The following is a 288358-nucleotide window of genomic DNA, read 5'->3' as shown; positions in this document are numbered from 1 at the left end:
AGAAAAACTATTAAAATAGAAAGAGCTAAAACCTGTATGCAACAACTCCATTTCAACGGAGCAGGCAGATTAGCAGACAGCAAGAACAAAAGGAGAACCAGAGTGCATTTTAATACTGCAATTTGAACATTGCATTCCTTTCTTATGAAGTCATATGCATTTCAAAACAAAAGCACAATTTATGTTACCAAAAAAAAGAAAAGAAAGAATATATAGTGTGCATATGAAGTTTCTAACACATTACAGAGGGAGGGGTTCAAAAAAGAGAAAACAACAAATCAGCAAAACAGTACATATAATTGATATTGATCAGTAAATCAGAAGGAAGATTGAGCTGATACTGACATTTTGCACGGAGTTACCCTTGACCTGTACCCTTTTACCTGGACCTCGACCGAGAACTGGAGCTGGATGAGCGCGAGGATGAGCGGGAACGAGAAGAACCCGAGCGGCTGCCCTTTTTCTTAGCTGGCACGTCTTCATCCTCACTGGCATTCAGGTCGTACTTTGACAGGTCGCCATCGTCATCTTCATCATCATCCTGGAGAGAAAATAGTTGGCATTTATTTAATTACATTGCTTTTGGCTAGTATTATAATATTTGGTCTTTGAATTTTTCCAGCTCCAGCCGGCAATCTTACATCCAATTTGTATTTGGAAAGGTCACCATCTTCATCATCCTCTTCTTCCTCCTCCTCCTCAGCTTCAGCCTTTGCTACTTCTTTCTTCTCACTTTCTTTTGAGGAAGATGTGCTGCTCGTCTTCCCACGAAACTTTTTCTTTTTTCTACCAAACTGACATTAAAGAGAGAACATATTATTCATCAGTAAGAATGCAAATTTTGTTCACGAGTTTCAGGGCACAACAAGATTCTACCAGCACAATAACACATGACTTACAGTATAGCAGATGAAATGTAATGATAATATCAGGGAAGACTCACTTCATCATATTCTCCATCAGATTCCTCCCGTTCAATGTATTCTACATTTTCCCTTTCATTAAAACCCCCACCATAACCTGAAAAGCAAGAGAAAAAAATTAATGACCAGTATGTAATCAAACACCAAAACCTGGAAAATGTTATTTATTTGCTGGAATACCTGTTCTCTCTTCAAGCTTGGCATATTTCGGTGTGTTACACATGTTGCACTCTGACCTCCTTGCCCAATTCACATTACCACATCTGTAAGACAAGATGGAAAGGAAAATTAATTTCAACATATTAAATACGTTTTTACATTTCAGCTTACATATGCATTTCATTCATGAGAAAAATCCATTGAAATATACGATAACACTCACGTTTTGCATTGCCAATCATTTGCACTGAAGAGGCCTCTACTCTTCTCAGCCAGAGTTTTCCCAATCTCTGTTCCTCCTGCTTTCATCATCTTTGCCTCTGTGGTTTTCTCTGTGGAAATCAAACAAGGGTTTTAAGTACAGCAGCTTTTTTTAAATAAAACTTCTGCAAGATATAATAATTTGCATAGAGGAGGACTCACCCCGGCCACATCTGTTACAACTTGTTCTTCTAGCAAAGTTCACGTTCCCACACCTGCAAAAGCATAAAAAAATATATATTATAGACACATGTAAGACTTGAGCATGTCACGTTCTTATACAGGTATAAGCCGAGTGTACTACAAGCAGGACAAGCAGTATACTTTCATTTATTTTTCACGTGCCACACAGTTGACTTTTCGTTGGACTCCCTGTGTAAAAGGCCTGAAGACTGACAACTGCAGCTGGCTCGTATGTCACTTCAGACGTTTTTAATGCAGTTCATTTGCAACATGATATTGCTGAACGCCAAAGTTAGACTCTACGCTCATGAGAACTTGGCGTCTACAACATTGTAAACACCACCCACAATAATGTGTGGGGGACTTTCACCCCAGCCCACACAAGCTAACTATAGCTAGCTTGATTTGCTATCTTATACGTTTGCGTTCAATGACGACTGACAAAGACCCCCTCACACCTAATGCCAAAATGTGTCCACCCTTAAATGAAAAATGCATAGGACCTTTTATGCCGTTTGCAGTGTTAGTTGAGAGATAGAAAGAATGTATAAGTTAGCTAGTTTAGCTACTTAGCTAGCCACCGTTAGCGTGAACCACACCAGGCCTAAGCTAACTAACGCCTGTTAGCACGACTTGCAAATTAAGCACACGTCTGTTGCAAAATTTAACCAACTAACACCTAAGAATTTATTCTAAGTATAAGGAGCACTTACTTTTTATCTGGACATATCCAGTCCCCGTCGCTCACTCGAAAACTCTTCCCCGACATTTTTGTGCTCGTTAACACTGACTAGCCCACTGGCAGGGTGTGCTCAGTGTGTTCATGCAGCAGCAGTTAGCTCGGTGCCGAGCTTCCTCCTCCCTCTCATGCTGCCTTCAGGTGCTTTTGGTATCTTTTAAAACTCTCCTTTCTCTGCTCGTAATTTGGAAATGCACATATCACATAACATATAATAAGCTTATATTACCCTTTGCGATTCGTATTACAACACAATTCGGCTTATGAATATTTGAACAGATAACTCAGATAATAGATAACTTACCAAACTAATCGCACAATTATGTTTTTCACAGAAGTATGGCGTTTCAGAAAACACATAAATGCCACATTGACAATAGACCTGACTTTCTTGAGAAACGTTGTTGCAGAGGTTAAAAGTTAACTCAAATGTAACAGACAGAATTATATTTTTTCTCTTTTTAATCAGCTAATAAAATATAAAATAAGTTATATGTAATTCAAATAACACAGTTAACACAGGCTACAAGATAATATACAGAACAATATGGCTAATAACCTGTCATTGAATGATTACCATTACAGTTCAATAATTGTATTTTTTTTAAACTAAACCCTCTTAATCCCGTACACGAAAATAGTTTTATTCAAAAAGAGGAAATGAGGCTTTATCGACAGAGGGATAAATGTTTAACATTGGGTTTCAAAAACTGTAAATCAGCAGTTACATGGCTGATAATGTTGACCTAGATGATGATGTTAAACATATCCTATATTTAAGTACAAAAACATGGAAGATATTAAGACTGGCACTTTGGATGTTCAGGTCACATAAACTTAAATCATGATGAAATTATAAATATTATTGACTTAGCCACAATGTCTATTCTTTATAAGTCCAGAATCTAAACAAAGGAGTTTGAAATTGTCATTCTGCTAGTACGGTTTTCTTGCAAAGCCTGTACTAACCACTAGATGGCAGATAATGCCAACATTTACCACTGCACATGTTCACAGATCCTCCTGTGTTGTTTTGGTCTAAGTATCTCTGCTCACAGGTTACAAAATGATTTTGCTTGTTCATTTAGATCAGGGTGAGGTTCTGGTGTGAAAAAAACAACTCAAGACTAACCTCAAGAGGACTAGACTGTGTGTGCTTACGTGTACTTCTCTGAATATCACATATACATTAGTATATACGTTAGTGGTCTATTGAACAAAGACAGAGTAAATGTAAATATATATTTGGATGGAAATGTATTATATGAATTTTGCAAAATATGGTAATCTTATACTGTCATTGCAAAATAAGAGATTACAATTACATTACTGCATACTTGCCATTTGTAGTCATTTCTCTGGAGCCATTTTAATGTACTGGACACACAACATCAAGCTTCTAGGACAATTATCTCAGTATAATAGGTGAGTTATGTTGTTGCCTTTTAAGTGAGTCATTGCAGCTGGTTGTTGCATTAGTCAAACCTGCCCACAAAAATGTTTTAAAATAAAAATCTTTATTCTTTAACCTAACAGGTTCTTCAACCGATCTGTGATGTGGCTGGTGATGGCAACATTATTGACATTAGTGTTTACAAAAACAAAAGTCCTGTAACGCACAAAAATACTAACACATTGAAGTGTTGGTGAAGTATCCACTTTTGTAAGTGTCTGCCAGAGGTATAGATTTTCGTAGAAGCTCAGTAAAACAGTGATATCTCACAGAATTGCTTGAAACAGAGACATAGCTAGAAGTCATCTCATGGTTTTTCAGTAATTCGCACTGAAATAAAATGAGTAGATAGATAAGGTGTTCCACTTTACGCACATTTAGAAATGAAACTGTCATCTGTTCTGGGTGAAAATCTGTCTGAGGACTTTATTTCATACTTGTCTTGCAACTATTTTGGCGGTGGGGGGGCTTGGTTAAGAAGTGTCAAATTTATTTAGTGACATACAAATAGCTTGTGCATTAAAGAGTGTTAAAGCTAATCAGCTGATTAAGGATCGCTTCACCTTTGTTTTGCTAATAAAGGAGGGAAAGTAGATGAAGTCAGTATAGCTACAATTCAACATCTGCTAATTTCAGCAACGAGCATGCTAACGCGATGGAGACATTGTGTTTCCAAACACATTTGACAATGAGGACGATGAGGAGGGTGAAGAAGAGAACTGTCTTAAGGAGCTGCACTAATATTGTAAGTTAGCATCTTTAGCTGAAAGTAGGCTACTCTGTCATATGCTGTGTGCCTCAGGCTAACGTTAGCTACAGCTAGCAGGCAGCTGCTAGCTAACAGAAGCTACTGATCGCCACTTCGCGTGAGAGGAATCTGCTTTAAGATAAAGTAGTGAACTCAAGCTGTGCTAGATGCTTTTGTAAGTTTGTGCTTGTGATGTATGTTGAGTGAAATGCTTTTGAATTATATATCAGGGATAACTAAACCCTGTTTTCACTAATTGTATTTTTTGTCAGTTGTGCCTGCTATAAACAATCCAGCCCCCCCATAGCTCCCCCAGTCACAATTCCCTGGTGCCTTCTGGAACAGGGTCGGTCCAATGACACAAAACGTCTTATAATAACTCACGAATTACTTGTGCTGCTTTTAACATGAGGTTGTTATGATGTATGACGAGATGTAAATGCTCTTAATGATGAGAAAGGGAATGTTGTAAATTGCTGTTATCTCTCATGTGAAGGTCCTTAACAACTTTAAGTACACAAGAGAAGCGTCCTTGTCCTCACAATCTGCTGTCGGTCAAAGTCAGAGAACCTTGGAGGTCGCCGTCACAGCTGGTCCATGACCCCGAGGCCGCACCAGGAGCCATGTCAACGAACTTCAGTCTATTACTTTCTTTTCTTTGCCCTCTGTTCCTGCGGCCTATATCTGACAGGGGGGGGAATGACATTGTGGAGGCATGTCCCTTATGTCTTGGACAAGATGAGTTGATATAATTGAGTATACTGGAGATTAAATGAACAAGATTTTTTAATCATACATGGTTTTAATCATCATGTACCTGTTAAGGAGACATGCACTTGATTTATGAGTGCTACACAAGGTTTATTAGGAATAGGGGTTGGCAAATATGAGGTATCAGAGGCGAGGGAGGCACATTTTTTCATTCAGCATCTTTCTGTTGAAGGAAATGACTCTTGGACCTTTATCTGCCGAATTCGTAATATCACACAAAGAGGCCACAAGTTTGATATTACATGAAAACACTCTTTTACTTCCCTCCGACTGCACAGGAAGCAGCTGTACTCACAAATCTTGGCTGGGACGTTGCACAGAAAAGAACGAGGCGAGATATGAAGCAAATGAAGCCATGAATAACTAATAAGGAGACACTGCCAACGCTGTGGTATGTTTGTTTGTAGCACGGAGTTGCATGAAAGATTCAGCAAGAAGTCAGGCAATTAAATAGCACTTAGGTAAACATTGTCCAATTAGACTTAAGTGGCTTCATTGGTGGTAGTGCTTTCTTTACTTTACTGTGTCCTTTTCTGGCCGACGCGCAGGCCACCATCTGATTATGTCCTGGGTCAATAAGACTACTTAGGGAGATTTTTCATGGGTGTCAATGAGGCTTTGGCTAGGCTGACACCGTTTTCTAGCCCAGTGGCTGGTTACGGCTGAAGGTTCATGCACAGCAGAGCCTCTGACGGAGGAAAGGCAGCCATGTATGTAGCTTTGTAAAAACCTAGTGCAAGCCACCAGGGCTTTCCAATTTCGACAGATGGCAGGGAGCTGTTCCCGAGGAAAGGGGGAAGAGATGCAGGCTGGTGAGCGTTGGCGCACTCCACCCACTGCTTTTATCTCAATATCATGATTCAGCATTAATCAGGCGGGGTGACATGTATTTCCCATGCGACGAACTAAAGTCAACTGCAGGGCTGTTTGTTAACCGGGTGTAATATGATGCTCTGCTCTCATGAGGCATGTCTCTATGTCTATCTGTTTGTGCACATTTGTCAGAGGACGCCCTGACTCGGCCAAAGAGGCGGCCCTGTGGTCACACTTTAGCAGCAGTAGGTGAACTGTAAGGTGCCAGCTAACCCCATCAGAATTATATAACACAGACTACTGCACAGCGAAACAGCTTCCTGCTGGGAGATGTGCCGCCGCATTGTGCCGTATCTCCTGTCCTCTCATCCGGCCCTTATCACTAAAGCACATTCGTTTTAGGAGCCAGAGAGCATGCATTTTACAATCCGGTCCCAGCACTTCTTGTAAAAGCAATCCGCAAAGCATGATATGATGGGTAAAATTTCAAGGTAATAAATCTACTGTTTAGCAGTAATAAAATGAGCGATGGACGGGTTCCATTGGATCATCAGTTTTATTGTGTGAGTGCGTTTAAGCACTATGTGTCAAGCATTCATCTACCAGTACAGATATGAAGCCACTTAAATTGTTGTACTTTTTTAAGTCCCGCGACCTCATTTTAATCCATTTTCTTGTCACTATCTTGTTCCTTTCACAGATGCACTATTTTAAACAGAGACAACCACAACACTGTGAGCTTGCAGGTGATCTTGAGCTCTCCTGGCTGACAATGTCAATGTGTCAAAGACCAGCAGATCTTGACAGACGAGAGAACCGGAGGAGTGATGTTGGCACAAACTCTTCAGAACGAAATCACAGAATCCCACAGATAAAGTGTTTACAGGGCGAGAGGTGAGCCCGCTGATGATTCCCGTGTGTCCGTACAAAATGCAATATATAAAAACCTCTGCCTCCATTAAGGCGAGGCCAGCGGGACGGTCTCCGGTGCCATTTCTCAAACGCTTTTGTCAGCTCTGTGCTGCAGACTCTTGTTTAATTGCTGCACATCACTTTTGGGGGAACTCTCGAAAAGGAAAGAAATCAATGCCTTTCCTGCTTCAACCCCGTGCAGAATAAAGTGAGTATCTCTCAGCCTGCAGCTCTTTGAGTCTCTGCGTGTGACTAAAACATGAAGTAGGAAATCTAAAAATTGCAGAATTCAAGAGAACACTCGTTCATTCGTACTATATCTTTGAATCCTTTAATCACAGCTTAATTCAGTCCAATTAGAGATATTGTAACGTGCATAAGCTGTTTACATCCACTTCAAAATAAGAGAACAGCGGCGACGTTCAGTCTGAATCTGCTTTAAATTAATTACGAGACATAATTCATATAACCATCTTCGTATTTTGTTTTCTACCGTCCACAGGCAGTGTTGTTGTTTTGTCTTGGGTGCGGTATTTTCCTTTGTGGCAGAGGAGAGAGAAAATATGAGATAGGCAGAGTGAGGGGAAATTGACAGATGGACAGAGTAAAAGGAAGAGGAGATGGGTGCACAGTAAACAATACTCAGACTGTAATTAAGTGACCCGACTTCAATTAGAAGCATTATGTGGGGAAAATTGTTTTTGTGCTTTGATGCACTCAAGCGTGCATTTGATCCCGCAATTCTTCTCCCGTTATCTTCAACCCCCCCAACGGCTCCTTGCTCTTTATTCACTCCAAGTTTCCCGTCAACAGCACACTGCCGGGCTGACAGTTACTGAGGAGGTAATCTGATTGCCGTATAACAATGGCTAATGCAGGAAAATAGGCAGCAGCTTCAGCGCAGCCTCAGCCGATGCGTCATCCGGCTGTGCTCTTGGCAGTGACATAGTCCTGGCAGTGGGGTGATTAATGTGATAGGTGGAATTTGTCTCGTTATGTTGACACCGGCTAATAAATGCCTTGTAAACAGCCAGTCACAGCTGTTAATGCATCATCATAATCCAGGATTAGGAGGTGCCAGGCATGGCCAATAAAGGCAATTAGGCAGTGACAAAATTAATTCGCCCGTTCTCTGACTTTCCTGCGCCCTGTCCATTCTGGGGGAAACTCAAGTGTGTCTGCTGTGATTCTTCACAGGGTCGCGAGGGGATACGCGTGCCGAAAATCTACCCATTAAAAACAGAATATCTAACTCTATTCGCGGTCACTGCAATGCATGATGTGTGGAATATCAACTCCAAGTGAGATTGAAATGAAAACAAATATCCCTGCTTTGCTCCTTTTAATCTATTTGGAATTATAGAATTAGCAGCGAGGGAGTGAGCTCAGAGGAAAATCGAAGGAGAAAACCGCATCCCGAGCGAGCGTAAGCGTGAAAATGTTATCAAGCTCAAGCTCATCATGCAAATGCTGCGTTTTCCTATAACGTCCCCAAATCTCTCCGAGGAGAAGACAAGACAGGTGACTTTTAGATCTGACTGGTCGTTAGAGAGGTCACCACAGCAGCCATTAACTTCCTGTCACTCATCCCCGTCACGCCTCATTGGCTGAAGTTGTTCTGCATTTCCTCGTGTTTTTACTCACCTTGCTTATTTTTAGCACCTGGGACTAAGGTCTGATGTGTTTTTTTTTTTAAATGTTTAAAAGACCCCGCACGAGCTCCCTCCACACACACCGAGTCAGCCCGTCCTATTACCAGAATGATGGTCAATTGAGATGATCAATTTGCATAATGGAGCATTAAATTGGGCCCATCACACCCACCTCTCGGCAGCTCGCTGCCATGGAGGGCTCACTGAGAGTGGCAATTGCTCTTGAAGGGGTGACATGTATCCTGCCTGCTGGAGTATCTTTTTCGCCGTGCGAGCTGAGGCTGAGGCTGGTGAGTGTAGCACCAGTCAATGAATAATGTAAGTCGTATTCATGAGTAATCTGTTGGCGGATTGAAAAGTTCATGCCAAAGGAATACCTGAGTCTAAGAATGAGAAAGAATGTTTAAGATAAAATGTTAAAGTAGAACCAAAGCTCAGGCCGGGACTTTCATACCCGCTTTGCTAGAAAATATCTCAGTGAATATTCTTTTTTTTAACAACGAAGCACTTTTCTTTTCTGAAAGTGTCACATCATCGTCTGCGCTCATACATTACCATTAAGCTCAACACTGTGCTTAATTGCGACGTCCATCCTCATCGCGACCGTTGGTCATTTCTCGGACACAGAGCAGATCCTTTTGATTAACACCCACCAAGGAAATCTAAGACGGTTATCTTAGGGAGATTAGTTGAGCTTTTAAGAAGCATGTCAATGCCTAAGGACCTGTGACAAATGGGATCCAAGGAGCCGCTTGGATCTGAGGCGGCGGGCTGTGATTGATGTGCGCGCCGCGTGAGTGGCAGGGAGGGATGAGATAGAGCTGTCATGGCCTTCTCCTCCACCATGTTGCCTTTGTTTGAGGGCTCTTCTCAGGGGACGCTGCCGTCCGGTGAACAATATGGCAGAAGCTCCTTGGTGTACAGGTTTTTGTTAACTGGCCATTTGTTAGTGCCCATTTGGCTCGTGGAGACCTGGTGGCTGGCTAAGGCAGATCTCATTGAACTGGAAAAATGGACTCTGATGTTTTTACAGCATCTTACACATTTTCAGATATCTGTGACATCAATTTAATGTAAAAAAAGACACTTTTCACATTTCTACTTCAATTACTCTCTTTGGAGAGGACACCGGGCGCACAACTGATTTGCTCATGTCATTTATAATAACTGGAAACTTTAACTCCCATGAGTGAATGCTACCTATACCTGCCACAGGCTCCCCGCGAGGCTGCTGGCAGCCAATCAGCCGCAGCCTGACAGGTGATTGACATTAGAGAACTAAAGGATCCTGAGGTAGTTCTGAGGCAGCGGTCTAATAGATTTTTATGAAGCTTTTGTCAGATATTATTTTACCATTGCAAGCTGGAAAGTCAGTTCGGTCTGCTCTCTGTGTGCACTGCGCTTGCAGCCTCACACAGCCTGGTTGGTGGGGGGATTAATTGGCGGCGCTCTGCATGCATGAGTGCGATCTAATTTACCTCCATCAGCTGATACACAATAGTAAAGGTCCCTAAACAGGCGGTGGTGAAATACATCTGAAGGTCTCACTCCTGTTCACCGTCTGGTCCGGTTAGTACGAGTGCAACCTGGCGCTGCTACTCAAAGCTGTCACCAAGGCCGGAGGAAAAACACACCCCGCTATCTGACTGGAATCTAACACTTTCTTCATTCCATTTTAAATGTCACGGCCGAAAGACAACATGGCTGAGTATTTGCTCCTCCGTGCTCCAGATCCATACCATTAGCATAAATGGAGAATCAATTATTTCAGCCCTGATGGAGCTGATTATGCAGAGACAATAAAGGCAGAAGGAAGGAGTCATAATTACAAGATGACCTATGTCGCCTTTCCACCATCGCCAGTGTACCAGCAGCATGTTGGTATTTCAAGGGTGAGCCGGTAATTACCTGATAAGAACGGCGGGAAAGGGGCGGGGAGCGGATTGGCCCCCTTTTTAAATGCAGCGCTCTTGCATTGCAACATGGAAAAACTCTGTAACTCACACTCATCATATGCACCCGCAGCACTTAAATCTCCATTAGACGTCAAGTTTAGCTGTCAGTCTCATCTTGCTGCTGCCCATTTGATGATAGCATCCAGCGCGCCTCTCTGAACGCCGAGGAGCACGACTCAAACGGCTCTATCTCCCGAGGCAGAGGTGCTGTGATGTGCCAGCCACTCAGCAGCAAAAGCCCGCGACCAGCTTGTGCACAGAAGTGGGGCTTACCACTTCCATGTCCTGCCTGTCAGAATAAGAGAGGGGGAGTAACACAGAGGCAGATCGAGCGAGCAAGCAGGGGCGATATGTGTGATAGAGAAGGAGGAAGCGGTGGGGGAGAGAGGGTCGGTGGGGATCAGCTTCAACGTTTTATCTCCGGTGTGGCTGCCGAATAAAAAAAAAACCCAGCTCATAAAATCATCTCTGCTGGAAGCCAGAGGAAATGTCACACAGGTAATGTCAAAGAGCCACAAATGAGCCATTAACCCTTTTACTGAAATAAGCCATCAGTCCCATCCCCCATCTCTGAATCAGAGCAGACCACCACGATTCAAAGCATACTTTTTGATTTAACTTCAAGAGACTTGCAGGAGTCGTGTTGGGGAAAAAACACGGGGTAGCCCACTGAATTACCACCGAGTGATATTAGCAGATGAGTTGCAAGATGTTATGAATAATTTACATCCCTGGAAACACAGCATCGTCTTCTGAGGACGACTTTAAAGGCGCTCCTCTTCCTACCCTTGTAATAATGTTGGCTGCACCAGCGCGAGAAAAAGCAGCATGCACGCACATGCACGTATCAATCAGAGCAGAAGGCAGCGTGAGATCAGACACCGCTTCGTCATCTCCACTCTGCCATCCCACAGCTTGCTTTGAAGGGCCTGGCTGCAGAGAATAATGAGGATGCAAGGTCATTTGGGATGACCACACACCGACACGTACACACGCACACATGAAAGAAGCGCCGCTGACATCACCGCAGAAGGTCTAGAGTTGGAGGAGGAAGGAGGAGGAGAACGTCTGAGGGAGGCACACGGAGATGCTCGTGTTTGTGTGTGTGTGTGTGTTGAGGAGGTAGAGAAAAGAAAGTTAGACGAAGATAAGGAGGCAGAGTTAAATTATATGTGCTGTAATACGATATAATGGTATTGTACAAAGACGTAAATGCAGGCCGGAAAGGTAAATGAATGAAAGGTTAGATCCAAAAGCATGAATAGGGATGCTGAAATCTGGCTTTTATTTGCAGAATAAAAAGAACACCGTCCAACAGTACTCTCCTCTTTGAAGGCCACTCGTAGAGGAAGTGCAAAAAGGAGACGGCATGCTTCTCTTCTTGACGGACATGAGGCTAAATATGACTCAATGGTGCTCCATCCAGTAGTTGGAGACTGAATTTCATTCTTGCAAAACTCCAACCCCCCCCCAAAAAAATTCCTTTCAAATCATGCCACATTGCTGCCACCTTTGAGACAGCTGGGCACAATTGTGTCTGGCAGATGTCAAGGCATCCTTGGCAAAGCAACACAAATGTGGGACAGTTGGTCTCAGGCAACAAAACAGACGGCCCGTCTCCTAAAATCCGTGCGACCACAAGAGGACACTGTTGATGTATGTTGTTTTGATAATTAATATTGATGTCGCCGCCGTTCTTTATCACTTCAAACTATTTGAGTTTCACATGTGCAGGAACATGTTGTCATCATCATCACTAAATTGAGTTATTAGATAGTAGAGAGGCCTCTTGTTGCATCCTCTATCAGAGAGAGTGTGTGTGAAATACAGTGAGGGCCTATATGGCTAGCTATTTCCCTCTCTAATAACCTCTGTTGAAATGAGAGTTTTGGGGATTGAGATAACAGCCGATTATTGCTCTGTGTTATTGTGATAAGCACGCACAGAAAACTACACAGAGACACAGGGCATAGCCAATTATGAATATGAAAACCTATTCATTGAGTCAAGCCTTATTCTTTTCAGACTGACACAATAGATATCCTCTGCTGATTCCCAAATGACTTCCTGTCATGTTGATACAGATACAGGTTTAAAAAGGAGTCTGTGGACATGGCGAATCATAAATATGGATGCCTAATCACTGAGCAAACACCATTAGGCTACAGTGCATTATTCTCTCATTCCCATACACATGCGCTCATATTCATATTCATTCATGCCGCATGAACGTCCATGAGGGTGTAGAATTATCAGTGAGGACACCCAGTCAATGGAAACACACAGCCCAGACAGAGATGTCCCCTTTAAAGCTTTCTTATATGAGCTGACACCTTGTCTCGTTGTGTTCCAGTCAAACAGATACAGATGTCAGTATGTTTATAAGGTGTCATAATTGCCATGTGATGACTGATTATAATGAGCAGCAGCAGCTAGCACCCGCCAAGCTAACATTGACTCAGTAGGAGCAAGGCTCATCCTGGCTGTACGTGTCTTCTCTGCTCAGCTATAGACTCTCGTTCAGCTAGCTAACCAATTAGCACAAAACATCCACTGAGACAAAACCAACAGGTGAGAGCCGCTGCTTTGTGACAGATCTGAGTGATACCTGTCAAAGAGAGGGGCGAAAGGTGAAACATGGTGTATGTTGTTTTTGTCTACCGCAGCTTTTAATGCTTTACCAGCAGAAAAACAAAACAAAACATGCAGAGACATACTATAATCAAAAGGCAGAATGCCATACACTAATTGGAGTCTTTGATGGTTGCCTGGCAACATCGCAAGGGTGCCAAGACTACAGTTGGGCACACAAAATGACTACATGTCTTCTTTACACTCCTGTCTTTGTATTAATTTAACCAACATGATACTACTGAGCTTCAGATGTGCTGGAAGATGTTTTTTTTTCCACTTTGGATCGAGCGAGGGCAACTTTTTTCACCTGTTCTGCTAAGCTAAGCTAACTGTTTGCTTGCTGTAGTCAAGTGGCAACCTTCAGGGCTAAATAATTAATGTGACAGTGCCAAAAACTTGAACTTGGGCTGGCCCCAATAGAGAGTCAATACAGACAGACTCACGTTTAAATACGTCCCAATCATTTAGCTGAGACGCTTTCACTCAGCTCAGTTATATTAAGCCTTAAAGTTATTGAGAATTAAGGGTGGGGTCACGGGGTGACAGCTGGGTGCAGCTTGCTTTCTGCTTTGGTACCCAACCATTCACCCAAAGGTGGTCACATGTGGCTTCCAAAAAACAACATGGTGACAGCCAAAATGCCCAACTGAAGGCTTAATAATGAAGGTCCACAAATCCATGCGTGGATGTCTATGTCCTCTACATGTACAGTCCATGGCTTCTGGCTTATATTCATCTAACAGGTATGTGTCAATGTGTACCCCAAAAGTGTCGTAAAAAGTGACCCGTCTAATGTAATGACCATATATGGGAAAAAACGACTATGAATGAATTGAACACAATTTCTTCTGTTTTGCTTACATGAATGTGCAAACGTTGCTCATGGCAACAGACTAAAACTTGGTTGGTACTGATTCTACATCCTCTGTAAGGACATTTAGATTGTAGGTTACTGGCCTATAGTCATTGGCTTTGACAACCAACCAGTCCACCCAATCGAATAGATACGCTGTCTCCCTGCAGTCGCATCAACTTCCACTCACATTAATGCCCATCCTGAAATGAGATGTCAAAATTCAGCGGATATCTATAGCTGTCTCCTCCAAGGTAAAATAGTAGAATATGTTACACTGTTGATCTTTAACCTCCGTATAATTCTCCATATGCCTCCACTACACTTTCCACTTGTGCTCTCAGCTTCTGTTCTCTTCATCACAGACATGTTCTCATGAATTCATGCTGAACTCTTATACCTCCTCAGTATGCAGGAAATGTGTGTGTGTGTGTGTGTGTGTGTGTGTGTAGGCAGCAGTCAGGGTGGCACAGCGCAGTACGACATTGTTTCATTCGAAGCTGCTCATAAATCTGTCTTTACTTTGACACATCTTACTTTGACATTTAATTGTTATGTTTCTTTTATTAGTCCATTTGAAAAAAAGTAATTAAACAGAAAGAAGCGCTCAGGTTCTTTGTTGAGTGAGTATAAATTAGCTTCCTAGTTAGGCTCTCCCTAGAGAACAATTAAAGATTAAAATTTGTCCGTGCCTCCACCAGACTTTTATTCTCCAAAGCAGCATTGACACTAAACCCTGATAGGACATAAAGGCTACGTTCCAAATGGGTCCCTTGGTAATTCATCCAAGGCCTTACATCAGTGGTTCCCAACCTTGGGGTCCAGACTCCCCAGGGAGTCCTTAGGCAAATCTGAGAGGTCACAAGACCAATAAATTGATCTAAAGAGAACAAAAGGCACTATATTTTTTACTAGTGCTTACGAGTACTTCTTTAAAGCTCACTGACACAGTGTGAGAATTGGTATTTCCTGTTTGGCTGAACTACTCACTTACAGAAACAAGTGAACAAAATGTTGGGAACCACTGCCAGAATGAACAGATAACAGTTTATTCAACTTTGAGCCCTAAATAGAGATTTTGACTCTTAAGTAGCTCGTCTCTCCGAGCAATGGAAATCACAGTCAACAGACTATTTAGTATCAAAGTTTGAACTATTTTTTATTTTTCATTTCAAAGCAGAGATTCCTGTAGCTGTGTCCCAATTCAAGGGTTGCATCCTTTCAAGGACGCATTTAAAGAGCACTCGTGTCACAGCTGCACGTCGAAGGCTGTCCCATTTCTAAGTCTCCTTCATATGCAGTCGACAAATGCGTCCTCCTTTTCCCGGGCCATGAAGGATCCATGGGTGCATCCTTCTTGGCCCAAAGTATCCTGAGATTCATTGCACGGCAATTCAAACAATATGGCGCGCTATGACAGCTGATGAATATACTTTTAAATGTAATGTTTTGGGTCTCTCTCTAAATATTATAACAGTACGGTCTTGACCTGCTCTTTTTGTAAAGTGTCTCGAGATAAATTTGGTTATGATTTGGCGCTATACAAATAAAATTTGTTTGATTGATTGATAGTTAGCCCGCTAGCTACCTGTTGCTAGGGGACAGGAGCCACATTTGGTGATGCATAGTTAAAGCAGGAACAGCTGGTGACGCAAACAGGACTTCCTTCGTAAACCAGACCGTGTCATTTCAGTTCGGCCTTAGCGGTCTACGCAGGCTACGAATGACTCTGTAGACCGCGTCCTTCGAAGGCTGCAGCTCCCGAATTGAGACACAGCTTTTATCTTTGTTTCTGTCTATGCTCCTTTTACTGGCTTGTAATGGGCAGCCTCACTTGGGAAAATGTGATGTCACACACTGACATGCACCAATCAGGATTGAGCAGTGTAAACTGTGGGGTTGTTTGCTAACGTATGCATGTTGCTACTGCCTATCAAACCAAACCCACACAGCCCAGATGAAGCAAATTACTTGGGTTTTTGACTGTTAAATTCTTAACTAACTTGATTTAGTCTTTAAAGTTTTAGTTTATGTAACTGTATATGAATTTTCTGCAGTTTTCATCATCTTTCACCTGCTGTTTAAGTTCTCTTAGTATATGCATCTTGTTGACCTATGTATGTGTGTTTTTGCACAAGATAGAGACGAGATGTTGGTACAGTGTGTTTGAGATTCTTCCTTATCCTTTTGTGCAGGATTCAGAGTACTCGCATGTTTGTGTGTGGTTGTGTTTGCGTGCGTGCGTGCAGCACAAGTGACATGGCTGTCAACTTGGCCCGGGCCCAGGAAGCCACATCCAAGCATTCACAGCTGTTGCGACTGTCCTCTGTGGCGATGCTGACACACTTTCCTCCTGAAACACGCACTCACAATTAATTCAGATTTCATTATGAGCTAACTCCATATCATGTTGATTATATGTGGGGAGAGCAGGAAACGCTGAACGTTAGAGATCGTTGCTTCCTCACATCTCCGTCTCATTACAATGCCTTTGATGAGTTCATCACGTCAGGCTTGGCTAATGAGTTTGAAAGGCGAATGTCTGCTCTGCTCAGGGCTTGCTGACAGCAATAAAAGCCTGCGAGCCCTCTGCGGTGAGGCCTCAGATGTGGAGTGGCCTCGTCAGGGGGTTGACAGCTCCGCACGATAGAAGAGCCACGGCGAATACACTCTTTGTTATGAACTAATCAATCTGAAACTGATCAATAATTTAGTTTCAGTGATTTTATCTGGTCTGATGGCTCTTTTTTAACCCCTCTTCTCTGTCCTGTGTGTGTCTGGATGATCTTTCTTCATATGTGTATGTGTATATCTTTGATCTCTGTTCTTCGCTTTCTCTCTGCTTGTTGTCTTGGATGGTGGTATGCTGCTACACGCAAAATCCTCTACATCCTGTTTTATTGTTTATGAGATATTTAGAGATGTCTGATGCCATTTTCTCCCTCCAGATACCGATTCCAATACCTAGACATGAGTGTTGGCCAAAACTGAGTCCAAATACCAGCGCAGTAAAGACAATACACACCTTCTTCTTTTAAAAAGACAGATTGCTGATGGTTTGCGAGCCTTCGCCAACATTCACACCCTTCACTAGCACTGTGGGATTGGTGATTGTAATGGTCACATGATACCTTAAACCAGTTGGCTTTTTTAGGTTGCTTGTACATGAATGGTATTGGATCCATGTATTGACTGGGATATTTCCCAATATCCCCCATACCGCATTTCAGGGAGCATCGGAGGCCAATTCTGATACTGAACAACTCTACATTTATTATCCGTTAACCTAGCCATGACCATATTTAACATTGTGACTAAATTCCCATTTGACTAAAGATAGGTAATCCCCATTGTTAATCTAAAATGAGTAAAGGTCATCAGTCTTGAAAGGGAGGTTGGTCTTAGTCCAGAGAGGTGATGGGGTCACTTTAACACATTTCAATCTTGGGCACTTGATTGCAGTAAACCAAGCAATCCCCATGGAAATAATCTAGGATTATCCTGTTGCAATGCTTATCCCCCACATCTCTGAAATGGATTTCCCCAAGACATCAACAAGCACATGGCCGTTGACTGCACCGACCGCAGAGCCTGTCATCTGTGATGCCATTTTTGTCCATATGTGAGCTTGAGATCTCAGAGGATTGGTTCATGCCAGAACGACCCCGGATGATTTCGCCTGTCTTTCATGACCAGAGGCGACGGGCAGTGGCTCTGCGCCCGCCGCTGTGGCATATCATTATGTCCATGTGTGAGACCTCGGAAGGGTTGTCTGCCAAAGGACACACACTGTGGACAGTGGGTATCTTAATCACAAAGCTAAAAACAAATCCAACTCTAGCCAGTTTTTGCTCAGACACCGGACCATGCCAGACACTGGCAGTCCGTGCGTCTGTTGCCGGGCAGGAGTCTGGGAGTGCATCACTTTTCTCTTGTGCTTTGTTGACCAAGACTCTACGTCTTCATTGGTTTAGAGTTCCATACATCCTATTATTAAATCAACCGATATATTTCAATGAAATGTCTTTCTTTTAATCGAATCGATAACCCGTCCGTTTGCCACAAACTGATCTTGCACATTTGATAGTTTCAAAATGTGATGGCTTCGAAGGCAACAAGCACATGACTGCTGTTTGCCAAATAGACCTTCACAAACAAAGAAATATTCAGCATGTTACCCTTCATACTGATCATTTTTGGGGTCACTTAGATCCCAGAGAGGTCTGTCTTTTAAACCTCAGACAGGAAGTGGCCAAAACCATGTTTCACAGCACAGAAGTAATACTAACTTTCCTGTAGACTTCTGAAACATTGGTTGTTCAAAATCATGTTGAAATAACAGCTCAAGTCCCCAAGTATCAAGATGTTAAGACTTTGTTAGGTATAGTTTTTGATTCATCAAATGAAGAGGACTCAGGAACTCCAAACAGATCACCAAAGCTAAAGGACTATTGTACCTGTACTTTTATAAGGATAGAATAACAATGGCGCAGTAAGTGGGAATTAAGGTTAAGAAGTCATAAGACGTACAAATTTGATGAAGCAGAGTGCAGTGTGGTGTTAAGTGTGAGGCTGCCGCTGCTGGAGGTATCCTGTACCTCACACAGTCTGCGATTTACATGGAATAAATGTGATCATTCTGAGCTGTGTGATTCAATATATACAAGTTACACTCCAAAGAGACTCCAAGGCTTTCAATAAGCCCTGAATATGTATGCAATTTTATATTGGCCGACTCTTTAGAGAGGGGAACAAAAGCATTGCTGCCTCCACAATGACGAGAGAATCAGGTATGAGATAGACTCACAAATCTCCATGAAGTCTGAAAATATGAAAGCAAAGGGAAGGTAAATACAAACAGACAGTACGACTGTTTGTGCCGCCACTTGATCAACAAAGTCAAAAGACCAGTGGGAACAGATGGACGGCGTTTAGAGGGGGCCCCGATGAACTCTGGCAGCGTGTCTGTCCCTCACGGTGTTATGATGTCCTGGGAGTCGTGCGGGGTTGTTCGGTGTGCGTCACTGCTTCCATGTGGATGTAAGTCTCTACAGTAGTGTATGTCTGACCTGTACTGGGTCTGTCAGAGTGATCAGTGGTTACCTCTTATGAACCCGTTTGTGATCAGCCTTTTACAATCACGCCGAGAGAATCAGGCCTCTCTGCCCGACACAGATGAGCTCTGGAGCACAGCCCAGGTTGTGGATGATGTCTGTTAGCCACAGGCTAACGATGAACAGCTCTTGCTCCCTCCTTCCATGTTTTCCATTTTTCCCTCCCTCCCTCCTCTCCTGCACTCTCCTCCCTCCAAGTCTCCCAGGCATGCTGCACCTGTCCCTGCACCAAAAATACCTAGGGATGCCAGCAACCCTGCAATCTGTCACCTCCAGGGCCTCTCTGACATTTTTAATCAGAAAGTGATAGGATCGCTAGTATAGATGATATTTACCCCCTTAGCAAACACACTCCCCATACTCAAGGCTTAGCTAGCAGTGTTTTTGTTGGGGATCATTGTTGAGAGAGCAGTACACACTGGTTTTGGAGTGAGGTAACAAAAACAGGAGCTGTGTTTTCGTCTGAAGGCTTTTAGTCTTTGCACAGTCGGCGGGTTAGACACACAGCTCTGTGGCTACCACGGCAGAAATACATCAAAGGATACATGTGATGTGAGTCCAATTATTGGTGTGTCGGGATTAAAAGCCAATATGTAAAACACACTTTGCACTTTCTCACCCTTTCATGGTTTCTTAGTCTCACACCGAGGGGGATAATGATTTCTCCACAGCAAAGAGAGGCTGTTTATGGGTAATGCTTTGAAAGCAAAAACAACAACACAGCATATTAGAGCATTTAATAAATATAGTAGTTGTTTTTTTTGCTTATTCAGCCTCCAACATTGTTTATGTGAGAACCAAAGAGTGCTTTATGGCGTCTGATGATCATACTTTATCTATCTGTGCCAAAAAGTTTCTTACGTCCCATTGGCATCTTTTAAAGACATGTGCTGGAGGCAAACTTCCCCGGCCCTCACTTTAAAACATGCCTCTGTATCACGGGATGCTGCAGCCTCGGGAAAAATAACAAAGAATCTCTTGAGCAAGGTATTCCAAGCAACTCCCAAATGGAAAATGCGTTTTGTTTTTTACCTCGGCGATGCTAATGGATAATTAATGCGAGACTGTGCAGGAGAGACTTCCTATATAGTCATTGTGAGGACCCTGCTGAGGAGAAGACTTGCGCGCAGGCAGATGTTTCCCTTAGGCGACTGATCTACAAAAGGATTTCTCTCTCCTCCCCCGTCTCACTGCGGACAATAGGAGGCCAAATTATAAAATCATCTCTGGATCTGCAAGAGGAACAGTGTGCACATTCATTAGAGCAGCTGTGGGCTGTTGAGGAAGACAGGTGAACAGGGCAAGTAATCAAATAAGGAGTTCAAAAATCCACCAACCCCACCAGAGAGATAAGCTGTGCTCCTCAGTCGAACTTAGCTGCTGTATAATTAAGGGTTATGGAGTGTCTCTCATCTCCCTATTTTCTATTGCTCTTTGTCAGAGGCAGCCTACATAGTCGGCTGCGGCTGTGTCCCATTTCCCAGATAAAAAATGCCTGGGTAAGGGAATGGCTGCCATCCCCTCTGTGGTTGAATAATGGTGTGATGCCCTTGCTGCGCAGACCCTTGGGGATTATGTTTCAACAGTAACCTGCCAGAGTAAAGGTTGTGGCAGTAATTAAAACCAAATATTTAAGAGTTGGCCAGCAGTCGGATGCTGAATTTTCAGCTCAATGTGGGCCAAGCCCAAGGACCTTGTTGCCTGCCCAGGGCTCCATGTGCCCCACAGAGAAAGTCAAACAGATTGAGTCGGCTCAACTGCTGGCTAACTCACTGAGCTGTAAGGCTGTGCGTGCCTGCTGGGACCTCTTGTTACAGAGCTGGATTCTTTTTCTCAATGTTTACTAAGGAGAAGAAGTGGATGCATTGCTGACAGCTCGGAGCACTGGGCATGTTCACCGCACTGAGTTAAAGACATTTTAACTTCGGCGTAAGAGCATTCTGCTTCCAACGGGCTCTCGCTGCAACAGCAGGGGAGTTTCCTCATGCATCTCTTGATATGCTGTCTAAAAACACGTGTCGAACATAACCCGAGGTTAAGTGCATGCTACGACTTTAACACAGACACTATAACCACACACTGGCAAACTGACACATACCTATTTGTGATATGACTGTATGTTTAATGCAGCAATGCGTGTGTGCTGCCCACACTCGTGACTCATCCCCACTAGACAAAACAGTGGGATCCAGGTCTGCGTGTGTAGCTACATACATCACTATGTTTACACATGTTTACACCTACAGTAACAGCATGGCAGACAGTACAGAGGAGGTAGTGTTACATCACTGGATACATTAATTTGGTCACACTACGGGAACTTAATGCAACAACCTACACTGTGTAATCCTAATTAAATAAGTTTGCAACATGATTATAGGAATTGTTTATTAATTCTATTGTACCTTCATGGTGACCCCGGAGTCATTATAGATGCCAGTGTTGTTCTTCTCATCTAGAGCAGAGCCATTGTTTGCTATCTGTGTTCATGCTACTGTAAATATCTGCTTGTGCAACTGAGGCCACTTCACTAAGTGTTCTCCCCTAATTCATGTTCTTCAAACCTTTATTTAAGCCTGGAAAGAGATCGATGTTTCCCTCATTTGCAGTGATGTCGAGATACAGAACATGAGACCATTTGTCAGAGAGAAATTAGAGTGTTGATCATGAGAGTGTGTTGTAAGTAATTCCACATGTTTGGAGCACAAAAATTAAGGCGGATTTTTCTAAATTCAGAGTAAACAGGAGGGACTTATTGGGTGAGAGGCGGGGTACACCCTGGACTGATCGGCAGTCAATCACAGAGCTGACACATAGAGACAGACAATCTTTCACACTCACACTCACTGGGCTATTTAGAGCCAATGAACCTAACGAGCATGTCTTTGTCTTTGGGATAGCTTGAGTACCCGGAGGGGAGAACATGCAAACTCCACACAGAAAGGCCCCCTACTTCCGAACCTGGGATCGGAACCGATCGAATCCTTGACATCAAAAGGTCAGGAGTAAGGTTAAGAATCGGTGTTTATTGCCACATAGGTTTACAAATACAAGGAATTTGTTACAAGACAAGTTAACGTTCAAAAATTGATATGTTTTTAAGGCATGTTGTTGACCAAGTCTGAATAAAAAGTTGTTTTTAGCCGTTCTGAATGGCAGCACTTAAAATGGGACCCATCAGTCCTTCCTGGAAGGTACTTGATGACTAAGGAGAGCTTGCGAGAGTGAAAAAACCTACGTCCTTTCTAACTGACATGCAGCTGGTAAGTCACTGCTAAAAATTGCATTTCTGACATCAGAAAAATGTGGGGGAAGCTTTTTCAGATGCAGTTTGACCATCTGACAAGCATATACAGGGGTCGTCCTCTAATGCAGGTTCATCCTCACTCGTCTGTCTGAAAAGACACTTACGCACTCCTTTTCAGTCTTGTGTTAATGTCAACTCAAATATATCCAGTTATGTAAGGTCTGACAGATAATAGTGCCCATCAAAGGCAACATGAAAAGGCACTTAATTGTCTTGTGTAATAATGACTTTTGTGGAAAAACATCCCATTAGGGGTTCCCCAGTGCGGGCTACATAAATGGCTCAATTTTGTCCGGGGATCAGTGTGTCAGATGTCTCCCCCCCTCTCTCCCCCTCACACTTCCTGTCTGCCCCTCAGTGTTGACTGTCTGAAAAACGGGAAAATGCCAAAATAATTCTTAAAAGAAAACAGCATCCCATGGAACTTCAATAGCTTTAGGGACACACTAATCCAAGTCCTGTGGTCCCCTTTGAATTGAATGGGTCTTTTGATTCACTCACCTCACAGTCAAAAATAATGCAGAAACTGAAATCACAGGAAGCCTGCCAACTCCACACCCTGGCAGCTTCCTCCTGGAGGCAGTTAGTGGGCAGGCAGATAACATCCTTTGAGGATCATCACTTTCTCTCGACTTTCTCTTCTAGTAGTTTCCCTTAGGGCAAAAAACTTAAGACTGCAACAATTGAAAAAAGTATTTTTTTTTTCAATCATTTATACCCTCTGCATTCAAACATCACAAGTAAGGCAGAGTTACAGCAGACCTGCGTTAGCACACTTTGATGCACATTATTTTTTACATTTCCAGTCTGTTTGTTGCACTAATTTGGCGGCGTTTGTCGACTGGCTCGCAGCTGATGTTTTTGATGACAGTGAAACGAATGTTGCTAACGTGCTAACAAGATTCATGAGGAAAAAACAGGGATGTCCACGTAGCATACGCTGTTTGAAGAACAAATGATATAGCGTTGAATGCAAGAAGCTGATGTAGGGAAGCGTGGTGTAGGAGAGGATTTGTACAAATTGTAAACAATTATAACTCCTTTGTTGTGGAACGGGCTTTTGAACGGTGCGTTCAGTGTCTTCCCACCAAAGGAAATCCATACACACACACACACACAGGCTTGGTGTTGAAACACAATGGCTTATGCAAACATTCAGTTTATAATTAATGTAAACAGCTACGGTTGCCATTACGGCCTTATGATTTTCCAGACTAGTCTTTCTTCATGCTAATAGGCTACAGTTACAATAACTGTTTGATCATCTTGGGAGCACAGTTACAGCTGCTGTTTAGTTGGCCATCGACCCATATTACTGTAATTGTTGAGACATCTTGTTAGCACTGTGAAAGATATAATTATTGACTTCATTGTACATGTTTAAAGCTAAGGTCCGGATGCATTTCCTTTGGCAAAGACTGGCCGCTTTTGCTTCAACTAGTGGAAGGCTTACCCTGATTTCGGCTGTATCTAACTCACATGTTAAATTGCAACTTTCTTGCTTATTATAATTCCTTCATTCTTCATTAATCTACATCTGCCTAGCAGGATTAGTTGTTCAAAATGTGTTTGTATATCCTTTAAGTTGTTTGCTGCTTTGCTGAATACAGTCCATTGCAAAACACTGCTCTCCCCTGAGGCATCGCAGCGTTTGCCAGGGCAACCAAAGGGCTCTCTCTTTGGTCTCCTCCCACACCAAAGCTTTTGTTTCTACAATCATAGAAGCAGCCGTTCATTGGACTGCCTGAAACTTGTCCCAATTATAAACTTAAAAAGCTGCACTTTCAAATGCATAACTTACAATGTATGGCTTTGCCAACGGCCTGTGGAAGACAGTGGAAGGGAGACAAGGGATGTATTAGAATATTGAAAGAAACGTTAACACAAAACTGCGGTAAAAACAGTAAAAAGTCACCAACTTACTGGATGGTTATAACACCAGAGAACATCTCTCTCTCTCTGTGTTTCTCTGCAGAGCATGTGTTTGTTTGCAGGCCCTTCAGGCGACAGCAGAACAAACAGGTATGCGAGGGGCACAGCGAGGGGAGACTGACCACTAATCGATCTCAGATAGCGTCTTCTCTCAGATGGATAAAAAAAATAAAAGCAATGTAATAAAATTCCCTCCAGGCTGCGATTTTTACATCAACCAGACTTGGTTGGGACAGACTTGAGGTCACAGTGACCTTGACCTTTGGCCACCAAAACCTAATGAATTCAACCTTGAGTCCAAGTGGAAATAAATGCCAAATTTGAAGATATATCCTCTGGGTGGATCCTGAAATATCAGGTTCACAAGAACTCATATCATCATATCATCATATACACATTTTTGAGTTATGGCAGGAACATTTTTTGATAGATCACAGGGACCTTTGACTTTTGACCTTTGACCACCAAAATCTAATCAGTTCCTCCTTGAATCCAACGGGAGGTTTGTGAAGACATTCCCTCCAGGAATTCCTGGGTTACCACGTTTATAACAATGGGACCAAAGGCTGACGTACCGATAGATTTACAACCTGAAAAGATAATGTCTCTGGCCACAGCTGTCGTCCGTGCAGAGGCATAGAAAAGACATAATGCCACAGCCGGAAAGCCATCATGAAATCTACAGCCAGCGAAGGCCATTCAGCTACTGTTGAATAGGACACACTGGGAAGAAGTAGTTATCACCCACTAGCACAATCCTAAGTTACTCATAGCATTGAGGGCTATAAAGGACCAGTTGCCCCTTTAATAAGATGAGATTGTAATAACAGCAGTTTTTAAAAGGCATTTTAGAAATGCATTTTTAACTCGCTTTAAAGTGTGAGCTGTGAGAAGCGGCTGCAGGCAGAAGCACCTGGCTTGGGAATGATTGTGTGTCCAGTGCAGTCTAGATGTCAGTTAGAAAAGATCAGTGGTTAGCATGCGTCTCTGGGAGGAGCCACACTGACCTGATTTTATCGGAAGAGTGGTGCACATACATTTTCAGAGGGACAGCAGCGTAAGCGAAAACCTTGCATCTTTTCCACAGGTCTTTGGTCAACGCTCATTTTTTTCCCTACGGTCATATGACGGCGGCAATAACGCTAACTCAAGATCTCTTTGGGGCAACTGGACGACCAGAGGGACACTTAAGAGGGCTGTACACAGAAGCATTTAAATTGACCAATGCATGGAGGTGTTCCATTAAGGCACACACAAGGGGATTTCAACAAATATACCAAATGAGTGTTAGAACAACAGCAGCTTTAATGTCAATTCTCATGCACGTTTTCAGAGCATTGTGTATTATTTGAGGCTAATTTTGTTGCATGACATTATTAACATAAAATCTGGGTCACTGTCATAAATATGGGGCAATTAATTGGTTTGGTCTCTGAAGCAGACCCAGATCTTTAAAAAAAAAAAGCAGGATGTATGGTTATTCCGCCGGGGCAACAGCAAACAGAAATAAATTAGGCACTGTGGTTTGAGATGCACGAGGCGGGACTTGATTCTTGAAGAGTATGCGAGAGGACAAAATAAGTGCACGATCAAACAGCAATCACCTTGATAAATTAGCGACAGAAGGCCTGTTATTTTCACACACATCTCCACGACTCAGAACTCTTTCCTCGTTGTTGCAACCGCTCTTGTTTCACGGTGCAGACAATATCCACCAATAGTTCTGGGAAACATCCAATTATAACCTAGTTCTTCTACATTTCCTGCCTATTGCACACAATTTAAAGCCTGTAATTAGCACTAACGCCTGCATTCACAATATCGATCGTGCACGGCCATTAGCAAGTCAATATTTCTGCGGGTTAAAAGTAGTGTGGTGGTGTCGTTGGATCACCCGCTTTGATATTTTGTTGGCAAAGGGTTTAGTGAATAATAACTTATACTTGTTGTATAATCTGACTTAGAGGGATGAATCTAGTGTACTTTGTATACAGTGCAGTAAAAGAAAAATCATTGGTTAAAGCAACAGTTATTATGTGAGATACTTTTGCAACCTAATATATTTGTATTTACTTTTCGCTGTGTGTAATCGTGTAACCGCAGTGCATCCAGTTTCCCAGCAGACTATGCACTGCAGCATCACTGCATGCAAATGAAGCCAAAGTTTTATTGCTAATTGCTAACTCTGTTTATGTTGATTATTTCCTCTCTCATTGACCAGATAACGGCTATCTCCTATTAGAAAAATAATAAGGGTTGTGAGTTGTGGGTCGGTTCGGGGAGGGGAGGCAAAGGAAGGAAAGAGAATGCCCACTGTCTGGTGAATGCAAAGCCAACTACGAGCGACACGTGGATATAAGTCTGGGGAGAGTTTATCTGCAGCTTATGTCATGCATGGACGGTAATATGAAAACAGCATAATTTGAAAAATGCCGGTGACAGGAGCACAGAGTGAACACAACAAGCTAACAGCTTCTGCTTAAAGGAAAAGGCCTTAAATTGCACCAATTCAGACTTAAAAGCTTAATATAACACAACATAAAGATTACAGCATTAAAAAGAATACGACAACACATACGTTACTTTCAGTTAACCTTTGCTTCGATGTTTGTTGTTTACGGTAATATCACACACTCGCCCTCTGCAGACTTCAAAAGTGGCTGTTAAATGTTACAACTTTCCTCTTTTACAGATAACAGCAGAGTTCCATCATTCTGAATGATAATAAACTCTAATGTTGGTGTTTATGGCAAAAATAAAATAACTGGAGAGGACGGAAGTGATTAAGATGCATAACTCATAAGTGTTCTGAATGCAGTTCCTGCGGGGGACAATAAATGCATATCATAATTGTTTCGCTCTCTCACGGTTTCCTGTCTAATCACCGGAGAAACTCCTCACATTACCCCTGCGGAAAAGTCCACTTCTTTCCTCACTTTGTTCAAATTCACAACATGCTTTTATACATTAAGTGCGAGTGTGATAGAATTTAAAGAAATCATGTAAATGCATTTGTCAGATAGGATGTTTCTATTTTTTTTGTATGTGTTTTAGTGTCCATGGCAACAATTTACATTACTGCAGACAGTGTTGAGTAGCGTTACTTTTAAAAGTAACTCGTTGCGTTCCTGCGTTACCTACTGAGCAATCTCCGATGCCACCGGTTACAGTCTGAGACGATATAGCCTCTGGGGACACCGGTGAACGTGCCGGGTGGTAAGCGATAAACAACTTCCCGTCAAGACTTCCTTTTCCGCGTGCTGCATTGTCACAGAAAGAGAAACCGTTTTCTTGTGGTTTGCTTGTTATTAACGAGTCTGACCTTTGCCGAAATTTCAACATCATGATGCAGATTTTCTAAGAAGTAAAAATTCAAGCTTTGTCAGGTCTGTCCTCAAAAGGAGAAGAAAATGTGTAAAATGCTAGTTTGTTGAACGGAGGTCGGATTGATCTGATGCATTCGAGGAAGTCCGTAAATCTGGACGCTGAACGGCTTTCGTTACGCCGCGTCAAGGGAAATAATCTCACGTTAAATGTTAGATCTAGAATGGATTGTTAGCTGAACTTACATGCAGGTGTCTGTTTATGGAGATTAATAAGAAGCTAAATTGTCGTCACATCACGTTGATGGGCACTACAGCGGATTACGTTCTGCCTGCTTTTGCTCTCCACACGAACTGTTCTTCTTGCACACGCCGCAGCCTGCTGATACATGATACTGAATGTTATGAGGTTGTGTCTTGATGTTCTCATGTAGGCAAGACGTTTATGTTAACAAACCGATAAACACGTCTAAAAGCAGAGACGAGTTCCATGTACTGCCACCCTCATGTAATCAGGGAATAAACAGAATGCTTTCCTGTACAGTACATATGATTGACCTGCAATTACAATCATCCCGGGGGAGCACTATACTCGCTGTCTCACTGTTTGCTGCACTCTGGTCACCTCGTGCCCAGTCTGGAGTGGTCAGGAAACAAGGGCGAATCAGCGCCCCAGCTGATGGCTCAACAGGAGGGGGCATCATTGCCTGATGAGACCCTCTCTCTGGAAGAACTATTCATTTGCCGAGCTACCACAGAGACCTTCAGTCTAACATTTCCTCCACATTATCCCACACATGCAGGAAAAACATTCTGAGTGCTTCTCCCTTGATTTCCCCTTTTTGTTCAGCACTTTTTTGTTTGTCTGTCCTGCACCAAATTCGATGTTTGGTAGATTGCACACTTGAAAAGAAGGGGCAGAGCTTTGAGGCCACACAGATTTTGAATAGAGAGCAGGCCCGGGAGTGTGTTGTGATTCCTACCAGGAAATCACATCGCCTTTGTGCTGGAGCTCGGAAGATTGCTGTCCCGTCGTTGTTTTTTTGTCTGATAATATGCATGGACACTGGGACTGGAGGTGGAGCACAGAAATGGCCTGCTTCTTATGTGTAGTGGTCATTAGGAGCAGCGTGATGGTATGGATCAAACAGTGGGTTACATTGTTTTTCAGCCAATGAGAAGCTCTCCATATCTCTCCAGTTGCATGCACCATTTCCTGGGTGGAACAAAGCACAAATACAAGGCTGAGAATCATGACTTTCCCTGGGGCTACCAAAATTGTGCCTTTTTAAGCCACTGGGAGTTTTTTTGATACCAAAACGGACATCTGATGATGATATTGGGTGTTTTTTCCCCCTCTTCGAATACAACAGACGTTTGTGTTTCTGCTGGAGGAACAAGAAATACTCTGCAGTTTATGGTCTCTTGGGTGGAACGGATACTAAGTAACACGCTGAAACAAATCTGCAGTGACAGAATAAGTATACAGAAAGTTTACTTAAACATGCATTAACTGTGTTTTGGCTCTGTGGGGGCATCACAGCAAGCAATGCAAAAATGTGCATTTTTGGAACAACAGTATCATCCATTAGGAGAGGGGAATTCACCCACCTGATAAAACACTACTCTACTGTGGACTGTGGGGTTGCAAACAATGCTGACGAGAGCTGTGACCATGATAATTTGCGAGCTGTAAAACTAAAACAAGGAGTAAAATGATGCTCAAATGCTCCACAGAGCTGAGCAGATCTACAGAGAGTGATGACATTTCTTTTGGTTTCATCACTTAAAGTAATCACTTTGTCTTTTGATTAACCGCTTTGTCTACTTTTAAATCGTTTAATGTGCAACACTGCATCATGAGGTGCGCAAGCAATATCACACGAGAGGGAGTGCTGTTGTACTGAATATCAACACGGCTATGTTTCGGTTATAGGCAGCAAAGTGATGGATTATAGACTGTGTAAATAATGGACGTAGCCACCGTGACGTCACCCACTGACCAACCAATGGCGGTGGCCATGTTGGTTTTCTGGACCCAGAAGTGACCATAAGTGTGAGAGACGGTGGTGTTGTGGAGGAGCGAGAGGTTGGCAAACGCCAAGTTATCAAAGCTAAACAGTCTGTGTCTGAGGCTGATCCATTAGCTGCTGAATAAGCTACTTTGTGATTCCCACAGAGGAGATTCTTTTTGTGGTGCTGACTGTAGGTGTTTTTTTTTTTTTATCTGACTAAAGAAGAAGCGGACTCGCTGCTCACTCCAACATCCCCTGACTCCTGTGCACGGGCCGACGAATAAGTAAATGTATGATAAACACTGAACAGGCTAACAGGCCAGGTATGGCGAGCACAGTATACCTGCTACTCAGTGCAAAAATATATCAATACAATAATACTAGAATTTAACTCACCGAAAAGGGACACAGACTTCTTGCGCGAACAGATAGTTCCATAAATCACAAAGAAAGCCAGATTATGTCTGATTTTTGAATGAAAAAATCCCCAAAAGGCTCCACAACACAAACAGGTGAAGTTAAGTTCAGTGTCTGTGTGTCTGTGGTGACATCTAGCAGACTGCCAGCAGGATCCACCTGATTTAAGGCTTAATATAATTAAAACCCGTACAGTTATCTTGACTAGTAAAATAAGCTATTTATAACAAAACCGTTTTTTGTACCAGGCTGTAAACATGTTTATTTCTGCTGTTAAAATGGGCATTTTCACATCTGCCGTAATGTTATTTCTTGGTTTCTGGAGCCTCAAGTGGCCACTTGAGGAACTGCACTTTTTTGCGCTTCAGCATTGGCTTCATTTTTCAATGAAGGTTGCCGCTTGTAATAGACATCATCAAACGTCCTGGTGATGTTGCACTCTTTATCAGCACTCTTGTCCAATCAGATTACTTGGTTGGAACCATGCTGTTGGATACATTGTTTTCATTTGCTTTGTAGTTTCACTCTGGATCTGCAAAGTATTCATAAACTATATTTACAGTTTAATAAAAAAGTGTAAAAACTACATTTCCCCTAAAATATAGAAGCATAAAATAGTACTCGACTAGTAAGACCACAATATTTTACCGTGCTTGAGTAAAAATAACAGCCTATAGTTAATGATGCAGTACAGGGCAGTAAATGTAGGATCCCTGACATTACATAAAGTCATCCACATGAATTGAACCGAGGCTGAATCCGACCAGAGAGTGTGACAGTGACAGGAGACAGTAGGGGTCCTCTGCTGTCGCCCTCGCTCCCTGCAACCGACTCTACACATGGAAGGGGAGGAGGGGGGGGGCGAGTGAGTCCTGTTGCTAGGATACAGAGCAAGGAGAAAACAGTGAAGCGACTGAATCGCCACACACACACAGACCTGGCTTTTCAGGCAGTGCAAATATGTCACTGATCAATGAGACCATCGACTTTAAAAAAGTGTCATCCGAGCTGCTTGTGGCGCCGACATTACCAGGTTCATCTTAAGCATGAGGAGCAAATGATCCATAGAAATTAAATAATTCATTTATAATTCAGAAGGCGTTGGAGATATTGACACATAGGGCCTATCAGAGGCGCCATCATTAATTCTCCATTTTGTATTCTTTCATTGGACGCATTAAAAAAACATTAAAGCTTTGTCTCGCCGCATCAAGCAACACCCTTTGTGCTGCAGCCAGGTGGTTGAAGTTCACGGCACTTTGTTAAAGTGACTTTTTCTTCCCATCAATCAACAGCACTACTGACCCTAAAACCCCACGCCGTAATTGCCTTCAGGATTAAAATGGATTGGAGGCTGTGCTGAAATCCCGCATGCATTTTCCATTAGTTTTCACGAGCAGGAAGTTTGCAGATGCCGGCTGAAAGTAGGGACGCAAGGAAAATCTTGGATTAGTTTTTCCCTCTCCTTTATCTTTATGAATATTCAAAGTACTTGTCAGGGGAGTGTAAATAAAGCAGTGAGCGCTCTTACAACCTCTTTACCATGCAGAGTGCTGCACAGTCCTTTTGCTTTTGTACAACAGAGGATGTCAAAACAGTTATTTTTCAGCTTGTATTTAATACTGTTATTCGCCCTTTATGGTCATTTTAGGCTTTGTTGTTGTCTAGAGCCAGCAATTGATGCAATTATATCAAACATTAGATTACATAACATTAGATTACAGCTTGGTGCCTATAATGAATACAGAGAAGGTCAAATGACTCACTAGGCCGCCTGTAATATGATTACAGTCGAGTCAATGGAGGATAAGAATCCATGAAAGAGAAATTATGCCATCAAACGCATGTCACAGAAGTAGTGAGTCGTCGTTATGAAGCCAATTTAAGAGAAGCACCGTAAAAACAAGCAGGACAGATCATTTGCATATTTATGTTAGCGAGAACACCAGGAGGATTGTTCACACAGTAATCGGGGCTGAGCTTACTTAGCCATAAATAGAACAGCCGAATTACATGCAGCAACTAAACATGTTCCACCCTTACATTAACGAATGTTTGCTCTCCGCCCATCACACTGTGCATTGTTTATATATTTCTTCTCCCTCTCTCCCCACACACACACACGCACACACAGGAGGCGGTGCAAGCTGCTCCCATTAGGAGACAATGATGTGCTGAGCTGTTCTCCTCCACTGAACGCTGCAGTTAACCTTGTGTGTGTGTGTGTGCTTTTAAAAGACAGGCTTTAACATATGCCCTCTGTAGTTTACTGTGTCTCTTTCTATCCCTCACCGCTCCGTCCTCTATTAGCATCACTTTGACTCGTCCTCTACGTCTCCCCCCCCTTCGCTCGCTTCTTGACGTCTCCATCAGCCCCGCAGGATCGATAGATGTATGGGACCGCGAGGCACCGCGCTACGACTGAGACAACAGCAAAGTGCGTTCAAAAAACTGCTTGTTAGTCAAATGTTCCACTCGGCTGCCCCCTCCGAGCTGATGCAGTCTTGTTTTTGTGTCCCTCTCTCTTGTCTTGCATTAATTTCAGCATGCACAATCAATGTTGCTTTATTTCAGGGAGAAAGAGAGAAGGGGGGAAAATGTATCAGATAACGCTTTGGCTCGATATCAAAGCTCCACAAAGGGATATCTTGATTTGGAAACTCTCAGCGGAGATGTGACTGATACCAGCAGTTATTTGTTATTGAAATCAAATGATCACTTACTGTGGCGTGAAGCTTTCAAACGTGCAGCCCCCTCATACCATAGGGAAGCTTTTTAATCCCTCTCACAGAGAAGAGACGATGTTTGATGTGGGTGTTGTGTCCAGCCAATCCTCGCTGGGCCACTGAAGTCATATCTGTAAAAGCCGCTTGATGAAAAACGTTTATGTAAAGTCTGTCTGGCGGGCTTAAACCGGCCTGGTTTAGTGACCCGAGCATGCACCAGACTCTCTGCTGCACTCCTCGTATCATTCACCGGTCTGACAGGAAACATAAAAAAAAATACATTTTCTGGCTCCGCTTTAATCACACATCTCGGCCTGATTGCGCCGTAGCGTTATGGCGTGTTTGTCGCTGTTTGTGAGCGGTGTATGGGTGTGGTAAGGTGAAAGAAACACGCTGAAAGAAGCAATTTGATCCCACTGTCAGTTAGCTTCATGCATATTGCTCCCGTGGGGAAAAAAAACTGAGGCAATTTGTTTTTGTGTTATTGAGCGGCGGCTGTAATGCCTCCATTTCTCTGCTGGCTTGACACTGAAATTTGTGTGTGGCAGCTCAGCAGCCGATCGCTGATCCAAGTTGTTTTCATCCCTAAAGCGACACGCTGCTTTCATAATCAGCATTGTTTTGCACCTCTGCTGACCCTCACCTGGAGTTTCTCAACCTTCAAGTCAAATAAATGGGCTTACCTTTCACACTCTGTACAGCTACAAAAACAATGGCTGCTCTCACACCACTCGATATATCACACAATGACACGTAGGCCTACTGTATAGGACAGGGCTCCTATTAGCGTGCACCTAATGTGTCTAATCTATCATGCTGGACGTTCAATCGTTTCCTCTGCCGCTGCACACAAAGCATCACCTTTGTTAGCCATCTTTCCCCCCCCCCTCCGTTTTATCTTCTAACTTCCACAGAAGTGTGCGTCTCTTTTCGTCATATCTGATGACAGTGGAGTTAATGTGGCAGGTGCCAATTCCCACTTTCCTCGAAAACAGAGAGGCAGGCAGCCAGGCAGGCCGCACTGATTTAATTGGAATAATGTATGAAATGAGTCAGAGTCGCAGGCAGGGAGTGTTAACTCTCAGCTGTGCCAGCTTCGACAGAGATCAATGCACCTAACCTCAATTCAAGAAAACATTCTTTAATGGATCCCCCCGGGATCTGCACACAGCCTCTTCTCTACTCCTCACTTTTTTTATTTATTTTAATCTTTTTTCCTTTTCGACTGTGGCACACACTTTTTAATTATCCGCCTGAGGATTACCAGGCCAGTGGGAGAGGATGATTTTTTATCCTGTCACACCAAACAATACGGTTTGAGCACGTTCCTCTCATTCAGGAAGCATACTCTCTTCTTATTCTGTGAGGGTTACATTGTGCGTGTCAGCTGACGGCATGTTAAGGTTACAGCTTCACTGTTGCGTCATGTTTCAGCTGAAATACAATCAAATAAATCTAGAGCTTTGCTTGTGTTTGTCCTCAACTTAACATGTGGGGCATGTGGGATTCCTCATCTTGTGTTTCATCAGCTTCTATAGTCCCTTTTCCCCCCTACAACAATCACACACGTCTTCAAAGCAAACAAAAAGGACCCTTACACAACGGCTTAATGAGCTTTCACAGCCGACATTTGCCTCGTACTCCTGCAGCAGCTCTTGAGCGCAGAGAAAAGTGGCGTTACAAAGCCTGTAGATGCTGTAGATTCAGAGCCTTTCTCTGTCTTGCTCACTGCGCCGGCTTTTCTCCAACTTGTTTGAATGCAGGCGATGGCACACAGGAGAGAAAAAAAAAAAGGACATCAGACAACCACAAGAGTTGAGTGACAAAATATTTGCAGATGTGACAAAATCTGATGTGCTGCTGGCTCACAGCGAAACAAATATGAGATGGGAGCTGTCTCAGAGTTTACATCTGTACTTTTTCCCCCTCCTCTCAGGACTTATTAATTATTAATCGCAGTGACTTACTTTCCAGTCACGGAAAAAGATCCCAAACAATGCATCGGTATGACAAAGCTGCTCTGTGCAGTCGTATTCTTGTTTTTCATCTCTTGTGCCTTTGACCAGCAGCACATTGAAATGAAAAGCCACGAGCGGCCGTCCATTTAGGAGCCGATGCGTCTCCTTTGAGCCCTATCATTATGAAAGACTTCAAAAAGCTGTTAGGAGACGAAAACAATCACAACTCTTTGCACATTTACATCAAATAGATCCCTGTGGCTGTCGGAGATTGAGTGTATATAACAGTCTGTCGTCGTTGAGTTTGATCTATTTAATGTCATGTATCAGATTGAATAGTTTTAATTACTCTAATTAATCCAACTGCTGTTATATGCAGCCGTTTGCTTGGCCTCTGCCACACTTCTAAAGATGCTTATAGACTACGGAGAAACAACTGGACAACTATCCTGCCAATTCCCCCGCATGTCACTCTGCGTTAGGTCTTAATAAAGACTTTGTCACAATCTGTGTCAGGCAGTGTTGAGGCTTGTCTCATGCTGCCATGCATGCTATGATGTAATAGAAAGGAAAACAGATGCAAGAAGAGACATGACATCTATTTTCGCCATCTATCTGTGCTGCTCTCATATTTGGCAGAGTGTGACACAGTCTGCAGGCAGGGAGAGAAAAGGCTTTGTTCTGCATCATCTCATGTAGGCCTGCACAATTATTCATAATAATCCTGATCACGATTTTGTCTTATTAAATAATTGATGGCAGTATTGGAGTTTAAAAACTGTGCTGCACATCAAATTCCCCCAGGAGGCGATGGAGAGGTTTTGGCTTCACTTTTGGGGGAGCTGGCGTGTTGTGACGTGAGCGCGAACCTTGCAGCGGAGAGTGGAAGAGTAAACAACAGAGATCTGTGTTTCGGTTCAACGAGTGACCATCTTAACTGGTGACTTTCAGCTGGATGTGTCTGTGGTTGTCGCAGTTACAGCAGCTGTTGAAAGCAGGAAGAGAATACGTAGCTGTCCTCGTGAACGCCTCTTCGCTGATTTTCATTACAAGCTCAAACTATACGTCTTTGAAGTGTTGTTCGTGCAGACGTGTCATGAAGGCTACTGACGCTGAGTCGCATTTTGAACACTGCTTGTTGTTACACCAAAACAGGAAGAGAGCAGGACACTCGTTAAACCGAAACTCTGATCCCCCCCAAAAGGCTTGTCATCAGTTGTTTGGAGGTATTTCAGGTTTAGGGCGAGTATTATGCAACAAAAAATAATATGTAAAGTGGGCATGAAACTAACTAACTTGTTCAACCAGCTGAAAAAAACCAGCACAAAGTGCATCATGATGAGTGAATGAAGGCCAAGAGGAGTAACGTCACTACTCCCCCCGTCCTTGTCCAGCGTCAAGTCACACATCCATAGTAGTGATGCTGCACAGCGCGACACCCTATCCACCCAACTCTCAAAGACAAACAGAAACTACCAATGCAATCTGCAGTGCATTTTGCCTCTGGAAGATTCACCAAATTCAGGTAAAGAAGCTAATTTTAAGTCTCAGTTTGATGCAAAATTTGAACAGTGTGCAGAAGTGATGCTTTGTGTAAATAAATATGAAAGTACATTTAAAGACTGTTGTACCTAAAATGAATAAATAATCGTGATCTCAATGTTGATCAAAATAATCAGGGTTATCATTTTGGATGTAATCGTGCAGCCCTAATCTCATGCTGAATTTTGATTGGTTGGTTTGTAAATATGGGTGGTAGCAGTGAAAATGTCTGTCCTTGGTTGCAGAAGTTCTGAATTGAACACTAAAGTTTTTACTGCATTTCTCCCATTTTTGTCAAACTTAAAGTGATAAAATCACACAGTTTAAAGGGACCTACGCATCCTCTTTTGTCTGAAGCCCTTGGTCCCCGCAACGGGCAAACAAATTTCGGCGTCGGCCCTCACAGGCTCTTTGCGTCCCCAATTTGCAGACATCTTTGCTATTGTCATCTTGTAAATGATCCTACTTCTTCAACCTTAATCATCCTGTGATGTGACATTGTTCTGGTTTTGATATAAACGTCATCATCCAGCCCACTCGCTCGCGGTGAATGTTCCTGACTCTTACCTGGTGCGTTCACACACCGGACATTTTACTAGAAGGCTGGCAGGAAAAAGTCGGTGTGAAAAATAAGGCCATTTGCATTTAAAACTTCCTCACACTAATAAAAGTGCAACATCATGGCCACAGCACACCATCTTTGGTAGCTGGTTGTCTTGATTAACTATCATGTTAGAAGGAGTAGGCTTGTAGTCGTGTCACCCGCCTCAGTGGATGCTCTCTCCTGAACAACATGTGCTTGGGTAAAGGTGGGGAGACAGGACACAAAGTCAGGACTGTCTCTTAAACAGCTCGACAACTGAACACTTGGCATGAATATGTAAAACAAGACGCTGAACGAAGTTCCATCACGCCTCACATCCCTGAATTTGTCTGCTTGGTTACTCTGACATCAGCATCCTTTTTCTTTGCCACATGGTAAATAAATAAACAAACAGTTGGCGATGTGATGGTTTCAATGAATTCATGCAGCAGTGTGCAGCCAGTGCTCATCCTGACAGGGGGGCCGTGAGTAACAGATGTGACAAAGCCTTTCCTCGCTCTTACTGTGTGCATGGATCTCTTCCTGTCACTCCAGTCCCACATCATCCACTGGCCACAACATGCCACACTGAGATGCGCTGATCAAAAGCCCGAGCTGTCACGATAAACTGACACGCTCATTCTTTTTTTTCCCCCTCTCATTGAGCCTTGTGAAAAAGAAACCGACACACCACTCATTCCCTCCTACTTATTCTGATACCATGTTTTCCCTCAAATGCTGATTGCAATACTCAAATTTGTGCATTAGCCAACACTCAGTATCGATCCTATAACAATGCCATAGGCAAACATACATATTACTGGTATTTTAAACAGCTGTGTACTGCTAACTATGTATGGATGTGATATGATAGCTATCCGTGTCGTACGGCCTGGCTCAAGTTAAAGCCTTGATGAACAAATACATACACAGACTGAAGCCCACACACTTATTATTTTATAATCCAGTTTGACAGACAATCTTAACTTCAAAGAACAGGAATAATTGCTAATCTAATAACAATTCTGTATTGAAAAGATTCTTTGACACGTATCTCCCGCTGTCAGTTCTCTTCTTGGTAAGTAATAAGTAAAGCTTTATTTATTAGAACTTCAGTTATGAAGACAGTTACAAAGCTCCTCAAAAACAAAAGAATTAAACTATTTAAAAAATCAAGAAAATAAATGACAACCTAAAAAACTGCATAATAAGTACAAGACCGAACCAAAAATGACCAAAACACAAGGCAGGGATGGTGATCTAAAAGATGCCTTCTCTCTACAGATGGTTTTTAAAGCCTCTTAAACAGTCCAATCTGATTGGAGAAGATGATTTCAGAAGGGTTGGGGCCAAAACTGCAAAGGTGTGAACACATTTTGTTAAGCAGGTTGAGCGGGGGATGGATGGAAGGCCGAGATCTAAGGTTTAGTGTGGGCGAAATGTAGAATAAGGACTGAGTGGATCTGAAATGTAAGGCTACGCAAGGTTTACGCATTGCCTTGTATGTAATCAAGAGGGTCTAAAGCAGGGGTCTCCAACAGGTAGCTCACCTGGATTTTAGTGGCTCGCCAAGACGTTTACAAAATCTGTACAAAAAAAAGGATAATAATAATAATACATTTTATTTGAAGGCGCCTTTCTCGGCACTCAAGGACACCTGTACGCTGGTTGAGCTAAAGTGAGGAGTTGAAGGTGGCCACGCCAAGAAAAAGCAGAAAACAGACTATTTCCACAGAGAGTGGGAAAGCAAGTTTTTATTCACAAATGCAAAGGACAAGTGTGTGTGCCTCATCTGTGGTACCGACATTTCAGTCGACAAAAGACAAAAGAATGTGGGGCGCCACCAATATTTACAGAAATGTGATGCCAGTAGCTCTTGGCCACTTGAAAGTAGCTCTCAGATGAGAAAAGGTTGGAGAGCCCTGGTCTAGAGGATCTTTATTCTGAATTTATAATCAATTCAGGGATGCAAGACTAGAGGAGATATGCGACCCAACAGCTAATTGTGTTTGAGTGGTAAATCTATCAGGTCCAATTAAACTACAGAGGTGATTCCGAGTATTAAACTTTGCAGAGAAATAGATCAGTGTATCATCAGCATATTGGTGATGCAACTGAACAAATCACCCAGACAAATCAAGTACAGAGAGAAGAGGAACGGTCCAAGGACGGAACCCTGAGGGACTCCGCATAGCAGACAAGCTCTTAGGAGGACACATGAGTGCTGATAAAGACCTTCAAACATCTATTACTCAAATAAGCATAATAATAAATAAAATTACACAATCAATGTTCTCAAAGGCAGCCGTGTAGCAGAGAAGAATAGGATTTGAATATTCACCTTTGTCTGCATGCATAAGAAAGCCATTGGTCATCTAAGTAAAAACAGTCTCAGTGCTGTGTTTGTTATGAAAACAGATTAAAATTTGTCAAAGCTATTGCAACCGTCAAAAAATCTTTTGGAGTTTGTGACAAGTTTTTAAAGGATTTTGGACAAAAAGGGACGCTTGAGGTTGAGATTGGTCTGTAATTTTATAATCTAGCTTGGACAAGGGACGTTTAAAAACAAAAAAAAGTGTCTGAACACTGGTAATCTGTGCAGGTGGACAAAGATTTGAGGGAAAAGTTGATAGTAGAAAGCAGGCTGGGGCCTAATACAGGATTGTGGGATCCATGTCGGATTGTTTTACATATTACTTTTGGAAGGCTGCGCTTGTGTCCGCCTACACTGACTTTTCATGTGAAACTGCCTTACTAATTTAGTTTTTACTAGTTTTAATTACCTCGAATGTTTGTTTTGGAGAGAAGGAGACCTCTGTGGATAATTTGGCTCCCAATAAAAACCTCATAAAAGAAGAAAACTAAAGGAACCCTAACTGTAGAACAAGAGTACCTGGGACAAGCTGAGCGAATGTTTGCAGCAGTATGGTCCGCAGCCCCTACTGACCCCCAGTGCCTGCTGAAAGGTGTTGACAAACATTGATTTTTAAAATCATAGGTACTCTATTTTTGAGCTGCAAAGACGAAATTGACTTTCAGTGAAATGTGTTTATCTCAGGTTTAATGAATTACGATAGACTGACAATACCAGAACCTTCCTTATGCTTTCTTCTAATTATAACAGTAATAAAACCAGTAATGGAAAAGTAGCATTTCTCCTCAAATCTTCTGCTGTTCTTATTTTACCTTTAAAATGACTTGAACCAGAAACAAATGCTCACATACAGTCCCTAACTAAGAGGAGTAAAAATGACAGCACTGCAGTGTCCTTTCTTTAGCTCAGCTCAGCACAACTTAAACTGAACTTCAATACCCAGAATCCTATTCAGCTGCAGTCTCATATGCTTAAGTCATATTCACCCTCTGTGGAACAAAGCATGAATGACTGCTTTGTCCTCGGAAAATTGAGGAGCCGAACTTCTCTCACATCTGCTGCTACACGTGGCTGACTCTATTGTTGCTCAATTGTGATTTTCTGAATACCTTGATTACACCAATCTCGCCAGCAGAGGTATCTGCCCTCTGCGTGTCCATATGGGATTTTTATTATAGTGCGACTTTCAGCACGGCTTCTCTTTCTTCTTCTAACGTTTCAAATCACACGGCGAGGATGGTTAGAGGAGAATGGAAGTGACATCTTCCTCTGCAGAACGGGAACAATTATCTCCACAATTTGAATTATTTAAAGAGAAACAATATTTAAATCTCCTCCAAATACTCTTTACAGCCCAGTATCCCCATGAATTATGTTCAACATTTATGTGCAATGCCAATCTCGAGTGCCACTGCTAGACTTACTTTGTTCTTTATGTTGCACATGGAGGTAGAGATCAAGGGGAGATCAAGTATGTAGCACAATCCTCTTTTCACAGAAGTCAAATTAATGTTAATATTTTACTTCCCTGTAACCTTAACCCTGTGTTTTTCCTGTAACCTAACCATAATGAAGCCCCTCCTCCCAGGTTTTGGTGGATAAGGCTTTTAAAACCACTGGCCTTGAACATTCACAAACACTATCATTAAATGTAATCAAGGCTTTTGCTAAATTATGAAATATTACCAGACTTGTGAGAGCTGTCTGTTCTGTGTTTGTGCTTTAAAAAAAAATCTGCTGTTTGTTCGCAGCCCTGGCTCTGTAAATGGGAAGCAAACAAAGTGGCCCAGAGCGAGCCCCACAACACGCTTCCAGGCTGAAAGCAACAGGTAGCATTTGTGGACTGCAACCCCGACCTGTGTTATTGCCGGCTACCTTCCCTCCTCCACGGCCTCGCTCATAAGGAACGAGGCTACACCATGATAGTGATAAAAATGGCCTCCTCAGTGAGGCTAACTTACCCTCTGGCAGGAGATGCAACAGCTTCCACCAAATTGTTGTTTCCCTGGCGATGCACGTCCATGAATTTGGGTTGCAGAGCCTCTGAAGAGAAGGGGGGATTAGTAGGCCTGATGGTGAAACCAGTCTGGTGAAAAACGTGTTTAGTTTCTTTCTCCAGCAGATTAGGAGCCACTTTAGTTCATTAAACATGTGCTTCATTTAGTATGTTAACTTTAATGTGTTTGTTTTCTTATCTGCTTTCATTTCTAATCTATGTTCTCCCTGAGATCCACTTCCTGGTTGAGGATGGTGCTCTCATGAACTCCACCAGGTTTTGGCAATGTGGACTGTACCAAGTGGGACTTTGGGACGGGGGAGGATGCAATGGTTTCTCTTTTCGTATTTAGTTTCAAACCAGCCATATTGACAGAAGTAACTCAAAAATAATGCTTTAGAGTTATTATATATTTAAATGCCTTAATGGAAAGATTGATGTGATTCATATTATTATTAGCTTTAATAGTCATGTTAGTGTTGAACTTTACCCTTGCTGGTAGCAATGTGGTTTGACTAGGAAGTATTTAAAGTTACTGTTTGAGCCAGACGACCTCTAAATCTGTCGGCTGCGGACCGATGATTTAAAGTTATCCATCTGCAGTCTATTAACAGGCAGCAGTTTTAAACAGTTTCACTGTTTGTCCAGTGCTGCATTAACTCTCTGGAAAGCCATAATGTTTTAAAGTATACCTAGCATGGCTTCTAATCAGTTCCCCCTCACAGACAGAGGCCTGGGAACATTGTTATTAGCGCAGCAGATGCACGGCCTCTGTCTTAAAATGAGACATTGTAAATATACTCTCTGCACGCTGTATTATTTCAGTCATTTCCATGCCCGACACATACACAAAATGTGTTATTCATGCACAGAGCAGAAAGATGGACAGCAGTGTGTGCATGGATACATTTCTATGTCTGCCAAACATCTATTGTACTGTACGCTTCATTCATTAGGCTGCATTGTTTTGCCTTCCCACTTATATCAGCATCCACAGAGCGAACCATTATGTATCACTCATCCTGATTATTTACTGTCTGAGGCCTCAGGATGAACAAAGAGGCAGGAGCTTAGGAGGCACCGCAGGCCAGCAGATCATCCGCAGCTGTACCTTCTCCTCTCATTGAAAAGCAATGAGCGAAATACACCCAGGACACCAAGGTGCATCCTGGAATAAATTTACTTTTCATATTAACAAATTGTAACTTTTTTTTTTTGTCTGTAACTGAAGATGGAGAGGGATTGTGAATATTTCGATAGCGGCACAAGAGGCGAGTGATAAAGACAAGGCGACAGCAAGAGTCAAACAAAATGAAGATTGAGCACGGTGCTTACTCTGTTTATTGTTGTGTTCAAGGTGAATTCATGTGGGAGGAGACATTTTATAACATGCCAAACAGAGGGCTGAGGCAGAAGCATAAAATAACAAGTACAAATGTCAATGAATTTCAATACATTTTTATTCATACAGTGCCAAATCCCAACAAAAGTTCTCAGGGCGCTTTACAAAAAGAGCAGGTCTGCACTGTTCTCTTGGTTATATTATTTTGGATGCCAGCATTAATCCACCTTGCTTCCTTTTCACAGGCAGAAACCTGGAGCATTGGTGAACAGCTTTCTGCCGGGACCGGATGAGCCGAGAAAGTGAGATAGAGGGAGAGAAAGAAACGGACAGACAGGGGGACATACACACAGGGAAATAAAAACAGACTTATATTTACAATGCCAATGACTGTATATAAAGATGGATGACATGTCTCCTCCTCTCGTTGTAAAAAACAGTTAAGCCAAAATGCCCCTCGCAGCAGGCGCCACTATCTTGCTGGTTGAGCCACGGTAATGACGTCTACCCAAAACACACATTTAAGTTACCAGAAAAAAGAGCCCTCGGTTGGCTCAGTCAACAGCAGAGCAGCTTCTTTGTGTTGGTCTGAAGCAGATGTTCACAGATATGTAAACTTCAATGACTGTAGTGTTGGTTTTAGTTACGTCTCCTCTCACCGGCTTCTCTACTCTGCTAATCTGGAAGAGATCGGCTGCAGGAGCCGTATTGGTCAACAGAGCTGTCAATCATCCTTTTTACAGCATCAAATAACTAAAACTAAACTTGTCAGAAAAATGAACACTTGGACGTAAATCAGCACGATAAGAACTAACTATGACGACAGAAATTATGTTTGAAAAAAATGTATTTGATGTGTATTTTGATTTTATAGTTTGACTCATGTCCCATCTGTTAACATGGATGAGGAGGCGGGCTTTATGAGCTATACTGCAGCCAGTCAGCAGGGGGCGATAGAGATGTTTTGGCTTCACTTTCATGTTGTCATGTTGTCCATCTTTTATACACGCCATGTACAATGCCAATAATAACAGTAAAACTATGTCTTATATGAGGGATAACAACTAATATGAGACTAATAATAATAATAATTTTAGCAGTTGGAGTCCACAGCAACAGGTGGTCCACCAAAACGACCCGTAGAAACCTGCAAGACAAGCGAGCATAACATTTCCAAAATTAGTTTCATCCATAGCTAAGGGCTGGACCAGGCCTGAGCCGGCCCTAACTTTAAGCTTTGAGCCTCCTCTAAGAAAGGTCTGTGTCGCCCTCTGAAACACTGCGGGCGTGACTCATTCGACACCATGCCCTGACTCCTGTCATAAAAACTTCACTGATTCCTGTCTGGACTTTAGTGCAGGATAATGGAACAAAACTTCCGACCGTCTAATCCATTTGTTTGTGCACTGTTTTTGTTTTGAATCGGGCATTTTCCCTCTGTGCTTAACACCGGCCTCAGCTAAACCAATTATTATGGGCAGTTATGAATTATGCTGTCAGTCAGCAGCTTTCTGCCGGGTTCCACAGGTCAACCCATCCTGCGGTTAAAAATACAGCACAGGAGATCGAATAAAGGAGAGTGTTGAAGTGCGATTAAGTGCTTATTATGTCAAGATGCTGAGGAGGAGCCGAGGTGAGGGCAGAGGTCATCCATTACTTTACGCATTCGCCCTGAAATCATTAACGCGCCCCTGAGTCCACACACTGCAAAATAAAACACAAAGCAGACAACAGAAAGCTCAGTGGTAACTGTCTGTTTAATTATTCAGCTATCAAAGGATTCATTACGGCTCTATAAAACTACGGGCCTGTTTCTGCTCCGGTACAGGTTCCACGTGTTAATTCTTCATTTATAGGGACCTTATTATCCTGCAGAAAGTTTCCTATAAATGTTCCTATCAGAGGGAAATGACCTGGAAACAGATACTGTAACTGGTGGCTGTTATAAAAACCCAACATGAACTTAACACAGCAGCTTCCTGTATAACCTGACTATACATATTGCCATCCCACAATCCCCTTCTTCATCCGTCCAGCTGTTTTCTATCCATTCGGTGAATATGGGAACACCTTAAAATGACCAACAGTTTTGTGCACAATACATTATTTTACAGAGTTTAGGGAGCACAATACCTGTTGATGTGGACCTGTAGATAATAGAGGACCTTCTGGCTTCCTGGTTGGTGTAGCCGGCCCTGTCGAACAAACTCAAATGTGCAGTACAACGTTTGGCAAGAACAGAGGCTGTGATCTGATGGAGAAAAAAAAAGCTTTGTCGGGTGTTTTGGGCAAATATTTTTCACTCCCTCTGGAACTCAAACCATCACTTTATTCATTCTGAGCTCCATCACAGACAGCACCACATCTCTGTCACCGCTTTATGCACGATACAAATACAGAGGTTGAATTGTAATACGATGCAGCCGGTGCGACGTGCTGGGAAGCAACACATATTTTGTGTTCTGTAGAGGGAGTTTAGTGCGTGACTTAACGGGCACGGCCTTCACATACTGATTACTTTATTATGACTCAATCCGGCCTCTGAAGGAGAGGAAGTAACTGCTGCTTGCTTTAAGTCCTAAGATGGCTGCTGCCTCTTAATTTAACTGTAACCCCACAGAATGGCAGACATGTATTTATTTAATTGTACTGTTTGAATTGTTTAATGTCTAATAAGGAAAAATCCTCCAATTAGGACAAATTAGGAACATCTTTGTGGGTCATGAAGACAAAAACCCTCTGAGTTATAACTATATTTTGTTGTATCACAGCTTATAGGAGATACAGGGGATGGATGGAAGATGTTCGCTAATTAAGATTTATTCACAAAAAAACTGCTTGCTTGTGAGTTTATGTAACAGAAAAACATTCACATGTTTGTAAATGATAAATAGTACTTATTACCACATTAATCACAAAGCACCTTCTCTCTTTCTGTGCTTTGGGAACACCCATTGGGGACGCTTCATCGCAAATTAACTATATCAGATGGAAACAAGCTGTAACGACCTTTTGCACGGTGGTGCAGTGGTTAGTCACCCCGCAGCGAGAAGGTTCCTAGTTGGAATCTCTGTTTAGACGTAGAGGGCCTTTCTGTGTTGAGTTTGCATGTTCTCCTTGAGCACGTGTGGGCTCCCCAGGGGGTGCTCAGGCTTCCTCCCAGGCCTCTAGGTGTGAATGTGGTGTGAATGTGAAAGGTTGTCTGTCTCTATTGTCCCTTTCCCACCGAAGTTAGCGAGTTGACGTGGGTCTCTCAGACCCGGGAAAACCCACGTATAGATGCCGATCTGCTGCTGCTTTCTGCCTTTTTTCTGCTGCGTCACTGTCTGACGTCATAAACGTGCCTGAAACAGGGTTAGTAAACAGTGAAGATGTTACGGTGTTTAGGTCTTTATTGTATCTATTACTCATTCAGTCTGTGTATCAAACTCCGTGCAGCCGAGGCGATAATCACCCGGGTCTGAATGCCGATTGTAGCCTTTCCCATTAAGCAAAAAAGCCGGGTGTTAGTGGGTTTTTTTGACCAGTGGGAAAGCGGCTTATGTGTCAGCTCTGTGACTGACTGGCGATCAGTCCAGCGTGTAACCCCGCCTCTCACCCAATGACAGCTGAGATCCAGCCCCAACGTGACCCTGAACAGGACACTTGGTATAGATAATGGATGGATGGCTGTCTCTATGCATGCATGTGCTTATAAATGTGACTGAATTCTCTGTCTGAAAAAACAAACTGCTCAGGAAATTGCTTCTTTAAATAAATTCAGCTAAAAGCTACCATCGTGCAGGATGTTTGACCTTCCTTCTTAAAATGAGACGCTCACTCGGATCTACTTGAGTTTCCACCCAGTTGAGCTCCTGAAGATATTTCTTATTTCAAACACTGTAAATGAGTCCAGGTTGGTTCCTGCTGCTGTGTTTTTAATGTCATCAGCCGGCAGGGAGCTGTTTTCTTTTCTTCTGGCCACCAACATCGTCCAAATAATCCAAATATCCTTTTCTTTAATGTGCATTACAACCTTTAAAATGCCAAATGAGTAGCATCATGTTACTTACTCTTCACCTGACAAAGAAGTTTCTTCACGGTCGTCTGGATTTGTACTGTAACCTCAATTTCACCCCGTCCTCGCCCCGTGTGTATACCCAGGCGTGACTGACAAAGTAGTTTTAATTTGATCACGTCGGCAGAACCACTTAGAGACTTTTTGCACTTTGCCATTTTCCACGTGTGCCTCCTCGGGGAGCATTTGTCAAGACAGCCAATTTATCAGATAATAAAATAATGATAATGGTAATTAGATTAATTCTCCTGATCATGACCCGTGCACTTTGAATGCCGATTACCATGTAAACACAATCTCTGTGTGATTTTCCAGGCTGATAGCTGTGTGCCCGAATCAGAGCTCCACGCGTGTATCCAGAGGTCTAATGAAATAATAACTTCGGCTGCTCAGGCATAGTGGAGCTTTACCTCTGCTTTTCATGCTACTGCACCACTAACAACAACTCTCCTGCCTGCCACGAAACATTAGCCATCAATTATGTTGTAATTAAGAAATATCTAAGCCCTGGCACCTACAACCACATTACACATTCTCCACAGCCGGCTGATTTCAGAGTATTGAAAAGCAAATGCAAATCGCGTTTCAATTTGGAAACGGTAAGTAGGCTAATTGAGTTGACCTTTAAATTGTCTTTTATTCAGAATTAACAGCAGAATGTGAAGCGGGGACTGTTTGTGTGAGGAGTTACATTCGCTAAATACGCATCCATACTTCAGCGCAGCCGTGACTCCTGCACCCAGCGACGTTTTTTTTGTTTCATTTCACGGCAAATAAACCTCTCGAGCCGACTACAACTGACATAATATTTGTTGCTGTGTCAGATTCTGTTTGTGTCTCCGCCTAATACTGGAAAATATCAACCTGAACAATTTCTGTATGCAAATGCGCATTTGTAGAACACAGATTTCAGCTTGTGTGTGTGTTATAAGAGGTGACAGCAGGTTCACGAGTGCACAGCCAGCTTGAGGGGTCCGTTTATCGCCGCTTGCTGCAGAGTCGTCCCGCCTTTAATGCCACGGAGAGCTCTTCATCTTCATCCCCTCTCCCTGTGTTGTTCCCCTGCATCTAGCCGCATTAGCTCACCTGTTTATGCATTTAATACCAGCTTCCTCTACACATGCAACGCGCCGTGAATCACCGAGAGGACTTTTTGGGAGGTATAAATCATTTATATTGTTAAGAGAGAGGACGCAGTCATTTATCGTCAGTTCAAGGAGACTCGGGCAGCCTGAGACACTCGTCAGTGACGTGTTTGGAGAGGGCTCATAACAGGCTGTCAGGCCGAGATGAGATGTACGCTATGTACCAAGACAGTGCTAAAATCAACATCCGCCTGTTATCTGTGCCATAAAGAGATGCTTACACACACACACACATACGCACACATAAGAGGTGGAGATTGTGCCAGCATGCTGTCCTCCGCCCTGCGGCTGCCACTGTAAATTATCACCTGTCATATCTGGGACATTTCAGCAAAGACATCTGATGTGGAGATGCTGCAGATACAAACTTTAGGGGGGTGTTCTGGGGGAGTTTTGCCCCCTTAGACCCCGTGCGAGCATCTTCTGTTATCAGCAGATCTTAAGAGGAAAGATCAAAACACGCAAACAGAGGCAGAACGCTGCCTGAACTGAGATCAGACCGAGGATAGGCTGATCTGTAATTCACCATGCCTAATCTGCAGCCGGTAAGATGTGTTTGTTGAAAACAGCTCTCGGTGCCGTGAGACACAAGTGCTGTTAACGCTCGACACAGGAAGCAGAGCTGCCCATACGTCCAGGTGGAGAGTTAAAACAAGCACATCCTCGCATGAAAGCCACGAGGTAATTAAATGATGCTTTATCTTGAAACATATGCCACAGTCAAGAGAAAATAGCCTCAATTCAGACGGCCAGTAATGAGAAACACCTGTAATTACTTGGAAATGTCAAGTTCTGTGACAAAGCGTGAGAGAGGAGGATGTGGAGGAGAATTAGAAGCCCGTATGAAGGCTCATGTCTGGAGGTAAACCGCACGGTGAGTCATTTTGTGTTGCAGGTTGCTTCTCTAATCGCCTTGTTTTTCTGTTGAAGTTCCTCCTGAGGGAGAGCCGGCCGATTTCAGAGATGGAGACGACAGAGGGGGAGGACACACTATTCCCACGTGGGATTGTTCTGTCTCCGCAATACACACTCGCACAAAAAAGAAGGCAGGGAACCTTTCAGCCCACTGTCTCCAACACGCGTTTCAAGCGGGTCAAACGCTGCCCACAAGACGCCGCTACGTATTCTGAGAAACGCAGTCTGTGTCAAAGAGAAACACGACAGAGGCGGTGCTGGGTCTGTGTGTTTGAAACTTGAAACACACGGCGCTTCATAATGAAGGAGGATTTCTTGTAGGGAACATTAAATCCTGCAAACTTCGGGTTCTGCTAGGCCGGTCTCAAAATAGGGACGGAAATACGACAATGATCCAAATGACCTTTAAAGAAATTACTTCAAATCCTGCACCTGTGTAGTTAAAGTCTAATGAAAACCAGGGAATTAAAGTTGATTTATGTTAGAAAATGGTTCAATGTTTGAACAAGACAGAGAGGGAACAATAAAAAACACACCCAGCAGAGTCTCTGAGACAAAAGGTCACGTTTCTTTCACTTCTACCTCTTTAAAGACAAACTAACTACACTCCTGTCCACAAGAGGGCGCCCATCAGGACAGTGGTATTATTACTGTTTAAGGATAAGAGGCAAACTAATGTAGATAAGAAGATTGACCTCTCTCACATTTTTATAGTAATATAATACAACAGCAGCAGCCAGTTAGCCTAGCTTAGCATAAAGACTGTAAACAAAAGGAAACGGTTACGTCTAATGGTGACAATTTTCACCAAACAGCACCTCACAAGCTCACTAATTAACACATTACATATTGTGTTTGTTTAATTAGTGCAAAAACTGATGATTAAAAATAACAAGGAGGCAGGTGCCAGAGTACGCCTTGACAGGAAACAATAACTTCCTGTCGTCTCAGCCGGTTGCGTTGCAGTTTTTCTATAAACAAATGAGATGAACGTGTTAATTAATGTGATCATTAGTGAGATTTTAAAGTGTTGCCAGGCGCTAATTTTGGGCAGAGCCAGAGCCCCCTGTTTTCCAGTGTTTTTGCTAAGCTATGCTAACAGGAAGTGGTTGTAGCTTTATATTGACTGTAAATGAGAGTGGTGTCCAACAAAGTAATGGTACTTTGTTACATTACTGAAGCTTGGGGAGTATCTGTTCTTTAAGTAAACTATATTTATATCAACTTCCACTTACAGTCCACTACATTTCCTAAATAAAACGTATACTTTAACTCCGCTACATTTCCCCTAAGAGTCTCTGTTACTCAAAATTAAATCAGGAAACATTTAGTGGTCTAATGATTTTGGATTTTAACTTAAAAACACGTCTTTAAATGAATGGAAATTAGAGAGGTTAAAAATTGAGGGTCAACTGCCGTAAAAACCTCGAGGAAGAAGAAGAAAGGTAAATCAAGAGTCAGCGTGCAACAAGGGATTTCAAAACCGCAGTTTTACTTACAAGACAAGACCAGGCGTATCAGATTCAAGTGAGTAGTGACGTCGTGAGTAGAATACCACTTAACGGTGATACTGGAGGCATGACGGAGGTGGAGACGGAGGTTGTGAAGACCTTGTTTTTCTTCAAGTGACCATTTTCTAAGGTGGTTTACAGTTATAGTCAATAATTCTTGAAATTCTGACCACTTTCTTTTTTGTATTAACATCATTTACTTGTACTTTCACTTTCAATAAGTACAATTAATATCTGACACTTTAAGACTTTTACTTGAGTAATATTAGAACAGCCAAAGTCATTTGCTGGTAAGATGTATCTGTACTTTTACTCAAGTATGGCTTTAAGCTACTTCATCCACCAAAGCTTCCACCTTTTCATTACTTTCATGAGTCCATTCTTTTTTTTTTTTAAAGATAATTTTTTTGGCCTTTGGCTTTATTTATAGGACAGCTTGAAGAAAGACAGGAAATGGGGGGAGTAGAGAGTGGGGGATTACATGCATCAAATGATTAGCAGACCGGGAGTCGAATCTGCGATGAGTGCGACGAGGACTGTAGCCTCTGTACATGGGGCGCCTGCTCTACCGACTGAGCTAAACAGCACCCCTTTCATGAGTCCATTCTTTTCAAAAGTGTAAACACAGGTCCTTTTAAGTGTTATGAAAAGTGTCACCAGTTGTTTGATAATGCGCATGAAGCTATGATACCCTTAAAAAACTCCACTATTAGACATGCACAGAGTTGTGTCACATTAAACTAGATCCTGCTTCTGTATCATCAGATGAGACACTTCATATGGACGCCTCGTGAATGCTTTAGTATCTCTCGCCGAGTGGTTTGGGATGTTTGGGGACGTCCCGAGGATACCTCTGATGCTCCCAGAGCCGTTTGCGCTCTTTATCTGATAAAAGCAGGTAATGGATTCGCTCAGACAGCGTGTGTCCTTCCACACTCTTAAGTCTTGAAGGCCGGTCCACCCACATATCGATTCTATATGTTCTCCTCGAACACAAATTATACATATAAACAAAATCAACATCTACTAATACCTATTAAAAGCCTCGCCCTTGGAAGGTTGGCGGTGAGCAGGCCCTGTGTCTTTTAACCATTCGTAGAAGGGCCGTTTGTCTGTGTAACCCGACACATCTTGACACAAGTCATCACAGCCTGATGATCCAGTCGCACCTCTGAGCATCAAAGCAGGTCGACTAGAAGAGCATCAATTTCACCTCACGCACTGCTCGGATCATTACATCCTGTGTGCCGCACCTTGACCACTTCTTCTGTCTGTACGATGCGTTCGAGTGCTGTGGATGTCATTTAATGTGTATCAAATGGGCCGAGGCTCCATGACATGGCGCACTTCATAACCGAAAGTAACATGAGAATCAAAGCCCTGCCTCGGCCGTTAATCATAAAAGGGCCAAAGTGGAGCAGCTTTAACTAACAAACACTAATTTTTCCTCTCTTTGTTTTTCTACTTTGTGCTATCATTCCCCTTTAATAGAGTGCCATTCATTTGGGTGTTGTTTTCTTGTATAGAGAGCTGCCTGGTTAACAAAGGGAGAAAAAAAAGCCATTAAAATGGATGGCTTTCTAATAAACAGGAAGCTACCAAGGCACAGAGGCACAAGTTGTTCCCTGAACCAGTCTTAATCATCCAACAAACACAATTATCACCATCATTTCCCTCTGAGCCCAGTTCGGTCCGTGTTGACATCTGAAGCCGCAGTTTTACCAAGTCGCAGGAATGAATATAAAGTCAAGAAAACAACAGAGAAGCTCTCGAGATGTGGAACAGCTTGATTGATGACAGCATTGTCTCATATGTTTGCTCGCATTTGTCCTTCTGAAATTCAGTCCTGTGGTTGTTTTGTTTTCGCCACTTTGCTGTTATGAACGGAGGAGAAAAGAAGTGACAGATAAACTTGTGTTATCTCAGCGGGACGTCGAGCGGCGAGCTCCCTCTGTGGCGTGTTTGTTCCCACACCAATATGCTCAGTAGATTCCACTTAGTTCATCTTCATTTACAAATCTGGATGCTTGCTGATGATGGAGGATGTCTCTGAGCCGGAGAGAGGGAGGTGTTTTATTATTTTTAATTCTTAGGCGTTTATGAGACGTCGTACATCAATGTCAAAGCAGAGATCTGCAGCAGCACATAGCTAGAAGCTGCTGCTGAACGAAACCGCTCTGTTTTCTCAACACACTCTGGGTAGGAGGCGCTTAAAGGTGCACAAGAGACTTAACATTATTATACATTAGACACTTTTGGGATTATGCGAAGCTCTTGCAGTGCTTTTACAATTTTGGATCATAATATATTAGGCATAGAGACAGTTTGCATGCTGCGCCAGGATACGTCTAATTACTCCCTCTCATGGGCTGCCAGTTCATGGAGATGTGTGACAGTGTCGACAGTTCTGAAGCTATTCAGCTAAGTCCAACTGCTGGCTGCCGAGGACCAAAACAAGACTTGATTAGCGCTGCCTCTGCAGGGATGCTGCTCTCTACAGCTGTACAGTCGTGCTAACAGAAAGGTATCAGCCGTCATGGAGAAAAAAAGGAAGCAAAAAAAGAGGGACAGGCATACCAATAAACCAGCTCTCCTGCAAGCCGGTGTGAGCAACATTCCTGCCGCTCCCCTGACAGCTATATTAGAGCTAATGACAGGCTGTGCTGCTCCGTGGCACAGACGCACCTGTGCTGCAGGAGACAATAACTGCTGGACCAGTGAAAGCATGTCAAATCACGGGGCACAATGAAGCCCTTTCATAGCTAAAATGTACGGTAAAATATGTCAAGTTATGAAGAACAAGACTCGTCTCAGGTGAAAGGGTCACTGTTTGATCTCCAGCCACTTCACAGGCCTCTGAAGAGGTTCACATGAAGGCCTTACCTGACCTGTGCCTACCTTATGCCATGATCACTACTACGAGGAAACGTTTATGAAGACGCAAGTCGTACATCACATGAAAAACTCCAAGGCACTCTCTGTTGAGAAACTTTTTCGACTCGTGTGGGAACACGAGAAAGACACGAGTCCGGGAAGCTTCTCCTTTCCTTGTATAAAAAGAAGCTCTTCATATCATGATCCTTGAAATAAGTTCCATGCCATGACATTATTCATGGTCTGCAGTTTGTCTGCAATAACTATTCAGTGTGTTTACAATGTGTAATCACTCTCTATATACTACTTTCTTTGTCAGTAGTGGAGTCCGCCATTCATATTGTCTATCGAGGGACTCAGGAAATGATGCAGCAAGTAATCCAGCATTAAATCGGCTTTGCACATGTTTCATGAGGAAAGAAATACATTCAACGTGTCTTTCTAAAGCTGAAGGATGTTTTTGAATGTGATTATTTTCTCATGTTCTCCACAGGGAAACTTCAAGCTACTGCTGATGTAAACCCAACATTTCCCACTGTTGGCAGCTAGAAAAACACAGGTGGCTTTTATTGGAGACGGCACAGAAATTAAATATATTTGTCACTGAAATGAGATTGTTGATTGTTGAAAGAAGGGGTATTACGCTGTTTCACATTTTAAGACATATATATAATGTTACTATGTTGGATGTCGAGACTAAACGTGGGTGAAGTTTCAAATCTGTAGGTAAAAGTATGTTGGAGTAATCCCCAGGCTTCTCAGCTCAGTCTGCAGGCTGCTGTGAACGCCAGGTTTCACACAGTTTTTTCTACACGCTGCACTTTGTGACACAGCAGGCTTCGGAGAGCTGGCCAATCAGAAGAAAGCGGGCTTGTAGGGGCGGGGTTTCTTAAAGCAGGGGTTCTCAAACTTTTTGGGGCCAGGGACCCAATAGTCTTAACACCAATTAAGCATATGCTTACTACCATTTGCACTCTTAGATGCCCTTGGAACTATTTGTATTGTAAAACTTATCAACCTAAGTTTTTTCCCCTCCCTTTAAAAAATAGCATTTTTGCCTTTAATGACAGGACAGCTGAAGAGAGACAGGAAATAAGGGGAGAGCAGAGTGGGGAGTGACATGCAGCAAAGGCCGAAATTGAAAATGAAAATTCTGCAAGTTTGTGTTGTTGCACTGAAAAAAAAGACATACTTTATTAATCCCCAAGGGGAAACCCAGTTTTTCACTCAAAGCGTTCAGCTTGTTAACCGGATAAAAATACACACATTCACAAAGATGACCCTATGGACACGCATCAACGTAGAGACGTCAGAGTCAGGGGGCTGCACATGATCATGTGCCCCCAAGCTGTGGCACCTCTCCAGCAACCAGCACCAAATGTTCATGCTGGGTTCGTACTTGAACGACTGAGCTGCTGTGTACCCATAAAAAGACACCCAGTTTCTCCTCACTGCTGCTCACGCTGTTACAGCAGTAACTATGGGTGTTGCAAAATCATCCGAGAGATTACAAAAAAATGTGAATTAATACCAAGCAGCAATCTCCAGGGCTTAAGAATGAAGAGAATTTGTAAGTGCTGAAAACTGCAGTTGCTTGAGTGGCGACTTGAGGCTGGCTCTAAAAGCGAGTCGATCCCCACAGAGGTTCATATTAAAACTTTACAGCACAATGAAACAGTGGTACAAAAAGAGGTTTTGTCTCTTAGCTCATTTCCCCTTTCATGATCACTGCAGAGTGGAGGATTTCTATTTAACTTAGACTTTAGATTGTATTAAGGCTTAAAGTTTCGCTGTCAGGTTCGGAGTTTTAAACAAAAAGGGGAAGGGCGCAGGTGCAGACTGGAGGATGGCTTACTACCACACAAAAATCACAAAACTAATCTAGGGAGACAAAAGTCCAACAAGAGGTGAAAAACACGGGGAGCCACGAGGAAACAGGGTTGACAAAGGTTTCACTGAGAATGCTGAAGGTTGACAAAGTTTCACTGGGATAGATGTAAGACGAACTGGCACTGAGACAGGGGAAGACAAACACTAAATACCCTGGGGAGGTGAGGTTAATCAGGCACAGGTGAGACAATCAAGAGGCAGGTGAAAACAATCAGGGCGGGGCACATGATCGGACAAGCGGGAAAACACACGAAGGCAGGAAGTGGAACGTCATAGGAAACAAGGTGACAAAGTAAAACAGGAAATGATCAAAGCAACAAAATACAAATGAACTATAAACAAGACTAAATCATGACATGCATAGTTCGGGCTATGGCTGCTTGTGTGGGTGAATGGTTGGCAAGTTCACGACAGCTATCTTAGTCTATTAAAATATACGTCTCTGATCAGCTAACACCACAAATAGTAACTCGTTCTTTAACTGTATCTAACCTTGAGCATAGAAAAGTGTTCAGCTAGCTTAGCGTTAGCCAAACCCCTCGCTCCTGTCCTGCTCCAGTCTCTTAACATACCATACCATACCAACGGCTGTGTCCCACTCCAGGGGCTGCATGGAGGGGCGTATCTGAAGGCCGAATGCGTCACAGCGGCGTGTTGAAGGCTGTTCCATTTTGAAGGCTCCTTCAGATGCGGCCAACAAATGCGTCCTCCTATTCCCGGGCCACAAAGGATCCATCGAGTGCATCCTTGGCGGTCCAGCATATCCCAAGATTCATTGTGTGGGGATTGTAAATCAACAAAAGGGGCCTTGAAACGAATGATCTTTATAATAATAGGTTAAGTTACGTGACGTTAGTTATGCTAGCTAGTTAGCTCGCTGGCAACCTGTTGCTAGGCAACAGGAGCGGCGTTTGGTGAGGCTAGGGTATGAGCGGGAACAGCTGGTGACGCAAACAGGAAGTCCTCCGTAGACCAGTACTTCTCATAACAGTTCGGCCTCAGCCTCTACACAGGCTACGAATGCCGCGTCCTTCGAAGGATGCAGCCCCCGAATTGAGACACGGCTAGCGAGTGGCATCATGATGGCTACTTCCACTTCTTTCATACGGTCTATGAGTAGAACAGTTTGAACATCTGCTGTTTTCAGGGACAGGGATGTTTAAGGTCGACTCATAATGAAGCCGCTACATCTACTTCCTCTATCAAACACATTTTTCTAACAACTGTGGCACCTCAAATTAACACTTGTCTTTCATAGATCACCTGTAAATGAACGTGATTAAATATTATATTAATTAATATCACCAACCGAGGGCACGGTCTTGAACACACTTTGAATGGGTATCTGGGCCTAAAAACAGGCTCTTGTCCCCTGATGGATTTCTGAATCACTGTTTTTACTGCGGTGGAAATCCAGAGTGGGAACAGGATGAAATGATCCACAGATCTGCGCCTTGTGTAGGCTGCATATGCATGAATCATTGCAAGACATGTCAGTCTCTTGACATCTTTTTTTTTTAAGATGAGAAAGTGTACAGTTGTTTTGTTGGAGGCGCAGGCTGAAGAGCATCGCGGTGTCATCTTCTGGCTCTAACTTGAAACTTTGTTCAAACTCGAGGAGAGCACAATGAATTCTTTAAATATTCAGACACGCAAGGAACGTTTGGAGTCTCACATGTTTACAGCTCTTATCTACTGTTGGTTTGTCGCAATTTACTGTGCTTTTTATTCATTTAGGCCCATACTGCCGTCGTGCCCAGGAAGCACTGACAAGAGACGCTTGAAAAAAATGAAAACACTTCTATGAATAACACAATTTCCTCCATAAATGATAGGCTGTGAAATATGGCGCACACCACTCCGCAGCCATCAAAAGGGAGCTTGAGGGAGAAACGGCATGAGGAGGCATTATCAGGCTTGTCAGCACGGCCTGTCTAAAATAAATACCATTTGCATCTTTCTTCTATTTATCATCTGTTGCATTATGCCCGCTGTCCTCTCTCGCTGCTGATTAAATTTCCATTAGCCATGCTTACCAGTTGTGCAGGGGAGAGAGAGAGCTCCTGAAAAATGCTCTTTGAATGTGATTGCTCTGAGAGACTCGAGGTTGGGTAATGACATGGTGGCGTGATTGTTTTTTTGGGGGGTACGCACCGTGTGACAGCGTGTCGTTCTCCGGCGGCTGCTGTGTTGGAGGCTGGCAGGAGGAGAATGGAAATGCAAAGAAGGAGACTTCGAGAGATTGAAGGGGTGGAATAGAGGGAAGATGGACGCTTCAATCGGAATGAAAAGCATCTTTTTCTGTACATCATTCTTGTGTTAAGATGAGCAGCACTGCTCCAGGGTGTTTGGGAAAATATAATCTCTAAGGAAGTGCGGAGGGACGAACGCCAAGCCCTGCGTCTGCATTTAAATATTAACTGAACCTAAAAAGAGTCGGTTTGAGTCGTGTTATAATTTAAATCCACAGCATTTCCATGTAGAAACTGTGGAATTATCATGGATTTGTCTTACTTTGGACTTTGATAATTCATTTTTGATACACACAAATATTCTGCCAGACTCCTTCTTCCTCTGATCAAAGGAGTTCTGGCATTTCTGGCACCACCAACGGCGTGTTTGGGCGCAAAAGAAGAAGAAAAAAGTTTAGTTGAGCTGAAATAGGTGTAAAAAAAAAAAGCTCAAGATGTGGTCAGTGTAAAAACTTGAAACGTGAAACTACAGGTGACCACTTTCAAAGAGCAGACAAAAGGTCCACGCAGCCATGAATCTGCAACTTCCTCTAACTAGCTGCGGTCCTCCTCGGTCCCCTTAATGGCGAGCCGGATTGATTAGAGCGGGGAGGATGGGCGGCCGCGCGGCCCGCTGCCTCATTACTCTCAGTTTGCAGGTGTTCTCGATGCTTCAGTGCTCCTGCTGCCTTGGCACGGAGAAGACAGAGGACAGAGACCAGACCCACCTCGTTCATCTTCCGCGCTGTGATGGAGGTCATGCAGGAAAGCGCTCCTGCTCAGAATAAGTCGCTGGGAGTGACAGATGGAGTTGCAGCACGGGAGGGGAATCAGCTCAGCCTCAAAGTGTTTCATTTGTTTTTCATCTCAGGAAGGCGGCTGCAGGCGCACTTTTGATGACAGCATCCGCCAGGCTTACTTTATGGTTATGTAAGGCGCCCGGGCTCTGCGTGTCTGGATTTTACTACATCTTGATGAAAGTGAATGTGTGCGCTGATTGTGTGTTTACTGTAGGGGCGGAACTGCGCAATATGTCTATGCCTTGGTATGTTTACTCCGTGAGAGTGTGGCGACAGCATAGCTGCATAATAAACATAAAAATAATTCACTCGTGTCATTTATGAAGATGTATAGCAATGTAAAAAACACTAAATATACTCCTATAGACCTGCTGGAATGAAGACATGGGAGCCTATAGAGTGGTGAAGATATGACTGTTTAAGAAAAGCCTGTCCACCAGTTATTATGCTCATTTAATTCATTTTTATTTTCCAGCCATTTTGCCTTTATTAGACAGGACAGCTGAAGAGAGACAGGACATATGGGGAGAGGAGAGTGGGAGATGACATGCAGCAAAGGATAGAGAGCGATAGTTTAACCTGCAGCCGCTGCGTCAGGGACTGTAGCCTCTGTATATGGGACACCTGCTCTACGCACTGAGCTAAACCAGCGCCCCTGTTCATTTACTTTTAATCAGTTCTGCAAGTTGTGTTTAATTATGTAACATTATTTTTTTTTCCAATGACAACATTTTTTTTAGAAAGCTCTCCATGAATGTACCTCAGACAAACTGCAAGACATCGACATTGGGCATATGGCATTGGTCCTGAATCTAGTGACTGGTCGGACTGAGCAAGAAAAGCACTCAGAATACGTTTAGTTAAAGGTGGTTGTGTTTGTCACAAGATGTTAACTTGTCCAGGAAATAATGTAAACTCTCATAAGACATTTTTAGACTCGCATTTTGCACTTATATGGGACAGATTTATTGATTCAGAAAATTATACCGTTTCTCTGATCGGATGGTTTTCAGATTTCAGGACTAGATGTGAAACCTTACCAAGAGAACCACTGTTACAATTAGTTCTTCCTTCATTTTATGTTTGTTTTGGGCTGCACGGTGGTGCAGTGATTAACACTGTCGCCTCACAGCGAGAAGGTTTCTAGTTTGAATCCCAGTTTGGACAAAGTGGGCCTTTCTGTGTGTGCGTGTTCTCCCTGTGCATGCGTGGGTTCTCTCAGGGTACTCCTGCTCCCTCCAACAGTCCAAAGACATGCTCGTTAGGTTCATTGGTGACTCTAAATTGTCCTGTTGGTGTGAATGTGAGTGTGAAAGGTTGCCTGTCTCTGTGTGTCAGCCCTGTGATTGACTGGCGATCAGTCCATGGCGAAACCCGCCTCTCTCCCAGTGACAGCTGGGATAGGCTCCTGCGACCCTGAACAGGATACTTGGTACGGATAATGGATGGATGTTTTCATTTGAAAAATGTTAAAAAATTCAATTCTGGTGGACCCTTCAGGAGCCCTTACATCACCTATAGGCAGGGCATAAAGCACAAACACACAAACATATAAAGTATTTCAGTCAGACAACTCACATTTGTAACAGTGTGAAATGTTCTGCAGCAGCAGAACATAGCCTGTGGTTGGCGTCTAGGCTCCAACATCATCACTCCTCGCACATCTATTTTACATGCAGAAATGTGGAGAGTGATGAGATAATAACTTAAAACCCCCTAGCCGGAGCCTGCAGGTGGATGCTGGGGTGGTGGTGGTGGGGCTGAAAGTACAAGCGCAGCACTGGTGCAGGGCGGCGGGAGAGGCCGGAAAGAAGTTTGAAATCAGTGCAGCTCGGGCTGCCTGCCTGAACTAGCTCGCAGGTGTTGCTCCATTTCTGCACACACACACACACTCACAATGGTAAATAAACTATGAAGGGTACAACCAGTCTGTCTGCTGGTTAGAAACGTTGGGATAAGAATCTGGGACAGATGTACTTTGGCAAGACGCGATAATGAGAGCCCGTCTGTTCAGGAAAAGGTCCGTTTTCATTCACAAGCTGACAGCATGATTTTCTATCATACAGTGTACGTGGTCGTCTTTCCTTCCTTTGTCAAGCTCTTGTAACAAGCATTATTTGTTACATAACATTAGGTGGACCATCTGTAAGTGTAAAGCAGTATAACGAGTTAAAACCACATGTGTGCTCTCCTTTGGGGTATATATAGAGGCACATGAGGGCACTAGTTTGCCCACAGTGTCTCCAGCAAAATGATGACGACCCTCTGACTGATCTGGATGAAACTTGACACTTGATAACGCTTTTAGATCTCGACAGAGCGGGGTTAACTTAGGAAACTCCTTCCAGCAAAGAGGGGAAGAGTTTGAAATGAGGTCATTAACGTTTTGAGGATTTAGCAGATACGTTCATTTGCAATGTTTCCTCATTATGTGATAAAATATCTAATCCAGGCAGCATTACGCTGCTATCAAAGTGCTTTTGCTTTAGCAGTTTATACGCGTAATTTCTTAGACAGGGTTGTTAAAGTTTCTGCTCGAATGTCATCAGCAGCGATCTTGAAAATAAATGCAAAACAGCTTTCTTCTTACAAGCTGCCTCATCATGTGACAAAATGTGAGGGCTTAACGTCAGCCAAAGGGCCATCCAGCTTGTCACAGACGTCCTAATTGCCGTGTTAGAGCGGGGACACGCCAGAGACACAGGTCTCATTATTCCGACTTTCATCTCGCAAATACTCTGCAAATTCTCTCCTCCTGTCTTCAGCTGCCGTCACGTATTGCTCCATCTCTGAGCGGAGTAGTTCTGGATCATAAACTCCATCTCCTCATATTTGCATATTCTCTTCAGAGCCACAAAGTCTGCTCTCTCCTCAGCCGCCTCCTTCAGGTGTGAGAGGCCAGACCGGCACATAAAACATGTTCCGATGCAAGGCCACGGTCTGTAATGAGGCAATGTGGCCACACCTGTTGTGTCAGTTGATTCAGCGTATTGTTGTGCAGTGCATTATCTTGACAATCTCCATGGGCTTTAATTATTGAAACACTTAAAGTGTGTTGTAGAGTTCATCAGCGCTGTGTAACACTCAACACAGGGCTGCCAAGAAAGAGAGGAGGAGGTGGGCGGGGGGGGGGCAATTAGAGAGTAGAGCAGCTTCCACTCAACTCTGGTCCCGGAGGAGTTCTGTCCTCACACTGTGGTTCCAGTCGATAGTTCAGCCGCTGGATTTAACCATTTGTCATCATATCAAACTCCCCACAGCCGCAGAGACGGGCCCTCAGAGGGGCCGAGAGAAGAGGGAGGGCAGTGCATCCAGGCCGAGCAATTGATCAGATGGATAAAGTGGGAACATTGAAGCTTCCTCCAAAATAAACTTTATTTAAAATAACAGATGGAAATGTTTTCTCATTGGAAGCCGTCATTGGCACCTTGTCTCTCAGTGCTTCCCAGCATCCCTTCATACAGTACAAAATCCTGGTTTCTGGTGAGGAATGATCAATTCTGTGAGCTTGAATAAGGAAATATATATACATCGTAAGTGCTAAAAATGCTAAGGATGCTAAAAGAGCTTCCGTTGCTTGTAGCAAATAACACACAGTTTAACTGACAGTGTTAATATTTAGCTTTGTAACAGATGTGACAGAATGCTTATATTAACAATCATCTTTTATCCACGCTGGGAAATTCTTCTGTTAGTAGAGATTAGCTTAGTTTACTGCTAGCGAACCTAGCTAACATGCTAGTGCTGTGTCTCAGTTCAGATACTTTTGTTAGAGGGCTACACTGCCATGTAGGTTAGTATGCTGAGTACACTTTGCATTTATTTGTGTAGTATATTATTATTTACCGGGTGTCTCAAAACTTACATAGCCATTGTGCACGTAGACACTTTAGCCTAGCTTAAAGCACAGCTATTGGGATTGCATCTGTCTGCCTGTTGGTTCAAACGTATGACCAAAAAGCTAATCATATTCCCGTTAGCCTCACATGTGCTTCGAGCTTCGTGCTGATTAGCACATGTTAGCATGCTCAAATGGTAAACTAATATGATGAGCATGGTTAACATTTGCTATAGCATTTCAAAATAGTTATTGTGAGCATGTTAGCATTTAGCTTAGAGCAAGTGCTGGTAAGAGTCTGGTGGTCGACTCTCTTTGGTCTTACTATTGTTTATCTCTCTGTTATTTGTCAAACTGTGAAGACATAAAAACAGTGTTGCAAAAACGTGCAACACTGTTTTTATGTCTTCACAGTTTCTACCAGTAAGACTTCAAGTCCAACCTCTGTCAACAGATCCATCTTTGAGACAACTGAGCAAAACCCCCTTACCAAAAATCGCTGATTCAATCGAAGGCAGGCAAGACGATGTTGAGTCTGGATTGTTTTATAAAACTTCTCCTTCAAGGTTAGAGAAAAAGAAAGGCTGGTCGGTTGGAAGTAAAAAGGAAACAATAGTCCCATGTTTTGTGGTGCTCAAGGCCTCATACTTACAAGTTATTGGAGGTTGTTTTAGGCTTTTGGCTCTTTTTTTCTTACAATGTCCTGCTGTAGAAAAAAATTGAATAATGCATTTGCTGTTTTTACTACAGCCTAAACATGGGCGGCTGTGGCTCAGTTGTAGAGTCGGTCTTCTTTCACTCGCAAGGTTGGAGGTTTGCTCCCCAGCTGCTGCAGTCTACATGTCGAAGTGTCTTTGGGCAAGACACTGAACCCTAAACTGCTCCTGAAGGCACAGCCATCGGTGTATCACTGAGCATGGTTACATCCTGATTGGAGATTGGCACTTCGCCGTGAGTGTATGAATGCGTGTTTGAAAGGGAGAATGTAATATGTGGTGTAAACGCGCTTTGAGTGATCTGAAGACTAGGAAAGCGCAGTCCATTTACCATCTTAATTACTGCTGAATGTCAGGGACTGAAATATTTATACAAAGGAAACAACTCTGCCTGCGATAATACAAAAATAAAATGAGACATAATAATTTCCATCAAGTGTTTGTAAAAATGTAAGTATTTTTCTAAACACGGCGCAATTTGGCTGTTAGTCAGAAAATCACACAAAGAGTCTGCTCATTAAACGGACGACTCGGATATTTTTAGCCTCAAACATGTTGTCATGAATAAATTATCTGATTCCAGCGTGGATACAGACGAGTGTGCTCAGTCAAACGCTCTCCTCTTGAACACATATGAAAGCACGACAGCGTTGCGAGAGCGTCGCTGTTGGAAAAGGTCAACACAAACACCATCTACAATTCCATCATCGACTGCCATTTATTAGTATCAAACCACTGCTACAAAATTACATCAAACAGGATGAAAATGGACTTGCATACGTGCTATACACAATGTAAGCTTAAAAGTAATTAAAGTACATGGATTTTCTTATTTCTGGACAAATATCAATATATATTTATATATATTATATATAGATATATCAATGCCACTTAAAGCCATATATATCATTCCAGTGATCTAGAGCCTATAAATGTACAACTACATCCCTGGTGGCTAAAGGACCTTCTTACACATTTAGTAAACATTTCCATTCCACACGTCTCATCACATTATTGTTCAGCATGACGATTTAAATAAAACAAATAAAGAAAAGAGAACCAAAAAAAGAATCCCGTCAACCTTATAATTCCCATTCCCATGTTTGCAAAAAGAAATCACATGGCAGAAGTAAATGCTGCACCTCGTACCTTCACTCAACCGTAGGCCACTCCGTTTAAACACACACCACATGATGAACCGCTGCTACAAAGAACTGACGTGCTGTGTCATTCAGCGTATAGAAAACAATGTGTAATCTGCCTTTTCAGGCATGAGAACAAATAAAATAGGATTACATTTACTGTCAGTCAGAAGACATCCCCTCTATGGAAACCCCGATCGAGCCTTCATGAAAACTGACACTTGCCCGGGAGCTTCACGTGAAAAAAAGAAAACCCACTCCGCGGTGTGATTCAGTCGTCGGCGTCGTGGAGAGACCTGGCTTAGATAGCTTTAAAACCCGGGCATTATCTCCGGCTCTGCATCATCGCCTGGCAACTTATTTTCCAGCTGAGTGGAAATAATGAGGGACAGGTTGACAAATACTTGATGCAACCTCTTTTTAAAAGCGCACGTCCCCCGTCTACACTGGCAGCTGCCACACGATCAGAGAGATTTCAAAGAAAATGGAGAGTCTCACCAGTCAGAAATGACTCACTGTTTTTGTAGCGATTGAAATGTTTGAGCCTTTTTAAAAAAAACCAGATCTTTTTTCCCTTTAGAAGTGAATCAAACTCGCCCTCGGACTGGTTATACACACAGAAATGCAACTTTTTTTCCTCCTTTATATTGACAGGATGAGTAGCTCTTTGCCTGCTGTGCAACAAACATGTCCACCAAACTGAATGCTAGCACTCAAGAGCTGTTTTGATGCTGCTCAGGGAGGAAAGATGGCTGCCGCAGGAGCTCCGGTGTGTGGTTAGTATGACACGATCTCCTGCTTAAAAGTGACAAAGGCACAGGAAGGGTTTCATTAACCGCAGGTTCAAACACCTCCACGCTCTGTCTGTTCACCGCAGACGCCTTTGTGAGGAGGTAAACAACACTTTGACACCGTGCTAATTATTTCCATAACCTATAGTATGTGCTGCTTTAATTTTGCTGCAGGGCAAGGCTGTTTTTATATGCAATGAGAACTGCAAAGATCCAGTACTGAGCAGTCCAATCACAGCACACTGTAAAGAACGATGTGCTGACAGTATATATATTTGTTTTAGCTGCAAAACAAAATGATTCCTTTTCCGTATTAAATCTTGTTCGTCTTTAAAGCAATCATCTCGAAGATTTTCCTTTAAATAAATGTCTGTCAAGTCCCTATCTGTTGCCAAATAAGGTAACACGATGGTGATCGAGCCTATGGCCCACTGCTGACAGCCTTTATATTTGCAGTATACAGTATTATTATGGACTGGGTGTCTGTGGCGACTTTTGCGGTAAAAAATCACAAGCGGCGCCCAGTTAGTGACGTGTTTTCCATCACCCAGCAGTGGTTGGTCTGCCAGAGAGGGTAGGCGGAGCTAACCGGCTGCTTTTCCGGTCTCTGCAAGCGTTGCGAGTAAACAATAATCTACTATGGCTGAACAAACAAAGAAAAGATCGATGACTACAGAGGCAACCCAAAGAAAAAGAAACAAATTCGACGCTCAGATGAAGGCAAACAGTCGAACAAGGAAAGGTAGGTTACAACCGTGACAAAGGGAGCCAACCGTAGACGTCTGAACATGTAGGAAGTGTACTCCCACAACTACCGTTTATCGCCATTAGGAGCCGCCAAAGAGAAGGAAACTGAAATCTTCGAGATTGTATCTTTAATGACTGTAAATGCTGACTGCAGTATATTGCTGCGCCTCCCTACATCAGCTTCGACAGTTTCCTAGAGAGAGACCCAGAGTCAGGCCTTCATCTTTCTCTTCCTCATCCTTACTCTTTGTTTATACTCAGTATTTTTTCCAAATTTTAGTTTTATTTTCACGGCAGAAGAAACATTTTAAATTATGTCGTGTGCGGTGTGTCAATCACAGAAAAGATTAATATATACCCGCCCATACCAAATAAATGAAACCTGTAAGGACAGTTTGTTTATACAGTAGATGAGGGTGATTTTTTTAGCCTGCTTCTGTTTCCCTTCTAGATAAATACACATGAATACATTGAGCTTTAACTCTGCTATAATGTTAATTCATTTAATTATGATGACATTTAAATATATCACGTTAGTTACGTTGGTGTCTGTTTTCTATGCTACTTTGGGGTTACAGTTGTCAGAATAACTGTTATGTTTCAGGAAACTACTTCTTCGAACAAGTACAAAGATTTTGAATGCTAAGCTGATGTTATAAACAGCAGATTCAGTGTAAAAAGTTCAGTTAAATGAGCATTAGTCTGATATTTGTTCACAGCTAAGAGGCTGCGTTTGAGCTGTAGCTTGTTGTGGCTTTGATGCTGTAAATAAAAGTTAGTCATGGTTGATAAAACACTTTAAAGGCACATTCAGTACAGTACGTGTCCCCTTCACTTTAAGACTCACTTTAAACAGGCTTTGTTTCATAATGCAACAAGCTTGTAATGAATGAAACAGAACAGTTTGTGTCTGGTACGTCAGGGAGAGAGCAGGAGGCTTTGAAATTGCCAATTTAAAAATTCAGGGCGGGGATTGAGTGGGCCGAAATAATACGCACCAGCATGAATATTTAAAATCCTCTTATCTTAAATGTAAAAATGGAGATTTTTTTTCCCTCGGCTGGAGCGAGAGGTTAGGCGGTAATCTCTGCAGGTGGGTGGCCTGGCCTCTTTTTGGTGCGTTCATCAACATGACTTTTTAAGTTAACTTTTGATGAGGTAGGTCAGATCACCGTGGATGTTTAAGTGTTTTCAGGTCGCAGGATTCATGAAAGCCTCGTGCTGCTTGGGGGAGGGGGAGGTATAACTGGCCCCAGATGCATTATGGGTTGGGATGAGCAGTGATTTACGTTGGTAAATATCTCCAGATCGTATACGCAGAGCGACACACTCCAGTCAATGATGATGATGCAATGCAAACGCTGGTTAATCCCACTGTATGTGCTGTGGCTGCCGGCCATCTGGACTCAGGAGGATTTGTGCTGCGTTCGAGGGCAGAGGGGAGGGGATCAAATACGCATGATACGGCAAAATTAAGAGGGCTCAACAACTCAGACTACGCTGTATGAATACATATGTGTGAGCCACTCGATTTAAAGCAAAGTCCCAGCAGTGTGTGAACTGTAGGTTCGTCTGGGAGAACACTTTGAATGAGCCGAGTCGAGCTTTTCTAGAGGGGGCGATTAACAGAAATGAAAGCTGAATGACCTTAAACACAACATCAATCATACAAGACTTGATAGGAGACATATTAATTAAATCACTGCTTCCTTTTGAGATGATATTAAACAAAAGACAGGGTTACACTGTGCCAAAAATGAACTGAAAAATGTGACCATCAGTTTGTTCAGCTTCATTTACTAAATTACAAAACAAGCTGCCTCTCACGTCTGATTCTGGTTTAAGCTGTCAAAATATGAGTGAGTGTTCTTAAAGTTATACATTTTTATAAATTAAAACAAGAGTGTTATTTTCTCTCCAACAAACCTTAACCGAGAAAACTGGCACCAACTTGCAAAGAAAGTTTACTTTGTAGCCGCCATAGACTGTAAGTAAGAAGTGGACGTAGCTACCAGGTCTGAAGGAGGAAATTCCTTAAACCTGCATTATTTCAATGGCCAGCAGTGGGAGACTCCACTGGTTGTATAGATGTCTATGAGAAAAAGGCCCCAATTTCTCAAAGGATTTATTACCCAGTAAATATTTTCTTAATGAGTTTATGGCCTTGCACCAAAATAGGTGATAAAGCAGGATACGCTTTCGGGCAGGGCGTGGCAAACCTTGGATTGACAATGGTAATTGTTGTGGTCACTTCTGTCTCCCAAAAACAAGATAGTGACCACACAATGCCAAATTCAAGGCTCCAAATAAGCAGTTTGAAATCTAATGGGAGATCACATGGGCTACATCCACTTCTTTTATGCAGTCCAACAGCCAACAGCTAATGTTCTAGTGGGCGTTATTCACAATATAAATGTAGATACAGCCTATGAAATCTAAAAAACAAAGCATCGTTTCTGCCATTAGTTTTAACCATAGACTGTACAAAAAGATACACGACATGACAGCTCCCTAAAAGTGAAGCCAAACCCTCTCTATCGCCCCCTGCTGACTGGCTGCAGTATTGCTCATAAAGCCCGCCTCCTCCATGTTAACAGATGGGAGTCAAACTATAAAATCAAAATACACGGCAAATACATTTTTCTCAAACATGGTTTCTGTCATTATAGTTAGTTCTTATCGTGCTGATTTAGGTCCAAGTGTTCATTTTTCTGACAAGTTTATTTTTAATTAGTTATCTGATGCTGTAAAAAGGATGATTGACAGCTCTGTTGACAAACACGGCTCCTGCAGCCGATCTGTTCTGGATTAGCAGAGTAGAGGAGGAACGGCGAGAGGAGACGTAACTAAAACAATCACTACAGTCATTGAAGTTTCCATATCTGTGAACGTCTGCTTCAGGCCAACACAAAGAAGCTGTTCTGCTTTTAAATACGCCGACGAGCGGGTGAGTTAAGTGTGTGTTTTGGTTAGCGCAAGTGGCCCCACCCGCCACTCTCTACTGCGCAAATGTCGCAACCATCGCAAGATGGCAGCGCCCGTCACAGGGGCTATTTTGACTTCAATTTCATACAATGAGAGCAGATGGAGGCGCGTCGTCCATCTTTATATACAGTCATTGTTTTAACAGGGACAGTCGGGTGCAGGGACGAGTGAAGTGACAGGAGATTTTAAGTTTGAAGGAGGACATTGGTGTAATGGCTCAAACCCAGTCCCACTGACACTGAGGCCTCTTTGAGTGCTCATTAACTCAGATGAGGGTTTATATTGTAACATGAAGACTTTTATTGCAAATAATAGTGATTCGATAAAAGGGACTTGTTAATACCATTATTGAAAATAATCAACATCCAGTACATTTCATATGGAATACTAGCATGGTCTTAACTGCTCGGACAAGCAACCAACAGAACTCCAGACTGTCACCAAAGTGCCACAATAATCATCATGACTCAGCAGTTTGTTCTTCAGCAGAGTTGATTGAAAGAAATCACAAACAAACGCAGCCTGGTGGTCCGCAGGAGGTATGTATTTTTCGACCAGCTTTAGGAGCCAAACGTTCGGCTCCATTCATAAAAAGTATGAATATTTGTAAAATGGCCACCTCAAAAACACAGGTTAACTTTGACATGCAGCACAACCATACTCTCTGCACATCGTCAAACACGCAAGTGTGTGAAAACTATGACTACACACTGGCTCTACAGATCAAAAGGTATCCTATTTTCTCCAAATATACACACATTGATTCTGATCTATAATACTGTTATATTGGTTCACACCCTCTCTGTTTCAAAAAGTAGGTAATTTGATTGCAAACATTGTTCTTTTTAATGTACTCGTCTGACAAAAATCAACAACAGTGATGGCATCTAAATGAACCCGACAACATTAGAAACTATGCCACACTGCGCCTCATTCAAATAAATGTCACATATCCAGTTTTACATGTTTCAAATCTATTTTTTTTATACATTGTTTCATAAAGGAAGAGAATAAATATACTTCTGACCCATTTTCAGTATACCTTAACATTTAAACAAGATCATATGGTGCAGTATTTTCATAATTTGAAAAAACAAGCTGAGAACAATTTCAGTACAAACAATAAGAGAAAGAAAAAGTTCAGCAGACCTCGAAACAAATCATCACAAAAACGGAAAAGTCATAACAGTGTTTGTGCTTTAAGTCTTTTAACTGCGATGGCTATTTCTCTACAGGTTTGCAGTTACAAGTTCATGTGGAAATACTGTGTGAACTCGGGGGGGAGGGGCAAAATAGAACACAATCCGAACCCAAACACGACCTGCAAACATGTTAACCTGAATGACAAAATACTGCATTTCTATCAGATGACACTGGCTCTTTGAAAAATTTTGTTTCACGGAATAAAAAGCCTAATTTGAACGATAAGTCAGCTACAGGTTCATGAACATTCAATAATCAGGAATATGTCAAACAAATGAGTTGTAATCTTTTAGAAGTGTCCTCTTAAATGAGCTTCATTTGATGTCTATGGTTCTATTAAGGCATTACAGTACAGTATCTCTGTTTACACCGTGGATCGGAGATATCTGAGGATGGATAAGCCGTGACGGTCTTGTAAGAAAAGTAAACCCTTGTAATAAATTTGTTTCCGAGCCTTGAAATGGTTGATTTAAGTGAACAAAAAAGCCACATTTTCTCCCATTAAACGACCTCATTGTTTAATTTATGCTCTACTCTGCTTGGCGTTCACCCGCCCTGCGGACACTGATCAGCTTTTTAGCACCTTAGGCCGCGTGTGTGTCACGATGAGCATGTTCATAAACTTTAATTTGGCTTTTGTTGCTCATAACTAACACAAGAAGGACGATTTAATTATTGTACTTTTTTTGTATGTTGGTGTAATTTCCAGAATTCTGAACTCACTCTGCCCTTGGCTCTCTGGATGTCCTATAATTGTGATCTGGTATCTTAAAGTAGATGGATTCGCTGTAAATGAGACTGTAATGTATTTAAAACAGAAGAATAAATTGCTGTGCTGCAGAATGCTGCTTTCCCAGAGTCCATTATCCATCAAGTATCGTGCCAAAGGTTGAAGCCAAAAACTTCAAGCGGGCCTACTGTGGGGTTTTCAGCCAGCGGATGACACAGCGAAAGACAAAAAAAACGCTCTGCTCAGAAGCCCACGTGTCAAAGAACTGCATCTTTAAGAGAAAAGCGTAAAACAGTTTAACTTGCTTTCTGTCTTCTCGACATTCACGTATGTGGGAAGTATGGATATATACTGTAGTATTCATATTCTCAAGAAAAATGTAAACATAGGGCAGCGATGTTCCTCCCTTCGTACTGTACAGAGTCATGAACCGTGTTAATGTGGTCGGTCGGATGAGAAAAGCTGGTCCCACTTCAAAACAAAAGCCTACACTATATTAAAATATAAAGATACAATACAGTATACTTTGCTACTTTGACGGCTGCCTGATCAAATCTGTGAGGCAGGCATAGTAACTGAAGGACCCATTTCAGAATACAACAAAGCACACCTTCAACACTGTTCATCCATCTATTGAGTAATCATGACAACACAGGTCCGGAAAAAGCCCTGCCTTTTTTTGTTCTTTTGATTTTTTTTTTTCTGGTTTTCTGTATTTTTTTAAGCACACTCCATAATCAGAATTTGTATTGTTAGGAATCTAAATGTCTTTCCTTTTGTTCGACAACCCATAATACATTCAATACAACATTGGTATGGTAATTCTGTGTACTGAGAGACTTGGCACAGTCGCTTCTTTTTTAGCCATGTACAAAAACGGATGAGGATGTCAATTTAGCGCCGGTGCCTCCGAGAGAAAGAGGCATGACAGTAACTCATTTTGGGGACTTTTGATATGATTGGCGTCGGGGGAGGGGCTGGGGGGGGGAGGGGGGGTTTAGCACTGATTCACAAGGTTGTCAATCAATCAGAAAAGAAGAGAGGAAATAATAATAATAACAATAATAATAATAAAAAAACATCATAGTATTTACATGACAGAATATTCACCAAAAAGCAAAGGAAAAAAAAAACTTCCCCACACAAAGTAACGCTGATTATGTTCCCCTCACGGCTTTCCAACAAACTGTACCAGATGTGATTCCAGCCTTCAGCAGTGTCAAAAAGGACTCATAAATGCTCTCGACAGTCATTGTGTCCGGCTGGCCTCCGCTAGTACACGCTGATGAAGGAGGAGAGGGCCAGGACCAGGTACCGGCAGGCCAGCGGGACGTACTTCGCACTTCCATTGCTCCCATAGGGTGCAGTGTTGGGCGCTGTGGGCAGGAAACAAGAAAGGCTCTGATTAGTTGTGATTGCACTTTCAGTCCGCAGCACGGAAGCAGCCGGAATTGTGTGGTTTCAAATGAGCCTGCACAAACTGCAATTACCGTAACACTGACACTGTTAGATTCTTGTAACAGAAACGTATCATTCACCGCACCGCTGTCACTCTATATTCTGAACAGCGGTGGATAAAGTTCTCAGATCCTGCATTTTAATATCACAACAACACAATGTAAAAAACACATTACATCAAAGCACTTCATTTAAAAGACCGCTTAAATATAAGTACATGTCAGCAAGTGCACAAAAGCATCAGGATTAAAAATACTCATTCATGTTAAAGTCAAATAAGGTTAATTTCTTCACAAAGCAAATTTAAAAGCACTAATGAGTCCAATAAAATAATTAATGAATGAAGAGAAAAATAAATAAATCAATTAGTGAGTATTAATAAGCATGGATTAGATTTTGAAAAAACACAATATGTGGTAATTAGTGCTGATCTTTTGTAAAACTTCAGCCAGGGTGAAGACTTTTAGAAACTCCGATTCCACGGAGACATGTGGACGGGTTAAAAGGCGTTTTTGGCTCGTGACGTCAGGCTGTGCGCCGCTATCTCCTTTGTGAGGCGTCACAAATGAGGCAACATTCCTCGCAAAATGACGGACGTGAAACAAACAGTGATGCGTAACAGGACCTTTTACATGTTTGCACATATATGTACTCCTCTACTATATTGAGCAACAAAGGCGTCGGGATAGATTTTTTCAGACTTTTGATTGGCCGCAATTTTCTTTTTCTTCTTTGCATGATCGGGTTATATCGCCTCCTGTTGGTGTGGCATTCTCATGACAGCGTTTCTGTTGCGTTTTTTGCATTTTTGTTTGGACGTGGATGTTTTTATAACCCTGCTTGTGTGGACGGGTTTTTTTGGAAACGAAGGAGGAAAAAACTCTTTTAAAAAACATACCCGTGGACATGCATCTTTTCTTGACTTAAAACTCAAGGGGCGGGATAACTTACCCTGCTGTTATTCTTATTGGCCGGTAGATTAGGTCTGTTCTGTACTGTTACTGTAACCTAACAAGAGGTCCAATCAGCCTGTGTAATTGAAAACACCTGTGCGTGTGTGCAGGGCCTTTAATCTGACATGTAACCAGGACAGGAAGTACCTGGGAGTACAAAGTGCAACATTTACTTGGAAAAGTAGTGGCAATGTAACTACCAAACTAAAGAACATGTGCCTCCAAATTGAACCAAATGTGGTGTTAAATACTTTTCCTCTTGTCATGTGTTCCCCCTCTTTCATGTGAGTGTTACATAAAGCCACGAGTGGAGAGAGGAGAAGCGATGAGGGCTGCCCGAGCTCTCTTCTCCACACTCCCATGGAAGGCGGCTTGTTGTGCGCTGTTTGTGTTTCTCTGAGCAGCAGACAGCCACAGTAATATGAACAGGTGTCTCTGGAGAGCTGCGTCAGGCGGGCAGGGAGGGAGAGGGCAGCCTTTCATTTGGAGGGGCTACTCAGCCTCCTCAACACACACGCGCATACATAGACACACACGCTCTTTTTAGCTTGCAGCTCAATAAAGCACACCTCACAGTTACAAAACAAGCTCTCCCTTTGCACACACACACACATGTATACCTGCATGTACAGGTCACATGCATGCCTGCACACACACACACTCATACACACACACGCAGCACAGCGAGGCAGTGCAAACAGGCTCTGCTGTACCAGGGGAAATCATGTGGTGCACAGCCCATATCAGCAGGGTGCCTCTATTTACACGGCCATGTAATTAGTTCACAGTGTAACTCCTGTGATGTGGACCTCACGTTGCACAAACACGGCGAGCAGAGCGGACAACTACATAGCCACACATGCATACGGCACAAAGATGCAATCACGAACACATGAAGTCCCTTTCTTCGTGTAAGTATGATGTTGGAAACGTCTCAGAGTTGCACATTTCTTTGCAAACAACAAGATTGTTATCCCACTGTGCCGCGCTCGCTGTCGGCCGCGTGTTTATTCAATAAGAACCCAAGGCTGGGTGTCATTACAGTGGCATGTGGCTGTTGGCGTGTTAAAATAAACACACAATGGTGCCGAGATTGATCTTTTTTTTGCCACCATAATAGCTCGTTGGTGACAATTTCCACAGGAGATGCCAACGAGAGAGAGAGAGACGACGCACATCCCATTATCACCTGACACAGCTCTGCTTTTACCTGATACTTTCAAGCATTATTTGTCGGCTCTGAAGTTGTTTACCTATTAGAGTGAAAACTATAGCTGCGCCGAGAGGGAGGGAAAAAAAGAAAAAGGAGTGAATAGAGGAGCAGAAATGGGTGCAAATTTGGATGATGTGTGTGTTAGTTGCACGGCTGGCCTGTATGAACTGCAGCCCCTCCTCCTCCTCCTCCTCTTCGTCTTTCTCCTTTCTATCTTTGTCTCCCCTTTCTACCTCATTCTCTCTCTTTGTATCCCTCCCCTCCCTCTCCCTCTCTCTCTTCTCCCATCCAAAGTACAGGATAATGACACAGTTTTCCTCGGCTGCGAGAGAGAGCGAGCCGAGAAATGGTAACCATAGCAACAGCTCCTGTCCTGCTCAGCCGGCCCACTGTTGCCGGAGCCTGTGTGCGCTGCATTGTGCTAGCCGCGCTAGCAGAATCATTTGGTGTGTGTGTGTGTGTGTGTTAGTGTGTGTGTGTTTGTGACAGTGGGTGGGGAATAGGCAGATGCCACTATTTCAGTTGTTCGGTCTCTCATGTGATCAGTGTCCGTGTGGATTCTGGCTCTGTAAATGCTGCAGTAATCACTTTATTATCTTGTACACAACTGCTTTTCATGCAGCAGCTCAGGGAGGTAATTAGCGGATCTGTGCTCTGACTAATGGTGACTCGGCTGCAGAGTGTAACAATAAGACCCCTCGCTGGTAAGTAAAGTTGGGTTCGGAGGATAGTCGGCGTGAGAAGGTGCCTGCGTTTGATTTTGGGCTTGTTTAACCTCGGCGTGTGTCACCGTGAGAAGCAGGGGCCTCCATTGTTTTGACTGTGTGGGCTGCAACTTGCCATTTTAATTAACTCCCCAACCAAGCCTGCAACACCATTACTCTGCTTATTAACATGAAGGGGAAAGAAACAGAAAGGGAAGACAGATACGGGGGAGAAGAAGGGTGAATCAAAGGGAAGAGAGAGCCTGGAATAAAAAAAGAGACAGTGATTGAAAGGGGTGCGAGAGCGACGCGGCAGCAGCAGCGGCGGCGGACGGAAGAGAGAGGAGGAGGAAGAGGAGGTGGAGGGAGAGGGGGGGGAGTTTCTGACTGAGCTCTACCTCTTTGGGGTTTGAATTTAATTGCCATGTACATCAGCACGGAGCTACAATGAAGTACCAGAAATCCCAGACAATATATCATAGAGAAACCAACAGTGTCAAGACGCTGGGAAGACAAGCAGCGCTCCAAAGGGAGAGGAGTGGTGGAGATAAGTGGAGATGAAAGCGATACGCTTCAATTACTGTTTTGCAACCGGATTGAAATGAAAAACTGGAGCCTGAGCAAGAGTCATATGAAAATAACAATCCCTGGTTCTCTCCTCTGACTCTGGACTGGAGCCATCAGCTTTAAATAGTGTGCTGGGAGTGAGAGCCACACTCCCCTCCTCTCTCTCTCTTGCCCTTCTCCCCACCCCCTTCCCTCCCAAATCTCCCTCCACAGCAGTTTTGTCACCCACATATCATATGCACAACAAATGCTAAGGCCCTGAACTTCAGTCACTGTTGACACACATAATGAATCACACTGAAATATGCAGCAGTGACACCCGATGCAGGGTTTGTGTTGAGTGCCACCTCGAGTGTTATGCACCGCACTGTAATTCACTGGAACATCATCATTCATTAGGTAATAGTGTGAGCTCCGTTGCCTTCCCCTTGTCGGCCCCTCTAACCGTCACTCACGCAGGCTTTGTGCAAATCCACTTTGAAATCCTCAATCCTGTGTATGCCTGCCTTAAGTTTAACACATGTTCAATAATGCACATGTGAGGCAGGAAGAGCAGATCTCCCGTGTTTTTGTGTGGGATTGAGTCTCCAATTCGTTCGCTTGTCGTTCAGCGGATTATTCATCCCTTGAGTTTGGTCGTATCCTCCGAGCGGGCTGTCACGAGACGGCAGCCAGCCAGGCAGCATCCCAAATCCCCCCGAGGACTCCGGCTTCAGAGATGGGCTCCTCTGTGTTGGGGGAGGGGTTCGGTGTCCTTGACCATCAATCAGTGGCCTCTGGTCCTCCCTCCGCTGCTCCCCGGAGAGAGCCCGCATGAGACACTCCTGAGCCAGAACTGATCTTGTACACACCACGCTGTAAATCGGGGCTAAATCCCTCTACATGCGAGGTTCACGACAACCTCAGAGGGTTTCTTTAACGCAGTACAGCACTCTTTAAAAGCAGGGTTTATTTTTCGGGGGCACGACGCTTGTGTAAATGGAATATCATGAAGCGCTTGTGACATTTGACGAAGGGGTGCCGCGCCTTCAAAGAACACATCATCGTCTTCTAAGTGCTTACACACGGAGAGCGTGCACACACTTTACAGAAGACGATATTTTCCACGCTTTACATCCCTTCAAGTCACCGGCAGTCAAACACACTCGCCCCCCTCCACCATTCATCTCCTATGCTCTTGCCTGTAGCAGTCGGCCATATTGAGATGGGGCACAATTGACTCGCCAACCCATCACCATCATCATCCATCCGTTTCTCTCTCTGTTCCTGTACAAGCAAAAACGTGACCAGACCTGATCTTCACCTCCGTCTCTCCCGCTATGATCATCACACACTTCTGCTCCGCCGAGCCCTCGTTCACACGCACCTTCGAGCTCATTAGCCCCACCAATCGTTTGCATTACTGCCAGTAATGAAAAGCCTCCATTAATAAGATGGCCTTCAGAGATCGCTTACCCTCCTCCGCCTCCCGGTGCTGCCGTATTCTCACACCGCCCATTCTTGTTACCCTCCCCCGCTGCACATCCTGGTACCTGCCGGTTATCAACACCCCGCAGAACGCCTTTTTGGGGCCGGAGCCCTGGCTCTAATAGCTCCTCTCAGCATCTGAGAGTGAGTGAGCGTGCGAGACGGGTCACCTGATAGCTTACTGAGTGAGCTGGGGGCTCTCGATTGCAGGAAGGCCTCGGCCTTCAGCTTGACTTAATCAGGGCCTCTGTGGGGAATCTGGACACATAAGAGAGCCCTCAGCACAGCGGGAGCCGGAGGAAGGAATCCCGACAGAGGAGACATTTCCGAACGCTCCTGCACGGATACTGTTCCTCTTCATTATTGATCTTCTCTCCCAGCTCGCCCTTCTTTAACAGTGATGCGCGTCTTTTATATTTAAATAGCGCGGTTACGAGTCTGGCATTCAAGACAATCCAAAATGCAGTGTGACCTATGTTTATAGCACCTATCAATTCAAGGACATGCTTTATGCACGATATCAATAAGCTTGCAAATGATGTACTTTATATGCACGCCTGATGGACGAATCTCCATTTTTAAAATGTTTTATGAATTTTCCCGTGTATGTTTTTTCTCTTCATCTAAATTTAGAGGGTAAATCCACATCGGCGCGTTGTGGGAATAAACACAAAAAATAAATGCAGACTGCAGCGTGGATTGATACTTTAGGCGAGCATTTTTTAATCACAGCACTTCCAAAAGCATAATTACTCCATGACTTTGGCTGCTCCCTCTAAATCTGTTTAATGTTAGAGGCTTAATAAAATGCACAGGGACGCAAACAAATGGCGTCAGCATGCAGCCGCACTTTTCCTTTCTCCCTCCCTCTCTTCCTCCTCACTGTCTTCATAATAATCTCCCCTCTCTTATATTTAGGTCTCTCACTCCCTCCATCTCTAATAATTCCCCTCCCTCGCTTTTTAATGCTTATCAAGGGTTTATTTCTGTGCGAGTCCTGCTGCAGGCCCAAGGATTTCGCTGAGTCAGCTGCTGCTTGGCTACTGCGCCCCGGTGACGACAGCGACAATCTGGCCAGTTATGAAGAGTGTTGAAGACAAACCGACGCTGCCTGCATCTACCATCACTGCAGCCCCCGATAACATCTGATCTCCAACCAAGAGGCAACCCTCACTTCCTGCCCTCGCCGCTCCGGCCGTCTCCTTCACCCGCAGCTTCCTAAAATAGCAATTCCCGGCTGTTATGTATGTAGGATTATGATAAGACAGCTCTCTTTTATCAATTTCCATTATGGTGCTGATAACACGGCAGGCCTGAATGCGGAGGGTTAAGTGCATTTTCTTCTTGATGGATATGAGATAACTCCATCACCGCAGACTGCCTGGTTATCACAGTTCACCTGGGGCTAGTCGAACCTGACTGGAATCTCTCTCCGCACGAGCACACGCGCTGCAGCCGGAATTTGCTCAGACGGCCGTACTGTATGCACAGCGATCCATATTTTTTTCCTCATATTTACCTACCCTGAGCTGTTAATTGATTTCTCTCAGATCAATTCTGTGGTTTACAGAAATTGTTGGACCAAAAAGGGCCAAATCAATTGCAGAGTGATTAGCATGTGCAGTGGATTATTTCGAGCTGAGGCTGCGTGAAAGGAAGGCTCAATTCAACGGAGGCACACGCCATATGTTTACGTTAATTATTGCTAGCTCAAAGTCTGCCTTAGATGGTGCGCGCCCATAGGCTGTGTGAGTGTCACACATGAAATATTCCTTTATTATGCCAAGACAGGACCCGAGGCGGTGAACGCACTCCAGTCTGTGCTCCCCACCTTGTTGCTGAGAGCCTGCGGGAGGTTCAGATAAAAGCTATAGTGTCCTGAAGTGAGCGCCATTGATTCAGAGGGGTATTTTATACAGCAGCACAGAGACACTTCCTCTCTCACGCACACACATTACCAAACTCAGCCTGCTCTGTGAGTACCTTCCTCTCTAATTCACACACTGAGGGATCTGTTAAGTAGTTAACATCTCAAGGTCTCAGAACTGGATATAAACATTCACAACCTTCCAGCTTCTCCTCCTACAATGTGTGCCGCAGCTACACGGACAATAAAACCAAGACAAACTCAAAATGGCGAGGGGATAATGCTACATAAATGACCCTGTTGACAAATGCGGGAGATTGCAGTCTGGATTGAGAATGAAATCCCTCCAAACTTATTGCGGTGCTGTTAATGAACTCTTAATAGCCTCGTCTGCCGTCCTGCAATAAAAAGACTGAACTATAAGTCACTGAATGTTAGCTGCAGTTAATCTGGAGAGCAATTCAAGAGTTGATTTGACATGTGTGACGTTGATGCTCCTCATGACATTTTTCCCTCAAGACAGAATGAATGAAACTCAAGGGATCTTTATAAATAAACATTCAGATCCTTTATTAAAGCTCCTGTGGGGAGTTTTTCTCTGGTTGTGAAACAGAATGAAATTAATTCTGATTACTCTCTATGAGCTACAAAAGCAAACCAGAGCATCAGCCATAAGATTGATTATTTCTATATAGTTATTTTTAAAGCCTGAAACTGCTGGCGGGGGGGTAGGTGTCAGACGAAGCGATTAACTGCACGCTGCCTTTGTTTACATTTTCCAGGGCAAAAATGTAAAGTGTCATTTAAGTCACTATCTATCGCCAAATGAGGTATCACAATGGTGATTGAGCCTGTGGCCCACTGCTGAAAGCCTTTGCATCTGCTGTATATAGTATTATTATAGACTGGGTGTTGGTGCGACTTTAAAATCACAAGCGGCGCCCAGTTAGTGACGCGTTTCCCATCAGCCAGCAGTGGTTGGTCTGCCAGAGAGGGTAGGCGGAGCTAAGCGGCTGCTTTTCCGGTCTCTGCAAGTGTTGCGAGTAAACGATAATCTACTATGTCTGAACAAACAAAGAAAAGATCGATGACTACAGATACAACTTAATAATAAGTGAAAATCCAAAGAAAAAGTAACAAATTCGACGCTCAGATGAAGGCAAACAGTCGAACAAGGAAAGCGACCGTCAGCGAGGAAAATCAAGAGTTACAACCGGAGCCAACCATGGACATCACACATGCGACACGGTTTGGATAGGGGGCGCCTGTTGTTCAGTGGTAGAGTCGGTCGTCTTTCGATCCCCAGCTCCCTCAGGCTACATGTCGAAGTGTCCTTGGGCAAGACACTGAACCCCAAATTGCTCTCAGCAGGCATAGCATTCATTCCCGGTGGCATAGCTAACTGATTGACAGCACGTTAGGTCGCAGCCTCTGCCATCAGTGTGTGAATGTGTGTTTGAATGGGTGAATGTGACATGTAGTGTAAAAGTAGCTTTGAGTGGTCGCAAAGACTAGAAAGGCGCTTTATAAGTACAGTCCATTTACCATTTACCATATCTGGGAAGTGTGCTCCTGCAATTACTGTTTATCGCCATAGGTGCCGCCAAAGAGAACGGATGAACAGGACAAAGTCAGCAAAGAGAGATGGACGGCTCTGTCCACAGGGGGCGCCAAAATCAACACACACCGAAAGTTCCCCACAGAAGCTTTAAGTAAAATGATCAATGCCACACTGTCTTTATGAGGAGTCTGCACTGAAGGATTTTCTTGAAAGGCACTAAAAGCAAGGGTACTTATCATGCAGACAGACTGTGTCACATTACTATACAGCATTGATTATTGGCTTAGTATCAGTGATGCATTCACATGTAAGCAGCATTCTGATGTAATAAGCAGCTGAGTTGGAAATCTAAACAATTACAGCACGGTTTGGTATCTTAATCTATATAAATGTTCTGTATTATATCTTAAGCCAAAGGGGATGGGAGTCCCTGCTTTAATCTTTAACAATGCTTTCTATGTATAAGCTTCTTTTACCTTTTTTGTTATGCAAAATCCTGACCTGAAAAATATCAAGGAACTGCAGCATTCATGAAAATGTAGTGGATGCTTCAGAAAATCAAAACAGTTTTAGATTAGTCGAGTCAAGGTGTTCTGATGCACCACAAAACGCTGCCAAATAAAAATGATGGGTGCGTTTGAAAGTTAAGTGAGACGCACATCCAATTTGAGTGCATTCCAGGCCGCACACGGCTACGTGGAAGTGCTGAGTTGTGTGCGCTCTGTTCAATGACAATAAACGTGTGGATGTTATGAATAAAAGGCAGGCGGTATCACCTCACTCTGTCAGATCCTTAAAAAAGCCCTCAAACTCTTATCTGCTCCTCCACATACAAACCCCCCTTACTCCACTCTAACCTCTCCTCTGTAGGCTTATCCTCTGTGCCGCTATGACACTATCGATATGCAACTTTCATGGCTGTATAAGAACCGCAACCGATGATGGTGACACGCGCTCCTTCCCTTTGATGTAGGACTGCGTTAGGTGACTGCAGCCCCCCCTCTCCGCTCCTTTTGTGTCCCTGTTTTTCACATGAGGTCAAACATTATTGACCGGAATCACTGAGGGGAATAAGTCTGCATTTACCGACAAATTGGACCGGTGGAGTGACCCCTGGTTGAACTCAGCTGGGTACCAGGAACGGCAAATATCAATACGTTCGGTAAAGACACACGCGTCTCCTTTTGTCACTGAAAACAAAGCTGATGGATTCACATTTGCATTTTGTATTCATCATCGAGTTGACTCACTGTTTCTCGTGACAGCGAATGTGAGCACAGGAAATGTCACTTCAATTATATAGCATTCATAGCATTAAAGGCAATTATGGGGGGATGTAAAGCGTCACAAAGTAGCCATATAAAAGGGGGCTAATGCCTTCTGTCTGGAAAATAATGATGAAAGATCCACCGGATCGTCTTTCAGTGTTAACTCGTCCTGTATCTGGATCATGGTCATGGTTGCATACGACCAGAGGAATGCGACCTCTGTGAGGATAACGTTCCGACGTTCCGATGCAGCACAGATTGGTCTATTAAATTACATTTGCTTGAAGGAACAGTGTGCAGTTTTTTTGGGTATTACTTCGGCTGTTTTTTTAATTCAGCACCTGTAAAGGTTTATTGGATTCCGCACCTAAAATCTGTTTGTCAGCAGTAAAGAAAGTGAACTGAATCTGCACTCTCTCTCATCAAAGTTACTTATTTTGTTTCAACACTGTTTTCAAAGTAAGAGTTTTCTCATGTCTAAGAAAAATATGCTAAAACAATCTACATAAAGTAAAAATGTGATGTTAAAACAACACAATCACACTCTCTCAGATTTAATTGGAGACTCTCTAAATCCACAGCGAGAGTTTGAAAACAGATCATTTTATGGTAACAAATAACCCTCAGTCTCAGCAGCCTCTGCCTTTGTTATTCATGACCACTGTCTCGCTTCAGTCCAGCAGAGTTCAGCTGCATGTACACTGTAATTGAATAATTTTTCACCTCGAAAACAGAATCTGAATCCCTACTTATAGCATCCAAATAAGTCCATCCATCCATCATCTATACCGCTTATCCTGTTCAGGGTCGCGGGGGGCTGGAGCCTAACTGAGCTGTCATTGGGCGAGAGGCGGGGTACGTCCTGGACTGGTTGCCAGTCAGTTACAGGGCTGACACACAGGCAGACAACTTTTCACACTCGCTGGAAATTTAGAGTCACCAATGAACCTAACAAGCATGTCTTTGGACTGTGGGAGGATGAGAGAGAGATTACATGCAAACTCCACACAGATAGGCCGCCTACGTCTGAACTGGTATTTGTACTAGTAACCTCTTAGGTGTGAGGCGATAGCTCCAACCACTGCACCATTGTGTAGCCCAACCCATGAGTCTTCAGATGTAAATGATCCCTAGTATAAAATGTCCAGACATTAATTATGCAGTAGCCATATTTGATATGTTTGTTTTAGTTAACAAATCCCAGGAATAGACCAACAAAGACTTTGTACATCTGTCAATCCTTCCCGACTCTGGCACCCAGCCTCAAGTCCACTGCTTCCTACTGGAATTGTACATCTAAAAAACACACCAATATGTAGGTGAATCCATGAAAAGGTTGAACTTACCTCCTCAGCCAAATGGACGCTCTTGTTTTTAGCGAATAAAGACGTGCGCCTCGAGTGCTTATTAACAGATTTAGTATGTTCCTGAGTCAGGCTCAGACTAAATCAAGGTTTTGTCTGATTGGGAACAGAAAATGGTTTTAATGATTAAAATGTCTAAAAATAAAGCAAATTAAACAATATTAAAATCGTATTTAGTGGCAGAATTATTGAAGCTATGCAAATGCGCTGCCATTGGAGTGGGGAATATCCCTCTGATTGTGATCAGTGCGAGGATTTCTCACTGCTCTGGTGAGACGGCTCATAAGCTCCTTTCCACTCATCATTTTTGCTGTTTCATGTTGGGATGCAGATCTGTGGCGGGGGGGGGGGCACTGGGAGCCACCCACCATCGCTAAGATCTCCCCACGCTAGACGGCATTACGAATAACAAATGTAAAGCAAAATGGTCTAATCCGCTCGTCTCTTTTTAAATGTGCTCAGACAAAAGGCGCCTGGGATTCTTCAGAGCTAATTAAGGGTGTCAATGGTGACAGGACTTTGGCTGGTGAGGAGCTCAGCCCATTGATTGTTTCAAACAGCCGGAAGAGGGGACTCGGTTAAAAAAAAAAAAGGGTGGCGTTTATCACATCAGAGGCCGATACAGCCTCGGCGTATTGAGTCCCGAGATTATTTTGCCAAAGGCATCTCTCAGCGCGTTCATTGACCTTTCTTCATCATTAGTGCATGTAAAGAGGGTGGATCCTTGTCAAAAGCCTTGAATAACTCATCAGCTGCAAGGCCAGGGGAATACTAAAGGGTTAATGGTTCCTGTTTGGGGGCTTGGAGGCTTTACCCTCAAGCACTTGCATTTCAATTCCTGCATTGCACGAGAAGAGCTGAGGGGGGAAGCGAGATAGCAGCGAGTTGTGCGGGATGCATAAAAGTGTGTGTGCGCATGAAGGTGTGTATCATTAACTGTCAGCAATAACCCCCCAGCTATACGCCACTAATGCACACGTCCCTGCCCCCACACACACACACACACACAATTCTCGACATGCAAGTGCTTACACATAATATGAGACACCAGTCCAATGTGCGCTCTCGCATTAGCCGAGGGCCGGCCGCTCTAAAGAGGCCAAACATCTTGGAAATCGAGCCGATAGAACTAACCTTATTTAACGGCCAGACATCCAAGCCATTCCCCCCAAAGAGAATGCCATTTCTGAATGTCATGACCTTTTCTAACCGCGTTTAAAAACCTCCAAGGTCTTCAAGGTGTGGTTTGTCAATAAAAAAGATTGTGAAGACTCTCGTGGTAAACAAGAGAGAGAGAGGCGATGCATATGCTCAGCTTTTAATCGCTGCTTTATTGTAGATACTGTCATCTGTAGTTAGGTTGATTGAGAGGTTTTTCCTCCGGCTCGTGACAGTGATTGAAGCGACTTATGCGTTTGTTTGTGTGTGTGTGCAAGTCTGTGAAGTTTTAAAAGCATAAATATAAGAATAATGAAAATAGAGGAAACGTTTGAGGAGTACCTGTGTGTGTGTGTGTGTGTGTGTGCGTGCGTGTGTGTGTCTGTGTCATTTAGTGGCTGATGGGCAGCACGGACTTATTTAATGTTTGGTGGAAATTGTCGTTGCAGCTCTCTCTGTTCAGGCGTCTCAGAGATAATTGTCTGCCAGAGTAAAAACAACACTGTGCAGCATCACTGCTGCACCGAGCACAGAGTTCATCCTGAGAGGGCGGAGGGGCGACATGGAACACATCAAACTTGACAAAAGAAGTGAAGAAGGAATTAAAGAAAATACGAGGGGAAGCTGTCCGGGGTGTGATTTGAGAAGAGGCCGGACAATAAACTTTGCTGTGCCATAAGAACAGTGTTTGTATCCTCGCAATCAATAACACAATGTTTCTGAAGGTGAAACAAGTGCAGGAAGTCAACAAGAGTCATTTAGAGAGCTCTCTTTGAGGAAAGTGTGGATATCCCTGCTTAAGAATAGCCGCAGTGAGGTGTCTATCACATTTCCTGCTGTATGATCGTGAATACAAAGTGGGGAGCAAATGCGGTTAGAGTTGTGCTGTTTGTTTCCAGGCTGATCTGATTAAGGGGAGATTGAAATCTGTTTCAGCCAAAGCTGGATGAAATGCAAATAAATAGCCAATACATTCACTTCTCTGATGACTGGCAGGCATTTCCATGCAGGTGTTGTAAAGGAGTTAAAGATCAATTGATGGAGTGAGTGGAGAACAAAGTGATTGAACTCTGGTAAACACAACACAAATCTGTTTGGTCCATCAAGTGCTTTCCTTAGGTGAAACGAAACCCTGCTGCAGTCCAGCTCATATAATAAGGCTGAATGAACTCTGTTTGACACGTTCCACTATTAAATGTGTTTATATATGTTGTTTTATATGTATTCATTACACAGCTGTGTTAAATACTTGATTCTGATTCGTTAGTTACGGCATTCCAAGGTCTGTTATTTCTCGATAACAGACAGTTGTTATGACGAACAGACGGTTGCTAAGGATGCGGCTCTAATCACACAATCTGGAGGACTAACTGTAATCATATTAATCCGCTGAAAGCAGTCTGATAAATTTGACGTCGGTTTGTTTACAGAGGAAAAAAAAAAAAAAGAGATGAAACAGCGGAGAGAAAGCAATAAATGTGAAACGATGCAAAAACTGAAGGCCACGACAGAAAACTGAAGACGACACATGAAGTCAAACATCAAACAGAACAGTTACAGGATACGGTGGCGTTTTAAGGCGGTGAAAATGTTGACAGACTCTGACAGTGACGAGACAGAAAACATCAGTGACGTCTTACTTCACCATCAGTGGAAATGTTTCATTTAATGTGGGTAATATTTGCCAGCCTTGCTTGTTTTAAGAAGACTATAACATTAACCGTTGCTATGGACCGGCTATTTTTAAACTCAAACCGGAAATATGATCATTTTCAAACTAATAAAATCATTCCCAAATCAATATTTTGTGTCAAATAATTGATTTTGTAAGTAAAAAGCCATGTAATAAGTGGGATAATGGAGGAACCCCTTCAGGGCGAGACAAGAGTCCTGCTCTTCCTGTCGGGGTTCCATTCTGCGATTACAACCTGATCACTATACATTATCCCTTACATAATAACCTATCCTAATTGCATTTAGTTGTATGGTTGCAACACTTTACTATAAGCCCCTATTAAGTATTTATTAGCAGTATGCAAATAGTTTACAACACACTATAATGTAGTTGCTTAAGGACATACAATATTTTCCAACTAATACAACTTATTCTACAAAGATATATTATAGTTGTAATATTATGACAACTGTGTTTTACTACATACCATTCTGTTAAAACAGCAGCTTCAACTTATGGGTTCCCACAGGAGGAGATATGGATTGTTAAAGAATAGATTTATAAACATTCATATCTGCTTACAACCTTTTTAAGCTGTATTTACATAGCTTTTAACAGGTCAACTGCAGGAGGTTGTTTACTGTATGTATCACGAGCCAATTTCACACCAAGATATTTATATTTATTGTGATACATTCCCACTGAGAAACTGTTTATGCCTAAAATAAGTGCATGTGAATGTTGATTTAGCTGATATAGTGGTTTAAATACTTGCAAATGGTCCTCATAATGATGCTAAAATGTTGCATATCCAACATTGCCAAATGTGCAAATTGCTCCAATGTGGCTAGATATCATATAGAAAAAACTGATGATATAACTGGTGTATTAAAGTGTCTACTGACTTCATTATATCAACCTCCAATAAAAAAGCTCATATAGCAAACAGTTAATGGTATGGATCAAAGAGTAGTCTGTTGCTGTATTTGCTTTCACCCTCCATTAAGATACAGATAAATACCATATAAATAACTGAGCAAAATATGGTCTATACATTATATACCGTAAATACTGAAAAGGCTGCACCCGTGGAGTGTCACTAATCTGGTTGCAGAATTAAGAATATAAAATGAGCAACAGACTCAAACAATAACACAGCAGCTTAACTGCATCTCCTTATCACTGTCTGTAAGTTTGATTCATACAAGTGAAACAAATCCTCGAACAATAAATAGTGTGTGAAGTTAGGGAGCGAGGGTTTAGCAGAGGTTACTTATGGAGGCAGTGGCCACAGTATCTTCACTCCTCAGGCGTCTGCCACTGTCACCGTCTGTTTAAAATAAGCAAACTAATTACTGTGTAATTCCCGACACTTATCATGAAGTCACATATAGGCACCCCGTCCCTCCAAGATTCAAATACATGTGAAGGAGACATGTCAGGGGTGGGTAGAAATCCTGCTGTTTAAGTATTAGTTGGCAACAAAGACTTAACCCCCCCCAGCACAATCAAATGAGGGAGCAGTAATCTGCTGGCAGCCAGCAGTCATATATGAATATATATGAAACCTCCTAACAAGCTGGCCTGGCCTGACACTCGCAGCCACAAGTGAAGTCGCAGGAAGTGGATGGAAATGGGAAATGCCTGACAGAGTTATGGAATGAACGCTCAAGTGTTCATGGGTTCATTAACGGAAACTATGATGCAAAATAATCATTAATTCCTGGATTAAATATGATATCAAAAATAAAGTTTAATATAATGCTAATGTAGTAACTTCCTGTTTTTGCAAGTAAAAAAAACAAGATTTATGGACCATAAAAACATGCAGGCCTGTAAGCTAACATCTAAAAATGTATGCTAAAGCTAACGTAACAATGTGAAGGCTCAGTTGGCTATCTTTGATGCATGCAGTAATATAAGTGGGCGTAAACAGCATTTTATCAAACATGTGAGTGAGTACAGTGTAATGAATGCAGCGGAGAGCTCAGCTGGCAGCGCTAAGTGAGCGAAATTTGTCACCCATCAAATACGAAGATGGTAGAAGGTCATTTATAACAAAGTTTTGAAATGACAACTCTTATTACCAAGGAGTAATTAGCACCTCATCAACTAACCTAATTACAGGACATCGAATGTAACCATGGTAACTGAACACATCAAAGACGTCAACAGGTGTAGCCCATTAGACGACATAACGATCAATGATGGCTGATGTGACAGAGTTCACACACAAAGCAACACGAAAACTACAATAATCAACACGAACTTAAGAGTTTTCATGAAAAGACGGATGAAACATTAATTAATCTTCAAAAAGTGAGAAGTGTTGTGAGGCTTTGTTAGATATGGCAGGGCTAAGCACCTTGAACCTGCAGGTCTGCGAATATGCAGAGTCCAGCTGATGTCTTAATGAAAGCCTCTGCCTCGGCTCCCCCCTCCTTCATGAGCTGAATACAAAATCTGAGAGTGATGCAGAGAAGAGCCTCCAAACAACTCAGCCGGGCCTGAAGAGTGCATTTACTGCATTTCCAAGGGCAATGACAACATGTCCAAAGCCTTCTCTCCATTACTACTAAAAGTGTTCTCTCTTTTACCTCAAAATTACACCCATTTAACTCTGCTGAAGAGTGCTCTCAGCAGAGATGACAGAGAGACCGAAGCACTGCACAGTGGGAACCAGCTGCAATCTACAAGTTGGCCAAAAAGCCATCTTTTCTGATTTACCACAGCCTCTACTGTAAGTGTGTGGCTTTCTTCAATCATCCTCCTTAATGCACTAACCATTAGAGTCTGTCCAGAAAGAGAATATACCCTGGTGTCTCAATTATAGACCGAGACTGAATCTGTACAGCAGCCTTTCGTGGCCATAAAAGGAAATGACTATCCATTTTCTGCTCCAGCTCTCACACTGCTGCTGCAGACTCCTGTCTGTTGTTAGTAGCACCAAAACTCATCTTTCCAGCCGAATCGTCTTATTAATCACACTCACTGCCAGGACGCGAGGGCCAATTAAAGCTGGGAAAAGATTTGAATTGACAAAAAAAACACTTTTTCTTGCCCCTTTAACTTCTCTTCTGTGGTCTTTTCTTCTTGTTTGCAGAGCTTTCAGTTCGACAGCGAGAACGCAGGTTTTGAAAAACTGTTGTAACTACAACATCAAAAATCGAGGAAGGATGTCACAGACCTGAAAGTGCTACAATGCATAATGTGCTTTGATCATCGGGGTACATCGAGATGTGTGAGGTTTGGTGATCTGCAAACTCTGGAAAGTTATGGTTGAAAAGAAATATATAAGTGACAGCGGCAGGGATGAAAGAAGCGCCTGCAACACAAGCTCAAATAAGAGGTGGGAATAAACACATAAAAGGAAGAAGGTACTTTGGCACATATGATGAAGTGGAAAGGCTCTGACAGGTCTCAGTTTTAATACCCACTGCCAATATTATTCCCGCAAATACTGAGAAATATCCATGGAAGATGAACAGAGAAGCTGGTGAAGTCTGTGAAATAGTTTTTCTTGTTCTCCTGGAGACAGTTATTACGGTGTCTGTGTGTGGCGCTGTGCTCCCTCCGTGCGTGCGTGGGACTGACAGCAAGACCAGGTTTGCATTTAATGGCCGACACTCCTGAGGAGATGCGAAGTGGGAGAGATAATCAGAGGTAGAGAGGAGAGCGGTGCATGTGGGAGCGAGGGAAACAGAGAGGCAGAGAGGCTCAGTGAGAGAGATGTGGGGTAAGTAGAATAATCTGCTGAGGGGGGTCGTTTACATCCGAGACTGACAAACAGGTGAGAAGCAGCCACGAAAAAGCAGCTTTGCAGGGGGCACAGAGGAGCGGTGAAGGCTATCGCCAATGGAATATGGATAATAATCTGTTTATGTAGTTAGGATTGAAGGGGAGAGAGGTAAGTGGGTCTTAGCGGGAGTCCAAAATTCTTTCTGAATGCTTTATGAGATTGTGGGAATAAGAAAGACGTCAGGATACTGTTAGCGCTAAAACAGATGTCAGAAGAGCATAATCCTCACACTTATACATGTTTAGCACATGACATGATTTAAGTGCAACTGAATCACCTCAAAAGAACGACAATACTATATAAAAACCAAGAATTACATTCAATGTTTTTAATGTTTTAAGACATTGGTTGCTCCTATTGTGCTGCAATACAAATACCTGCCTCGGATCTAAACCAGGAAGTAAGCTCATTAAATGTGGACCACATGGCCAACAATCCTTTGCAATCCTCTCATTTGAGCCCTCATAAAGCATCACCTGTAAGTATATTGTATGTTTTATGGTCTATTCTTTATAAGTGGGAGATTATTTTTGTGATATTTGTTACATCTCATAGTCGCAGAGGAGTTTCTTCATTACTAAGGGCTGCTAGCATAGCAATGTGACGGCTAGGCTAATTAGAGGAGCCGCGTCAAATCTGTAACCTGGGGGATTGTACTCATATTTTTCTTATAAACAGCAGCCATTTAAGATTATGTAGATACTGTATGCATATAAATAGTCTGTATTTTTTGTGAAAACAACCAGGATGCTTCGCGCATCAATCGCTATCTTATAATCTGCATATACAGGGATACTTTTTTGCTAGATTAGCTGTTAATCATCCAAAATGGACGCAACTCCAATGGATACTTGTCCGCCCATCCATGTATCATCTTTTTGTGCGTGTATACAATCAGTATTAATTTCTGTGTTTGCAACTCTTTTAAAAAGTGTCTCCTTTCTTAAAAGCATATCTTAAGTGTTTCATAATTAATTAACCAAAGCAAATAAGGACTAAGAGATGCCACTTTGTTTTAGAGCACCCTTCCCACAGTCAAACGCAAAATCAATTTTATTGTCGCTATCTCCTACATTTAACTAATCAGAATTAGCACTCAGATGTGTTTTAGGGCAGTGTAATAAAAATCCGGGCAGCCACAGCAAAAGAGAAACTAACCCGTAATGACTAATATCACACAAACAACCGAGTACCAATCAGCCAAATAGAAAAAATAACACTTCCCTTGATTCATACTCATTAAAAAGAATTATGGAGAGGAACCAGAAGATCATACGGCAATCGTATTGTTTGTTACTAGAATATCAGAAATGATGGCTTCCATTAGCAGCAAACATATGCTGTCATAAAGTGGTAATGCAAATGTTGTCATAAGGCATTGGAAGTGTTGGAAAACGGGCACACTTTGATGCTTCAGAGGACCACGCTGCAGAGCTCAGGAGTGCTATAAAATAAAGATAATTGGTGGTCTAAGTAAGTGCTTGATGTATTCTGTAAATGTAGTTCATTATGAGTGTTGCACATGTCACTGGAGGCTTTTGTTTTCAGATTTACTTTCCATAAGATGTGATACGTTTGTGCAGAGGAGAAAATGCCTGTTTTGTTTCGTTTACAGCCTTCGAACCAGCTGACTGTAACAGGTTTTCGAGTGGGGAGTCCAAATCCACAGGACAGAAACCAATCGCCTATTTACATTGTCCTGGGATCTAGGGGTCAAGTATGATAGATGACATGCCATCTGCTTATCAGGCCCTTCCAGGTATGATTGGGGGAGTTAGCACACGGTAAAAATGAAGGTCAGCATATCACCTGAAAACAAACTGTACGGGACAGGAGTCGAGGTGGCGGTGCAGTGGCGAGAGAAGGGGTTCGTACGCCTCTTGATCTTGCCACCTTATAACTGATAAGGCTGGTAGAAAATGCGCTGCCAAAAAGGATTATCTGCGGGTAGCTCAGTGTGTCCGACACCAGGCATGCTGGGTAAAGAGAGGCAGCACTGTCAGAGCAGTTAAACACTGTAGTCCAGTCCTCTGATAGATATACATAACCAGCCTACTTAGACAAGAACCCGACGTAAGCTTATCAGTGGGAGATGTGCCGTCCTACTGAATATTTCATAAGAGCAGAGTATTTATACTGCCATTAGCCGAGGGTGACTCACAGACCAGAGTAGTCAGTAGTCACATTGGTGGCTATATTGTAATTGCCACTTGACGCAGCTCAACTTCAGCACTTCTGGCTCGTGCTTCAGGCTACACAAGTGGATAAGCGCAGTATACATTAGCATTGTTAACACTTTTCTTCTTTTAGCTGCCGTTTGGTGAAACAGCTTCTAGCCTCATGACGACTGCGTTAGACACTGTTGTGGTTGATTTTTAGGATTTTAAGGGTTGCAGAGGCAGAGAGGTGGCAGAGCCTGTGCTGTAAATCCCCCTTCCTAGTACCTGCTTCTACTTGACATTGCTACAGTGTCAAACTGCTTATCTGCTAAGCTGGAGATGTCTAAAAAGTCAACATATGGGAGGTGAAGTTGGATATAAAAGGGACAGTGTAACAGATGCAGATAGTGTTATGTGTAGGGGATGTGCACTGATTGACAGTGCTTTGTGTGATTGATGCAGCTCAGGTGAACCAGAGGACGACCAGATCTGTGCAGCTCATTCAATGACATCCAAGAAATCCAATAGCAATCTCAAAGTATCAGAACAGAGATACTTAGTGTTCCCTGCGCAATGTCAGAAATAATCCTGATGGAAATTAAGGACACGCTGTGGCAGCAGAAACTTATTACTGGGTCTTAAAGCCAAAGACACCTATAATATACTATGAATATTGTACTCTTTTCTAGGCGCCCCATAAAATTCAGAATGAGCAGGTATTTAGGTTTTGAATAATAATCAGAATTCACATAGAACTTTGGGCTATACACTGATCCGCCATAACATTAAGACCACCTGCTAATATTGTGTAGGTCCCCCTTTTGCCACAAAAAGAACGCTGACCCGTCGAGGCATGGACTCCTCTAGACCCCTGAAGGTGTGCTCTGGTATCTGGCACCAAGATGTTAGCAGCAGATCCTTTAAAGGGCCAGTTCGCCTATTTCGACCTCAGTTCTATCATGCTGTTATGGGGAGCCATTATGGTAGGAAAAAAATGCAGTTTCGCTCTGTGCCTTTGGAGGACGGGAAACCTCCGCCAGACTACGTAAAACGTGTCATCTGGCGGAGGCAGGGAGCTTGCTAAACTTCACTTCCTCCATCTAGGACGCCCGCCTCCGATGTCATGTCTCGTTCAAAATCATCAGGTTTGAAATGTAGACTGCAGACCTGAAGACTTTTTAGATGATCCACCGGTATATTCTCGCCGTATTTCACACTCCAGCGTCTCTCACTGGGCTGTTACTTTCGGAGGGAGGGGCGCAACGCACGCTGGGTGTTGTGGGAATGTAGAATGGGTGAAACCATGAGCTGTTTGTACAGAGAACACCAGCTTTGACTGGCAGTGTTTTTTTTCCAGGGGCAAATTGCTCCTTTAGGTCCTGTAAGTTGCGGGGTAGGGCCTCCATGGATCGGACTTGTTTGTCCAGCACATCCCTCAGATGCTTGATTGACTCGACTACAGAGGTCTAGTGGAGTCCATGCCTCGACGTGTCAGGGCCGCAAAAGGGGGACCTACACAATAATTAGTATGAACTGCTGTGGGAACATGTTACTTCTAAGTATCCTCAGCTGTAAAAATATTGTTCTATACATATGGTTTTCTGTTTTTAGTGTATTAATCTATGTTCAACAAATAATTTGCACTGATTGCTGCTGCATTAGTAAATATCAGAGGCAATTTCACCATTTCACTAACTTTGATGCTTTGGCTTTCATGTTGAAATATGCCTCAGAATCGAGCTCTTGTTTGATGTGAAACCATATTGACTACATCCCCAAAGACAAAGTAAAGATGCTGTTTGAAACAAAAGGAATACAGTGAATCGAGAAGACACTTTGCCTTCATTACAAGCTGATGGCAACCAATATTCAGGTTCCTCATCAACAATGCAGTGCCTCTGTTGTACTGGGTTGAACATCTGAAAACTTGTTCTATAAAATGTTACTTTTTATCACTTTTAATTCTCACAGAAGCCAAACATGAAAAACAAACTATAATAAAAAGTCCTCAGGTTATCAAACTTTGATTAACACAGCTAAAGATGTATTATGAATTAGGGCTAAAGTTAGAAAATGTTGCAACACTTTTATTTTGACATAGAAGAAAACCGTGCAGTAACGCATTACATGGTTTCAAAGACAGACTTAATGTGCTTAAGAGCTTCTTCCAGTAATAGTTAGTCTAATATTTACAAAGTGATAGCCAAGAGAGACCATTAATTTAGAACTTAAGAGAAAAATTCAAAGTTGTTTATTTATTGAGAGGGCCTCGCACGGTTTAATATCATCAAAATGTGCCTTAGGGTCCGACTTGTACCAACATCAGATAAAGTACAACCTAACCTTGTTTAAAGTTGTATTCCAAAGAAGACATTACCCTGATTTCAGACATAAATTAGCCGGCTCTCCTTTGATTAAAGAAGCTTTGCGTGCACACTAAAATAATTTGATTAACACAGCTCCCTGGGCCTTGGGGAGCTGAGTGAGTGACTTTTGAATTTTGGAGGACTCGGGAAGAATACTTAATAAGGTAGATTATCGCTTTGATGTTGCGCTCTGGACCTCGAATAAAGGAAGATATACGACCTACCCTCGCTCTAAATCAATCAGAAAATTGTCTTCATTAGGCTGGTGAGACGTTCACTTGCATAACATATATGTAACCATACTGAATCGACTCTTTTGTACACTAAAATGCGATCAACAAAAATGCAGGCCCCATCCACGATAACAAAGTTACAGTCTTTGCTCCATCATGGATTACTTTATGACCTACTCCACAGTATTACCAAGACAAATAAACCTTCAGAGACTCATTAATCGACTTTTCCTGGCTCATAGTGCGTCATGCTGGGTCTGGAGGAGGGTCAGAAAAATGCTTCAAATGTCAGGCTTTAAAGATGACAGCATCAGAGTTTCCTCCTTCATATTTAGTTATAACTGGAGCTAATATGTGAAAAAATATATAATAATCATGCAAAATGAAAAATGAGCGCTATGAGCAGCAAAATGGGAGCGATCATCTTCACTTAGCTCCACTCAGGCTGCCTGAATTTTGTTTAGTTGGGAGTAAACATGACACCTGGGAATCACAGAGTCACACAGATTATGTATAATGCATGTAATATTCCTTGAACCAGTAGCACTGTACACTGCGCCTCGCAACGACAAGAAATCGGGCTCAGAATAGTGTTAAGAACATTGTTTTTTCCAACTGTCAAGTGATTTGCGGGAATAAACAGACGTGAAAGCCTGTGGGAGCAAAGCTATTATCACAGATCTACATTTCTTTGGGATGACAGCGTGGCATCGAGCCAGCTGCTACACAGTACTGGTGCACTGCTTTACATTTAGGTAAATGCATACAAATCCATATGCTGAAGATGAAACGAGTCTAAGATCTTCATTGTCAACAAAATGTGGCATATTACCATTTTAAACATAGGCAGTGTACACTTTGACAGTGAAGCAGATACAAATATTCTGTCAAGTAGCAACAACAGATGGTTTCTATTCCTGTGTTTGAATGACAAGTGTGAACAGAGCTGTATGACAGTAATGAGATCTGATTGACCCCAAAGGTTGCCATTCAAGTGTCAGAGGTAAAAAACATACTGTAGGTAACCAAAACTATGGAAGGCTGAATATAAAAATTCAAAAGCTATGTAGGTAGACAACAATATCCTATGTTTGGAGGGAAAAATGTAAAAATCTGTTGATTACCGTAAAATCTGGAATATAAGTCGCACCAGAGTCCGTTTTTGAGGGGTATCCCAGGGGGAAAAAAGGTTTTCTATAGCTATTCATCAAGAAAAATGTGTATAATAAGTTATTTCAACACTATTTTAATTTATTTTAATTTTAAACACATTCAAAACACACAAATTATAGCCTACCATCTGTTTTCACCATGTCGAGTTTGCATTCCTGCTAGCTACCAGTGCGATAGTTGAGCTCAGCCTACGGTAACGTTGATAATTGCGAGGATGGTGGCTGCACTGGCGAAAGCTTTAGCTAGATTATAACTCCATCATCTGGGTAAAATACCATAACACAGTAAAATACCTCTCTGCATTTCATACTGGTATATTGGACGCACCAGTATATAGGATGCAGCCCACTTTTTAGATGAAAAAAAAAAGTATTAAAAATGCATCTTATAAACCAAATTTTACGGTTGTCCCTAACAATGTGGTGTCATCACATGACTTTGCAAAGTTACAAGCTCTATTAAGAGTAACATTTATAAAAGATGCCTAATCTAACAAGCATGATATTCTCAAAATGCTGTGATATATTCTAATATAGCAGTATACTACCTTATAATGTATATCAAGAATACAGTTGAACAAAATATATGATGCAATAGAATATAATAAACATCCATCCATAATCTATTCAACTTGTCCTGTTCAGGGTCGCAGGGATGCTGGAGCCTATCCCAGCTGTCATTGGGCAAGAGGCGGTGTACACCTTGGACTGATCGCCAGTCAATCACAGGGCTGACACACAGAGACAGACAACCTTTCATGCTCACACTCACACCTACGGGCAATTCAAAGTCACCAATTAAGCTAACGACAACTGAGATTCGAGCCAAGAACCTTTTAGCGAGGCAACAGCGCTAACCACTGCACCACTGTGCAGCTTTATAGTAAACATATTTAATCTGTTTTCAAAAGAAGAATTCAACATTTTGTGGTTATACACTTATTACTGTCTTGACCAGAGTATGCCGAGAAGATTGATACCACACTCATAATAGTTCAGTTAGTTTGAAGCTACAACCAGGATATGGTAAGCTTAGCTTAGCATAAAGATTTGAAACAATAGGAACATCTTCTTTCAAATAATTGTGCTTTATCCTGCCTCGTGTGTATAAACAAATGAAAAATAAGATAACTAGTGAATATAAGAGGTGCTCCAGTGAAATGTTAACCTTTAGACATAGGCAGATCAGCTGTTTTTTATGCTACCAATCTTTTCATTTAAGCTAGGCTAACTGTTAGCTGTAGCCTTATATTTAAAGTACAAACATGAGTTGTATTAATCTCATCTTACGCTCCACAAGGAAGCAAATGTGCAATTAGTTTATGTCAATGCGCAATAATATGAAAAACTATAATTACATTAATAATTATGACAACAGGTATAACAATGTGTGGCTCATTGTTCTGCAGATGTCTATAAAGTCTATTTTTACCAGTCACCATTGGTTCTGGATGTGGGCGCAGTTAAAGCTAAGCGCAGTGAGTGTGACAGGTCTGGCTGAGTGGGAGTGGGTGGAGGGTCACAGCTGGCTTAGGCTGCGGTCACAGTTGCTGTTGCTGTAGTCTGACGGGCACAAGTGAACGCCTGAAGCGTACCGTCTTGCTCTTTGGTGGGATGAGCTGGTGGCTGAATATGCTGCCCATCTGCCAGAGTTCATCATGGAGCTGGTGGGAGGGGATTATTCAGGACAGTGTTCATCATGTCCATCATCCTCCTCTCTAAGACTGCTTCCAGACTGTGCAGTTCCAGCCCGAACAACAGAGCTGGACTCTTTTAACAATTTTACTGGCATCACCAGCCTCGATGACGCCTCCTTAACATACTGCAGCCAAGATAAGTGCACAGGCTTTAAGCAGCCTGTTGCGAACACTAAACACTCTCTTTATTTTTTTTTTTAATAAGAGCCTTGAGTGGTTATCGACAACTCAAGAGAAACAACTTAGTATAGTAAAGTAGTCAGGGTGTCAACTTTATTTTATATAGATAATGTTTGTTTGGGTTTATTCTGGCTACAGAGTATTATAACATATACTCAACTCAATTTACTGTGGTCTACATTCAGTCAATCGATCGCATGTATGGCTCAATAGAAACCTAGTGGTTAGTAGACATATAGCTCCCATAATCAGGATATCAGTTTACTTTTAAGAGTAATAATGCTGTTTTCTGTAATGATTTAGCTTTGTTTTTTGGACATATTTCCCATTATCAAAGCAAACACAGCAGTCAGAGTTTCAGTATGCTACTGGCCGGGCCTTGAAACCTTTAATATTTAATCCACCAGAGTTTTATCGAGTCTGATGGCCAAGGAGGTTTTATTTTTGGTGCTGTTTGTTTGTCGGTTTGTCAGCAGGATTACACAAAAACTACTGACTCAATTTTAATGAACCTTGGGGAAATAGTGTCGGGGCCAAGGACGAACAAATACAATTTTGGATCAGAGCTGGATGTGACTCATGAAGGAGCATTAAAAGCAGATTGGACAAATACACCCAGAGATATATTTCTAGGAGCTGGCTTGTTTATTTGCACATCATAGAAGACTGGAGCCTGTTGCACCAGCTATGAACGTATAAGTTGTGTCTTAAGTTGCAAAGCCAAGACTAAACCATACACTGAAACTACTTAGTTAGTTACTTAAGATGTGTCATTATTTGGTTGCACCAAGGAGACGCAAGGTTCACCTGAACAACTCAAGCATAGCGTCAAAACTAAAAAGAATACTGTCGCAGAAATTGCGTTTTCACTCCCTATGGTGATACTACGGTGGCTGACGAGGGCAATCGTGCTGCAACAAGTCAAACTGTTTCCATTAGAAAAAACGGGATGCAGTTTCTCATGATTGGCTTATCGTTGTATGGCAAGCAATATCCACAGTTGTGTCTTTTAAAGAGATTATATACACTTTAAGTCACAAAATGTTCCAGTATCTAGCATTTAAATAGAATCTAATTAACCACCATATTAACACTTTGACCCATCTTTACTGGTTCCTATTTAAGAAGTAGTGTCACAGCTAGGTTACACGTCACAGCGCAATGAGTGATTACCTATAAACGTTGTTTTCTTTGTGTAATTGTAATGTTCTCAATAAGTGGGCTTAATGTGAAACTGCAATTTGTGTGGGGGATGATATATATTTTCCACTTCATATCTCCTGATTTGCTTACCGGCAAACAAGAAATTAATTCTTTATTTTAAAAGCACATCTTCCCAAACTAATTCACCAGGAAGTAAAAGTAGATAATCTGTTTAAATGAATTATTCGACTTGATTAAACAATGGTCGGGACAGAGAGACACTGGCAGGGATCGAAAATAATTCACATTGCAAGCCACTTAGTGAGGGCGCCATCAAAAAATTAACTTCAAATACAACTTGGAACCAAACAAGAACAGTGGGTCGCCGAGCGAGTTTATCTCCACGATTGAAACCACTGGTGTTCCTTTGGACCATGAAATTGTCATTTGTTCTGCGAGCGTTACATCAAATGAGAGTTCAGGGCCATGCCAGGACTGTTAGTTGCTGCTGAGCTTATTTTAACTTGTTATCTGACAGAATCTCCATGGATAATTATATTTGGCTCAGATAGACAGGTACAGAGTGCAGGTGAGGATGTGCTAATCCGAGGCTGTGTCTCCGTAAAACGCTGGAGGAAAACTGTGGCATCGATACACAGTCACAAAAACACTTAGCAGGTTCATCGTACGATGTGAATCCTCACATGTGATGACGTGTGGACTCTGCAGGTGCAGTCTAGCATGTTTGAATTCAGTGTGAGTCCATGTCTGCATGTTTTATGTGCCCGTGAACAGTGTTAGGCAAAAATAATGTAACCAGCATGAGAGATTACATTGTGCGACTTGCTAAAAACCATTAGAGAGGGAGAAAAGACGACCAGGCAGAGGGGATTACTCTGGGCTGGAATGTGGAAGTGGCAAAATACAGCGAGGAGGAGGAGGAGGGGAAACAAGGGGCGACATTGACAGTGTAGCAACGACAACAGCGCTAGCAGAAGATCGGGTTAAATAGGGTGGCACAAAGCCAGCTGATTGTTCTAGAAAGAGAAAAGAACAGAGAGAGAAAGGAGGGAGAGGGATACAGGAAGATTAAGACACAGAAAGGGAGAAGGAGACATAAAGGGAGTGATAAAAGTACAGAGACAGCAGAGATTCCATCTCGCAACAACAAACCAAGAGGCCTTTGCCACCATCAGCTTCCTGCCTTTGATGTATACTGCATTTAGGTTGCACTGAGGAGCAGGAGAGAGGTGGTGTTGGTGGTGTGAAAGCCAGAAAGAGGAGAGGAAGAAGAAGAAGCCATCATCAGCATAATGAGAAGCATCAGACCCAGGGGCCTGTGAAAGAGCCACTTTGATGACACTACTGTTTGCTCCACATGGTGGCGGTGGCGGAGGCGGGGTTGTAATGAGAGGAAGGAGGGCGGGCGGACGGGCGGGATGACACAGGCTGCAGGAAGTACGTGTAGCCAGGCTGTAGAACCCAAAATTAAGAGAAATAATAGTAAAAAGGGAATGCAAATCAAAGAAATAAAGGACAAACAATGAAGCTGTACACCCAGCAGGCATTCCAGCCAGCCAATCGAAATAAATCAAGATGGAGGAGAGGATTTCAGCTCAGGTTAGTATGAGGCAGCGGACCTCTTTGCTGGCTTTGGTGTACAGCAGGGTGACATATACTGACCTGGCCTTGAGACAGCACTAGTGGTGGTGGGTTCAATAATTGCTACAGGGGAGGAGAGGGGGGGGAGAGGGAGGGGGAGGGAAAGAGGACATTCATGTATTATTAACAGAATGGAGACGTAAAAAATAAAAAATAAAGATGCATGCAAGGACAAAAGGACAGGGGATGGAGACAAATCCTCTCCATGCATTAAGGACAGGTGTCTCTGTGGCAAGATGCAACCTCCACATGCTCAGAAACAAAATGTCTTATCCCCCCACTTGTCTCGTATTTGCACGGGTTACCGCTAATACCTAAAAATGAGGGGAACCTGGGAGTCGTGGCTGCTCCAAAGCCCTGAGGGGTTTTGCGATTGGGAGAAAAACTTCATTATACTTCTGGTTTGCAAAACAACCGACTGTTTCTTCCATTTTAGTGTCCTCGTTTTTTTGGTTGTATGAACAGATCGAAAAAAAAAGAGGGGAAATTTGAGTCTGCCTTTGATCCCTCTGAGGAGGGAACTCAGAGTCTCGATCTGATTACCTTATGAACTCATTTCAGGCTGAGCCACTGGTGGCATTTGGGAGATGGTAGTAATGTGACATCCAGAAATGTTCAGTCCAGTGTGTCAAACTGCGAGAGAGTGAGCCTGCTGAAGGGTGGCAGCCAACACATCTTCTCTGCTTTATATGCCACTTTGAAGCAGATGTGGTAAATGTCAAATCAAGTAGATCTTACGCTCTGTCACATTTGTGGTAGAAATGTTTGTGCAGACTTAGTTATGGAAGAACCAAACATGTTAAGTTAAGAATCCATCTTTTAATAACTCCGTAACTAGACTGGTGAGAGATGGAAATATGAGCTGGTAATAAAAGCTTGGCCAAATAGTAGTAAACAGTAACAATCAACAACAGATTACTTTTTGCTCCACCAACTAGTTCTACAACTGGACTGTTGTTGCCAAGCAACCCAAACATTCTCCTGTACTGTGTCTACAGGTTACCACAGATCAGCTGTTTTCTATCATGTACATTTATCTGTTTTAATTTATCATCAACCAGTGAAATAAGAGTCTGCTGTGTGATTCAGAGGTACCAGCTTGATCAGTGTAGACATACATAGTCTGCTGTAATGTTAACTAACAGTATTCAGAACACCTGGCTGAGGCTGAGTGATACACAGGGTGAAAAGTTCCAGTAAGACCCCGTGTCCACATAGCGGCAGCGTCTTTTCTCAATTGTTCCCACTGAGGACAGAGCGCATGCCAATGCTTCTTTTCAGGCAACCAATCAGATGGGGTGCCACTCGTCACCCTGGTTACCACCAAACACGTAGGAGCAACTTATTTCGGCCGTTTCTACCCGGAGCTGTTCGATATGATAAACGATATATCACAATAGAGACCGAAAAGCCCATTTAGGAGAGCAGATCAGCCGAACAGTGAATGTTGCTGGTAAGTGTTGTGCTTTTATCGCCCCTTTGCGTTGTGAGCTTGTTGTTAGCTGTGTAGTAAGTTAAACTTACTGTTGTCATGGAAACAAAACCTGCGTGCAGCGTTTTTTTCTCTCACCGCACAAGTGCTTCATCTCAGCTCTCCCCAGCGCCCTTCTGCCAGAAAAAGAAGCTATGTGGACACAGGGCCTAATGTTGTGCTCTATACCACTCTATCACCACTCATGGAATGCTTCTGCTATGACTATGAACTGAATGTCTTTGGATTGAAGATAAAACCAGACGTTCGACAATGTCATCTTTGGCTTTGGGAAACCCTGACCAACATCCGACATCATTTATGGAGCAACAAACAAAACGATTCATCTTGAAAAGGATCAAAATATGAACTCGCATTGATAACAAATGTCAAGTTGCAGGCCTTATATCAAGTACTTGATGATCACTTTGCCAGTTTCTTAGATTTCTGACATCCAAAAGTTACAGCTGAACCCAGACTGTGCTCTGCAGCATTAATTTTTTAAAGCTGCTTTGGTATAAAGATATCACAGTAATGTAAACATTACTGCCTGTTTGATCTGAAGTGTATGAGAGATAAATAAATAACGTTCTCTTTGATAAATAAGCACTTAATTCGAGATAAGCTGTGACCAGCTCTGTGCAGCGACTCGGGGAGCAGAATCTGGGCTGTGTGGCCTGGCAAAGCTTTTCCTCTCAACTCAAAGTGATGCAGTGGTTGTTCTTAAAGGGGTTTTTTCTAGCTTTGCCACACACAAACACACACACACACACACACACACACACACACACACACACACACACACACACACACACACACACACACACACACACACACACACACACACACACAGTGAGACTTACACTTACAGCTAAAAAACTTTACTTCCCACAAAGGTATAAACCACCTTCTTTGAGCGTCTCACAGCGGAGGAGGAGCTTATCTGTCACAAGGGAAACTATGGCAGTCAGGATTACACGTTACACGCATTCACACAAATAAGAATACTGCTTCATAATGCTGCATGAGCTGCTGAATCTAGGCCATGCAGTAGTGCAGAAGCCTACTTAGATACTCCACTTTAATCCATTTACATGGGAACTCAATACGACCACTTCAGTTGCAGGGCAAAAGGGTGCACTGCCCTCCACACTGTGCTCTCCATCTGTGGTCTCTGTGTCGCTTTACTGAAGCGCTCTAACTACTGTGTCATGACTGTGCCACGGTTAAAAGGATACCATTACGCCAGCAACAATAAAATATTTGCTTTCATTTGATTTCATCATTCTTTCTGAAGGGGATATTATGTAGAAATGGGTATTCACACGTGAAGTGATATGCTTGTTCCCTCGGCATATTGGTGGGGAAATGGTCGAATTCATCTTTTCTTTCACAAATGTCTCCACGTTAAGTACTCCTGGGGGAGCTGATATGCGAAGACACTCTCTTTTTTAGTTCTTTCTTCAAACACGCAGGCGGGTGCTATCTGATTAATACTCGAGCAGGAATTCAGCAGTGAATCATTTCATGAGCTCTCAGACGCTCGTCCGTTACCGCGGAACATATCTTTTGGCATGCAATCTCTCCCTCACGGCTGCACGGCGACTTGTGCTCTTTGCCTCGTTCAGCAGAGCGACGCGCGATTTCACGTGCTGTGCATGGAAGTCAACCTGGTGCGTGGCCTGCTTACTCGCAAGATAAAACACATTAGTTTTCACAGCTATTCCATTTCATGCATTGCTTTACTCTTTATAGACGGGGTAATGTGAGAGATTTATAGGACCTGAGTGTTTATGTAGGGTCCTGCACAGAGTTTAGCTTATCACAGGCATTATCAGGTAATACTAAAGCTGCACCCAATACTTGAACTGCAGACTCAGACAGCTACTAAAGTATGTCAACCTTATCACGAGTTACATTTTCACTAGGGGGGTCAATCTTTCAATATCTCACGAGTCAATTTGATTTCGATTCTTAAGGTCACGATTCGATCCAAAATCGATTCTCGATTCACAATCAACACCCGAATTGTTACGTAGGGGTGCTTATTTCAGGATTTACTTCAGTCTGCGGCGTGCTAAGAAAGCCTGTATTTATCAGAAACTTGCCATTTAAAATAATATTTTTCACAAATAACACTGCAAAACTCCTATTTTGTATGTTTTTTTCAAAACAATCACACGATAATGCTCGACATCTCTTTGAGACATCGATTTTCAGCTTGTTTGTGGACAACTGTAAACTCGCGTTATTCTCTGGCTGTTGGTCAGGGATTCCCGCATACATTGCAGACGCCGTGAGCTAGCTAACGTTAGCAGCGCTACTGACGAGCCAGCACCGACACACTCCTTGCTGGAACTGTGTACAACGGAAGCTGGAAATGGTGCACAGCAAACAATGCATGCAGGAGGTTTGTCGTGGGCAAACTGGCTGATGTTGAACATTTAATTAGGACGAAAAATACTTTTATAAAAACACATTTTTTGAAGTTTTAAATCGTTTATCATTGTACAAATGAAGAATTGCCATTCTGACATGACTCGATTGTTTTCAGCATCCCTAGTTTTCCCTATAGTGGAGACAAAGTGGTGAACAAATAAACCAAAAGAATCATGCTGCAGAGGCAAAACGTCTTGAAAAATTCAATGTTGGTTTTAGAGTATTAGCTTTAAAACCCACTTTTGAGGGGGAATTTATGAAGATAAAATTGACTGCACTCGTGAATTACCTGCTGAGTCAGTGATATTGATTAGACAACCTCTTAAGCAGATAGAAAATGGCCTTTTTTGGTGCTTTAGAGCAGCAGAAATCTTTCTTTGCACCCATTAAAGAACAGGTAAGAGGAGGAGAAGTGTTGATCATTGTAGGAGTCCTATTCATCTTCACTGCTTCGTTGAGTGCATTATTAAGTTATGGTGCATGCAGGGACACATTCCTTGTGTTATAGTCTCAAACATTTTCCTTACTGAACCCTCCATGATTCTGAAAGAGTGTTTAAGACTGTTAATTTGTGAGCCAGCTAATTAGTTAGTCATCCTATGGCATTTTTTAACGCTGCCCAGAAACATATCATCCCCTGGCATCCACTGGGCTCACTCATCCAGGGATGAGCGTTCCTCGCAGTGCAGCTGGCCTCCTGCAGGAGCAGGCGTGGGTGGGTGGGGTGTGGGTGGGGTATAAAGTCCATTGCCCGCTGGGCTGCAGGATGAGCACTCTGCCACAGCACCAAACATTTCCTCATCGCAGTGCGTCTAGGAAATGTTAATGGCTTCGTTGATTGCCTAAATATGGAAATGCAGGCGTTCAAATGATAGGTAAATGGCGGAACACTGTAAGGGTGCTTTTGGAGAAAATAAAGGACCCTGCAACCTCACAGTGTTCAAATTACTTAGCATATTTTGATATGCAAATATTTGAACATAAAAACACCAACAAACTATGTAAAAAGCTTCCAAAAGCAGCTTAATATGTTCAGGGTCACAACCACCTGCTTTTCCGACAAATGTTGACAAATACACAGAGAAGGTAGTAATTTTGCACAAAGACGAATACAACATGATACACTGCCTCCTCGCATGGCTGCAATATTATGTCCCTGCATCTGAAGCTGTTATCACACACCCACATTTCAGGTTTCACCTTTAGGTCCCATTTTGCTGCATCCCTGCTCCATGATTCAGGTGCGGCGGCACGGTGTGGGAACAAACAACATCATCAACAACAATGGCAGATGAGGAGACATGTTGAAATGACACCTACACACACGGTGATTGATAAGCATGACAAACGAACACGACGTTCATTAACCAACTATCCGGCAGTGTCTCTCTTTGCCCGAGGAAGGCTGAGCAGTGACTCAGAAAGAGAGAGTAACTCTTTTTCTCCCTCCATCAGTCTCCTCCGATTACTGCTCACATGGGGGGGAGGAGGAGGGGAGAGGAGAAAGGAGGAAATGAAGGCAGAGGTATAGGCAGAGAAAATCTCCTCCAGGGCTAAGCCGAGGTGGGCTGGGGGATAAGAGCTTGACCAATTAAGCTGGAGGACTCCTCAGAAAATTGGAGTGAACGGCCTCAGTCTTTTCATCCAAGTTCACTTCCATCTCGCACATGAAATGGGAAGTTGAAATAGGGATTGCCAGTTGGGCGATTGTTATACCTCAGCTAAAATCATAAGGCATGAGTGAGTGTGTGGTGTACATAGAGTATATGTGTAAGCTCAAGGAGACGCTGTCAGAAACGCATCCTGCTCCGACGCTTTGGTAGGCTGCGTTTAATTCATAGGTGCAATTCTTCTGTATTCTACTTATTCAGCAAAGTGCACCATGTACTTCCATTAAAAGAATAAATGTTGTATTATAGGCGGATCAGCAGTAGCCCCAGGTGAAGCCTTATGTATTACCATTAAATCGAAGTCACAGAGCTATTAAACACCATCAGGGTGCCTTTCTCTCCACCGTCTTTGTTCCAAGTATGAAAAAGATGCTCAACTTTACTTCAAAAACGGTTTAAAATCCTTTTAATTAAGCAGTTGAGAAGATATTTTTGCATCCAGATGGTTGAAGAGGATCCTGGAGATACCTTCAGAACAGCTTTATGTGTAGTTAAATGACCTTGAAAAGCACAAACCTCAGCAGGTAGACTTTTTTTAAACATGATTCATTAAGGAAAGATTACATTCACGAACAATTAACGCAGAATATAATGCAGACGTTTGTAATTTCCCATGATTTTTAGTCTTTGTTTAGTGGCAGTGGCAGGCTAGCTTCATTAATGACTACATTATCAAACATTATCTCTACATTTTGCGTTAGTGTGTGGAGTCTGACATTTTATCACTCCCATCTGTAACAGTTCAGGCTGTGGAAGCAGCAGTTTCATTGTCTCCTCTTTAATTTTATTTTAATTAGCATACCTTCCTCCACAACTTTCCTATGTGCCAGATTTACCCATTATATAAAATACAAAAATATACTGTCTTTAAGTATAACTTTCTAGTGTCAGCTAAGAGCAAGTTGTATCTGTTGCTTGTTTACACAGATGCTCGAGTTTAAAGGGGGGGTATTATGCTAATTTCAAAGCTTCATATCGCACTCCGAAGACTGTATAAAAAGACGGACGACATGACAGCTCCCTGAAAGTGAAGCCCAAACATTTCGAGCGCCCCGTACTGACTGGCTGCAGTATAGGTCATAAAGCCCGCCTCCTCCATGTTAACAGATGGGACATGAGTCAAACTATAAAATCAAAATACACACCAAATAAATGTTTCTCAAACATGGTTTCTGTCTTTATAGTTAGTTCTTATCATGCTGATTTACGTCCAAGTGTTCATTTTTCTGACAAATTTATTTTATTTTAATTAATTTAATTAGTTATTTGATGTTGCAAATCGGATGATTGACAGCTCTGTTGACAAATACGGCTCCTGCAGCCGATCAGTTCCGTATTAGCAGAGTAGAGGAGGAACCGGGACCACCAATCCTTACTGTTTTTTCGGTAAGTTAAGTGTGTGTTTTGGTTAGCGGTCGTGGCTACGTCGGCGTCACCCGCCGATCTCTACTGCGCAGCTCTGGCTCCAAATGACATCACCATTGCAAGATGACAGCGCCTATCACGGGGGCTATTTTGGCATCAATTCCGTACAATGAGAGCAGATGGAGACGCGTCGTCCATCTATATATACAGTCACTGGTTCACTCTGTGACACCTGTTGAGTAGCTTAGCATAATTTACAGTTAAAAAAACTCCTAATTTCTCTCACACTGGTGCTCTGTGTAGGCCCTCCTCATACAGCCTCTGCCTGAAACGACTCAGACGGCTCTGCCCCTACAAGCTTGCTTTCTTCTGATTGGCCAGCTCTCCGAAGCCCGCTGAGGTGTAGGAAAAAAATGTGTGCAACCTGCCATTCACAGCAGCCTGCAGACTGAGCTGAGAAGCCTGGGGATAACCCAAACATACTTTTACCTACAGATTTGAAACTTCACCCACGTTCAGTACGAACATCCAACATTGTAACATTATGTCTTAAAATGTGAAACAGCATTATGCCCCCTCTTTAACTGTAGTCGCTCATCAGTTTTTAGAAGCAAATCTAACTGAAATGCTCATGCTGGCTGTGCTAATGCTACAGTAACATTTGCCAAGCCAGCAGTAATGGTACATAAACTTGTGGACGTCATCATATGATGCTGACTTGAACCTTTACCATTTACAAAACCAACTGTTGGCGATGATTATAACATTCACATTCCTTTAGTGGAGATATTTAATGCATGAATGAACAAACAAATCAGCACATAACCTTCTATAGTCAGAAATCTTCTCTCATTCCTCCATTTGTGTTAAACTGATGTCTCTCTCAGTTAAAGAGCAAATGCATTGATTTAGTTACACAGTGTGCAGGTTTAATTTCAGCCTTTCTGCTTTGATTTTGTACAACTGCTAATAGAAACTGCCAAAATGCCATTACGCTATAATTTTCTTAGCAAGCTCATTTATCATTAATTGCGATTACTTTGTTGTTGTTACAGTGAAATTATTGAGAGAAAGCCTGTCTGCTGATTACATCTAATGGAGTGAGAATAAATCATAGCACAAACTACACTGTGATGCACTTTCAATCAATTAAACAAACATCTATAGAAGCACAAATAGTTATTTCAGTCGCTCAAACCTGTTATCCAGCTCAATTCATTACACCTTTGTGACTTTACAATTGTTGAGGAGAACAGACAATCGTGACAAGTGCCTTTCCACACGATTATGTGCTCATTCTCTGATGAAACAGGCTATTGTATACACGCTTTGTTCACCGAACAAACACACAAATAGACACGCAGAGTAATCCAACAAGTAGAGTTTGTACGCTTTCTTTCTGCTCCAAAGAACCCAGTTTGTGTTTTAACACAGCTTTAAACACTCCGCTTAAAGTGGTGCTTAACTGAGAGAGATCACAATCCCTGACTAATGGTTTAACAGCGTAAAAAACCCACATGGAATAACACAACTGGCAGGATCAAATCCCAACATCCACAACAGCAAACAGCGAGGACACAGCCGTCCAACTCTTAGTCCAAAGAAACGCAGGAATTAGTCAGAGCCGGGCATGCTAATGCTGGTTTTATTTGAAACAGAAAGCAGACTCGCTGTGTTCCAGTGGCTGCTTTGGATGGAAGGCAAATGTGTTTACTTTTCCTGGGAGAAGCCTCTCCACAGTCACAGTTCATCTCATCAGCCATAATGGCAAGCCTTTTCCTGGGCTGATTTAAAGTGACTCTGTTAGGTGAAGACGAAAAGGATTTACAGCGCTGAAGGATAAGGACCTTTCAACTTCACAATCTTGACAGGAAACTAATGAAACTGAACCTGAATGCTAAGTTTTCCACTTTTTATTCTAACTTTTCCCCCAGCAGCGGTATTTAAAATAGTCTCTTTGAACAGGGATGCTCCTTACTTGACCCCTCATTCATGCAATTACTAACGCCCAGTGCGATGGACAGAACCGAAGTATGCGTATATACATTAATACTCCATTCCTTCGCCGCAAACCACCCACATTGATGCTACTTAAAATTCACCTCAATGTATAACGCTCTATCAAATATGCATGCCCCTTTCCCCTTTCCCATCTTGCTCATCAATAGCTATCGACTGGTTCTGAAATAGCAATCCAAAGTCACCCATGGTGAAATCTAACCTCTGGGTTTTGTTATTTGCGTCAACGTGCCGGTGAGAGCGCGCGCCGGCGATTGCTTGCCTTTTCTCATTAAGAGCGACAGCAGAATTGGCCTCCCTTCCATTAGAGGAGATCATGAGAGAGGGGAAAGAGACGTTTTATGTGTGTGTGTGAGCAAGAGAGAGAGAGAAAGAGTGATAAAGAGGAAGAATGAGAGACAAGAGGGGTGGGGGTGGTGGGGGGGAACAAAAGAGTGAGAGAGTAAGAGAGTGAGATAAGAGAATCAGAGAGACAAAGCCACGATAGAAAGACAGACAAAGAGATAAAGAGAGGGAGAGGATGAGAGAGAGTAGTTGGGGGTGGCAGCGCAGGAAGCTGCCTCCTCTGACTATTCTGAGGGTTTCTTTGCTGCTCTGCCTTTGAGGCCTCGCTAGTGTCACATTAAGATCATCCATTTGAGGATCTGAGACAAGCCTTTGATGTTCTTTGTGCATACACAAACAGGAGAGTCGAGTGCTCCTTTGACAATTGCCAACTCTACAGAAATATCTTTTTTGTATTTTCCGTCTCTGGCCTGCTAGGGACAATGTTATCATCAGAGGGTGCAGCGCAAACTGCTGAATTATTTAATTCACCTGTTCATTTTTCATCACTGAATACATTAAATTGAATTTTTTTTCATCCACACTCGCTCCAAAACGCTGAGGGAAATATGTTCCCCAACCCCTCGCTGTCATTGCTTTTCGGGGCTGCTTGGCAGGTACAGCAAGAAACGCCTCACAGTGAAGGAATATCAAACACCCACCAAGAAGTACAGTACATGGCTCAGGAAAGGTGGAAACGCTTCCGCATTCTTCAGGAAGGAAAAGTGTCTCGAAATATACGAGAGTTATGATGTATTTCTTCACCACTACTGAAAAAGCCTTGTATTCTTTGTTAAGTGACCAGTTATCAGGCCTCTGCTGTCGAGCACTACATTGGGAATAAGCCTCAGGGCATTCTAAGCCACATGTCTGACATAACAGGCATTAAATACTTGTATTATGATCAATACAGAACTTCAACCATCCACTGGAATCACCAATTAACCCTGTTTCTATCATAAAGAGTTGCACCAGCCGGGGTGTACCCAGCCTCTTGCTGGGCTAAGCTCCAATTGGTCGACTTTACAACAATGATAAAATGGCTTTCTACTGTCTATAGTGCAAATCAACCACGACAGTGTTTCAGCAGCTGGAAACATGCACTATTGTTTGGTTGATTTTATTACACCACACAATGGTCATCAGTGCTAATGGGTCAATGTTCTGATCTACTCATGTGCTCCAGGCATTACCCTTTGTGTGTGAATGCCTTGAAAAATCAATGGAATATTTACGGCCTCTGTTAAGCTCATTATGCATGTTTTTTGCTTGGGCTATGTCCCAAAGCTTTTTAAGGTAACTCCACTATGTTCAACACTTATTTTCATGCAGTCTTTGAAGACTTTCTCTTCGCTGGCCTGGTTGGAGAGTTAGATGCTCCCTAAAAAGACGTTTTCCTGTAAGATATTTTCCAGGATAATTGACCCCTGACATTGTCCGGAGGAGGAAGAGTCTGAGGTTAATATTACCACAACAGAGACCAATCAGCCATAACATTATGACCACCTTCCCCAATATTGTGTAGGTCCCCCTTTTGCCGCCAAAACAGCCCTGACCCATCGAGGCATGGACTCCACTAGACCTCTGAAGGTGTGCTGAGGTATCTGGCACCAAGACGTTAGCAGCAGATCCTTCAAGTCCTGTAAGTTGCGAGGTTGGGCCTCCATGGATCTGACTTGTTTGTCCAGCACATCCCACATATGCTCGATTGGATTGAGATCTGGGGACTTTGGAGGCCAAGTCAACACCTTGAACTTGTTGTCGTGTTCCTCAAATCATTCCTGAACCATGTCTGCAGTGTGGCAGGGCGCATTATCCTGCTGAAAGAGGCCACTGCCATTAGGGAATACTGTTTCCATGAAGGGGTGTGCTTGGTCTGCAAGTAGGTGGTACGTGTCAAGTAACATCCACATGAATGGGAGGACCCAGCAGAACATTGCCTATAGCATCACACTACCTCTACCAGCTTGCCTTCTTCCCATAGTGCATCCTGGTGCCATGTCTTCCCCAGGTAAGCAACGCAAATGCATCCGGAAGTCCACATGATGCAAAAGAAAACGTGACTCATCAGAAGGGCCACCTACTTCCAGTTCTGATGCTTCAAACCCATCAATTTCGAGGACAAAGGATTCACTTGCTGCCTGACATATCTCACCCACTGACAGGTATTTCACCGGTCATAATGTTATGGCTGATTGGTGCACATAAAGATGTATCCGCAAAACAAACGCAAGAGCGGAAAATGCAGCGAAACTCTGCTCTTTGTATTAGAGGTCTGGCAGGGTAAAGCCCTTTCAGTGTCTGAGTCAATGGTTTACGGACATTTTCAATATGGCAGTACATGTGTCAGAGGTGCTAAGTAGAGAACGAGTCCCTATACCCTCAACAGGAGAATATGATGGCCATTATCTCCCACACACAATGTCTCACCCCTGAGATACAGACACCCTGGCAAAACAGGTTGCTAATGCAGTGACAGGATTGGCTGGTTTCCCACATGTAAACTACTTCCTGACAAAGCTGGAGGTTCTGCTATCTGGAGATTGAAGCTCTTTTTCTGCCGTGATAGCTGATGCTTTGTGGAGACTCTCTCTGCTTTAATTTGTGATATTAGGCAAATATTCTGAAGAGCGTATTTTCAATACTTTAATTTATGCTTCCCTAACCACATTAAGTAATTCCTCAGTCCATCACAGATGCACCAACAGTTTGGCCTCTGAATATTTGGCCTCGCTGGATCTCAGCGAGATGCCTCATGGCGCTTTGAAATCCATAAAAGGGCCGACTCTCAGACCTCTTTAAAATCTGAGTCATTCCTCTACTTGGCATTCAACTTAGCACGACTGACCTGTGTAGCTGCCTTTGTAATTGTGATGCTGCCTCAAAGCTAAATTTCTCTTTCAGGTGGTGCTTTGTCCGATACACATGCAAATGTACACTTTAGAAGCAGACATACACCCACCCACACACGTACAGACTTAGCAGCAATAATAGACAATCAACATTCACAAAACTGATGACTAGAAAATAAGACGGCACTTTTACTGGTGATATGTGGGCACCCAGTTGCAGCGCCGGGCCTAACTTAAAAATGTATCCAGTGTCAAGAATGCTGCAGCAAGACACTTCTGAGGGCACAAACGCCCACGGACATCCACAACACTCTTTCAGGCCCTCCGACTCTTCACCACTCCAGTTCAGCCACAAGCAGGTAGAATGGCAACTTACGAATGAGAGGCACACTGGCATTAGCCGTCCCTAGCTTGTTGGAGGCGACACATGTGTAGTTCCCGTAACGATCCTCTGTCATGTTGTTCACTGCGAGGACTGATCTGGAGCTGAGGTTCTTGATGTCGATGCCTTGACCCTTGATAATCCTGCAAACAGAACACAAACACGACAAATGAATCTTTTATATCTCACCCGCACACAAAGTGTATCAGCGGGGTGTGGGGGGGGAGGTGGCATGAGTCAAGGAAGGGACAAATGTTTGTCATCCTTTAGTGGATGTTCAGATCGTACAGTACTTCATCACCCTCTTCAACAGATCTATTTGTCCCTTGGTGCGCCGCTTCTGCCTTGGAGAGACACTTTGAAGCAGTGAGAGGGGAGAGAAATGACCTAGAGGTGAACCAGCTGGGTGCCACTTGACATGTTGTTCATCGTTGTGTTGCAGGTGCAGGGGGATTACTATAAATCCTATTCCAGTTGTGCCCAGCATCTGTGCTGCGAAATTGACAAATATTTAGTTGTTTACTTTGGTGGTTGTGATGATCTCTAACAGCCTGTAGGGATTAAAATTCACTCTGAAATGACATATGCTGCTCCGTCTCCTCTGTGAGAATATAATAGACTTTATTTCCATCACTGAGGTCTCTGTTGCTGCTTCAGTTTCACATTTGGCATTAGAAAGCTCCAGAGAGGAGACGTGTTTCTATCTTGGCCTCGCTTAAGCCCCCCCCATGATCTCTAGCTTGGCTCGAGTTGTTTTTAGAGGCGCTCCGAGTTGAAACACTATGTGTGACCTTATGTCCAGCAAATATCCGCAAATCTGTTGTTCCTTCTCCCATGGCGACCTCCTCAAATGTTAGCTGAACATTCACTGATAATCTCGGCGGGTGTCTCGCCTCTACACTAGTTCAACATCAAACCAGTCAATGCTCCCCTCTGTCGTCGTGAAAGAAACCCCCCTCCTCTGCTTCCCTGCATACACGCACATAAAAAAAACACAACCACTTTTATTGAAGAATGAAAGCAGTGACACATCAAGAGAAACATTTGCTTGTCACAACTGTCACACTGCTTCCGCAGCAGCTCCGCACTGATAGTGTGGCTGCATCAACACAGAGCGGAATAAGAAGCAATGGAGGAGTCGCAGCCATTGTTAATCTGGCACAGATGCTACACGTGTTCTGTGCCATAGGGTCTCTTACTGACGTCCTTTTCATGATGAGGAGGAAATGAAGAAATCACCACTAAGCCATGGAAGAAGTCGCAAAAAAAACCAAGTCCTCGAATTAAGCAAAGACTAGAATCACGCCAAACTTGCCTCCTTAGCAATTTGAATAAATTGAATCCACCCCATAATTACAATTAGCACAGTGTGAGCTGATGATTGAAATTGTGCTCACCAGGAGTGGGTAATGGGGGTAATTTGGTTTTTAAATTCAAGAACTGACACTTGAATCTAGACTGATTGATGTATGTGCCACGAATGATTTAAGCCAGTCGCCAGCAAACATTTTATTAGGATGCAGAGAGAGGACAAGGCACAAATGACTCTTGTTGGAACATTTATTTGGGCGATCCTCAGAGGCAGGATGAATGTGAGACTAAACAGAAGCTCTGTCTCTGGGAAAAGGCAAACAAACAAGAAACTTGGCCCTTAAGATCACATTTTAATGCTAACATGTCTACAAACAAGAATTGACCTATTAATCGTCAAATTAGCTCAGCGTGTATCTCTCCAGCGACCCCTGCACCTCGGTTTACAGATAATAGTTTGTTTACTGGCTTCCAGTTCCCGTAAATCAAATGGAAAATGTTAACAACTTCGCTTCACCTCTCTCCACTGAACTGTTGCGCAGCTGCATCCCGTGGACATCCGCATGACGCTGCCAAAACACTTAATCAAGACGACTCGTAGGATCTCGCTGGACTCACCTTTTCTCGCCCTTGTACCACTCGAACGTCGGAGAAGGAACGGCAGCTGCTTCGCACCGTAGCAGAGCTGTGCGTCCCAGACCAACGCCATTGCTTTTCATCTCATGGATGGATGGAGCAACTGGAGAGAAACAAAGGGATAAGTGATGTCAGCAGTCAAAAGAAACATCTGCGTTTCCGCCAGTTAGAAGACAATCAAAAGGGAAAGGTTTAAGGAGCACTGGTGAGGAAATGCTTGAATTTGAAATTGACCACCTCTGATATCCCGGACAAACTGTAAACTCCACACTCAGAGCCTGCAGAGGCGGAGCTGGGGAGGGGAGAGCCATCCATGCCCAATGTTGGAAAAAAATGAAATGAATTGCACTGCATGGTGATAAATGGCTTAATGGAAGTTCAAAGACTCATAGAACAGGAAGGTTCTGCAAATGCAAAATGAGGCTCCTTTCATGTGCTGAAATGTGGTGTAAATCTTTCTGCCTGTGTTGTGAAGGCAGCCTTACATACGGGCCGTCTCTGCAGCAGCCCACTCCTTTTGTTCTTCAAATATTTACCCTGCTTTCAGTAACCAGCCTTGAAAGAAATGAAACTAATAATTGAAGTTAAATAGACTTACAACAATGGCATTTTGTTGGATACAAAATGTGGTCGGGCTAAACTGGCAATACAAAAAAAAAAAAATCCCATCGCTCCTGCCATTCCCTTCGGCACATAATGGGAATAAAGTGTTTCACTTATTACATTTGTAATTATTGAGCTTTATCAGAGTGAAGCTGAATTCCTAAACTTTGGAGTGTGAACAGAATAAAACGACCATCTTTTAGAGCTTGATTACAAGTGGTCGTTGTTGTAAGTAGCACTTTTCCACGCAGACCTGAATGAATCCCGCGGCCCGTACCCACAGGTATAATCATGACTGGTTTCCTGTTTCTCTTCTAATCAACAGAAGCAAGAAAACAGGAAAAAAACAATCATAATAAAGCACAGGGCTCAATCTGACATTGTGTATTGTGTAAACTTGGCTTTCCTCCCGAAAGCCTGACAAATAATAAAACTGCTCTGAACACACAATCAGATCCTCAGCCATCTGACACACAAAACAAGCTAAATTACTTTGTGCCATTCATACGGATTCTGATTAAAAGCCTCTGAAAGATGGAAAGCGACCACACTCTTAGGGTCAGTGCTGCAGCTAGCAGTAAATTGCCCAGCTATGTCTGAAAGTGAGATGTGGACTATTTATATTCCTGACAATGAGCCTTTAAGAGCGAGCTGTCAGTCAGAGCTGTAGCCTGTATCCAGTGGAAGGGCTTGGCCAAGCGCCTGCAAACCTTTACTTCCAATTGCATTTGGAGATGTTCCTAACGGATGACCTCAATGTGGACTGATGCAGCCTCGGACAACACGAGCCCAAGGTATTAACTGGCATCACACTCCCCAAACTGCACACAATGACCAATCTATGCAATGAACGTGCATGAATAGTTGATTCCTGCTGAATGAGATGCGTATTCCAGGCGCATGATGCATCTTTTCAGCACGTATATGCATTTTGTCATTCATTTTTATGAAGAGAATGCGATATGGGTCTTTTGTATGCGTGGGCTCTCTGCCAACCTGTGAGAATCCACACAGATAGATGAGGAGGGATGCAACAGATCTGTGCAAGGTGAAAAAGATACATGTGAGCATTTGTACATGAGGCGTATGATCATGTAGGAGAGGCGCAGGGAGGTGACAGCGTGCTCTGTGATGATGGATGCCCTTCCACCAACCTTCTCCCGCATCCTAATGAGCACGCTCGTATGACTGCTGTATGTAGATTTTCCGTCCTTGCGTATGTGTGCCAATTATAGTTGTGTTTTTCCGTCTTCCATGGCTGGGCGGAATAATCCGAAGGACTTGGGAGAGTGAATCGAGCAATGGGTTATGCTAGGGCTTTTCCTGTTCATTTATCACTGTATGAAATGTTGGATGCCATGCTGGGGGGTATTAGTAGACCTTGACTGGATGTCTGTGCTGGCTGTGTGTGTGTGTACCCTCGTGTTTGCGAAACTCAAAGGGCACTTTTTCCGACTCTTATTGCATGAGAAACTTCACACATCTCTTCAAACTTTGCCTCAGACCTGTATCTATTTTAATCACAACCAGCATTAATGGAAACCCCATCATAAAGACAGCCTGCGAATAAGTTACAGGCCCTTTCAGCATCTTTGCAAAAGAGCAGCAACAACCTGCAGCAAAGAATAAGAGGGTCACTAAAGCTTTCGAGTGGTAGCGTTTGACAATGTGCTCTAGAGAAATGCTGGACAATATTCTTTTTTTTAAAAAGCTCGGGAACATGGAGAAAAAATTGTGAAAGTGCTCTACAGAACAGAAAAAATAAGCCAATAACAAGTATGAAAAAAAATCAATGCAGTATGCCGACTGACAGAGGCTTAGTGAATCCCCGTAATCCTCCATTGGTGTCATTGTGCGGCCATTGATTATCTGAAGCCTCTGAAAGCACCAGGGTGACCTGGCTGTCCGGCTCTACAGCTACTCGGACAGTGGACATGGCGGCGCAGGCAGGTGTGTCAATACCTGAAAACCTCACGCACAGAGCCCCCCCCCCGTCTCTCACGCTAAAACCGAGTCCACAGCAGCAGTGCCAGAAAGCCTGTCTAAATTTGCTCCTTTCATGTAGCTGTTGTCCTTTTTGGAAGAGGAAGCATTTTGATGTGCTCGCTTTTATTTATTACCAACTGGAGCAGCTATTTGCCAAGAAGAACACAGCTTTCTTCATTAGGCTCAAAGGATTTCCTTTTTATATTTATACGGTTAACTTGGATTACTGTCTTCTAATTGAAGTTGGATAAAATCCTGGCAAGCAAAATTAGATTTAAACCACAAAGGAATCAAGGAATAATCGTATATAGTCACTATAAACCCAGATTTGTCTTGTGTCGGACTGCTTTACAGTTTCTAGCAAATTAGATGAATTCAAAAGTTCAAGTCCAAATCGTCCCCCTCGCCACTAAAGTCATTTAACTTTTGCAACATTTTGGAATGTATATAAAAAACACTGATTTTGTAGGTGGTCCAAATGCTCTCATTTTATATGCATATCAATAATATCAAGTATTTCCAATTTAGATCCTGGCAGTGAGATCTTTTAAGACAGATCGCACCCATAAAATCCAGCCCAATCCAATAATTCCAATTTCAACTCGCCGGCATGTGCTATATCATCATATATTGTGCAATACACCATCAGGATTTGGAGAGTAATGCAAAGTAGTGCACTAAAAATCATGAAGGCCCAATAATCCAGGTAATTTAGTGTCTGGAGAATGCTGTGGTGGGGCTGTAAATCATTCCTCGAGCCGTGGTGACTCCACCAGATGGGGGTACGGGGTTGGGTCCAGGAATAGCACAGGCGCGGCAGAAAAATGGGTGCTGTAAGGCCCCGCCGGGTGACAAATGGTCGGGTGCGGGTCGATCACAAAAACCAGCTTCCATTACACGCACATAATGCGGAGCTTGTCATCTAAACAAAGATGATGTCTCTAATTGTACATCTCTACAAAGTGCATGCAAACAAGCACGTTAATGATGAATAAAATGTTTGACCTTCTCTCCGTCCCATATTAATGGACGCGCTCTGTTCAGACAGATTCACACCTTAATGTACGGGGCTTCACCCGGGCTCTCGCCCCTAAGTAATCCTCATGTGACTATTAATGATTAATTGCTGTGCTTCAAAACTGAATATGATTTATTTAGCTACAAACTATTGTTTGCCAAGAGAACTCGGGGAACGCAGGCTTTTTAATTAAAAGATCAATTAATAACCCTACCTCTTCAGCCAGATTTGAAAATGAGTTTTCATTGCAATTAAGAAATGGACTCATCAGTGCATGACTTATCAGCTTACACACAGAGACACTGTTCCCCGCTGCCATCTGTGGGCTTCATTGTCCTGTTTTTTTGTCGGTCAGGAATGGTTCTGCTGCCAAGATTTATTAATTAATTAAGATTTCTATTCAGAACAGCTAGGGAACATTGTGTTCCTTCTTTTTATACAATGCAAGGCGTATAAATAACCATCTTAGTGTGCAGGAGTGTGAGGTTTGACAGCACCAGGGATTCAATCTATTGTCTGTGTTTAACTCCGAATGCTTCAAGGTACACAAACCCCAACCTTTCTTACTGAGTGTGAGATGATGCGGCTGCTCGGATGAAGACATCACCACAATCTCATGTAAATCTCAATATCATTAAGAGGGTTCAGTAAGTCATCTCCTGCTGTGTAAACAGGGTTTTAAGGGCATTTGCCTTTTATCTGTGTTCTTAACTTATTAGAAAAATGCAGACCAACCTAAAAGAGGAAGTGTGTCGATCTGCTTTAAAGCGAGAACATGTATTCTGCAGAAGATCAAGATTCTGCTCACTTATTCATGCCCTGCATGCAGCAAGGAATCCAAATAGCAATCAAGACGAGAGCTTTGGAGAGATGTAGAGAGATGGATTTACATCCAAACAGCTCGAGGGTACTGGCTTTAACTCTACTTAGGATTGGATCAGAATCCAATTCTAGGAAGCCTTCTCTTTTGAATTGTAAGCCACAGTATTTCAATGGATACTGCAAACTGTCGACAAATGCTCAACCGAGACTCAGTGCCTGATGTTCAAAAAAAAGTCCTGATAATAGATTTCATTGAACGGTGGAATGAACATTTATTCCACCTTTGATCCACCGGTGTGATCCACCACTGCGCTGATCTGGACACACGCATACACACACAGTATGTAAATGTAAATGTTGTGTGCAGTATGCAAATGTTAAAGTGCATAATGATTCTTAAAAACACATCCTCACGCTCCACTAATAGCTGTTTACTTTATGTAGTCCCCTGACATTGAAATGTTGGGTGGTCATAAAGACGTGTCTCCTGACCACAAGTAAACAAGTTGAGCTTCTTATTTATCTGGGATGGTCATGACTCCCCCGTAACACTGTGTCAGGCTGGTGAGAGGAGAATGTTGTGGGAGTATCTGCCGGGGCAGGGCCTGAATCCCAAACAGGCCCAGGTGACGGGGGCTCTGGAGGAAGAAGCAGGGTTGGAGCAAACAAAAGACAAGGTGATGTAAAGAATGAGAAGTGCTCACAGTACGTCCCTGCATTTCAATTGTGCCCGATCTATCAATACTGTGGCCTTCATTGCTTACAGCACTTCTAATGTGCATGCTCATAATTCATTAAAAACTGATCACAGTTTTGTTGGCCAATTACTGTAAGCGGGAGAGAAAGCGAGGTGCTCTTTCTTTTTATAAACACGGCCACGGAGCAGAATTCACAGCTGCAGGGTACTGGAGGAGGAAGGAGGCGTACAAATGGCTGGCAAAGTCGGAAGCACACAGGGCACTGCTTCACTCTGCAAAGCAAATGAAACGTTGCCATGAAGGAAAACAAGTGAAGTGGGAGAGACGACTGCAATGGTGGTTTCAACCAGAAGCTGAAATTGAGATAGGAAGGGACAGGATCATGCAGACTCTCCCGGCAAACATATGTAATGGAACAAAAACAAACAAAAAAAACAAGTTGAATCTCATGTGTTAGAGGTACCCAATTAAACTCCCAGATGTGTGCCTTACACCGTGTTGTTGTGGTGCTACAAGGATGGATGCTGAGAGTGAATATTCTGCTGTAACTACCCCAGAAGCATGGCTGTTCTCAACAAATGACTAAAGTTAATATAACTAGACGTATGCCCCATCAATTAGTCAAGTTGCAGTTTACACCCATGTCTGCCTTTGTAAAAAATATATTTAGTGATCGAGCTGAACGAATACTGAACACATCAAGCTGCTAATGTATTGTTGCTTGGTGCAAAAGGAAAACTCTGGCTCTCCTGGTTTTCCGCGACTTATCTACAGGGAAAGTCAGTCTGATATCACATTAGAGCAGCCCTTAAACAGAGCACACAGTGAACTGACCGCTGTGCATGCAGTCCGTGTGTCACTGCCTGTAAATAAGCACGCAACATTGCTGCTACTGGCTTTAAGTTACGCCAGGCGCCTATTCAGTGAGTGTATTCCCGTTATCAGTGTCACCTCACCCCGGTACAGGTTAACAAATGTTCAAGGAGCGGACGTGCTGCTGAGTGTTTGCTTTTAGCGGCCACACTTGCAGCGTGCACACAGCGTGAGGTTGTTTGTCAACAGGAAGTAGGAGATGGTGAGCTTTTGTTCAATAAGTAACTGTCAGTGCGCTTGTCAAGCTGATGTCAGATTCTTCCAAAATGGTGCAGCCCGTGGCGCTGGTTTGGGTCAGTTGGCAGAGCAGGCGCCCCGGGTTCAACTGCCTGGCTGCTGATCATTTAGTGCATCCTCCACTCTCTCCTCTCCACACGTCCTGTCCCTCTTCAGCTATCCTATCCAATATATTATAGGTGTTTATTAAAAGGTATAAATCTGGACTCAGACTACAGGATTGGGCCCATTTTGCCCCTCCAATCAAGAGAGGGAGGAATCTGGTTTTGAGCCCTTGGTCTGTACCGACATTCAGACCAGATTCTCTGATAACGTAAGGCTTTTCCTGGTCTAATCTTAAACCTACCGTACTGCTCGCAGACTCATGAGGACGTCCCAATAATTTCAGACATGTTTGATATTTAGGCTTTAAGCCGTGAGTGCTTTCTGGGATTGTAATCGGTTCCTCCTCTAGTCTTGAGTCTGGCCTGAATGGAGCGAGGCCCGTGAGCTAGATCAGGCTGTCAACTCAAGCTGCACTGTTGTACACTCTTGAAATGCCTCATTTTCAACACTCACATGTAAAACACTTTCTCTCAATTGGCCGCTCTACTTAAGCGGCAAGATTTCAGCCTCTCCATCTGCTCTGTCCATGCCAGTACTGCCCTGCACCACCACCACCCCGGCATCCACCTGCAGGCCCCTGCTAGAGGGGTTTAAGATATCATCTCATCTCTCCCCACATTTCTACTCCCCAACATTTCAAGTGTATTTTCTGACATAATGGAAGATATTATTTAACGGACATATTCAGTTACAGTGAATACTTTTCATTATTACTGAGTGATATCCCAAAAACACGATGGCTTCAGCCGCAGCATTTGCCAGCATGGCGCCACGAAAATCAAAAAACACTCTAAATACCTGTGATGTTGTGAGAAACCCACTGTCCTGTCTTTTTTTTACACATTTATTTCCTGCAAATTGATTTGTGGCAGCTTTGCGATTAGCACGCTGACGGAGAGAGACGATGGGAACATCTGGCGCGGCTACAAACATCTCTACTTGAAATACCTGAAACAGCGACGGGGAAGAATAAAATGTAGCACAACAAGACAGTTGGTTGTCTGTCTACTTTCCTCCTGTGACTAAAGTTGGTGCAAACTGTCAGATCCCATCTTGCAGCATGATTGTGTTCAAACTCTGAAGTGTCACTCACTCATCTGGAGGAGTCGGAGCAGACAGCTCGCTCTGGAGGGGAGAGAGAGCTTCCCGAACTACAGAGGAAGGTCAGACACCTTTGATTTCTCAGCTTGAAAAAGAAGCAGGTTCCTGTTTTTGTTTCATCTTTATGTGGTTTGTAATTGTTCTGCGACAAGGTGGCTTCATTAATTAATCAAACGCCGGCTTTTTATCTCAGGCGGAGGTTTTCCTGCTCATTCATCCCTCCGACTCCACCACCTAGATGTGATATTTGTGCCTTTGAGTCACACTGTGCAGCGAGGATTTCAGCCAATAACGGCACCCACCTGCAGTGAAGATGAATATGTAAATTTGAAAAGTGGGTCAGAGATCAAATTTCATCAGGTAAAATCACTGCTGAAATATCCTTTTCGTCGAGCAGGGACTTCCAGCCAATCTGATTCCTGCGTGACCTTCTGGATGACTGCCATCATTTAAGTTTAGCTCGTAAAAGTATTCAGTCGCCAATCACTCGTCGGAGGAGGGATGAAGACGGGAGGCTAAGGAGGGCCTGTAATCTAATTAATGCTGCCTGATCTTGGTACTTTTTGTGTGCGTTAAAGGAATTCAAGCAGAGATTACACGAACTGAGACGACAAACCGCCTGTGTCTACCTCATCATATCATAGGAAGCCAAATGGCAAGCTTAGTGTTCTATACAGGCCTGCTGTTATTAAAACTCCAAACATGCCAGAGCTTAATTTTGTTTTCATTGCTTTGCTTATTTTAATTAGTGGCCTTAATCTGCAATTAGCCCAGAGGTCAGCTATACTCTGAGTTAAAAAACACTGCTATTGTTTTGAAAGCAGAGAGAAATTGTTTGGACATGTGTTTAATTAGACTGTTAACCCATGAAATGTCAGTGTCACTCACTCCTGTGCTGTCGTATTAGAACGATAAAAGAGAAGTAGTGCGTACACGACTGACTGATGTTTACGACTTAATTTAATTAAGCAGGAAGGACACTCAGAGGACCAACGCTGATGCTCTGATGGAGTCACAAAGATCGCCTCTTGAGCAGGGTACACACTACAAGATAATCGGGCCCATTTTGGACCAGATTCCACCCGTCCGACAATCGTAAGCAAAGTCCCGACTTTTCCACAGATTTAGTTCTAAAGATTATCTCTCCAGATGTTCCGGTGGTGTGCAGTCTGTTAAGAGTGATTTTACTTCCCCCGTTCTGCTCCATCTTCTTCCAAAATCGCAAAAATTAAACATGACAACGAGCACGCATTCTGTGGATCGTCACGTGAAATTAAACGATAGCCAATGGGGAAGCAAGCTGACTGAAGAAGGAAGCACAATAACTGCAGCCATGGTGACAAAAGCAAATGATGAGCATCGAGTAACATGTACAGCCCGTGTTCATGCCGCCACTCCACCGCTTCATTCACAGTTTGTTCTTTTTTCTTCCTGAGTTTTCAGTAAAACAGTCCATCGCCAATTCTTCCTGCCCGTCGTCCGCAATGTTTGTTTCCTCTAAAGTCTCATTAGAGAGATTTTGTGAGATTTCCAGTTTTGAGAGTCAGACTCTGGTTGTTGGTGAATGGAATCTGTTAGTGTGTGGTGTGCTGTTTTAGCGAGACTGTCAAATCTATGATTATATACGTCATGTGTGGGGTCACACTTTCAACATCTGATTTGAAAAATCTTTTAGTGCGGGCCAGACATTAAACAACAACAGGCACCAAAACCTGAACATTTGTATGATGAAAAGGAGAAGCAGTCTTATTTTCTCACATTGGGCAGGAGCCAAAAAAAGAGCCTTTTAAAAGGCACACTTCTCATTGTTGACTGACAGACTAAAACTAACTCAGGCAGAATCTCCCAGGAGAACCTTTACAAAGTTGAGTGGCTCGTTTTTTTCAGCAGAGCACAACAGCTGTATGAACATGTGCCCATGCAGTGTAATATTTTTAATAAAGTTAATTTCTTGCTTCTTGCTGTGTAATTATCCTCTCTTGTTTAAGCTCCGGTGTCAGCTAACGTCTTTATCTTCATTCAGAGTCTGGCACACTGAGCCCTCATCAATACCCCCGCGCTCCCTGGAGCTCGGTGAATATAGCTTGATGTGTGACAGCGGAGCATGAATGATACAGTACGTTGGGACGTGGTCCAAATCTTCCTCTTTTTTTTTCCCCCTTCACAGAGGGGAGAAGAAGAGGAAGCAGTGAAGAGTGGACACCAGCTGGCTAAAGCTCGGCCTGCTGTGGCCATATCAGCCGCTCCAAAGGACACCATTAATTCATTTATGTTTTCTCCTCTTTTCTTCCTAAATGTGACACAAGATTCCACGTAGGAAGACGAGGGAAGCAGCTTCCATTAATAAAACAAAATGCTTTAAAAGCTGAAACGCTGACTTCTCAAAGCGACATGACAGAAGGCACTGAAGTGACGATTTTTAGAACATCCTCCTCTCGCTGCTATTTGAAGGTGTTGACAACCAAAGCAGTTTTGCGCCGCTTTAATGTCAGCGACATGTTTTGTTTATGCAGGTCTCACAGCCCGCGCAGCGCTTTGAATGCTAAACAGCTGCGATAAAACACAGGAGCCTTCATGTGTAAGGCCAGAGAAGTCTGACTGCATGGAGCTACATGTTAGCCATAGCTCAAACAGGGTGTCAGAAATTTTGAAATATTTATGAATTAATTGGGAGGGAGCTGGGAGATTTACACTTTGCGGAGGCTCAGTCTGCCCCATCGCCTCGGCTCGGCTAATTACTGCAGACACATTCTGAATAAGGACTTGTCAGAGAGACGCGGCGTCTGCGTCACAAGAGAAAAAGTGAGTCAGCTGGAGCTACCTTTCAGCACCGTCTGATTTAACACGTGCATCATCCCCCTCTCTTTAATAAGAAGGTATTAGATAAATCTATAAACTAAACGCTCCTTTATGGGCACTTATACTTCAGCCAGCAAACTCCTTTAAAAACCCATTGGATTATTTCATTGTGTTATTGTCAAATATCTCACAATGGGCTGTTTTACCGAGCTCCTGAAAAGAAACACTTTGGAGATAATGGTTTTCAATGGACATCGACTCAATTACAGCCTCACTCCATTGTGTTCACTCAGGATCCTGCTGCTGCTTTTGATAAAAATATCCAACAAATTGTCTATTTTTTTTTATTCTTTATAATCCGAAGCATTTCCAAGAAAGGCTGGTGATGGGTTGCAATTAGGTTTGGTGCGATATAGAAACTCCATTTTCAGTCCAGGAAGCAGAAGTAATGAGCAAGAGTTTAGAGTTATCTCTTTTGTATAAGAGACGTTTCTATTTCTCGAGTGAAGCAGCTGAATCTCTGCTTTACGTGGAGGATTATGTTAAATATTAAACGAGAATCATAAACACATTTCACAAACCAATTTAAAGATAATTAAATAAGTGTACGGAAGCCGTCTCTCCTCTGCCGTGCAGGTCAATAATGAAGGATGAGTAAACGGTCAGTGGCTGTCAGCTTCAGATAACTGTGAGGAATATACACTTTACACTTGACAAACTACAGCACCCAAAGTATTGGAGCGGCGCTCCAACTGCGGTGACTTTGTCCGACAGCAAAGGAAAGTCCTCCAAATCAATTCACTGTGTTCGGACACTAAACCCCCTAACCCCCGCTGTGCTGCTTTAAAACGCGCCGCCTGACCATGACGGGCCTTATCAATCATTGTGAATATCTCCTTTGTTCTGTAACAAAGTTGTCAAAGCGCTTTTCATTCTTAAACCCATGTCCCAGCAGAGCTATAAATAGCTGGCCTCTAAAACTCCACTCAGACCGAGCTCATTAGAGTCAGGCATTACACAGAAATAATGGCCATGAGAGTTTTGCTTCATAATGACGCCAGAATGAAAGCTGTCTTAACAGGGAGAGGTAGAAATGCAGTTCAAGCATTATTGGACTCAGAGTTGTGTTTAGAATAAAATAAGTTGAATTAGAAAACTTGCATGATTAGCTCTGAGGATATGACTCAGTAAACTGGGCCAGGAAGAGCCTTTTTTTTTTTTCCTCTTTTCGCTCTCCCTCCCTGGCTCGTCTCTGTGGCCGACTGCCTGATAAGCCTTGCCAAAAGTGAGATTTAGCACAGGGCATCTTTGCTGAAACCTCCATGAATAACATTGAAGTAAAGGAGCACTTTAAGAAAGAGGCAATAATTGTCAAGCAGCCATTCCTGCTCATAATTACGAGTGGTGATTTCCATGCGACCACCACAGTTAAAGCCCGGTATCATTCGTTAATGCCCTGGTCTCTCATTACTGTCTCCTCATACTTTTGAAAGACTCATTACCTGCATAATGGAATAGTGCTTCCAACAGTCAGACCTTTCCTTAGCGTGAATTAATCACCGACATGCACAGACAAAAAGGGAATTCTCACATCAAATATTTAGAACTTCAATCTCTAGCTTTATACTTTCTCTAACTTCTGAAAAGGTCTACTTTCTTTAGGTGGACCCCCCTGGGACGCGACACCGGTGTCACCGAGAGCCGGCCCTGATATCTTTGAAGCTTTTGGAAGGCCAGTGTTGAAAAAAACATGGAGGCAGGGAGGAAGAAAGAGATATACTTACAGTTGACTGTGACTTTTACTGTTTTGGTGTCAGGAGAGGCGATGTCATTTAAAGCGCTGCATTCGTAGTCTCCAGCCTGGTCCCTTGTGATGCCGGTGATGTTAAGATATTCGCCACTGTCATACTTCCTGGCTGGAAAGAGAAGAATGGAGGCAAAGTACTTACAAACAAGGAATACAAACGGGCTTACACACACATTCAGAATACACACACACACACACACACACACACACATAGCTCCCTGCTTTCTGTAGCCTATGGTTAGTGTGTGGAAAGGCCTCATTTGCAGTAAATAGCTGAGTAGAAGACTCCTGATTACCTTCTTTGCATCCTAAAATAGAATCAGATTAGCATTGCATTGATCCATCCGTATTGATACGGTTACAGGAAATGAAATAATATGTATTCCCAGTCATCCGCTCGTCATTTGCTCAACTCCACCACCATGCAGTAAGAGCTACTTCCAGGAAGAAAGACAAATTCGATGGCTGAATGCACATGTCAGTGCTTTATAGTTAGCTAGCGGTGCCAAAGGCAGCAGCAGCAGAAGCACCATGACTGGCATATTAGCAGGGGCGTATTTCAGCTGAAAAGCTGGAGGGAGCATAAATCAACACATACATGTCCACTCCAATCAGCGGAGAAACAATAACACACTGTATATTAGCACAGTTAGAGGTGGCAGATGATAGATTCTTTTTGTAAACGTGCTGCTGCTGAGAATGGGAAGTGTGATAGCTGGAAAAGCTGTAATGAGATTTTGTATGGTGTCAAGTGGAATTCACTGAGAATATTCAGGCGGAGTTAATACATGTAGGTGAAGTGAATTCAGGCACACACAAAAAATATTCCCAGTTATTTTACAGTGTAAAATAAAAAGGGACAAAGAGGTGACGGTCAGAGTTTAATGGTTATCCGTAATTGCAGATTTTCACTTGGTAATGTTTCATGTTTTCTACCCTTTTCTCTGCGTTATTTGTCAAACCGTTATTGAGGCTTTTATTTTGAAGGCGGGTTTTGCTTACATGCCGCCAAACGCCGGTCGTAATATAGTTCTAGCGTGTGTGTGTGTGTGTGTGTGTGTGTGTGTACGGTTATGGAAGTATTTATCAAAGATCATCCTAATCATCCTCCAGTGAACGACTTTAACAACCAGCTGGAAGGTGTACGAAATCTTTATACTGTCATAGTGTTTGCAAGTAAAGGTTCTCGTCTTAATTTGTTCGTTTTTGTTTATGATGTGAAGTGCTATCCTACTAGCCACACAGCTGCCGCTAGCTCAGCCTAGCCCTTTGCTAGCTGAGTCCCGTAAGACCGGTGCTTATGATGATTTGTCACTTTATTTAATGTAGCGCTAATGTTGTGTTTTAGATTGTTTTAAAGCTTTTAAACGTATTGTCTTATATTATGATTATGTTGTAACTATTTATGGTGTCTAGGCATTATTGTTTGGGTTTAATATTATCATTTGTATGATTGTTTTCTTTCTGTCTTGGTCTTACAGCGTGCTTGCGGGACTACGACACGGTTGGACGGAAAATAAAACTGTTCATAAACCATGAGTCAAAGAGTGTAATCATTGCTCGAGCAGGGTCTGCTACAGACGGCGTTCAAATGATTTGTAAGTTGCAGCCCTATTTTACATCAACATGACTACAAAATAAAACGATTAAGTCGTGAGTGATATTTGGCAATCAGTTAGATTATCCTCAATCTCTTGGCAATGACAGCCAATAACCAACCAGCAGACGATCTGTATTCATCACCGATATGTTAATCATCATACATCATTTAATATTTCCCAGGTTGAATAGATGGATAGATGACTGGATGGGCAGATAGATATTCAATTGGGAATGCTAACAATGAAACCAATTTGACTGGCTGTGCTTGTAGAATAAATGGTTATAGGATCTCAGCAGGCTGCATTGTGTGTGTGTGTGTATTAGCGAGACTGTGGCAGATTCTCCCCTGACCAGAATACATTTCCAGCCCAGTGGTGTTCACTGTGAAATGTATTTATATACAACTTTTCAGGGCTTTAAATGTGCGTTTGGATGGAAGATTTGTGGATGTGTTTGGAAGGCATGGGGTTCAAACTGAGTGCACAATCAAGCAAAACTGAGCTCGACGCACTGTTCAGAGAGCCACAGAGACACGACACTGACTCAGCAATATCTCATAAAAGAGGAGCCAAAATCAAGACAATCCGCACTTTAGGAGTGGAAATGCTTCCATTCTGTGCTGCCAATCTCCCCCTGCAAGAGCTGAATACTTATAAAATGCCACTTTTCTCTTCTGCAACCCTGGTGGCTTTTTATCTCCGAGCTGGGATGTCAGAAGACCTGAAACTGAAGGCGATGTCGATAATGAGCTTTCCTGTCTCTTGTCAAACTGTTGTGGAGGCAACAATGGAGTCCAAGAGGCTTGGCAAAGATGTATTGATGGCAAAGGGAAGAAAAAACGTTTGAAAAAGTGATCCATAAACAAGCGGCGGATGCGTCTGGAAAACCAGGAGCGTTAATATGCCAAGAGAGCACAGGGGCGGAGACACAACACAAAGGGCTCTATTTTTGTGGCGGTGCGTGGCTCATGGCCGGGCTGTGCACCAGTGGAGAAGCACTTTTTCTTCACTGGCTGCACACAGTTTGTTTTTTTACTTAATCCTACTGATGTGGGAGGGGATGTGCAGCACAGAGTGTGTCAGTGTAGCAATCAAATGGTGCAGTGTAAGGTTAAAAATATAACAGGGATTTGAGCAGACTAAGGTTAATGTTGTAATGCAAAGTGACGTGTACAGAAACAGACATACCTCGTGTTATTGAAATTTGACTTTGATATATATCTTCTGAAGGGAAGAAGAATAAGAGAGTTTAAGACTGAGAGAGACAGCATGGTGCTGTCAAAATCAGTTGCATTGTCGGGGATCCCTACAAGGGAACAAGCGTCATCTATCACGTACAACTGAGAGACAATTCTTCAAATTTAATCCAGAATAAACACAATTCAAACAGTTTGGCTCATGAATGAATCGCTCTTGCCGTAACATCAGCGCAAGTCATTCCCTTAGCAACAGCCCTGCTGAGACCTATAACCTGAGTAACGTTCATAGAGTTACGACCGACGCAAAGGGATCGGATATTACACTGTGATGATATTATGCTACGGCCAAAGCCAGCACCTCTGCTCCTGACAGAATACATCCAATCGTACTGAAACAGCGCAAAAATAACAGTGAAATTAGTTTCTCGAAGATGAATGGGCTGAGAAGTGTGTGTTTATCTTATCGGCCAGCTGTCTTTCTTGCAACAATGCTGCTCAGAAATTAATACTGTTAGAAAATAATGTGATCTCGCTGTCATTTGTGTTTGCTGGAATACAATCTCTTTTGTGTGAGTAATACTGTGGAATTAAATGTGTGTTTGAAGGATAGAGATGGAGAATTGTTTAAAACAAATTGTTTTAATTGTCGTCTGTTATTTAACTGTTACATTAGATTAGGCTTAATTTCAACACCAAGCGCTGTCTGTATTAAGATCTATTAGAGCCCCCGAGAAAGGCAGAGAGTGAGGCACAGCATGGCACCACATGGTATTGATAATTAATGTTATTTTCACTGACATTTAAGACTCTTCAGCAGACATCTTTGAAGGCAATGATGAAGGCAAATTGGGCTACAGTTCAGATTACATCAGGACCTGGCAAATAAGATTTTGATTGACCCATTCTGTGCGGTATGTCTCTTTAATTGATGAAATCAATGGTTACTTGTTTATGACTGAACCAACCACACTCCCCCCACTGACTCCCTTCCATATCAAACTGTCTCATAGGTGTATTTTCCACCTGCAGCCGCAGAATTGCCCACATTTAGTCTCCTATACACATCTGTACCCTGTGCCATCAACATTCTTAATGCACAACTTAGTCACAGGGGGAGGGCAGGATGTGCACACGCCCAGTACTTGGTATGTCTTTCAGAAGCACCCTTAAATCCAATGTTCATGACAAAGCTGAAATCAGATACATGTATTTTAATGCATGTCAACATATTGCAAACGAAGCTTTAATGGATTTCTGTGAAACATCACGGTTCCACTGTGTCTAGCTTGTTTACTGTATATAATGATCAATGCTAACAAACACACACCTGACACAGCAGAGTTACTGTATGTGTTGAGGTTTCATATTCTATGAAGAAGCACTTTGGGTCGCCGGTGCTTAACTGTATAAAAGAACTACAGACATTATAAAAGAACTACAGACTTTAAGAATGTCTTAAGTGCCCTGTGCAAGTTCTGTATAGTTGACCTATACACCGCCCGTAATGCACGGCTCCATTGTATTTCACTGTAATGGGGAATTATGTTACGCAGGATGCTGAAATCCACAATGTGCACTTGTGTCTTTTACTGGGGCAATGGAATCAAAAGCACTGACCCATGAGGCAAAGCATGCTTGATGCTCCCAATGCCATTTGGCAAATGGCTGAGTTAAATGTAGTGGTTTCCAAGGGAAAGCAGAGACTTTTTTTTTGTCAAACTCTTGGAAACACAATCAATCACTTATTTTCCACTGGGGGAAGTTGGTTGCATGAGGCAAGACAGATCAATCAATGTCCAAAAACAATGAACGTTATATAAAAGTCAAACTAATATATGAAAAACATGAGTAAGTGAGGAGATGGTGGTTGGGCATGGTATGATGCACTGGATGCGTGCTAATGTTATTTTACTCAGGTTTTGCTGTATATTTTCACTAGCAATAACAGCTTGGACGCCACTGTGACTTTGATTTTGAAAGGCACCAATGTGATTACAACCTTTAAACTAGTTTGGCAACCCGGAAATCAGGGTTTGGTTTCCAAGAAGTGGAAGGGCAAAGAGCAAGTTTGATCTACTGTAGTTGACAGTAGTGGAGCTACAAACTCCTGTTATGTTGAGTTGACTTTACTCTGTTTCATTTTTCCATAAGGTACACACTTAACTTAAGAGAGTATAATCTTTAATGCAGTTAAAATACATAGTCTTTACTTTGTTAAAAAAAAAACCTAACAAAACTGCCATCCACACCTACAGGAAAAGGTAATTTCACTTCCTTCTAAAAGGACTTATACTGTAAATGGCCCGACAGCCAAACTCGAGTTGTTATCATTGCTGGAAGAACACTACTTAAATCTACTGGACATATCTCTTTCACCTGATACTGCTTGATTCAATTCGCTCTGAAGCAGTTTCCTTTAAGGAAGCTGGTGTGGTGCCATCCTGCCTGATGGCACCAGAGATCAGACAATGTTTTTTTCCTCCTGGCCTGAAGCCTTTTAGTCCAAAGAATGATGCAAAGTCTGACTTTAAACCACTGAATACTAAATGGCATTAAAGGAGCAATTCGCCCCTGGAAAAAGCCACTGTCAGTCAAAGCTGGTGTTCTCTGTAATCGATAGAAGCAATAATATTTGAAATCGGCGCCATAGCTGCACTGCACATAGTGCCATGATGGCATTAGCTCTCCGTAGCATGATAGGACTGAGGTTGAAAATCAGCGAACTGGCCCTTTAATACTAAAAGTATTAATTGGATGTAATTTCATTTCCTTATAAAAAAATGTTTGGTTTCGCAACAAGACTGCAACAAGAAAATTACTGATATTGAGGATTGATACAAAAGAACCACAAGGGAGTGACTTGAGACACCAAAAAGCCTGGGAATGGCAAAGGCCTAAGAAATGTTTCTTATTAGACTGTGGACTTAATAACTGCCCTTTATGTTCTGCGACAAAAGGCCTACTCGATTTCCTGCACAATTCATACATGGAACTGGAAGCATGAGAAACAGGTGTGAGTAATAATGATGCCCACATTCAACCTTTAAGTGAAGTATCCACAGGTGGCATGCAGGCTTCCAATGAAACTGATGGGAGTGATACATTACAGTTTGAAAGCGCTCATAAATGGGAGTCTTGTGCGTAAAAAGACCTTCTAATGACGTCTTTGATACGGTCAGAGATTATTATTTCTCCCTCTCAAAGAAGTCCAAAAGCAGCTTTGCTCTGAACAACTAAATCAACATATAAGCGTATGTAAGAAGCCTGAATCCAGAACTATAAGTAATAATACGGCCACTGTAAATCTCTTCCTGAGGCTGTGTACACAAGGAGGAAATCACAAAATAAACTTTATCTTCTAGCAATAATATCAAGCATAAGTAAATCAAGCGGGCTCGTACTGTGAGGACTTGTCTTCCCGCAGAGAAATTTTGATTATGATTGGAGAGAAAATGGAGAGCCATGGCTTATTTCTTGTTCCCGTGTGTCTGCTGCCAAATTAATTTTCACACCACGGACAAATTCTGCTGCTAAGCTATAATAAAGACATGCAAAATATGGTCCGCATTCCACAAAGTTATGATTGCTTAAATTCGGTAGGATAACAAGCAATAGAAAGTTGTGGGGGGAAAAAACAGCATGGAGGCCAAATGAATTAAAGAATCTTCAGTTTTTAGACTTAGAGAACAAGTGGAAAAACAAGTTTGCTAATGAGAGAAAAAGATTTTAGAGTTATATGAGGAAATGTCTAAATTTGGACCAATCACATAACCAATCCATGCTGCCACAGAAGTGTATCAGAAATAATCAAGAGGAAGTTTTTAAAGGTTTCTACATTTAGCTCAGAGAAGACGTGTTCTTGCGTTTGAACATAAACACTTCCGCACCAAATGGACAAATTTCCATTTGAAAAAAATCTAATTAGGCTGCAGTCTTTCTTGATAAATGGAAGCCAATATCTTTTCCTCATGGAAGATCCAGTTGCATCATCCTGCCCTGGCTGCAAATGGTATTCCTATCGATTACAGCACGAAGGGGGCTCTGTAAAGGTCATACAAGCCATTAAACAAGAATCGCATCCTTGATATATACTTTGAAGAACATTATATGTTGAGCGTTCAACCTTGACTGTACGGCAAACAAAAACAGAGATAGGATTATGTATCCTGGAAAAGATGGAGTATAAAAGATCCAGCCTCCACAAGTTGGTGGAAGTGTTGTAAAAGCTCTAAGGGACCGAACACAAGTTGTGTGTGAGTGCGTGCTGCAAGAAATGTGAGAGACTGACAAAGGCCCCTGTCACCTGAGGGAGATGTCACTCCAAGCAAATTAAAGAAATCATAGCAAGGTTAATTTCACATTCAGTGCCAACGCTGGCTAAGTCCCGTTGCAGTAAGCAATTTCCCACATTGTGTAGGGGAGCTGTGAGTACGCTTCCTTCAGGGCTGCACTACACAGATAGGGCAGGCATCGCTGAGGAATCCATTATAGCATAGAGCAGCATTTTCTACATCAATTTATCCTTTTAACTCCTGAAAATGGAGAACAACCCACGCTGCTACATTGTGCGCCGCTGCCTTCTGGCCCTGACTCAAGGTGTGGGCCAGAGCTAGGGGTAAAATCACAGTATGTGCACAGCCGGCCTGAAAAAGAGGCTGTTAGACTGCGCTGATACATAACCCTTACCCTGCTCCTTGGCTGTCAATCGGCGGCCGCTAAAATCCAGAGAGTGGAGCTGGGCCAAAAAAGGAGCCTTAACTCATGTGTCAGTAACCTGTGGAGCTGCCTCACTGTTACTTTCTGCGCTGACATATTAAGCCAAATGTAATAGCGGCAGGGAAAAACAACTTCGGGTGCTGGACCAGGCTGGGATGAGACATCTATGCAACTGTGTGATTAAAAATAGCTTGAAGAGTAGCAGAAGTCACTTTACAGTGTGGCAGAGGAAACAAATTTGATCAGAGTTTTTCATTTTTGTGCGACTAACAGAATTGATGCAAAATCTAGTACACCATATGTCTACCTTACTTAGGCTTTTCATTTGTTAATTTGTAATCTATATGGACCATTTCCCAAATAAGTGGTGGAAAGATGTTAATAAAAACGACAGGTAACGGTTGATTTATCTCTCCGCATCAAAGGATTTCCTTGAAAAAGTCTTTTTTTTCTGCTACTATCCTGTTAAATTGGACTCTGGTATGTAACAACTGAACTAAAAAGTTCACTCAATACCACAGCCCAACTGTTCTTATTGTTTAATTAAGTGTCTTGGCTGCCTCACTGCGTGGTGTTGAATCAATCTGTCGACTTTGGCCAACGCATGAATACTTATCACAGTGCAATAAGTGTGAGAATTTCAGAACAGAAAAACAGACTTCGTAGTCACACGTTTCACTTGTGCATTCAGAATGATTTAAAGAGATACAACAAGCATGGACTAAATGGAGCCATGATCATACGTACATGTATGCGTCTATATATACTGTAAAGTTCAGTGTATAAGATGCACTTTTAATACATTTAGCTTCATCTAAAAATTGGGCTGCATCCTACATAGGGGTGGGACAAAATATCAATACGGCAATGTATATATTCGTCCTGAATTGTGCAGTATAATTATTTATAGGATGCCGCCAAATACTAATATTTTAATTTACAAATATATGGCGCTCTAAACAGATTGCCCTGCGATTTTGACTCACTGCTTCATTACATCAGGACTTCTTGCAGCGCGTAAGACATGAATGAGGGTAATGTGAAAGGAAAATGGAAATTAACTGAAATTAGTTACAGAGAATTTAAAGGTATAATATGAAGGATTTTCCGAGAAAAATAAAATATAGACTTTTACAAATGTAATATAATATAAATAATCACTTATGGGCCTCTGTGTTGGTGAGTGTGTGTGCAGACCCTTGTGAGACCCTTCCCTCTGCATCTATTCTGTTTCAGGAGGGGCGCTGTTGTGCTTCCCTGAGCCAATCACAGCGCAGGTGAGCGTGGGAGTGCTTCCAATGAACAACTAGGCCCCATTCAGAACCGGCGGTTAGCATGCTAGGTAACTGTGATGCTGCTGGTGTTAGCTCGGCGGGGTGGGCGTGTTCTCGCACAAGAGAGTGAGAGTGAGCTTCTGCTACAAAGAGCCCAGGAGGAGGGGCCCAGTCTGAATGTGTTGTTGACGAAATGCAAGGAAAAAATACTACTTATTATACCTTAAATCAGATATCATGATGTATCACTATATGATTGTCTTGCAATATATCCATTATTGCAGAATCGCTGTAATGTGATATTATCGTTATCGTGGGCCACGTATTGCGTATCATGAGTTACCCTGCGATCCCCACCCCTAGTCCTATATACCATTGTGACCAATATACCAATATTAAATGCAGAGAGAGGTATTTATTGTGTTACGGTATTTTACCCAGACGATGGCGCTATAATCTAGCTCAGTGGTTCCCAACCTTTTTTCCTTGGAGCCCCCCCTGCTTGTATCTGAGAAAGGCTGAGCCCCCCCCAGCACGCACACACGTACACCATAACAATAAAGAGATTAATTCCAAATCTTTATTGGCAAAAATTAACACCAGTCAGCCTATAGTTCGCAGAGGTGTGGCCTACAAAGTAGCTACTATATTTTAATGAGGACCAAAACAATACATTTTTTAATAGTTGAATAGACTTTTGATTATCAAGTAAGTGCTTTTTAATGATTTTATTTAACACGTCAAATCTAATCTCGACAATCTCAGTGCAGACAAAGCCTTGCAGACCCCCAGTGATCTTTGGACCCCAGGTCGGGAACCACTGATCTAGCTAAAGCTTCGTCACGGACATGCGCTGTCATGATCACCAGTGCAGCCGCCACCTTCACAACTATCAACGTTACCGAGGCTGAGCTCAACTACCGCACTGGTAGCTAGCAGGATGCAAACTTGACATGGTGAAAAGTGATATGTAGGCTATAATTTGTGTGTTTTGAACATGTTCAAATGAAAATAGTTTAAAAAGTTAGAAAAATAGAAAAAGTTTCCCATTCAGAAGAATAACTTAAACTAACACTATCAGTGACCTTAAACCACCCACTTCTCTGACCCTGGTGCTGCTTTGTAAAACTAAGACAGACTGATGGTATCATGACCTGTAAATATGAACACATGGTATGTTTTTATGTATCAGACTCTTGTCTTTTTTACTTTATTTTTTAAATATGATAATCTAGGAGCAAGTGTGCAACCAAAACCTACAGTATGGTGTGGTCCAGCAGCCAAACAATTCTTTTGTTTTTTGTATTTAAAGAAAGAATCAGTCTGGTTTTAGGCCCTACACATTTGTCATCAGCATGTTTTTCTATACATATGACTAATTACATAATCAACAGAATAAATGTCTACCGCTATTTTTTTGTATCCCAGGTTTCTTACATGTTACCGTCTTTTGACCCATTCACACACATCCATCTTCAAAAGGTGGGTGGGTGTTAAGAAAGTCTCTGCCTGCAAAGACATCATTCATGGCTGCCGACTGCCATTTAACATGTGTAGTGTGGCAGCAACTCAATATCACATTTGAGTTAAAAAGGTCTGCTATTCATCATGTTACAGATACTCCAATAAAGCATGTTCCCATTGAGCACCTCTTTAGCTCGCAATCCTCCGCTCAACAGCTGAATGGGGAATCGTTGGAAACGGCTCCTGCGGTTGATATGCGATATTTGAAATGCAGCGCCTAACTCTCTATCTTTCACCTCCCATCGTGTACGTAGCATGCTAAAGTGTCAGCCCTTGAACAATGCATCAGTTCATTGCATACTATGAGAAGAGGAAGCCGGTGGTGAATGAGACATCCCTGGTGAACACACTGCCATAAATTTGCTTTGCATTTCTCAAAGAGCTGCCACATTCCAGCACAACCTGGCAGGTAAAACTCAAGTTTGAATATCTTCCACATACAAACCAGCTGAGCTGCTGTACTTATACACGAACTGTTACCGCTAAGTTCAGGAACAGGCTACCATGCACATACTGTTTTGAATTGTCAGACTACAGGATGATGCTGTCTATTTCCTGGGGGTATGTTTTGGGGAAGCCTTGCCTCATGCGCTTAAATAAAAAAGCAACACAAAAATACAGCATGCACTTGATATATGTACAGTAGCTGCTTGGGAAGAAGGAGGAAAATATATCCAGGCTGAGCCCTATCACAGGAAACAATCAAATATGTATTCTAGTCAGGCTTTCCAAAAGGTCACACTTCTATCCCCTGGATTCAAATCTCAATGGAAAGAGCTTATCAAAGCAATTTCGCCCGGCCATCCAACCATCCAAACTGGACTGAAACAGACTATGTTAGAGGCGATTTCTCCCCCCTCCTCCCCGTGACCTATGGAGACTGGTGAGGAAGCACAACACAGTACTCCACACTGAGGCAAAAGCCTGAAAGGCTGACATGTCACACTTACTATTGTAAGCTTTAGCGTAGAGTAAGTTGCCATGTCAGGAGCTGAATTGATAATGATAGGGTGGCTACTAGGAGTACTACCAACGCACTTCTGTTAACTGCATTTATGTGTTTGAATCCAGCTTTCATGTAAATATAAGTTAACGTGTTTTAATTGCATCAAAAGCCCAGTGAAGGAGCTACAGGGTTGGAAATGATTGCAATCAAACAAACCAGGCGGTTTCCCTTTAATTGCCTTTAACTGGTGACTGAGCTGCAGCATTAGAACAGTCAGGGGTTGAATCCTTGCTCAAGGGTGGGGAGAGCATTAAACACTCACTTTGCACATCCAGATTTCAGCAGCCGATAAGGGGACTTGAGCGAGCTTTCCAGTCATAAGCGCCCTTATCATGCAGCAATCAGCCCCAGCTCCTGAAACTTCACTGTCAGGCTAATTTTTACATGGATAATTAAACCGCTACATAAAACAGCAATGATATTCTAAGCGCATTAAGATTCAGACATATGCTGTTCTCCTAGTAACATGTCAACAGAGATGATCTGTGTGTTACAAGTGCTCGCTTCAGTTTGCAGCGTGCTCTAATTGAGGAATATGCATCGACTTTATATGCGCGCATACTGAGCCAAATTATGGTCTCCATAAACAGTTTATGGCCACACTTCACTGGATGTACAAAGTTTATTATTAGCTGGCAGTTTGCTGGTTGGCAGGAAGGGAAGAGGAGGAAAAAAAATGCAAACACAAAACAGTCAGAGTGGGAATAGGAACTTGACAGTCAGTCAGGGCAATTTATCATTCTGTCAAACTTCACTGACTGCTGCAGCAGAACTATCTACAGCGTGAGAAAAATCACCCCCGCCCCCAACCCAAATGGCTGAGAGTGGAGGAGAGCAGGGCCAGCAAATAAAAGCTGCCATGTCGAAATGTTTGTCACTTTACAGCCATTTCACCTGCTTGGCCTCATGTCAGCACAGTGAAAGCAATTCCTGCTGTCCAATATAAGAAGGCTAGATTTAGAGCTGCAGCTGTAACAGAATCAGGTTTGATTGGTAATAATTAGAACAATTTGTGATGCAAAACTCATGGTTTGATACACTCACGATTAGAGCTGCAAAATTAATTGTATATTAATGTGGTCACGATTTTGGCTTCCCACAATTAAATAATTGATTGATGGCGATATTGACGTTTAAAATGTGTGCTCCACCCGTAGAAAACTCTGCTGCATATCAAATCAAGCGCCTCCTAAACTAACAGCCGTTCCCCCAGGGGGTGATCGAGAGGGTTTGGGTTAACTTTTGGGGGAGCTGGCAGGTCATGTCATGAGTGCCTACCTTGCAGTTTAGAGTGGAAGAGTAAACAACATAGACCGGTGTTAAGGTTCACCGAGTAACCATGTTAACTGGTGACTCTCAGCTGAATGTGTCTGTGGTTATTGTAGTTACAGCAGCTGTTGAAAACAGGAAGAGCATACGTAGCTGTCCTCATAAGCCTCTTTGTTGTTTTTCATTACGAGCTCAAACTATACGTCTGTGACGTGTGGTTTGTTCAGACGTGTCATGAAGGCTACTAACGCTCAGTTGCATTTTGATCAATGCTTGTTGTTATGCTATATCAGGGAGAGAGCAAGTCACTCGTTAAACCGAAACACCGCCCCCCCAAAATCATCTTGTCATGGGTTGTTTAAGGTTCAGGGCAAATGATGTTAAAGCTACTGGTTTGTGCTGGTTTGTGTTGAATTTGGCGCCCCCTGTGGACACAGTGGTGCCTTCTAGTTCTTTGCTGATCTTGTGTGGTTTTGGCTGACCGCCGAGGTCAGCCCTACATATGTCTGTATGTGACTGACTGAGTAACTGACTGACTGAGTAACTGACTGACTGAGTAACTGACTGACTGACTGACTGACTGACGGTACTTTCACAGCCGTAGAGAGAGAGAGTTGAGACATCGCAATGACGGATCATGGAGCATATTGGACCTCCACTGACGCGACTCTCTGTCTATACGGCTCTGGATACTTTGTTCGGGGAGTAGACGGGGCTGCTCCTCCGCTGTCCTCACCTACGTCCGCAGCGTGCACCTGCTTTCAAACACGTTGTCATCGGCCTCATAAGGACAGTCCTTGTAACACACTGCCCACAAAAGCGCACATTGACCACATACTAGGTTTTGACCTCGTCTTGTTTAACAAAAAATCTCATTCTGCTTTCTTGAACAGTCAAACGTATAACTCACTGTGCATCTCTGCCATGGTAAATACAGAAATAAAAGCTGACTTGGCAGTGAGAAGTTAATCGCCTCGTCTGACACCAACCCCCTGGCAGTGGTTACAGTCATTAAAAATAACTATATAGATAAAATCAATCTTGTCGCTGATGGTCTTGTTTGCTTTTGTAGCTCAAATAGAGGCGGCAGTATTAAATTAATTCTGTTTCATAACCTGCTAAAAACTCCGAAGGAGCTTTAAGCAAGAAAAAATATTATATACAAGAGTGTGTAAAACCTGTGTCTGCGCCGCAACAACTTGTTCAACCAGCTGTAAAAAAAAACCCCACTACAAAGTGCAGTATGATGAGTGTATGAAGGCCAAGAGGAATCACTTCTCCCTGTCCTTCTCCAGCGTCAAGGCAGACACCCATAAGAGCAATGCTGTCCACAAAGCTCCCAAAGACAGACTGAAATGACCAACAAAGCACCAATGCAAAGATGCTCCAAATTCAGGTACAGAACTTAATTTTAAGTCTTAGCTTGATGGAACTGAAAGTACATGAGAAAAACGTCCTTAAAATATATTCCAAAATAATCCTGATTATCATTTTGGCTATAGTCGTGCAGCCCTACTACCCACTGAGCTAACCCAGAGCCCCTTTATCACATTTTTTAAGGAGACTAAAGAAAGACTGTATTCAAGTAAAAGCACTTTATAAGTCCAAAAAATTCAGCTGCATTTTTCTTCTTTTTTATTTGCTGAGGATTATTAGCAGTTCAAGTGGTTCAGCTGGTGGTTGCAGGTCTGCTTTTATTCATAACCGGGGTAAATATTTCCATAAACTGACTGTGCACATTCGGTTCTCCTGTGTGCGGGTTCGAGCACACTGTTCTGCATATCCAACGGTTTTAATGGAATTCCATCGATAGGTAATTAGCCTATTACAACCTTTCAGTTGTAGCCCATCCTTTGGACAAATCGCCCTCACTACAATAAGCGACTCAAAGATCCCGTGGCAAATGGCTTCTTTTCTGATGTGCTGGGAGACAGTCTGTGATTACATTTAGTCCCGGGCCCTTTCATTTGACCAGCATATCATTTCTTCCCTGGCATACTTCAAAGTCCGGACACTTCAAAGTAGAATGACTGACTGCCACTCGGACTCTGAGGACGGCTCTTTTGATCATCTTCTGAAAACTCCCCGAACGCAATCAGGCCAACCACCAGAGAGGAGGATTTGACAGCCATAAGATAAATGCAGCCATCCTCACAGCTATCTGATAAGCACAGCAGGCTCTAAACCATTAATATGAAAATGAGGCAGGACGAGGAGTGGCGGGGTGGGGGCTTTGCAGCAACAGTTAAATGCTGTGGGATGAGTTTTCAAAGGGACGATTCAGTATTCAAAGAGCTTAATGATGTACGTCTGCTCCGTCGATCAGACACCTAAATAAATTATATTGACAATAATAAACATTTTCTCCGCTAATGCACCTTTAAGTATATTCTACAAAGTGCCAAAGGAACTCAGAGGTCTCGCAGAAAAAGATGAGAGCTGTCAAATTTTATAGTAGTTATACTCACTTCTCATCAACATGTATAATTGTGTGACAGTAATACGCTACTGCCTCGAGCAAAAAACATGACGCATTGCTTAGACTGCTGTTGTTTTTTCTCAACTGTTAGAAAAGTTGAATTTCTGATGGGGAGTGTAGAAAAATGAAGTAAAGTAGCAACAATTTAGAAGTACTTTTGAATGTTGATCCTGGTACAATGAAGCATATGGTTCATTTTTTTTAGGATAGATATATTTTATTTTGAAAGGGAGATATCTCTTTTTTTAACAGCTTACATCATTTTTTAAAGTAACACTTTATTGCAGTTCTGCTGCCATTGTATAAAGTGAGGAGTCCAACTTTTAACAACCTGTGCAGCAATGATAAGTTACTCATGAAACTACTGAGCTATGAAATGTCAAGGAAGTTCACTGCACACAAGTTGGTTCTTTATCCAGCTAATTCTTATTTGTGCAGCTACGTGCCTGTTGTCTTTCCATGGTCAGCCTGCAGTAGAATGTGATTGCATTAGTCAGTCAGTCAGGGCATGACGTAAAAAATAATGCGCTGCCGAAGTCACTGGCTGTGTCTCAATTCAGGGGCTGCACCCTTCCAAGGACGCAGTCTACGGAGGAGTCATACGTAGCCTGTGTAGAGCGCTAACGCTGAACTGAAATGAGACGGTCTGGTCTACTGAAGATTTCCTGTTTGCGTCACCAGCTGTTCCTGCCCTTAACCTTGCGTCACCAAACGCGTCTCCTGTCACCTAGCAACAGTTAGCTAGGGGGCTAACTAGCTATCATAACCAACGACACGTAACTTAACCTATTAATATAAAGATAATTTGTTTCAAGGCCCCTTTATTTTGTATCACTAGCTATTCGACTGAGTTGAAATCCAAAACTTTTGACATTTGGAAGTTTAACTGTCATCTAATTTGAATTGGCGCGCAATGAATGTCGGGATACCTTGGGCCGTGAAGGATGCACCCGATGGATCCTTCGTGGCCCGGGATTTGCCAGCTGCGTCTGAAGGAGCCTACGAATTGGGACAGCATGCGATGCGGCGCTGTGACGCAATTGGCCTTCAAATAGTGCTTCAAAGGATGCATCCCCTGAATTGGGACACAGCTACAGTGTAATATTTACAACATATCCAAAATGGCGGATGATCGGCATCAGCCCTCACAGGCAGAAGCGCCCAAATCTCTTCACTTCTGTGCTTGTAAATGATCCTTCTTCTTCACCCTCAGATGTCTTTAATCATCCTGTTATGTTTTAGTCTTAAAGTTTCGTACCGGTCGCATGATATAAACGTCATCACCCCGCCCACTCGCTTGCAGTGAATGTTCCTGACTAAATCAATTCTTGTGGACATATCAGTAAGAGGCTGGCAGGAAGTGTCTGCAGAAAAGCCGATGTGAAAAATTTGTCCGATAGCGTTCAGACATGCTGCCAACCCGGAAAATGTCTGGAAATTTTCAGGAGGGCAGCCATGTGTGGAAGGTGCTATAGTTACAGGACTACAGCTACAGGACGCCACCATATTACAAAACATATCTTACATCTTGTGGTAAAAGATACAAAACAAAGTTTTTTTCTTATACTCTTTAAATTTACATATTTATATATATATGGTTCAGTTCCAAATGTCCAATGAACTACACTCTAAATAATTAAACCACTTAAATGTACCTTAATAAAAAACCCTTTCTCTCATCTTATAAGCTCCCTCCAAGTAACTTACTTATCTAAATGATTCATGTACAAACAACCAACTCATTCTTTGAGTATCATCCATTAGGTAGACAGGCAAAGAGGTTGAGTGATGCTATTTTTAGGCATGTAAACAAGTAATACCCTAATGTGACAGCGGCATCTCTTCAGCTGTTTGGAGCTAAGATGCGACTGTGGGTCAGCGGGTGGAAAATATTTTAGAGATTAAGAGATTCATTAAGATGGCAACATCATTGTATGAGCTCACACAGTATCCATGATAGTACATGTTCACTTGACTGTATTGTTACTCTCCACCGCCCCTCCTCCTCCTGTCATGAATCCATTCATCCTCATCTATCGCTCGCTCCATCCCCTCCCCCTTCCATCTGCAACGTAACTACCAGTTCTCCCTGACAGTCAGTCTCTCACCTATTGATCCTGCCCATGCTTCCTCATTTCCTTTCTCTCTTCACCCATCCATCCCTCTGTCCGTCCATCCAATTGTCCATTCATTAGCATAGGTTTGTGAGAGGTGAAGTGAACTCACCTAATGGGGTTATATGTCTCCAGGAAATGCTTGGCTCGGGTTTCCCGCTGGCTGTGCAGATGAGCGACACGTTGCTGCCCTCGTTTACCGTGATGTCAGAGGATATGTCGTATATCTTGGGAGGAACTAGAAAAAAAAAGAGTTAAGAAAATACAGAAACAAGATTAGCATTTGAAATCTGCAACCTCTGGTTCATCCTAATATTACCTATTCTGAAGATGACACTGGAGAGCAAAGGAGGGCATGGTCAATATCTTGACAGTGAGACCAGCCTGTGTTCCAGTTTTGAGCAGGGAGATAAAGTATGTGCTATTTTTACACGACCCCACTCTTTAGGTAAAATCATACAAGGCGCCTTAGATTCAGCCTCCATGAGTCTGGCCTTTCATGTCTGCTTAAATGTTCTCCATAGGGGGGGTGGGATTTGATCCCCTTCTTGCCAATCTCTAGTTTCAAGCTGCTATGATGACATTTCAGCCAACACCTTCACTGCTGCAATGTGCTGGTAACGCAAAGCTACAAAGAAGGCACATTTTGGTTAAAAGTGCTACGCATGACAAAGGGTCTTGTTAATGGAAAAAATGGCATTGGTTTTTCAGGGACTTACTTACTGTGGCATTGATAAAACAAATTAAAGTGATTTAATCAAACTAAAAAATATTTTGTTTACCTTTTAAGCAGGGAGAGTAGCATGTTGGTAAGACTGGGTAGCTAACTAGCTAAATTAGCATCAGTAATAATATTTTGCTTTCACCCTTAGTCGAATATTTCCTCATGTTACAGCATTTTCCTTGGATTGAAAAAACACTTAACTTGAGACGTATAAAACTCTGTGGGTCTGGCCTTTCATGCCTGCTTAAACGTTCTCTGTAGGGGAGTGGGATTTGATCCCCTTCTAGCCAATCTCAAGTTTCAAGCTGCTATGACATTTCAGCCAACACCTGCACTGCTGCAATGTGCTGGTAAAGCAAAGCTTAAAGAAGGCCCATTTTTGGTTAAAAGTACCATGCATGACAAGGTGTCTTAGAATGGAAAAAAGGGCATATAATTGGTTTTGTAGGGACTTAATCAAACCAAAACTAATATTTTTAACCTTTTTAGCAGGGAGAGAAGCATGTTGTTTAGGCTGGGTAGCTAACTAGCTAAATTAGCATCAGTACATTAATCTTGCTTCCACCCTTAGTCGAATATTTTCTCATGTTACCCCATTTTTCTTGGATAAAAAAACACTTAACTTGAGATGTACACAATAATATAAGGACAATTGTATATTTTTTAAGAAGCAGGTTTATGTCGATTGGGAACATGTTAGCTAACGTAGCCTGCTCGCTAATGTTTGTCAGCCAGTAAAGCCAGCTTCAGCTGTCGGTGTATATATAAACGCAGCCCTCTTAAAAACAATGAGCTCATCACTGGAATGAATCATATGTGTGTATTTTATTGTTAGCCACAGTTAAATGTTACATGCGCTGTGATTAAGTGATTAAGCAATGGACCGTGAGCAGGTTTTATATTTCCTGACAGAGCTTGGCACAGTCGGTAAGTCCCGCCCACAGAGGTTTTTTCAATTGGCTCTGCTTTTCATAAGAACAAAAGAAGACCTTTTTGAATCACTGAGCACAGATTGAGATGTGGGCAGTGAGTCATTGGTCTGGAACCAGTTTGGGAGCTGTGCACCATAAATCAAAGTAAGCCCCCCAAAAAAGCATATTTAGTCAAAGAAAAGTGTCGTACTTCTTCCCTTTGAGGGCAGCTCATCAACAGTCCCCGCTGGACATCACTTACGATCATAATTGACAAGTTTCTAGGCATTTAAATTCTCTCGGAGCTTTGATGTTAAAAGCTTCGGTATTTAGGCGGCTCAAAACACACACGCATGCAGCCGCCCACAAAGGCATTTAAACGCACACGCAGGCACATGGGCGTGCACAAGAATACAGGCTTATGAGACACTATTTTAATCGGCAAGATTTGAATCTCTGAGGGAGCTTTTCCGCAGTGGACTGTGCTGTACAGTAATGGCTTCTCAGTCGTCCGGGGCCCTCAGAATATTCTGCCCTCTGATCCCTCCTGATGCCTGCGCAAAAACTCACAAAGGAAAAGTTGATTCAACAAATTTCAGAGTTCCTCTTAAGACCCACCAACACTTTTTTGGAGTCACGTGGTTTCTTTTGTCATTCAGCTCTGTCCGGTTTAGCAGCAGCCACCCTCGTTATGTCCTCCTACCTTTTTTTCTGTCCGCAACAATACAGAGGATGGTGCTAAGAACATACAGTAATGACAGTATTCAACAATGATTGATTTTACATTTAATTAGAATTTACCTCGCTGCTCTCTTCAAATATTGTACAATTCAGTGCAAGAAAAGTTTGGTTTGGCCACTTTAAGAAGCACCGAAGAAACTTTGAATTGATCATCCATCTCCAGCATTAAGCCCGTAAACACTACACTATAACCTGAATGCACTAACTGTATATTATGAGTAAATAGCCTACAGTCAAATATGAGATGGTGAATCATTAAAAGCATCAATACACAGTAACTGGATCCTTTATGGCTCAGGGATAAAAACACATCTATGATTCACCAATGGTACCGCCCCAGTCTGCACAGGCTAAGCCCACAATGATATATAGGCCTGACCAAGGAAGCGTTGTGTTTTGTGGAGGGATGGGCGTCGTTTCTGATCAGCAGATCCGGATCTGAATGAGATGAAAGCGGCAGACCTTGGGTGGGAGAGGACCGGAGGCGATGTTGAATCTAGGTTATTGCTTGTCAGACTCCAGTGTTTACTTGCTGTAGGACCCCTCTGTTGACACATCTCCTCAGTGTCTGATAGCACAAAATTGAAAATGTTGGGGTTGTCTACTGATCCTATCTCTCCTTGGCAGGGACTGAAAAGCTTTCAAAGGTTCACATAAAGAGTCCTCAGTTTTTTTTTCTCTTCAGCTCAGAGCTACCAATGCTCAGTTGCATTACTGTTTAACAGTGTTTGCTGCAGGAGAAAATAGAAACCAGGTCTGGGAAACAGAACAAAAGATCAATAGATAAAAGTCAAACTTTAGTCGATAAGATGTGGCAAACTTTTATCTGAGCCGAACGGTAATTTATTCACCAGACAAAAACCAATGCTTTCGTTCCATGTCTTTAAACACTTAGTAAGACAGAATCAGACCCGAGGCATGACTTCAGGCAAGATAATGGCTGTGACTAGATATTTACTTTCCACAACTTTACTTCAGCCAGTTAAAAAGCTTATTTCAAGGTATAAATTAGAGCTTGCAATAAGCGTTTTAACTGTCCAGATAAAGATGTTGCAACAACAAAAACTAAAGAAAATCCAGTTCAATTGCACTTTTACTGCTTTTTTTTGCTGAAGTTACCAAAATAAAAGCTTTTGAAGTTAAGCTACAATAAAACTTTCACTTATGGTGCAAAGTGATGACGACGACTGAGAGCGAATTTACTGCTCACTGTTAATTATGAGGCATTTATCATCATGCAGGAAATGTTGACAGAGTGATGGAGGGACTTCACACACAGCTAATGCATAAACAAATAAAATTCGGCCATCTGTTGCTCCTCATTTCTAATAAAAGGCAACCTCAACACAATCTTATATAAGTAGGGATCTCGCTGCTAGGTAACAGTGCTGACAATCGCAGGCATTATAGCTGAGGAGGAATAGGATGGACACTTGATATTCAATACACACAAATAAGAAAAGAAAATGAGTTCGAATACTGGTGGATTCATATGAATGCGTGTGTGTATGTCTGTATCAGTGGTAGTGTGAATAGCCTTTTTCAGTTCAGTTGCCATCAACATTATTAAAAGACAACACGGAGTAAAAGGACACACTTAACCTTGCAGTGAGGATAATGACAATGAATGGGGGTTTAACGCGGCTCCACCAATTCAGGGCATTAAAGCTGTTTCACACTGTGGTGATACAGGAACACAGTGTGAAATTTGCATACAGAAAAAATGCACCCAGTTTACATGAACGCAGAGTCTACAGGTAGCACCCGGCGCCGACAATGTTCTCCATTGAGTTGTGGGTTCTTTACGCAGTATATCTGAGTGGGAATGTTAGTCCCACGCCTCAGAGAGCAACACGGTGAATACCATGACCCTATCAGTGTTTGGCATTGTGGTACAGTTGCATACTTTCAGCTAATTATTCATTAGAAACTGGCTGACTATAGTCGAACACAGTTGAAGTGGGTTAAGTGCTAAATGCTCAATTTCTGTTCAAGGCAATTAGCTGCTACCACAACTTACAAGGACGTTTGGATAAAGACAGCACCACAATGCTGATGCAGGGTAGTCTAGTTAACTGTGAAAAAGGTTGATACATATCAGTCTGCTCATTCTATACTATGAGAAGGTGTCTGACTTTTAGAGAGATGCACAATTTGCATACCAGTTCATCTTAAACTCACCATTGAACATCTCACTGAACAAAAAACAAAGTGTAAACATGGCAATTCACCGTTTTACTGCTATTTCACGCAACCAGTGAAGACTCATTATGTTACTGCCTCAAGCCAAGAAATAGTCGCACACAGAAAACTTGGAACGGCCCTTCCTTAGCCTCTCCTTTTGTACTAATCAAACAAATTCAATTAAACGTGTTAACGAGTGAGTTTAAGAGGTGTTGATACTCTTTATTGATGTTGGACAGAACCAGGCTAGTTATTTCCCCCTTCGGCCAGTCTTTGTGCTGAACTAAGCGGCTGCTAGATGTAGCTTCATAAAAAATGGGGAGATGTAAGGTGCATGGATTACTCTTTTTAAAGGTATAATAAGTAGGATTTTCCCTTGCATTTTGTCAACAACACATTCAAACTGGGCCCCTCCTCCTGGGCTCTCCCTCACCAGAAGCTCACTCTCACTCTCTCGTGCGAGAACATGCTCACCGTGCTGAGCTTACACCGACAGCATCACGGTTACCTTTGCGCTAGCCTGCTAACTGCCGGTTAGCTTGTCCTACCCAGTTTAAGGCCCCTACCTGTCCAACAGACAGAAGGCCAGCTCTGCATCGCTCTTTCGCCATGTTCGCTGCTCTGAATGGGGCCTAGTTGCTAATTTGAACCAGTCCCACCCTGGCTGTGATTGGCTCACGGAACCACAACAGCGCCCCTCCTGAAAACGGCCCCTTCCAAGACAAAATTGACGGCAAATGGATTTAATTGACGACAACAGTTGGTTGCTGTGCGCGGACACAACATTGTTTCCTGGAGCTGAACTTGCTGAGGGGTGAGCCATCTCGCATCCTCACTATCCCTGCTGAGAGTTGCGCACGAAAAACAGCGACTGGGAAGCGACAGGTAAACAAAACACAGCAAAATGGCGGCCGCCAACGCAACACCATGGCGTCCTAAACCATATAAAGTCTGGGAGCAGTTCAACCTCATGCAAGAGTTGTAAAGTGGACCTTGTTAATCATGGGAGCACGTTGGTAATACACGAGCATTTGAAGAAAAGGCAGGTTGGACTTGTGGATGATGCAGACTCGCACAAATAGATGAACTTCTCAGCTAATTAACGTTTGTTGTATTGGCTTTTGAAATTAATATAACACTGCAATGCTATAGAAAGAACCTGACGCATCTCTCTATTCAACATCAGCTGTGACATTTAACTTAACCATCCAAAGTTACAGCCACGCTGTGTGATTCATCTCTCATTTCATGTCTTGTTCTTCCTCCTTTTAATAATCTTTTGCATCAGTAGGAGCCAAATCAGCTGCAAAGTCTATTAAAAGACATTTTTGAATGAACTCCTATTTATTGTCTTTATTGTTAGTTTGCACATGCTTAAAAGGACCACACTTTAAAAGCTGACAGCTTAATAAGAGCCATCGTAATTAGTTGACTAATCGTTTTATTAATCGATGACTAGCCTACTTTCAAAATAGTCGCCCTCGTTTCTACAATAATAAAGAACAAGAGGAAGTCCTCTTCAAATCTGGACTATCACGTCTAATATTGCTTCTTGTCCGGTTTAGATGTTACCACCAATGTTGTCACAAGTTTATTAACGGGTGGGAACATTTTGTCGCATTGGCAGCTGCATTAAAATGATGTTACAGTTCATTTAAAGTGACTAAAAGCGAGTGATTATTTAGAGTAGGTTAGAGAAAGATAGTGGTCACGTCTGAGGAGCGAATTATCCACATGGATGTTCATCCCTGCTGTGAAAAGCCTTTTAGACATCGTGGGACTCCTCACTTGCAAATTTCTTGTTTGACACATTACCTTGAGAGCCCGAGAAGTCCATTACTATCATTTTTTTTCTCGGCCGCTCTCTCTGAGTGCACCATATTATCCCCTTTACACCTCCTCCCACCTCTTGCATCATCAGAGACAGTCGTGACCGCGCTGCTCCTCCCAACAGCAGAACTAACCCATCCTTCAATACCTACACATTCAGCTTGTTGTTTTGTTTACGTGCTAATTCGGTAACGATGCCATGATTGTCATGTTTGCCCATCACACTCTAATTTCCCCTTCTTCAGCCCTGCAGGAGGTGCAGAGAGTGAGCTGCCACAGCTGATCCGGGAGGCATCATCCCCCCTTCTGGCAGACACCTCGGGTGAATAAATAAGCCTCTAATGACGCCACCTTGAATTACGGAAATGCTTACAGCTGCACTATTAAAATGCAGGGGTATTCTCCTGGAGCTGCAAAGTGGTGTGCATAAGACTGGGCTTTTCTACAAATCCTGACAGGCCTCCCCAGGATGACTTCTGCTAGCAAATTGCAGGACCCCATTACTGGCTAAACCTACTGCCATCCAGCTCTCCAATTAGAGCTCAGAGGGGAAGCCGGGCCACTTGTTGTAATGGACGGGAGAATGGAGACTGTGGAGGTGACGAGAAAAGAGAGAAATTCCACCTGTAATTTATATCATCCATTCGTCCACTTTTATCTCACATCACACCTCACAGAAAGCGACAAAGGTGCTTGAACTGGCGTGTGAATATTTCATGTGGAAACACATGCCAATTTATTCTCTTATTAAACATAAATGCTTTCTGATCTAAGGACAGACTTCTGTGATCAACAACATGCAGGGCTTTGAAACTGGATTAGGGGCAGAATTGAGCCTTCCTTTGCTTGATGCGATGAGGAGATCTTTGATTAGTTTGTTGCAGCTCTACAGTTACCTCCTCCAAAGAGAGAAAAAGAACCCGAGTCGTTAGAGATGACATTGATCCAGATGGATAATAATACACCTGTAAAATATACCTGTGTTTGCGAGGCGTAATATACACCTCAGTAATGAGACAGTACCCACACAGCTATTCCTTAAGGTCTTCAAATCCCTTTCCTCACTGCAGGCGGCAGAGAAAAGAACCAACTTCCAGGCCGTTAATTAGGTGTCAGACACGGAAACTAAACATAAACAGTGACAGATTATATTACTCATAGGGATTACCTCCATTTGCAGTGTCGTAAAGCAGCCACAGAAAATTTGTAGGACTTAACTTGGGGAAAAGTTCATCCAAGTAGAAAGAGGAACCTGTCACATAACCGAGCGGTTGGAATATCCATGGCATTCCTTTTTCCACATATCCATCCATCCATTCATCATATCCATGTAATGGCCCTTAGGCTGAGACAGTTGACTTTACATGTATGGCAGAATTTTGTGTAATAATTGGCTTTTGGGATATGAAAAGTGGTCCGGGCAGCATGCTTGTGTCAATGTATTTGCCTGCAGTTTGTGCTTTCAAACAATTAACATACAGCACTCGACTCCAGGCAACTTAACTTTGAAAGTCACTCCGGCTCTTGCCTCCAATATCACCTGCTGCCCTCTCACAGCGTTATTAAACATATCAATCTCAATCACTTCCAAACTGAAACAACACGCGCAGCCATACGCCAATAATAAAAAGCAATAAAAATGTTCCGGGATGTTTTCTTTTTCTTTCCATTTATTCGAGCCCAGCAGCGACGGAGGAGGTGGACTAAGTGCTGGAATCAGAGGGCCGGGACATAAAACCTCATCAGACCTTATTGCTTGTCTTTTTTTGGCATCCCTCCGTATTCTAAGCTCTCCTCGTGGCGAGGATGTTGGGGAGGTTAATAAAGGATTGAGACGCGGGGAGTTGTAGCAGACAGCAAACGTCTAAAGACGCAAATAGATTCACAGCGAGTGCACATTAGCTGATGAACATTATTCCATAATGGTATCATTACGTATGATGAATCCAGTGATTTACCCTATTAATGTACTGCAGGAAACCGCCTGAGGCTCCAGTGATAGTGTGGAAACAGTACAGGATGATTAAATACAGTATGTGCAGCTGCACACGCCTCACACGCAACAGATCAGTGGTGTTTTTGTTAAAGAAATGTGTATATATGTGCACATTGTTGCCTTTGACATAGGATTCCTTTCTCCTGATGGTGTGACCTAGTTGTTATTTTTGTAGCCGCGTGTTAATAAGAACCTACGCCGCACCGTATCGCTGTAAATGCACCCAGCATGAAGTCTAACAGTAAAACCCATGGCCATTACTTTAGCTGAAACCCTGAAGTTATATTCTTCTTTCAATTTATTTCAGTGGCCCACTTCTTTGGCTTCAAGGCAGCATTCCAGGCTCTGACTGAAACAGAAATGAGCTCAATACTGTAGCAACAATAATGTACTGGTGAGGTGATGATAGCCTTGGAGAAAGAGAGAGGGAAAAAAAATGACAATTCTTCCTGAAGCGTCCAAAAGGTCCCCACAATGTACGGAGTCTTTTGTGAACCTGTTTGCACTATGTTTGCGTTCTTGTTACAGCAGCAGTCTGCGTCAGGAAACAGCATGTGTAGGCTCTTTCTGTTAGTCATACTTATTGTGTATATGTACTTATGTTGGTGAATAGTGGGTGGATAAGACTGATACACCATAAAAAGAGGAGAATATGTCAGCACTGAACCAGCTGGAAACAAGCTCAGCTCCTCGCAGAAATCAGGGGGAAAACTACGAGCGCCATTTTTGTTCAACTTGTAATTAACCATCAGTTTTATGATAATAATCCTGTCATGACCTAATGGTGCAAAAATAACATGCTTCCGCAAATGTCACAACCGATACATATGATGAGTAATTGCCAGAGAGGTTAACGATGCAGAAAGCGTGATTATGGAGAGCTTGTTGCCAATTTCATGCACTTCTGGGGAATTCATGAATTAAGGGAAATCAATTGATGAAAATGAACTTTTCCAAATACCTTGTGAGAGGCAATTAATCTTCAATGGGAGAGCTGCACTGGGCATGTAATTCAAAGATAAGCTATCACCCACTTATTGAAATAGTTTCTAATTTATTCATGCTAATCAGTGTCTTTCAGCTGCAGCATCTTGCTTATGATAAACAAAATTCCTCGGCACGGGCCACTCTGAAGAACGATCACTGCTTTTCAATTAGCTGTAGGCGACACAGTGTCTCTGATAGTGCACGGCGCCGCACGAGCCTCATTCAGATAGTTTAGTGTGAAAAAGAGACTGTCAGAGAGGGCGAAATATCAGCCGGTGACCAAACAACTGTTGCTGTGGGTGATCCTCTGCACATCTCAGCTCTCAGCCTATGTGTGAGGAGACTGTTTGTGTGAGCTTCTGCGTGTGTGTGTGTGAGGGAGAGGGAGAAATGGATGATCTGATGTGAGCACACAAAGCTCCGTCTCCATCTGTCACTGGGCCTTGATGCAGCGCTAAAGGTCAGAGTTCACACTTCAGAACGCGGGTCGTCGTGATTAATGTGGAGAGAGCAGTTGGCAGCTAGCAGACACACGCTACACCCAGGCACAGGGAAGGGGCTGGGCTCCGCGGGCGGCTGGATCTGCTCTTTGCTGGCACTTTGCTCGTCAGTTTGAATATCTACTGAGTCAGGACAGACAAAGGGCCTTCGCTGCCACTCGTATAGCAGTAAGGTTCATGCACTCATCTTCACCTTGATAATCCAGGGTCAAATTTCAAGATAGAAAAATCACAGTTCTTCAATTTAATCATATTCCAACCACATCAGAACAAGCCAATACCAATGACTGTATATAAGGACGACACGTCTCCACCTCCTCTCATTGTACAAAACTGACAAAACCTGCCGCATCTTGTGCATCTATCAAAACACACATTTAAGGGCAAAGAACCCGTCAGGTCGGCTCAGTCAACAGCAGATCAGCTTCTTGTATTGGTCTAAAGCAATGACTGTATATATAGATGGATGACGCGCTGCCATCTTGCGATGGTGACGTCATTTGGAGCCAGAGTTGCGCAGTAGAGATCGGCGGGTGGAGCAGCCGTAGCCACTTCTGCTAACCAAAACAAACATTTAACCTACCGGAAAAAAAACAGCAAAGATCCTGCACGTCAGCGTATTTAACAGCAGAACAGCTTCTTTGTGTTGGTCTGTAGCAGACATTCACAGATATGAAACTTCAATGACTGCAGTGATACTGTAGTGTACGTCTCCTCTCACCGTCCTCCTCTACTCTGCTAATCCGGAACAGATCGGCTGCAGGAGTCGTATTTCTCAACAGAGCTGTCAATCATTCTTTTTACAGCATCAAATAACTAATTAAAAATAAACTTGTCAGAAGAATGAACACTTGGACGTGAATCAGCATGATAAGAACTAACTATAATAACAGAAACCATGTTTGAGAAACATTTATTTGGCGTTTATTTTGATTTTATAGTTTGACTCATGTCCCATCTGTTAACATGGAGGAGGCTGGCTTTAAGTCCTATACTGCAGCCAGTCAGCAGGGGGCGATAGAGACGTTTTGGCTTCACTTTTAGGGAGCTGTCATGTCGTCCATCTTGATGTACAGTCTGTGATAATATTGACCCCCAGGGGGAAATTCGGGGTATGATATGGACCCTTTTATCTACAGCAGCATTTATCTCAGACATTTGATGTATAAAATTCTTGCATTTGCATTTTAGAGACATGTTCGATTGAAACTTTACTGCTAGAAAATAAATCCTTCGAGATGTAAAAACATTTTTGGCAACAACAGACAAACTGTTTTATTATATTTCTTAAACTGCCCTTTATATTAAAGATGAATGTCTTTAAATAACCTAGTTTAGGCTTCTTGGGGATCCATCATCATCAGAGCAATGTGCAATGTCCTGTTTCTGTCCATCCATTTGTAATGATATTGAACTTTTACCTTGAAATATTGATATAAATCTCCCATTGGGTCATCCGGTGAAAAAAAAAAGCTGATTTTTCTGCAGGAGCATAACATTTAGTGGATTAAGGGTCTAAACATATCCACGCTCTCTTCTTCTTCCCTCTCTCCTGATTTATTTCTCTCATTGGTGAGTCATGTAAGTCCATGATAAATAACACAGGCTGCCAAACAATTCAAGGTTCAAGTCCTGAAGAAGAGTTTTCATGTGTGTGTAGTCCGTGCATCTGTGCACACCCACAAACACAACAGTTGCTCATACAGCATGTTGTTGTTGTTTGTGTGTGTCGGCTGCCACATTCTCTCCTGGTGCCTGATATCGACTGCTCTTCCTTATGATCCTCCCCGTGGGCTGGTAGGAGGAGATTTGGACTAAAGTAGGCTTAGGTAACAGGGGGAGATCTGTACCCAGTGAGGGTGTTAGAAAGGCCAAAGTCATGACTGTTTAATAAACTGCTTATTAATCAATATTCTTGCTATTCGCTGTTAAAATGATGACTCTAATCTTTCCTAATAAGAAGGCATCTCTCGAAGAAAGCAAGCTTCAGCGACGGACCCTGATACAGCTACAAGTCAAGGAAGCAGACTGATGTAGGCTGCTCTCTAATTGCACTTTGGGAAGCAGATGAATTTCAGGGATGAGACAGGCGGGCGGCCCCCACACTGCTGGTGGTCAGTCTGTGTTCAGGGTGATGTATGCAACAGGGCTGTAAGGGCCAGGGAGCGCAGCCTGTGATATTTATCTGCCCAATTAAGGCCAGTGTATCGGCGAGATGCCTGCCAATGCTTCACCCCCAGCAAATCTGTTTCGCAGCCGTCCCACTGTTGATGACGGGTGTATTGTATGATAAACACCGCGTAGAGGAGAAGCGAGAGGACCCATGTCTTTGTTGTGATTTACACCTCGGAGAACCAACTGCTTAGCACCAGAAGAAGCCGCGGCCTGAGACCACTGGTGGATGGAAAGTCTGAATTTAGATCGTCCTCGCACTCAGTGTGGCCGCCTCATTGTCTGAGTTTCTGGAGTGTCCTGCACATGCAGAATTCAACATAAAGGCATCTTAGAAATGCTTTTTCTTTACGTAACATCTACAAAATAAGCACGTCTGTACATGTCCACCTCTTCCCCACCAGCACTGAATTTCACTTTGCAGTTTATATTTCAGTCGACTAACTGACCTGGGCGTAATCAAAACTGCCACCCACACACTGTATTTCATATACTCTTAAAACACGACTGCAACAAAGAAGATAAAGACTTTGTGTGGGCGGCTCAAGCTTGAAACTGCAATAGTAAAACATGAAGTAAACATGTTGACTGAAATAGATATGGATGAAAGCAGTTATGTTTTAATTAAAGTTAGGGCTGGAAGTCATAATTATTTTCAATATAGATCTATCCATCAATTATTTCTTTTTACTTTTTATAGAGTTTGAGAGCAAGAAAAAAAGTACTACATCAGACACCTTCCCAGTGCCACCCATCAAACTGCGATTCTGATGCATCTTCTAAACCTCCACGAGCTGCGCTGCTGAAGCCAGTGTGTCTGTATGGAGAGGCTGTCAACCTCGTTATAGTGTAATCAGATACTACAAAGAAGAGGAGGGTTACAAGTCTGCAAAGAAGTTTTTGAGGGGCGCCGGTTTAGCTCGACGGTTAAATTGTGCCGCACTGCACTGTCACTCCAAAGTTGAGGAAAACACGGCCGGTAGGAGGTATCAGAGGCTGCAGTCCTCGATGTGGCCCTTTGCCACGTGTCATCCACCCCTCTCAGGCATAAAAAAAGTGGTTTGACATAATTAGGTGGTCTGTGTGGTCTGTCCGCAGACTAATGGTTGTGCCACCACCGTGATGTGAAATAAAATTTAAACAAAAAGCAACCTATAACTGATGTGAATTAATTAGTAATAGAAAACTATTTCTGTTGACCGAGAGCTTTAGACCGAGCGTGTTGAGTGTTGGTTTTAGCCTGGTTCAAGGCCTCTCAACTGCTGCCCACATCGCCTGCTAATTAAGTGATTCAAACAGGTCAGCATTGTGCTCATTGACTGTCGTTTCCCTGTTTTAAAAAAAGTCAACCAGGCTAAAAATGTAAAATGAGGAAATAGTGAGAAATGGGCACAAAAATGTGTGGATGAGTGTGACACAGCTACTTCGAGAACTAGCTACTCTTAGGTTGGCATAAATGTGCAAACCACAAGACAAACACACCTCTAAACAACAAACAGGATGTCCAGGTCTGAGGCTTGTACGGTTTAATTATGTCACTGTAGTGATGGAACTGATGTACCAGCATGAGAGCATGTGAAAATATGAAATGTTGATTTTACTACAAGCTATAACAAAGGGCAAATTAAAGTGAAAATTGAACACATCAGTTCACAGGAAATTAGACAACAGGGGAAACTGGAATTAAACAGTCTATTTCAAATAAAGGTCAGGTTCTGGCTTTATTTGATGTAAATTAAGTCATTATTGTAGAAGTAAACATAACCCCTGATTCATGAATGAATGGTTTAAAGGGGACATATTTTAGCTCTGCAATCAATTTTCTATTATTCTAATGTGTTTTTGTGTCATGTTTGTTTAGTTTTAAAAATTGTTTTCCATTCAAAGGTTAGACCTTAGCCACGATTTACTGACAGTATTTGAAGTGACCGCGTAGCCCCTCCCCCATGTGTGCAAACCCAACGGGGAGGGGCTGCACTGCACCGTCACTCCAAAGTTGTAGAAAACATGGCTGCTCTAGGATCGGCTATTCGGCCTTGTATGTACGAGCCAGAATCTCCAGGAGGTATCTGAATGGTAAGTTGACAACAACTTGACTACAAGCTAGTGCAAGAAGGCAGCTTGAGGTGAATGACGGTGAATGACGATTGGTCGATTTCAGCGAAAGCAAGGCTCTACGTAGAAATCTGCAGCTGTTCTGAACGGCCCATTTCAGAGGCGACCTTTTTAAACATGTCATTCTGGAAAAACACAGAATTGATTTTTTTACCTTCAAGGCGTTTCCCTTAATACAATCTCACTACTCTCAGCACCAATGAGTGACAGCAGAGATGAAATTGTCCTGCCTGTTTACCTACTGTTATCCACAAGTACAGGCATTGGGAGAGCTTCCAAGAAAATTCTCAGGGAGTAAAGCCTACATTTTGTGCTTTGGAACAACCCCATTACTGTAATCTGGAGCCCATTTTGATGTGAACATGCATTTGAGAGTACAAAGAGTACAAAAACATCACAATGCTGGTCTCTGCGAGTGAAGCCGGTCCAGAACCGTCACGCAGAGAGCAATCAAGCTTTCCATAATAGATCACTGCGAATGTGGGATGAAAAAAAAAACGGTGACATTTTGCTGGTGAAAGCAAATGTGGTGGAATAAATGTGCAGCAGGCTACCTTTATGTGAAGCTGTCTTAACCTGTAAAGACCATTCCAAGTGCCTAAATAAAAACGGCTAAGTTATTCTGCACTCGTGTTGTATCTATTCCCTCTCCAGAGAGCACAGACGAGAGAGCTGAGTGGCTGACCTTTGTCCTTCCTCATTTTAATTAACCATGGCTAATATCAGCTATTGCCGTGATGAGGACTCACATTAGTGCGAGTGCACAAACACACAGAAGCACATGCATGAAAGAGGCGCGCGTATAAAGCTGTGTGCGTGCGCTAACACATAATAGAGAGGAGGTATTTACAGGGGCGAAGATAGAGATTCACAAACACACGCATGACAATGATTAGCGGCTAACTAAATGTCAGGGGCCATAATGGCAAATCTGTTCCTTTAGACACACTCATATTCTCTCTTCACTGTCCCTGTAATATCACTGGCAGGCTGTGTTGTTTTAATGCATTATTATTCCACTGAGACTCTGGATACACAGTTAGTCCAGGCGGGGATGGGAACACTGATTCTCCATCTACTCTCACAGCTCTTATCACACAGACGGTAATAAGGAAGTATTGCGTCAGAGTTGTCGCAGTGTTTTCATGTTGATACAAGTACATTTCTTATCAAAATTATAGTATATTCTCACCTAAACCTAAACTATGGAAAGTTATGACGATAAATCATCGTCAACGTCCTTTTTTCCATGACGAAGACGAGATGTTTACAAGCTAAAAATAGGTAATTGATAATATAAACTCTGACGACATGTACGTTTTGTTTTCGTGAACAAGATGAGACGGGACTAAAATGTTAGTGGTGGGCTGTCGGACATTCAAAATCCCTGATATTTCCCCCACTGTGCGTCTAATCAGTCTGTCAAAAAACAAGCAATGCATTCCTGTAACTGGTTGAATTGGTTGAGGGGGCGTGTGCAGATCCCCCTGAATCGGACCCAGTCATACAGGTGTTAATGTCCCAAAGCGACTGCTTGACAACAACGCACACAAAATGAACCCGTATCACAAAGGTGGCTATGAACGTCCACGTTGAACTCAGGCTTACTGCTTCAGGCTCTGTGCGCGCTCACAGAAAAAGGGGCGTTTTACACGTCCTTTGGCGCACGATATATATCATACATATATATATGTATATATATACGATATATATCATGACATATCATGTTTTCTGGTAATTTAACAAATAATTAGTCCATATGAAATACTGTGTGAGTTAAATACTTGATGTTTCTTTTTTCTTCCGTTTTCACTTGGGCTGAGCCTATTCCTATTCCTATTCCTATTCCTATTCCTATTCCTATTCCGAGTCCTATTCCGAGTCCTATTCTGCATGTTAATGTCCATGTTAATAAACAGCGCCTCCCTCTGTGGTTCACTCTAGGTTCACTCCCAAGTGCAAGGATTAGAAGGTCAAGCGTTGTCAAAATGACGTGGCCGTAAAGCAGTTCAGCTGCTGGTTTTGTGACATCACAATAGAGACGATCAAGAAAAACACATATGATAGACATTTTCATAGTTTTAACGATATATATTGTCATATTGCTAAAGTTTCCATATACACATATAACCTCATCTGGGGTTCTATATTAACCGTTGAGAACATCATCAGGAAACAATTAATGAAAGGACGGCGCTTTACAGAAGACTGAACCTGTATACGGCTAATTGCATTAGATTAAAGAGAGAAAACATTTTGACTAAAAGTAACGACCAAAATGACTTTTTATCGACTATAATGTTTTGAGTTTTCGTCGCCTAAAACTACACTGAAACAGGGGCGCTGGTTTAGCTCAGCAGAGCAGGTGCCCCTTGTACAGAGGCTACAGTCCTCAACACACTGATCGCAGGTTCACCGCCGATATATTTGGTGCATGTCATCCCCGACTCAATACTCCCCACATTTCCTGTCTCTCCTCAGCTGTTCTATGTAATACAGGCAAAAGCCCAAAACAATAATCAAAAATAAATAAACTAGACTAAAACTATAAAGATGATAAAAATATAACAATGACTAAAATGTGACTTAAACTAATAAGCATTTTCGTCTTAAGACTAAGACTAAATCTAAAATAGCTGCCAAAATTAAGACTGCTTTAACATCAACATGATTATCTCTGATCTTTAATATCCATATTTACATTCAAAACTAACAACGTATCTGTGCCAGATTAGTCATAACCAATTATAAGAACATATCCTTTTTCTTTCAGGGGTTATAAGGATGGATTTAGTTTACAGTTGGTATTAAACTTTGATGAAGGCCAACTTTATAATTTAATCCTTCAAAGCAGTATCAAAGGAGCGTTAGATTTATGCCATCCTGTCCACGCTGCTTTACATATTCCTCTGAGGAGACTGCATATTATACTGTAAGCCTTTTGTGAGAGGGGATGGACCCCAGGGTCGGTCAATAACTGCACTCAGCAATCATTTACACTTAAATTGCATGAAGTGCACATATCTTACATAAGGACACAGTGTTGCGTGGATTTCCACTTAATGGGATCAGGCCCAAAACTTTCCGAGTGGACTAAAATAATCTTCTAATCTGTGTGACAGAATAAAGAGTGCACACCTGTGGGTGGTGTCCTGGTAAGAGAACGGCCTCCTGAGTTGTTCATTTTTATGACACTTATGGTCTATTATAGCAAATTCAGCTCTAATAGCAGGATTCAATTTTCATTTTTAAGGAAAGATTATTGACAAAATGTCCCGCTATGTTTCAGTTTCAATGAAATATGGGGAACTAAATATTAAACTGATTAAGCAGCTCAGGTTCTGCTTTAAAAGGGAAATTGTGTTACCAATATGTTCACACAGTGCAATCTAGTTTTAATTGAATTAAGAGAGAGGTAGAGTTAGGTTGCAATTACAACTTAACTTTATCATATTGATATCACTAATAGTCAGCAAATGTAATTAAGACGGTGTTTTTGGACTCTGGTCCTGAGAAAATTAAACATATTTTAACACATCCAGCGTTAATAAAAGTGAGATAATGCGAGCACATCAGGAATAAACGGTGATTCGCCGGGCCTTTTTACCGCCGTACTCTGCGATTACACTCCATCTCCGTCCTGACATCAAAGAGAGGAGCGGCGACCTGGAGATTTAACCCGCCATTTCACTTCTCGCTGAGAAACACTCTTCGCAGACTGACTCACTCCACGGGCGTGGGTGATGAGTTTCACTGTAGATCCGCTCTGATCCATATTAATGTCCAAAGCATTTTCATCGCACACAGGATTAAGCCTCACATTTTTGGAAAATGTTAACCTTAAATCACACTGAGGCGTCTTAAATAAAAATCCTGTTACGGCATCAAATCTGCTGTCTGCTGGTCATTTGGATGGTTTTGTATTAGATTCAGGTTGAGGACAGGTGCTTCTGAATGAATCTCTAAGCTCAAACCTCAGCCTGCAGTTTGGGGTTCTCAGTGATGAAAGCCAGAAACACATAACCGACGCACATGCAAGCAGTTACTGGTGAAGAGAAGTACGCCTCTTCCTCCCTCCTTGCTGTGAGAAGATATTCTTAGATGAGAGGTGCTGTGCATATTTAATACATTATCACATCTACCATCTTAATTAACAGAGAGGGAGGGAGAAGAATGGCTTCTGAGGAGGAGTGAGGAGTCATGTGACGTGTAGCAGGGCGGATTGGGCTGATCGGGATCTCTCATGCCTCTGTATCCTGCATCAGATAACGGTCAGGATAGACTGGAAATAGGTCAGTGTTTATGTGGTGGTGAGGACGATGTGCGAATGAGGAACAGGGGTACAGTAGAGAAGGGAAACAAGAGCTGGACCGATGTGGACCAGGAGTCGGTAATGGGCGTAGTTCAAAGGGTCGTCGGTGATGTCACTGATATCGCAGTTTTACTCAATAATCAGTGCTCGGCCACGAGGCAGAGCCCATTCAGTTTAATCTTGTTAAGTCAAGTATTTAAAGGGAGGGTTTAAGTGCTCAGCAGGTGCCAAAAATGTACCTGGCGGGAAAAAAACATGGACCCTTTTAGTAAATCAGCAGCCCCCGATGGCCCAGATGGTTATTGCTTTTGGCTGAGATTATGTGCGTTTCCGCACCGCTGGATCTGAGGTGGTGCGTCGAGATAAACATTTTTTTCAGCCCGTGCCCTTTTACTTCATGTGACTCTGAGCTGTAGCATGTCTGCAATGCCACAATTTCCTCCCTCCTCACAGGCGCAGTTTAATGGCGATGAAGCTTTGGGGGGGATGAGGCACAGATGCAAACGTCTAATTCGTTGAGGTGACCCCAAAGTCTCTGATGGGGACGAATGTCACGCAGAGATGAAATGATTCTGAGATGAGTGAGCAGTCAGAGACGAATCTAACCCGCTGCGACCCGATGCAGCCGCCTGTGATTCATGTGTTAAGAAGTGAGTTGTTAACTAGGGAGTGCTTTTGTAGTAAAACCTGTAATGTTCAGGTGAAGGGGAGGCCACATGGGTTGTGATTAGAGAGGGAAACAGGACTCTTTATCTTTGGCTAATGGCAAAATTAATCTCTACTTCTCATTAAAAGCGCACTTTTAATGGTGGTTTTTGCTGATACAGAGGACAACAATTAAAGGAATAAAACTAATGCAAAGAAACTGAAGTCGCTAAATTAAAAAAAAAAAGTTAACTTTTAGAATGTTCCCAAATCACTAAGTCCTCACTGATCAGGAATTTATGAATTTAAGTATTTATAAAGCAAAGTTCTAAGTATATTTCCGCCTCCATCATCGCATGAAGGAATTATGGCTCCTCTCATAAACTTTCAAGCCACAGTCTCATACTTGTGTTTTAATATTCAGTAAAATATTAAAAACATGTGTTAAGAGAGCCGTAAAGACCTGACCACATCTAATAAAGCCACGCTGCACTGCTGTCATAGATATAAGTCTGAGATAAGCAGAATTGCCTGAAGGATCAGCTGGTCAAAGACCCCACCCTGCCTGCACCTGAAATGAGACAGTTGCATATTTCCCTGCGTATACAGTAATCCCTTCTTGCTCCCATTTTCTGTTGTCACTCGGCACGGTGCTCTGTCTAGCAAAGCAATAGTGCCGAAAAAGATCCGACGCCATGAAATCCTTTTACTTCAACTGTAACATTCGTGTCGCAGCATTAATAAATGTTGTATGCTTGGACTGAAAAGCCCAGATTAAAGTGTCTGGGGGTTCTTTTTTTTTTCCTAAGCAAGTCTTACTTTTCCTTTCAGCAGATGGAAAAAAAAAACCCAGCGTGCTCCCAGAAGCCTTTGCAACATGACAGAGCTGCTCCCCTGCTACATCTCATCTGTAAAGAAATCCCTCTGTTCTCCATGAGTGGGCTTAAGCATGTGTACACAAGCATCGCGCGGAGACAGGTAATCATTCACAACACGCGGAGTTCTGACAAAGCACAGAACATTATGGTGTGAGGTTCTGGAGGTGGTGCCGTAACATCACACGTGTGTTGTAGCTGTGCAGAAGTAACAGTGACAGAGAGGCTGGCAATTAAACGAAGCAAATTTTAACTACCTTCAGAAGCCCGTTAGAGACGATACCGCTGGCATTTATCAGCTGGAGTGACTCATCTGTGTTGACAAAAGTTCCTGCCTGCAGCTCACACTTAGATCACAGCTCTGTCTGAACGGCTGGCGACCCATTTGCCTGATGACTCAACGGTAGCAGATTTAGATGACACAATCTTAACACCATTGAGCTTTACTTACAGCTGATAAACCTGGGAACAGTATAAGCAACAAAATAACAGTTATGAAACTACATGTTCCACATTATTCCATCTAAAAGGAAGAGATACAGTCCAATTGTTCATTTGGCTTTAAGACCCTTGGTTATAAATGTGCTATGAAGCTTCAGGTGTACTGTCGGTCCAGTGCTACTTCTACAGCATCTCTTGCCAAAATTGCCAACGTGTTCCATATATGAACTGTAGTACAACAATTTGTGTACCGAACTGTTGCCAAACCTTCACCACGAGGTCACATCCATCAGGAATTCTGGGCATTGCAAAACATATTATACAGCTGACAGCTGGCACATTAGCTTCAGTTTGATTGTGGCCATATGGCCAGTGGTGAGGAGCTGCCATGACCTGAAACACCCCTGGTCAGATTCCCATTACAGAATGTTCTTCAAAAAGCAAACATCTACAAAAACATGATGGTCCTGTAGTGACCATTACGGCCTGCCAGGCAGCTGACTGCGCTTTATCACACGTATGTTTACAGGCATGGTGCACCTGTAAAATGCAGCTGCAGCAGAGGCAAAGTGGCTGTTTGTTTAAGTCAAGGCAGGTCCGCTCGCGGTGTCATTAATTGTAACTCAGTGACTCCACAGCTCACTCACTTTCAGAGCTGAACATCAGGAAAGACATTCCACTGTTTTAATGGAAAGACAATGGAGCAATTTTGGCTGGAGGGCAATAACTTAGTGTAAACAAACAACATGGACATGGACAGAGCTTTATTACATAGCCCGTACTGTTGAATAATCCATCCCAGGAGTCGCTTGCCATCGCCCCTAGACCTGAAGTGACATTATTTTAACCATATAGGGGGCTTCATTCTGAACACTTTACGGGCAAGTTGGCCTTAACTTTACTCTTCTCATCCCTTAAGTCCGAGTCTTCTAGTACTAAGGATGGGTGTTGTAGGATTTTAGCAATATGTATTGATACCGATACTGCTTATCGATACCGATACTGTCATTGATACTACTCTCCATCATTTGGTGCAAAAAATGAAGACATGTCTGTGAAGGTTCTCAGTCATCCAGGTCACGGTAATTCTAAGCTTAATCCAAACTGGACTTGGTTGAAGTTCTTGAAGACGTGTCACCTCTCATCCGAAAGGCTTCTTCAGTTCTAACTGACTGGTGGACGGAGCAAGAGATATAAGCCTCTGTAGGTCATCATCATATATATATATGTATCATATGTGATACTAGGTCAACTACAGAGGCTTATGACCTACAGAGGTTTATATTCATAGCTCTGCCCAGCAGTCATCAATTTTGGATTAAGCTTATAAAAAATACAGACATGTCTTTATTAGGTTGTCTGATAATGTGGCACTGGAGGGGGAGTTGTAACTGGGGTTAAGGGCTGTGGTCATCTTCCAACAGCAACAACAGTTAACATGTAATAAGAGTAACAATCATAAGCAGTATAAAAATAGTTCACTGGCTGTCATGGCAACTTAAAATCCACACTTAAGTGAGCTATTATTAGCGTACCTAAACTAACTGGTCTCCACTGTAGTGAAGTCTTTTACAATAAACTTGGGGACAGCTCTGTGACATTCTGCGGTTTGTTTCTGTGTGTTGAAATTGTATGTGTTACTATCTTTTATATAAATTGCACAAAGATGCACCAGAATTGGTAAAGTGAGCCCAAACTTTCGAACGCTTTGCTCTGTCCGCCATTTAGACCTACTAGACTTGTTGTTGTTCATGTAACAAGGACATATGTTGTTGATGTAACAAGAACATATGTTGTTGTTGCTCTCTTTGCCTGTCTCTATCCTGCATCTCCTTCTATCCCATTTTCGGCCCATCCAGTCGAGGCAGATGGCTGTTCAACATGAGTCTGGTTCTGCTCGAGGTTTCTGCCTGTTAAAAGGAAGTTTTTCCTTGCCAATGTGCCGAATTGCTAAGTGCTACTCGTGGTGATTCATGTTGGGCCTCTCTTTAAATAACTTAACAAAGAGTAGGTCTAGACCTGCTCTTTCTGTAAAGTGTCTCGAGATAACCCTGGTTATGATTTAGCGCTATTACAAATAAAATTTGATTGATTGATTGATTGATAGACTTTCTCCAGCATGAGACCACAACAGTGCAACGTCAGTGCCTGACGCTGGCGTCTTCATCATCACTCAGGGACGGACGCCAGCTACGTTAGGATGAAACAACTGAGTCGTTAAATACCGATAGGAGCACCGTTTGTCCATGAGCTTATCAGTACATTCGGTACCGACCAATCACGTACCGGTACCAAAAAATACTGCTCCTCAATACCCATCCCTTCTGGTACCCAACGCTGACACGATACCAGTATTCTGTTTTTCTCTAATGTGTTTCTTTACTGATCTCAGCTGGAAATGTGATAAAAACTAAAAATAATTTATGCATGCAATGTTTCAAAAGGTCTTCCCTACATAAAGAGCAGAAAATATACCTCTAGAAAAACAGTGAATGCATTTTTTTCAAGCTTATCTAACATTGAACATTAACAGCAGTGACTTTATACATAAAAATTAGCTCCTACCGCAAATGTAACATGAAGCATTTTCTGTTGATCTGTAAGATTTCGTCAATACCTAATTACACTTAATAAAGCACTGAGTCCAGTGCTTGTTGGAAGGATTAGTTTGGGTTGGATGGGTGGGTTCTGAGAGACTGACCATTCACAAAAAGGAAACGAGGGCGGAAAAGAGAGATAAAAGGAGCAGGACAAAAGAAAGGGCTGCTTGCTTGAGGGAACTTAAACAAGACATTAGGCTGTTGATGGACACATTGGCAGTGGCGGAGATTGCCCCTGTGACCTTCCCACTAACAGAACACCATAGCCTGTGACAAGCAGACAAGTACCGATAGAGCATTGCATTTATATTTTAGGCATGGAGCTAACGCACATCTACACCAGCAAACAAACCATGAGCCAGTAGATGTTTAGAGTCCTAATCAAGGATTATTCTCACCGCACAGAGGGGTTTATGCAGTGACCCTGCGATAATGGGACCGGCTTGTTAACCATTTCTAAAAGGTGAGCGAGGTGACTTGCACTCTTATCATCAGCCAAGTGCTGCCAGTTTAATAGACAACCTCATAAACAACCACAATAATCAAAAGGCTCTCAGGGCACGCTTGAACCAACCACAGCACCAGCTTACACCCACTCACTTTTATAAGTTCAGAGCGAGAAGATGGATGTTGACATATGATAGCCAGGAGCTTAGAGAATCTAGATTAGCAAAATGCGCTGAGGGCATGCTGCTTTCTGGGTTATTGTTGGTGGTTGATAATGTTTTCTTAACAGTTATGAACACCACGACTTGTTTTGCCCGGTCTGTTCGGACCCTTGTGTTTTTGTGCCAGGGCAGGCTGAATTAAGATATATATATATAATTTACATTACAGCTGAGGACAAACAAAACAAACTGCAGGTATAATCACAAGCCTTAAAATAATTTTTCATAAGCTCACTCCATATGTCAGAGCGCCAACGCCAGCTGGAGAGCTGTTTCCACTTACGCTTTCCTCATATCACAGCTCACACTTCTACAAGCAGTGTGTCTGACCCTGAACTCTACTATTAATACAGCGCTGCCTGCGTGGAAGTGTGCATACTGCAACATTATGTTCCTTATAGAAGAATAATTGTGGACTTGTAATACATCTGATTCTTTTAAAGTGATAAAACAAAAGGTTTTACACAGGCCATCACAATTGCTGCTGAAATGAATAGAGGGTAAAAAAGTGTGTTTTCATTCCATAAGTTGTCTGATAATATCAGATCCTCATTAATACTCCAAGCTAAACATATGCAGAGCCAAGCGGACCATGCTGAAAATATTTGCATCAGCCTGTTTAAGAAATAGAACATGGCATTTGAAGATGGGGATGTTTTCCTGCTGCTAATCCTCTGATCCGATCCGTCTGATGTTTAAGCACACAAACTCAGCCGCCGCCCCATTCCCCCAACAAGTTACAATTAAGACGCCGCCACCAATTTGCTCTCTGTCCTCACACCTGGCGTCTTAATGCCCAATAAAAAACACAAATACCCCTATTGACCTTGCGGGTAATGGAGATGCTCAGGATGAAGCCCAATTAACACAGCCTCTTAAGAGCTCATTTGAGGTTTACAGGCTGATATTCAAACCTGTCGAACCTGTTAGTCGATGCGGTGACACAAGCAGCATATCAATAACTGCTAAAAAAAAAAAAGGGTAAAAACTAAGAATAAAGTCTTATTTTGCTATCTGCTGAGACAAAACCCAGGGAGGCTTGATTAAAGCTACACACTCTGCCTGCAGCCATTCACACCAACAAGCTTCTACTTTGTGTTACATAGCCTACAGGCACAAAATGTACCCTGCAATGTCAGTTTGCCTCCACAGAAGACATTTCTCTGCTGAGAAGATTCGGTTTTATTATTTTACACAAAGCCGAATGACTCAAGCTCTTGTTCTTACAGCGAGTATAGGAGAGAGGCAGACATTTTTTAAAGCACAGATGGTGCCTGGTACAACGGTGACCATTAGGTACGCGGACAACACAGTAATATTGTCGCCGTGGAGACGATGTGGGCTAAATGATCCGTGTAATAAGTAACAAACAAGATGTTGGATTAAAAAAAAGGCAGAGGAGGACATAAATCTTAAAGAAAAGAAGACAGCGAGGATCTTTCAAAGCATCTGGTCCGAATAAAAGACACATACAGCTGAAACCATCAGTAACACCAACAGAAAAGGACTCGCATGGTTGAGTGCCTGTGCAGAACAACACCAACTATATATACACGCACCTTTTACAATAAGGTTGAGGAGCTTTGGCCGTGGATTGCGCTCACTCTGGATTGAACACGTGTACTGGCCGTCGTCGGTTACATCCACTCTCTGTATCTGAAGGCTGTACTCATGTTTGTCCCCAACGCTGGACACAATGGACACACGTGGGTCCACAGACCACTTGTCGTTCCCTGCGAATATGATGCTTGAGCGGTTCAGCCAGGCTCCTTTAGAGATCCCATCCAACAGGTAGCACCTAAAGAGAGAAGAGACAACACGGTTAGATCTGGAGAAATAGAGGATTTAACTGAAGAGTGTATCAGAGACACTAGGGTTATGTGTATTGCTTGTCTCCTTCTATAGGAGCTTTTATAGCTGTTGGCATTGGTTTTGTGTGTTCGTATGTCTCCTACATAACTTGTTCTGTGGTTTCGTGTACATAATTCATCCTGATATAGATTATTTAATGCAAGACAGGAAGAACATGGAGCAAAGAAAGTATCAAATTTCAGTTACAGGTTTGAATGGGTGAGTCATAAAAGACTCTCAGCATCTGATAGTAATTGTTGAGGCTGCTGGAAGAGGCCTAAATTAGTGAGCAATACAGGTGCACAAGGACGACTGCTCTGTTGTTGTTGGACTTTTTAAATGGGCATTCATCTCTCTGTTAAAGTGCACATCTTTATCTTTCTCGTTGTTGAAAAGTGAAATGATTTTTTAAGCAGACGTAGATATTTATATTCAAGCAGCTGATTGAATATATGTCCACCAATATGAACTTCATTCACAACTTTTGAGATTTTTTATTTTCTTAAAAGTTTTTTGGGCCTTTTGCCTTAATTGACAGTGGATAGAGTCGGAAATGTAGGAGGAGAGAGTGGGGATGACGTGCAGCAAAGGGTCGAGGGTCGGGGTCAAACCAGGGGCCGCTGTATCGAGGACTGTAGCCGCTTTACATGGGGTGCACACTTTAACCGCTAAAGCTAAACTGGCGCTAGAGCTGCACGATATTAGAAAAGACTGACATTGAAATAGCTTTTTGCTTTGCGATATTTATTGCAATATTAAAAAAAAATATAAAGGAATTATACCAGAGAAATGCTCCTGCTTTTAACACACTTGGTTCAGCGACTCTGACACCCCCGTGAAAAAGTAGAGTAAAGGAGGAGCGCCACATTTCTGTATAAAATAGAAATAGACTTAGGATGCAGTTGCGTTACTTATCTGTGATCCACCATTTCTAACAGTGTTCAAATGTATGTTTTATCAGAGTGACCAGCTCGGTGACGATAACATTCGGAAACGAAAGCTCACTGTATCCTACTTCCTGTCGTGACAGACAACCTCACGCTGTGTGTGCGCTGCAGGTGTAGCCGCTAAAAGTAAACGCTCCGCGGCACGTCCGCTCCGTTACCAGCCCGTATCCACCAGGATAAGGTAACACTGATAACGGCAATACCACGCATAACTAAAACCCATACCTCGATCACCCTGCTAACATAATCCTCGACGGCAGCAGCGTCGCGTGCGTGTTTACAGTTTACAGGCAGGTGACACACAGACTTTGCAGCTCAGCGGTCTGTTCACTCTGTGCTGCACTAATGTGATATCAGACGATGGAAAACAAGTAAATGGTGAGTACTCCTTTTGCACCAAGCAATAAAGTAGCAGCTTCACGTGTTGCAGGTAATTTGCCTCCAATTGCACGATCTGACTATTGCACATGCGCACAACGCAAATGTGATTGTTAAACGATGTATCATGCAGTCCTAACTGGCGCCCCGAGATTTCCGGTTTTTTTTTTTAAAGAGAAACATGCACCATTTTTCACTATAGCCATGTCATTGTAATATCCTATGTAAGTCTGTTAAAAGATCTAGAATTGACAATGAGTACAGTGGCCACAGTGCACATAAAATTGGCACAAAAGACAGAAGACATCTGACCCACTGTGCACGTAAAATAAACTAGACTGATAGCCTTCACATAGTTTTACACGTGATCAGTATAAAGCCAAGCATCCAGTGAAAGTATGAAACAGGCCTTCAGTCCAGGCACAAATAATCAAACATCCCTGAATCAGAATAAACCGTACTCGAGGGCCGTACTCTGATTCCTATGCGACCACAACGAAGGCCAACACAATTTACTTTAGAGAGCTAATTGTATGGAGACAATGGGTCCGTAAATTGTACAACATGATGAGGCCGGGGTCACAATTGCGAGCTGGCACTTGTTATACACATCATTCCAGCCCTGTTTGGACTTAACAAAATCGCATCATATTCTGTGACAAACACTGTAATAATGAGCAGGAAAAGAGGCAATCAAGTTTAGCTCTTTAGCTGGTCTCAGCACGCCGCGCAGACTGCCAGCACCAGTCGGAAAGCCACCGAGGAAAGCAGTTTGGCTCTAACCTCAAAGCTCTTTACCCTCCACGCCAACAAAGTGTCTGTCAGGAGAGCGGGTGGAGGACAATGGTCCAAGCACAGGCTTCTCTGCCCTTACAGAAGCCACGGCCCTCGAGGTATTGTGACAAATAAGTGGCAAACAATGGCGAATGGAAAGTAATAAAAACAACAAAAGAGAGAAGTGCAGGTCTTTTGGAGAGTCCACGCGGACCTGTCGGTTAGTTAGCCCATTGACCACCTGAGCCGCGGTGTTCCTTGCCCTCAGGCTGGATTTACTGAAGGAGCCTCAAGGCAACTTTCACTCCTTTTTCTTTTTTCTTTCGGTGAACAAAATAGGAGTGCAGTTACTCTTAAAGAAGACAAGGGTGACAGATTATTTATCCATGATTGCAGATAATAAGATCCATGGGCTTTAAGTGCAGATTTAGTTCTCAGGAATCTGAAAGATCACAGCCACAAGCCGAGTTAAAACGTATTAAAAGGCAAATTCACGAGGCATTTTCTGCCTTTGAGTGAAACAGCCTCAAAGTGTAGCGAGGCTTGCTGCCTGAATCAGAGGCCTTCAGTGACTAATAACTTACACTTTTCACTAGCAAGGACCATGCCACAACAATGTGCGTTTAAATGTTCAGTGGAATTTCTGGATATGTATATGTTGAGACTGATAGGTGAAGGTGGAAGGGGGGATGTCTTCTGTTAGGCTGGTGTGAGAGGATGTACAGAGGGAGACTCAGAGTGGGGGTTCTGTCTCAGGCCCAGACTGTACCTAGAATTAGACAGAGGCACGGGAGAGGCATAGAGGATGAGGAAAGGAAGGGAGGGTGGTTTGAAGAATCTGAGACAAACAGAGTGGAATGGGATGATTGGGTAAAAGTAGGTGATTATAGGTGTTGTTAAGCTGTGCTTCTGCTCCCGAACCGAAGTTAAAATATTCAATCCATTTGTTGGGCAGCTGAGAGTACGACTAAGGCCTAAACAGTAAAGCTCCTGTGAGGAGTTTTTCGCTGCTTATGAAACAGACTGAAATTAATTCTGATTTCTCTCTATGAGCTACAAAAGCAAACCAAACACTTAACAGGGTTTTTCCTGGCTCAGAATGGGCCTGTGGGGGGCCGTGACGCATGACAGCATATTCGAACCGCGTACAATAAAGGTAATAAGTCTGTTACCTTATTGGACAGGAATCTATGCATTTTCCTGCTATTTCTGATCATTTGGTAAAATGTCTATCATGCTTCAGTATATTTAAAACCCAATTTACAAAACTTGTTTAGAAAAATTAAGAGGGGGACTGAAGTGAATTAAAGGGAGAGGGGTGTGGAGTTTGGAGAAGGAAAGTACATAAACTTAAGTACTCCACTTTACATTTGATGCAACTTCCTACCTCTACTCAGCAACATTTCAGAGGGAAATATATACTTTTTACTACATTGATAGAATTAGTAACTAGTCACTTTTTACACATAACAATTAGTCAATTGATCGACAGAAAATGTATTGGCAACTATATTAATAATTAGCTTCAGATAGGTTTCATTGAGTGGTGACCTGTCGTCAAGATATTATTGTCAAAGAAAGAAGCTGTTAATCAAAGACAAACGAGGGGATGAAGCGTTCATCAGCACCCTGCTGCAGGTTTCCTGCCAGAGAAAAGCCTCACAGGTGATCTGACCGTCTCCACAATTACAGCACACAACAGGAGATTGTCGTGTAAGACGTGTTCTCGGCCTTATGAAAATACTGTAGATGAGGGATTAAGGAGGCAGGGCATGATAAAGAACTGTCCGTAGCAGTTGTAACTCAGCGCTTTAAACTTTTCATCAGAAATAAAACAACTTTTATTTTATGAGAAATCACAGGAAGTCCCCTCTCACATTAGCGCTAGCTTAACGGCAGAGCGTTCAGCTTCAGTGAAAACAATGCAGCGTCAGCCACATGTGTCAAATGTAGCGGCTGTGGATGAGAGGAGAGTTGACGGCTAGATAAATTACAGAAACGCATTCAGAGATGATTTGATGATTTTTTTCATTATTAATTCTTATGATTTTGTCTCTGTTGATTTTCCTTTGGCACTGGCTTAAACCTTAAACCTTAATTTCTCTATGCAGGAAAAACCCTGCTTAAGCATGTACAGGACAAAATCAGCAAAGAGATAAGAGGTACGGCTTTGTCCACAGGGGGCGCCAAAATCAACACACACTGAAAGTTCCTCACAGGAGCTTTAAGCACAATGCTCCTGTGTCCAACACACAGCCAATGATGTGAACAACTTGTCAACAACTTGCTGGGATTTCATGAGAATTTCCTTGTAAAACAGCGTAGCCATAAAAAGTGTTCTTTGCAGTGTAGTTGATATTGATTTTTCTGTTTTGTCAACCAAAAGTGTCCTTTCAGAATCAGATGTTCCCTGTAGGAATGTGTGAAAAGCAGCTGTTAAAAAGTTTAAAAATAGATGCAGTCAGCTTGAATATACGTCAGTTACAAGGACTTCAATTTTGTTATGGCTTGAAAAATGATCCAAAGGGGGAAAAAAACCCTAATAGGTTTTCTTTAATATGGTCATGAAAACTGCTGACCACAGCTCGGTGTGAGAGGAAACAACAAACTTTTGACAGCTAACTTCCCAGGCTACATTTGGGATAAAGTCACAGTTTAACAAAGCTGTAGTGCCAGTTTGGATCTTTACTTAGATTCTTGACATTTTTCTTCATCGTGATGTTCTTTTTGCTTTTTTTTATCAGTTTGCTTATCACTCCTGAGTGTCTTTGCACTCCACCCAGAAGTTATTATTGTTATCTCACTGGCTTTGTAATCTCACACCCAGGAGTGGTATAGATGCCTGAATCTATACAGCTCCTCGCAAAGCTGCATGTCAAAACAGGCCAGTTTTATATTTGCACATTGTCTCAGGTGTTGTTGTTATTTGCTGCCTCTTGTTTTCTTTCCACTCCCGCTGTTCCGAACAGGAAGTACAGGGAAACTCATCACAAGTCTGGCATGAGTTTGACAATCCGGTGTAGTGGATTTAGGATGGTGTTAGGCCAAGCAATTCTGGCAGCGTGTGATATCGACCAGTTTGATGGAGTAAAGATTCAGTTATAAGAAAAACACAAAGGAAAGGGCCAAAACACATGTATACTGTATTCACATACAGGTGTGGTGATGACTGTCAAGTAAGTCCTCCTGAAGCACCAACAGATTCCCAGAATTCAGTTCTGTTAACTCGTTTTGTAAGCAACTACCGACACCACAGATTCGCCACTATTTGAATTTAAAAGACTCATTATTGTGCTTGTTTTCACAACATAGAGAGATGTGTCACCACAAAGATAATGAAGCTGGACTGTTTACCTGCTTGTCAGTTTTACAGATGAACATAAGCCAGAACAGATCCTGCTTAATGCCAGCAAAAAGACAGGATTTAAGTGATTATAATCCTTTGTTTTTTAAAGATATTTTAAGGAGAAGGCTTAGGAAGGGTTGCTTGTCTTAGAGTTCTGTTTTCCGTTTTACTTAGGAGGAAAATTAATTCTAGTTTATGCTTTCATTTTATAAATATACCATCAGAAAACGCATAAATATTCAAAACATCATGGTAAATCATGTAGCAAAACCTTGAGTATCACACAGCAAAGTCATGCTATTAGCGAGGGGCTTCTTCTCCCGCACGTCCCCCGTTCATCACCTTAATCAGGCATAGAAGCCAGAAGCTAAAATAACACCTGAGGTGGGCTCTCATCAAGCTCCTTCTCTATACCCACCAGGAGCCCACCGGGAAACAGACTTCCCACGGTTTACACAAAAATCAGCTCATTATTCCACAGACCTCCGAGCATCCACTTTGAAGCAGGTGTGACACGTAAAAACATGCACTAATTGATACTTTCATTTATCCCGGCTTCTGACGAATCAGTGCAGAGGAAGCAGCCTCATTACAAGCTGTTTTTTTTTTATATATTCTGGCTTACAAATAACAGAGTTCAATTCAAACCCTGGTGATGATTCACAATGCGCAAAAAAAAAAGAAAGTGATAAGCCGGTGTTTGAGCCCTTCACATGAATGGAGAATGATGACAAAGCATTCATTACAGTACGGCAGCTGGTAAGAGAAGACGATTGTAATCCGTTAAACCAAACTCTTTGATCGGATGCCATAATTAACGCTGGGGCGTCGTTCTGACCCAGATTCTTATTTGCTTTATGAGATTGTATTCTAGGTTTGTGAACTGTAAATATTCTTCCTGGCAATGACTCCACACATCTCGTCTTGCAAACATATTTCAATGTTTCACAGTCTAGTCGTTCACAGCAGTTTATTCTCCATATTTGGCAGAAGAAATAAATACACTTCTGGATGGGTCCCTGTGCGGTGTGAGATTTGTTATGTAACAGTTATGTAATAAACACACAGGAGGTTTCAACTTTAAATCATGCAGACCCTGTGGAAGATCAAGGTTTTTGTATATTCTTCTTGAATAACTTTTAAAAGCAAACATCAAATCAGAACTCCACCTCTACCTTTTGTCTCCTAAAAATACAATAGATAAGATATACCTTGGATTATTTACACTAAAAGCTGCTACCCCACTTAATCCAGGGTAAATTAGCAATAACTTCCCATGTAACAACCTTAAATCATTTTGTAGTAAACATGCTAGCAACCTGCTGCCTGTTTAAATCATAGACTATAAAAAGATGGACGACATGCCAGCTCCCTAAAAGTGAAGCCAAAACATCTCTCTCGCCCCCTGCTGACTGGCTGCAGTATAGCTCATAAAGCCCGCCTCCTCCATGTTAACAGATGGGACATGAGTCAAACTATAAATATCAAAATACAGGACAAATTTTCTCAAACATGGTTTCTGTCATTATAGTTATTATCATGCTGATTTACGTCCAAGTGTTCATTTTTCTCACAACTTCAGTTTTAATTAGTTATCTGATGCTGTAAAAAGGATGATTGACAGCTCAGTTGACAAATACGGCTCCTGCAGCCGATCTGTTCCGGATTAGCAGAGTAGAGGAGGAACGGCGACAGGAGACGGAACTAAAACAATCACTACAGTCACTGAAGTTTCCATATCTGTGAACGTCTGCTTCAGACCAACACAAAGAAGCTGTTCTGCTGTTAAACACGCCGACGTGCGGGATCTTTGCCGTTTCTTAAGTGTGTGTTTTGAAGTGGCTACGGCCAAATTCAAAGCACAGCTTCTGCCAAAGAAATAGTACTTGAGATAGCCTAAGCCAAAACTTTCCATAATTTAGAGGAGAGGGAGAATTTCATTTTGTTAATAAGGAGGCAACAAGGTGGCTTGTTAAAATGTCTGGTGAAGAGCTGAAAAATCCACTTCCAATCGCAGCTTGTCTGACGCATGATCATCTGTGATGTTAGAAAAAAAGCATCACTTGACAATCTATCAAAACAGTCAGCCCTGTATCATGTCTCTCCTCGACATGTTGAACGACACTTGATCACTGAAGTATGAATTAAGATTCAGCCACTGAGCAGACCACCTGGAACATTTCACTTTGTCTTACACTAAGTCACAAAATTGGAGCAGAGTATCATTGTAGTGGAACATCTGCTTAAAGACAATGCTTTTGTGTTTCTGTTAATAGCGGCACCCACTAAGCAGGCTTGACTGCAATAAGTGTTTTGAAGAGTATAATGAGAGGGTGCGATACGGCCATAAAAATGTATGAGGAAAAGCTTTTAATCGTGAAGGCAGGGGCAGATGTTTCATTTCAGTTTAGCCGTTTCACACATAAAGAGAGAGATGCTGGGATCAGTGCACGCTCTACAACCCTCACAACGACTCAGTGCCCTCAGCAGAGCTCAACTGTCCAATGAATCCTCAAATGAGAAAATGCATTTCACACTGCCTGACTGGATGTTGAAGCACGAGTGAAAGGAGGTCGGGTGTGATCAGGGTGTGAAAATCGGAGCCCCTTACTATTGTCAAGTTCTTTCTTCTTAAATGGCTTAGGTCTTTTGCTATATTCGTTACATTACAGAATAAAAGGACTGATGGGGGAGGTTGTTTCATGTTCAAAAGGTCACATGTAACACGATATACATTCTCTATCAGTTACTCTCCTATTGAATTGATTCATCAATGGCCCTTAACAACTTCTCAAAACCGTAGATGTTTAGATCAAATGCCTGAACATCAGAGAATACGAACAAAAACACTGGTAAATCAATTCTGTACATCAATCAATAAATGTACTAAAAGCTTAAGATATTAGCTGTAAGATATTTACTGATACAAACATGAAACAAACTACTTAATGTACATTTCAAACCCATAATATGATAAAGAAAAATGTAACCTCGTTACACTAAAATATACATTAAAGGCCTGATATTTTTGGCGTAGCAGCAACCAGCAGATGGAGAGCTCCAGCAGACTGGTGTTTTCCTGACCTTGAAATTTGCATTGCCCATTTTAGTAGTATTTTGGTGCCCAACACAGAGTGCACCGTGCACAGGTGGGAGGAGAGGCACGAACAGGAGGGAGTTTCATTCAAAGAATTATTGGTATTCTGTGAGAAAATGTGTCTTGAAAGCACTGAGAATAAACGTCTCAGAACCTTGTCTGTTTCCGTGCGTCATCTTCATTCTACTGCCACTTTGGGGATTTTAACAAAAGAGCAAACGTAATACAGAATAGGCTGAAATAGTCAGGACAAGTGTGCTGCTTTATCTGCAGTCTTTGATTTAATAAGGGCTGCAATGGAGCACAGTGCCATAACGCACAGCCATCCACTGTGTTTACCTTGTTAAATAACATACATGATGAATGATATGAGGCCGCAATAAAACAACACGCACCTCTACAAATATCGTCGTCCGATATTGCTCAGTATAGTGCCTTTTTATGTGGGATACGCTGGGTTACTGGAGATCATTAATCCTGTGTGTCAGAGCCCAAGTTTCAAACTTTAAAAAAAAGTTTCATGTTTTATTCATGAAATGCATTAAGAAGCAAACCCCAGCTACGCCATATTTTTAGATATGATTTACATATATACATATAAACAGCTTCACCAAACTTTGTTTTTTATTATTTATTACTATCATCATTTTACAAACTAAGTGTTAAAAAAAACTCGACTTGTTGTCCTGTATGATCAAGTTCAGATCTGTGCCCGGCTGGGAGCTTATTAATCACCACAATGTGTGTCATCACACAAGTCTTTAGAATAAACATGAAATAAATATGTGAACAGTTGTAAAATTCACAGAGCAACTAAATGGGTCAGCTGTGGCTCAGAGGTAGAGTGGATCACCCTCCTATAAGAAGGTTGGTGGTTTGATCCCCAGCTCCTTCTGTCTTTATGGTGAAGCAACTAAATTCATCAGCTGTGGCTCAGAGGTAGAGTGGATCACCCTTCTATCAGAAGGTTGGTGGTTTGATCCCCAGCTCCTTCTGTCTTTAGGGTGAAGCAACTTAATTCATCAGCTGTGGCTAAGAGTTAGAGTGGGTCGCCCTCCAATCGGAAGGTTGTGGTTTGATCCCCAGCTCCTCCTATCTTTTTGTCCAAGCAACTAAATGGGGCAGCTGAGGCTTTGAAGTAGAGTGGGTCGCCCTCCAATCGGAAGGTCGGTGGTTCGATCCCCAGCTCCTCCTATCTTTACGTTGAAGCAACTTAATGTAGCGGCTGTGGCTAAGAGATAAAGTGGATCACCCCCTAGTTGGAAGGTCGGAGGTTTAACCCCCAGCTCTTCCTGTCTACATGTTGAAGCAACTAAATGGGGCGGCTGTGGCTCAGAGGTAGAGGGGTCACTCTCCAATCGGAGGGTTGATGGTTCAATACCCAGCTCCTCCTATCTTTATGTCAAAGACACTAAATGGGGCAGCTGTGGCTCAGAGGTAGAGGGGGTCGCCCTCCAATCGGAAGGTCAATGGTTTAATACCCAGCTCCTCCCTTCTAACTGTCGAAGTATCCTTGGGCATTAAATAATTTGTGGAAAGACGACATGACTGACAGATTAAAATGTACATGATTCTGGTCACTGGCAACTTTTTATTAATTATTAATCCCAAATTTTGAAATGATTTAACAGTTTATCGCCACAATCTCCCACTAGTGTTCAATGCATCCATAAAATGTTTGTGTTGGTGTTCCCTTTCACTTAAGCACAGTCCCTTAGCATTGCCCGAGGTTTGGTATTTTAGGGGTGAGAAGTTTGGGCTGTTGCAGAGAATGAGGGAGAATGAGGACATACTGAAGTGCTGTGCAACCAAGGTACAGAGCAGCAGGCTCTTAATCCCTAAAATAATCCTGTCGACTGCGGCCAGTGGGACACATCTGAAGCCTGCCAGCTATAATCCACACAGACCCAACGCTGAAACCAACACCTAACATCACAGACACAGAGAGCAGTATAAAAACGGTCTCATAGCTGTTACCAACCACAAAATCTCACTTTGAAGTTGAACTGCTCTGAATTCTTTTTTTCATTATGGCATCATTTTCTCTGATCTGACGCTGATATGAACCCTTTGACTGAGGGACTCCTGACTACATATAAAATCAATGCTCTCACTCTGTTGTTACCACTGCAGTTATTGCAACAGACCCTGTCAGCATCACCTTGTCCCCTCCAGCTTTGGGTCCCCTTAAGGTGCACCTGCACTCGTTCCTGCCAGTGCATACAAATGAAGTGACCCGTGTTTGAACGGCTTTGGTTGAATGGTTTTGTCTTGTTTCACATGCATGAAAGCAGCTGAGGAGAAGTTTTCCACAATATTTAAGTGGGAAAAAGTCGTCTCTCATGTGTGAACAATAGTGGAAGGTTAAGTATTGCGCTGCACTTTCTTTTCCCTTGTTTTCACCCGACACAAGGGCAAGATTTTACACGCCGTTTATTTCAATTTGGGCATAAGTCAACAGCACTCCTTCCATTTGAACTAATTCATGTACAGAAAATCGTTCAAAGCTCCACACAAGTAATCTGCGGATTAATTCACATTATTGATTCTTGTTTTTTTTTGAAGAATTGACATTGACTGAATGAGTGCATAGAAATGAACGGTTTACAAATAAAAAAAAAAGTCAAGAGCTGGAATTCTGAGAGGATAAAGAGTAGCCTTTTGCAGAGGCATAATGGGCGAGCATTTTTCCACCCCAGACATTTCCTCCTTATAAATATGTGAATGAGCTGTGTGTAATACATTCACATCAAAACTGAGGCCAGTGCACACCCCGATGCTGTTAAATGTCACATTCAAAACCCAGTGAGACGAAGCAAGATCAAACATTTAAGCAGTCCAGTGCGCCATTATCTGTTAAACAAATAGTGTATTGTGTGGGAATCCATTTCCTTAGGCGAACTCTGCAGTTATTCAATATCACTGTCAGACAGCACTTTACTGGACCACAACGTCAGTCCTATTGAATCACAGCCGCTATATGAAGATATACATATAGCGATTATCATTACTACACACTGAGTACCTTTATGTATTTTTCTTACATTCAGCCGTTTTAGATACGATCCAAACAAAGGCCAGGACCACTGCCTGAGCTGATTTACTGCTAAACACCTCTCATTCGAACTTCCAGCAGCAATGACTCACGGTGATAAACGCTTAGGAGATGAATGAGTCTGCATTTCTTCCATGAAACTGAAGCATGCTGCAGGCCTAAGACACACTTTAAATCACTTCGGTTATTATTTTAGTTCGCTCGGGGCTTCCCGCAGTGCAAAGAATGCACAATTTACCGTCTTTGATGGCATAAGCATTTTTTAATTTCAGAAAAGCACTTTAAATGGTTTCAGAAGTAATGTGAGCTACAGTATCTCTGCTCTGAAGTGAGAGTGAGCTTTGTGATGCGATCCACTGTGCACTCAATATGTAAGAAGAGCTCGGAGGAAGTATTGATGGCCTTCGACATTGTCTTTTCGCATCATCCTTCTTGCGTTAATAGTATCAGACTTCCATCCAGTAGAGAGCCAAAAACTAGCTTAAAGTGTGGCAAACAAGGAGAGCTGTTATTGAAAATAAACAGGCCTTTACCGCAGCGATTAACAGGACTTTAACCTTGTGTTTTACTTTTAACACAGCCTTAAGGACTCCTGTTGGGGAGCTATAACCTGTATGTATAACTAATAGGAGAGGAGGCTATAGAATGGATAACTAAAACTCACACTGCTCGGTCCCCTTAGGTACCTGTCAGCTGATTCAAATTAGTTGTGGATGCAGAGACCACCTACAATCCCAAATCAAATTACCCTGTCCTTCAAAACTGATGTTTCCACACCGCACAGAGCCACCTCCCTGTGGTTCCGGCATGAGGAGGGACTGACAATTTAGCAAACACTTTCCAAAGAAGTTACAAAAAATGTCAGACAAAGAGAGGAGGCACATTTGGGTCAGCCTTGAAACTCAACCGCTGTCCCCAAAAAACAAAGACAGGCATTCACAGCCGCAAGTTTTTACAATTTCATATTAATGCACCAATTGTGAGCTTTTTAATGACTGACTGGCATTTGACATTCAGCATGAATACATGCCTGTGTAATTCCTCCCCTATGGAACGAAGGAAGGGGAGATAATACGCAATAGCTGGGGAGGACAGTGGAATATAAATAAGGCAGATAACTGCATTTCTGCTGTGTATTAAAAAGACACGGAAATCAAAGACAGCTGAGCAGTGGGCGGTTGACAAACCCCAGACAAGCACATGTGGAGTTCAGGGTGCTGTAAAATTGCCCAGGCCCTGGGAGCCTTTTAATTATACTTCATTTAATTTCAGATACGCTGTAATAAGTGGGAAGAAAACAGTACACCAGATAGCGTCTCTCTCCTTCATTACTGGGGCTATTCATCTTAGACTTACATTTAACACTAAATCATTTCAAATACCAGTTTTTATTACATCTTTTTTATTACATCTTTTTCAATATAGGCTACCTATAGATACCGAAATTTCTCAAATAGTGGGAGGGGCCTTTATTTACCTCAGCTGCAGAGGGCAGCTTATATTAGAGACAGGCCGTTAGTTCTAATTCCCTCTGTACATGTGGTCATATTTTAGTATGAAGCCTCATTTTTCTATGACCCACTGTTTTTTTCTAGTACCTGATTTTTTTCAATGTTAAAGCTCTAAGCTAGATCTAAAATTCAACTGGAGATAAATTCCCTGATGCTGTGTCACGAAAGCCGTTCAGCATTCAGATTTCCCGACTTCCCCGAATGCATCAGATCGATCCGACCTCTGTTTAACAAACGAGCATTTTAAAGGTTGTTTTATTCTCCTCTCGAGGACAGACCTGACAAAGCCTGCATATTTAGTTTTTACTAATCTGAGATGAGAAAGAAAATCAGTTTCTTTTTCTGTTAACAATGCAGCACGTGGAACAGAAAGTCTTGACGTCGCTCATTGCCGCTCCGGTTAATCTGCACTAAACCAGTACACTAACATTTAGATGAGTATCCACAACAACAAAGTGTTGATTTGTTAAAAGTAGCAAGATTGTGTGATTATTGGCTCATATTTGTAAATAAAAAGACAATAAAGATAATTAAAAAATATATAAATATTTTGATTTGACTTTTTTTGTTTGTATTGTTTTTCCCGACTTTTATTTGTTCGTGCTTATTTGGCCCCCGGCGGCTATTCACAGAGAGCTGGCTTTTATCTGACTACCAACTGTTAATTAGAGAACTTATGGTACCTATATACCAATATGTCAATGCCGCACTCATTTCGTAATACCCAATGCAAGGGCCTTCATCAGTTGGACATAGGCTCAATCATCATTGTTCCAATTAATTTAGTGTTAAATAGTGAATTAATATTTACTTGAAAATCTCTGTCACACTCACACTACAATAAGGAAAACTGGCTGTATCCACTGGCCACGAAACGGTTAAAAAGGTGGACAAAAATTAAACTGAGACAGATATGAATCCGCTAACTCAAGACAAAAGTCGACACATAGGAAGGAGTAGGCCCTTAAACCTCTGTTTAAACCAAGTCTATTTAAAACAGAAGGCATATGGCAAGAGGCGACATCACCAGGTATCAATGCAGCCAGAAGGAGGAGACCACATGACCACCAACAGTAGCGTAACAATCAGGGGTGAGAGAGTCAACTTGTCGGATTACAGAGGCCGCCTGGTCGCGTTGATTGAACGTGACTGATGGCGATTATCTGAGGGCCGATATAAAACAGCTGGCCGCATGCTCTGCGACAAAATGTGTCAGTACTTTGCCACTGTGTCATTACAACCAGTGGAAGGTAAATGGCTAATAAACCCAGGCCACTGGGAAAACCAAAAAGTAAACTGCACTGTTTTTGCAGTCCTGTTAGAAGCTATAATGTCAAAGGATATATCCATAAATATTCAGTCCAACAAAACGTCTGCATCCCGAATGTGTTTTGTAAATGTTTGGGAGGATTTACAACTTTCACACAATTCTTCAGAGGTTTGCCGTTTTGCTGCGTCGTACTCGTTCTACTGACATTTTCGAGCATGGAGCGCATTTTTTAGCATCTGCTTTCCCAAATCTAGCCACCCGTTCAGAGGTAGCCTATCTGCTCTGCGTACTTCTGTTACCGTTTCTGAGCTGGCAGGGACTACCCCGAACAGCTCAGCAGGGACATCTGCCTTCCACAGCCATCTGTGCCCAGGTCCTCCTAATCCCCCTCTCCCTGTCAGCCCTCCTCTCCCTCCTTTCGCAGTCTTGTCTCCCTGCAGCTTGTACTTTCACTGCTTCAAACACATACATGCACATGTGTGGTGTATACACACACCACAGACACAGTGGAAAGGCTCATTATAGTCCTCAATCTACGATGACAGTTGAAGCATTTCATATTAGTCAGAGATGACAGCGGTACTTCATAACACAAAAAGTGGGTCAACATGCACTGGCTTTTTGAGACTGTGATATTTTATTGAAGTGAGAATAAAATGTGGTCTAGGTTATCTCTCAGAAAATTAACCCAGTGAGTGACAAAAAGAGCACAAAAGATTCTGCAAATAAAAGAAATGTTTCTTATTAATGTCGCTCTTTGAAATGCATTTTTATTTAAATGGACTGATCCTTATTCCGGTCCGCTCCTCTACCTCATTTGTTGTGCTTTGAAGTGTGCGTGTGAGGTGATTCCTTTCATCAGTATGTGCCTGGTAGGGTATTCAGCTGCCAAACAGTTTACCCACACCACTCACCGCCCAAGTGACAGGTCAGGCTTGGCGGTGCGCCAGGGAGAACGCGCAGGAAGTGGAGTCAGAGGGAGAGGTCAGGGCGGGATGTGGGGTAGAGTCGCTCAGCGGCTGTTTGCCTGGGACTGCTGGGGTTTACAGATGAGTTTACAGTGCTCAATAACAGAGCTTCAACTACAAGCCCAACCAGACAAACCCCAAACAAGCCTGTTTATGTAATGTCTAGACTCTGTGAGTACTCTTCAGATGAGGCTTTGGTGGCTGTGTTTTTATATATAGGGGGGCATGAGGAGCCTTCCTAACTGACAGGTAGTTTACCTCAAACTTTAAAAAAACCTTTGAACTCAAAAGGAACTTTACTGCAGATGAAACAGCATTAGAAATAAAATGTGAGTATTTAAAGGGTTTTCTTAACCATGAAGCCAAAAAACTGGCTGTGGAAAATAGTTGGCATATTTCTGTTTAAATTCGTCTTAAACAAAAACCCTACTAGTTAGAGCGTTGACGCACATTTCAATCATTACATTACATGATATGATATGGAGGTGCAAAACGTGTTTGGGGCGCTGTTTAGCTCAGTCGGTAGAGCAGGCGCCCCATGTACAGAGGCTACAGTCCTCGTCGCACTGATCGCAGGTTCGACTCCCGGTCTGCCGATCGTTTGTGCATGTCATCCCCCACTCTCTACTCCCAACATTTCCTGTCTATCTTCAGCTGTCCTATAAAAAAACATAAAGCCAAAAGGCCAAAAAAATAATCTTAAAAAAAACAAAAAAAACAACAAAAAAATGTATATGTTTTTCATCAAAGGCAAAGATTTACGGGCATTTAGAGATGACTCATGGACTATTACTATCAGGGATGGGCATTTCCAGTAATCTCAATATTCGAGTAATCTAATTACTTTATGAACGAGTAATTGAGTATTTGCTAATTATATGTTTTTTTACCGTTAAAAAAAAGATGTCGGACACAGACCTCCCGGCCCGGAAATAGTAGGCTTTATGCCTGTAAGAGAATATTACTATCTAACACGTTTACATCAATGTAAATAAATAGCCAACAATCAAAAGCAAGTGCAATTCCAAATGCATTTATTAAACTACCTTAACAGGCCCTTCAATAAACGTTACTGTAACAGTCCGTCGTCAAACGTCACAGCGGTAGCGGACTGTTCTGTGTTTTTTAACACGTAACTCTAAATCAACAGCCTAGTCATACATTCCAAGTCAAAATAAATATTAATTTAACTTAATTTACGGCACTTTTAGCCTGCAGTTTCCCTTGAAAAGTAAAAGAAATAACATCACGCAATGATGAAAAATAGGCTCCCTGAGGAAACTAATGCTTTCCTCATACGATTTTTCCGCTCTCATAGCTGTTGTCCGGCGCATGTGGTTTAGCATCAAACTAGTATTTCTATGATACAAGTTTAACACCACATATCTTGCACAGCACGTTATCGTCATCTTTTTTGTCAAAGTACTTCCAGACATCACTTTTCCCGGTCACGGCTGACGTGGTGCATGTAAACGAACTGAATTAAACTACTTTAGCTGAAAACAACACATGCACAGGCGCACGAGTAGTGAAACGTTACTTGAATAATGACGTCAACAACGAGTACTCAAGTACTCGAATATTCGTCCCCATCCCTAATTCCTATTGCAGCCTTCAAAGGGTTAAAATCTCAACACTTATTGTCTGCCAGAGAAGAACAGTAAAGTTAAAGTACTCCAGGCCAGCCATGTGATGGTAACTAGTAGTTAAGTGTAATTTCTGTAGCTGTCTGTTTCCAAAGCGAAGCACAAAGATATTAAAACGGGCAAAGCATCAACAGCTCCACAAGTTCTACTCTCCACATTTCTGGCATTCTTACTTTCTCCATTGTCCGTGTTCACAGCTGAGCTGCACCGATCGCAATGAAAGAAATTCAGAAGAGGAGGAATGTGAATGAAACACACATCGTGTTTTTTAGAGGACAGGACAGGTGCGTGTCAGTTATCCAAATCTCCTTTCAGCTTCTCTCCACATTTTTTATTCAACTGCTTCCTCGTGCACAGACTGATCAGCTGATGAGGCCATCTCTCTGTTACCTTTATCTAATACGGTAGAATCTGAACATGTGTATTGATCCCTTGTTCCAACAGATACTTAGGTTTTATTATTATTTTCTCACTAAGACACCTGTTTCTCAGCTAACCTTTAGAAAGGATTTGAGGGGTTTTGTGTCTCGTTCTTAAAATTCTCTTTTTATTATAAACAAAGGACAAAGGAAATCCAAAAAGTTATAGAGCGGTCTGTTTTGTTTTTTCATACACAGGTGTTAAAAATGTTTTCGTCCTTCACCATCATCAAAATGGTACAAAGAATAATGGGATAGACATTATATTTATAAGCACTGACTCAATGAGCTACCAAGACTCTCCATAGGCATACACTGTTCTAAAGCTTGAAATCCCACATTTTCCTAAATGGTCAGCAACACTCCCTCCTTACTTAGAAGGCTGTGTCTGTAATTATTCCCTCGATCACTATCTCAGTACTCCTAAAACAACAGAGACTCAACAGTTTACTTACTAGTGAGCAGTTAATTGAGATTTCAGAGATACAGCTACACAACAGTAACCCCACCTCTATGAAATGCAAACCATTGCATTGTGGGATTGTACATGCCAAGGACGGTACCTTTTTCATTCCATCAAGGGCACTAGTGGAGAAATTTACATTTCTCAGAGTTTGGATTCTCAAAGAAAATAGCAGAGGGTTAAGTATAGACTATAGAGCACAATATAGAAAATAAGGAGTGATACAGGTCACAGCCACCATCACAGAGAAGTTAATATGAATACTGATGTGCCCGTTCTGCACAATTTACGTCACAGTAGATCATAGTGTGTGTGTGCAGTTCTCTGGAAAGCACAACAACGGCACTTCATGCAGACGCTGTCGCAGTCACGGAGCCAGCACTGGCATCTTTACAGGCAATAACAGCTGAGGAGAAACAGTGGCTAAGCCTTTTTAACACACAGGCAAACATTTGCCATCATTTCAATGGCAAACAGCCTTCCTCTGGCAACAGGCCTAACTGATGGCCCGAAACATTTCAGAGTTCAAAATCGCAGGGAAGGAAGGAAATGCTTTCTTTTTTGTTGGAATACAAACAAAAGTGTGGCCATATTTTGTCAATATTTGATTGGATTGACAAAAAAAACCCTTTTAGGTTTCATTAAGTTTTGATGATGGAAGTCAAATGTAAATATCTATTTAGATATTAATGCCAGTGCTCTATGATAGGTGAAAAAACCTTGATGATTTATTCTGTTATGATCTGCAACCTGGATATGAATCTCATTCAGCAACAGTCACCGCTTTGATTACAAAAAGATGTGTTATATTGACATCAGTTGCTCGCTACATCCCTTGTTGACAAAGCTATTATAACCCGCAGGTTGATAGAAAGCAGATATTGGTGTGCCTATCGGAGCACATGTCAGATGATGTCAGTTCTCTTTTGTATGCACATGACATGGAAAATGCCAAGCTTTAAATCCCCCCGTCATAAACAATGACAATAACAAGGGGGTGTTTGTTATTGCTTTCCTGCAGGGCTTTATCCACCCTTTTTGATGTGCTCTGTCCATGGCACAAATGGACAATCCTTCATTGTCAGAGGACGTTGGAACCCCTGCTCAGTCCGATAGGTGCGACCACATTCATCATCCTGACAAAGGGAAATAAGCAATTGCCACAGCACTTAACTGCTTTCACTCATCTGCAAATATTGGAATAAATACATTGAGCAGAGGAGAGGCCCCTCTGGGCTTAGTCATATTTTACATGCCCTATTTGTGCTAACGTGCTCGCTTCAGGGACGAGCCGCTTTCTATCTGTCTCGTGGTCTTGCTCTAAACTGGGAGAGGGGGCTGCAGTAGTACTGCATGTGTGTACGGGTGAAAGAACTGGGTTGTTGAACAGTTTCAGCACCCTGCTTTTACTGTGAGGCATTAAGAAACACTTCATCCAGAACCTCAAGACATAACAGAGTTATGGAGCATAGAGGTGTTTAAGGGAACGCCTGAAGCCGAGTACAGGTCTGTTCTTTTTTAATTTCAGCACATTTCACTGTCGTGCTTTCCTTTATATTATATAAAAGCAGCGCTGTGAATCCTGAACCAAATTTTCAGCATTCATATTTTTCTTTGTGTATGTATATGCATGCATGTTAACCTGTTTGTATGGGAGGAGGCAGCAGCAGGTTGGATGAATAAAGAAATTCAATGAATGCTGCTCTGCTTAAAATGCAGAGCCTGTTTGTTGGCAGGGACCAAAAAGTCCTTGGTTAAGCTAATCGCCAGCCCATTTGGCAAGGATTATGCTCAGCTTAGGGTTCGTCCCACGAACAGGGTCTCTGATTCATAACAGTGATTTGAGTAAGTAATTTTATTGATAGAGCAAATACTCCATTCTGAGATTGCCTTAATCACTGTAAGGCTTCCATAGGAGTACATCAGCCAGAGGAAAATACTATTACAGGAATTAAAGATATCAATATGCCACCAGAGTGTGTGTGTGTGTGGGTTCTAGCCGGGTTGACGTAAGGACACAGTGAAAGCAAGAGTCACAGTGGAGCCAGCAAACCAAGAGTCTAAACATTACATCCTGATGACAACCAACAGGGGGCACAACATGGGTTGGAGAGGTACTTATTTACCTCACTCCACCGAGGCTCAGAGCCGGTTCCCCTTAACTCACTGAAGTGCTGGTCAGCAGGGTGAAAAACAATCCAATTCCTCCAGGAGTGTCAACACCGGTATACAGTTTTTAAAGAGTCGGTCAAACAATCCAAAGCTGGGGTCGAGCGTGCGAGGTAAGCCGAAGCAAACAATTTGAGATAAATGATAAACAGAGAACAGTTTTTTAAGTTGTCTGCTTCCTCGTTGAGTTTTTCACCCTGTTCATTTTCCAACTCAATTAACTTTAAAGAGTAGTGGTGGGCGACCGTGTGGACCAAGAGTCTGCAGGTTTTAGTGTGAACGAGGCAATTGTTCTGGTTACTTCCTCCACATGTTCAGTGTAATCACTGGGGCCTCTTGGTAAGAGCGCTTAGAGGGGAACCAAGCTTACATTTGGTTCCCTTACATGTACCCATGGTCAGTCCATCAAATCAATGTGACACAGATGTGCAGTATGTACCATGTGTTTGCCTTTGGGTGTTCATTTGCACATTAAAAAAATAAATGTCTTCTGGTGCACCAAATTGAGCCAGTGACGCCGCCAGGTAACAATTACAGTTAGGCTGCGTTATAAATTGCAATTTCATCGTTATCACAATACGAGCATTCGCAATTAACACATCGCAAAAGTCTGAATTTATTGCAATGAATACATCAAATTAATAAATGTAAACAAGCCATGTTTTCTCACCAAGCATGTAAAATTGTACCTTTTGGATGGAGCTCTGGGTATAATGGCCTCTCACAACATTTTGATTTTTTCAGACCTGGCCACGCCCAGGTAGGATCACCTCACCTGCCCATTCCCCCACTCACTTGTTCCCCATTGCCTGATTAGCTTCCAGTACATTTGACCAGACCAGTTCAACCAGTTGTTGTTCTGTTTCCTGAACTAGTGTTTGACTTCCCAGTGAGCACCAACCGGGATTTCAACGTTGAAATTTGGTTGAAAATAGGGTGAAATCAGTTCTGAACGTCTAAGACCTAATTTCACCCCGTTTTCAACAGGCTAAAATATGGTTACGACATCAACATGTCAGAAACACATTTTTGTTTCATCATTTTGTAATTTCTTTTCATTTTAGCAATGAAAGGATGACAAAAGTGATGATTGCAGTGGCATTTCTCCAAAATAATTTTGCAGTGGTTGGTGAGATCAACCGCAATCAATTCCAACGCATTTTATTTTTCAAACAAAAACACAGCACTTTATGGGCTGTGTGATGTTAACAAGAAGGTTCAGAGACATCATAAAGGGAGCCGTTTTGAACATTCTCCACAGAAGAAAAAAAAAAGAAGACTGCGCATGCCAAGATACTGAGGCTGTGCAGCTCTGACTGTGAAGGCAGAACGACCCTTGGATGCTGCTGACATAGTTCATTAACACCTGATGGACACGAGTTTCACACGGGTTGAGCGCTCGGCTTGAATGCAGTTATCGTGGGATCAGATCCGGGTCAACCCATTTTGTAAAAAAACTTTTCGTTGACTGTGACGCATTGCTCACTTATATAATCATTTTAGCCGCTATGAGACTTGAAAAGGTCCGTTAATAAGTGTGTGAATGTGTGATGACTCTTGTGACAGAAGCAGGTGAAATCTGGTCCAAACATAAACGTTTAATCACCAGCTTCAAATATTCGGTGAAAAAGCTTTAACTTTTGAACCAGTTTTCAATGCCTTTTTTTTAACGGGGGCCATCGTCAGCTAATTTTATTGGATTTTGCCTCAGCCTGATCCCTTGGACTTTGTTTGCCTGCCTGGATTTGTATCCTTGTTGATTCAAACTACTGAGCCCTGTGCTTGGGTTTCTTTTCCTCTGAACTGTGACAATCAAGCATTAATCTATACTGACTGTAAGTTAAAAACGTGTTTTTTTCATTCAGTGCAACACTTTCCTACAAAGTCAACAAGAAAACCCAAATGCTACATTAAGTCTGGCTTTTCTATCTCAGAAAGCTGGTAAACCTTTTCATTGCAGGTGGATGTCCACAGAAACATCCTGTTCTATATATACACCAGACCTCCATATTCAACGTAACCAGATCTGCATATGACAATACCCTGCCTCTGTCTGAATGATGATACATACAGAAAAACCAAATGAGCTTGCTGATGAGCTTTTATGCTGTAAATTTCTTAATGTTGGTGCACTGCCATTTGTTCCACTTGCACTTTTTATCCAGACTCGCTCATGCACTCTGCGGCTGCCCTGACGCTGCACTTTCTCTAAACAAAACAGCACATAGTCTGATAGGATTCTAATGGAATAAATTATAGGGAAAAGTTAAGAAATTAATTATGTGGTAACAGCTAGGAGCCTCGACTCTGTTGCTTCGTCTGTGGAGGAAGTAACTGGTGTGAGGCTGCAATTAAAATGACTTTGAGACACGTTGCTAATGTTGACAATTGATTGGCGACCGAAAAAGAAATCTCCAAGGAAAAGCAAAGTTATACAATTTCACTCTAAATGACATAATTACATTTGGAATGAGGGCACGGACTTTTCCCAAAAGCCCCATTGTCATTTTTGTGACAGTTGCTTGTTACTGAGTGACCTTGTTAAGCGTAATTAGTTGGAGCTAAATGAGAGTGCTATTGTGTTGAACAAGAAATTGCTCTTATTGTCTGAGACTGTTCTCCAGACAAGCTCCCGTGTCTGGATTGAGAAATACACTTTTTATTTGGCAGTGTCTAGGAAACAAGATGATGCATTAAGTTTTGCATTTTTGACAATAATCTTCTAAATTATTAAAACACAAGGCAGATCCATTCTTAATCTCCTCTTATTAAACACATCCTATGCTTAGCATTAAGTCATTGAAACATATGCAGAGGCAATGGCACAGCTCCAAAAGTAGCACCAGCTGAAACATATTACTAAACCCTATTACATCATGGATTTGGGCCTTATTCTTCTCCCCCCATGTGCCAGCAGTGAAGGGGAGTGGTAGGAGAACGCATGTCTAAGTGAACAGGTTCATTAAGCCCATGTAAATTGCTGCAGCATCCAGGACTTTAGCATCTTGGCAACCAGGATAATAATGGTAAAAGAGAAAACACCCAGCACAGAATCCATCTCATCCCTTCCCTGGGCATTATTCTGCTTCAGCAGCTCTGGCTGCTCATTACCGACATCGCACACATTCAAATGAGCCAATGGCAAATGAGCATCCACACAAACACAATACTCCACTCTGCAGGGTTTGAGGGGATGGGCTGATGATTCTGCACAAGATGCAACAAACTCACCTCATCAAACACTGACAAGAAACACAACACTAAACTGATTCTGTGATTCAGACTCGCTCCTTTTCATCATGCATATGACTGGGATCACAGCACTGGAGTATGTTGTATACGCCAAACGAAGCCTCCGAAACACAGTGTATAGAGAATGTAATTTCAGCTGAAGGTAAAATAGCAGATAAGAAGTGAAGTCTGCTAAGCTCCTAAATTGGATGGTAACAGAAGTGCAGGAATCTAAATAAGATGTATGGGCGAGAGCCAGTAACCTGTGTGATTTTTTCTTATCAGTTTATAAAACATGCAATTAGTTGAAGATGGCCGCAAGGTTTACTGAATAACCCCATTAAAGAGAACAGTGTTAAATAGGAAAGTGCCTATGGGCAATTCTAATGGGTTTTTGCATTGACATGCTTTCTATTTGACGGGACAGAATGCTTTCCTTGCTCTCAATTCGAGCCGGGACACCTTGAGACAGATGGGAGGTGTTTGTTCAATAATTTATTTAAATAATACACACAGCATTAACGCTAAAACATAATCTAACTGCGGTGCATTATTCATTAAGACATAAACATCACACAGCAAGAGAGTCTTAAAGAGTCTCTCGCTAGCCACCTTTTTAGGGTATGATTGGAGAAAATATTTAGCAAGCACTCACCCTATACATTTGGCAGCAACCATATCAGCACTGTGTGAAATCAAGACTTAATGGAATCTATTTTTACCCACAGCTTAGCATGGCATGGCTGAACAGAGCTCTGGTCGCTTTTTTGCTCCCACAGTCCGGAGCTTTGGTTACTTTGTGAATGAGCCAAGTCCTTCACAGCACAGATGTCTTTCCGGGGACTGTTTGTAGAGGTGCACTGACCGTCGACACTGTTGTTACGGTGCAGAACATGTATGATAACAACTCTGTATGATGTCTAGTCTCTACTAGGTATTTTAATCCTCCACTTCCCTTTGCATCGCACCCTCGTACATGCATTCCAAAAATAGCACGCTCACACACTCAGATACAGTCATTGATTGCATTATAGCTGTGAAGGAACCCTTGATTTCTGCCCCGGCTCACTGTGCAACAACAATAAATACACGGGTTTAGAGGGTTACCGCATTACTGCCGAAGTACAGGACATGAAATGCACTTACTGTGTGGGTGAGCTCATTACCTCTTTTATCTCAAGCAAGTGCCCGAAATTTCTAAAACAATGAAGCAACATTAACGGTAGCTTTTATCCTCTCCATTTGGAGCTGCAGTTAGAGTATGTTGTTGGTGCAAACATTACACATTCTGCCACTGCTACTGCTTTTTTGGTTCATTTGTCAGTATAACATTATAAAGAATGTAGAGAGGAAGGATAAAGGAGAAGAAAAAAGCTGTACTGGCTGCAGCGAGTTAACCTAGCTACAGATTTGTGGTACTGCATGAAAGCGAAATCCTCTGCAGGCAAAAAAGCATTAAACCCATTGACGCCACTTTGAAACTGTTCAAACCACTGACAAAAAATCTCCAGCTGCAAGCAAGGTCAATCATTACTCTTTGTGTGGTAATTTTCGAAACTGTTACGGTTTAACATTTTAAAACATTTTTTAGGGCTTTGAAAAGCAGTTTTTGACATCAATTTGTGACACCCTCCTGGTGTGTTATTAAAGCTCTTGTGAGGAATTTTCAGTCTGTGTCGATTTGGCGCCCCCTGTGGACAAAGAAGTGCCTATTATCTCTTCACTGATCTTATCCTGTACACGTATATGTAGTGTTTTCTGATGAGAAATCTCACCCTGATTTCTTTTAACATTGAAACATATCACTCATCGAGACTCTTTGCCATGGAAAATGTATACCAAAGCTGTTTTGCCCACGTGCTGTTAATCTCCTTGTCTGACACCTACCTGACACCTACACACCTGACGACGACCTGCAGGCATTAAAGATATCTATATAGAAATAATCAATCACTGATGGTCTTAAATGCTTTAAAAGTTCATATAGATGCACCAGTATTCTTATTCAGTTTGTTTCATAAGCAACAAAAAAATCCTCACAAGAGCTTTAAAGGGCCAGTTCGCTGACTTTCAACCTCAGTCCTATCATGCTATTATGAGGAGCTGATGCCATTATGGTAGAAAAAAAATGTGATTTCGCTCTGAGCCTTTGGAGGACGCTGTCCGCTTCTCCAACGAGCCCTGGAAAACCTCCGCCAGACGACGTAAAATTAGTCATCTGGCGGAGGCCATGGAGCTTGCTAAACGACCCTTCCTCAATCTAGGACGTCCGCCTCCGATGTCATGTCTCGTTTAAAATCGTCAGGTTTGAAATGTAGACTGCAGACCTGAAGATTTTTTAGAATATCCACCGGTATATTCTTGTCCTATTTCGGATTCTGTACCGCTCTGACCCATTGCCTGCAGCGATTAATGTCCTTGACTGGAAAACGGTAGTGTTTCACTCCAGCATCTCTTGCTGGGCCGTTCCTTTCAGAGGGAGGGGCGCAATGCATGCTGGGTGTTGTAGGAATGTAGAATGGGCGAAACCACGAGCTTTGAATGAAAGTGGCTTTTTCCAAGGGCGAATTGCTCCTTTAAGGTGAACAGTACTGAGGAGGTGCAGCCAGGGAGAGAAAAGCATATAGGCAGAGGGCTGCATCACACAGATGCAAAACAGGAAGTGAGAAACTTTGTTGGGCTATGGGCTCAGTTAGCAACTGTCATTGCTACATTTCAAGCCTTGGGTATGGAATAGTTGCTGGTGTGATCTTTTATGTTGTGTCATTCAACTCTGTGCTGCATGACTTTACAATTTACAATTTAGAAGACATTACCAAGATCAACCTCCATTCTAATAATTATTGCATTTGATTTATATCCTTGTGCCTATTGCTCCTACGCACGTCTGTCTTTTTTGTGTTTTCATCAGTTTTGTTCAGTGTTGCTCGGCGGTCTTTTGTTGCTTTATATTGCCTTCTTGAATGGCAACATGTTCTGAATAGCAGATAATGTTGCTGATATTATACTATTCAAATGTTGCTTTCTGTTGCTCTGCGTGGCTTCTGCACTGCCTTCAGAATGCTTATTTTGTAGCTGTTAACTTTTTGTATTCTTGCGGCGTTCTGTCTGTAAATTGTAGGCATCAGCCGTTGGTTTTAAAACGTCGGGCCAAGTTGAAAATAAGCCAGCTGGCAAGAACTGGCACATTTATAGAAATTTTAAATGAATAAATAACTGAAGTTATTTAATTTAATTTAATTAAATGGGCACAATTTGGGATTTTGGACAGTATTCAGTTTCTATAATACTGTCCATCTATCGGGCCACCTGAAGAAAACATCCTCAATTCCTGCAATTTATGTACATTAAAGACAATATTAGTCAAAAGCAGTGTTATTCGGTGCCTGTAATGATCCATTCTGCTGTACAAAGGTCAGGGTCTGGTAATAGAGGAAAGAGACACAAGTATAAGGACAGGCGTCCTAAATATTTGTATTTTACATACCATTATTCCGTCAATGCAACGCAGAGCCTAGGATAAAGCAATACAGCATAGCAGGATTGCTGTGGGCACGACTGCTCTGGCATAGCAGGGCCATCACTTGTAGGAGAGGCTGAAAGTGAAAACAATAGAAACTGCTGAATTATGGGCAGCAATCTTACTGGCCCATGAGATTCAAAGTAGCTGTAGCAGCTCCTCTGGAAGGCAATCAACCAAAATTGCCATCAGCAGGTTAGCAGAGAAAATTCAAGGTTTGCAGAATTGTCTGTGGTCGGAGGGAACAAGAACAAGAACCACAGAGGTATTAAAAAAGCAAAGTGAGCAAAATACTTCTGGATTATCTTTAATGCACTTTAAAGACCAGAATGTGTTCCTAACTGCGAATGGTAGTGTTTGTTTTTGTGTAACCAAAAATACATCACACGCATTTTGTCCTATAAGACCAATGCAAGTTAAGAGGAAAAAGCAGGAGCTTATTTTCTCACTGTCCAAGTAATTGCATGGAAATGTCTTGATGCTGCCTTTGATCTCACAACTGAGTGATTACTCCGTTCACAATGCTGCAACGGAATAAGTGGATTTTGCAATCGAAGCTATGGTATACGCTCGTTTCTGGTGAGGCTATTTTAGTATTAAAGCCTGAAATCTGTTATCAACTCCCCGTGGACTGTCGGAAGAGTCTAATTCCCAGGCTCAAAATTAGTCCCAATCAAGCCGTAACCAAGCTGCCGTTTGACTGGCACACAGGCACACGCCTGTGCTTGAGAACGAAACACACACACACACACACACACACACACACACACACACACACACACACACACACACAACTGTATTATTTCTGAATAAATAAACACATCTATTCATCATCTTAGCGTTCAGCTAATGTTGGCTGCAAATATCTCCATACTCTTGTCCAATTGTTGCCCTCCTCATGAGTCTGTTCTAAGACAGCAGTCTTTCAGATTCTGACAAATGACATGATGGATGTCGGATGAAATATAGGGTGTGTTTCAGAAAGCTCGCCGGGTTGCCACTCTGTTATAAGCCTAGTAACCATTGACCTTGACAGCAAGATAGGACAGCCCCCATCCTGAAGGCGAGATTCTGATAACCATGTCATCCATCATAACGCCACTGAACCAAACACACAGGTCAGAAACCTCAAGACAGTAGTGAATCCTCACCCACACATAGTGTATGGTGGACACACAAATACACACTCAAACTTACACACAGGCTTAGAACAGGAAAGCCAGCAGGATGGTCTTTTAGCCCTCAAAGAATGCAGCAGAATGTTCATTTTTGTCAGCGATTAATGATGTATGGAGCTCTATAGTGTTGTGGGAGATAAGGCTGTCAGTCAACCCCTCCCACTGTCCCCCACACACACAAGCACTGGCACACACACACACACACACACACACAGAAGAAGGTGTGCACACTTGCTCACAAACAACATTACCCAATCATACGTGTGCACAGGCACACAACATCCTCAGCGTGCGTGCTCTCCATCTCTCTTTATTTTTTTTTTTCCTTGGGCTTTGCCGAGATAGTCTGCAGCTTCGACGTATCACCTCCTGACAAAAAAAAGACCTCAATTCCCCACCAGTACACACTAACAAGAAAGTGAGAATCCTCCTTACAGCATGTAGGTCAGCCCTGCCTTTCATGACTGTCGGTTAAAAGAAGAGGTTATTACCAGTAGATCCGAGCTCTCCTCTCCCACAGATGCTTTTTGTCTATAAAAAAAAAGCGAGCTTCTTCCACCTGAGTGTGATGGTTTATGAAGAGCACATGGCTGCTATGACGGCAGTCTCTCTGTACACAGCTAAAAGACACCGAACCCTGACCATACAGGCATTAAAAACCTGGCTGCTGTCGGTGATATCATGGTGTCATATCATTTGCTTTCCCCTAATCAAGAGAAATCTCCATCGGAGCAATAACATTTTAGACCCCAGCCAGGGAGAGCAGTGCAGTCATCACGAATGCCATATGGACATTAACATCGAGATAATGTTGTAGAGGATAATTTGTGTGTGATGAAATATTGCTCTAATGGAGGGACAGAAACTTAATTACACAATCCAGCTAATGTTGATGACTGTTTTATGACGGGTGCATGTCACGCGGTCGGACCATAGGCCGTATCATGTTTGCAAACGTGATCCCTCCTGGTGTTACGGTCCAAAATGACCAATATGAGCATGCAGATATTATGATAGGTTGAAATGAGCTATGCAGAGGTATTATCTCGAACTAAATTCGCTCTATCAAACCTCCTTGTCTCACTGCTCCAAGTGAGGACAGCTTCTGTTATATCCTGTATTATATTACTGTACACGTCCCTAAGGGGAGATTATCTTAAAGCATTTTCCACATGGACGTCTTCTGCCATAGAGCGGAGGGCATAAAATGAACAAAAGGACTCACGCCAGGAATATCACTATAATTTTAATTTGAAAGTGTGGGGCTTTCAGAAGTTTCCTGCATGATAAAATACCTCAAAGATAATATTCAGAGAAGATTTTTTAAGCTTTCATTAGCGGGTACTGACACTGTCAAGAGTGTGACAAAGCAGTGTGAAGACTCGCTAAATGAGAGGCATTTTATACGATGATGAACTGTCATTATCATTATACCCTCCATACAGAGCTAAGCGCCCGTTTTTTGGAAACGGTACAAATCTCGGAGCTAGTATCACACTGTGTGTCAGAGATGAAGCCGAGCAGTTGGTTTATACGTGGCTGACACAGGTGCAAAGGGAGGCATGGTAAACATTTGACAGGTTGAATGTTATATATTTGACTAAGGTCCTGATGCATGGTGTTGCATACAAGAAGTATTTTGTGATGGCAATCAATGACCACATACACAATACACACACACAGAGTAATGATTATCCATTCATAAATCCTCTTTAGATCCAGTGAATCTGTTTTGTTCTGCTCATTAAAATCCCAGATTAATCAAGAGCTGCACTATGCTACTATTCAAAACGATCAAAAATAGGTCTATTTTTAAACCTACTTGACTTTCATGTTTGTTAAGTTTATGCACAACTTAAAGGATTCAGCAGACAGTATTCTATCGGTTATTGTTAAAGACCCCCTCCAGTGAAAATCAAGTTGTAAACATCTCCATGTGGTGTTTTTCATGTGCTACAGGAACAACATAAGCAGTCATCTCCATGGCTGGGCCTGTCTGCTTTTAAACTGCAGTGTACCAAGGACAGGCTGAACAACACGTTTTCAGATTGGCAGGTTTGAGACGTCACAAACCTAAGGAGCCAATCCCGGTAATGGATGGGGTGTTGCTATGCATATCATTATGTGCAACCACTTTCGGCGATGCGCGAGCCGCCATCGTAATTTTTGCTAACTCACTACTGACTACTAATTACTCAATTTCAAGCTAGCTAAGTTTCAACAAGCTGCCACTAAACGATGGCAGAGACGTGTTCTGTTTTCATGACGGAGGGGGCGGTTGGAAATGTGCATAGTGGGCGGGGACTATGCAGATTCGGGAATTTTTGATGAGGGAGAAGGAGGAGATGCTTTGGGGGGATTTTTACAAGGTGATTAAAAGTCAGACACAATTTATTATTTCAAGCAGAGCATTTTATAGGTCTTAATACCTGACGTGAGCTGGTCTTTAATCATTTCCATTAAAGGATCAAAGCTACAAATGTGTTGGTCTGCCTCTTTAATAACTTGCTTGCTTCCAAAGTCTGTTTGTCGGTCGTAGCCCCAAGCCCCTTAATTCCTACTCAAGAATTCATTTCACATAAAACTACTCTCATTTAACACTTTTGAAAGCCATTGTGGGCAGTCGAGTGTTCAATGTCTTGGTAAACAACTCTTACACACGGACAGCAAGAGCGAGGGATCGATCACCAACCCTTTTAGTGGGCAGCTGACTCCACCTAAGCATCCCCACTTGCAGCCATAATAGCTTAAGATTTTCCGCAAACAGTTTGGTTTTGTAGTGTGGAGCAGAAAAATACTTAAAAAGAGGTAAATTGTCCATTTTGAGATCTTTTATCGGCATTGTCATGGTGGTGCTTGTCAGGATTCTCAACAGCGTGGCCGTCTAGGTAAGATAAAACACACGGCTCAGTACAATGACGTGAGGTTTATGTTTCGCAATAGAGGTTTATGGAACAGTTCAATAAGCTACATCGGACTTTGACTGTACAAGTAATACTTAGTTTTCAGTTCACAGAGCTGAGCCTATTTGAGGCATGGACATTCTTAACTGGCCGACTGCTTGACCCAGGATACTGCTGTTTGCAGTGTTGTCGGGACAGATGCAGTGTTGTTGGGGGCCTTTCCTTTTTAGGATGGGTTCAGAGTGCATGGATGTTTGGGGCGGGTTGACTGCTTTGTTAGTGGTAGTGTTGCATGCAACATTGTCAAGATCACTGCATGGTTGTTTGCAGCATTCCTTAAAACCGTTCATTAGATCGTCTTACACTCAACAGTATACCTGCCATGTGTGCAATTGATCAGCTGGCTGGTTTTTAAGATATGCACTGTACGGACAAAGATTCTTTACTTTATATTATGTGTAGTTGAGAATGACAAAAATAATTTCACTGGACTTTAATTAAATGCATACTGTAGTTTATGAGTTTCCCCTATGTATCTACCTATCTTCAACAAATCTATAAAAGAAATAATTGCCCTTTGTTGATGCCTAGAGCTTCTTTAATGCAGTCAGTTCAAGTGGAGTCTGTTGTCGTTGCTGGAATTGGCCGGCCACTGTCATTCTCTCTCTCCTTTCTCCTCCTGCCAGAAAGGGAAAAGGGTTGGAACAGGCCTGGAGCTGGAGTGATGATTGATGACACGCCTCCTCTGGTGCACACTTCCCTGCTGACGCACTGCTACACTTTTCAGCACTAATTGGGCAACCCTGCAAACTCCCCTCCCTGAGAATGTGGGGTCCGGGTCTCAGCAAACCACCCACTCAGAGAAGTGTGTTTGAGCTATACTGTTGTGATTAAGCACTGCCCACGAGCCCCCTAGCATGTCAGCAGCACCCCGTGGTCCTGTTTACTGTGCGCTGCACATTTGCCAGACACTAAGGCGGGCTCCAGGAGCCATAAATATTGACAGACTGTGCGAACCTATGAGTATCCCTTTGGAACAAGATGAACTATTTATATCGACCTGCAAAAAATGCACCGACAGAATACATTAAGATAGAGACTCCAAACAATGACAAAGCAAAGCAATCCAGACACTTGATATTCCCCAGGACTGTGTTGTGGGCCAAGGTGCTATCTGCGGCTCACACTGTTTGTTTCTCCTGACTTCATCGAGGGTGACTTACATAACCCACGATATGTGTTTAATGCATTTATGAAGATGGATATTAACTGACACAGTTTAGATTAAGTGCCACGCTCAAGGACACATCAGCAGTATCCTGTGTGTGGACTGACAACCTTAGGATCATTAATCCATTTAGGGCTCGCAGGGTTACAGCAGAGTAAACAGAAGGCCAGCGTCCTTTAGAGCGCTTTGCCAAACAGCAGAGCATGTTCACATCATGAATCCATCCACAGTTGTTTGTAGTGCAGGCGAAGGCAATCACTAAGCTAGCAAACCATATGGTTGGTAAGACATCTAATAACAGTCTGCTGTATGTTCCCTGGTTTTCAATGAAGGACAAAGGTTCAGCTTATGGGTTGGGAAATTGTTGGTGTGCACTGACGCGTAACTGATATGTGCAATTGGCGAGCACAAAGAGCATTATGTAGAAAACCTTCCTGAATAAATATACATGATGCGCTTCTAAATCCGGTTACGATGTCGAAACAAGTCGAGAGAGCCATTACTGTCATTTGGCTCCTCGCAAACTCAATCTCTTGCCTGCTTTATCAGCAAACCCTACGACATTTTTTTCATATCCATTTTATGTTTCACTTTCTCCCTTGCCCTCTTTTTCTTCTCATTATTCTCCTTTTTTTATCTGCTGTTTTTATCCCTACCTAATTGTTAGTGTTCAAGTGTCACTGGGCCCCAAGACTGTATAATTAGGTCCTGTCATTTCCTCTGTGGCAAAGTAAACCAGGAGATGTTTCAGCACCTCACGTCCACGAGAAAAATCATAAGAATTTTCGATCGAGGAGGAGGTGGAGATGATATGGACTTGAAGTCTTTGAAATTATTCTCTGGCTGGCTTTCATCTGGGCAGCAGCCGGCACTTCTGAGGACGTTCTCAGAACTTTAGGTAGCCGCCTCGCCTTAGACAGGCTTGCTAGTTGATTAGCGGTTTCTTAAACCACTTATGTAAGCTTACAGCGCGAATTATTCTTATTCCGTTTTTAATCTCTACAAAGGGATGCTTGCATGAATTATTCATGCAGCTGTGTACAGTATCCCCACTATTATTAACTCTGAGATAAAAAAAATCTATCTGTGGAATAATTCTGTTGGCAAAGCAGCAGCTGAGTTGACACACAAAAAAGTGCATATAATGCAATGAAAATAAAAATCAATTATGAGGAACTGGCAAGCGTCAATAAGGAGAGCTCTGAACATTTCCTCAGCAAAGGTTTTCTTCTTTCTCAGATGTAGTGTGGTGAAATAAGTACTTCAGCTATGCCAGCAGTATGTTGCTACTATGAAAACCAAAACACACACTAGTTTAAAGCAAGAAAGTCATTGAGACTAACTAAGATTATTTGTCAGTTGCTAAAAGCTATTTTCTAACTGCTTACTTTAATTGGACATGGGAAAATTGAAGACAGAATCCGACACCGCATGCAAATAAATAGTTCCTAACAAACAGCCCACAACCTGAAATTGTGTCAGGCCTTTGTGCAAAATTAAAACTTGAATTAATTAAAAATGTTATTAATATAGATCTTTTAAAATGTCTGTGGAACTTCTTTTAAGCAATTCTTCACTTCTAAAGAGATCTAAATCAGAGCATAATGAACTTGTACACAAACAAGGTTTTTCCTAGATGTAGTACCTGGGCAGAGCGTAACCACTTTCCCTGAGTGGGGGAAATTGCTTCTTACTGCATCTTACAGCATTGTCAATTACATAACTGTCATCTAACGCTCAACATGTTGTCCTTTCTAATGTTAAACTAATAAACAATCAAATTCTTATTCACAAACCCTTTGCAAGACCACACTATCAGCTTGCTGCAAGAATCCATTGTGAGATGTTATTTGAATGCACCTCCACAAAGTCTTACTGAGAGGAAGTATATCTTGTTTTTGAGTTCAGTGTTTATATTTTTCTTACCCTTTGGGTTTTATTACATTAAAAAAACACTCACCTTGATATTCAGGTGATTCAATTGATATTACATGTTTCAGTAGCCACTAAATAATGTAAAGCTTAGACCAAAGCTCTGCTTTAGAATTACAAGGCCAAATGTTTTGTTTTTCGTCCACTGGTCAGATAAGTTGAAGTTAATCATTTTGCTCACCAACTATCCACATTTTTTACCATAATACTGTTAGGTAGATAGATTCAATAGTCAAATGAATGGCATTAAGACATCAAAATAGGATATTATGAGTGACCACTTGTGCATTTGGTCCGCCACTGCTCATTTAAAGATATAATCTCAAGATTTCAGTTGCGTTCTCTTTGGTGGGCACTGAGTACATTTCCTACATAACTAGACGTCCATGGTTGGCTCCCTTTGTTACGGTTGTAACTCTTGATTTATCGCGCTGACGGTCGCTTTCCTTTTTAGACTGTTTGCCTTCATCTGAGCGTCGAATTTGTTTCTTTTCTTTGGATTCACACTTATTTTTGAAGTTGTATTTGTAGTCATCGATCTTTTCTTTGTTTGTTCAGCCATAGTAGATTACTGTTTACTCGCAACGCTTGCAGAGAGCGGAAAAGCAGCCGCTTAGCTCCGCCTACCCTCTCTGGCAGACCAACCACTGCTGGCTGATGGAGAACGCCTCACTAACTGGGGACTTGTGATTTTTTCCATGAATGTTGCCACCAACAGCCAGTCCATAATAATACTATATACTGCAAATGCAAAGGCTTTCATCAGTGGGCCATAGGCTCAATCACCACTGTGTTACCTCATTCGGCGATAGATAGTGACTTAACCTTCGAGATTATATCTTTAATGACTCTTAAATAATGTGACTTATTTAACGAAATGTTTTATACCCTATTTCTTCTCAAAATGTATGTGCCACTCCTGCACAGTGACTCGCAGGTTGAATTTTTTATGATCAAATGTATTTACAGAAGTGTTCATTAACGATCCAGTTTCACTGTCATTTATTGTGTCCATGCAAATACCCAACTTTCTTATCTTGTATCCCAGTTTATCCAGCATAAAGATGCGCACAGAAATATGAGCAACACGCTGTTTAAAGTCTTGATATCACCTTGTCTCAGACCTTCACATTTATTGCAAAGTCACTATTCTTGTCATACGCTGGGAAAAGCACAGACGCCTTGGTTTCGCTTTGCTGTAAACACTCTTAGAGCATCTTTCTTACAATGACCTGTACACTGCCTGAAAACATTTCCTCATCACAGGAAAGCATAAAATGCTCTTCTCCCACAGTCCCCACAATCAAATCAAACATTCCCGTCCCTCAAGGTGAGTCATTTTGTTCCCAAGAAAGAAAAAAAGCCCAGACGATACTGTGGAGAAGAAATCTGAAAAATCAGTGGCTTCCACAGAGACTGTAAACCTAATCATCTTCGAATGGCCACGTTGGCCTGTCAGGGAGAATATAGTTGCTTATCAGGTGCTGGTTTCACATGTCATCACATCCGATGGAAAAATTAGACAACAAGCCAAAACTGATTGTGAAAGCAGTAATTTCAAGGAGGGCAACTGTTTTGAGAACCACCTCCCGCCCCTGCATTTTCATGGAGTGGTACGCTGGCATCAGCATTTACACAACATAATAAAGCATCTGGCCTGGATATTCCCTAAAGTGGGCAAGTACATGCCACTGAAGTCATTCAGTCTCCACATGTAGCTCTGCTTGTGATGGCAAAACAACAACGAAAACTCACCTCACTAACACTGCACTGCAGTTTTCGCCTTCTTTTGAACTTGATGAATGAGGTGGCCGTGAAAACAAAGATGACAGGATCGTCCTCACCAGGCTTTGAAAAGACTACCCATTAGCAACTGCTCTGGCAAAAACAAGGGTGAATATTCTGAAATGAAAGGGACACAAACACAGTGCAGAGAGGAAGGCAGCGAGGGCATTGTGTTGGAATCAAAGACAGCGCCTGGACTGAGGTTTGTGGAAGAAAAGAGACTGCGCACATCCACTGAAGACAACTGGTTTCAGGGACTGGAGAATGTATTAGAAGCTGGAAACTGATTGCATGCCTCAGGGAAGTTCTACAATGGCACCTGACTGTGCCTCTCAAAATACAGTAACATGAAACAGTGTGTGTGATCCAACAACTGGCATGCACAGTTTAACATGACAGAGGTATGGAGGCTACATACATTCTGTTTGTAGCTCCTAGGTTTGGATGCTAATTAGCCGGGAGCTGTAATCTCCCTTTTAATGATGCTAACCAGGTATAATAAGGAAAAAGGAGAAACGGAGCCAGGCTCCACTGCCGAGAACCTAGATGAGGTTAATTCCATGTTGTTCCGTAAAGCTTGCATGTAAGTTTGATGGAGTTAAAGAGGATAGTTAAAATATCTCCTGAGAAAAATATTATCCCTTTTTCCTGATCCAAAAGCTTCTGAATTAGTAGCATATCTGGTAATGCTGCCAAGCCTTTGAGACGCCAGTAGAAACGCAATGTAGTTCATTCTGCTGCTAAGAAACTGGGCTAGAGCCTTGATTTGCTGGTTGGGGGTCTGTGGACATAATTCGACTCATTTTTAGGGCTCCTTTTTATTCTACCTATTATATTCTTGATTAATCACTGCATTTTCTGACATAACAGTCCCGAGAAGAAAAAAAAATCCCTCCTAACTCTACCACATTTCTTTAAGCCCTTTGGCATCCCTCAAGCAATCCACTTGGAGTCCTTTAATTATGTTTCATATATGCGACTATGATACCAGCATAGTTTTGTTATTTACATGTAATCTAGCATGTCTACAACGTTTGGATGTTTGCTTAATCTCTGTCGTAGAAGATACCAGCCTTATTGTGCGACTGAGGATGGTGAAACTCCAGCACAAACAGATGTATCAATAGTCCAGCAAGACGTATAGATTTCTTATATTAGGGCATGATATGGCGACAGTAATTTATCATTTTTAATCAACATTAGATCAAGCAGCAAAAAGTTGTAGCACAACAAGTTTGAGTTAATTTGCCCGTCTTGACATTGCACGTCCTGCGCATGTATGCATATATTGCGATGTCAAACAATCTATTGTTCAGGCCTAGAGGAGACCAAATGCTAAGGGCAGAGCAAACGCTGGAGCTCATCCATTTCTACGTATCTGATCACAATTACATTCGCCTTGCCTGCTTACTTTTTAATGCAATTAAGGAACAGGGAGTTGCAGAGAGACACAGAGATAGGTGGCGATGAGGTGAGGCAGAGAGAAGGAGAGAAGTGTGGAGAAATCAAAGCGCCATTATGAATAGCATTAAAAAAATTTGTGCGCACACCCGACTCTAAAATTAGCATCCTAATGAATGGCAGATGATGAATTCACTGTTTAACATTAGCACAGATTGAGTCAATCTAACCGCCATAGTGTGGTGATGACAGCCTATTAGTGTCAAAGTTCTTCCTCTAGATCATGTCCTCTATATTTTAACAGGAGATGTATTTACTGTTAATATAATGTAATGTATACATGCTATTAAACTTGGGAGTACAGTTTTTCAATAACACAGAACCAACCTTCATGACTGATGATAGTATTCTGTGTCCTTATCATAAGTCAAATGCTGAGGGGACTGTTTTAAATTACACTTGACAACACCAGATTTTGCTCTCTTTAATTGGATCACTCCGCAGTAACAAACCATTTGTGCCATCTGTGCGAAATAGCAAAGAGTTAATTCACTGTTGTGAATCTACAATTAAGCAGCCGCTATCCAATGGGGCATTTGTCATGCCTGAGTATCATCAACGTCGAAATTAATTAAAAAGTGAACTTTGCTTCAGTAGATCATCAGTACTGCCTGCAACAACATATAGAAGTTTAGGCGTATATTCGCAGTGCATAAGTCTGCACAATACTAATGAATGCTTTTAATACTCTCTGTGCGCAACATGACTCTTGTGTTACCTTAACTCCTGACCCCACTAGAAACAAAAGGTAGCACTACTCTCAGCGATATTGATTTGCTCCGCTGCTTCTTTCTCCATTTACTAATAATTACCAATGCAGACTCACCAATTACTCGGCTCCAACAAACATTTACAGCAGTCTGAAATCCACACACACTCATTATGCAGATGACAGAGGGAGCGAGAGAGAAAAACAAAAACCCCAAACCTGCTCAGAGCGACTCCAATTAAAATTCTTTAGCCATGCCAACATAGAGCCGAATGAATTATGGCGATATGTACCTCCTTTAGCTGCTGGAGTTTCTAATCAATTGTGAGAGAGCAGCCATCGTGAACATATGAGTGAGCTAAGTGAAGTGTTTAGAGAGAGAATGCTTCTGTCTTAGTTTGGACAGATATCTTGATTGACAGTTGTAAAGGCTGAGAGGTAATTATTATGATTTCTAAGAGAATCTAGGCAGTGAAATATGTCTGACTCATAGGGCACTGGTATTTTCTGAATCAGAGGAAATATGACATCAAGAAGAGTAGATCCTACGTAATACTGCAGATAGTCATGTATTTAGTTTGACTTTATAAGCTTTAACAGTTGAGCTTTAAGTGCTACTTCGAAGGTCATGTGAGGTCAGCGTGCAAGTCAGTTTTGTACTGTAATTGTCCCTCAGAACAAAATGCATGTTTAGTGTTAACCCCAGAGACAAGACCGACTTTGAATTTCAATAAAAGACAAGATACCCTCTCAAAGAACTCCCTGAACTGGGAACCTTCACAGACAACTTCCTGAAATCCCTTTGGATTGTTTTTATTCACTGAAGGGAATCGCCAAGATAACCGTGCCAACACTTCTGATTTATTATTCCCATGGGATCAACCCAATGTTTACCTGCGGTCCCTCCAGCCTCCAACCATGCTCACACATAAAGATATTGCACTGAAGATAATGACATCAACCACTCTATCCTGAGGGAATATCTCCCTTGATGGTGGTTCAGTCCTATGCAACTAACACTTATTGGAAGGAGGTTTAAAACAGTGAGAGGCAAATTATCCTTTGGAGGTTTGGGTCAATCAGACGTGTTCATGCACGGCAGATTCACCTACTGACTTGGGCTGAACTAAGTTGAATTCAAGGATAAATGATTATGCCGACTGCAGAGGACTCTGAGCAGGAAATTTCTGGTTTCCCAGAAGCTTTCTAAAGGTTGAGGTGTTTTCCATGCTCAGCATACCAAGCAAAGTGTACCACCCCTGCGCCTGTGCTCTTTGTTTCAAAGCTCCACCATCACTCAGGCTTCAAACTCTGATGTCAGCAAGTTTTGTCTCTAACCTGCTGACATGAGAGGCATAGCAACACTTGCCGGGATGTAACTGGGCTCAACTGAGGAGGCACAGAAGAGATTACGCAATGTTGTCAGAGTAGCACAACTAATTATCATGAAACGCGAGGAGATGCTAACTGATTGATTAAGGGTTTTAATTGAAGGGGCTCTGAGGAATCGTTTCGGCTCTCTGTGATGAAAGACTGGAAGTGTTGGCATATGATTTGGAGCAGAAGAGGCTGTAAACTGTTCAACAAAAGAGCTGGTAAAAAGAAATTTACTCTGGAAGAGCTATCAAAAGGAAAGCTTAATGTTCACCACAAAAGGATTTCATATTTATTCAAGAAAAATGCAAAGACCTATTTCTGATACAGCCTGTTGAAATGTAATGCATATTTTGAGTACTTCGGCAATTTGAGAAACTCCTAGAACTTGATTCACACTCTTTCACTTGAAAATAGCAATTGGACAAATCACTGTCAAATTGTCATTTTCAATTATGAAATGTTTCCAAGCCAAACATTCAGCGAAGAAAAGTCTCCCAAAAAGATGTTTACTTCTGAAAAATTCAGTTTCCAGAAACTTCCCTTTAAAATTGCCCACAATACAGAGCCCTGTTATTGCCTTCCCAGTCACTCTCCGTCAAGTTTAATTTTGAGGCTTATAGCTTTCTCACAACACAAAAACACTCCTCTGAGATTTTCCTGTAGAATTATTGCAATTACGTGGATGCTCACAGCTGGGAACGGGTAAAAGCTCCATTTTCCACCCCGAATCATTTTCCCTATCCCCCCCATAATTGTAGAGATTATAAGAATATTAGAAAGATGCGTTAAAACCCAGCATAGCATCTATTACCCCCGAAAGGATTTACCTTGAGAAAGCATTTCCATTTAGGCTTTAATTCACCGGGGCACTCAATCACTTTAGTGCTAATTGAAATCTATTAGAAATAGAAATGCTTAATTTTTACAAAGTACAATGGATTGAATTGGCTGACAAATGACGGCTATAAATGTAATCCATTTGGAAATGGTTTACAGTGTGCAAATTCGGCTTTTAATGTATGTGAGCCCCACTACATAGTGACAAAATGAGGCCATAAATCATGACATGTAACTAAAAAGCTCTGGCAGAGTCCTAGAAGGTGTTCTATAGGAAGCCAGGAAAAAGGACATTTCCTTACCTTCCAATACTAGCCTGGATTTTGTCTTGTCATAAAAGAAACAAGTGCAACTCAATATGCATCTGAATGGCTGTCCTAGGGCTAAATGTATAAAGAGCATTGATTTATCTAGCCAGTAGTGTCGTCCTACATTAAGTGACTATTTATCACTTGACACAAAAGACTAAAAGGTGCTCTTATTTGAGATATTATCTCATTACTGGGTGATGAATAGGCATCACTTTCAGTTTAGCATTACAAAAGGCCTTGAGATTAAATTTGGCTACGGGTTATTTTCATAACACTTATTTTCTTGGATAGCTTTGCAACTTTATACAATTTCTTCTGAAGGAGATTTCAGCAACAAGCTAAGTGACAAATTTAAAGAGTCAGGACAGGCTCTGAGTTTCAAGTGGATGCTGTGGAGGAGGTCAACTGGAGGTCTTTAAAGGAGGCAGCTGCTTTGAGTGTCTACATAGCCACTGCTCTCGCATGTCACCCTGCTGGCTGATTTGTACTAAAACACATCTAATACAGATGGTTGCCAGGGCAATGATTCGACAAATATTTTAGTACAGCCTGGTTCCCTTGGGCAACTGGAGATGCTACCTTTGTTTTAAATGAGAGGTCCAAATTTTAAATAAAACCTGTAATATGTAGGCCTGGACGGCTTAATCTGGGTGTCCCCTCTTGAACAATAGCCCCTCCCCCACTCCCATTGTTATGCATCACAACAGTGTCTATCTGCACCAAAAAAAATGAGGTCAAATGACGAGCCTAACACTTGATCCTTGAGAAGTGGGGAACACGGCGAGCATAAGGACTGTGAAACGGAGCAACATTGTGCTGACAGCAACACTGATCGCATTAAACATGTGGTGTGGAAAACAGGCAAGAGGGCTTTGGCGTGTAATTAACAGTGACAGACTCAGGTGTGCCCACAGATGTGTCATAAGAAGTGAACCAGGTTTTCCCCCAAATGAGTGCATGAAACTGCTGATAGTTGGCAGCTTGTGTTCAGAGCACATTGTGTCTGCTCTGTCTCCAACCAAGCAGCTGGAGATGAAGGAGCGCTGCTTATATTTTTTAACGAAATGGCGGTGGCCTAATTAAAAAAGTGATGAAACGCAGAAAATGGAGGGGTTGTTTCTCAGCGGCGGTTAAGGTCTTCGTTGACGAGATAGTCGACACTTCCTCCTTTAAATTGTGTCCTGTGGAGTTTGGACAGTCATTTAATATTCCTTCAATACCAGCACCTGCACTGGGGTGGGGACACAAGGCCTTTTAAGCTAGATGTTGTCTCTGGCACAAGCGCTTATAGTAAATGTCAAGACCTTTCAGAGCCACAATAATGACACGGGCGAGGAAGATGATCCATCGCACCGTTTTTGTCCAAGGATGAGGCTTGAAAAACACAGCTCCAGTACAATCGTGCGCCGCCAGAAGAGATTTTCATCAACCGCTCTGTTGACATGAGGTAATGATTTTAGATTTATAAGAATACCGGACTTTCAAACAAGTGACAGGTCAATTTTGCACCATTACAGAGACTAAGGGCTGTAGTGCAGGCCTTGTTTTGTGGCTGAGGGCCAACTGTCAAACTACATAACAAAAATAAGCTACAATCTTTGTGTTATTATTGTGTGCACAGCAACCCTCCACTTTCTTGGCTTGTTATTTTTTTCCTTTGTCGAACGTAAAATGCAGCTTTTAAAGCACAATCAGTGTACCTTTTGTTTAACTCGCACTCTATCATACATATTTCATGGGGAAAATAGAGATGATGGACGAAGCACAAAACACCAAGGTAGAAAGACAGACATAGTTTGAGTATAGCACTGCGAATTGTAACTGTATGGTAGCAGCCTATGCTTACCATTTCAGCCTGCTCTGACTAAATTTACAGACACTCGCTCTATGCTGTTGATTACAGCTGCTTATCCGTGTGGAAGAGGCTGCCACTGATACCCTGTGTTTCCTGACAGCACAGGGAACTGTCTTTTCATCTGGCTGTCCCCCTTAAATTCATAGCCAGATGAGTCATTTTGCTGGGAAGAGTCAAGGTTTATTCAACTGAATCCAAAGGACATGAAACCTGTGAAAAGGATGGGGGAAGAAACAGATCCGTAGCTCCTCTAAACAATGTGCTCCCTATAGACGCTCATAGATTTCCAGTATGTAAAAAAATGCAGCATATGTGCATAACTTGAATGCACTCATGTAAGACACTGTAGAAGCAGCAGCAGTACGGCTCAGTTCAAACAAAAAGGCCTTTGTTGGAGGCTGAAATTGGCTAAGCTTCTAGGTAATCAAGAAAGATTAAAACGACGATGATACACATGTGGACCATTCCTCATCTTCAGGAGTCTCAAATCATTTAATTGATGTGGGCCCACTGTCCGACATGAATTAGGCCAGCGGTAATGTAGCGCAAAGAACTGAGGAGGTGGGGGAAATGAACATGTGACAGCGTCCACTCACCCCTGGGGAGCTACTCCATAATCCAGAGGCAGTGACTAATTGCATGCTTCTGGGTTTGTCAGCATTTAAGAATGCTCGCATTTTTTAGCCAGCAATCAGCTTTGGGGCACGGCAAAATTGCCCTCTAATAGTCCGGAGTCTTCACAATAGAGAAACTCAACAAATAGGCACTGTTTTCTGCTCTGTAAGAGATGGTTCATGCTTTGATGCCCTGCTCTCAAGAGCATTGACAACAAAGAAAGGAGAGGGAAAAAAAGACGGAGTGGTGGTTTCTTGTGGTGTTGGTTGACAAGACAGAGTGGCCTTTTGTCAATGATGTTTTGCCATGAGATGCAATCCAGAAAGCAAAGTTGAGCAGTGAAGGAGGTTTACAATCTCAGTGAGGTCAACAGGTGCAAGCACAGCAAAGTGATATCTCGACAGTGGCGGCATTCATATGATTGAAAAAAACAGCCAATGAATGGTTACATGGAGCACTGAATCACACATTAATCAACTGAACCTGGCATTGAAAGCATCTTGAAAATGTTTGCACTATCCGTTTCCTTGATTTCTGGTTGGCATTTACAGAGGCGATGACCCGCTTGTGGAGTGTTGCCTTATTAAGGGGGTGGGAACTTGTTTATTGAGCTGATTCATAGCACAGGGATAATCTCTGGTCCAATAAACCATCAGGACTCAGGCAAAGCTTCTGCCGCAGATCACAGCCAAACCAGATTGACACCAGGGAATTAGACACCCTCTCTAATGTGACAGGCAGAGGTGTAAGTCTCTTTGACGGGACGGCCCTCCAGGGCAAACATAGTAAAAATAGTAAGCACCCATTAGCTGTTGCCAAGGTAAATCTGTGAAGAGCACCAACACATTTTAACCACCCTCACAGTTGGACACTCATCTCTACAAAGCCACTTCTCGTGACCTTATGCCACACAAATAATCCAGCTCTTCAGAAATCAAGTATGAAACAGTAACTAAAAGCCAACCTGAGGTGAACTTTGGACACTTTTAGCTGCTCTGTATTCAGGTCCATACTGAGCATCTCTCAGAGTCAACATCCACAGAATTCATATTGAAATGGGGCCGGCCCCCTCAGCGTTCCCTCAGAGCCATCAAAGCGGATATTTGATATTGGTAGAACAAGATATTATCACATCCCTCTAAAGATTTTGCACTTTTTTTTTCAGCCTTTTGTGTAAACCAGAGAGTTTTGAGTTTTTCTGAAGAAATGAAAAAGACTACGCAGAGATTTTCATAATAAAAGCCCAAAGAAAACTGATATGAGGCTACTATAAAAGATATCCTATTGAAACTTGTGCATTGCATAATCTCCTGCATATTTTAACAATGTTATTGATTATATGCTAAAATGCACATGCTGTTGCAAACTCCTTAGTGAAATGGTCCAAACCACGCCCGTGATAGTTAATGTAGTCGTTAATGGGCAGCTACCTGTGCAGCTGGCACCGAAGCGTACGTGATGGAGGGAGGATGGAGAAAAAATAGAACGTCACTGCCATAATAACTCGATTTTAATCAAACAGCGAACACAAACACCCTCTTCGGCGTCTTTTTGAAACTGCGACATCACATAGTACATTCAGCAAAACTGACAGAGCAGCTCACAAACAGCCCTTGACACTGGTTTTATGCCTCAAGCCCCCTTTATTAGCACTCAGTGGGAAACAGTGACATAATGTGATCAAATAACATACGCGACAGGCAGTGGTGGGCTAATGTGGTGTTTCAGGCGATATCGTCCCGCCACGGGAGCTAGAAAATCAAACACACCACAAAATATCACATCATGAGTGTTAGCTAGTGTAAAGGGAGAGTGTGTTAGAAAACTTAGCTGCACTTGTCGCAAGAGCAGCGTCCTGCTAAACTGCCTCCGCCGCACCGACCAGCCCCCCTGTCAGGCTAAAAACAAGGACGGGATGGAGGGAAAATGGCCTGGTGTGTGTTTATCGCAGCCGCTGTGTTAAAAAGTATCTAACACACATGTTTAAACCATGACCTGGTGTTAAAGAGTGTGTGCGAAAGAGGTTTTAGCTTAGGAGAACTCCGCCGGAAAGTGTGTGAAAGCGGGAGAAAGTGAAGTTGTGTTAGCTTGTTGTTACCTCAGCAGAGCCGTGTCGCCTTGTCTGCTCACCACACTTTCAACCGAGGAATAGTCCACAGTTTGTCCAGCGGGCAAACAGGACGGCAGAAAGCAGCACAGGCTGAGAATTATCGCTGTAAGCCACTGACCAGAGACACAAGCATCCTGCACCGCAATCATTATGTCCATCACAGCTGGGTTTTGTTGCCGCTTCTCCCAAGTCTTCTTTGAGCTAAAAAAGCGTAAAGTTCGCTTAAAAAAGAAAAGAAACCTTAACGCGAACGACGCTTTTATTTCCACACTTTCCCTCCTCGGAGCCCCGTGAAGAAATGATTCCTCCGTATAGTTTCCCAGGTTTGTTTTGCTGGATGTAGAGCCCACTGTGCGGGGAAGTGTACTCTCCAGTGGCTTGCACACCATCTAGTGAGGAAATGCGATGTAAAATGGGAGCAGACCTAGAAGCAGACAACCCCCAGGCTCTGATCCTGTTGCCATGCGGCCGTTTCCCGGGCAACCCGTTCCCAGTGGCTCGTGATGGAGCAGTAAAACCGGAAGTTATTGATACAACCCAGGAGCAATTAAAGATATCGACATGAGAACAACCCCCTTTTTATTTCCAATAAGGAAATGAACAATGAGAGCGTTTAGAAATGGAGCTTACTGATGGTGACGTAGTTTTATCCCATAGGAAAACTCTAGAAAAAGATTTTAAACCAATACTAAAACACTGTCACAACTTAAGGAGCACATTTTTTTCATTACATAAAACAAAAAATACTATTAAGGAATTATTATAAATCCCTTTTGGGACATTTTGGGAATATTAGAGTGTTTTTTATTAAGCTTGGGAAACTGGAGCAAGCATGTAGTAGCTCAAACACACAGTCAAAAAAGCACACACAATGAGAAAGAGAGAGCGACAAGGGGACTTAAAAAGTTTGTCCTCGGATATCATGCTCGGGGTGGGAAGCTCAAATGCTGCTATAATGTTGGGTTGTTCTCGATTGCAAGTTTAATAAATTTTTTTATTGAACATTTCAAAGCCTCTTTATTAATCGGCAACTGACAATTGATAGTGAAAAAACTAGAGGCTGTTCAGGAGATTTCTCAAGTTAGAACAACACACCTCAACTTGTTAGCTACCCTTCTTAGCTAACTATGCTGTTTGATATGGTTACAGGATACGATAGGGAATGCGTATATTCTGAGCTAACGGGAGTGCTAGCTAGCTAACGGTGCTAGCTAGCAGCAATAGCTGTGTCCCAATCCAGGGGCTGCAGCCTTCAAAGGGGCGTATTTGAAGGTTGATTGCGTCACAGCAGCACGTCGAATGCTGTCCCAATTTGAAGGCTCCTCCAGATGCAGCCGACAAATACTAGCTAGCTACGCATCCTCCGTAGATCACCTCCTTCGAAGGCTGCAGCTCCTGGATTGGGACACAGCTATTGTTAGCTTGGAATGGTTTGAATGCTCATGTTAGCTGTTGTATAAGGGTGTTGGTAGCTAATAAGTTATAAAATGTGCTATTTTACCTTGATCACCAGATTTTAACTCTTGTTTTTTTAATGATAATAGTCATCTATAACTTGGTATGCAGTAGTTTGACATTATAACAGCATTTGAGATTTCCATCCTGAGCGTGGTATCAAAGGAAAATGGCTGATGTGTGAGTATTGTCGGTGTGTCGCACTAAGCCCTCTGACATAGCCTACATAATACCTAACAGACTGTACAGCCAAAGCCATGGAAGTGACATAGATTTCTTCGAGGTGACATTTTGGCATGGTGCCACTAAATTAATGCAGATGACACATGACTTGTGAACATAACAATAGCAAATCTTCCCTGCATGAGGATTTTTCACAGAAAAGCCACAGAGGACACTAAATGAAGACGTGTGACAGGATTTCACATGGGATTAAGATTCAGTTAAGATATTGTTATTTGGTAGCCTACTGTAACCAGTATTCAAGTAGAACCTTCAAGTTACAGCCCTGAATCCATTGCAGAAAGGAGAATATATCCCTAGTGTTATTTTACACACATTCAGCTATTGCATGCAATTTTATATGTTGCTTTATTGACGATTGTATTTTCCTGTTTTGATTTTATAACCTATACAAAAAATATCCTATTCCTCTCCTCTGAATTCTATATAACACTTTCGCTCTATACCTTTTTTTAATTTATCAGTGAGGATCAATATAGTTTCATGATATCTTATCTCCAAATCTTATCTCACAGGCCACAGAGCCAGGGTTGCAGGGTGTGATGTTATCAGGATGCACTGTCTGGAGCTACTCCGTTGAAATTAAAAAGGGTGAGCGGCTCTGAACCCCTTTTTTACACAGAAACAAACTTCAGACTATTGCCTTGCCTTTGGCTTTAAATCTGTAAAAGGAGCCTTAATCCTCCATAAATACATTCTGGGTGCTGCCAGAGTTCCCTTCCCATCTTTGGTTATTATTTATCCGAGAGATAAATTGTTTATTGGAGAGGTATGAGAGAGTAGAAGTTGCGACACATTTCTGTTCACAGGCCGAGCTGCGGCTGGGAGCCAAAAAGCTGCTTTCCAGAGGTTACAAGGGACGTTTCACTGTGTCGGGAATGAGTCAACAAGCAATGTTCCATGACAAGCAGCATTAAAAGAGAGGGTGTGAAAAGTTCATCTTGTCACAAACACAATTATAATTTGCACAACAGAAGCTCCCTCTGCTGTTAATAGCTGTGATAATACCATCAATACTTCTATTCTGGTTTTGTGTCAGAGGTGTGTGGGGCTGAGGCAGCGACAGATTTTCCATCCTTCTCTTGTCAGTCACATCGCTTTTTTTCCCCTTTTCCCTGAGCCCTTCAAGTTACCTCAGAAAATGAACCTTCCCATGCATGAAAGCCATAATTACTGTGACTCCATTTAGTGTTAGTACCCCGTGCGGAGAGGGGGGGCGCAGAGTGGCAGCCTCTAATATTCAACTCATAATAACCTCAGAAATTATGAACACGATGAAAGAGATCAGGCACTGGACTATCACAACGTCTGAGCTGTTTTTAAAGTAATGAATACCTCACAGGTTTCGCCACAGTTGCCATAACCAGCCGGCTTTTCTAAGCAGAATGAAATCAATGCATGAGATTCACTTTAATAGGGAGGGAATGAAGTGACACATAAAAGAATTGACACTTTTTCTCGGGAGGACGACATGTTTCCCTGGGAGGTTTAAATATACTTCACAGTGTTATTGACATCTTTAAAAGCAAAGCATTAAACTGAAAAGAATGGGCTTATTTGTGTGTCACTTTTAGTGGTTATGGAGACTATCTGCAGCATTTAAACTGTGGTTATTGTCCTAATTGTGCGCTAATGGTGTCGCAAAACCCACCAAAGCATATGCTGCCTTATTCTGACTGCTCTGAGTGACTGATGAGCCTAAGCAAAGATCCTTTATTCATTTTTCTCCTGTCTTATTGCATGTTGTCTTGGTATTTTGTTCAGCTTAACACGCCACACCAGCCTCAGTTTATGGGACTAATTTAACATGAGTAATGCCGTGTATTGAAAGCTTATTGTTTCCTGAAGTAGGTAAGTGCATGGTCATTTTTCTGTAATAGTGATTTGGTTGGCTATTATGATAATGGATGACATCCTGCCGGGAAGTGTGCCAATCGATCACAACAAACACCTAAATACCAGTGCTGAGCACTTGTATTAAATGCAGCCCTGCAGCCGGGGTTTTTACGGGACATGAGGAAGATCCATGAGGGAAAATGTGAAGTTAATTTATCTCCTATTCCAAGAGTTCGTGTTTAAGTCAGAAATTTACAAAGACTAGAAAGAGTGACTTTAATAATAGCATAATTACAAAGCTTGATGTAGAGCAGCCTCCCGATTCCCAGTTCCAAAGTTTAAAGAGGGGGTATTATCCTGTTTGACATTTTAAGACATATATAATGTTACAATGTTGGATGTTCATACTAAACGTTTTCAAGTTTCAAATCTGTTGGTAAAAGTATGTTGGAGTAATCCCCGTTTGTGACATCGCAGGCTTCAGAGAGCTGGCCAATCAGAAGAAAGTGGGCTTGTAGGGGCGTGGTTTCTGAAAGGGACAGAGCTGACTGAGTTGTTTCAGGCAGAGCCTGTATTAGGGCCTGCACAGAGCACCAGTGTGAGAAAAATGATGAGTATTTTTAACTGTATACTATTATTATTATGCTAAGCTACTCCACAGGTATCACACAGAGTGAAATATGAAGCTTTGAAATTAGCATAATACCCCCCCTTTAAACCTATTTTTACATGGCAAATTGACATCTCTAGCTGGTGTGATTCTTAAAGGAGACGGTCTCAAAAGAGAGACAAAATCTACTTTTCTAGAGCTCAACCAAACACATATAAAGATTAATATCAACATTTCTTCACAGGAGTGAAACTGGGGGCATTGAAACTCTTCTACAACTTTTTATCAGCAGCTGCTCCTGGTCATGAGGTTGCAGCACAGTGGCTCCCTTCCCGCCCTGATGCCTCCAAAAATAATGTCGATAAGACTCTAGTGGGGCCACATCCATTTAATAGAAAAATTAAAACCACGAGAAAATGTCATGCACAGACGGGAAATTAATTATATTTTAACTGACATTTTCAATTAAAGAGAAAGAAATATGTCAAAGGTTAAGAATTTACCTGCGACAAGACCGAGGTTTGTACAGATTTAAGCTTTTAGAAAGTTCTCATATGATCATAGTTATGTAATGGCAGAGAATGATAGGAGAAAGAGGGCTGAATAACTGCCTGAAAATTCTGAAACTACGCCATCTCAGCTGTGACATTCACTTTTAAAAATAGGCTGACCTGACTTTCTAGGAAGTACAAAAAAGCCCTTGATTTCTTTCTTTTGCCCTGAGTTCTTCACATAAGAAATTCCATTATGGTACAGTTCAACAACTGCCACTTGTCCGAGTGGAGAGTAATGTATTACATTTCTCAAACTGTACCTTACTGTCAAAGTCCAAATGCACAACACAGAGCGGACAAAACACATTTTGAATGAACTATAGAGTTTGATATATGTAGCCCTGCAGCAGTGATTTATTTTGAGCCTTTCTTTTCTTTGCTTCCCCTGCACTGCCCATGTGAGACAAAACCTACAACCTGCATGAGTCATAACTGATTTGTACTTCCAGACAACACCTCCAACATTTCATACATGCTGAATAGTTCAAAAAGCTCTCCTGAGTCATTAAATATAGCAAGTAACTGATCTTTGAGCCCCGAGAGCGACGTTTGCTCTGAACTTTCTCCAGGATTTGCAGCTCAGCCCGACAAGTGAAATTAAAAGAGGGAGCGAGTGAAAAGTTCATCTTGTCACAAAATATGTGGAGGATAGGCAGCGCTGAGATGTTACTGACATCTTTATAGGACATGGTGGAGTTTCTTGTTCATTCTCATTGCTTAAATGTGGAGCAGCTGTCTGAAACAGTTGAGTGCCCAGTTGGCTGGATGCAGAGGGGTCCGCTGTGTATCGAGTGTGCTTTAGGCTACATAATAATGAGACTCTGGGAACCAACTGTGGATGAAGCCACATGAAACCATCATAACACTTAACTGGTTATTTAGTGGTCATTTAAGGCGGGCAAAATCAAAGACCAGATGTAATAGAATTATGTCTTTGCCATTAAATAGAGTGTAAAACAAATGTGTCAAAATGTGCCCCTTTAAATGAAACTTTGCCAATGGCTCTTCCAATTTTTTATTTCGAGATGCCACCTTTCTGTCCTTGCCAATTTGATCATATTTATTTTCAGATTTAGACCAAATCCATTCAGTCAAGCAATATATCGAAAGTACACCGATCAGCTACAACATTATGACCACTGACACCTTGTTACAATGGCACCTGTCAGTGGGTGGGATATGTTAGGCAGCAAGTGAACATTTTGTCCTTGAAGATGATTCAAAATCTGGCTCAGAGCATCTCCAAAATGCAGCTTTTGTGGGGTGTTCCCATCTGCAGTGGTTAATACCTACCAAGGAGGGTAAACCAGTGCACCAGCAACAAGGTCATGGGCGGCCAAGGCCCTACCTCACAACTTAAATGATCAGCTGCTAATGTCTTGGTGCCAGATACCTCAGCACACCTGCAAAGGTCTAGTGGAGTCCATGCCTCAACGGGTCAGGGCTGTTTTGGCGGTAAAAGGTGGACCTACACAATAGGCAGCTGGTCATAACGTTATGAATGATCGGTGTATATGTAAGGTTATATTTTGCTGTTGCGGTAATCAGTATATTGTTTAAAGATGCTTTGGTAATCATTTATTTTGCCACTTACAGAGGGGCACTGAAGAAGCTGAAAACCCAACTCGGACTTGTTGTCCCTCCAAAAAGAATAAATCACCTATTTCCTATTTGCACATTCAGTCAACTTAGGGGAACTATAAACTGTTTAAAAGGATGGACAACATGACAGCTCCCTAAAAGTGAAGCCAAAACATTTCTATCACCCCATGCTGACTGGCTGCATTGACATCTCTGTTGACAAATACAGCAGCTGATCTGTTCCAGATTAGCAGAGGAGAGATGAGGTAGCTAACACTAACACTACACTCTCCATATACATCGAATATCTGCTTCAGACCAACACAAGAAGCTGTTGTGGTATTGATATTGCCGGTGTGAGGGCTCCAAATGGGCAGATTGGTATTTTGGCTTCACTTTTGTACAATGAGAAGAGGTAAGGACGCTTCGTCCATCTTTATCTACAGTCATTTGGGGACAACATAGCATTAATTTGAAAGTCTTGTTTCTGCCATTGTCGTGTCCAAAGTCCACTATTCACTCTTTTTTAGCTCCATTTTTGGTCTCCACCACCTCCTGAGGAAAATATCAGACATTTCTGCTGATAATTGCTCCATTATGCTGTTTGTAATAAAAAGTGTCACATTTTCTCCTTCTGTTTTATTCATTCCGTCTAACTGAATCTATTTTAATCAAGATTTTTTTTCATTTGCAGCGCAGTATAAAGCATAAGAAGCACATGCTGTGGGAAAGAAAGTGTAACTCTGTCTTCCTGCTCCCTAGGTTTTCTCTTTTTTAGTGTTCTGCTCAAACAGCAGCCACAGGCGAACCAGCAGCTCCTGTTTGTTTTCTTTGATTGTGTGAGCGAGCATGGCAAAGCCCCCCTCTGTATGTACCAAAAAGTTTTTCTTACACTTGATAAATGTTTAGTGCCTCTGCCAAGATTAAACTCTTTGAATCGTCGTTTCTTCAAAGACACATTCTTAAGTACGAGTTATAAATAAAATCAGCTGCGATATTTCTTGTGTTGAGCACAAGGTGTAGAACAAAAGAACCTTGTGGAGAATACAAGATGTTCAACACAAGGTTTATACAAGGTTGTCTGAAAGCATAACTTACCTGAAGTGACTCCTGAGGGGCTATAAGGTAAAAAGAAAATCTGTTCTGGTGTGTTTGATTTATTTCCTTGTAATAAAAACAACTATTTCAGTCATTCATCAAGCTGCTTTGAGCACAGTGATTAGATAGAAAAAGCTCTCATACTGAAGTTTCACTTGAGCAGTCACAGAGCATTCTCCTCATTTAGCTGCTACTCTGCCGTGTCACTGGATGGATGTCGATGAACTTTGCAGTGCAATCTTTAGACAGTACTTGTGTTGATTACTGATATATAAAAGGGTACAGTATTTTCTTTGCTGTTATTATGTTGCCAGCAGTGCTAGGATGCTTAGGCCAATCTTTTATTCTACTACCATCTTAAAAAGTAGGTTCCACACTATATTGAGGATCTAGGCTCAGGGGTGGATCCAGAGGGGGACCAGGGGTGGCCTGGGCCCCCCTTGAAATCTGATTAGCCACCCCAAAATCCTTAACTATGATTGGCTATTTGCCTTGTCAGAGGCGGGACTTACGTTAAAATCAACTATTTGGGCTGTGTTGCAACAGTCTGCAAGTAGCTTTCTTTGCATTTCAATGTGGCACATTTCCTTTAGTACTTTCAATTGTTACTCTGGTCATATATCTTTTTAATCCTTAAAGGTGTAATCTTGAAGATTTTCATGTAAGTAAATGTCACAAGCGGCGCCCAGTTAGTGACCCGTGTTCCATCACCCAGCAGTGGTTGGTCTGCCAGAGAGGGTAGGCGGAGCTAAGCGGCTGCTATTCCGGTCTCTGCAAGTGTTGCGAGTAAACAGTAATCTACTATGGATGAACAAACAAAGAAAAGATGGATGGTTACAGATACAACTTCAAAAATAAGTGAAAATCCAAAGAAAAAGACATAAATTTGACGCTCAGATGAAGGCAAGTCTAAAAATGAAAGCGACCGTCAGCGAGGAAAATCAAGAGTTACAACCGTAACAAAGGGAGCCAACCGCAGTTATCTGGGACGTATGCCCCCACAATTGGCTTTTATTGCCATGAGGTGCAGCCAAATAGAATGAAACTGAGAACTTTGAGATTATAACTTTAAAAATAAACCTTATTTTTTTATTTGTGTGTATTTTTCTTTTTTTTAAGAATTAAATTCCATAGACGCAGTGACGTAGCTTGCGAGGTACGGTCAGAATAACATTTTGAAAATTGAGAAACGTATGCTCAACGGGTCGTTAAAAAGCAAACTCAAGAAAGAAAGGTGTGATACTTTTAGCATGGGGGGCCAGTGTTACAGCGCCGCCTCCCGGCATCCTGGATGCTACTGTAATGCAGCCCTGGTTGTGGGTTGCCCCATGCTATTGTGCGACCAAGGGTATACGCAGTAGTATGCACGTGTACAAGGCCTCTTCGTGTTTGTATAAGGCCTGTGGTGAGTTTGTGCCCAGGGCCCGTGGTCATTATATTTGTCCACAATGCATCTCAATTTTTTTGCATCAAATGTGACCAGAGGGGCTCCATACATTAGAGTAAATGCTTACATCAAAATAGCAATTTCCATGGATCATCTGAAAGTGCTGAAAGTAGAATGCAGGTTTGTTGTCTTATTCAACACGACAAAAACATGTCTTCAGTTTATGTGTTGTAAATTAAGCCTTGTGCAAAGAATAGCTAAAATGTCACGACCAAATTTAATTTATTATAAATTAAACTTAAAGCCTGGTTAGATGTGACCTTTTAGGTTAATCCAAACAACAACCCAGGTCATCAAAGATAATCACTTTACATTGAGCCCTTTTTGAGAGAGAGTATCAAGTTGAGGGCGGAATCACAAACCAGCAAAGGTCAAGGCAGATGTCTTAAGCTCTTCAATATAATTTTTATATGGATAGTTATGATAATGAAAGGGGCTGAATCTATACTTTGACAACCAGCAGACTGAAATAATATTAATAGTAGTAAAAATGTCAATGGGAGTGAGTTTTTTCTGTGATTATTGGAATGAAAAATGACAGAGATAGGAAGGGCTAAGTTTAAATACAGCATGTGCACTGAGTGAAATGAGCGAGAGGAAATATTATCACCAGAGGGTGATTTTTTCTCATTCAATAGCAGACAGGAAAAGATATCTCTTTTCATAATAGAGCTCAGGGTGCGTCTGGTATAATGTAGAATGCATGGAGCTGAAATTCATATTTCCTGAAAGAGATGTCATTTTACGTTGGATAGAAATGATGACCAAAAGTCTAAATGTTGCAGTTGCTTGGACTAGATCTAATCCTGGAAGACTGTTACATGCAAATGTGCGCTTCACTGCCCGTCGGCTGGTTTTTACAATTCACCAAGCCCTTCGGATTCAGCCTCATCCCTTTGAACCTCTGAAAATGTATTGGTTTCAACGAGGGAGCGTCGAGAGGCTCTTCTTTTGGGTACAAAAGCATGACCTTCACACCAGAATACAGGAAGTTAATTTTACATCTCATTGAGAGTTGAGTTTTAGAGCTGTGCAGCTCCCCTGCAGACAGCTGTCATAGAAAACTGGGATCTTCATAGCAGGGTTTAATCTGTCTGACCTTCTGGCACAGAGAAATAGATTACCTACCGCACCTCCACGGCCCCCGCTCTAACTACCTGCACTGCCTCATGCATACCAAAAAGGACATCAGAGAGGCTACTCATTAGCAGCTTTGTGTACACCATTAGACGTATTTTGTATTTTATCAATATGGGAAACAATGAGGCCCATCTGTGTTCTTCAAAAACAAGGTCTTTTGATTACTGGATGGGCCTGTGTGCGTTAGAAGAATTGCTAATCATATCAAAATAAGCGTAGAAACTCCTCTTTGTGTTCTTTTGAAAACAGGGCATGACTCCACATCGCGCAAAGTTATTTAATGTGTGGGTTCATCTTGAGGTTTTTATTCATCTTCAACAAAATTCAGTGGACATTATTTTAAAAAATCCCCGCCTAATATCTACTCAGCCACCACATCATATTGCACTGGGGTACTTTTATGACAAACAGCTTCTAAGGAGAGATTTGAATAAACAACCTAATACGCCGTCTAATGTGAAAAACAAAAGTCTATAATTGAATCAAAAATCTATCACCTTGTGCACCCAGAAACACAAAGAACCACCAGCTTCCTGCTCATTAACAGATGAATGGATGTTGAGGGGGACTAAGGAAAGAACAAATGAAGTGAATAAATAGCTCAGAACGAAAACACCTCCTGCTTTGACGTTCTTTCTTACTCCTCTGTATACCTTGCACATTCAACCTCGGGAGAACAACGGATGTGTCATATTTTACCTGGAATTGGCTAGATTGGAAGATTCAGGGAGAAATAATGAGAAGTGATACGGCAAAGCTTTGCTGGAGATGAAAAGCCTGGGGGTATCGTGAACGCTCTAAAAAGTGCAGAGTCGTCTCCAGATTGGATGAGCCTTATATTCACGGCAAGCATATAAAATCCAATTTATTTGACTGCTAGCAGCCCCCATGTGTGCTTTATTGGAAGGCTGACCCTGACACGACCAAAGACAAACACAGCTACAGTGTACCGCTCACCCTTTGCATCTAAATACAAAGGGGAACCAAACAAGCTATTACAGTTTTATTCCACCACAATAGAGGAAAAGCTGTATTTTATACCCCCTGTGTTTACCCTTTACTTGAAGGTGATAAAATTCCAGGCTATTTTGTTGCAAAACGGTGAAAAATATAGAACAGGGACTCTAAAACACAACAACATGAATAACTTCCCAAACTGAAGAGATCCAAGCGATGTTGTTACCAGCTTTGCTCTGTGGTCACAAATGTAGTTTTCACGTTGTTTTGACTCCGGCGAAAGCTCGAGTTCCTTTTTCATTTCCCCACGGCTGACAACCCCGGCAACCCTCAGCGGGACGGTGAGGATAGAGGTGAACGCGTCAGTGTGAAATGAAATGCTCTCTATCTCCTGAGGGAGGTCCCTGCTCTATGTGGCCTGCCACTCAAGGAGAAATAACATTGCGGCGTACACAGATTTGGGATCCAACCTGTGTGAAAACATGGACGTTTAGCTGTGAAGTGAAATAATGCACGTGTGCCGGGAAAAGATTGGTGTAAACCTGTTTGAGTGTTAAGTAATCGTTCCATCTGTCTTTGCGTGTGATTGAACACCAGATTAGATCGCTAATCCCTGATCGCTGATAGTAGACGAGGCTCAATCCATGAAGAATTTGATTGAGGCATCCTGTGTGAACATATCTGCTGGTTACAATGCTCGACAGGAGGCGATGAGATTGAATGCGGCTGATTGAAATCACACTAGTGTAACCAACTTGACTTTTTAAACAGAAATATCAAAGCTTTCCAGATAACAAATTTAACAGCTTCAAGATTATTTATTCACAGAGTTATGGTTCAAAAATACCTGTCATTTGTTGATGTAGCTCAGTGGGTGTCACATCGCACTTACACCGTCAGGGTTCCTATTGTTCTGTTGCCTGTCCTACTTTCCATTCTGCCCATTATTATGATTAAGGTGGCCAAGTTACCAATCGAAATGCATAATCATTTCTGAACCATTGGGTCCTTGATTTGAGACAAAGGCAGATAAACCCAGGTCCCCATTTCAAGACACTGACAGTACATTTGATATAGATATAGACATTTGCAAGTAGATGTGTTAATCTGAAAATTTTAAAATCATGGGATCAGAATGTTCAAAAAACCCTACATTTTAGCTTATTTTCAACATCATTGATTTATAGCCAACTTTAAAGACACGTGTCACAAACCGTTGCTACAACAAGCTTGCAAGCATGTCCCTGCCATGTTTGTGTATTTGGCTGTGTTGTGGAATTAGGTAGCTTTGCTGAATTTGGAGTCATAAAGTCATAAATCTGGTCGTTTTGTAGCATCTGGTTGTCCAGCTAAAATTGTTGCAGAATTTGGTTGAGTTGTAAAATTTGGGTGTGTTGAAGTATTTGGGAGTGTAGAATCTGGTTATCTTGTTGAATTTGGTGATGATGTAGAATCTGGAAGTGCTGTGAATTTTGGTTGTTATAGAATTTGGGAGTTTGGTCGAATCTAGTTGTCCTGTTGAATGTAGTTGTTTTTTGTTTTGTTTTTTTACAGTCAGTGGTATTGTGAACTTTGGTTGTGTTGTAAAATGTATGATGTTATAGAATTTGGTAGTGTTGTGGAATTTAAAGGTGCTGTGAAATTTGGTTGTTTTTGATTTGGTTTTTTGATAAGGTTCTTGAATTTATTAGTGAGTTTGTGTTTTGGAAATGTGGAATTGTAGAATCTCCACTTGCTGCAAAATTTGGAAGAGTTATATAGATTAGTAGTGCTACAAAGTTTGATAGTTGCCGTATTTGCTCGTATGGGTGCTGTGGGATTTGGACCAAAATAAAGTCTTATTTTAAACTAGTGAATTGAAAGTGTTACAGAATGTGGTACTTTTACTTTATTTGGTAGTGTTTCAGGATTTAGTATCATTGCAAAGTTTGGTTTCAGAATTGAGTCTAGGTTTGTAATTTAGTTGCTGTGTATAATTTGGTAATGTTTTATAAATTTGCTAGATTTCTGGAATTTGGGTCTTGTGTTGTGGAATATTTAGTGTTGAGGAATTTGGTGGTGTTGAAGAATTTTGTGGTGTTGAGGAATTTGGTAGTGTTGTGGAATTTATTAGTTTAGTGGGAGTTGGTAGTGTTGTGCAGTTTGGTAGTGTTGTGGAATTTATTGTAGTGGGAGTTGGTAGTGTTGGTAGAGTTTATTAGTTTTGCAAAATGTTTTATTGAGGAATTTAGGCTGATTTTGGAATTTTGTCACTTGTGGGACTTGGTACTATTTGGGAATTTGGCTGTGTTGCAGAATTCAGCAGTGTTGTGGAAATGGTAGGGATGATGTGGAATTAGGTAGTGTGCTGGAATTTGGTTGTTGTTGTTGTTGTTGTTGTTATCAACAGAGCTGGGAACAACAACCTTTTCATTGCATTCAGGAAATGCTCCTACACAGTGTAATCGATGTGCTTGTCTTTCTCATCTCTCAGTTACCTCTGCCGTAGTAAGGTAGTTAGCCTGACATGCTAACAATAAAGCAATACTTATAAGCCAACCCCCCCCCATTTCATTCACCCATTGTTGAGGATGGTTATTGTAAGGTTCAACGAATGTATTACCCTACTAACTTAAGCCCATACACAATGCTTCAGCATGTGGTGAAATCTAAAAGTGCCTATTAGTGATTGCAAAGCTCTGTTTGGCTAATCACAGTTTGAGGGAGGGAGGTAATGAACAGTTAATTCTCTGCAGGGCCACCAATGTGAATACTGAATGAGCTTTCTCCTGTTTCAGGATTAAAGCATTCACCAGATGACCGAAGTCTGAGTCATTATAAATGATGATGATGATGATGATGATTATGATATTTTGTGAATGCCATTCTAATGATATAATCACACTCAGTGGTCATCAGTATTCACAAGCACAACTTTCACAGTGGAGGCACACATTTTCCATTTCACTCATATCTTTTAAAATGTCCATTTTAAAAGTCATGCCTTTGTGTTTTTAATATCAATAACTGTAATTAACCTTTTGAATAATCTGAAACACATCACCTACATTAGGACAAATTCTTCTACTGCATGCTCACAATTCAAATTGTTTTTCATTTGTACCTTACTGTCACTTTCTTTCAAAGGTTTTACACACAGTGAGTCTTTCTTTCCGTGCTGTGTAAAAAGTTTAACTCTAAAGTACCTCTCTATTTTTGAAACAGTCAAGAGCCCCAATTTTCTTCTTCTTCAACTGAACAGTAACTGTACAGTTTTGCAGTCTGGCCACACATCACTGCTTAAATGAGGAGCCTCCTTATCTGAATGCTCACGCTGCTTCTTTGTGCCATTATTTCTTGTCTTTCTCTCCTTACTGTCAGCTTTCTTTGTTGCCTAAGGCAATTATATCTTTAATTGAACCTGTTCAGTGTTTAATTGGACACCTTTTTCCTCATCATATAACATTATTCACAATTTAATAAATATTTTTGAACTCTTTCAGGCACATAAAGACACCCTCAAAATTACCTGACCACCTGTCTGAAAATGTGGCGGGAGCATAATCAGACTGTGCTGATGGCTCTCAGAAAGTAAGGCAAAATAGCTTTATGGGAATATCTGTTATTGGCTATTTTAATGAGAAGAAATTCTAAGGTTAATACGTTTTAATGTCAATCAAATGGAAGTATTGTCTACCAAGACAAATCACTTAGGGTAAATTTTTTTAAAAATGGCAAGAAGATACAGGATCTTGAAACTTCAGATATCGACTTTATACAATTTGTTTTTATATTTTCCAACACGTACCTTATTATATGTGGTTCTTTAAACTAATAAACCACCAAATATATTATTCCCACCAACTTTTTGGGCTTGGTGGCCTGTGGCCAGCGCTTAAAAAAATAAGCATCTTTCCCTTTCTGTTCTAAAATATTTATTGTTTTCACTTTGCCGAGTTGACAGAAAGGTCAGAGGTCAGATCAGCTGCTGAATAGTACACATGAAGCTGACAGGGAATCGGTTTCTTTGACCTGGAGCGTTTGTCGCCTCTCTCACCACCTCCCCTTGGGTATTTGCTATTTATTATTAAAATGTGAAAGTTTGAAACCAACTTTTGTCCAGTATCCCCTCTCCAAATCTCCTCTCCCTGCTTCTTTCTTCTGTGTCATTAATGACATAAATGCCATCTGTCATTGTTTAAGAAAAGCAGGCTTCGTGTGCTGGCTGTTGTTGTTTCAAACCATGAGAGTGGATTTTCCAAGCAGAGTGTGGGAGCACAAAAGTAAATAATTGTCTTTTCATTAGCCACAGTGATGTGGTTACCCGCATTAGAGTAGATAATTTACTTTATGATTAGAGAGAACAAAGCAGTGGCAGTTTTGTTTCAAGGAAAAAGAAACTAAATTTGATTGTCAGAAAAAAAATCAATGACCTAACAGCATTAAATTATGGAGATGAAATCGAGGTAAAAAGATGAAAAAAATGATAATAATACAATAAATGAAAAATAGATTGCAAAGGCAACCAGTTATTGTTCACTGCAGCCGCAAGAATGACTTAGTGTGTGAGAGTTCCTTATTCTGGTCAACCTTTAGCATGTGCTTATGTTCAAAACTGAAAGATATTTATCCTCTATACAAGCCAAACACGGTTTCACATGATGAATTATTCAAAGAAATCTTCAAGATCAAGTTATGCTTCAGTGTAATTGCTTTGAAAGGAACGGCTTCGCTGAGCCATGCCTGGGCCTTGACAGTTTATGAATTCAAAGTAGCCTGTCATCACATTTCTACATCTCTATTGCTGTTTGGCAGATCATGAGGTTAAACATTTAATGAGTGTCACATCAATAAGCACTCAAAATCTATACAGTTCACGCTGACAGACAGATAGACAGACTCTTATATTAAAAATACAAGCTGCTAAACCCCAAAGCAAAAACAAGATATTTATTCTTCCTCCAGACACCTAGAAGTTTCAGACAGCTTATCTTGCTGTGACAGAAGTGCATGCTGGGATTTTATACTCTAATAAAGTCAGAATTAAAGTATTTGGAGAGAAAGCATTGTGGTATGGAGGCCTAAGCATCTTAGCTGTGTCAAAAATGAAAATGTGCAAGATAGCTTGAAAAATATTGCCACCAGATCTTGATGTATTTATGTTACAAGTCCTAATGCATGCTTTGTATTCAGGAGATATCTAAGAAACATAATACACTCTTAGAGGAGAGCTTACCTTGGAGCATTTAATTTAAGTGTATTTATTTGTACATAAAGCCTGGGGTACATAAAGGCTACCGCTCAGACATCAAAGTGGATCTTCTCTCATCAGAGCTACTTATTGTTTATTCCCAGCAAAAAAAAGCAATTTGAACCAAGTACACATCTAATAAATAATTGTGAAGTGGCCCTGTGCCGGGGCTATATCCCGATAATATGAAGGCAATTTGTCGTAGAGGGATCAAGTCAACGTGAGGCCACAGGAAATCAATAAAAAGGCCGAGCATAATGATAGAGCTCCTAAAAACTCCAACATTACAGCGCTGTCTCTCCTGACTGTGTGAGACCCTGACACACAAAATGAAAAACTCCATTTGTATTCTGCACAGTGTCGCTGTGATACAGTGAAGACAATAGTTTGCCCTCTCACCTTTTTCCAAATCAATGTGGATTACACTCTTGATTTATGTCAATTCTGATAAGGACTACCTTATTTTAGCCTACACCCAAAATGACAAATTGCAGCTTTTTCTATTTTGGAGTGTGTGAGTGCGTAAGAGTGTGTTGTATGCATGGTTTCATCTGGGTTATGTATCCAGGGCAGCACTGACCGATGTTCTCCTGTAAAGCAGGGAGTGGATGCAATTTATCCCCACTGTATGATCCTCACAACTGCTATCTTTCAGCTGGGAGGTGATTTGGCAGCTGTTGGGACCTGCAGTTTAAAGACAGATGTGGAAGCAGACTGGGCTCATAGACACACATACAGAACATGTCTGCTTATACATTAATGCTTACTGGGATTTGACCAATATAGGCTTAATGTTGTTGTGGTTAAAGAAGCTTATAGCTTGACGTTGTGGAGGCATTAGTCTTTACATTTGACCTCTTTTCTACCAAAACATCTCATATACCAAAGAGAAAAAAACAACTTTTATAATTATGCATTTAAAAAAAAAACAATGTTTATTGTTGAAGGAATTTCTAAGATGCATTTTATTGTACTATCAAATTAATTTAATAATTAGTTTGATAAAAACATTTAGCGTTGTTCTAATACTGCTTCCAGTACCAATAATGGCATCAGATACCAATAATGGTATCCACATTTCTAAAATGCAACATATTGTACGATCAAATTGAATAAAAATTCAGTATAATAAGATTAGAGTTCTTCCAACACCGATACCAGTACCAATACTGGTTTCTGATTACAGTTAAAATACCGGTATCCGATACCCGCTCCGATACTGGTATCCGATCCCAGTTCTGATACTGGTATCCACATTTCTAGAATGCATTGAACTGTACTATCAATTTAAAATGAATATTCAGTTCAATAAAATTGTACAGAGTTGTTCCAGTACCGATACCAGTACCAATACTGGTATCCAATCCCAGTAACGAAACTGGTATCTGAATTGCTAGGATGCATTGTACTGTACTATCAATTTAAAATGAAAATTCAATTAAATAAAATTGTGTCGATTATCCGCCTGTTACTGTCTCAAATTTCAGGTAAATAATCATGTGACAATAACAAACAGCAAAAGTCCAGTGCTAGCAGAGAGTATGGTGGGGTTTTTTTAAGCTATTTAATGTCAGCAATCAATGTTATTCCACCGCACACAATCATATGTATCTTCGTAATTCTGCAGGTATCACAGATATACTTAGTGTTACAATTACAATGTCACAATTTCATTTAGCAGACGCTTTTGTCCAAAGCGATGTACATCTGAGAGTTAATACAACACAAGCAACGATCCAGACAGGAGGGAACGAAGTCAGTAAGTGCCAACAAACAGCTTTAAGTGGGATCAGACACTGGTGCAGACAGGTAGAGCACATGGCGTTTGTTTGTTTTTGTTGTTGTTTTTTAATAATGATTATCATCAGCAACTTCAACAAGGTCAATATAGTTAGTCATCATCGTCATCATGAGAATCCAAATCAACATAAACCACATCCTCAACGTCGTCATCATCAGTGGTATCAATATCATTACGTGCAGAGGTGTCCATGAAAGAGCTTTAGCTTCTTCATAAAGGTGGAAAGGGACTCTGCAATTTCGGCCGATACTCTTGGTATTGGAATCTGTATTGGGAATTGAAAAATGGTAATGGTATATCAAAAAATATAACAGAAAATATATTGAGGCAATATAAATTTTATCAGAGACAATTAAATTGCAATAAGAAATGGAATGCAGAAAAGAAATACAACATAAATACAGTTTTTCTAGGAAAAGTCAAGTTAGTTTTTGTTTTTATACAACCCAGTTTTGGCTCAAAGAGTAATAGATGTTAGCCATGCAATAGAAGTCATGTGTTCAGAGTAGACAGGGAGAAAAAACTGTTCTGAGTATAGTTATATATGTATTTATACATGTGGAATTCTGCATTTTCACCTTGCGTCCTCATGTTTCCCCACATCCCTGAATCTCAGGTGGTGGAACCTCGTGTGCCGTCGTGTGTCACCTGATGAAGTGTGCTCGTATGGCAGTTTGCAACCCCCTCCCTGGAGCAATGTTATCCGCGCGTGCAGCTATAGGAGGGAGGGCTGCTGGGCCAGGGGAGGTGGAGAAGATGGAGTACAGCTCCTCCCTCTCTGTCTCAGGGTGACAAGGCTTCTCCCCCACACCTTCACATTCGTCTAATGAGGTGATAAAGTGAATGAATGAGGCATGAAAGGAGACATGCTGCTCAGGCCGGTGCTGCTCCCAAGATGCCACTCCCCGCTCCGCAACCTTTTGCTTCTCTGTATTTTGCGGTTGAGGACAGTAGGAGAAAATGCTCACAGGAGGATGAGGCAATTTCTGCAATGTGTCTGCAACATATTTATCAGTCCTGGGTGGCATGAATGCAGCCTGCCTGCATATGTTATACACTTGTTACAATTGGGCCGAGGAACAGGAGTGAGGATCTTTGGGGAGAACAGATTTGTGAAATCTTTGTCTTAATCTCTCCCATAATTGTAACAGTTAGGCCAGTTTGAGTTAAATTGCTAAATACTAGTGTTCCACCCAGGAAAAGTATTGTTCACCTGTCTTAACTGAGCACATTTTTCTACAATAAATTTGGTGAATTATGCCAAGAAACAAAAGCGTCCCTTTCATTTTGACTGTTCAGCCATGTAAATGTCTCAGATTTGGCCAATTCTTTGTCATGCAAAGGAATGCTCTCAAAGCCCTTTTTCTCCAGGAGCGTGTGCAATCACTCTTTGAGAGATACCGGCCGAGTATGCCAAGCAGATTTATTAGGTGAAATTTATTTCAGACGAGTTAGTTAAGGAAACACGCCGAGCCATAATGAGTTCTCACAAAAGAGAAAACAGAGGAAACTCTGGATGTTTGAAAACTCGGGATATTTCTCTGATTAGCCGTACAATACTGTAGGTCATTGTGAAGTTTCAGACGGCCTATCTCACTGAGACAGAGGGAATTTCAAAGTGAATGCATTCGTAACGTTTCACATCCAAGATTTTCGAACAGGCTGTATTTTTAATTAGCACTGTTAGATTGTAATACGCTCAGCATGAAAGTATTTTGGGAAAAGAGAAATTGGGATACGGTCTGATGATCGGTTGCTAAAGCATGAAAAATCAAATGTAGCCCAAGGCTCAGCAGCACAAAAAGCCAGGAGGTATTAAATGACTAATAGAGTTACCTGAGTCATGCTCTGTTAGATGTGACTTAGATACCGACGTCATTCTGATCACATTTGTTAGCTTCATTTATAATGTGAATTCTGAAACAATATCTCTTCGCTGTAGGGTAAGTAAAGGTCTCGTACAGGCGTCGGACAGCTTCTGCAGATTAGTGTGCTTTCTGGAAATAATGACTTTCTGCTAACAATCTAATCTGTCAGTCCAAACAGTGGGAAAAAGCTCTGTGTTTCACGTCCCAGTGAACAGATTGGCAGATTGTCTGTAGCTGAGACAGGCAGCAGATCATATCCTTGTGTTTCCGCCGGGGAGCTGCAGTGGAGCTCAGGCGTATTAAACCAAATCCTCACATTAAGGCAAACTAACCAGGAATCTTCAGGAAGACACAAGAATCACGTTCATATTATGTTATATTATTCCCTCCTCTTAGAGTTGCAAATGCGTGACAAAGTAACCTACAGTGTGTGCACGGCGTAAACGGCGAGTAAATAACACCCACTGAACCTCAACTTGAAGATAAGGCTCAGAAGTGCGAGTGCTGAGGCGCGGGAGCAGGACGGCAGGAGAGCTCGATTGGTATTCCTGCTTGAGTTGCATCCCAGAAGGCCGGCCCTCATAAATAATATGATAATGCTGTATTTCCAGTGCTGCTGAGGTGAGCTGTATGGCAGGGGAGGAACAAAGCACAGAGCTATGACAGTGACCCGAGGTGAGTGGCAGGGATGCGGTGCATCCCGGGGTGATTGCGTCTGCCGCCGCCGGTCGGAAGCCGAGGAGAGGAGAGGAAGAGGAAGAGGAGGAGTGTTGACAAGTTTAATCAAACTGTGTCAAGCTTGACAGGTGCAAGATTGGGACTGTAAAACTGGCTGACAGGAGGCCGTGTTTATGCAGAACGCACAGCGCTGCAGGTACAGATAATTTATCCAGGGTTTGAGATCCTCTTGTTTAAGGCAGAGCAGATCTTAAGCTGCACCTGTCCTGACCCAATCTCTCAAAACAAACATCGCTCCTTTCCAGACGGGGTGGAAACATCGAATTTAACACTGCCACGGGGTGCATGCACGGAAAAATACAGGTTCAGTTTCCTCCTGCAGCTGCAGCATAAAAAGGTGACTGCTCCCTGAAATCACACAGAGGCTTTTTGAGGAGAGTGTGTTTCAGCAGAGAACAGCCACAGCAGCACATTCTGACATCCCTTTATTTATGCAGAACAGATTGCTCCTGTAATGGCATTTTATCTCTTTGGTGGCTGTAAGGATGATATGGATGTTAACAGTATATGTACAGTTATTATGCCAGCGACAGTTTCTCATCTCTCCCTGTGTTTCTGCGCCCTTCCTTCCCTCTTTCTTCTCTTCGTGTGTCAGTGTTTGTGATATTTTTAGCTCATGTGTTTGCATTCGCTGTCACTATAGAGGATTTTTTCAACATATCACCTCACCGCCACCACTTAAATGTAAGCAATATTTGTCAACCGAGGTGAAAACATGTAATTTGATTGTTTCTTAGTGAAATGATTTTGAACGTCACTGCGATGACTTTTGACTTGCTGCATAATATTCTTTATTATAACTCTGATGTGAATGCTGCGATGCACTCCAACAGGCATATTTTCTCCAGACAACAAGCCCAACACATTTTTATGGTAGCTGAGACAGCATTATCCGTATCACCCCATGATCACTCAAAAGTACTTTCAGGTCTACAGAGGCGTATTTTGAAAAACATTTCAAAGCGGTAGAAGGTAAATCCCCACATAAACGTATCAATATCCATCTTTTTCTCATGGATATTGATGTGTTTGTGTTGACTGTCCCAAAAGAGCTTTTACTAAATCCTTCCACAAAAACAAGCTGCCTCTTGAGATGATTTACCACAGTTTCGCTGCCATATAATATTAAACAGTGAATCACATATTAGATTATATGGCTGGCTTATGTGACAGTTACTTTTGCTCATTTGAACATAACTCTCACGTGATTTGTTTCGAGTGCATCATGAAAGCTTATAGTATGGTCTGAGTGAATACTCGATTCTGATTGGCTGCAAGGTGTCAATTAATCTCTGATAATTATCTAAATTGATTAAGCATAGCAACAGTGACGCAATCAAAGCCTCCGTTTACAATTTATTCAACTGACCAATGTTGTGGCGAAATAAGCACGGAAACCCAATCAAACAGAAGAAGGTCCGGAAGCTCAGTTGCAAAACCAAACCATATATGGTGGTCTTGGAACAGTACACTCGGGTGATAAGGTTGATTTACCCTTTGAGTGTTTATCTGGAAACCGTACACTTGGGAAACGAGGTTGAACACACATTAAGCGAGAGATCATCTCAGGCTGACCTGGCAAGAACTTAGTGTTTCCAGTAAAGATAGTATCAATAGCGAAAAGTCCACTCACACACTCACAGAGGTTGACGTCAATGAAGGTCTATAACTAGATGAGGAAGCTGAGAGTCTGTTAGTCAGTCTGATAATGTGAGAGATGTGAGGTGTCTGAACTGTGTGTTGCATCTTCAATAAACCTGCAAAGGCTGCAGTTATGATCCTTTGTTAAGTCTTGTTTATCATCATTGTCATCGAGAAAATTTTCAACACCAACAGCAAACATGACCTGTATTAGTTCGTGAAAATCTTGATGTTCTTTTGGGGAAAATTACATGGTTGGTTGGCTTTTTGGTCTGTTAAACCATTCATGCCATTTCTTGATAACAGACCGATGCTAGGGATGTGGCTCTAATCACACAATCCGGTGTAATCATATCAATCCGCCGAAACATGTCTGGTAAATTTGACATTGTTCTGTTGAGAGTGGGACAAAAAGAAATGAGACGGAAACAGTGGAGAGAAAGTAAAAGAGGTTATATGACGCAAAAACAGCTTGGTTATCGTATTTTAAGAAGGCTAGAGCTAACCGTTGCTATGGCTTCAGCTCTCACTGTGAGTGTAACAGACTATTTTTAAATGGAAAACAGAAATATCATTATTTTTAAAGTTATAATCTCGAAGATTTCTTTTTTGGTGGCACCTTTGGCGATAAAGGGTAATTGCTACAATAATCACTTCCAAGCTATCCAGACAGTGTTGCATCTGTGACGTCCATGATTGGATCCGATTGTAATGGTTGTAACTGTTGATTTTCCATTTTAGTCTGCCGTTATCGGAGTGGATTTTTACTTATTTTTGAAGTTGTATCTGTCGTCATCGATCTTTTCTTTGTTCAACCATAGTAGATTAACGTTTACTCACAACACTTGCAAAGACTGGAAAAGCAGCCACTTAGCTCCGCCTACCCTCTCTGGCAGACCAACCACTGCTAGGTGTGATTTTTTCTGCGAAAGTCGCCACAGACACCCAGTCTGTAATTCAGCAAATGCAAAGGCTTTCATCAGTGACCTATAGGCTCAATCACCATTGTGTTACCTCATTCGGTGATAGATAGTGACTAAACATAGTGACATTTATTTAAATGAAAATCCATTCTGCAATCCATTATCCCTTACATATCAACTGGAGGTAGTGTTCTCAACTTTTAATCATACTAGCATACTGTTAGCTTTCTGGCTAATAGCCGAGCCGGAGCACTTTTTGAGCTGCACCGCAGACACAAAGTATTCTGTTTCTGAGTTGTAGCTAAGATACGTGAATTTCCTGGCATGGTGAACGTTAACATTGCATTAAAACATTAAGTGCTGGTAATGATATATTCAAGTATAAGTCAAACTCTCCATGGAAAACAGAGTGAGGGCTTGTTAAAACCTTTATGATTTAATTGCAAAATGCATGAAAACGTAATGTTTTGAACCTATTAGCAGGTGACCATAGTATAAGCAGGATAATGCAACTCGAGGTGTCCATTATACGATTTTTATGGACTTCGCTGAGGAATCATAAAGTCATCCATAAATTCATGGTAATGGAAACGTCAGGTTAATATATTCAGTTCAATTATTTTGAAAATTACCATTAAATTCATTTTAAAGGGGGCTGAATGCTACATTTAAGTTCAATTGTTGCGTTGACACCCTCTTTCTTTATGTCACCATATTAGACGACTTTGCAGGATGTTTTTTTCATGGATAAAACCATGATTCACTTTAATGATCCATAATATTGATAACCCCCGAGCTGGCCCCAGCCATAATTGCCGGACTGCAGCATTACAGCAAAAACCATCGGCTTGTTGCTAGACGGACAAACCTGCAGTGTCTCTTTCTATAATACGATCTCCCAGTGATCTGAAAGCTTTTGTCGTCTGCCACAAACACTAGCAGGGAGCCGGGGCGAGTGCTGGAGCCAGAGTGTGTCAGAGTTGATTTCTGCCTGCAGAGAGGGCAACACTCGAACCGCTCGATTGACAAAGTCTGCCCAGAGGCTCCATTTTGAGACCTCCCCAAAAGAGGGGGACTTGAGCTCACAGTGAGGACACAATGGACTATTTTACCTTTGCAGCGGGTAAAACACCATGAAATTCACGTCTGAGTTTATATTGATCTGCTACAAAAGTCATTCTTCTCTCGCCCTTGGAGACAGAAACAAAGAAATCTGTTTCCTCAATTTTTCCACCCACACAGTCTTATATACTGCGCATATGTAGCTGTTAAAAGTACATTAAGTAGATTTCGCCATCCCACAGCCGAAAATGACTATAATAAACAGCATATCTGTAGGGGTTTAATAGTGTTGTGATTCATCACAGGCACTGAGCAGTCAGCTTTTCAAAACTTACATTGTGACCTTTTGTTCTTTTCATCACTGAAAGACGTGCTGCAACAGAACAAATGACAATCATAGCAAAACAGTTTTTGTTGTTATGGGACATTATTTATTTATTACTCATCTCTAAGTAGAAGCGTTGACTTTTCTGTTTTTATGTGGTCAGTATGATCTTCTACAGAGGCTTGGTGATTCTGCTGCAATTCCTTGAAACATATAGAGTCAATAAAGCCCGTCCCCCAGAAGTTTTATATAACCGTTTTATATGTTTAGCAATACATCTTATTTCACCTGCATTTAAGCAGCAGTAGGTAACATTATTGAAACTAGCTTTTTGTCATATTTGCTCAAACTGTCACTTTAAACATGCAGTAGTATGAGAGTGATAATATGTTAAAAAAATCCACCTACTGCTCCTAATGGCATTTGCAAGAATCCTCCGCTCCCGAGCCACAACAACCAATCAGAGCCGAGCAGTCTCTCAGGCTGCTGTCAATCACAATGCGGCTGCTGTTTAGCGTTGTTTCATGCTGGTGTGGCTAAAAATATCTTTGTAAACTGTTACAATTATGTTTACTACAGCCTTTATCATTACTCTGCTTCTTGCGCCAATTTATTTTTCGCTAACTTTCACACTAGTGTACAACTATTATTGGCATTGTAACCATAAGTATGTATTTTCCTGTTGTTGTTGTAACAAGAACATATGTTGTTGTTGCTCTCTTTGCCTGTCTCTATCCTGCATCTCCTTCTATCCCATTTTCGGCCCATCCAGTGGAGGCAGATGGCTGTTCAACATGAGTCTGGTTCTGCTCGAGGTTTCTGCCAATGTGCCGAATATTGCTACTCATGGTGATTCATGTTGGGCCTGTCTTTAAATAACATAAAGAGTCGGTCGAGACCTGCTCTTTTTGTAAAGTGTCTCGAGATAACTCTGGTTATGATTTGGTGCTATACAAATAAAATTTGATTGATTGATGATTGATTGAAGTGCCCAGGCAGTGTAACCGTTTCAGACTTTCTCCTGATAGTTCTGTGTGCCTGTGCTCTCACGGCTAAATGTTCTCTACATCAGTGTGTTACTGCTTAGTTAGCGCTGTTGTTTTTTCCACAGTTCCTGTTAGCAAACAAAGTGCTGGTGGTTTTGCCAATAAGAATTAGCTGTAGATTACCGTTCACAGCAAAAACAGTTATTTCCGCTGGTTGGATGTGTATCTGCTGTGGCTGCGGTTGTTGTCATTTCACGTTTTTTACCGGTGTGTCATTTGGTGCTAATTTAACTGAAACGTTTTAGGAAGATGTAACTCAAAAGGTCCTGCTTTACTGTCTGATCTTTTGATCCTGTCTTCAATAAGTCCTTGTGTCAAATTGCAGTTTTAACACCATGACTATGTTAGATTTGTGCATACATGGTGCTTATTTCTGCCATAATGTGTTATTGATTAAATCATTACACGGGAAACCTGGAGCAATCCAGTTTCCCTTCATAGAAATGCTGTACACATTACGCATGCAGCGAGAGGAACAGGAGTCAATATGAGCCCAGCTTCTTTTTTCTCTTTAGTGTTTTTCTTTGCCCCGGAGCCTCCGAGCATAAATCCAGCCATGCGCATACAAAGTATGCAAGGAACAGATGACAAAAATCCATGCATCAATTATATTTTCACAGAAACACATTAAGAAAAAAGTATAATGTAGCGCATTGAAGACAGGATTGGTCCAGTCACAGGTGACTAAATGGCCTTTTTACAGCTGTAGTGTAAAATGTAGTCATTTACAAAGTAGTGATTGTGCTCCTTTGAGGATTTCATGCAGCCGTGGAGCATGACGGGGCTATGATGTGCTGAATGGTGACAGCATTGGTCACATTGCCGGGTGCTCTTCTCTCAATCCAGGTCAGTGCCGGTGCAGGACTCCGCGGAAGCATCGGTGCGAGAACACTTGAATGTCCATCAATATGCTTCGCTCTCCAGAGGGACGTGCTGAAAAGCCTTGTAAGAACCAGACAACAAGGGAGATGAAGTGTGTTATCGCGGAGAAAAAACAGCCCGGTGTATGAATGACAAGACTCAGGGAGGCAGGAGGACATTGCTTTGCCTCGCTGACATCCCCTCTCTGGTTCTGACAAAGAGACGACAAACCCTGTGGTGCTTTCACGGGGAGCTCAACGGTGGGCTTCTAAGCTCTTGTCAAGCCACTTTAACCTCAGCCTCTGCGTGTGTGACCTTTAACCCTCACCTTTGTTTTTTTGCCCCCCCTCCTATAGAGTTTCCAAGCATCCTGTGCCAGGCCAGGTATTTCTAATCCCACCCCTGTGCCCCGTGCGCTTGGCGAGCTGTGGGTGTGACACGGCAGATGGAAGGAGCGGTGGGAGACTCGGTGAATCTTTCAGTCCGACGGCGAGTCCCCTGGGCTGCGAGTGGAAAGTGACCGCGGTAATTAATCCATTTTCCCCACTTTTTTATCCTCCAAATATTGAGCCTCACGGGGAGAGTGCTCACTGAAGGACACAAGTACACCGCATTTTATTTCAGCCTTTTTTTTTTGGCTCTCTTAAAGCGCTGGAGGAGGAGGGAGTAAGGATTTTTAAAGGGCTGGAAGGTAATGTGTGGTGGCTATATAGGGGTCATAGTAATTTCTTTAGAAGAAGAAGCTGATGAAAAATCCAAACATTTGAATGCATGACTCAATTTCATGTAGATATTCCTCGTGTATCAATCAAGCTACAGTAATGCATAAAAAAGTCCAAGAGACTGGAAAGGATAATCTTCTTAGAGAACGTATTTGAATAAAGGAAGTATTGGATGTTTGATGGATGTAGCCTCATGCATCAACTAGGCTTCAACCTTTTGTTGCATTAACTGTCGCGCCATAAAAACGTGCAAATCAAGTTTCCAGCCCATAGTTGGAGCACAACCACTAACCATTTTTTTTCTACCCACAAGCAGTTCTGCAAACCGTCACAGAGAAACACAGAAATTGGTCGAAATAATCACATTCTTCTCCCCCTCCTGGCGATTCCCTCTTATGAAATCTGCTCAGATCTCAGAGGTTGCACAGAAATTTCCATGTTGCATCATAATGAAAACACTGGATCAAAGGAAGGAACTCTTTAAAATCCGTCTCTATAGATTAGCATTGAAGCAGCGAGTATTAATTCACAGAGAACAAAGGGGGTGGTGTGCGGTACAAGTGTGTACAAGACACAGAATTAAGCTTGTAGACAGCCAGGTGCACAACAAAGTAACCCAGGAACATATACAGTATGAATTATATTTAATTTTAGCAGCAGTCTGGAAAGAATAAAATGTGATTCATCACTTTGCCTTGATTAGTTTTGTGATCCCTTGAAGGGAAGTGACCTTTGTTTGAGAGGGGTCAACGGTGCAAAGGTTAAGACGTAAACATACAATCCTCAGGGGTTCACTGATCGTGAATATTTTACTGAACAGACGACTACTCCTGATGCAGTTTCTCTTTTGACTTAAGATTTGCCTTTTTATTGCCCTATAAAGATGTTGACCCAAACTTGAGTGTCTTTTTTTATCAAGGAAGCGTCTTATTGTGTTCCTCTGAGACCAGAGGTGAGCTCCTGTGAAAAACACATTTTATGAGAGTATTTATATAAAGTGGCTGTACACTGAGGAATATGTTCCATGGAGGACACAGTGGGATAACATTAAAAATGACCTGTTAAAATAAATAACTGGGGTCACCGGTTTAGCGCCGCAGATAAATTGAGGATCCCGTATACGGAGGCTACAGTCGTCGATGCGGTGGAACCGGTTCAACTCCCACCCTCTGCCCTTTGTGCGTCATCTCCCACGCTCACTTCCCCTGTTTACGACAATATCCACTGTCCCTACTCTCGCAATAAAGGCATAAAGGCCAACAATAATCCTTTAAAAATAAAAGATAAAATAACTGACTTCTCAAAGGAAAGTTTGATTATCTATCTATCTATCTATCTGGTCAATCTTTCCAGCTTTCTATAGAGCTTTTCAGCTTGCTAGCTCACTTTCTAGCTTTCTAGCTAGCCATCTTTCTAGTTTTCTATACTGCTTTCTAGCAAGCTACCCATATTTCTAGCTATTTATGTATCTGGTCAATCTTTCCAGCTATCATTTTAGCTTTTCAGCTAGCAAGCTTGCTTTCTAGCTTTGTAGCTAGCCATCTTTCTATACTGCTTTTTAGCAAGCTAGCCATCTTTCTAGCTAATTGTATCTGGTCAATCTTTACAGCTATCTATATAGCTTTTCATCTATCTATCTATCCATTTATCCATCTATCCATCTTATCTATCTAATCTATCTGTCTATCTGCAATTCATTGATACAGCATTATGATAAAAATGAACATAATTTACTTATTTAGGGATGACAAAACAGCTTTTGAAGAACGATAACACCATGCAAATGATCTAAGGGAAGCATGCAGGAGCATTATTAAATAATGTATAAAATCCAAATCATATACAAAAATATTGTGTTCTCTGTTACTTCAAAGTCACAGTCTAGCAGTTCAATATAAAATCAGCACGTTCACAGGGTCATGGCCTAGTTATTAACCTCTATTTAGACAGGTTTGTCCCACTTGATCTCCACAGGATGAACTTAAACAAAGCTGACTCCTTCTAGCCGAGTCCTCCACATAATTAAATCATTATGTGCTCATTTCAAAACACTAGAAAAGCAACAACAAAAACCCCGGAAACAAACCAACTTTACACCATTTTGAACTTGTTTTACACTTTCTCCAGTTTTTAATGCTAAATTTAACAACAGATTTATAAACTGGAAGCATATAAGGTGCGAGGCTCAACTTTTAGAAAGAGCGCGTTATCTTTAGTGCTCCAGGATATATACTGCATCCAAGGAATAAACACATACTTAGGAAGCGTGAGATAAAGAAAAATGAGAATGCGCTGTATAAAAAATAAAAGGGAGTACAATAAGTAGCCTCAAGCAAAAAACAACCCCTCCTGAAAACCCATGAATATCTTCCTTTTCTGATTACATTGAACTGTAGTGCAGCTTATAGATCATTAAAGGCGGCTTCAGAGCTCTAAAGGCATCATTAGCATGACCGAATAACTGCATCCTCAGTGTAGGCCTACTGTAAAAGATTAACATTTGGCACTCTCTGACATAGTTCAACAGCATAAATGGTTAAAAGCAGATATCTTATCACGGGGCCGTAGAGCCCCTTTGACGACAGATAGAAATCTATGAAGCGAAAAAATCAAACTGAGTCTGTCATCATTTACAAACCACAGCTTGAGCCGGGGACTCGGTGCCAAGTAATCTCTGTCAGGGAACAGTGTGATCAACAGTATTATCAGCCCAGGGAAAGATCTATAAATAGGCAGCAATAATTACCTCTGAATTCAGTGAATGTCAGTCCACCTGCCTCCTGCAAGACGACTTTTATCATGCTCGGTACTTTCAGCTGAGACATCATGTGCAGAAAGTATCACAACACAAAGCAAAGCAGTTGAACTTTGACATCTGGGGGTCGTTTGTGACATTATTTTCACTTTAACTGTATCGGTCATTTTCCTGCGCATCTGTGCGCTTTAAAACACTGAATAAAATTTAACATCAGGCCAATTTATTTAAACAGAAAACATCTTACAGCAAACAAAATTCTGTTATGGAGAAAAAAACCCCCGCTTGATCAGAAACTAAATCCACTTTAAAATTAAATATATTTAAGGAGAGATTTGAATAAGCAATGGATAAGATTTGATTTTTATAACACTGTGAGTTTACTAGTCCAACATAAAACATGCATCATTTTGACTGATTGCTGCTAATTTATGTAATAACTTCACACTTTTCTTAACAAAGTCCTTCACAAAAATGTAACTTCATTTACATTGAATACATTCCAGGTATGTTTTGCTATTAATTTGTAAAGGACTGTTTGAATTATCTATTGATCCAAACAGTAAGAGAATTTGCTGTACTGCCGTGGAAAATTATTAATAAATAATGAATGCATCGGAGTACTTCTTTAAATGAAGATACATTTCAGTCTAATCCCCAGGGGGAAATTCAATGTCATCACTCTGTTTTTATTACAAACATGCTACAAACACATAGGCCTGAAATACACACATGCACAAAAGGACTCTATGGACATGCATTAATGGAGAGATGTCAGAGGGAGGGGGCTGCGCATGGACGTGCGCCCCGAGCAGTGGAGCATTCTGTGTTTTGCTCAAGGGCACCTCGAGATGACACGACACCTCTCCAGCTACCCTACCGGGACTTGAACCGGACACCCGCCGGTTCCCAAGCCAAGTCCCTACAGACCGAGCTCCCGTCTACTCTTCATGCCGCCTGTTGATTGATCTCAAAGCCACCTTTGTGAGTTATCATGGTGCCATACGAAAGTCAGGTAAACATCAAATCCATTAGGTTAATAAGTAAAATGGTTGACCCACTAGTGGTGCAAGAGTGAAATTAAGATGATCAGCCTAAGGGTACGTCCTCTGCGGCCCATGAATATCTGCACAAAATGTTGTTACAATATAAATCCAATGGAGATGTTTCAGTCTGAGCCGAAGTGGTGGACCGACACTGCCATCCCTAGAGCCACACCCACAGCATGGATAAAAACTACAAACATTTCAAGTGCATTTTGATGTGAACACTGAAGGAAAGTGGCCTAAAGTATACTGATTTCACACCACTGTTTGTGCTGTATGTTTTATTCATCCTGTGACTGAAACAATGAGAAGAACCTGCAAACACCACATCTCTCTGCACACCACCTCAAGAGCATGTGCTTTAAACGATGATGACAGCGACACCAGCGCTAAAAGCTTGAAACCAAACACTCAAAGGATGTAGCTGGTGAAATGTCTGGATTATAAAAGTGGATTAGAAGGTAAACATTCAATTATTCAGTTAAGGCTTGCATACACACATTACTTGGAAGATGTTACAGGATTCATTGCATGCATATTATGTTTGCCTTTAGGCGTTAGAAATGAAGACAAGCGGAGCGAGGGCCTCTCCGCCAAGTCTATTAGCAACAAACCCATTAATCCTGAACATCAATGCACAGCATAATTAGACACTTACTGACTTTTATGCCTTCCTTTTATTTGTGTACTATTTATATTATAATATATACTATAGGTTACCACTCTTCTGGTTCGTGGAGGCTTCGGGCCCTTTCAGGGGTTCAGATAGTTAGTCCCACCATGAGGTTTGTTTGTCAAATTTTCTCTGTCTGGTGCCAACAAAAGGATTAGCTGCAATCCAACCAAATGTCTCTGTTTGTTTGTTTACTTGTTTGGCAAAGGACTGAGGTGCTCTTTGACACCAGAGATTTAAAATGTCTCATTTCAAATGTTATTTTCAGTCATCACTTCGAGTGGTTTTAGTCAAACTTTGAGGCTGTAGTAGCTTTGTGCGAAGATATACTTAGGCAAAAGGTGAGCTAAATGCTAATGTCCTGACGCTAACATGCTCAAAAATGCTTTTTGTTCACAAGGTTTTATGTTTACCATCATCATAAGCTTTGTTAGCTGTTGGCATGCTATCATCAGAATGGAGCATAGTATATCTGAGGCAGATGGGTATATTTGGCAGAATATTTGCTTTGTAGGTATTTTGTTAGAAACCAAAGTATTTGACAAAGTAAAAGTTTGACCTGGGGTCAGTTCATCCTCTGGGAAACACGGATGTCTGAACATAATCTAATTGCCAGTGATCCAATATTTGCAGAGGCATTTCACTCAAAACCATAAATATTAGCCTCATGCAGGTACTAAAGAAAAAGTCAGATAAGCTCTCAAGGCCTTAGGATACACTGTGTGGGAATATTTGTGAAAAACTACAGCTAAATTATTGACTAGACGTTGAATAGTTCACTTAATAAAATCTTAGTAAAATCTTAAATGTTTAAGTGAGAGGAAAAGTCTGGGAAACAGCAAGGACATAGAATTTGCCCTCTTTTGCACCAACTAGTTCTATCCATCCATCCATTATCTATACTGCTTATCCTGTTCAGGGTGGCGGGGGAGGCTGGTGCCTATCCCAGCTGTCATTGGGCGAGAGGTGGGGCACACCCTGGACTGATCGCCAGTCAATCACAAGGTTGACACATGTACCCCTTTCCCACCGAAATTAGCACGTTGGGACAGGTTTTTCAGACCCGGAAGACCCGCGTATAGATGCCGATTGTCTCTTTTCCCATTGCCAGTGGAGTGTCCTGCTTTCGGCCTCCTTTCTGCTGCGTCACCGTCTGACGGCATCAACACGTCCAAAACAGCTTTAGTAAAAAGTGAAGATTTTACGGTGGTTAGGTCTTTATTGTATCTACTACTCATTCGTCTATTTATCAAACTCGGTGCTGACAAATTTGGAACGATGTTCGAGCGCTGCTCAGATAGAGACGGCTGAATTTGTAGCTGAGATGACAAGGAGTTGCAGAAGTTACAGACGGAGTATAGCATCGTGCTGGAAAGGGCTAGGAGATTAGCGTGTCAACACGGGCTTAGTGTTCCCATCAATGTAGATCGGAGCCGAGGCAACACTTACCCGGGTCTACTGCAGAGTCATTTGACTCGGGTCTGAATGCTGATTGTAGCCTTTCCCAGTAAGCAAAAAAGCCAAGTGTTAGCGGGTTTTTTGACCAGTGGGAAAGAGGCTATAGAGATAGACAACCTTTCACACTCACATTCATACCTACTGGCAATTTTAGAGTCACCTATAAACTTAACAAGCATGTTTTTGGACTGTGGGAGAAAGCCAGAGTACCCGGAGGCAACACCGGGAAAACATGCAAACTCCACACAGAAAGGGCCCCTACATCTGGACCAAGATTCAAGGACAAGGAACCCTCTAGCTGTGAGGTGACAGCGCAATACACTGCACCACCTTGCAGCCCCCCAATTAGCTCCATTATTACACATTATTAAATTGATAAAGAGATACTTCATTCTGTCATTTTAATACAGGCGTTGGTGATGGATGATAGGTGCTACTGTATGTGAATCCACAACAATCAGTCTGCTCAGCTTTGTCACTGAGGGATGGAAAACCTGGGTGTAAAAAATGTAAGGTGAGAAAACCAATCGATCAATCATTTTTTATCTATATACAAGGACAAACAAGCTAACAAGCTAAAACTGCAAGCAGAACCAGACCCATTGGAAGACAGCTATCTGCCACAACAGGAAGGGCCGAGAAAGTGCGATAGCAGGTAGTAACCACTGACCATGTGCTCGCCGAAGTTTGTCAGGATAATTGTGGCAGATCATGATATTTACAGTATGTCTGCGAGAGATCGTGTGCAAGTCTAGTGTTTCAACCTGCTGTGCTTTTTCCTCAGATTATACCTATTTAAGTGTGAGGCGGTGCAGGCACAGTCAACTTGTCACGTTGTAAAGTGTTACTTTGCTGCTGCTTTAATCACCGCGCCTCTCTGAGAGCAGACATGGCAGCAGACCTGCAGCAAAACGCAGAGCACAGAGAAGATGAGGCTCATCTCTCAGGGTGTCCCAAATTGTTTGGTAGTTGCAAAGTTGAAGTTCTCTCATTTATTTCACATGGTGACACAATAATTTATTATGCTACTTTTCATTAACAGTGACTCAATTGAAGTTGACTGGTGGAGCAGTTTTGCAGCTTCATCATATCACAATATTGTGTCTGCCTTGTCACAAAGTATGAATGGTAAACACATTGTATCATTTCTGCTCCACCAATTTGGATTTGAAATATTTATTGAAACTATTAAGGTGATGCAACCTGTACCCAGGCAACATTAACCAACAATGGAGCAACATATTACTTCAGAGAAAGAATAAAATAGCTCATATTAGCAAAGACAACTACTAATATGCATAAAACACTAATTTCTGGTCCAATTCAACATTGCCATTCTATAGATGTAGTGAGATCAAAAGCAAGAGAGCAGTCCTTCAGCAAAGCCCACTTTAGCTCCGTTTCCTGTCATAGGTAATTGATGCAAGACTGAGTAACAAGAAAGAAAAACAGCAATTGGTCTGAAAACCTTTCAGGAAAGAGGAAAGCTTCTTCACACAGGTTTCAAAGTACATTCCTGAGTGTGTTTTCTAAGCTAACATTTCACCACATTAGTGAGCTGAGCTGTTCAATAACTGCAAGATGAACTCAGGCGTCACTTTCATTGTACGTGTTATGACTGTCATGCTTTTTACTGTGTGTGTGTGTGTGTGCGCGACAGAGAAAAAGAGGTATACAGTGCAAGAGCTGCATATAACTTAGCAGGTGTTGAAATAAACAGACGGTAATATCTGGTGGGAATATGCAGATGAACGTTATCAGGCTAAACTAAGTAGCTTAACCTTTAAGAGAGTGCGCTAGTTAGTTTTTCCTGCTATATTTCAATTTGCTAATGCTAAAGCGGTGTAACTACCATTGATGCAGGTCATGCAACTGCGTAGGGGCCCGCAGCAGAGGAGGGCCTGGAAATCAGATGTATGGGCTGTTTTAAAAGCTGCATTTTTGCACCTCTTTCATTCGTTGCTGACATTACGTTATGTTACATCTGATAGTGGTATTGTGAGATTGAGCAAGCTGCTGGTGAGCGGCGCACAGGGCCAATCTACGAAACACGTATATGACACAGTCAGTAATATGGTTTATGACTTCTATGACTTCTTTCAAATGTACTCAAACTAAATTTTATGTGAGAATGAGGCTGCAACTGAGCAATCTGTACTTAAGAGGGAGAGGCAAAGGGGAGGCAAACTGACGAGCAGGCAGAACATTATGATGCACTGTGACTGACAGGGCCCGCTTGCTTTGCATTTGGGCCTGGAGCTGACACGTTACGCCATCGGTCTCGTATCAGTGTTTTTGGGCCACACAGGGGAATAGAATGCTAGGTAGCCATAAGTCTGTATTATCTCTTGTTGTTGCTGCTGTTTGTCTGCCTCTATCCATCTCTCTCTTTCTGAGCCTCCCTCTATCCCACTTTGTCAGCCCTTACAGTCGAGGCAGTTCTGCTCGAGGTTTCTGCCTGTTAAAAGTCCTTGACACTGTTGCCAGATGTTGCCAAGCACTTGCTCTTGGTGGATTCATGCCGGGTCTCGGTAAATAATATTAAAAAAAGGACGTTCTAGACCTGCTCTTTGTGTGAAGTGTCCTGAGATAACTTGATTTGGCGCTATGTAAATAAAAAAGGATTGATTGATTAAATGATAGAAGCAGAGGGAGCCACCGTAACATGCTCACCACACTTCTAGAGCTCACCTATTAACACTTTGTACCGTCTTTGCTTAAAAATTACACTTATCACACGGCTGTGTTAAATGCTTGATTCCAATTGGTTAATTTTAGCATTCCGATGTCTGCTATTTCTCTATAACAGACCGTTGCTAAGAAGAACAGACCGTTGCTAGGGATGCGGCTGTAATCACAGAATCAGGAGGACTAACTGTAATCATGTCAATCAGCTGAAAGAAGTCTGGTAAATTTGACGTCGGTCTGTTTACAGAGGGGAAAAAGAAAAGAGACTAAAACAGCGAGAGAAAGTGGTGATTAAAAGAGTGTAGGTTACAACTATATAAGACAAATAGGTTTGAGGTCTACTTACATTTTGTTGGCCCCTCATCTTTGGTCTTGTCAAGGTTCTTGTTCACAAAAAGGTGAGGACCCAGATGCAGACATATATGATTTAATAAAACAAAAGTCCAACTGAAAATCCAACAAAAACAGGAGAAAACACAAGGAGCCAGGTAATCAAAAATCCAAAATAATACACAGGCAAATACAGGAAGACATACCTAGGGTTTTCACAGACAAAGACAATGAACCAACACAGAGACAAGGGAGCACAGAGACTAAATAAACTTAGGAGGTGAGGCTAATCAGACACAGGTGAGACAATCAAGGGGCAGGTGAAAACAATCAGCGCAGGGCACATGATCAAACAAGCGGGAAACACAAAGGCAGGAAGTGGACCAACACGAGAGACAAGGTGACAAAGTAAAACAGGAAATGATCGAACCAAAGAGACACAAGTGAAATACTTAACTAAACAAGACTAAATACCGACAAGAACACAGAATAAACTAAATACAAAACTTAACGATGAAAACTCATGACAATAGACAAAGTGACAAGGTAAAACAAGAAATAATAACTGAACACCGAAATACAAGAAAAAACCAGAACTAAACTAGAAACTCATAACAGGTCTTCTCTGCAGTGTCCCTGCTGGTATTATTAACAAATGTGTTAATGCATGAAAGGGGCTGATTTTTTTTAATTATTAGGACTTTAATTGAAGAGAGCTAGTTCCCACGGTAATCACAATACTAAGCCCAAATATAATATTAATTATAATGATTATAATAAAAATGTTAAAAAATATATGTATAGTGCCTTTTATGCCAGAGGATTAGCTAAAAGTGCTTTCGGATAAAGAGTAGAAAAAGGGGAATAAATAAAAAACAGGTTAATTAAAATAAGTGCAAACACTGTGAAAAAGCCAAGCAATCAGGCGACTAACAAACCACAATAGAAGCAGATAGCAAGAACAGGTTTGCTGAGAACAACTGAATCTGTGAAAAAAGTTGAAACAAAGGACGGCGTTAGAAGAATAACATATGTAAAGACATGAATAAAACAAAGGATGAGCTACAGTTAGTCAAGGGCAGTGCAAAAAAAAAGTATACTTTCATTAGTCTTATAAAATAATGTACACAGAGATCACATCTCTTATAACCTTGGGTTGGAGTTTCATAGTGTAAGCGGATATGTAAGAGACATGAAATCACATTTTTATGATACTTTGTATTGACAGAAAAGATCTTAGAGCCCGGGAAGAGTTAGAAAACAAGTTGCACCAAGCTGTGAGAGTTGATGCTCCGTCTCATATTTAAACACAGGGTATATTTAGTTCTGATAAGGTAACCAAAACACTGTTTATTGCAGGTTGTTATTGTTTGTGCGAATGCGCCGCAGCATCAGTGTACGACACAGTGTAAATCGTGGTGTTTGCAGGGATCGAACCTGCACGCCTCCAGTCATGCAGCTAATCTCTAATCACCCTGTCGCCCTGCCATATGCTCACCTCGGTATGTATATGTCTGCTAACTAGAATATAATCTGCCTGCTAGAATTATTTATACCCCCTGAGCATATGTTCACGCTTTCACTTGACATCTGATATGGTTTGGATTTCAAAATAAGAGACTCACTAGACTTGTTTATGTGTTATTTTCCAACAATGCATCTGTGTTTGTTTGTGTTTGCATGCTGTAAATCACGTGCGCGACATCAGTCGACTCTCCTCCTTGCTGCCAAGAACCTTGATAAACTGTGAGGTTGCCATGGCGACGGCTCTTTACGGGCGGGTGGATCAGTGGCCTTCTTTCTGCGGTGGATACAGAGCCGATAAGACCGGGCGTGAAGAATGACTGTGTTCTTGGCTGCTGCATGTTTAAAGCTACTTCAGCGCTGCTCCTTTCGCAGTGAAATTTCTGTTGCTCAATTATCAGAAATCTGTTGGCAGAATGGCGGGGTGTCAGAGGAGAAAGAGGAGACTGAGTTTACTTTGGCAGGGGAGCACATTTACACATTGCTTCCTTTATCCTTTATATAAACTCAGTGAAAGAAACTCATTTAATACATTATATAAATCTCTGATAGGGTACTTTGTCTCTTAGAAAAGACACTGGGATGTAAGTGATGCTTCTTTGAGACTTGAAAATGTGTCCTTTCACTGCACTTTAAAATACGATTTAAAATGTACATCCTTCTCTGACATGACACCCGTTTTGTTGTGTGTATCTGAATTTCTGGGTCAAACGGGTGGAACAAGAGAATAGCAGTGATCTGTACAGGAAGACATCAAATTTTCAGAAGAAGTAAAAATAGACTGAAGGGCTCCACAAGTAAAGGCTCCTCTTTACGTCACTGCCAGGATCAACAGTGCCCCCTCCTGGTTGTGTGCTCCTGCTCCTACATGGCTGCTGTGGAAATTGAATTGTGTGTAAAAGTTACAAACCACAGTAATGGATATTTAAAGCTTTTAGCCTGCTGTGCTATCGGGCACAATTACAGCGTTGGACGATCAAAAGATTACATATTGCCCACATAGTTAATGTTTATCCAATCAGCCCCTAAATGTGAAGAAGATTGCATCTGTTACCCCCATGGAAACATGTTACACAGCGTGGCTCCATAAACAAGGCGGGCACATCTGGGAGACCTCGGAGCACGACAGGCCCAATGACTCTAATTTACCCATGAACATTTAGAGGAGCAGGGGCGGCCTTTCAGTCTAATTTTATTGGATTTAAACATCAAACATATGATGCCTAATGTGGTGAAGATGTGTGTAAACATGATATCATCTTAATTTGATTTAAACCCCTTAACAAAAGCCCCTTTCGCCATATTTCCTCTCTTTATCTCTACTTTCTAATCCACAATCTTTTAACACAAATGCGAAGTCCTGATGATTAAAGCACCTCCTTGAATTTTTTCCCGGATACTTCCTTAATATAAGGAAAATTCCCCATTTAAAGTGTTCAAATCAGCATGCTTATTTTAGTCCTAGTGTGAGCACTATATGCATCAATTTAGGCTGTAATAACTAACGGTGTTGCCTCACAGCTGCAAGGTTCCTAGTTCAAATGGGACATAGGGGGCCTTTCTGTGTGGAGTTTGCATGTTCTCCCCGTGCCTGCGAGGCCTCCATCTGGGTAGTCCAAAGACATGCTGGTTCATCGGTGACTCTAAAATCGCCCGTAGGTGTGAATGTGAGAGTGAAAGGTTGTCTGTCTCTGTGTTTCAGCCCTGTGATTGACTGGCGATCAGTCCAGGGTGTACCCCTGCCTCTCGCCCAATGACAGCTGAGATCTCCCCCATGACCCTGAGCAGGATATGCGGTATAGATAATGGATGGATTGTTATGTTGGCTAATGTTTGCCTATTTCCACTTTAAACAGACATGGCACGGCCGGAGCATTTATTTAGAGATGCATTTCTGTCCCTTTAATTTTTAAATTGTTAAAAACCAACTCCTGGAGAAAAACGTCCCAGACTTCAGCCTTGACGTCTCTCACTCTGTTCTCCAGCTAGCTTTCTGACTGCTGTTTGTTGCCGAGCAGGTAGTGTCCATTGAGTTTTTGGGAGCTTTTTTTTGTTGAAAACATCTGCTTGCTGCAGCTGGAAATGAGGTTGAAGAGAGCAGTGAGATTGAACCAAAACAGTTCAACTTCAGGCTAAATGATGGAGCTGAAAGATTAGACTCCAAAGAGCAGAAGGAAAACTACAGAGAGAGGTTATAAAACTCTGAGTTTCTTCGAATGTTTCATTGATAACTTCCTTCCTGAGCCGAAGGTGCAGACACTTCTGAGGTCAATATTTGAGCAGAGAGAGTGTATGCCTCCCCGGCTTTCATCAATGTCAGAAGCCCACCCCTTATACACCATTATTGTTGGGGTTTAAGTTCAGGTGGGCTTATTCTGGCTGGTTGGAAGAAGCCTCACTGCGATGATGTGCCACCGGCAGTGTTTATGGATTTGAGATCTACTTTCTGGAGAGCTGAAAATAATCCCAAAATATTACAGAAGCAGAAGCTGCCGGAGTGATACTACTGTGGTATTTGGTGCTTGGAGATAGCATTCAGCATACGCTCTCACAATAATACACACAGAGTATTGATTTTGCAACACAGGCTGGCGCACAAACAGTCATAGAAACAGCATTACACAGAGAGTCGGAGCCGCAATCCTACTCCAAACCTTAACATATTAACAATTGGATAATTGCTCATTGACTGGAAGAAAAACTCAAGTATTTTGGCGTCATTATTCTTTAAATAAAAGTGCTATATCTAGTCGGTTTAACTCTCCACTCAAACAATACCTTTCTTTAATGCAAGCACCAACTGTTACCTCCTATAGGCAGAATATGGTCTGTAAAAATGACTGTTCTCAGCACCAACTGTGTCTTCGCCGCGGTCCAAGCACCCCCTCTCCAACTCAGCCAATTCTCCAGACTCTGTAATAATGGAAAAATAACAACGCTTTAATAAAAACCCAAAATAAGATTCGGAGGCCTGCAGGAAAACAGATCTTGTGAAATCCTGGAGGCGTACAAAATTATAATTACTTTTTGGATATCCAACGTTATTATCTGATGGATCCAACAGAACATGGATTGAAGCAGGACAGTAATATTTCCAATCTCAAACCCAGCATTCATCTGCATGTCAATACATTACCACCAATCCTCTAGTCCATGCACTTTCTATGCAGCTTGTCCTGTAAAGGGCCGAACCAGGCTGGAGCCTGTTCCAGCGTGCAATTAACAAAAACATCCAGGCTTAAAAAAAATAAAACTGCAGTGGTTGCAGATCAGACAGCTTGAGGCAAACCTCTAAAAATTGCTAATTTCACACAGGCATGGAGGACCGCTCCTTATTTTTTTATTTAACAATAAACCACGAAGCTTAATTAACTATACAACTCTATCAGAACAAGTCTTAGTCAGGGGTGTGTCCAGAAGTTTCTCACTGGGGTGGCCATGCTGAGGCAGTGACTTACGAAGAGGGGGCAGGAAGTAGTGTGCACATACACATCTCCGAATAGCATTCATTCACAACTTCTGTCTCCAACAATCATACACACTTACATTTAGGTGTCATACAGTTGTTACAATCCTGTGTTCAGGTCTTTTAATTTGAAAGAAATAACTCACCAGAGTGGCAACATATAACACTTCATGCTTCATCTTCAAGGACTCAAAAAGAAGAAGTAAAAAGTACCAACAAAAGCTGCCTGTAGCCTGTTGTAACAAAGCTCAATAAGGCCGGAGATATACTCGCTTTTTAACCTTGCGTTCGTGTACACAACTGGCCGTGTCAAGAACGTAATTGTTCACATACTTGTCTATGCACTACGCGTGTCACTGGAGGACACCTCTGGAGGGCACACCAGAGAGCTCAGGTCGTATGCAACTACTGTATGTGCAGGATGTAAAAGACAGACATGGCGACACTCGAGGAGGTTACTGTTATGTTAGTTCTGAGATCACGGCAGAAAAAGCGACAGCTTTTGTGTGATCAGTAAACAGAACACACTGTCTGCACAGTCCACACATTCCAACATTATAGTCTGTGCACGGACATAACAGTCTTGGACGGGACTCATCTGTCACCAGCTATTTTGACAGGCATGTTTGTCGCTGTGCAGTGGCAATGGCACATCGTACAGATGTGGATATTGCAGACTTGGTTTATGAGCTTTCTGCCATTGCTGTCCCTGACTTGGCTGTTCCGACCCTGTCACATCCCCTCTGCCTGTACACTGCTCCTACTGTTCATGTGCATACTGCATCGCGCGGCCGCGTAGCGTTACTCTTTGTGCACAGCCAACACTCCAAACAGAAGCAGGGAACGCGTAGCAGCCATCATGCATACGCACACGCGTAGTTAAAAGGAAGTTTATATCTGGCTTTAGTTGATTTGAATGTAAGTCCCGCCTCTCAACAGGCAGATAGCCAATCATGATTTATTGGGTGGCCGATCAGATGTCAGGGATTTTATGCCACCTCAGGTCAAATCCTGGAAAAGCCCCTGCTCTTGATCCAAAACGACAGTGTAGTCTAATACAGCTGACAGCACCACCTAATATGAAAAGAAGCACATAAAAGAGCATTCACATCGAGCATTATGGTTGTGAATATTCCTCATGGGATTACATATCTATAACCTCCAAACTGATAATACAAACCTTTTATTAGCTCTGCAGACCTCTCCAGTGCAGACACTGAGCCTTTCAGACTCTGCACCGGCTCCTGATAAAACTCCACCTCTGTGTGAGGGACGAGCAGCTGCAGCTCTTACAGCCCGTGGCATGAAAATCTCACTTCAGCCATCTGACCTCAGTTGGCACTTCTGTTTATTCAAAAAGCCCCAAGTGGCTGAGAGCACTGCCGCCGCTATTAGAAATGATAGCATTAACACAGCAGGGCTATCACACATCATTATAATATTGACATAACTGTCTAAAATGTGTCATTATCCAGACCGTAAACATATTCCCAAGATGGCCGTGATGTTTCAGATGGATGCTGTAATGGGCAAAGAGTAAGATCTCAAAATAAATGTGCTCCTCCCTGAAGACATGGCAACTTAAGTGCACAGTGGCAAGACTTCTTCATAATATCCGGAAGAATAGCGGCAAGCTCCTTCGGGGCGATGGTGAAACTGTTGGCTGAAATGATGTGATCTTGGTGGAAGTGTGACAGCAGGGGTGATGTCAGACGTTAGCCCTCCGGAGGTGTCATGAAGTGTCCATGACGAGGTGTGCCAACTTTATACCGTCAGTGATATAACCCGTCTCGCCCACTCGCACGCTTTGTGTCTGTGTACCTTAAATTAGAAGAAGAGGCAGTTTATGTCACATTACGTGAGCTGGTGAAAAAGCAATCCAGTTAACTGCTCCTCTAAATTACCGTATTGATCATTCACTAATGTTTGTCTGCACCTGACGCCAAACCAACTCCACTGCTAATCAGGAATCTGTTTCAGCTTAAATATTATCTGTATTTCACTGGAAATAACATCTGTTTATTATTTAACAAAACATTCTTTAGCACATTTTGTTATTGGCTTAATTAGCATGTAAAGAAGCCTCAGTGAGTCAGTATCAGAATAAACCCTGTCCTCTCTCTGTGCGAGTTGCCGGGGCTTTTTGACCGTGCCAAGACATATGTTTATTTATCCTAAAAATGTCAACATCCACTGCACTGCCCTGTCTGTGAACTGAACAAATACTGGTGCCAGGATTGTAGCTCTGTGCCAGGCATATTTTTATGTTGGGTAAACACTGTCCTCTAGTGCTCACACTCTAACGCACACACACACATACACACACTGAGGGATTAAGCTTCCTGCTGCAAGAACGAAAAATCAGACTTTCGAGGAATTGGACTTTAAAGCAAATTGTTTTTCTTTTGTAAACATGACAGACTTCAGGGAGGTTCTTAAATATGATATATTCATCGCAAATTAGGTTCTATATTCTTCAAAGACTCCCCCAATTATTTTGTCACTTGTTTAACTGGTGGATTTCAAAATAAAACGCATCGGCTTTTTTGCCTCCAATATTGCTCTTTGCACAAATCACATAGTAATAGCTACAATTGGACAGAAATGTCTATAAGCATGGTTTTATTATCAGCTGCACTCAGATGGCTTTTAGCAGGGCTGCTATAGCCTGCCTAATGAGGCCGGTCACAATCACAGAGCGAGCAGCAATAAAAAAAGGAGGGGACGGCCTCCCCCTCCTCCTCCTCTAAATTACCTGATCAATCATTCACTAATGCGTTGGAAGCAGCTGATCTCACCTGTCAACACAAGGTCAGAGTGTCCCGATCCCCTGGTCGACATGAGCTGATGTGGAGCCTGATGTCAGCTCGACAGATCCGCACGTGGAAGCGCACGGGATATTAGAGATGTAGATGGAACATAATTGTGCCATTATAATTGTGCTCATCCTGCTCTGCCTTTGATGGTGATGTCTTTTCTCTGCAGTTCAACACCATCTGGCTAAAATCAGCGCAGACAGGAGTAGTTAGGACAACCAGGCTTTAGTTAAGATGCAATCATTGTCTTTGGCTCGTGATGCATCCCATTAGTTCCTAGTTAAAGTTGAGATTTTGGCTGAGTCCAGTCCAGGCGCTCCAATTATTGCTCATCAAATCTTTTATCCGTTCACAAAGTAACACCTCCTGATCGTCGAGCGTTAACTAATGCAGCCCAGCTGTCCAAGAAACACAGGACATGTTTTACAAAAGGGCACTGAGTGCTTTGTGTAGCAGAGGCAGTGAACTTTAAGGGCATGCATGGTGACATTGTGTACTGATATGTGCAAACAGTCCTGTTGGGCCAGTTGACCAAACAAACACAGCAGGTCATACAGACCTTGTAAACATCTGTCTCGTTCAGTGGAAACCGGCCAAAAAGGTCGTTTATGATCAAGTTTGCTGAGTCTAAAACTCTCCCGCAACATTCAGCATTCAAATGTTATATTTAGAGTCTAACAGGTCCCGTTAACAAAGAATGTTTATTTGCAGAAATTGGCTGGTAGAGCTGACAAACCTGCCAGTCATCTGGATTGTGTTTTCTGCTTCACCAGTTTCCACTCTGTCTCTTACATACTGTAAGGAAAATTAGATTTGGCAAATGTAATGTCATGCAAATTGCTTTTTCCTCTTTTAACAAATGCAAGTGGTGCCGCAGAGTTTGCATCAGACAGCAGCTTCATTGAGAACAAGAGATTTTATGACTTGATTTGAAAGCAGTTTTTTAGGGTTTCCAGGGATTTCATCAGTGCTGCTGATCATTGTCTAAATGTACAGTGTTCTCTCATTTGTTATCAGATCATACAGAATATACCACAGTTAGTTAAAGAGCATATGATAATAGTTTGGAAAGGTCTACGGTAACTAAAGCCCAGCTGCTTTTTAATCTTCCTTAGTGCATTAGAGTTGTAATCTTGAAGATCTCAGTTTCATTCTCTTTAGCGGCACCTATGGCGATAAACGATAATTGCGGGAGCACACAGATATCCAGACAGTGTCGCATGTGTGAAGTCCATGGTTGGCTCCAGTTGTAACTCTTGATTTTCCTCGCTTTCGATTTCCTGCCTTCATCTGAGCGTCAAATTAGTTTCTTTTTCTTTGGATTTTAACTTTTTGTTGAAGTTGTATCTGTAGTCATCGATCTTTTCTTTGTTTGTTCAGCCATAGTAGATTACTGTTTACTCGCAACACTTGCAGAGAGCGGAAAAGCAGCCGCTTAGCTCCGTCTACCCTCTCTGGCAGGACAACCTCTGCTGGCTGATGGAAAACGCGTCACTAACTGGGCGCCGCTTGTGATTTTTTCGCACCAGACACCCCGTCCATAATACAGCATATGCAAAGGCTTTCATCAGTGGGCCATAGGCTCAATCACAATTGTGTTACCTCATTCAGTTATAGACAGTGACTTAACAGACATTTATTTAAATGAAAATCTTCAAGATTATTACTTTAAAGAGCACATGCTAATAATTTTGGTCTTAAATATATCTAATCATATAAAATAAATATAAAATCTATATATATAAAATATCTAATCAGCCAATCACATGGCAGAAACTGCATTTAGGCATGTAGACATGGTCAAGACGATCAGATGTTCAAACTGAGCACCAGATTGGGGAAGAAAGGTGATTTAAGTGACTCTGAACGTGCCATGGTTGTTGGTGCCAGACGGACTGGTCTGAGTATTTCAGAAACTGCTCATGTACTGGGATTGTCACGCACCACCATCTCTACGGTTTACAGAGAATGGTGCTGATGGCAGAGGTCCGGAGAATGGCCAGACAGGCTTGAGATGACAGAAAGGCAACAGCAACTCAAATAACTACGTGTTACAACCGAGGTGTGCAGAAGAGCATCTCTGAACGCACAACACGTTGAACCTTGACGCAGATGGGCTACAGCAGCAGAAGACCACACCGGGTGCCATCGTTTAAACGCCACAGCCTACCTGAGTATTGTTGCTGATCATGTCCATCCCTTTATGATCACCATGAACCCATCTTCTGATGGTTACCTCCAGCAGGATAACGCACCTTGTCACAAAGCTCAAAGGTAAGGTCTAATGTGACTAAAACACAGCTACTTTTTAATCTTCCTTAGAGCATGAACAAGCACACGTATATTAAAACTTGTTGAGGGAAAATAAAGCAAAAAAACCCCAGTTTGCTCTGCATTATAATGACGGGAAACAGATTTATTAGATTTTGGATGAACAAAGGATTTATACTGACAGAATCAGCACAAAAAAAACTTGTTTTTGGTAAATCCAGCATTATGAAGATACAATATTTTGGATCATGAGCATGAATTTACACAATGTGTCTTCAAAAGAGGCCGTTCAAATATTAACATGCTTTGAAATGAATAAATCAGGACCTTTTCGGGTTATTTCCAAGCGGGTGACATCTGACGGATTAGTGATGCATCTTTTATGATCCTCACTTTCATCATGGTGCTGAGGTTTGGGTTGCAGTGCTATCACTGCGAAACGAGGCATCTGGCTCCCATCTGGCCTTTGTTGTCTTTCTGTGGCACAAAACATATTTTAGACAACAAGGGAAAAATGGCACAGCTTGTTTTTGCTCATCTGCTTTGTATAGAAGCCTTTTAAAACAATCCAATGCCACACAAGCAAAACCACACAAGCCACTGGAAATTAGAGTGAGAATTTAATTTAGCTTAATCAGACCGGTTTCTGCAGCTCACATGTTTTATGCATGTCCAAAGCTGTCTATTGTTGAGTTTCTGATGTCTTGTTGCAACTCCTGGAAGCTGGCAGTTGGCAGAGGAAACGGAAGAGCCTGGCGGTAGACTGTGTACTAATGACAGGACAGAAGAAACATCCATGTAAACACAGCAGTCAAGACTTGTCCTATACAATGCAAGATTTAGAAGTTTAGCATAAAAATGTCACATACCTCAGGGAATTTAATCTTCACATCGACACTGTCTGCTGAGGCGGCAACAACTGATGCAGAAACCTCCTGCTTGGCATTTCTCTCATGTTGCTGGGAGAAGCCGAGGAGGAAAGCCATGCCTGGGACGTAGCTCTCAATCCTGGGGTGAAAAAGAGTAGAAAGCTCCTTTCACAACACATGCCAGAATGTGTCACATTTTGTAAACACAGAAAATGTTCCCACAATGCTTTGTCAGGCAAAGTAAGCTGCTTCAAAATGTTAAGTCATCTTTCACTATCTCATCCTTCTTGATTCAAACTGCATCTGTATGCCACTGAGGCTCACCTTCTGCCGATCTCCGCCATGGTTTCGGGGACCCTGGTCCAGTGTACTTCGGCCTTGAGCGTTGGTTTGGAACCAGGCAGGTGTGCGGTTACACTTCTCATTGACATTTCATAGGACTGACATTCAGCTCCCCATCTGATGTGGGCCTGGATCAAACACAACAGATCAATCATGAGGGGAAGACACCAACAGAAGCCTTGGTATGCAGTAAATTTGTGCAAAATAAGAAATACCCTAAAGAGATTTTTTTTATCTAGAAGGCTGTATATCAACCTAGCCTGGTGCCAGAATTGTCAAAACATTTGTGGTACATGATCTTCTTTGCTGCCTATTTTTTATTATACATTTTAAATTAATTTACATAGAATTCATTTCTACTCCTCAAACCTGGAAGGTTTTTCTCCCATTGGTGCAGAGTAGGGCTGCACAATTAATCAAATATTAATCCCAATCAAGATTTCAGGCTTCCCACGATTAAATAATTGATCGACGGCGATATTGCTGTTCAAATTGCGTGCTCCGCCCGTAGAAAACTCTGCTTCATATCAAATCAAGCGCCTCCTACACTAACAACCGCTGCCCCAGGGGGCGAAGGACAGGTTTTGGCTTCACTTTTGGGGGCGCTGGCATGTCATCTCACGAGCGACTATCTTGCAGCGGCAGTTTAGAGTGGAAGAGCAAACAGAGGCTGGTGTTTCGGTTCAACGAGTGACCAGGTTAAGTGGCCACTTTCAGCCGAATGCGTCTGTGGTTGTCGTAGTCACAGAAAGAGATATCGAAACACTGGTCCCCCGAAAGTGATATTATGCAAGAAAAAATAAACAAAGAGTTCATGAAACCTGTGTCTGCGCCATAAAGCAACTCGTTCAACCAGCTGGAAAAAAAAACAGCACAAAGTGCATCATGATGAGTGAATGAAGGCCAAGAGGAATAACGTCACTACTCCCCGTCCTTGTCCAGGGTCAAGTCAGACATCCATAATAGTGATGCCGTACTGCGCAACACTCTATCCACCCAACTCCCAAAGACACACTGAAACTACCAGTGCAATTTGCAGTGCATTTTAAGATTCACTAAAAGAAAAAGAACCCAGTCAAGTCTGAGTTTAATGCAAAATTTATACATGAGCCGGCGTGCAGCACAAAATGGAGCTGAATGTGTTGATTTGTTTATTTAAATGTGAAAGAACAATAAAAAATGACATATAATCATGATTTAAAATCGTGATCTTAATATTGATCAAAATTATCATGATTATCATTTTGCTCATAATCGTGCAGAGTGGAAAAAGCTTTGAACAACTTTAAGTCGATGGGGCGAATTTGTGTTCACCAGCAAGTCTGCATCTCCTTCAAGAAGTGCAAAATGTTGTTTTGGACCTTTTTTATTTTCTTTTTATAAGTGCACATAAATATAAAAATAAATATCCCAACTGCCCTTCCTGCCTGTTTTTGATCTACCTTTGCCTCAGCATGGGCGTGTATGATGGTGTCGATGCACATCTTCCAGTTGGTGTCTTCTCCGACCTGGGACATGATCAGCTGCATGTTCTGTATGTTTGCCTCGGGCGTGTAGTAGATGGATGCATCATAACCGTCGGGCTTCTGGTCGCCACTTATGGCAAAGGCTTTAATGTTGAACATAGCTTGCGGTGTTGAGTCCCAGGCCTATTGAATGAGGAACAAAGCAGTCCATAACACTGGTTGTGTGCATCAGGTCCAACATGTGCAGATACTGATTATTCTATGTGACTTTTGGAAGGCTTTTTTTGCAGTGAGTCACTCTCTGCGCAGAATGTTTAGCATACTTGCATTACGCTGTCCTGATTGCCACTATGAGACCCTCTGGCGCTCGAGGCTGAGTCAGAGGACAGACCTACTCGCTGGGTGGCTTCCTGTAAACACAATTAAGCAACAGGATAATGTGAATGGATAAAACAGCTGAGCAGGATCGGAGATAATAACATTGCGAGGGAAGCCAAATACCTTGGAAAGCCTCCTCAGAGTCTCAAGTAGTTGGCGAACGCTCTCTGGATGTCTGCTCGGGCCGGCGTTAACCTCAAAGTGGATTCTGTCAACAGCTTTGATTGCCTGGACTAATGAACGTGCACCGGATAGGTTAGCAATAAGTTGAGACAAAATATATAGAGGCCGACAAAACAGCATGAACACCCACAATCTAATAGGATCTAATCATTGCTTTGCTTTGCGGAGTCAATACAAAATGAAAACTGTTAAATCCAGAAAATGTGTTTTTTGCTGACCTCCCGGGTTTAACTTGCTGCAGTGATGTAAAAGTGTTCTGCAGGATGTGTCCGTACGGGATTTCAATTTAGGACGGACCAAAGTAATTTTGGCAGCGCCTGTTAGTTTCAGAAGTTAATACTGTTTGCCTTCCTTTGAGGGTTTCCCTCTGGTAGTCTTGCTAAAGCAGAAATGAATTATATCATGCTGTGGAAGGCAGCTAGTGCTTCTGGTTGATTTTGACACTTTAAGCAAAACTGACATAGCTAATTGTTTACTATATTTTACACGCAGCACACACAGCTATATGCCCAGATCCTGTGATACTGACAGTATCCTGTTCATTGTTTTTTACTGTGGATCTTGTAGACTTATAAATCATACGTTCAGAAAACCGTTATTTTGATTGTATTTAAGGAAATACAATCTTGTTTAATGATCAGGAAGGGTTGTCATTCATTTAAATTGATTGCAGGGAGGGAGGGGGACACGCTGGCTGAGCTAAAATGACAAGAGACAGAGCGCTGCACAGCGCTGTCAGTTCTTAAAATTCTCTTAACAGAAATAAAATATAAAGATATGCTTTCATAACCAGGGGTGGGACAAAATATGGATGCCGCAATATAGCGTCGTCCTGAGCAGTGCGATTAAATTGATGATGCCAAATAAACAAATATTTACAAGTAAATGGGGCTTTCCCTGCAATTTGGACTCACGATTTCACTACTTCATGACTGGCCGTGGCGATTGTGAAGTGAATGGAGGTAACGTGAACGGAAATTAATTGCCTGAAGAATATCAATTATTGCAGAATCGCTGTATCGTGATATTATCGTTATAATGGGCCATGGGAGTTACCCTGCGATTCCCACCCCTATTCATAACAATATGGAGACCATCAGGTATGGAATATTCAGCTTCCCCTTTTGCTTTTCCAACATTTATTCTAGGTACTTCTAGTCTCAAGAGGAAACAGTGACTACATTTGCATTCTTTAATGACTGTGCCCATGCCACAGTCATGTGGGATGGGCGAGCTGTAAAACAATGCCACTCCTGGTGCAACAAGGCACACTCTGACCACATCTAGTCAGAGATGCAACAGATTTGAAAGTTAAATCAGAGTCAGCCTGTTGTTACTCTAAGAAATAAAAGCAGCATAACTGATAAGGTAAAAGTGCAACATTTTCCTGTTTTGTTGCAGCCTGGTCAAAAAGAATTCATACAGTCTGCAGGTTCAGGCAATAACTGCAGTCAGCAAACCTTATTTAAGGGCCAGGCCTTCACAGCCAGCAGCTCAATATTATGACTCGATGATATAATAAACAAGATCAGAGTTATAATGTCAAAATTGCTGCAAAATGGATTTTGTCAACAGTGGTATCCAGCACAGACAGTTATTTCCTCCTGAAGCAGTATGAGTGGACCTGTCTGCTGGCGTCGAGCCACTGATAAATTGTTGTAATGCTGGCTGACAGCAGCAACTGTAGCCGCAGTGTTTGAAAATTGGGCAATAAAGTAACACAAAGTGGTGCGTCTCATGCAAATTCAGCAGCGTGCATGTAGTTGTGTGCCTAAACTGCTAAATATTTGTTACATCCTTGAGGCCATATTTAGGTTAGTGATCTTGTCTTGGAGTGCGCAGTGCTTAATGGTGTTTATGTGTGGGATTGTCGTGCATACCTGGGGCTACTTTTATTGCCATGTAGGTGTATCCAAGGAAGTAGTAGAGGGGGTACTCCTCATGGTAATACTCTCTCTTTATCTCAGATTCCATACAGAGACCGGTTCCATAGATGTTACTCTCAGCACACTTTTTGACTCTTGGATGCCAGGTGTTTGGGGTCATGACCTGTAAGATTAAAAAAAAAAGCCACAAATTTTAATATAAGTTAAGTTCCGTAAAACAGGAGTCTTTTAAAGGGTGTTGACTTTACCTGATCTGACTCAGGCCTCACGACTGCGGGGTCCATTCTGACAACTTCATTGTTTGAGTCAACAGCGTTGGGCATTATTGGCGTCATCTTAGCCAAAGCTAGCTCCTCAATGTTTCTGGAGACTGCGTACACATTAGAGCTGTTGGTTGGCAAGAAAAATAAGAATGCATTGTGGGTAACCTGCAGAACACATGTTGCTGTTGGCTTGTCTCGGTATCTTCAACTTTAATTAAGATACTTAGTTCATCAGTTTTTGAGTCAATAGATACATAGTGATGTCCTTTAGCGCTAAAACATACCTGATGGAAAAGAGTTCAAAGTCTTTCTTGCATGGAGTGAAATCGAGTTCAAACTTCTTTTCTCTGATGTTGATCTTGGCAGAAAAATTCCACGGGATGGCAAGAGGAATTTTGCTCTTCAACTCAGTACCACACTGGAACAGCTCTGTGTTGATGCCATAGAAAACCCAGAAGTCCTTTGTCAAACTATATAAGAAGAGGTGAGTTACAGATAGAATGTAAAGGCAAATTTGCTCTTATTATACTGTATGAATGTAGCATAAAGGATGGTTAGCTTCTTAAGATATTTTTTCTTGATACTGGTGATTAATTTCATTAAAGACCTTAGCCTTGTAAACATCTCCATGTGGTGTTTTTCATTTGCTACAAGACATATCAGGGACAACATCAGCAGTCATCTCCATGGCTGGGCCTGTCTGCTTTTAAACTGCAGTGTACCAAGGACAGGCTGAACAACACGTTTTCAGATTGGCAGGTTAGAGACGTCCCAAACCTAAGGAGCCAATCCTGTTAATGGACAGGGTGACGCTACGCATATCATTATGTAGAACCCATGGCAACCACCCCGGCGATGCGCAAGCCAGCTGTAACCATCATCTTATTTTTTGCAAACTCACTACTGACGACTAACGTTAACGTTACTGCTACTAATTACCACAGTTCAAGCTCACTTAGTTTCAACAAGTTGCTACTAAACAACGGCAGAGATCTGTTTTGTTTTTGGCTGTAATTTTCGAAAGAAGAAACGTAGTGCATAGTGGGCGGGGACTATGCAGATTTGGGAACTCTTAATGAGGGAGAATGAGGAGATGCCTTGGGAGGATATTCACAAGGTAATTAAACACATCAGACACAATTTATTATTTCAAGCAGAGCATTTTATGTGCCTTAAAAAATGACTGGAGATAGTCTTTTAAATGAAATGATTCTCAAATACTTTACCCGACAAATCCATCTGTCTCCAGTGAAATTTCTGAATTCAGCAGCTGTCCGAGACGTTCAGTTGGTGGTGGGTTAGCAGTGGCCTTGACTTAACAAAAAAAAAACTTTAATAATGGTTTACATCAAATAAAAATATTGTTTTAGTCATCGTTCAATACGTATGTGATTTGTAAGCCGTTGCCGTGTGCTGTAGGATTTGACTCCTCACCATTTACAGTGATCCCATTGAGGACTTCATAGTATTTGCTGATCTCCAGTGGGAGACCCAGGGTGGTAGCCTGGAAGTAGCGAACCTCAAAGACCAAGAAAGGCTTTGTCCAATGCCATGACACTCCCCTTTGTAGATTCTCGATCACAGCCCACAGAGGACTGTCTTTCCCCGCAAAAGGACTGACAGCCTGCGAGAAGGATCAGAGGAGAGCGCCATTTAACGGGCTTTGTACTCTACATGAAAATATGGTCCTTTTCTGTTGACTGAACTGGCTCAGACATAAAGGGATCATCCTTAGCGGATTTTTTGTGTTCATAGATTCTCTCACCCCGATGATGTCCCGAATGACCTCTTTGTTGATATCTGCAAAGAACCACTCTTGTCCAGAGGCGCGTGTGTAGGCAGACATGATGGGCTTATCATTGGGCAGGATTTCCCAGTTCTGAAGCTGAAAATGACACATCAAAAAGGTCAACCGCACAATTCACCTGACACATGATTGTACAGTTAGGCCTCAGTTATAAACTCACCACATTTAAAACGGCCTGGAAGTCATCGAAACTAAGATCTCCAGTGAAACCAGGGATGCCGGTGCCAAACAGCTCCCTAAGTCCTTCAGCATGGATCCCAAACTTCAGCATGAAAAGAGAAGATGATTACTATTCATGGTTTAGAAGACAATGAGCGTTTTAATGCTAATGTAGCATACTGTACCTCCAGCAGCTGCAGAATTCTCCCAATGAAAAAGAATTTCCCTTTCATGATGAGTTCAGTGGGAAAGGTGTTTGTTGCACTTCTGAGCATGAGGATTTCAGCGGCTGTGCCGATGAGGAAATCGTCTGCACTGGGAAAATATCAAAGAGTCATTAGATGGCTGCAGAGAATTCAAAGAATCAAAGAATGTGTGTTGGAGCGTACCGTTAAACCAGTCCATGCGCAAACCTTTGCTGTAGTGATAGCTGAGACGGCCAAACTTAGGAGCCAGGATTTTCGCAGCGACACTGCAGGCAGTTGAGCTAAAGTAGAAAAAATAATAAAAGATGTTTGAATCTTAAAAATTGGGAATTTTACTAAAAAAAATGCAACTTATACAACTGCAATGTTTTGCTCACAGGAAGTGGTTCTCCGGAGTAGTGGATCTGGCAAAGCTTCTCAAGTAGGAGTATGCAAAGCTAACGACATGGAGGTCTTTTTCCTCCTGTAGATGTGCAGTCACCGTGGACACCAGAGCCATGGATGGCTTAGTGTCAAACAGGATTACGAAGGCCAGCATGCGTATCTCAGTGGGAAGGTCCTTTTCTAGGAACAGGGTCATGGTGATGTCTTGGACCTGAAAACACAAGAATTAAAACGATAGCAAAGTCAACCACACACTGCTGAGCGCATGTCTGCTTAGTTCGAACACAGTCTCTATTATTTTCTGAGGCGATGATGAACTTTAAAAAGGAAGATTGCTGTAAATGTCTAGATATAAACACAGAGAGGATTATGTTCCTTCACCATGTAAAGATAACATGACAATAGCATGAATCAGACGTGCCATTTTCACACTGTTGTTGAGAATTATTCTTCTGCATCGCAGCAGAAAATTAAATCCTCGAGTAGTCGTCTTTTTCCTGCAAATGAATTATCTGAATATGACCTTATCAAATAATGGCTGTGGAGCACACAGTATGCAATTACCATAAATATGTCTGATATAAAAACATAATACATATCTATGATAAAGGATACAGCTGTACTAAGCTGTCTTTGTTCCTGCATGTTGTATATCGTAGTGGTCTTACACTGTGAGGGTCCCTGGCAGCGATGAGTCTCATAGACTGCACGGCGGCACTCAGCACACGAGGCGGCAGATCCACAGGTGTGGCGGCAACTCCGGGCAGGAAGCGCATGATGGTTTTAATGCTGCTTGGGTGACCTGCGTTCCCCAGAGCTTTCAGAGAGAGGACCATGTTTGCTTCATTGCCAGTCCTCAGACTCTCTGTTGCCAGGTCCAGCAGAGGCTAAAAGAGATGTTAAACACATATGCAGTCAGGTTTATTGACAACGTTATACTGTGGGAAGTGATTTATTCATCTGTTTGCTTACCTGAACAGCAGATACTGGACAAGGTGTGTAATAGTTACAGTGCTTGTACACCAGAGAGCCGTAGGTGAGCACCACAGTGTGCCACACATAGATATTGGTTTTACAAAAGGGCATGGTCAGGAACATCTGTTCAAGAGACAGAGTCTGTGTAACATGATCTGGAGAGAAGCTTTTTCATCAATCTTAAATATTCTACCTATTTCATTAACCTACTTTAGCCATCTCAACCAGTTCAGGAATAGCCTGGAGATGGTTAATAGACACCACAAGGGTTTCCAAAGCTTCACGCGCAGACAAGTCTCTGGCCTCGAACCTGCTTTCCAGGAACTTCAGGACCCTGGCGTCGCTGACCTCAACGATCATGTCCAAAAACCAACGTCTAAATGAGCAAAAGAGACGAGTAAATTGATTAATCAAGCAATACTTTAGATAAGGATTATCCTTCGAATAAATCAAGAAGCTAAGCGTGTGAAGGAAGAGTTCCGATGTCACGTTTAATTGCACTTGTACAGGATGACTGCCTTAATCTTAATGAGCAGGGAAAGCAGTCTTTCAGTCATCACCTGTCTGTCATCGTGCCTCACAGGATAATAAATCATTCATCAGTGGTAATATTCCAGACTAAATCCTTCCCAGACTAAGTGGGAGGATATTCTTCAATTAGCTATTCAGTTGAGTGGATCAGTGTCAGATTTAAAAGATAGCCTTGGACTACTTTGTTCACAGTCTCATAATACTGTAATGAACAGCTTGGTTTAAGGACATGTGTGAAAGATTTTCACTTTCATATCTAACTGTTAATCATAACCTGAAAGTGGGTGCATTACAAGGGACACTAAAACCTCTGTTATTAGTGAAAAACACTTCTGATGCAAGAGTATTACACCAACGAACCACCCAACCAACACAGTTCGGGTTTTTCCGCGCTGTACAAGGTTAATACTTAACAAACTGCAAATTACAATTTAACATGCTCACTGTGTATTATTTACTTAAAACACATTTTTATCAAGCCACTGATACGTCCATTTGTGGGACATTTGGCAAGTCAGTTTTAAGGCCCCTAACAAACATGGTGTGGCAGCTAATATATCTGCTTTTAGGGAGTAAGGATAACTTTAAATTAAAGCTGGGTTAAGTTAAGTTCTAAACTTTACTTTCAATCTAATCTATGTCATATTTGTACTCAAAAGAACTTGCTGAAGACCCCCTTTTTTCCAGCCATCCATTATTTATACCGCTTATCCTGTTCAGGGTAACGGCGGGGCTGGAGCTTATCCCAGCTGTCATTGGGCGAGAGGCGGGGTACACCCTTGACTGATCGCCAGTCAATCACAGGACTGACACATGGAGACAGACTACCTTTTAATGCTTACTCACACCTACAGGCAATTTAGAGTCACCAATAAACCTAACAGACATGTCTTTGACTGTAGGAGGAAGCGAGAGTACCTCATGCATGCACAGGAAGAACACTTCGTCTGAAGTGGGATTTGACCTAGGAACCTTCTAGTTGTGAGGCGACAGCGCTAACCACTGCACCACCGTGCAGCCCAGCCCCCTTTATTCCCACTTTATTATACATAATTGGCCTGATACTGAGATGGGATCCCATCCTTACCTCAACACTGTGTAATAACCAAGAACTCACCTGTGCTCTGCATTTCCTGCAAACTGCTTCCACATTGCTTCTAACCCTTCGTAATCTGTCACTCGCAGAAGTTGATACAGCTTTATGGCATCCTCGGTTGTTGCACTGTCGATGTCGTATTTATTAGCTTCAGCCATTTTCTTGACCAACTCAATAGCCTGTAAAAGGGAACAGAGAGTACAGGCTTTGAAAAATCCATCCACCCATCTGTACCCAATTATCCTGTTTAGGTTCGCAGGGGGGCTGGAGCCTATCCCAGCTGTCATCGGGCGAGAGGCGGGGTACGCCCTGGACTGATCGCCAGTCAATCAGAGGGCTGAAACACAGACACAGACAACCTTTCACGCTCACAGTCACACCTATGGGCAATTTAGAGTCACCAATGAACCTAACGAGCATGTCTTTGGAGGGTGGGAGGAAGCTGGAGTACCGGGAGAATGCACACATACACGTGGAGAACATTCAAACTCCACACAGAAAGGCTCACCATGCAATAATATACATTATATAATATACTGTTATTGAAATTGATTGCATGTTATTGTTTCTTTCTATTTCTATATTTATTTTCATTCAGCTTAGCGTACAAAGCTTCCTGCTCCTTTCTGTGAAGATTTCTTCAAAAATATGAATTGAATGCAGCAGCAGAATATGATAATCACCTTTGGCACTGGGTCCTCCAGGTTCTGCATCATAATGGGGACATCAGTTTCTGCATCGACAAACTTGTAAACAAGGTTGCCCTTGCTTTCCATCGGCCCGAACGTGAGGGCGCTGGCTGTGTCGCTCACCCCCAGCAGCACCATTTCCTTCCTGCAGGAGAAGTTTATTTACAGCGGCCAATTTGTGTGGCAGACAGGTATTGTGAATGAGCGGGCATAATGTGCAGATATTTCCTTCCTTTCCTTACGTCGCTTGCATCTTGAAACTGCCGCCCTTCACGTTGAAGGGACTGAAGTGCTGTTGCTCCAGGCCCTGAGCCCTGGTGATGAGGCCTCCCTCTGCTGTGGGTTTCACTGTGTAAACATATCTCACTGTTGAAATGATAGATTCCCCTCTCTGGATCGGAGGACACACAAACAGAAATAGCACTGACTTTGGTTTGTTTAATTTTTAATTGTGTAATCAGTTGCGTCTGCTGTGAGATTTACAGACCTGTTTGGCGACTTTGTCCAGCACAGCAGTAGCCATTCCCCTGTAGATGGCTGCTTTCTCCCTGCAGTCATTAAGATCCACAACCTGAGTGATGATCATGTCCTTTGTTTCCGTGTTTTCTTCAATAGCGTAGTTGCTCTGACACTTGCCATGGATGCCAATCTACAGACAAAATTAAACACATTTCAGTTACATTTCCTGTTAAATTACCATTGATGGCGAGAGATACGCTTTTCAGCAGCGACTTACCTCCTCAAGCTCGTAAACCTTCTGAGTGGTCTTCACAGTGACCTGGAAGAAACCCAGTATCCCTCTCACAATGTTGACGATCGTGTCAGAGATCTCAGCAGAGGCGCGGATGTCACCAACGTGTCCACCAGCGTAGTCAAACATGAAGGGTTTGACGAGCTGGGCGGCAATACGCTGGGTAAGCTTCGGGGAGGCAGTGAAGCCGTTTTTCCCCGGAAAGCCGTTGAACTCATCGAAGGCCAAATCTGACACCTTTAAAGCAGAGATGGACATAACCTTTTTTTATTACCCATGTGCCACATTTATAAGTATTTCATAGATTCAACATGAATTATTTTTCAATGTCTGCTCAAATATGTCAAACACGGACTAAAAAATTGACAGGAACTGATGTTTGTCTGCTGAAATTTCAGCATCATGATGCAGATTTGTAAAAAGTAAAAAGGAAGCTTTGTCAGGTCTGTCCTCAAGAGGAGAAGAAAACTACTTTTAAAATGCTCGTTTGTTGAACGGAGGTCGGTACCATTATAAGTCGGGAAGTCTGAACGCTGAACAGCTTTTGTGACACCGCTTCAGGGAACTTATCTCATGTTGAATTTTAGATCTAGAACAGATTGTTAGCTGTTAGCATGCAGATGTCTGTTTATAGAGATTAATAAGAAGCTAAATCATCATCAGATGACCGCTGATGGGAGCCGGGATGTCATTGTGTTACGTTCCGCCTGCTATTGCTCTCCACAGGGACTGTTTTTCCTGCATACGCCACAGCCTGCTGATATGTGATTGGTCATTATTACTCTGACTACAAGGGTACTACAAACGGAAACCAGAACACTTGCCCTCACAGGGATCCACGTCCCTGTAAATAGAGATGAGTTTATGACTAAAAGATGACAAAAAGGAAGGCTACTAGATGATGAAAATACAGCCGATGTTTTGAGAAACGTTTAAAATGCAAACATTTATAATAAAAAAATCTCTGAAATGATTTTTATGCACTTTCAGTAAAACTCTCAAAAGTTTAAACTTGATAGGTGGTTTAAAGACTGCAGCATATGTCACATGATGAACAGATCTTTAGAGGCTTCAAGAGCCCGTACAGCCTTTCAACAGATGTTTATTAAATTGAGATCCAAATAATTAATGATACATGAATAAATGATAAATGACAAATGATGTGCGGTAACTGCATACTTGATTTATGATGAATATGAAATTAACAACACGTCACTGTTCATGCTGCACTTCTCAGTTTAAGTATTTCTTATATATTCTAAGGGAGTATGTATTACACTGTAGTGTCACTCTTACCTGAAGGATGAATGTCTGTGCAGACACACCAGAGATCTTGACCTTGCAAGAAATTCTTGCACCAGACTCTGCGAGGTTCGGCATGCCGAGTCCAAAATTCACCGTTCCCTCATATTTATACTCGTAGGCTTTCTTAGGGTCCAGGCCGAGAACTGGAATATTTTTCCCAACATGAGGTGTAATTCTGACTTTATAGCAGGTTTTAAAAAAGACAATTTTGACATTTGTATTGATGATAAAAAATACTCACCATAATGGACACTTTGACACGCTAAAAGAATGAATTCAAACATAGTGTCAGCATTAGAACTGCACTAAATATATCAACACATTTAATTTCAAATCTACAACACTCTATAATCAAAGGGACAGCATGTTAGAGTCAGAAAAAATACACAAGAATACACCTCTATTAAAAACAATCTGATCTGTGGCTTAAGTAGCATATTACAAAAGGATTTCCTGAATCATTTTAAAAGTCACTCTTTTTTTGTATTAATGTCCAAATTGTAAAAATAATATTAATGGATCAATGTGAACTTACTGGCCAAGGCCACAAGGCAACAGAGGAGGATCCCACGCATGGTGAAACCGAGGACTGAAAGCAAATATTTCAGATTTGTTCTTTATATACCTACGTGGGTTTTAAACAGGGAAATGAGCCTTGCGAGCAGGACAGAGGTCTGGTGTTCACATCTGACTGATTTAAAGCAAACACGAGCTGTCTGCACTAGAGCCACGTTGACCTGTGACATTGTCACAGTGACATCATTAACATATGAAAGATAACAGTCTCTAGGATCATGGGGAAAATGCACGAGTGGTTGTGACAGTTCTTTAAAATGCCTGTAAACAACTAACATTTTTGGATAGAGCATAGAAAATGAGATTAAGAGACCACAGTCTTTAAACATGCAAGTCAAGTAAGAAATTCATGTTGTGCTTTTTCCGACATAAACATAGCACGGAAAACATGCACATCACTTTGCATAAATGTTAAAGTAACAGCCTAATGTTGTAAACATGTTTTTCACAGCTGAATGCAGGGATAAACCCGGTGGGATTCACATCTATTCCCTTAGTGAAAACAAGCCTCATGGAGTAAAGGAAAAGAAGGATGCAGTCTAGTTAATTCCTTTACTTCTTGACATTCAGCGCAAAATGTATACACTGTCCCTGGCATCACAAAGCTTTCCTCCTGAATACAACAAGGTCAACTCGGTGGTGAATTGAAGCTCTTCATGCCAATTTTCAATACCTGCCTAAGCAAAGGCCTCCTCTAACAGCCCTGTTTGTATGAGCAGTCTGAAGGTGATGACATTAAGCAGCAATCAGCCAAGTGTCCTGTGTTTTGTTCTCGGTCTTTTAGTGTTATGTTCAGATTGTATAACGAGTCCCCTGTGTTAATGCATTTCATCATACCTCTTTTATTCCCACGCTTGAATTCCCAGGGCTTTTTCTGGTTGTCATTTCAGCATCTGCCAGCAGAGGGCTCTGGTGTCACATTTTTGTCATAAAATGGGACAGTGAAGCTTGGCTTCTTTTTAATGTTACAGGAAAAACAAAGAGGAAATAAACATGTTGTTCTTTAGGTATGTCATGTCATTTAACTTTTAGTCACCCAAACTGTCAACTAAACCTACTACTCATGTTCAGGATTTCTCTCCACTTTCTACAGTAATGTGACAGGGTTAAACAAAGTGTGAAAACAGTAAGTTTAGGTAGAACACTGCTATTTGTTAAATCAAACAGCTGCTGCACCAGGGAATTTTGGCGGCTTGATTGTTTATTGCACGTGATGTTTGAAGCAACAAGGAAAAACAATAACATTACTTCTGTAAAACGACATTCAAATATCCCGGGTATGGATCCGAAATGCTAGCCAAATGTAACCAATTGCAACCAAATGTCAACGCAAGCACAATTAATTCTGTAGAAAAAAGTACAGAAAGTATAGAAAAACGATCCCAAACAATTTAAATCCAAATCAAAGTCACCACAAAAAGCATCTGTGGATTTACAAAGAACTTGTAAGTAGTAGTAAAGCACACTCCTCAACAACACACAACTCTTGCTAGCTAGCAGCAGTCTGCAAGCTGTAGCTAACGTTAGCCCAAGACACACAGCACACAACAAAGTAAAGTATTTAATGGGGTGTCAATACGACAATCTTGGATCCCATCGGCCATAGTCTGAGGCGATTTAGCCTCTGGGGACACCGTTGAATGTGCCGGGCGGTATATGATAAACGACTTCCCGTCAAGACTTCCTTTTCTGCTGCATTGTCACAGAAAGAGAAACCTTTTCCTTGTGATTTGCTTCTTATTAACGGGTCTTACCTTTGCCGAAATTTCAACATCATGATGCAGATTCGTAAGAACTAAAAATTCAAGCTTTGTCGGGTCTATCCTCAAGAGGAGAAGAAAACTTTTGAAGTGCTCGTGTGTTGAAGGAGGACGGATCGATCTGATGCATTCAAGGAGTCCGGGAAATCTGAACGCTGAACGTCTGTTGTGACACAGCGTCAAGGGAAATACTCTCAAGGTAAATTTTAGATCTGGAATGGTGTCTGTTTATAGAGATTAATATGAGAGCCGGGATGGAATTACGGCGGATGATGTTCCGCCTACTTTTGCTCTCCTTACAGACTGTTTTTTCCTGCACACGCCACAGTCTGCTGATATGTGATTGGTCAATATTACTCGGCCTACAAGCATAGTTCAAACAGAAACCAGAATATTCTTCTATGTAGAATCTGTAAATAGAGATTAATTCGACTAATAACTGTACCCTCAGAACTATTTTCACAGTGTCTGTTGGTCACCTGACAACACATTTGTCTGTGTCAATTCTGCTTTATACTCGAGTGAACTTAAATATGTGAACAACACGTTGATAAAAAGTCTATGCGTAATTTCTTCATATGTGGACACGTTGACAACACATAGACAACAGGTAGACATCAAGTTGACAATGTGTGACAGCGCACAACAGGCAACAGGCATAACAAAGCAGTCAGTCGAGATTATGGCGACAGGGATAACAACCAAGTCAGTCGACACGCAAGGGCGACAGGTATAACAACTCAGTCAGTCGACACACCAGGACGTCAGGTATGATGACTCAGTCAGATGACACACCAGGACGACAGGTATAATGCCTCAGTCAGTCGACAAATCAGGAGGACAGGTATTACGATGCAGTCAGTCGACATATAAGGAGGACAGGTATAACGATACAGTCAGTCGACACATTAGGATGACAGGTATAACGACACAGTCAGTTGACACATCAGGACGACAAGTACAACTACCCAGTCAGATAACACATCAGGACGCCATGTATAACAACGCAGTCAGTTGACACATCAGGAAGACAGGTATAACATCCCAGTCAGACAACACATCAGGACGACAGGTATAACGACCCAGTCAGTTGACATGTAGGAATGACAGGTTTAACGTCCCAGTAAGACAACACATCACGACGACAGATATAACGATGAAATTTGTCGACACACAAAGGCAACAGGTATAATGACACATTAAGACGACACATCAGGATGACAGGTATAATGACACATTAAGATGACACATCAGGATGACAGGTATAATGACGCAGTAAGACAACATATCAGGACAACAGGTATAATGACACATTAAGATGACACATCAGGATGACAGATATAATGACGCACTGAGACAACACATCAGGACAACAGGTATGAGGACGCAGTAAGACAACACATCAGGACAACAGGTATGATGACACAGTAAGTTGACACATCAGGATGACAGGTATGATGACGCAGTAAGACAACACATCAGGACAACAGGTATAATGAGACATTAAGATGACACATCAGGATGACAGGTATAATGACGCAGTAAGACGACACATTAGGATGACAGGTATAATGACACAGTAAGACGACAAATCAGGACAACAGCTATGAAGACACAGTAAGAAAGCACATCAGGACAAGAGACATCATGACGCAGTTAGACGACACATCAGGATGACAGGTATGATGACACAGTAAGACAACACATCAGGACAACAGGTATGATGACGCAGTAAGACAACACATCAGGATGACAGGTATAATGACGCAAGTAAGATGACACATCACGATTACAGGTATAATGACGCAGTCAGACAACACATCAGGACAACAAGTATAATGACGCGGTAAGAAGACACATCAGGACAACAAGTATAATGACGCGGTAAGAAGACACATCAGGATGACAGGTATAATGACACAGTAGGATGACACATCAAGACAACAGGTATAATGACATATTAAGATGACAAATCAGGATGACAGGTATAATGACGCAGTAAGACAACACATCAGGACAACAGGCATAATGACGCAGTAAGACAACACATCATGACAACAGGTATAATGACACAGTAAGACAACACATCAGGACAACAGGTATAATGACATATTAAGATGACACATCAGGATGACAGGTATAATGACGCAGTAAGATGACAGCCAGGACAACAGGTATAATGACGCAGTAGGATGACACATCGGGACAACAGGTATAATGACGCAGTAAGATGACAGCCAGGACAACAGATATAATGACAAGTAGGATGACACATCGAGACAACAGGTATAATGACGCAGTATGATGACAGCCAGGACAACAGGTATAATGACGCAGTAGGATGACACATCGAGACAACAGGTATAATGACGCAGTATGATGACAGCCAGGACAACAGGTATAATGACGCAGTAGGATGACACATCAGGACGACAGGTATAATGACGCAGTAGGATGACACATCAGGACTACAGGTATAATGACGCAGTAAGATGACAACCAGGACAACAGGTATAATGACGCAGTATGATGACAGTCAGGACAACAGGTATGATGACGCAGTAGGATGACAGATCAGGACAACAGGTATAATGACGCAGTAAGTTGACATATCAGGACAACAGGTATAATGACGCAGTAAGATGACAGCCAGGACAACAGGGATAATGACGCAGTAAGATGACAACCAGGACGACAGGTATAATGACGAAGTAGGATGACACATCGAGACAACAGGTATAATGACACAGTATGATGACAGTCAGGACAACAGGTATAATGACGCAGTAGGATGACAGATCAGGACAACAGGTATAATGACGCAGTAAGTTGACATATCGGGAAAACAGGTATAATGACGCAGTAAGATGACAGCCAGGACAACAGGGATAATGACGCAGTAAGATGACAACCAGGACGAAAGGTTTAATGACGCAGTAGGATGACACATCAGGACAACAGGTATAATGACGCAGTAGGATGACACATCAGGACGACAGGTATAATGACACAGTAGGATGACACATCAGGACAACAGGTATAATGACGCAGTAAGATGACAGCCAGGACAACAGGTATAATGACGTAGTAGGATGACACATCGGGACAACAGGTATAATGACGCAGTAAGATGACAGCCAGGACAACAGATATAATGACAAGTAGGACGACACATCGAGACAACAGGTATAATGACGCAGTATGATGACAGCCAGGACAACAGGTATAATGACGCAGTAGGATGACACATCGAGACAACAGGTATAATGACGCAGTATGATGACACATCAGGACGACAGGTATAATGACGCAGTAAGATGACAGCCAGGACAACAGGTATAATGACGCAGTAGGATGACACATCGAGACAACAGGTATAATGACGCAGTAAGATGACAGCCAGGACAACAGATATAATGACAAGTAGGATGACACATCGAGACAACAGGTATAATGACGCAGTATGATGACAGCCAGGACAACAGGTATAATGACGCAATAAGATTTCAACCAGGACGACAGGTATAATGACGAAGTAGGATGACACATCGAGACAACAGGTATAATGACGCAGTAAGATGACAGCCAGGACGACAGGTATAATGACGCAGTAGGATGACACATCGAGACAACAGGTATAATGACGCAGTAGGATGACACATCGAGACAACAGGTATAATGACGCAGTATGATGACAGCCAGGACAACAGGTATAATGACGCAGTAAGATGACAGCCAGGACGACAGGTATAATGACGCAGTAGGATGACACATCGAGACAACAGGTATAATGACGCAGTAGGATGACACATCGAGACAACAGGTATAATGACGCAGTATGATGACAGCCAGGACGACAGGTATAATGACGCAATAAGATATCAACAAGGACGACAGGTATAATGACGAAGTAGGATGACACATCGAGACAACAGGTATAATGACGCAGTATGATGACAGCCAGGACAACAGGTATAATGACGCAGTAAGATGACAACCAGGACGACAGGTATAATGACGCAGTAGGATGACAGTCAGGACAACAGGTATAATGACGCAGTAGGATGACAGATCAGGACAACAGGTATAATGACGCAGTAAGTTGACATATCAGGACAACAGGTATAATGACGCAGTAGGATGACACATCAGGACGACAGGTATAATGACGCAGTATGATGACAGCCAGGACAACAGGTATAATGACGCAGTAAGATGACAGCCAGGACAACAGGTATAATGACGCAGTAAGATGACAGCCAGGACGACAGGTATAATGACGCAGTAGGATGACACATCGAGACAACAGGTATAATGACGCAGTATGATGACAGTCAGGACAACAGGTATAATGACGCAGTATGATGACAGCCAGGACAACAGGTATAATGACGCAGTAGGATGACACATCGAGACAACAGGTATAATGACGCAGTATGATGACAGCCAGGACAACAGGTATAATGACGCAGTAAGATGACAGCCAGGACAACAGGTATATTGACGCAGTAGGATGACACATCAGGACAACAGGTATAATGACGCAGTAAGATGACAACCAGGACAACAGGTATAATGACGCGGTAAGATGACACATCGGGACAACAGGTATAATGACGCAATAAGATGACAGCCAGGACAACAGGTATAATGACGCAGTAGGATGACACATCGGGACAACAGGTATAATGACGAAGTAAGATGACAACCAGGACAACAGGGATAATGACGCAGTAGGATGACACATCGGGACAAAAGGTATAATGACGCAGTATGATGACAGCCAGGACGACAGGTATAATGAAGCAGTATGATGACAGCCAGGACAACAGGTAAAATGACGCAGTATGATGACAGCCAGGACAACAGGTATAATGACGCAGTAGGATGACACATCAGGACAACAGTTATAATGATGCAGTAAGATGACAGCCAGGACAACAGGGATAATGTCGCAGTAAGATGACAGCCAGGACAACAGGGATAATGACGCAGTAAGATGACAGCCAGGACAACAGATATAATGACAAGTAGGATGACACATCGAGACAACAGGTATAATGACGCAGTATGATGACAGCCAGGACAACAGTTATAATGATGCAGTAAGATGACAGCCAGGACAACAGGGATATTGACGCAGTAAGATGACAACCAGGACAACAGATATAATGACAAGTAGGATGACACATCGAGACAACAGGTATAATGACGCAGTATGATGACAGCCAGGACAACAGGTATAATGACGCAGTAAGACAACACATCATGACAACAGGTATAATGACACAGTAAGACAACACATCAGGACAACAGGTATAATGACATATTAAGATGACACATCAGGATGACAGGTATAATGACGCAGTAAGATGACAGCCAGGACAACAGGTATAATGACGCAGTAGGATGACACATCGGGACAACAGGTATAATGACGCAGTAAGATGACAGCCAGGACAACAGATATAATGACAAGTAGGATGACACATCGAGACAACAGGTATAATGACGCAGTATGATGACAGCCAGGACAACAGGTATAATGACGCAGTAGGATGACACATCGAGACAACAGGTATAATGACGCAGTATGATGACAGCCAGGACAACAGGTATAATGACGCAGTAGGATGACACATCAGGACGACAGGTATAATGACGCAGTAGGATGACACATCAGGACTACAGGTATAATGACGCAGTAAGATGACAACCAGGACAACAGGTATAATGACGCAGTATGATGACAGTCAGGACAACAGGTATGATGACGCAGTAGGATGACAGATCAGGACAACAGGTATAATGACGCAGTAAGTTGACATATCAGGACAACAGGTATAATGACGCAGTAAGATGACAGCCAGGACAACAGGGATAATGACGCAGTAAGATGACAACCAGGACGACAGGTATAATGACGAAGTAGGATGACACATCGAGACAACAGGTATAATGACACAGTATGATGACAGTCAGGACAACAGGTATAATGACGCAGTAGGATGACAGATCAGGACAACAGGTATAATGACGCAGTAAGTTGACATATCGGGAAAACAGGTATAATGACGCAGTAAGATGACAGCCAGGACAACAGGGATAATGACGCAGTAAGATGACAACCAGGACGAAAGGTTTAATGACGCAGTAGGATGACACATCAGGACAACAGGTATAATGACGCAGTAGGATGACACATCAGGACGACAGGTATAATGACACAGTAGGATGACACATCAGGACAACAGGTATAATGACGCAGTAAGATGACAGCCAGGACAACAGGTATAATGACGTAGTAGGATGACACATCGGGACAACAGGTATAATGACGCAGTAAGATGACAGCCAGGACAACAGATATAATGACAAGTAGGACGACACATCGAGACAACAGGTATAATGACGCAGTATGATGACAGCCAGGACAACAGGTATAATGACGCAGTAGGATGACACATCGAGACAACAGGTATAATGACGCAGTATGATGACACATCAGGACGACAGGTATAATGACGCAGTAAGATGACAGCCAGGACAACAGGTATAATGACGCAGTAGGATGACACATCGAGACAACAGGTATAATGACGCAGTAAGATGACAGCCAGGACAACAGATATAATGACAAGTAGGATGACACATCGAGACAACAGGTATAATGACGCAGTATGATGACAGCCAGGACAACAGGTATAATGACGCAATAAGATTTCAACCAGGACGACAGGTATAATGACGAAGTAGGATGACACATCGAGACAACAGGTATAATGACGCAGTAAGATGACAGCCAGGACGACAGGTATAATGACGCAGTAGGATGACACATCGAGACAACAGGTATAATGACGCAGTAGGATGACACATCGAGACAACAGGTATAATGACGCAGTATGATGACAGCCAGGACAACAGGTATAATGACGCAGTAAGATGACAGCCAGGACGACAGGTATAATGACGCAGTAGGATGACACATCGAGACAACAGGTATAATGACGCAGTAGGATGACACATCGAGACAACAGGTATAATGACGCAGTATGATGACAGCCAGGACGACAGGTATAATGACGCAATAAGATATCAACAAGGACGACAGGTATAATGACGAAGTAGGATGACACATCGAGACAACAGGTATAATGACGCAGTATGATGACAGCCAGGACAACAGGTATAATGACGCAGTAAGATGACAACCAGGACGACAGGTATAATGACGCAGTAGGATGACAGTCAGGACAACAGGTATAATGACGCAGTAGGATGACAGATCAGGACAACAGGTATAATGACGCAGTAAGTTGACATATCAGGACAACAGGTATAATGACGCAGTAGGATGACACATCAGGACGACAGGTATAATGACGCAGTATGATGACAGCCAGGACAACAGGTATAATGACGCAGTAAGATGACAGCCAGGACAACAGGTATAATGACGCAGTAAGATGACAGCCAGGACGACAGGTATAATGACGCAGTAGGATGACACATCGAGACAACAGGTATAATGACGCAGTATGATGACAGTCAGGACAACAGGTATAATGACGCAGTATGATGACAGCCAGGACAACAGGTATAATGACGCAGTAGGATGACACATCGAGACAACAGGTATAATGACGCAGTATGATGACAGCCAGGACAACAGGTATAATGACGCAGTAAGATGACAGCCAGGACAACAGGTATATTGACGCAGTAGGATGACACATCAGGACAACAGGTATAATGACGCAGTAAGATGACAACCAGGACAACAGGTATAATGACGCGGTAAGATGACACATCGGGACAACAGGTATAATGACGCAATAAGATGACAGCCAGGACAACAGGTATAATGACGCAGTAGGATGACACATCGGGACAACAGGTATAATGACGAAGTAAGATGACAACCAGGACAACAGGGATAATGACGCAGTAGGATGACACATCGGGACAAAAGGTATAATGACGCAGTATGATGACAGCCAGGACGACAGGTATAATGAAGCAGTATGATGACAGCCAGGACAACAGGTAAAATGACGCAGTATGATGACAGCCAGGACAACAGGTATAATGACGCAGTAGGATGACACATCAGGACAACAGTTATAATGATGCAGTAAGATGACAGCCAGGACAACAGGGATAATGTCGCAGTAAGATGACAGCCAGGACAACAGGGATAATGACGCAGTAAGATGACAGCCAGGACAACAGATATAATGACAAGTAGGATGACACATCGAGACAACAGGTATAATGACGCAGTATGATGACAGCCAGGACAACAGTTATAATGATGCAGTAAGATGACAGCCAGGACAACAGGGATATTGACGCAGTAAGATGACAGCCAGGACAACAGATATAATGACAAGTAGGATGACACATCGAGACAACAGGTATAATGACGCAGTATGATGACAGCCAGGACAACAGGTATAATGACGCAGTAGGACGACACATCGAGACAACAGGTATAATGACGCAGTATGATGACACATCAGGACGACAGGTATAATGACGCAGTAAGATGACAGCCAGGACGACAGGTATAATGACGCAATAAGATGACAGCCAGGACAACAGATATAATGACAAGTAGGATGACACATCGAGACAACAGGTATAATGACGCAGTAAGATGACAGCCAGGACGACAGGTATAATGACGCAGTAAGATGACACATCGAGACAACAGTTATAATGATGCAGTAAGATGACAGCCAGGACAACAGGTATAATGACGCAGTAGGATGACACATCGAGACAACAGGTATAATGACGCAGTATGATGACATATCGGGACGACAGGTATAATGACGCAGTAAGATGACAGTCAGGACGACAGGTATAATGACGAAGTAGGATGACACATCGAGACAACAGGTATAATGACGCAGTAGGATGACACATCGAGACAACAGGTATAATGACGCAGTATGATGACAGCCAGGACAACAGGTATAATGACGCAGTAAGATGACAGCCAGGACAACAGGGATATTGACGCAGTAAGATGACAGCCAGGACAACAGATATAATGACAAGTAGGATGACACATCGAGACAACAGGTATAATGACGCAGTAAGATGACAGCCAGGACAAAGGGTATAATGACGCAGTAGGATGACACATCGGGACAACAGGTATAATGACGCAGTAGGATGACACATCAGGACAACAGGTATAATGATGCAGTAAGATGACAGCCAGGACAACAGGGATATTGACGCAGTAAGATGACAGCCAGGACAACAGATATAATGACAAGTAGGATGACACATCGAGACAACAGGTATAATGACGCAGTATGATGACAGCCAGGACAACAGGTATAATGACGCAGTAGGATTACACATCGAGACAACAGGTATAATGACGCAGTATGATGACACATCAGGACGACAGGTATAATGACGCAGTAAGATGACAGCCAGGACAACAGGTATAATGACGCAGTAGGATGACACATCGAGACAACAGGTATAATGACGCAGTAAGATGACAGCCAGGACAACAGATATAATGACAAGTAGGATGACACATCGAGACAACAGGTATAATGACGCAGTATGATGACAGCCAGGACAACAGGTATAATGACGCAATAAGATTTCAACCAGGACGACAGGTATAATGACACAGTATGATGACAGTCAGGACAACAGGTATAATGACGCAGTAGGATGACACATCAGGACAACAGGTATAATGACGCAGTAACTTGACACATCAGGACAACAGGTATAATGACGCAGTAAGATGACACATCGAGACAACAGGTATAATGACGCAGTAGGATGACAGATCAGGACAACAGGTATAATGACGCAGTAAGTTGACATATCAGGACAACAGGTATAATGACGCAGTAAGATGACAACCAGGACGACAGGTTTAATGACGCAGTAGGATGACACATCGAGACAACAGGTATAATGACGCAGTAAGATGACAGCCAGGAAGACAGGTATAATGACGCAGTAGGATGACACATCGAGACAACAGGTATAATGACGCAGTAGGATGACACGTCGAGACAACAGGTATAATGACGCAGTATGATGACAGCCAGGACAACAGGTATAATGACGCAGTAGGATGACAGATCAGGACAACAGGTATAATGACGCAGTAAGTTGACATATCAGGACAACAGGTATAATGACGCAGTAAGATGACAGCCAGGACAACAGGGATAATGACGCAGTAAGATGACAACCAGGACGACAGGTTTAATGACGCAGTAGGATGACACATCGGGACAACAGGTATAATGACGCAGTAGGATGACACATCAGGACGACAGGTATAATGACGCAGTAGGATGACACATCAGGACAACAGGTATAATGACGCAGTAAGATGACAGCCAGGACGACAGGTATAATGACGCAGTAGGATGACACATCGAGACAACAGGTATAATGACGCAGTAGGATGACACATCGAGACAACAGGTATAATGATGCAGTATGATGACAGCCAGGACAACAGGTATAATGACGCAGTAGGATGACACATCGAGACAACAGGTATAATGACGCAGTATGATGACATATCAGGACAACAGGTATAATGACGCAGTAAGATGACAGCCAGGACGACAGGTATAATGACGCAGTAAGATGACAGCCAGGACAACAGGTATAATGACAAGTAGGATGACACATCGAGACAAGAGGTATAATGACGTAGTATGATGACAGCCAGGACAACAGGTATAATGACGCAGTAGGATGACACATCGAGACAACAGGTATAATGACGCAGTAGGATGACACATCAGGACGACAGGTATAATGACGCAGTAAGATGACAGCCGGGATGACAGGTATAATGACGCAGTAAGATGACACATCAGGACAACAGTTATAATGATGCAGTAAGATGACAGCCAGGACAACAGGGATATTGACGCAGTAAGATGACAGCCAGGACAACAGGTATAATGACGCAGTAGGATGACACATCGGGACAACAGGTATAATGACGCAGTAAGATGACAGCCAGGACAACAGATATAATGACAAGTAGGATGACACATAGAGACAACAGGTATAATGACGCAGTATGATGACAGCCAGGACAACAGGGATAATGACGCAGTAGGTTGACACATCGGGATAACAGGTATAATGACGCAGTATGATGACAGCCAGGACAACAGGTATAATGACGCAGTAGGATGACACATCGAGACAACAGGTATAATGACGCAGTAGGATGACACATCAGGACGACAGGTATAATGACGCAGTAAGATGACACATCAGGACAACAGTTATAATGATGCAGTAAGATGACAGCCAGGACAACAGGGATAATGTCGCAGTAAGATGACAGCCAGGACAACAGATATAATGACAATTAGGATGACACATCGAGACAACAGGTATAATGACGCAGTAAGATGACAGCCAGGACGACAGGTATAATGACGCAGTAGGATGACACATCGAGACAACAGGTATAATGACGCAGTAGGATGACACATCGAGACAACAGGTATAATGACGCAGTATGATGATAGCCAGGACAACAGGTATAATGACGCAATAAGATATCAACCAGGACGACAGGTATAATGACGAAGTAGGATGACACATCGAGACAACAGGTATAATGACGCAGTAAGATGACAGCCAGGACAACAGGTATAATGACGCAGTAGGATGACACATCGGGACAACAGGTATAATGACGCAGTAAGATGACAGCCAGGACAACAGGTATAATGACGCAGTAGGATGACACATCGAGACAACAGGTATAATGACGCAGTAAGATGACAGCCAGGAAGACAGGTATAATGACGCAGTAGGATGACACATCGAGACAACAGGTATAATGACGCAGTAGGATGACACGTCGAGACAACAGGTATAATGACGCAGTATGATGACAGCCAGGACAACAGGTATAATGACGCAGTTGGATGACAGATCAGGACAACAGGTATAATGACGCAGTAAGTTGACATATCAGGACAACAGGTATAATGACGCAGTAAGATGACAGCCAGGACAACAGGGATAATGACGCAGTAAGATGACAACCAGGACGACAGGTTTAATGACGCAGTAGGATGACACATCGGGACAACAGGTATAATGACGCAGTAGGATGACACATCAGGACGACAGGTATAATGACGCAGTAGGATGACACATCAGGACAACAGGTATAATGACGCAGTAAGATGACAGCCAGGACGACAGGTATAATGACGCAGTAGGATGACACATCGAGACAACAGGTATAATGACACA

At 42.2% G+C, this 288358-nt stretch overlaps 3 protein-coding genes across 4 annotated transcripts in view; all 3 read right to left on the bottom strand.

Annotated features, from left to right (window-relative positions):
- The window catches only part of zranb2 (zinc finger, RAN-binding domain containing 2), a 4355-nt gene extending 1970 nt beyond the window's left edge, over positions 1 to 2385 (bottom strand). Inside the window, exons 1-7 of the mRNA XM_069680500.1 lie at positions 2240 to 2385; positions 1506 to 1558; positions 1306 to 1414; positions 1104 to 1186; positions 944 to 1020; positions 642 to 794; positions 384 to 541 (exon numbers count right to left, since the gene is read on the bottom strand). Of these exons, the coding sequence (XP_069536601.1) occupies positions 384 to 541; positions 642 to 794; positions 944 to 1020; positions 1104 to 1186; positions 1306 to 1414; positions 1506 to 1558; positions 2240 to 2295 (689 nt within the window). The 5' untranslated portion in view covers positions 2296 to 2385. The remainder of the gene's footprint in view (positions 1 to 383; positions 542 to 641; positions 795 to 943; positions 1021 to 1103; positions 1187 to 1305; positions 1415 to 1505; positions 1559 to 2239) is intronic.
- A 66108-nt stretch (positions 2386 to 68493) lies between these two features.
- On the bottom strand, positions 68494 to 214634 carry negr1 (neuronal growth regulator 1). Of its 2 annotated transcripts, XM_069680020.1 has the most exons (8): positions 214262 to 214634; positions 168887 to 169125; positions 143739 to 143864; positions 126422 to 126553; positions 114378 to 114498; positions 112443 to 112591; positions 99948 to 99989; positions 68494 to 71636 (listed from the first exon to the last, which is right to left on the bottom strand). In XM_069680020.1, the coding sequence occupies exons 1-8, from the start codon at positions 214429 to 214431 to the stop codon at positions 71533 to 71535; spliced, it is 1083 nt and encodes a 360-aa protein (XP_069536121.1). In that variant the 5' UTR covers positions 214432 to 214634; the 3' UTR covers positions 68494 to 71532. The 2 variants fall into 2 exon arrangements, with proteins under 2 accessions (XP_069536121.1, XP_069536122.1); XM_069680021.1 differs by lacking the exon at positions 99948 to 99989.
- A 46214-nt stretch (positions 214635 to 260848) lies between these two features.
- On the bottom strand, positions 260849 to 274303 carry vtg3 (vitellogenin 3, phosvitinless). Its single transcript, XM_069679450.1, has 28 exons — positions 274264 to 274303; positions 273970 to 273990; positions 273720 to 273871; positions 272409 to 272660; positions 272160 to 272321; positions 271915 to 272063; positions 271667 to 271817; positions 271005 to 271162; positions 269567 to 269732; positions 269354 to 269479; positions 269050 to 269268; positions 268375 to 268592; positions 268181 to 268278; positions 267977 to 268101; positions 267793 to 267894; positions 267591 to 267710; positions 267260 to 267449; positions 267052 to 267139; positions 266110 to 266295; positions 265811 to 265949; positions 265557 to 265725; positions 263617 to 263726; positions 263439 to 263525; positions 263092 to 263298; positions 261632 to 261777; positions 261308 to 261446; positions 261096 to 261208; positions 260849 to 260915 (listed from the first exon to the last, which is right to left on the bottom strand). Exons 1-27 carry the CDS (start codon positions 274301 to 274303, stop codon positions 261101 to 261103), a joined length of 3828 nt encoding a protein of 1275 aa, XP_069535551.1. The 3' UTR covers positions 260849 to 260915; positions 261096 to 261100.
- Positions 274304 to 288358: the final 14055 nt, after the last annotated feature.

This window comes from Semicossyphus pulcher, unplaced genomic scaffold, assembly GCF_022749685.1.
Source record: "Semicossyphus pulcher isolate SPU_LCO1_2020_fin unplaced genomic scaffold, fSemPul1.0.p SCAF_4, whole genome shotgun sequence".
NCBI lineage: Eukaryota > Metazoa > Chordata > Actinopteri > Labriformes > Labridae > Semicossyphus > Semicossyphus pulcher.
Note: the sequence above shows the minus strand (reverse complement) of the source record. Positions and strands in the feature narration are given on the sequence as shown.

Excerpts from the sequence above, each read along its gene's own strand:
- negr1 (XM_069680020.1), bottom strand. The coding sequence starts at position 214,431 with ATGGACATAATGATTGCGGTGCAGGATGCTTGTGTCTCTGGTCAGTGG. Across the intron at positions 143,865-168,886 it reads CCTCAACCTTATTGTAAAAG|TTCCTCCCAAGATATACGAC; the intron begins GTGCGTGTATAT and ends TTTTTTTTCTAG. Across the intron at positions 114,499-126,421 it reads AGTAAAAGTCACAGTCAACT|TTGCTCCATCCATCCATGAG; the intron begins GTAAGTATATCT and ends GTTTCTCTCCAG.
- vtg3 (XM_069679450.1), bottom strand. The coding sequence starts at position 274,303 with ATGCGTGGGATCCTCCTCTGTTGCCTTGTGGCCTTGGCCA. Across the intron at positions 272,661-273,719 it reads CACAGACATTCATCCTTCAG|GTGTCAGATTTGGCCTTCGA; the intron begins GTAAGAGTGACA and ends TCTGCTTTAAAG. Across the intron at positions 269,733-271,004 it reads GCAGGAAATGCAGAGCACAG|ACGTTGGTTTTTGGACATGA; the intron begins GTGAGTTCTTGG and ends TTGCTCATTTAG.